The sequence below is a fragment of the Ornithorhynchus anatinus genome, chromosome X1 (genome assembly GCF_004115215.2).
Source record: "Ornithorhynchus anatinus isolate Pmale09 chromosome X1, mOrnAna1.pri.v4, whole genome shotgun sequence".
NCBI lineage: Eukaryota > Metazoa > Chordata > Mammalia > Monotremata > Ornithorhynchidae > Ornithorhynchus > Ornithorhynchus anatinus.
In genome coordinates, this window is record NC_041749.1 from 105,180,333 (window position 1) to 105,440,984 (window position 260,652).

At 48.6% G+C, this 260,652-nt stretch overlaps 10 protein-coding genes, 5 non-coding genes and 5 pseudogenes across 15 annotated transcripts; 7 read left to right on the forward strand and 13 right to left on the reverse strand.

Annotated features, from left to right (window-relative positions):
• Positions 1 to 10,574: 10,574 nt before the first annotated feature.
• On the forward strand, positions 10,575 to 11,543 carry LOC100086216 (olfactory receptor 7C2). Its single transcript, XM_039910277.1, has one exon. The coding sequence runs from the start codon at positions 10,581 to 10,583 to the stop codon at positions 11,541 to 11,543; it is 963 nt and encodes a 320-aa protein (XP_039766211.1). The 5' UTR covers positions 10,575 to 10,580.
• A 5,555-nt stretch (positions 11,544 to 17,098) lies between these two features.
• Positions 17,099 to 18,046, reverse strand: LOC100085111 (olfactory receptor 7A10). Its single transcript, XM_001515450.3, has one exon. It carries the CDS (start codon positions 18,044 to 18,046, stop codon positions 17,099 to 17,101), a length of 948 nt encoding a protein of 315 aa, XP_001515500.3.
• A 9,751-nt stretch (positions 18,047 to 27,797) lies between these two features.
• LOC114806453 (olfactory receptor 7D4) lies at positions 27,798 to 28,736 on the reverse strand. The gene has a single exon (XM_029050758.1). It carries the CDS (start codon positions 28,734 to 28,736, stop codon positions 27,798 to 27,800), a length of 939 nt encoding a protein of 312 aa, XP_028906591.1.
• Positions 28,737 to 35,946: 7,210 nt separating this feature from the next.
• On the reverse strand, positions 35,947 to 36,885 carry LOC100086497 (olfactory receptor 7A10-like). The gene has a single exon (XM_001516555.2). The coding sequence runs from the start codon at positions 36,883 to 36,885 to the stop codon at positions 35,947 to 35,949; it is 939 nt and encodes a 312-aa protein (XP_001516605.2).
• A 19,900-nt stretch (positions 36,886 to 56,785) lies between these two features.
• Positions 56,786 to 57,724, forward strand: LOC114806494 (olfactory receptor 1G1). The gene has a single exon (XM_029051118.1). The coding sequence runs from the start codon at positions 56,786 to 56,788 to the stop codon at positions 57,722 to 57,724; it is 939 nt and encodes a 312-aa protein (XP_028906951.1).
• Positions 57,725 to 69,619: 11,895 nt separating this feature from the next.
• Positions 69,620 to 232,272, forward strand: LOC100681834 (olfactory receptor 24). The gene is made up of 4 exons (XM_029050387.1): positions 69,620 to 69,842; positions 70,105 to 70,609; positions 117,800 to 117,816; positions 231,339 to 232,272. The coding sequence occupies exons 2-4, from the start codon at positions 70,121 to 70,123 to the stop codon at positions 232,270 to 232,272; spliced, it is 1,440 nt and encodes a 479-aa protein (XP_028906220.1). The 5' UTR covers positions 69,620 to 69,842; positions 70,105 to 70,120.
• On the reverse strand, positions 74,940 to 83,805 carry LOC100085804 (olfactory receptor-like protein OLF4). The gene is made up of 2 exons (XM_029050191.1): positions 83,308 to 83,805; positions 74,940 to 75,887 (listed from the first exon to the last, which is right to left on the reverse strand). Exons 1-2 carry the CDS (start codon positions 83,803 to 83,805, stop codon positions 74,940 to 74,942), a joined length of 1,446 nt encoding a protein of 481 aa, XP_028906024.1.
• On the reverse strand, positions 92,098 to 93,088 carry LOC120638031 (annotated as a pseudogene).
• On the reverse strand, positions 102,745 to 103,692 carry LOC120638032 (olfactory receptor 7G3-like). The gene has a single exon (XM_039910144.1). It carries the CDS (start codon positions 103,690 to 103,692, stop codon positions 102,745 to 102,747), a length of 948 nt encoding a protein of 315 aa, XP_039766078.1.
• On the forward strand, positions 117,471 to 117,635 carry LOC114807128. Its single transcript, XR_003755181.1, has one exon. It is a non-coding gene; the product is annotated as a U1 spliceosomal RNA (small nuclear RNA).
• On the reverse strand, positions 128,230 to 128,392 carry LOC114806702. Its single transcript, XR_003754764.1, has one exon. It is a non-coding gene; the product is annotated as a U1 spliceosomal RNA (small nuclear RNA).
• LOC114806855 lies at positions 129,113 to 129,248 on the reverse strand (annotated as a pseudogene).
• LOC100087008 (olfactory receptor 7G3-like) lies at positions 140,506 to 141,471 on the reverse strand. Its single transcript, XM_001516986.2, has one exon. It carries the CDS (start codon positions 141,469 to 141,471, stop codon positions 140,506 to 140,508), a length of 966 nt encoding a protein of 321 aa, XP_001517036.2.
• Positions 153,771 to 153,907, forward strand: LOC114806844 (annotated as a pseudogene).
• LOC114806811 lies at positions 154,627 to 154,789 on the forward strand. The gene has a single exon (XR_003754869.1). It is a non-coding gene; the product is annotated as a U1 spliceosomal RNA (small nuclear RNA).
• LOC114807239 lies at positions 165,381 to 165,545 on the reverse strand. The gene has a single exon (XR_003755291.1). It is a non-coding gene; the product is annotated as a U1 spliceosomal RNA (small nuclear RNA).
• LOC100078934 lies at positions 177,229 to 178,274 on the reverse strand (annotated as a pseudogene).
• On the reverse strand, positions 187,747 to 188,695 carry LOC100079005 (annotated as a pseudogene).
• Positions 195,471 to 204,376, forward strand: CASP14 (caspase 14). The gene is made up of 7 exons (XM_029050388.2): positions 195,471 to 195,661; positions 197,904 to 197,960; positions 198,407 to 198,556; positions 199,136 to 199,361; positions 200,025 to 200,141; positions 201,165 to 201,268; positions 202,729 to 204,376. The coding sequence occupies exons 2-7, from the start codon at positions 197,946 to 197,948 to the stop codon at positions 202,831 to 202,833; spliced, it is 717 nt and encodes a 238-aa protein (XP_028906221.1). The 5' UTR covers positions 195,471 to 195,661; positions 197,904 to 197,945; the 3' UTR covers positions 202,834 to 204,376.
• An 11,158-nt stretch (positions 232,273 to 243,430) lies between the features above and the next one.
• LOC114807018 lies at positions 243,431 to 243,568 on the reverse strand. The gene has a single exon (XR_003755071.1). It is a non-coding gene; the product is annotated as a small nucleolar RNA SNORA7 (small nucleolar RNA).
• Between the last annotated feature and the right edge of the window lie 17,084 nt (positions 243,569 to 260,652).

Sequence of the window (260,652 nt, forward strand, 5' to 3'; positions counted from 1 at the left end):
CTCAGGCCCGCAATCTCGGTGTCATCCTTGACTCGTCTCTCTCGTTCACCCCACACATCCTATCCGTTACCAAGACCTGCCGGTTTCACCTCTACAATATCGCCAAGATCCGCCCTTTCCTCTCCACCCAAACGGCTACCTTACTATTACGGGCTCTCGTTATATCCCGGCTAGACTACTGTGTCAGCCTTCTCTCTGACCTCCCTTCCTCCTCTCTCGCCCCGCTCCAGTCTATTCTTCACTCCGCTGCCCGGCTCATCTTCCTGCAGAAACGATCTGGGCATGTCACTCCCCTTTTTAAACAACTCCAGTGGTTGCCTATCAACCTCCGCTCCAAACAAAAACTCCTCACTCTAGGCTTCAAGGCTCTCCATCACCTTGCCCCTTCCTACCTCTCCTCCCTTCTCTCTTTCTACCACCCACCCCGCACGCTCCGCTCCTCTGCCGCCCACCTCCTCACCGTCCCTCGGTCTCGCCTATCCCGCCGTCGACCCCTGGGTCACGTCCTCCCGCGGTCCTGGAACGCCCTCCCTCCTCACCTCCGCCAAACTGATTCTCTTTCCCTCTTCAAAACCCTACTTAAAACTCACCTCCTCCAAGAGGCGTTCCCAGACTGAGCTCCTCTTCTCCCTCTACTCCCTCTGCCATCCCCCCTTTACCTCTCCGCAGCTTAACCCTCTTTTTCCCCTTTTCCCTCTGCTCCTCCACCTCTCCCTTCCCATCCCCACAGCACTGTACTCGTCTGCTCAACTGTATATATTTTCGTTACCCTATTTATTTTGTTAATGAATTGTACATCGCCTCGATTCTATTTAGTTGCCATTGTTTTTACGAGATGTTCTTCCCCTTGACTCTATTTATTGCCATTGTTCTTGTCTGTCCGTCTCCCCCGATTAGACTGTAAGCCCGTCAAACGGCAGGGACTGTCTCTATCTGTTGCCGACTTGTTCATCCCAAGCGCTTAGTACAGTGCTCTGCACATAGTAAGCGCTCAATAAATACTATTGAATGAATAAGTTGAGTCATTTGGCCTTCCAAAGACCACTTTGGTTTAATTTGCTCTAAAATCCATTTGTTTCGGGCAGTCCATGGTATTCGCAAAAGCCTTCTCCAACACCGCGTTTCAAAAGAATCGATGTACTTTCTGTCCTGAATATCGTCTGTAGGGAATTTCAACTTAATAGGAAAGAAATCATTTACTATTAGTGGAAGTAGAAGGAATAACAAGGATATAAGAGGTAGGGCAAAATAGCTGAATAAATAATTGAATGTAAAATTGATCAGGCATAAATAAATATCCAAGTGCTGAGGTTGGGTATAAATACAAAAGTGTTAAAAGTGGCTGTTAGGTGACAAGATTGAAAGTGTTAGGAATTAATGGGGAAAAAGCTACGTGGAGGAGATGGGATTTTAGAAGGGTTTTGAAGGCAAGGAGAGCTGTCATCTCTGTATTTAAAAGGGGAAAGAGTTCCAAGCTTGGGAAATGGAGTGCTGGTCAACATTCAGATCCACAGTAAATCCATAGCCCTCACTGGTTATCTGGTGCAAATGTATTTCTTCATTCTGTTTGTTAAGTCTGGACCACTTTCTCCTCAATGGAATGGCTTATAACCACTATGTGGCCTTATGCCACCCCCTCCACTACACCACCATCATGAGCACACGGCTCTGTGCCCTGGTGGCTGCTGGGTCCTGGATCATCAGTTCTCTCTGTGTCCTGATACACACCCTATTGGTGGTTCGCTCATCCTTCCGTGCAGACGATAAAGTCTATCACTTCTTCCATGAACCAACCAGATCCCAAAACTTTTCTGCACTGATCCACTCATCAGTGAAATTCTGCTCTTTGTTATTGGAGCTCTGCTAGGACTAGGTGCCCCCACAAGCCTCGTGTTCTCTTACAGTCACAACGTCTCCATATTGAGAATCCCATCCACAGAGAGAAGAGGTGAAGGTTTCTCTACTTGTGGTTCTCATCTGTCCATGATCTTTCTGTTTGATGGCAGTGCCTTTGCAGTCTACTTCAGCCCCAGGTCTACCTATGCACCCCACCAGGGCTCTATAGCATCTATAATGTATAGATCCCCATGCTGAATCCTTTCATCTATAGCCTGAGGAACAAGGACATGAGAGAGGCCATGAGAAAATTCATCCCAAGGAAATCTGTCTTCTTCCAGAGATGGGAACCCCTTCATCTTGTTTACTGGCAACTCTTTCCCCTCTCATCTGCTAATTGTCATTGGCCCACAGGCTCTCTTTTGGACCCCTACTTTGCACATTCTGCACTCACACTCTTGAGGCATTTATGCATTCACATGTCTTTATCTCCTACCTCAATCAATCATTGGTATATATTGAACACTTACTGTGTGCAAAGCACTGTGCTAAGTCCTTGAAAGAGTACAATCCAACAGAGTTGGTGGACATGTTCCCTGCTCATGAGTTCGCAGGCCAGAGAGGGAGATGGATGTTAATATAAATAAAATAATTAAGGATATATACATTAGTGCTTTGGGACTGAGCGTGGGGTGAATGCCAAGTGCCCAGAGGTCACAGAAACAAATGCGAAGATGGCGCAGAAGGGAGAGGGAGCAGGGGAAAAGAAGACTTAATCGGGAAAGGCCTCTATGCAAATGACTTCCAATTCCACCTTTCTAACCCTGACCTCCCACCTCTGACTTCCAGGCCCATGGCTTTTCCACTAAACCATGCTACCTCCCCCAAGCAATGTTCTAATCCCAGGTCCAATCCTGGGTTCTAATCCCACATTTCCTCCTACCCCTAGGACATCTCTTCTTGAATGTCCCACCAGCACCTCAAGCTCAGTGTATTCAAATTGAGCTCCTCACCTTCCCTCATAACATCCCTCCTCCTCCTCTGTCCCCTAAGTCTCCTCTATCTGCCAATAACTCCATCCTGTCCCTGTTCCCAGAAGCTGGCAGACTTGGTGTGATCCTTGAAGCCCTCATTCTCTTTCAATTCTCACATCATTCTTTCTCTAAATCCTGCCAGTTCTTCCTCCACATTCCTCCCAGAATCCACCCCTTCCTCTCCATCCATGCGGGTCCTGGCCTGCATCTTTTCCCAGCCAGACTACATACAGTATCAGCCTCATCACTGCTCTCCCTGCCTCTAGCTTTCCCCCTCTCCAGCCCATACTCGACACTGCTACATAGATCATCTTCTTTCAGATCATCTTCTTTCAGCTCCACTTCTCCTTCTCCTTCTGTAATAAATGAGAACTCCTTACCATTAGCTTCAAAGCTCTGCACCATCTCCCTCCATCTCCCTCCATTATCCCTCCCAGCATCTCCGCACACCTCAAAAATCTCCAGTGGCTACCATTCTCAATAAGGGGAAACTCCTTACCATTAGCTTCAAAGCTCTGCACCATTTCCCTCCATCTTACATGTCATCTCTCTTCACCAGCTACCCCCCAGCTCTCTGAGCCTTTGTGGTAACCTCTGCCACCATACAATGTCCTAAAAAAGGAATCTCAATGGACGGTGCAAGAGTCTAGTTAAATACAGTGTCTAAAAAAGAGCTACCTCATGAAAGATCTTTTGGCTCTTTCCCTGTAGCATGGTTAGAACCCCAGTCCCACACTGGAATCAGTTGGGGTTCTATTATCTAGTGAAAAAAATGTATTAAGAATGCATAATTGAAGATGTGTGGGTAATCTTGTAGCTACTCCAGAGCTTAAAACATAATGAGCATTTAATAAATGCCACAATTATTATTAAATGGTTTTGGTAAGAGGTGAAATTTTCACTTTTATCAGAACAAAGACACTCAGCTCTCTTATTGCAAATGTTTTGGACAAACGAACAATGGGATATTTCATAAACAAATCCCGACCATCAATCTAAACCATGAAAGAAATGGAAAAGGGTAGAATTGTTTTGTAAAATGATGCCATGGTGTTTTTTATCCATAACAACTAAATATTAGAGTCATGGTTTGAATATTTCCTACAGTAAGTGATAATAAGAAATAGTTGTCATTGGAGTTGGGAAAGAGCAGCCTACAGGTGCAATGACAAATCATGGAATTTAAAGTGACAAGAAGTGAAATTCTGAAATATCAATCAGTTAACTTTTGTGAAAGGGGGTAACAGTGAAAAATAAGCTAGAAATTGACAAAACAGATGAATACCTGTGGGGTCATGGTTGAAGTGTCAGTGTTCATGAAGAGCAGAGACAGGGGATGTTAAGCCTGGTTGTTCACCAAATTCCACACCACTGGGAGGAGGGACACTCAGTGACACTCACTGGTGGAAGAGTCAAGCCAAACTAAAGGAGACATAAGAAGTTATTCAGGCAGAAATCAAGCAGGTTTAAATGGGATTTGACTAAATTCATGTATTCTATGGATTTATGGAAAGGTGAAGGATAGTAGAAGGCCCCGAAAGGGATTAGGAAGTCATCCATTCATTGAAGGTCATTGGAGGAAACACTAGCGATGATAGAAGGTACATCCTGATCATAAGGGTGGCATTTCAGTGAGGAAAGTCATCAGTGTCCTTCTGCCGGTGGACATTGTCAGACAGAATTTTTGGGTCTGGGCACAATTGGCCTGAAGCAGCAATAGCATTTCTCAGGTTGTTAGATAAGAATGCTACCCAAGGCTCAGTCTCTCCTGGGCAGAGGTTACAATGGCAGCACAGTAGAGGATTCTGGGTAGACTCCTGGCTTGTTCTACCTCTCCTCAGACGGGGCAACTGTTCCTGGCTGTCCCTCGATCCATGTAGAGTGATTTTCAGAAGTTGGCCTGGGGGATGTCATCGCTGTCTCCCATCCAACCTCCTGTCTCTCCCCACTTCAGTCTATACTTCACTCTGCTGCCTGGATTATCTTTCTACAGAAATTTTCTGGGCATGTCACCCCCCTCCTCAAAAATCTCAGGTGGTTGCCTATCAACCTATCAAGCAAAAACTCCTCACTATTTGCTTCAAAGCTCTCAACCATCTTGCCCCCTCCTACCTTACCTCCCTTCTTTCCTTCTACATCCCAGGCCACACATTCTGCTCCTCTGGTGCTAACCTTCTCACGCTGCCTTGTGAGAGCCTGTTCTGCTGTCAATCCCTGGCCCACATCCTACCTCTGGCCTGGAATGCCCTCCCTCCTCAAATCCACCAATCACACTTCCTCTCTTCAAAGACCTACTGAAGGCTCACCTCCTCCATGAAGCCTTCCCAGACTAAGCCTCCTTTTTCCTCAGCTCCCCCTTCCCTCCTCATCACCCCAACTTGCTTCCTTTTCTCTACCCCCTCACCACAGCACTTGTGTATATATGTACATATCTATAATTCTATTTTTTTATTAGTGCCTGTTTACTTGTTTTGGTGTGTATATACCTATTAATTCTGTTTATTTATATTGATGTTATTGATGCCTGTTTACTTGTTTTGATGTCTGTCTCCCCCGTTCTAGACTGTAAGCCCATTGTGGGCAGGGATTGTCCTCTTTAATGCTGAATTGTACTTTCCAAGCACTAGTAAAGTGCTCTGCACATAGTAAGCGCTCAATAAATATGACTGACTGAATGAATGAATGAATCATTGAGCTACAGGGAGGGCTGTCCAGGGGAGCCCAGTAGATTCTGGAACAAGGGGGCCAGTTCCTCCAGTAGAAGAAAAACAGGGTCATGTCCCCAGTAAGATTTCATTATCACCTACTGGAGTCAGCAGTTACCTGGGCATCTCCAGATTTCTCCCTCGGCAGAGCCAAGGGGGCCAGGGCAGAGATGAGGCATTGTTTGTTTGTTTCTAACAAGGAGCATGGGGAGCCTCAAGCAGGGATTCCCAGGGGCCCAGAGACTCCTGCAAATAGTTCTGCCGTGAGCCCCGCTCCAGCCCACACTGCCCCCTTGAGTGAGGACGCAGATTTCCTGTCCGCATCCCTGCATCCCTCTTCCCACTCAGCCACATCAATTGCCCTAGGACGAGTTCTCCACTGCAGGGCTTGTCCCCAGAGGGTACGAAGGAAGCAGACGGCACATGCAACATCCATCGCTCGACTGACCACAAGACGACTTGCACGGGTAGGGAATATCTATACTGGCACATAAGGGTGCCCATGCCTGTTACCTCACCCTGAAGGTAGAACTTCAGCCTTCACGTTGCTCCGATATTGAGACTGCAACACCTCTCAGCCCCTCTTCTCGATGGGTCCACAGGAGTCTACAAGCCACAGCATTGGGGAGTCCTGAGAGTGAGATTGGTGACCTCACCCTCTTGGTGCCAGCCACAGTGGCCAGATCTGCTAGGTGGGAGGTTGAGTCATGACCCCCATCCCTGACGGCCAGGGGCTGGGGAGGGGACTGAGAGGAGGAAATGACTCTGGGAGAGGCGCAGACCCCCGTTAGCGTTCTGGTGGACTGTGAGTCCTGACCCTGCTTCTCCATAGGCTCTTCCATTGCTGGATCCTCCTGTTACTGACCACATCTAGGGGAGAAACCATCAGCCACAATTCTGGCATGGGGGCTCCAGTTTGGGTGTGACTATCTGCTCTTCCTCACTTGAAATCCCTAGCCTTCGAAGTTTGGGCTGGAGCACCCTCAGAGTATGCTCAGCTGAGGTAACAGACCACTCGGGGACTTGTATTCTGGGGGTTTTAAATGTAGGAAACATCAACCCTCCACCAATCAACCAATCGTATTTATTGAGTGCTTACTGTGTGCAGGACAATGGGGAGAATACAACACAGCAATATAATGTACACATTCCCTGGCCACAATGAGTTTATAGTCTAGTGGGGAGACAGACATTTATAAATAGATATACATTCCACCCACCCTAGCTTTCAGATCAGTGACAGAGAAGGGAAAGACCTTTGACAAAGGACAATGACCTTTTTTACCACAAAAGCCATCTGGCCCACCTGATCTTGTGTCCGCGTCATCATCATCATCATCAATGGTATTTTTTTGAGCACCTACTATGTGCAGCTCCTGCTGCTAGGGATGGAGAAAGGACAGGAAGGGCCAGAGGTTTGTTGGGGGTCAGGAACTTGAGCCACACAGCAGGGGTGAGAACTAGCATGCGGGAAACTGGGTGCCCAGTGGAGCTCTGTTTTAAGCGGGATCTGTTGGCCACGGTGTGACAAGTGATGCATGGGCTGGGTTTCCGCTACATTTTTGTCTCTCATTCTGGCTATCTGAAGGGGGTTATGCTGGTGGTCCCCTCTGTAAAGGTTTGGGGTATGGCTGGGGGTTTCTTGGCTAAAAGCCAACAAGTCTCCCCTATGTCCCCTCCAGGCCTAATCACAATCTGCCCAAACCAGGACCACCAAAACTGTCAGGATGGGAGATGCCAGGATTTCTTGGTCACCACTGTCACCACCCCATCACCTGATCTTTTAGCTCCCAAGTCAGCAGATCATCAGTCACTTTCAGTAAGTAGCTCTGTTGTAGTAGATGTATTTTATGTTGTGAGCATCCACTGGGTGCAACGTGCTCCACACTGAGCCCTTGGGAAGTACAAAACCAGGTGGCGTTTCCCACAAGGAGCTTACACTCCAACGGGGAAGACAGACACAAAAAGGGGTACAAATAGAGTAATTGAAATAAATGTTGAAGGTACAGTTTAAGAAACATACACAGATAAGTGCTGAGGATGGGTAAAATTAGTTCATTAAGTGTTAGGTCTGCCCTGTGATTGGGAGAGTAGCTGTTCTCTGAAGGTTTTTCTCTACCCACACTCTGGCCTGAGTGGTTGATGGCCCCACTATTCTCCCTCCCCCTTAGACTGTTAGCCCCCATCTGGGCGGGGACTGTGTCCAACCTCATGATCTCGTATCTACCCCAGCACTTAGTACAATGCTAGGCATAGAGTAGTCACTGAAACAATACCACAGTTGCTATTGTTGTTTTATAAGAAAAAGATAAAAAAATTTTAGTTCTATCATCACATAAATTCACTAAAACAAGTTGACATAGAAAAAAAGATAAGAGTACAAGGTCAAGGATGCATAGAATAAAATCTGGTACTTACTGTGTGCAGAGCAAGTGAGGGAAACGCAGAAGGGAGTGGGAGATTAGAAAGGTGGGGCTCAGTCTGGGAAGGCCTCTTGGAAGAGAAGGGCCTTCAGTAAGGCTTAGAATGGGGAAAGAGTAATTGACTGTTGGATCTGAGGAAGGAGGGCATTCCAGGCCAGAGGCAGGACATGGACAAAGGGTCGGCACACATAAAAATCTTTTCCTTGTCTATCGTTTTCAAGGTTCAAGATCTCTAGTTTAGGGGTTTTTCAGGGTTACTTAGTTGTTGATGGACTCAGTAACCGGAGCCTGTCTATGCCATTGCAGTCACCTCAAACGTGGCCTTTCCCCAGCTCCTCTGGTGTGGATGTCCCTTTCCTATTCTTCCTATTTCCTTTCCTATTCCTATCCTTCTTCCCAGCCCCTGACATTGGCTAAGCCTACAGTGAAGTCACCGGGTACAAAGACCTCTTGCACTACAGGGCCCTATTGAATGGACTTGTTGGAAAATCACTTTAAATCAAGCAGCCATTTGGAGACTAAGAATATTCATTCATTCAATCATATTTATTGAGCGCTTACTGTGTGCAGAGCACTGTACTAAGCGCTTGGAAAGTATAATTCGGTAACCGAGACAATACCTACCCAACAATGGGCCTACAGTCTAGAAGGGGGAGACATACAACAAAACAAAATAAAAAAACAAGTAGACAGGCATCAATAGTATCAATATAAATAAATTGAATTATAGATATATACACATCATTAATAAAATAAATAGAATAATGAATATGCACATATATACACAAGTGCTGTGGAGCTGGGAGAGGGGTAGAGCAGAGGGAGGGAGTAGGGGTGATGGGGAGGGGAGGAGGAGCAGAGGAAAGGGGGGGCTCAGTCTGGGAAGGCCTCCTGGAGGAGGTGAGCTTTCAGTAAGACTTTGAAGGGAGGAAGTATTCTAGTTTGGCGGATATGAGGAGGGAGGGCATTCCAGGCCAGAGGTAGGACGTGGGCCAGAGGTCGACGGTGGGACAGGCGAGAACAAGGCACAGTGAGGAGGTAAGCAGCAGAGGAGCGGAGTGGGTGGGCTGGGCTGTAGAGGGAGAGAAGGGAGGTAAGGTAGGAGGGGGCAAGGTGATGGAGAGCTTTGAAACCAATAGTGAGGCGTTTTTGTTTGATACAAAGGTTGATAGGCAATCATGAGAGATTTTTTGAGGTGTGTGGGGGGGTGTGACATGCCCAGAGAGCAAATAGTCTTTCAGTATCTTTCTTTCCATGAGCAGGGTAACCGCTTCTTCAATTCCTACTTTTCAGCACCCAATGCTAGACACACTGTTGTAAAGATAAGCATAAGTTTCATCACAAAAGTTGTGCATGGCTTTAGTGGGCCTATGAATTATGGTGAGGGAACTGGATGAATCCCGTGCCAAGCCTGGGTAGAGAGGTAGAACTCACTAAAACTTGTGCTGACCCACCTCCCTTGGAAACCCGATGCCAGAGGCCAGGGAGGGTCGGAGATGTGAAAGAAGAATCTCAGGTGAACGAGCTGCCCAACCAGACCCCAGCCACCCAGACACATTCCCTTCTGGCCTGAATGGCTGAGCAAAAAGCATCTCTCCACTGCTTATACAGGCCATTCTCATCCTCCCACCCCCGACTCTCTCCAAAATATCAGTCAATCAGTAGTGTTTATTGAGCACCTGCTGTGACCAGAAAACACAATAGAGGTAGAAGGCATGAACCTTGTCCTCAAGTACCTTACAATATAATGAGGATGACAAACATAAAATCAAATGATAAATAAGAGGAAGTGCTCAAATAGTCAAGCACATACATCTTTAGGTACAAAAGGTGATCACATCATGATAAGAAACAGTATGGGCTCTGTGTAATGGTTACTGAATCATCTTTACAACCAGCAGAAACTTCTATCTATTGGCATTCTGTATTATTACAAGAACTTCATTCATTCAATCGTATTTCAGGGCTCTGCACACAGTAAGTGCTCAAAAAATAGATTGATCAATGGATTAGCACTCTATCATCCTTCTCCTCTCACAGACGTGTGAAGAAAGGTTGTCAGTGAAAAAGTGCCAAGGTGGTAGAAAGGAGGATAGGACCTGGGGAGAAGGGAAGTTCACTGAGGAAGACCTCCTGGAGAAATTGGAATTTCAGAAAGGATTTAGAAGATGGGGAGAGCTGTGGTCTGGAGGATTTGAAGGACAAAGAAGTTCCAAGCAAGAGGAAGGGCATGAGCCAGGGATCTGAGGTGGGAGAAACAAGCACTAAGCACAGTAAGAAGGTGAACTTTGAAGGAATGGAGAGTGTGAGCTGGGGTTTAGTGGGAGAAGAGAGTGGATAGGTAATGAAGAGAAGGATGATAGAGTGCTAAGCAGTTGATCAATTCATTTTTTGAGCACTTAATATGTGAAGAGCACTGAAGTGACTTCTTGTGATAATACAGAGTGTCAATAGAAGTTTCTGCCAGATTTGAAGATGAATCGGTAACCATTGCGCAAAGCCTACAATGATTCTTACCGTGATGTGATTGCTCCACCTTTTCCTTCCCCTGCCACGTCTTCCCCAGCAGATCCTCCGGCCTAATGGAGAAGGGAAACCAAACCAGTGTCTCAGAATTCCTCCTCCTGGGACTGTCAGACCGGGCGGAGCAGCGGCAGCTCCTCTTCGTGCTGTTCCTCTGGATGTACCTGCTCGGGGTCCTGGGGAGCCTGCTCATCGTCCTGGCCATTGGCTCTGACCCGCACCTGCACACCCCCATGTACTTCTTCCTCATCAACCTCTCCCTGGCTGACGTCTGTTTCTTGTCCACCACGGTCCCCAAGATGCTGGCCAATGTCCAGACCCAGGATAAATCCATTTCCTACGCGGGCTGCCTGGCTCAAGGGTACTTTTTTAATCTGTTTGGAGTAATGGACAATTTCCTCCTCACAGGGATGGCTTATGACCGCTACATGGCCATATGTCGCCCCCTCCATTATACCACGGTCATGAACCCACGACTCTGTGCCCTGATGGTTATTGGGTCTTGGTTACTCAGTGGCCTTGATGCCTTAATACATACATTACTGGTGCTTCGCTTATCCTTCTGCAAAAATAATGAAATCCTTCACTTCTTCTGTGAAATTAACCAGGTTCTAAAACTTTCCTGTACGGACACCCACATCAATGTTGTTTTGTTATATGCACTGATAATGGCACTTGGAATAGGTCCCCTCACAGGCCTCCTGTTCTCTTATACTCGTATTGTCTTTACCATATTGACAATCCCATCTACCAGGGGAAGGTATAAAGCTTTCTCCACCTGTGGCTCTCACCTGTCCGTGGTCTCTCTGTTCTACGGCACTGGTCTTGGGGTCTATTTCAGTTCCACGTCTACCCATGCATCCCAGAAGGACTCAATAGCATCCGTGATGTACACAGTGGTCACCCCTGTGCTGAACCCCTTCATCTACAGCCTGAGGAACAAAGACATGAAAGGAGCTTTGAGAAATCTGTTCAGCAGGCAAGCTCGCCTCCTGAAAAGACTGGGCCCTGGAAGGGAGTAGGATGTGCTGGAATAACCTGGGAGTTAACCTAAGCTTTTCCGCAGCATGGTCTAGTGGAAAGAACACTGGCTTGGGAGTTGGGGGATTTGGGGTCTAATCCTGGCTCTGTCACTTGCCTGCTGTGTGTAATCTTGGGCAAGTCACTGAAACTCTCTGGTCCTCAGTTTTCTCTTATGTAAAATGGGAATTCAATACTATTCTCCCTCCTACTTGGACTGCATCCACCCTGATTATTTTGTATCTACCACAGCGATTGGTACAGTGCTTGGCGCAGAGTAAGCACTTAAATACCAAAACAATTATTACCATTATTATCATTCTGTCAAAATTAATTTAACCTTAAGAAAGATGATTATGTATGGATAAATTCATTATAATTAGGATTGGGGTGCTCCCTCTCTTTTTTACTATCTTTCTCTCTCTCATCATATTCACACTCTCATACAAGCACACACATATCCATTGGTCTGATTCGAAAATGACATTATTAAACTTGGGAGCCTACACATGAGTGCAGAACTGATTGAAAGACTCATGCCTGACCTACAATCCCTAGTTTATTCAACTGTGAATCATGGACAATTTGCTGAAAAGATAAGAAAACCCATGACAGTGTTCAACTCTACTGCAGATAAAAGTCTTTGCTTGTGACTGACAGTAAGACTTTGAAGGTCTTGTTGGTGACTGACTGCTATTACGAATCTTGGAATTTTTTAAGCTAATTTGTGGTCTAAAAGTGCTTTGCTTATTCTGCAAAGTATCTCATAAGGAAATGGTGTGGCCTTATGAAAACAGCACAGCCCTGGGAGTCAGAGGATCTGGGTTCTAATCCTGGCTCTGCAACACCCCTGCTGTGTGACCTTGGGCAAGTCACTTAACTGATCTGTGCCTCAGTTCCCTCACCTGCAAAATGGGGATTTAATACTTGTTCTCCCTCCTACTTACACTGTGAACCTTATTAAGGACCTGATTATCTTGTATCTACCCCAGGGCTTAGTACAGTGCTTGGCACATAGTAAGCACTTAACAAATATCATTATTATTAGAGAAATGGCATGACCTGGTGGAAAGAGCATGGGCCTGAGAATTTGGAGGTCCTGGGTTCTACTCCCGGTTCCGCCACTTGTCTGGTCTGTGACCTTGGGCAACTCACTTATCTTCTCTGTGCCTCAAATGCCATTATTAGTATAATAATAATACTATGCCTGATTGATTCCTGATTTATCCCCCTCCACCCCCAGCCACTGCTATCCAGTCATGCCATTCCCTCATCCATTTCAACACTCTTGGGGAAGTATCTCTTTATTCCAATCAATTGTATTTATTGAGTACTTACTGTTTGCAGAGCAGTGTATAAAGTGCTTGGGAGAGTACAATATAACAGAGTTGGTAGACACAAAACCTGCCCATAATGATCTTACAGTCTAGAGTATTTTATAATTCATTGATTTATCCACCTGTGTTTGTTTTTTAATCTATACTTGTCAGGTCTTAACTCTTAGATATTCGTCAATTGATGTTTTCTTATCTCCGCCATTAGATTACAAACACTTTGAGGGCAGAGATCACGTCTTACTCTTCTTTTTAACATGTCTCATGTGACTGGAATTAGGTACTTCCCACCGTAGTTGCTCAATAAATACTCTGGAAAATGATAAGGCATGGCATTCTCCATGGCACTCTACAACTAATTCAAGATTTTTAATGATGCGCAAAGCTTGTTCTTTGGGCGCTGGTAGGTACAGTCAACATCAAATGGCTAGACAGGATCACAGACAATGAAATTCTGGAACATTCTCTCTCCTCCTTAGACTGTGAGTCCCGTGTGGGACAGGGTCTGTGTCTGACCTGATTATTTCATAGCTACCCCAGCACTCAGTACAGTGCTTGGCACTCATCTGTTGTTGGGCAGGGATTGTCTTTGTCTATTGCCAAATTGTACATTCCAAGCGCTTAGTACAGTGCTCTGCACATAGTAAGCGCTCAATGAATACGATTGAATGAATGAATGAATGAATGCTTAATATCTTCAGCATAGCCACTTTCCTAGAATTTAAGTTATGCTTACCTCAATTCATCAATACTGAGTGGGATGTGGGAGGAGGATGAATGATGGCAGGATTCCCAAACAACTACTGCATGGAGAGCTGAAATTAGGAAACTGAAAGCAAAGAGAGCAGAGGACCTGGTTAAACAAAGCCTAAGACAATGTTGCATCCCAGCAGAAAACTGGGAGTCAAATGCCAAGGACAGACCAGCATGAGATACTACTTTCAAGAAAGGAGTTTTTTTTTAATTTTGAATAAAAGCTTCATAAGGAACATGAGACAAAGAAACAAAAGAGAAATGGTATCAATCACTCAGTCATATTTATTGAACACTTACTGTGTGCAGAGCACTCTACTAAGTGCTTGGGAGACTACAGTATAATTGAGTTGGTAAATACATTCCCTGCCCACAAGGAACTCACAGTCTAGAGGGGGAGACAGACAATACTATAAATTATGGATATGTATGTAAGTGTAATACGGCTGAGGATGGAGTGAATCCAAATCCAAGAGCCAGGGTGATGCAGAAGGGAAGAGTAGGGGAAATGAGGACTAAGTTGGGGAGGGCCTCTTGGAGTAGATTTTTTTGTTTGCTCATTTTTTTAATGGCATTAATGTTGATATTTGTTAAGCACTTACTAAATGCATAGCACTGTTCTAAGCACTGGGATAGATACAGGGTAATCAGGTTATCCCACGTGAGGTTTACAGTCTTAATCCCCATTTTACAGATGAAGTAACTGAGGTGCTGAGAAGTTAAGTGACTTGCCCAAAGTCACACAGCTGACAAGTGGCGGAGCCACAATTAGAACCCACAACCTCCAACTCCCAAGCCCGTGCTCTTTCCACTGAGCCAATCTATCCCAGATTAAGTACTTTCTGTGTTCTGGACACTGTACGAAGCTCTGGGGTAGAGACAAGATAATCTGGTTGGGCACAGTCTGTGTCTCACTTGGAGTTCATAGTCTTAATCCTCATTTTACAAATGAGGTAGCTGAGGCCCAGAGAAGTAAAGTGACTCTCCCAAAGTCTCACAGCCGACAAACGGTAGAGCCAATATTAGAACCCATGCCCTCTGATTCTCAGGCCCATGCATTTTCTACTAGGCCATGTTTTTTTTGTGATTTTGATGTGCTTTGAATAAGGCTTTGAAGGTGGGGAGTGTGATGGTCTGTCAGATATGAAGGGGGAGGGAATTCCAGGCCAGAGACAGGATCTGAGCAAGGGGTTGGCGGTGAGATAGATGAGATAGAGGTACAGTGAATAGATTGGTATTAGAGGAGTAAAGTGTGCGGGCTGGGTTGTAGTAGGAGAGTAGCGAGGTGAGGTAGGAGAGATCAAGGTGATTGAGGGCTTTCAAGCCAATGGTAAGGAGTTTTTGTTAGATGTGGAGGTAAAAATGGTGTGTGTGTATATATATATATATGTGTACACTGCCAAAGAAAAGAGACCACAGCTAAGTGAGAGCCACAGATGAAGAAAGCTCTACACTTTGGCCTAGCTGAGGATCTATCTATCCCTCATACATAATATATATATATATATATATATATATATATATATATATATATATATATATATAATGTATATAATGAGTGGACTATATAATGTACAATAGCCCAGTGCTCTGGGAATCAAGAGACCTAATTTCTAGTTCCGGTTCTGCCTGTAGCTGGCTAACACGGGCAAAGATCACACATGTTTTGGCAATGTGCTGTGCTCCTGCATGCCTCCCAGTGGGGACACTATCAGTAGGGACAAAAGGGTGGGATCGATGCTGCACAGATCCATAGCACTAGAACCTATTCCCCTGCACAGCTTCTCCAACCTAAATTCTTAGGATCGAGACTCATCTATCATTCCTCAAGGGAGACTGTGTCATCAGCAATACACAGAGTAATATGGTCACTTGCATCTCTGATTCACTAGGCCAGTTCTTACTCCCCCATTATAAGGTTGGGGTCCATATACTCTTCTTCTTATCACCTGCCCATCTCTCAAACCTCTAACCTTAGCATTATCCTAACTCCTCTCTCTCTTTCAACCCATATATTGTCTATTAACAAATCATTCAGTGGTATTTACTGAATGCATATTGGGTGCAGAGCACTGTACTAAGTACTTGGAAGAGTACAATACAACTGAGTTGGTAGACATATTCCCTTCCCAAAACGAGCTTGCAGTCTAAAGAATCATGTCAATTTTTTTCTTTACATCTCCAGAATATGGTCCTTCATCTCCATCTAAACCACCACCATGCTGGTCTATAGCAATATGCTTCATATAATCCAGTAACTAAATATAACATTGTTAAAAATCAACAGAAAAACAATATACCATAACATTTTAATGGGTCAAGCCTCAGAGCTTTTACAATGACAGTAGAACATATAGATTCTAAGAGTAAAGTCTTGTAATAGGCACTCGGGAAAGACTAACTAGAATAAGAAGTGTAAATGCTGCAGAAATGTGTACATGTCTCAGGAAGGTGCTGGAGTGATGTGACTGTCCAGAGCAGGGTTGGGTCAGTTCTAGGATTTTTCCCAGAGAAGGTGGCTTTTAAGGAGAGTTTTGAAGGAGCTTCAGGGTGTGGACTGATGAGGGGGAAGGGATGGACATGTCAGACAGGAGCATTGGATTGGAGACTGGAAGTTGTATGCAGAGTTGAGAGCACCCCATATCTGCAGGTGGCTGGTAGTTGGGAGCGCTCTAAGCTCTGGACCCAGGTGGTGACACCCAGTAGTCTCCCCACTCTTTGCACAGGGGTCCCTGCAGTCCTTGGACATGTTCAGGGCAGAGAAGAGAGAGTCTACATTCCTGGGGCAATGCATTCCCATGGGAATGATGGCCCCACTGACCAGAACGCAGCCTGGAAGGATTCCATGGGAGCTCCAGGCACTGGGCCCAACCAGTTCTCTCCTCACCATGTGCCAACCCCATGGGTGGCAAGGCCACTGGGAAAATCCAGAGGCTCCTGTTACCCATGGCCTCCTCCTGATACCCTCATAAAAGGCCATGTCCCAGAGGAGGATTAGGAGGGGAGGGGAGAGGGCTGGAAGGGTCCCAGAGCAGTAGCCCGTGTCTTCGGAGAGCCCAAGGAGTTGCTTTCTGTCCACTCCTGGGCTAAAGGCAACACATGGAGCCACGGCACCACCGGTCAGAAGCCACCGACTACAGAGACCATAACACCAGCCTATATGCACCTTTCAGCCTCGCTCCACCCCTGCCCCTGTGGCCCCTGGCACCCTCAGAGCTGGCACGGGCTGAGGAAAGTCTAGGGCCAGGGTTGGCGAAGTGGGTCAGAGCAAGGGCTTCTGTTTTTCACAGAGGCTGGAGACTTAACATGTGGGGTGTCCTCCCAAACCATACCATACCAAGTGTTCAGGACTAACTTGGGACAAAAACAATATTCTCTCAGCTCAGACTCCCCAGAAAGGGCCAGAAAGGTTCATTCTAGGTTGGCCCACCAACCCCTGCTGTCTCCTCCAAGGATCCAGTAGAAAGGGATCACGACATCTGCAAAAAAAGGTTTTTCCTGCAGAACACATTCCTCAGGCCTCGTTTCATGTCCTTGTTCCTCAGGCTGTAGATGAAAGGGTTCAGCATAGGGGTGACCACCGTGTACACGACAGATGCTATCGAGCCTTTCCGGGATACTTGGGTAGACATGGGGCTGAGGTAGACCCCGAGGGCACTGCCATAGAACAGAGAGACCACAGTCAGGTGAGAGCCACAAGTGGAGAAAGCTTTCCATCTTCCCCCAGCAGAGGATATTTTTAAAATAGTTGAAATGATATGGACATAAGAGAAAAGGAGGCCTGCGAGGGGACCCACACCAAGTACCACGATCAGTATGTACAGTAACACATCATTAATGACGGTGTCAGTGCAGGATAGCTTTAGGATCTGGTTCAGTTCACAGAAGTAATGAAGGATTTTGTTGTCTGCACAAAAGGATAAGTGAAGCATCAACAGTGTGTTGAGTAAGGCCTCAAGGCTACTGACACTCCAGGACCCGGAAACCATCAGGGCACAGAGTCGTGGGCTCATGATGGTGGTGTAGTGGAGAGGGTGGCATATGGCCACGTAGCGATCATAAGCCATCCCGGTTAGGAGGAACATATCCAGACCTCCAAAGAAGATAAAAAAGTATACTTGTGCCAGGCAGCCAGGGTAGGTTATGGATTTGTTGTGGGTCTGGATGTTGGCCAGCATCTTGGGGACTGTGGTAGACAGGAAAAAGACGTCGGCCAGGGAGAGGTTAGTGAGGAAGAAGTACATGGGGGTGTGCAGGTGCAGGTTGGAGCCGATGGCCAGGATGATGAGCAGGCTCCCCAGGACCCCGAGCAGGTACATCCAGAGAAACAGCACAAAGAGGAGCTGCCGCTGCTCCGCCCGGTCAGACAGTCCCAGGAGGAGGAATTCTGAGATGCTGGTTTGATTTCCCCTCTCCATGGTACCAGAGGATCTGCTGGGAGAGACGAGGCAGGGGAATGGGATGGTGGAACAATTACATCTTTGTTTGGGCCAGTCATTCCCCTAGTGGGGTTTTGATGGGATAAGGATGAGTCAATCCTCAGGGCCTTGAACTTGGACATATCCCTTGCCTGGCTGCTGCATGATTGAGTGTAATTGAGGTGGACCTCAAACGTGCTCAAGTTAAAAAAGCACCCCCCTTGATTCCATATATTGTTCCATCTCCTTGCTCCCATTACTATTCAAACTGCTGAAAGAGGTCATATCCACCCACGGGTCCACAACAGGTGCATAAATTGACTGAGGCATTTGGTTGGATTACAGATAAATCTACCATTCCCTAGTAGAAGGGGTTGAACTACGACCCAACAAGGCACAGCATCCCCTGTGATTGACATCTGACAGTCATGTGACACAATGTGATGCCAGCCTGGTGACCCCAAGTGTCCCCGGTGAGGAAACTACATGCCAGAGACTCCGTTCCCCCATGTTCCTGCCATGAGGGTCAGCTCCGGAGAAAGGGACCCAAGAGAGATATGAAGAAGGACATAATCAAAAGGACGGTGGTTTTCTACTGGGGAAGCAGCATGGCCTAGTGTAAAGAGCACGGGCCTGAGAGTCAGAAGGACCTCCGTTCTAATCCCGGCTCTGCCACTTACCTGCAGTGTGGCCTTGGGCAAGTCACTTCACTTCTCTGTGCCTCAGTTGCCTCATCTGTAAAATGGGGATTAAGACTGTATGCCCCATGTGGGTCAAGGGCTGTGTCCCAATCCAATTAGCTTATATCTACCCCAGCCTGGCACATAGTAAGCGCTTAACAAATGCCTTTAAAAAATTAATTTCTAAATAATCAAAAAAGGAAGAAGAGCATAATTTAGGTATTCTAAAATTCTATTTTCTGCCCACCCTTCCTCCATCCATCTCACCTTCAGTTGCCTGTGGGGCAGCCCCTGATCCGTACACCTGTCGCTTCTCCAGGAGTTTTATGGACAGTCTCAACTCCCTCTTCCCTGATGCTGCCCCCAGTCGCTAGATTGGGTGCCCTGACTGCATCTACCTCCCTGCTGACCTCCCTGCCTCCTCTCTCTCTCCACTACAGTCCATACTTCACTCTGTTGCCCAGATCATTTTCCTTAAAAAAAATTCAGTCCACATCTCCCCACACCTCAAGAACCTCCAATAGTTGCCCATCCACCTCCGGATCAAACAGATACTCTTCCCGTTTAATTAAGCATTTAATCAGTTCATCTCCTCCTACCTTACCTCACTTATTTCCTACTACAACCCAGCCCGCACTCTTTGCTCCTCTAGTGCCAACCTATTCACTCTTCCTTGATCTCGCCTCTTTTACTGTCCACGCCTTGCCCACTTCCTCCCTCTGGCCTGGAATGCCCTCCTCCTCCATACATGCCAGATCTCCACTCTCCCTACCTTCAAAGCCTTGTTATGGTCACAACTCCTTCTCCTTTTAAGCCTGCATTTCTGCTACTCCCTCTCCCTTCTGCCTCACCTGTGCACTTGGATCTGTACCCTTTGGGCACTCGATATTCACCCTACCAACCCAACAGCATTTATGTACCAAGCCATTCTTTATTTATTTAGAATTATATCTGTCACTGTAAGCTCCTTGTGGGCAGGGAATGTCTCTACCAACTCTGTTGTTTTACATTCTCCTAAGCACTTAGTATGGTGCTCTGGACACAGTAAGTGCTCAATCAATACCACTGATTGATTGAGTGATTGAATGGAGAGCCTTGAAATCAATTATTCTGGAGTTACTAATCGATATGGAGAGAAATGGATTGACAATGGAAATTTTTTGAGGACAGTTTTGGATCTGGCCCAGGCAATTCTGCTCACAAGGATCTCATCCTAGGCATTCTGCTCCCTTAAGGTCTTGAGAGGAAGGAGGTGGTAATCCATCAGGGAGAACTGAACCCTCATATCAAAGAGGAAGGGCCAGCTCTTGGGTTGTCATTATCAGCAGAACCTGCTCCCTCCCAATTCTCCTCTTTATCTACTCTCCCCTAATCTTTCTCCTGTCTGACTCTCTCTCCCTGGGATCCCTTCTTTCAGCTTTTTTCCTCTCTCTGACCACTACTCAGTTCCTCTCGTTAGATTACACAGAGAGTTAGATTCCGTCTCAGATCCCTCACAGTCCTGCTACAAAGTGATCTCCTCCAGGAGGTATTACCAATTAATTTCCTCAAAGATTTATTTATTCATTTGAATCTCTTATTCATATCTGTTCTCTCTCTTAACCATAGTATAATTGTCAATTTATATCTACTGAGGCCTCCATTAAGGTGCCTGCACTTTGAGAGTTGGGACTGAATTGCTGACTTCTTTTGTATGGCTCCCAAGTGCCCAGTACAAATGTTTTGCCCATAGTTGATGCTCGGTCAATGCTGGTGATACTGATGCAATCTCATGCCTGGGTGACCACTTGTCTAGCTAATAAATGAATAGTGGAGGACTGGACCTGGTCTCAGAGAAAGGCACAAATAGTATAGGTTTCCATAGAGCTAAATACAGTGCTTGACACATAGTAAGTGATTAATAAATACCCCAATTATTATTATTGTAATTGAATGGATTCTGTGGGCCAATCAAAGACTTAAGCATAACTTAAATATAGCTAAGAGTGAGAGAATAGATATACATAATCAATCAATCAATTAATGGCACTCGGCAGCTGTGTGACTGTGGGCCAGTCACTTAACTTCTCTGGCCTCAGTGACCTCATCTGTAAAATGGGGATGAAGACTGTGAGCCTCACGTGGGACAACCTGATTACCCTGTATCTACCCCAGCACTTAGAACAGTGCTCTGCACATAGTAAGTGCTTAACAAATACCAACATTATTATTAGGCACTTGAGAGAGTACAATTGAAACCTTTAAGTACATATACATATATATACATATATACACATATATATAAAAATAGACAAATGAATAAAATAAATCAACATGAGTGTTGAGGTTGCACAGGGGATGGCATGACCAGAAAGAAGGGGAAGACCAATCAGTGAATGACTCCTGGAGGAGGTAATTTTTGAGGAGAACTTTGAAGGAGCCGAGGGATGTACTTTGGAAAAGCTGGGGTGTCGGGGAGGGAAATATAGGCCTGAGCAGTGGGTCAGGGCAGGAGAGTCAAAAGTGAGAGATGGTCAGTAGGTTTTCTTGGGAGCAGTGAAGAGCCTGAGCTGGGATGGAGTGGGAGCAAGAGAGTAGACAGGTAAGTAGGATCCAACTGGTGGTGAACCTTGAAACTGAAGGTCTGGAGCTTTGGGGATTTCTAGAGTAAATGGATTAATTTTATCTTACTTACCTGCCAGTCCTGGGTAAGATAATTGATGGGAGATCTCTCAGGCTCAATAGAACTCTCTTTGTAGGATTCCCATGAACTACGTTAAGACTTATTTACCCACCTGGAACCTCCCAGGGCATCTGGACTGTTTGAACTAAATGACCTGCAGTTGAGTACTGCTCCAATAACTAGTGAGTAGATGGCCTAAAATTACCACTTTTTTTAGGTATGGGGGGATTAGAGCAACCAGAATTTTGTGGGGGGCAATTTACCTTAGCTGTCATGGATCATTCTGGGCACCAACATGAATTGGGCATCCAAACTGCATGTCCACTTTGTCATCTCAGTATGGTACCGTAAAGACCAGACATTGTCAATGCACCTGGGTCAGGATTTGCTATGGTAAACCTGCCTTGAGGTAAACAGATTCAGTCCAGGTGCTATTGAGTACTAAAAATCTGAATGCAATGCTCATCTCTGTCAGATGCCTGTGCTGGTGTCTCTACATCAGTCAAAAATATGGAGATGAGATGCTATATTATACTTATGACAAGCATGGCTCCCCTGAACTTGCCATGTGCTAAACATACACAAAATGAGGTCCGTCCCTCCATGGACGGTTCTAACCTGGAAGGTCGGTGCCAGTCCGGGGCTCTGTCCCCGCGGGGTCGGCTGTCCCTTGTCTCCGCTGGGCAGCAGTTTGAGTGTGAAGGGGGAAGAGGGACACGGGGCCACCGGGGCTCTGGGCAGGAGCACTGCGTCCTCACCCAAAGGGGCAGTGCAGGTGGGAGAAGGGCTCACAGCAGGACTATTTTCAGGAGTCTCTGGGCCTCTGGGACAACCAGCCCACAGCTCCCTGAGCTCCTTGTTAAAGAGAAACAAACACTCAGTGACTGGTCTCTGTCCCATCCCCAGGCTCTGCTGAGATATCCCAAGTGATTGCTGACCTTGGTGGAGGATAATGAAATTTCACTGGGTCCTACTGCTTTCCTTCTGGAGTGAAAGCACCTCCATGTGCCAGCATCTCTGAACTGTAAGGTCCTTGTGGGCAGGGATTGTGTCTACCAACTTTCTTATGTTGTACTCTCCCAAGCATTCAGTACAGGGCTCTGCACACAGTAAGCACTGTTGCTTGATTGATTGATTAATCTGTTGAGCTCCTCTGGACAGCTCTCCTTGCCTCTGAGTGAGGGTGACTCCCAGGCCGACTCCTCAGACTCATTCTGCATGGACCGAGGGACAACCATGGCCATTCAAGCTTCTGAGGAGATAGATAATAAACCAGGAGTCTACCCAGAATCCTCCACTGCACTGTCACTGTAACCTCTGCCCGAGAGTGAGCCTCAGGCAGCATCCTGATCTAACAACCTGAGAAACTCCACTGCTGCTTCAGGCCAGTGGTGCCCAGACCCAAGAATTCTGTCTCTGACAGTGGCCCTACTAGAAAAGCACTGTTGCTTTTCTCACTGAAATCACCCCTCATGATCAGGGCTGTACCTTCTAACTTCACCAGTGTTCCTTCCAATCACCCGACACAAACCATCCATGAATGGATACCTTACTAATCCCATCCTGGGCCTTCCACTATCCCCCACCTTTCCTTCTAATTACCCACATTGAGATTTGCATCTTTAAATGTATCCAAACTATTCATTCATTCATTTAATTATATTTATTGAGCACTTACTGTGTGCAGAGCATTGTACTGTTTGGGAGAGTACAATACAACAATAAACAGACACATTCCCTGCCCACAATGAGCTTACATTCTAGAGGGGGAGGCAGACATTAATATAATTAAATAAGTTACAGTTATGTACATAATTGCTGTGGGACTGGGAGGGGTGTGAATAAGGGGTTCAAGTCAGAGTGAGACAAAAAAAAGGGGTGGGAGATGAGGAAATGAGGGCTTAGTCAGGGAAGGTCTCTTGGAGGAGATGCATCTTCACTAAGGCTTTGAAGCTGGGGAGAATACTTATCCAGCAAAGGTCACAACCTCCTATGCTAACCACTCCCAAATGTTCCCCAGCAGTGGAGGGAAGAGGATTTCCTTTCATTTGTCTTGACTCTGCTACCAGCAAGTGTCACTGAATATCCCCTCATCCCAGTGGTGTGGGATTTGGTGAACAACCAGTACTTACTGGCCCTGTCTCTGCTCTTCAGATCTTGTCAGCTTCAACTATGATCCCACTAAATATTCATCTTTCCAGCCTGAAAAGTTCTCATTCATCCAGCCTATCCTTGTTCAGAAGCTGTTTCAACCTCCTGACACTTTCAGTTGCCCAGCACTGTTTTTCACCCAATTCTGTTACTACCAAGGTCTCTGATAGTCTATTGACTCTTGGTGTATTTAGTTGGAAGAAGGAGCAAGAAGCATGGGGAGTGAGGGGAAGAGGGCTGGGGAAAGAGAGATGACAGGTTCTCTTGAGAGAACTCTGGGATCAGGTGAGAGGTAGCTCAGGTGAGAGGTAGCTGCATGGAGAAGCAACGTGACAGTGGAAAGAGCAAGAGCTTGTGAGTCAGAGGATGTGGGTTCTAATCCCCCCTCTGCCACTTGTCTGGGCAAGTCACTTCACTCTCTGGGCCTCAGTTCCCTCTTCTGTAAAATGGAGATTAAAACTGTGAGCCCCACGTGGGACAACCTGATTACCCTGTATCTACCCCAGTGTTTAGAACAGTGCTTGGCATATAGTAAGCACTTAACAAATACCACCATCATGATTTTCCATAGTTCAGCTTGATGGTGGGAATTTGTTTTACAAATATCCAGTTAACCATTTTTCCAAAGACATCTATGGAAAGGGACTGAGTTTCTTTGTTCTAATCAAATTTCACCTTCTGCATAAATCACTATCTCCTTAAAAGCATTCCAAGCTGAACCTCACCAAACTTTGTCCACTTCAATGAATCCTTTCATGGTTCTTCACATTTATCAATGCTAAATGATGATATGAAATGGTATTATGGTAAATTCTGCCTTTAACCTCCAAATAAAGTCAGTGCCTAAAGGATTAATATTGTATGTTATTTAGAGGAATTTTCAGACCTTCCTTTAAGTCTTATTCACTTCCATGGTTTCAACTACCATCTCTATGTGGATGATTCCCAAATCTACCTCCCCAAACCTGATGTCTCTTTCTCTGCAGTCTTGCATTCCTCCTGTCTTCAGAACATCCCTACTCCTGCCTACACCTCAAACTTAACATGTCCCAAGCAGAACTCCTAATTGTTCCACTGAAACCCATCTGATTTTCCAATCACTGTAGACAGCACCACCCTTCTCCCTGTTTCCCAAGCCCACAATCCTGGCATTTTTCTTGACTCATCTTTCTCATACAACTCACATATGCAATATGTCACAAAATCCTGTTGATTCTACCTTCACAACATTGCTAAATTCCACCCTTTCCTCTCCATCCAGGCTGATGCTGCTATGCTGATTCAAGCACTTATCCTATCCCGCCTTGGATACTGCATCAGCCTCCTTGCTGATCTCCCAGCATCCTCTCTCTTCCAACTCCAAGCCACACTTTTCTCTGTTGGGCAGATCATTTTTCTCAAAAGAGTTCAGTCCAAGTTTTCCATCTCCCCAAGAACCTCCAGTGTTTGCCCATCCACCTCTGTATCAAACAGAAATGCTTTACCATTGACTTTAATGCACTCAATCAGCTCATCCCTTCCTATCTTACCTCACTAATTTCCTATTAAAACGCAGCTTGCTCTCTTTGCTCCTCCAGTGCAAACCTACTCAGTCACTATACTGCAATTTCATCTGTTTTGCAGCCAACACTTCACCCACTCCCTGTCTCTGGCCTGGAATTCCCTCCTGCTTCATATCTGACAAACCACCCTGTCCTTACCTTCAATAACTTATTGAAATCACACCTCCTCCAAAAGGTCTTTTCTAAGCCCTCATTTCTCCTACTTCTCCCTTCTGCATCACCTAAGCACTTACATCTGCACCTTATAAGCACTAGATATTCACCCCACTCTCTGCCCCTCGCACTTATGTGCGTATCTGTACTTTTATTTAATGTCTGTCTCGCCCTCTAAACTGTAAGCACCTGGTGGGCAGGGAACATGTCCCCCATGTCTGTTGTATTGTACTCTCCCAAGTGCTTAGCAGTGCTTGGCACACAGTAAGCACTCAAAAAGCACCGATGGATTGATTGATTGGATATGCTAATTTCTTATGTACAGGTGACACGACAAATGGCATTGCAATTTACAGGAATTTTATTTAGGGGGATACATCAATAATAATGTTGGTATTTGTTAAGCGCTTACTATGTGCCGAGCACTGTTCTAAGCACTGGGGTAGACACAAGGGAATCAGGTTGTCCCACGTGGGGCTCACAGTCTTAATCCCCATTTTACAGAAGAGGTAACTGAGGCACCGAGAAGTTAAGTGACTTGCCCAAAGTCACACAGCTGACAAATGGTCAAGCCGGGATTTGAATCCATGACCTCTGACTCCAAATCCCATGCTCTTTCCACTGAGCCACGCTGCTTCTCAAATGAAATGATTTCTCATGGAAGTGGGAAAAGTAAAGCCCAAGTTATCTCAGTAGTGTTATGGACTCCTTCAACAGCATGCACCTCAAATGATAGTGATTTTTCTGTCTCTATAACTTCTTTGTTTTTAGTGATGTAGATTAAAGAGTATACTTTGGGAGGAGGAGGGAGAGGGGGAGGAGGAGGATGGGAAAGAGGAGGAGGAGGAGAAGGAAGAGGAAGAGGAGGAGACTTCATTAATAGCTACATTACTGGAAGAGAGACTAGAAGTCCTTCAGGGAGGCAGCTGTTTTTCAGCATTGTGATTGGCTATACCCTTGAACCTGGACTGTTTCCAGTGCTGGACTGGAGGCTCTTTATTAAGATGTTGAATAGTGGCAATGGCTACCACGAAGGCTTGAACACTACCTGGGTCATTCGCTCTAAAGTGGAACGAAAGACTGGGGACAAATCTGTGATGTGTTCAGGCTAACGTCAGGCCTGGCAGGAGCTCAGGCTATCTTCCCCCAGGGAGTCCAAACTAGAAATCCCCTGGAGCACAAACTCGTCACTTGACCTAGATGTTGTATTTTTGGGGTGGGCCATCACACATTCATGGGGCGAGCAGCAGAATCAGTATCAGGGTAAACCTTTTGGCAGAGAGGGCTGGGCCCACTACAGTGAGGGATCCTCCTGGCCCTTAGCTCAAGTCCCCCATCCAGAACCCCAGGGTACTGATAGAGGCTGGGAGTCCACTCACCAACATGAGCTAAGTATATTTTACTGAGCCTTAGTAGAACCATTTGGATGCCCACTCAGATGCCCCAAGCAATATACCCCAATAAGATAACACAATCCCAAACACCTTCTGTGCCACTGATTGAGTGGTTGCTGAAGTAGGAACTTTCCTGCAGGCATCCTGGGTCAGGGATACAGGTTCAGACTTTTCATTAGGTGGTGATGATTCAGGAATCACTGACACAGGAACAGTCCTCTGTAGTGGTCCTGGAGCAGTCTAGCCCGAATTCTCCACCAAATGGTGTGGGTCCTAGGTACAGATTCCAGTCCTTGAGGATCAGTCCTTCTGCTTCCCCAGACAAGAGTGGGCCCCTCGCTGGGCTGAATTTTGCCCTTTTCACCAGGACCCAGCATGGTACTAGGCCCTTGGGAATGATGCAACGGTAAAAAAAAAATAAATAACTCCTGCCCTCAAGTATCTTATAATCAAATTAGGTATTTAGAGTCTAATTGTACATGCTTTTTTTTTCAAGAACATCTACAATTGCAAGTTAAGGGAGCAAATTGTACCTAAAAAGCCCCAGAAAGAGTCACCAGATAAATCGACCAGCCTATCACTAGCTAGCCAATGGTACACTAATCCTATGACTCAGGCCAGGTGGGTTGCTATCACTTGGGGACCACCAAATTGTTACAATCTAAAGTATGGTATCTTGTACTCAGAGCCACTCTAATAAACATGATGTGACAATGATGTTCATTTGTAGTGGACCACCTGGTCACAAGAAAACTAACTCAACATAAAACTAACTCCCCCTCTAGACTGTAAGATCCTTGTGGGTGGGGACTGTGTCTACCAACCTTTTATCGTACATCCTAAGCACTTATTACAGTGCCCTGCACAAAATAAATGCTCAGTAAATACCATCAATTGATTGATTTTATTTTTATTTATTCATTTCAATCGTATTTATTGAGCGCTTACTATGCTAAGCCTTGGAATGTACAATCTGGCAACAGAGACAATCCCTGCCCAACAACTGGCCCACAGTCTAAAAGATAACACAAAAGGTATGTGATCATTTGATGATGGCTGACTTGCATAGGAAAGACCTAGGAATTTAACCCCCAGGAGAATTCATCACAGCTTAAGGCCTTCAAGATTTCAAGAAGTGAGGATCAGAATTTAGGTGAATATAAGTTTCCTACTGACAAGTTTTTTCAGGGCCCCTTTCATGTCCTTGTTCCTCAGGCTGTAGATGAAGGGGTTCAGCATGGGGGTGACCACAGTGTACATCACGGATGCTATCGAGCCCAGCTGGGATGTTTGATTAGATGTGGGGCAGAGATAGGTCCCAAGAGAGGTGCTGTAGAATAAGGAGACCACCGACAGGTGAGAGCCACAGGTGCTGAAAGCTTTATACCTTCCCTTGGCAGACGGGACTGACAATATGGTAGAGACAATACGTGTGTAAGAGAACAGAAGCCCGGTGAGGGGAATTATGCCCAGCCCTACTGCGGAGCCAAACATCACAACTTCATTGATGAAGATGTTCGAACAGGAAAGCCTTAGGACCTGGTAAAGTTCACAGAAGAAGTGAAGGATTTCATGATTGGAACAGAAAGATAAGCGAACCACCAACAGGGTGTGTGTCAGGGCATGGAGAGAACTGACAATCCAGGACCCAGCAACCACCAGGGCACAGAGCCGTGGGCTCATGATGGTGGTGTAGTGGAGGGGGTGGCATATAGCCAAGTAGCGGTCATAAGCCATCCCAGTGAGGAGGAAATGGTCCAGACCTACTAACAAGGCAAAAAAATATATTTGTGTTAAGCATCCCACATAAGATATGGATTTATCCTGGGTCTGGATGCTGACCAACATCTTGGGGACTATGGTGGATAGTAGGCAGACATCGGCCAGGGAGAGGTTGGTGAGGAAGAAGTACATGGGAGTGTGCAGGTGCGGGTTGGAGCTGATGACCAGGATGATGAGCAGGCTCCCCAGGACCCCGAGCAGGTACATCCAGAGGAACAGCACAAAAAGGAGCTGACGCTGCTCTGCCTGGTCAAACAGTCCCAGGAGGAGGAATTCTGAGACACTGGTTTGGTTTCCCTTCTCCATGGGGCTGGAAGATCTGCTGGGAGAGACAAGACAGGGGAATGTGACCATGGAGCAGTTCCAGTCCAGTTCTTCCCCAAAGGGGGTCTAGGGACATGCAAGGACAGCTGGCATAAGTTGTGAAGGGAAGTCCTTGGTTGCCCAACCTATCTAACCCAAGAATTGTATTTTCTTGGTTCAGATTGGGAAGTGGTTGGAGAACTCCATCAAAAAGGTCTTTTGCAAGCTCCAGTCTAATCTTTCTATAGACTTCTGACCCAGGCTTCCTCAGTTCCGGTGCCAGAAAGGCCATAAATGTGCCTGTGTCCTAACCAGACACAGAATAGAATGCATCCTCTACTTGGTGGAGATGGAAAACAACCATCATGTCCTAGTGGAAAGAGCACAGGATGAGGATTTATGAAACCTGAATTCTAAACCCTTTAGAAAGCTTTCATTGATTAATCTTTCATCTTCCCACCCTAGAATTCCACCCCATCTCATAACTGCCACATCACTCCTGCATCTCCTATTTGGATATTCACCTTCCCCTTAACAACCCCTAGTAGCATTTATGTACTGATCCTTAAACTCAGTTACTTTCCCCTACCTGTAGTTTATTTTAATACCTGTCTCCCCTGTTAGATTGTAAACTCCTTTTTAATGGCATTTGTTAAGCGCTTATTAGATGCCAGGTACTGTACTAAGCACTGGGGTATACACAAGATAATCAGTCCATTGGGGCTCACAATTTTAATATCCATTTTGCAGATGAGGTAACTTCCTTGGCCCATAGTTCACCATTTAACAAATACCAATAGTAATAACTGGTATTTGTTAAGCACTTACTTGGTGCCAGACATTGTACTAAGCACTGGGGTAGATACAAGATAATCGGGTTGGACACAGTCCTTGTGCCACATAGGGCTTCCTGTCTCAATCCCCATTTTACAGAGGAGGTAACTGAGGCACAGAGAAGTTAAGTGACTTGCCCAAGGTCACACAGTAGACAAGTGGCAGAGTCAGAATTAGAACCCAGGTCCTTCTGACTCCCAGACCTGTACTCTACCCACTAGGCTATGCTGCTTCTCAATAATACCACAATTATTATTAGTAATCAGAGTCATGAAAAATGGCCAAGCACAAAGACAAGATGCCATATCCACTGGCATCTACAAGCAGAGAGAGGTCACCCTGCTTAAAATTTATACAAGTTCTTTCTCAACATACAAATTGCTAAAGTGAAGCCACAGGTCTACAATGATGCCATCATCATCATCATCATCATCATTATCATCATCATCAGTAAGAAGAAAGGTAAAAGATTAGAGTGCAACAATTATTGAGGTGTCTCATTATTCGTCATTACCAGCAAGAACCTAGTCACTCACCCCTTTCCATTCACCCTCAACACTCTCTCTCCTACATTTGTTTTAAAAGCATCCACTCGCTGATCAGATCCTCCTGAGACAACCATGACCTTGTCCTCTCCTCTCAGTCATCCAAAAGTATTTACTGAGCACTTACTCTGGGCAGAGGATGGTATTAAGCACTTAGGGAAGTACAGTACCATTATCAGATATGATCTCTGCCCTCCAGGAGCTTACAGTCTACTGCAGGGAGACAGGCACTGAAATAACTTCCCTCCCCCTTCCTTATTATCCCTTTGTTTTCCTTTAGGAATGGTGGTGGAGAGGTTGGCATCACCAATTTCTAGTCCTAATTTATCCATAGGTTAGCATCTCCAAGTGGAATGTGAAGGGGGAATCAAGACAAGAAATCTTTATCCATCAGGGCAGGTTACATTCTGACTCTAAAATATATTCCTTTCCTTCCTTACATACATTCATTCACCATCCACCCAAACCATCCTCACCTAGTTATAATCAATCAATCAATCATATTTACTGACCATTTACTGTGTTCAGAGCACTGTACTAAGCTTCTAGGGGAATGCAATATAACAGAGTTGGTAGACATGTTCCCTGTCCACAAAAAGCTTACAGTCTAGAGATATGGTCTGGTTATACTAATTGCTCAGACCACCTCCAAGTCATCCATTTTCTCTGCCTCTGTCTCTTCTCTTCCAGTCGGCTGCTAGGATCGTCAAAGTCCATGTCACAACCTCCTCCTTCCTGGCTGATTCGAGGATGACAGTGTGACTGTGTGGGTAGGGGACTTACTGCCCAGGGTGTGTCAGAGGGGTTACCGGGTCACCAAGTCAGGGAGGTGGTCAGGCTCTTTGTTGACTCTGGCCTGGTTGAGCTGCGTGAGGAGGTGCAAGTACCCTGAGCTTACTGCTCCTCTGATCCCCAACAATTCTGATCCCCTGGATTTCCAACTGATTGAGAGCTACCACCACTTGGACCCCTTTTTAAAGCCAGGTAAAATGGGTACTTGCCTGGAGTGGCCAACTTGAAGGGGACAAAGTTATTTGTGAAGCCACTGAAGCCAGCAGAAGCCAGCAGAGCCGAAAGGGTCAAGGCGTCAGGCGGATCATCCTGTCTCTTTCCTGCCCTGACAGGACAGGTTTTTAATGATCGAATAAGTCCAAATTTCAGGGCCCAGGGAGGACATTCTGCTTGCAGAAGCTCCCAGGGCCCACTGAAAATTGACTGGCCCAGGACATCCAAATTGCTTGTACTCACCTGAGCACAGTCGATAAACACCCAAATGGTTCAATGTTGGGACAGAGGGGCAAGAGTAAGGAAAGGTGAAGTTCCTGTAGGTACCACCTTACCCCAGCAAATGTCCTCACTTAGCCAGTGGCAATGTCTCACAAACCCATGGGCTAGCACTAGCCTGGCTGTTAGAATGGCACTGGCAAGAGTAGAGAGCTCTGAGCAGAGGAGCAGAAGGAAGTAGCAACATTTTCCTTACTTTTTGTCGGTAGGTCGGGGTGCTGAAAGACACTGAAAATCGTAATTAGATGGCCATTTCTTGGCTACTCTTCTGATGTTGACTCCTGGTCAGCCAACATCATGATGCGACACAGTCTTGAACCTGTGGCAGGGAGATGTCTGGGGAGCTTGTCCTAGGACCATCAAACCTAGTTGGGAGGTCGGTCCCCCCATAGACGGTTCTAACCTGGAAGGTCAGTGCCAGTCCGGGGCTCTCTCCCCTCGGTCGTCCTTGGTCTCCTCTGGATGGCAGCATGAGCATGAAGGGAGATGAGGGATGTGGGGCTGCAGGGCCCCAGGTAAGAGCACTGTGTCCTCACCCTCAGGGGCAGTGAGGATGGGAGAGAGGCTCATGGCGGGACTACTTGCAGGAGTCTCTGGACCCTTGGGACCTCCAGCTCGTGGCTCCCAGAGCTCCTTGTTAGAGGCAAACAAACACTCAGTATCTGGTTTCCCTTTGACCTCTCTGGGCTGCTCTGAGGGAAACAATCCAGATAATTATGACCATGGTGGAGAGGGCAATGAAATCTCCCTGTGGGCAGGGCCCTGCTGCTCCTTCATGGACCAGGATCTCCTGAGTCCATCTGGCAAGAGATCATGACTCTCGGTTTCTAGCCCCAGGCTGCATCTACAGATGGTTGATGATAGGCCAAAGGACACAAAACCCCACTACTATCAACTCTAGTAGAGGTGTCCTTCAGTTCACACTGGCTCTTGTTGAGAGTCTTACAAACCTGCACGTTGTGTCTTTGAAAATACAGTAGCGTACTGTTGCTCATCCTTTCTGGATCCATGCCATTCGGGTGAGCATTGCTCAGGCAGCAATGGTTAAGAGGGAAACAGTGTGCCCTGCTGCCAACAGGATATGAACTTGAATTTTATTTTTGCAGCAGTGGTGATGGTTTGCGCCGAGCCACCCCGTACATTTTAGCCCTGTCTTCCTTTGTCTGCTGCAAGACGGCTCTAGGGAGAACAGGTGCAGTCTGAGTTCACAGAACAGAACCTCACTGAGACCTCAACAGCTGCAGGCACCTCTGTGTCCTTGCCCATTTATAATAATAATAATATCGGTATTTGTTAAGCACTTACTATGTGCCAAGCACTGTTCTAAGCGCTGGGGTAGATACAAGGTAATCAGGTTGTCCCACGTGGGGCTCACAGTCTTCATCTCCATTTTACAGATGAGGTAACTGAGGCCTAGAGAAGTTTAGTGACTTGCCCAAGGTCACACAGCTGACAGGTGGCAGAGGCGGGATTAGAACCAATGACTTCTGACTCCCAAGCCCATGCTCTTTGCCCTAAGCCACGCTGCTGTATGACACCTAGACTAGCTTTGTAAGAGATGAGGGATGAGATCTTTTTCACTGTGCTGCAACAACCAAGGGGAATGCAGAAAAGAGAAAACATCACTAGGCACTTCATGGCCCACATTTCACATTTTAGAGCTGAGATTGGGGCCTGGGCTTGGGGGCACCTTATTAAAATTGTTGACAATCTGGATTTACTCATATTCTGCCGATCCAGTACACGCTGTCAACTCTTGTACTCTCCCTCCAGAGGCATTTAATCTATGGCACTTCTTCCACTCCTTCCACCTCTGACTTCTAGCCCTGCCCAACTCTGCCTCTCCCATGTCAATCTCCATAAGACCTACACCTGGTTTACTTTAAGAAATAGGGGCTCTGCTCAGTCTCCCGGTACTTGCTAATCAGCTGGCCAATGGGTGGACCTTTTGAGTCTACATTCTCCCTTGATGAGGAATTGCTGTGGACAGACTTTAGTCTGAGAGCCAGGCTTACTGGGTGAGCTGGTTGGCTGATGGCTGGAGAGGGGGGTTGACTGAAACAAGAAGGCTAGCTCTGTCTGTCATTTTTACATGCTAATATGTTTGGTTTTGCTTGTCTGGAAGATAATGTTTTTGCTGGATCGATTGTGAAATGTCCCTTTTCTTTGCATATACCTCTGTGCTAATTGGCCCTGTGGATTAGAAATCCAAGCGTCTATCCTGGTTCAGAGGAAGACAGGGTGTTAAATCTCCCATCCAGAAGGACAGATGAGCCTCAGTCCTGCCACTTCCAGTGCTTCGTAAGCTGCTCCTAGAGCCAGGGCCTGAGACACACAGCCCACCATACACAGACTACGCTCAGGAAGGTTGGCACCGATCCTTTTTCTGTGCTTAAAGTCACCTTTTGCCTTCCTTGCTCCTCTTCGCTGGAGCAATGTGTTTATCTTCAAATTGAACAGCCTCATAATTCCCCTAGACCTCTCAGCTGCCTTTGACACTGTGGAGCATCCCCTTTCCCTGGAAACACTATTGATCCTTGGTTTCTCTGACACAATCCTCATCTGGTTCTCCTCGCTGGCTGCTCCTTCTCAGTCTTTTTCACCAGCTCTTCCTCTTCTTCCCACCCCCTGTGGGGGCCCCTCAAGGCTCAGTTCTGGGTCCCCTTCTATTCTCCATCTACACCCACTTTCTTGAAGAACATATTTGCTCCCACGACTTCAATTAAAATCTTTAAACAGATGATTTCCAAGTCTACATCGTAAGCCCCAATCTCCCTCCTCTTTTGCAGTCTCGTATTTCCTCCTCCTTCAGGACATCGTTACTTGGATGTTCCGCCGACACCACGAACTCAACATGACCCAAACTGAGCTCCTTATCTTTCTTCCCAAATCCTCTCTTCCCCCAAATTTCCCATCACCTGCAATATAGACATTATCCTCAGTAGCTCTCTCTCTCTTTCCACCCACATATTCAATTAGTCACCAAATCCTGTTCATTCTTTCTTCACAGCATCTTCAGAATACGTCTCTTCTTCGCCATCCAAACTGCCACCTTACTGATCCAAGCACTTGTCATATCCCAACTCGACTATTGCATCTGCCTCCTCACTGACCTCCCTGCATCTTGTCTCTCCCTTCTCCAGTCCATACTTTGCTCGTTTCCCATTTCTAAAACATGTGTAAAAGCACGTCTCCCTACGCCTCAAAACCCTCCAACAGTTATGCATTCCTTTCCACATAAACGGAAACTCCTAACCATTGGCTTCAAGACACTAAATAATCTCTCTCCCCACTGCTTATCCTCATTCTTCACCCACTATACCCCAACTCGCACACTTCACTCCTCTCAAGCCCTACCTACTCACTGTGCCTTGTCCTCCCCTCTTTTGCCACCAACCTATTGCTCACATCCTCCTTTCTTCTTGGAACTCCCTCTACCTACCCTTCCAACAGGCCATTTCTCTCCCCATTTTCTATCAATCAATAGTATTAATTGAGCACTTATATTGTGTGCAGAGCAGTGTAGGGGCAGGTACAAGATGATTAGATCAGACACAATCCCTCTCCCATGTGGGGCTAACAGTCTAAGTAAGAGAGAGAACAGGTATTTAATCCCCATTTTACAGATGAGGGAACTGAGGCACAGAGAAGTTAAGTGACTTGCTCAAGGTTACCCAGCAGACAAGTAGCAGAGCTGGGATTAGAACCCAGGGCCTCTGACTCCCAAACTCGTGCTTAAACCTTAAACCTCAGGGGCTTTAATTATCTTATAGACCTTGGCTTTGGTCTTTTTCAGTTGCTATGCTTTCCAATTTGTAGTACCGATTAAATCTCCACTTTGGACATTATCTGGTTTGGGAATTTGGTTTGGCCTTCCCAGAGCTCTCCACTGGGTCCTAGCTGGAGTTGATAATTACGCATCTTCATTGGAGCACACTGAACATAATGTGGTTAGTAGTTTTAGTCGTACTTGGGTTTTATAGGACCGTACTTAAATTGTGAGCTCTATGTGGGGCAGGGACTGTGTCTGACTTGATTAACTTACATCTATTCAGCACTTAATGCAGTATTTGACACAAACTACGTTTTAACAATGACCTTATTATTATTATTGGTAGTAATAATAATAATGAGCAGCTCTAAATGCAATCACATGAAGCAAAAGCTTCAGAGTCTAATACCCAAGCAGAACAAGCTTCTGCTTCTGCAGACTTCTGCAAAGCTTCACAAGTTTCTCATACTTAATATTGTGAAGTTAGGCTTTGAATTTTGTTTAAAAAAGAAACAAACATAAGCTTAGTGATGTTTATGGCTACAAAATATAACATGAAAAGGAATTTCATATTTCTTTTCAGAAGTTCTGGAACAGATCCTAATATATAACATGTAAATCTTTGGGAAAACATACCCCATAACAACCCATTCATAACACAATCACATTTCCAAGGAACATAACCTGCTGTATCACGGGGTCTACCTGTACTTTCCTTTCCTTGCCAAGAAAGTTAAAATATCAGGGTCCCTGCTATTAGGAGAAAGGATAACGATCCCTAGGAGAAGAGAGTTTTCCTGTTGAACACTTTTCTCAGGGCCCATTTCATGTCTTTGTTCCTCAAGCTGTAGATAAAGGGGTTCAGCACAGGGGTGACCACCGTGTACATCACGGATGCTATAGAGCCCTTCTGGGCTGAATGGGTAGATGTGGGGCTAAAATAGACCCCAAAACCAGTGCCATAGAACAAGGAGACCACGGACAGGTGAGAGCCACATGTGGAGAAAGCTTTGCCCCTTCCCCTGGCAGATGGGATTGTCAGGATGGTGGAGATGATGCGACTGTACGAGAACAGGAGGCCAGCGAGGGGCACCACACCCAGAACTGTTGCCAAAATCAACACAACTGTGTCATTGATGAGGGTGTCGGTGCAGGATAGCTTCAGGACCTGATTAAGTTCACAGAAGAAGTGATGGATTTCATTGTCAGCACAGAAGGATAATGGAACCACCAATAGGGTGTGTATCAGGGCCTGGAGAGTACTGACACTCCAGGATCCAGCAACTACCAGGGCACAGAGCCGTGGACTCATGATAGTGGCGTAGTGGAGAGGGTGGCATATGGCCACATAGCGATCATAAGCCATCCCATTGAGGAGGAACATATCCAGACCTCCAAAGAGGATAAAAAAATACATTTGTGCCAGGCAACCAGTGTAGGAAATGGATTTGCTGTGGGTCTGGACATTGATCAGCATCTTGGGGACCGTGGTGGACAGGAAGCAGATGTCAGCCAGGGAGAGGTTGGTGAGGAAGAAGTACATGGGGGTGTGCAGGTGCGGGTTGGAGCCAATGGCCAGGACAATGAGCAGGCTTCCCAGAACCCCGAGCAGGTGCATCCAGAGGAACAGCACAAAGAGGAACTGCTGCTGCTCCACCCGGTCAGACAGTCCCAGGAGGAGGAATTCCGAGACGGCGGTTTGGTTTCCCCTCTCCATGGGGCCTGTGGACCTGCTGGGGAGATGTTCAAATCGTATTATTATTTAGCCCAAATCTTCTCTCGACTGAAATGGTGAAGGGAATGAATGAGCAGTGTAAACTGAGAGGGGGTATAGCTGAACTCTGGAGCCCAAAAGAGGATGTGGTTGTTGTGGAACCATCACCTTGCCCCCTCCTACCTCACCTCGATTCCCTCCTTCTACACCCAGCCTGCACTCTTCACTTCTCTAGTGCTAACCTTCTCACTGTGTCTCAGTCTTGCTTGTCTCGCCGCTGACCCCTAGCCCACGTCCTGCCTCTGGCCTGGAATGACCTCCCTCCTCTAATCCTAAAGATAATCACTCTCCCCCGCCCCTTCAAAGCCTTATTGAAGGCACACCTCCTCCAAGAGGCCTTCCCAGACTAAGCCCCACTTTTTTAATCTCCCACTCTCTTTGTTACCCTGTTACCCTGTGTTACCCTGACTTGCTCCCCTTGCTCTTCCCCTCTCCCAGCCCCATAGCACTTATGTACATATCTGTAATCTTATTTATTTGCATTGATGTCTGTTCCCCCAACTCTTGACTGTAAGCTCGTTGTGGGCAGGGAATGTCACTATTTATTGTTGCATTGTACTTTCCCAAGAACTTAGTACAGTGTTCTGCATACAGTAAGCACACAATAAATACGATTGAATTAAATTGAATTGACTTGAACTGAATTGAATCAAATTTGAATAGGGCCTGGAGGACATCTCCTTCTTGGCTCACATTCTCTAGCTTCCTTGGGAGAGACAGAAATGGCCAGAATGGGAGAAGCAGCAACTACTAATGAAAGAAGATAAGCAAAGCTACAGCAGAAATAGGCTGAGGGGTCATGGATCTATGGTCAGGAAGGAATGTATCCATTGCCAACTTCCCTTCCCCCACTTCTACCCTTCCTTTATTTTTAGGCTGTGAGCCCCTAGTGGGTCAGGTACAGTGACTGAAATACCAACTTTGTTCCTTTCTCTAGTGCTTAGGGTAGTGCTTGGTATACAGTAGGTGCTCACAAAATGCCTTTGAATGAAAGAGTTCTGGGGAGTTTCAGGATGCTAAGAACTCAGTGGGCCATAAAAAAGCCACCAAGGAGTCAGGGGAGTCACTGTGGGGTGAGTGGGTGTCTGCAGGGATGTGGAAATCACCAGGCTTTTTTTGAGGTAGGGGAACAGAAGATCAGCACTTGAGGCTCCTGCAAGGAACCCCAAGGGTCAGATCACAGTTCAGAAGAGGGTCCACATCCTGGGAGCAGAAGCCCAGAGCCAGGGCTTCCATGAAAACCTTTCCTGCTGATATCCCCAATGGGTGGGCTCCAGTTGTGCAGATTCTGACCAAGCCCATTCCAATCAGAACTTTGGAATTAGAAGGACCTGGGTTCTAGTCCCTGCTCCTCGACTTGTCTGCTGCATGACCTTGGGCAAATCACTCCACTTAACTGCTTAGATAAAATTAGTAATTTTATCTGTTTTATTTCTTTCAGCTCCAGCTCAGCCTTCACCATTTCCCACTGCATTACTTTTTTTGGCAATTTTTCTTTGCCACAGCTGCTTGGTCTCCCTTCTAGCAGGTCCCCATTCTTCTTTCAGTGGAGTGGAGCAGTCCCACAACTCCTCCAGCTTTGAAAACTCCATCCCCACTATTCGCCCAAGGTAAAATACATAAGAATTAACACCTCCAGGGAGCCTTCCCAGATTAAACCCATTGGGTTTTAATCAACCAATCACATTTATTACACATCTTTGCAACAAGAGACCTGGATGCAGAGGTTGGAATGCACTTTTGCACCTCTGGGAAACTCTTCCACCTCAACAGATTTTGAGCATCATCCAAAGTCATTCAAGAATTACTGTACAAAGACAACTGTGTTCTAGAAGCTGACCCATGGAGACTGTAAACGGCTCCACAGAATCATCCAGGTGCTATGGGCAATTAGAAATCTGAAGAAAACTGAGTTGATTATCAACCTGCACCAGGGAAGCCATACACATCACCATAATAGCAGTAATAATAATACCTGTGGTATTTGTTAAGTGCTTACTATGTGCCAAGCAATGTACTAATTACTGGGGTGGATACAAGATAATCTGGATGGACCCAGATCCCGTCCCACATGGGAATCATAGTCTAAGGGAGGAGAAGAGGAATTTAATCCCCATTTCACAGATGGGGAAACTGAGGCACAGAGAAGTTAGGTGACTTGCCCAAGGTCACACAGCAGGCAAGTGGCAGAGCTGAGATTAGAACCCAGGTCTTCTGACTCCAAGGCCTATGTTCTTTTCACTACGCCTCACTGCTTCTCTAAATTCATACTGGCAACTGAGCTGAAAGGCTTGATATAATTCTTTTACCTCAGCAGCGCACAGTATTTATTGATCATCTACTGTGTATAGGGCACTGTACGAGGGCTTGAAAATCCACAATAGAAGTAGGAGATCTTAGATCAAAGATCTCATAATGTAATGGGAAGAAGAATAATAATGATAACAATAATAATTATAATCATGGTATTTTTTAAGAGTTTACTATGCACCAAGCACTGTCCTAAGACCTGTGGTAGATACAATATATCAGATTGGACACAGTCCCTGGACCACACAAAGTTCACAATCTAAGTAGGATGGAGAGCAGGTATTGAATCCCCATTCTACAGATGAGGAAACTGAAGCACAGAGTACTTAATTGACTTGTCCCAGGCCACACAGCAGGCAAGTGGCAGAGCTGGGATTTAAACTGAGGTCCTCTGACTCTCAGAGCCATGTTCTTTCCACGTTGCTTCCTCTAAAGATACGGTTCCATTCAGGATTGAACTGGGGACCTTTCGTATGTGAGGTACGCATGAAAACTGCTACATTTCGGAAGCCAGCAGTGGGACAGGCTCCCATTGTCTGTACACTCTATGGGAGCAGAAATAAAAACTTAGATACAACAGGCAAAGATGAATAATTGGAATAAGCAGATTGACACATAAGTGCTAAGGGTGATGAATTGGAGGACAGAACCAGGGGGTGGGGATTGATCAGGAGATGCCTGACCTGGTTTTGCAGGAGGTTTTGAAGAGGAAAGGGATGAGGTTTGGCAGATTTGAGGAAGTTCCATGCAGTGGGGTGGGTGAGAACAGTGGGTTAGATTCAAGAACAAAGGATAACAAGAAAGTGAGTTTGGGAGGATTGGAGAGTGTGAGCTGGGGTGTAGTGGGGAAAAAAGAAAGGAAAGATAAGGAGATGGCTAGTGGAGAGTACCATGACTGTAGACTGTAAACTCATCTCTAGACTGTAAATTCATTCTGGGCAGGAAATGAGTTTACTAACTCTGTTGTATTGTACCCTCTCAAGTTCTTACTTCAGAGCTCTGCACATAGTAAGCTCTCAATAAATACTATTGATTGACTGATTATGTAAGGTCCAGCATTATCAATCATGATACAGTAATCACATCTCAAAGTCATCTTTAACTGTTCTTTTAAATCACAAATCCATTGTACAACAGCAGGCAAAAGGCCTTGGGCAGCGTGACCTAGTGGAAAGGGTCAGAGGATGTGGGTTCTAATCCTGTTCTGCCACTTGTCTTCTGTGTGAACTTGGGCAAGCTACTTAACTTCTCTGTGCCTCAGTTACCTCATCTTTAAAATGGGGATGAAGACTGTGAGCCCTATGTGGGACAACCTGATTACCTTGCATCTACCCTAGTGCTTAGAAGAGTGCTTTGCACAGAGTAAGTGCTTAACAAATACAGTAATTATTTAGAAGCAGCGTGGCTTAGTGGAAAGAGCCCAGGCTTGGGAGTCAGAGGTCATGGGTTCTAATCCAAGCTCCGCCACTTGTCCACTGTGTGACCTTGGGCAAGTCACTTAACTTCTCTGTGCCTCAGTTGCCTCATCTGTAAAATGGGGATTAAGACTGTGAGCCCCATGTGGGACAACCTGATTACCTTGTATGTAACCCAGTGCTTAGAACAGTGCTTGGCACAGAGTAAGCGCTTAACAAATACCACCATTTTTTAAAAGGCCAAGGGAGGGTTGGGTTTCATCGAGAAGGGATTAAAAAACAATTGCAAACTTCTTCCACCATATAAAACCATAAAACACCAGCCCTTGCAATATTGCACATGGTTCTCATTGCCATGTCTTAGGAAGGACATAATTGAGTTGAATAATAATAATGATGGTATTTGTTAAGCGCTTACCATGTGCCAGACACTAAGGTACAGAGAAGGACAACCAAGATGATCAGGGGGATGGAGTATTTTCCTTATAAGGACAGACTGAAAGAGACATAGGTTGAGAGGGGATAGTATTAATGTCTACAGAATCGGGAAGGAGGTGAACAGGGTACAAATGAAATTCTTGTTCCCCAAATCCCATAGCACCAGAAGAAGGAAAACCCATTAGAGGTTGAAGGGAGTGATTCAGAACAGACAAAAGGAAACACATCTTCCTCCAAGCAGATTGCAAGTTTGGGATGTATTACCCCAGGAAGTTGAGCAGCCAAAAATATCAGCAAGTTCAAGAAAGATTTGCATTAATTCATGGATGAGTGGTCCGTGATGGTCCATTAGAAGAAAGTTGGGGCTGTTAGATGGTTCGTCCTTAACTCTGACGATTGCTATCAAGAAGAGCAGCCAACCCATGGTTCCTCCAACTGTTGGGTTTCCACTGTTAGACACAGAATGCTGAGCTGGATAGACCATAGGTCTGATCCAGTAATCACATTTCTTTTGTTCTTATCTGCTTCTCCTTTCTCTTTGGTCTCAGTGTCCCATATCTATCAATCAGTGGGATCCGTTGAGCATTTACTTTGTGCAGAACCATGTACAAAATGCTTGGGAGAGTACAATACGTTACAGTCTAGAGGGGGAGACAGACATTAAAATAAATTGTGGATATTTACATGAGTGCTGGAGGGCTGAGGGTGGGGTGAATATCAAGGGCTTTATAATAATAATAATAACAATAATAATAATAATGACATTTGTTTAGCACTTACTATGTGCCAAGCACTGTTACTGTAAATACAAGTAATCAGATTGTCCCACATGGGGCTCACAGTCTCAATCCCCATTTTACAGATGAGGTAACTGAGGCACAGAAAAGTTAAGTGATTTGCCCAAGGTCACACAGCAGACAAGTGGAGAAATCAGGATGAGAACCCACAACCTCTGACTCCCAAGCCTGTGCTCTTGCCACTTGGACATGCCACTCCTCCTCTTAAGGATCTAAAAGGTAGAGATCCAAGCTCAAGGATGACACAGATGGGAAGAGAAGGGGAAATGAAGGCTTAGTCGGGGAAGGCCTCTTGGTGAAGATATAATGTTAGTAGGCATTGAAGGTGGAGAGAGTGGTGGTTTGTCACAAATGAAGGGTGAGGGAGCTCCAGGCCAGAGAGAGGACATGGGCAAGGGGTCGTGGCAACATATGACCCCCTGTCCCTATGTCTTCTCTCTCCCCTCTTCTCTTCCCCTGGCCCACCATCATCCTTCCTCCATTTCCTTTATTTCTTCCCTTTCCCCACTGCCCAGTCCCACAGATCCTGCTCTTGTGCCTGTCTCACCATCCCTCTTGCACTCCTTCCTTTTCTTCTCTCATCTTTTCCTTCTACCCCCCTTGTCTCTCTCCCAGCCTCATCTATCTGTCTCCCACCACTGCTCTCCCCTTCTCTGCTGGCACACCCAGCCTCTCCTTTTACTAGGTTCAAGAACAACTTGGATATATCTGTGGGTGAGAGGATCACACCTGAGAGGGAAAGTTAGGGATGATAGGGAGAAGAGTTAGAATGTTTAGGAAAAATGACAGGATCCATAAATGGTAGACATGTGATTGGTTGTTTAAGAGAAAAGTGTAGGATGGGACAAGGAACACCCTGTCTCGGGGGACAGTCAACAGCTGATTCTTCCAAGCATCTTTGGTGGCTCTAGTAGACTCAGATTTCTGGGCTGGATGGGCTGTGAATCTCACTCAGTGGGATATTTTTTATGTTAGAATCAATCCCTCTATGCAACCAACACAGACACAAACACACACTCACCCTGCTTGGCATGATTAGCCCCGTGTCTCTGAATTTTACCAGCAGAGCAGCTACCTTGGAATGGGAAGTGATTCCTGGGAGGCAGGTAGGGCGAGTTACCTGTCTGTAAATACATAAACAAGTATCTTGCACTCTCCTTCACCTATCTCCAGGGTTGTCTTCCCCCTACCCCTAAACACACACACACAGACTCCATACCACCCATCCACTCATCACATCTGTGGCTAGGGAGTGGGGGATAGAGCATGCAGGGAGGAGAGGAGGAGGTTGTAGAGGGATTTTCCTTACCTCCCTCTGGTTAGTTTCGGTCCCTGGCTGTGTCAGGGATGTGAATTAGATGCCCGGCCCTGTTGTACTGCAGAGTGGCCACATCTAGATCTGTTACTGCCAGGAGGACTATCAGGCACCAGGGCTGGATAAGCGAGATTCTGGGACCATCAGACTCAGTTGGGCAGTCGGTTGGAAGGTTGGTGCCGGTCCAGGGCTCTGGCCCCACGGGGTTGAGCTCCTCTGCTGTCCCTGGTCTACTCTGGGTGGCAGCTTGAGTGTGAAGGGGGAAGAGGGACATGGGGCTGCAGGGGCTGCTGGGGCTCTGGGCAGGAGCATTGCATCCTCACCCACGGGTGGGGAAAGTGCAGGTGGGAGCAGAGCTCATGGCAGAACTATTTGCAGAAGTCTCTGGGCCACTGGGGTCCCCAGCTTGTGGCTCCCTGAGCTCCTTCTTAGAGCCCAGCTCCCCTGGGCTCTGCTGATGAAGATGTTCCAGAGATTGTTGATCAAATTTAGGGAGGGTGACAGCTCACTGTTCTTATCACAATGCTTGGCACAGAGTAAGCACTTAATAAGTACTATTACAACTGCTATCATTATTTTAAAATTGTTATTCCTGGGACAGTGCCTGGCTGCTCCCCTTAAAGAAGGGATAGTTTCTCCACAGGCTATGGTCACCTGAGATGTCCTGGCCATCCATCACTGGATCTCCAGGACTAGCATCTCTCTGACAAGCACTCCTTACTGCATGATTCTAGGGACAGATTGGGTCTCTGACCCTTTGTGGAAGGGAAGGCCAGTCAGCAAGATGATTATCCCATTCCTTCTGGTGCCCAGATCATGTCACTGCAGCTACTAGCCTGGATCAGGTAGATCTAGGATAGAATCAATCAATCAATGATATTTACTGAGCATTTACTGTATGCAGAGAACTATACTAAGTGCTTGGGAGAGTGCAATACAACAGATTGGTAGACGGGATCCCTGCCCAAAAGGAGCTTACAGTGTAGAGGGGGAGACAGATATTTTTATATATATATATATATATAAATTATGAATATGTACACAAGTGTTGTCAAATAGAAGTCTGACCTGGTAGACAGAGCAGAATCGCCAGTCACCTGAGGACCATAATGTTCCAAACTCTCCTTAAGCCTAGCTGAGGGTCGGTTCCCAAACCCACATCCCACTCTGGGGACCCCAACTAGTAAATAGGTTCAGGAGATACCAAACCATCAGTGTCTGGAATGAATGGGAGTTAATGGCTCATGTGGAAAACTGAGTTTTCTTTTTTTATTGAAATAAGGTAACCTTGATTGCCTCTCCTGTAAGAAGATGGCATATGCAGTGAAAGCACTGGAGAGAATGCACACTTCATTTATTTCACAGTACCCTTTTCAAACTGAAAAGAGCCCAGTCTCTGGCAGGAAGGCTATTACAATAGTAATTATGGTATTTGTTAATCGCTTATGTGCCAGACACTGTACTAAGTGCTGAGGTGGATACAAGCAAATCAGGTTGGACACAGTCCCTGTCCCACATGGGGCTCACAGTTGCAATCCCCATTTTAGAGAAGCAGCGTGGCTCAGTGGAAAGTGCACGGGCTTTGGAGTCAGGGATCATGAGTTCGAATCCCAGTTCTGCCACTTGTCAGCTGTGTGACTGTGGGCAAGTCACTTAACTTCTCTGTGCTTCAGTTCCCTCATCTGTAAAATGGGGATTAAGACTGTGAGCCCCACGTGGGACAACCTGATACCCTGTGTCTACCCCAGCGCTTAGAACAGTGCTCTGCACATAGTAAGCGCTTAACAAATGCTAACATTATTATTATTATTATTATTTTACAGATGAGATCACTGAGGCACAGAGAGGTGAAGAGACTTGCCCAAGGTCATACAGCAAATAAGTGGCAGAGCCAGGATTAGAGCCCATGACCTTCTGACTCTTAGGCCTGTGCTCTATCCACTACACCATGCTACCACCCCCAAGCTTTGCTGAAAAATATTGTTCTCCTCCACACCCCCTTATGGCTTCATTTGTATTGCAGGGCCCCTTGCTTTGAGCACTCTTTTTCAGTTGAGATGCACTCAGTGTAGGGACCTAAAATATTACCTTGATCCCTGAGGCTACCTAATCTATTGAGTTAATTTGACATGTCCAAAACAGAGTGCCTCATATTTCCACCCAAACTTGGCCTCCACTTATCTTTCCTATCATTGTAGAAAATGTCACTACCCTCCCTGTCTCTCAAGCCCATAACCTTGGCATTATCCTCAACTCATCTCGTTTATTCAACCCACACAGTCAATCTGTCATTAAATCCTGCCAGTTCTACCTTCATAACATAGCTAAAATCCACCCTTTCCTCTCCATCCAAACTGTTACCACATTGACCCAGCATTTAACCTATCCTGCTTTGACTACTGCATCAGCCTCCTCATTGACCACCCTGCCTCCTGTTTCTCCCATCTCCAGTCCATCTCCAGTCTGCTGCCCTGGTCAGTGTTCCAAAAAAAGTTCAGTCCAGGTCACCTCACTCCTAAAGAACTTCCAGTGGTTGCTCATCCACCTCTATATCAGACAGAAACTCCTTACCATTGCCTTTAAAGCACTCAATCAGCTCTCCCCCTTTTACCTTACCTCACTGATTTCCTATGACAACTCAATCCATGCCCTTCATTCCTCTATTGCCAAACTACTCACTTTACCTTGATTTCATCTATGTCATCACCAACACCTCCCTCACATCCTCTCTCTGGCCTGAAACTCCCTCCCCCTTGATATCCGACAGATCATCAATCCCCCCACCTTCAAAGCCCTATCTCTTCCCAAGAAGTCTTCCTTAACTAAGCCCTCATTTCCCCTACTCCCTCTCCCTTCTGCTTCACCTATGCAACTGGGTCTGTACCCTTCAAGCACTTGATATTCATCTCACTGTCAGCCCCACAGCACTTATGTCCATAACCATAATTTATTCCAGTGTCCATCTCCCCCTCTAGACTGTAAATTCCTTGTGGGCAGGGAACATGTCTACCGATTCTGTTGCACTGCACTCTTCCAAGTGTTCAGTACATAGCTCTGCATATAGTACGTGTTCAATAAATACCACCGATTGATTGACTACATTTGATTGGTAAGCTTCTCAAGAGCAGCAACCGTGTGTCTTGCTACTGTTTTTTTAAAATGGTATCTGTAAAGTGCTTACTATGTGCCAGGCACTGTACTAAGCACTCAACCACAAGATGCTCACATTTAGCCACCCACTTTCAGCCCGTTTCCCTAGCCTTTCTCCCTCTGCCTGGAATGCCTTCCCTTTTCAGTTTTACCAAACTAAGACCTTTACGGCTTCCAGAGCCTTCCCTGATTAGTCCCCCACCACCTCCTTGTCATTCCACCAACCACCTCTGCACCCATCCTATAGCTGCTTGTTTATTCACGATTGATCAATTTGTTAGTTTGTAACAGGTGGGATTAGCAGGGTATTTGCTGCCACCTAGTGGCAATAGAGTCTCAGAACTAATAATAAGAAGAATGGCATTTGTTAAGCGCTTACTATGTGCCAAGCACTGGGAGGATTACAAGGTAATCAGGTTGTCCCAGAAGGAGCTCACAGTCTTGATCCCCATTTTCCAGAAGAGGTAACTGAGGCAGAGAGAAGTTAAGCGACTTGCCCAAAGTCGCAAGGCTGACAAGTGGCGGAGTCGAAATTAGAACCCATGACCTTTGACTCCCAAGCCCGTGCTCTTTCCACTGAGCCATGATTTCTATCTATTTCTTCCTATGGTTTATTCATCGATTTATGTTTACTGTCTCTCCCTTTAAGCTGTAAACCCCTCTAGAGCAAGGATTGAGCCTTTTACTTATTTGTATGTTTCCCAAGTGCCTAGTACACAGTCAGTGCTCAATCAGTACTTTTGATTCTGACACTGGTCCATGTATTCCAGCCACCAAAGAAACAATAAGCAATATAATTCGGAGAAGTAAAAGAGAATTTTCTTAATTTGGAAATAACTAAAGGTGAAAGCCATTAGTATTTTTCCAGATTTGAAAGACTTTAGTCCAATAGTGGGCAGGGAATTTGTCTGTTTATTGTTATATTGTACTCTCCCAAGAACTAAGTACAGTGCTCTGCAGACAGTAAATGCTCAATAAATACAACTGACTGAATGAATTAACGAATGATAGACTTCTTGGCCATTTTGCCACATGTTTGGCATTTCTCCTCATCCCTAATCCATCTTCCGCTTTTCTTGAAAATAGTGCCCCATTCCAGCTTTCCCACCAAACATTAATACCAGTCTTTAGTCCTTCATTCTCAATGAAGATGCCATTAATGGTAAAATTCATCTCAGTATGCATGGATGACGAAAAAGGCCACTGTAGGTTCCAAAGGCCTGACTAGACTGCTCATGCAAAGACTGGTTTTCATTGGGCTGTCTTGCTGTTTGTTTGTGGCCCTGTTTTTGCTTGTGACATTCATTCATTCGATCGTATTTATTGTGCTCTTACTATGTTCAGAGCACTGTACTAAGCACTTGGGAGAGTACAATCTAACAATAAACACATTCCCTGCCCACAGCGAGCCGAGCCTTAGGAAGCTTGAAAAGAGACCTGTACTCGATTACAGTGCACCATGCTGATCTGTGGCAAAAGTGGCTTCCAGTTTTCATTTGAGGTGCAACATCGTCTGAGGTCTGGATTTTACTATACCTTCAAAACATTTCCTCTGTTCCCCTTGCTTTTGGTTTCTGAATTTCAGCTCTCCACACAGCACCTGTTTGATTATCCTACTGTTTTCCTTTCACCTGTGAGCCACCTACTACCACTCTATTGAGATGAACATAGCTTCAACCCTGACTTTGCTCCAGGACTTCATTGTTTGTGATGCTGTCCTGCCAGTTGATGTCGAGTACTGCACGCAAGTGATGGGTGAAGCTACTCAAGGAGCCGGATATGGGGCCTGTGTGTGGTCCAGATCTCAAAGCCACAGAGAGGGTTGCACAGCACTACAGCTCTGACAACTTTTAGTTTGATCTGAAGCCAGAAACTAAGCTGCATCCACACTAGGTTTGACAGTCTCCCAAAAGATGTACTGGCCTTCTTGTTTCAGGTTTCAATCTATCAATCAATGGTATTTATTGAGTGCTTACTGTGTGCAGAGCACTGTACTAAGCACTTGGGAGAAAACAATCCAACAATATAACAGATACATTCCCTGACCACAATGAGCTGATATTCTAGCGAGGGAGACAGACATTAATATAAATAAATCGCAGACATAAGTGCTGTGGTGCTGGGGGCGGGGGTGGTGAATAAAGGGACCAAGTCAGAGTGACACAGAAGGGAGCGGGTGAAAAGGAAATGAGGGCTTAGTCAGGGAAGGCCTCTTGGAGGAGATAAGCCTTCAATAAAGCTTTGAAGGTGGGGAGAGTAATTGTCTGTCAGAAATGAAGAGGGAGGGCATTCCAGGGCAGAGGCAGGTCTCGGGCGAGAGGTCAGTGGTGAAATAGATGAGACTGAGGTACAGTGGGTAGGTTGGCATTAGAGGAGAGAAGTGTGTGGGCTGGGTTATAGTAGGAGAGGGGAAGTAGGAAAAGGCAAGGTGATTGAGTGTTTTAAAGCCAATGGTTTCTTTTTGATGGGAGGTGGATGGGCAACCACTGGAGGTTCTTGAAGAGTGGGGAAACATGATCTGGGCAGCTGAGTGAAGTATGGACTGAAGTGAGGAGACACAGGAGGGAGGGAGATCAGCAAGGAAGCTGTTATAGTAATCAAGGTGGGATAGGATAAGTTTTCTATTTCCTTGTCTATCACTGCATCATTAGTCAATATTCTGCCTAGGTAACAGAATTCTGTGATGGTGGTTAGCTTTTATTACCAATGTAGATGCTTTGGTTGTGTGTATAGCTTCTCTGATGCAGGCTAGTTTTTTTCAGACTTATTGTGAGCAATATCACCTGGCCATTTCAGCAGAGAAGTTTACAGACATTTGTGTGTGTGTGCCTCCAGGGCGTAGTCAACCGTATACGGTAATTCTTAAAGACTGTCTCTAAGACTTTGGTTGATCCTCAAAGTTTATTGATGTGGAAGAGTTTCCCAGATCTGTGGTTGCATTCTCCAGCATGGCAGTAGAGAATAAATTGAGAGGACCTGGCCCATTATGCACACCTGCTTTGCCCTGGCAATGCAGAATGGATAAAACATGGCACCACCAGCTCTGACATAGCCAAAATTTTAATTTACTTTTCAGTGTAGCCAAATTTATTTAGCAATTTCCAGAGTATTATTATCTACTGATAATTTTAGCAATAATTGTGTTCTTTACTAAGCACTTACTATGTGCCAAAGCAGTGTTCCTGAATCTGTCATTGTGCAAAGATCAAGTCCGTTGCGAAACACTGTGATGTTGGGATTGCGATGGGATTACAGGATTGGTCACCAATACTCTTCAGGAGTCGAAGAACTCCTGCTAATATTTTGCAGGCATATTAGAGAAATGAGATGCTGGTTGAGTGGCAGACCAGGCAGAGTTTAGTAGGGGCGAGGTGGGAGATGGCATTTCTTCAGACAGTGAAGGCTGTCCAGGAGATCCGAGGGGTTCCTGGCCTTTGGAGGGCCAAGAGCACTCAATCAGTCAGCTCTCCTCTTCCTACCTTACTTCTCTGATCTCCTACTATCCAGCCCACACACTGTGCTCCTTTAGTGCCAACGTTTTCACTGTACCTCCATCTCACCTATCCTGCCACTGCCCCATGCCCCTGTCCTTCCTCTAGTCTGGAACTCCCTCCTCTCTCACATCCAACAGTCCACCACTCTCCTCACCTTCAAACCCCTCCTAAAATCACATCTCCTCCAAGAGGCCTTCCCTGACTGGGCCCTCATTTCCCCTCTTTGCCCTCCCTTCTGTGCTACTTAAGTCCTTACATCTGTACCCCTTAAGCACTTGATATTCACCCCACCCACATCTCCACAGCACTTAGGTACGTATCCCTATACCATTTCACCAATCTGAAGTTATTTTCATGTTTGTCTCCCCCTCTAGACTGTAAGCTTCTGGTGAACAGGGATCATGTTTACCAACTCTGATGTATTATACTCTTCCAAGTGGTTAGTATGGTATTCTGCTTACAGTAAGCACCACTGATTGGAGGGGCTTTTGCTCCTATAGGGGAGGAGGAAGATTCTCTCTCCAGTGAAATTTCATCAACCTCCACCAGTCAGCAATGGTCTGAGATATCTCCCTCAGCAAAGCCTAGAGGGGCCAGTGCAGAGATCAGATGCTGAATGTTATTTGCCTCTAACAAGGAGCCCAGGGAGTCACATGCAGAGAGTCCCAGGGGCCCAGAGACTCTTGCAAATAGTCCTGCCACAAGCCCCACTCCTGCCCACACCGTCCCCATGGGTGAGGACATAGTACTCCTCTTCCTCTTTGCACTCAGGCTGCCACTCAGAGGAGACAAGGGTCAACTGAGGAGCCTGACCCCCCACGGGGACAAAGCCCAGGACCGGCATTGACCTTCCAGGTTAGAACCGTCTGCAGAGGGGACCGACCGCCCAACTGGGTTTGATGGTCCCCAAAGCAAACCCCACCCTATGCACCCAACGAAGTTTTGTCATTGTGATGGTGATGTGCCGGCAGTTGGCTTTACGGATGTTTCACGGAAGTGGACATTGAGTTCCCATTCCTGACATTTATAGGTTCCAAGTCTCATCGTCTGGAGACGAGGTAAGATTCCCATCTCTGTCTGAATCCCAAATTGCTCCTCCCGCTCTGTACCTTGATAGGGTAAGAAGACAGGGGGTTTAGAGTGCTCCGGGTGGCATGGTGAGATTCATGCTACCGTTAAGCCTGTTCATTGCATGTGGTTTGCGGGAGGAGGGGGAAATGGTGTTAGAGTCCTCCAGGAGGCCAAAGGAGTGACCTTTCTATGATCTTTGAGAGCAGGTTAGCATAGCTGGAGCGTAGAAGGAGGGATGACCAGTTAAATAAGATCTGTCTGGAAAACAGAGTTCTGTTGATAGAGGGTCTTAGAGATAGACTCAGGAGCTAGCAATCCCAAATCCTAGCAGTCCAGAGCTGGAAAAGACCTAGGAGTTGTTGCCCAGACACGGGAATGACCAAATTCCCCAGGATAGAAGGGTGTCTTTTCTCTTCACAGAAGTCTTCTGGCATGGAAATGCTTTACCTTGCCAGGGAAAACCATTCTAAGCCTCCTTCTGCCCCAACCAAATCTCTCCACTTTAATTTAAATCTAAAGTAGTGTGGCCTACTGGAAGAAGCACAGGCCTAGAAATCAGAGGACCTGAGTTCTAATCCCAGTTCTGCCATTTGCTGTCTGCGTGACCTTGGGTAAGTCACTTAACTTTTACATGCCTGTTACCTCATCTGTAAAATGTGGAATAAGAATGGTGAATCTTATGTGGGACAGGGACTCTTTCCAACTTGATTATCTTGGGTCTACCCCAGCGCTTAGTACAGTCCCTGCCACAGAATAAGTGCTTAATAAGTACCATAAAACAAGAGAGCAACAACAAAAAACACCAAGCTTCTAAAAAAAAAACATCTCACCTCACATTCTGTATCAAGTCACCCTGAAGCCTCCTCAGCCAGTGAAATGTTGCTGTGAGCCAGCGCAGTATGAAAGAAATTGACTTGTATAGACCCAGTAGGTTAGTTCCCCTCACTATCCTCAGCAGTGGCTGGGCTTTAGCCGCAGTCTGGGGCAGAAGTGATGTCTAAAGAAGGTCCTGTGTTCAGCAGTGTAGATCATAAAATGGCTCAGAAATGAGACTTCTGAAGGAAGATGAAAGGAAATTGGGGTAATTCAGCCTGGAGAAGAGAAGGCTGAAGGTAGGCCCCCTGGAATCATGGTCTCCAAGTCTCTAAAGATGGATTCTCCAGGGAATGGTGAGAGGCTGAGGAGATTATTCCTGGGAAGCTGGGCATTGGCAGGCTAGAATGGAGTAACCCATGTGGCTCAGGCACTGCTGTGTTGCCGCACCAGTGTGTGTGATGTGATGGGCTCAGGACCCTGGGATTTCTAGACTGACACCTGACGGTTTGCCTGAGCCCAGGCAAGTCTAACCTCTGCCTTGACCCACCAGAATTCTCTGCAGCCCAAACACATAGGGTTTTGGTAAGCCTGGGGGCCTCTGCCTTTCTCTCCACTTGGAGGGTGCTTCCCTCTTGAAGCCCTCCAAGATTACCCAGTGTTCCCTGCCTCCAGCCTGTGACTTGACATTTACCGCCACCCCCCGCCCAGGAAAGGAATTAGTTATCCAACAACTGCATAACAGCTGGGTGGTTTTACGATTTTGCTTTCTGTCAGAGGAGCTTCCTGGGCCTTCCCATGGTAGCAGGCTCCCAAATGAGGATATGGGTATACAGAACATGAATCCCTCTTGTATTTCTGGAAAGCAGTGTGGTGTGGTGGATAAAGCAAGGGCCTGGGAGCCAAAGGACCTGGGTTCTAATCCAGGCTCCATCACTTGCCTGCTGTGTGAGCACGGGCAAATCAACTAACTTCTATGTGACTTTAGTTTCCTCAATTGCAATATGGAGACTGAATACCTGTTCTCCCTCCTACTTACACTGTGAGGCCCATGTACCGTGTCCAACCTGAATTGAGGCACCTCCTTTCCTGGGACTCCTGGTGCCTCAATTCTGTCCTACTCCAGTCCAGTGATCCCAGACTGTCAGCCTTGCACTGAACTCCTTTCTTCGACCCTACCACAGGCTTTGTACCTAAACTGCCATTGTTTTGGCCTCTGCCCGCATCATCCTGAAGAAGGTGCCCAATACAAACCTCAGGCCTTTCCTCCTGCTCCATTTATTTATTTTGACCACTCCAGTTGTAAGTATTTTTATGTTGGCCTCATCCACTAGAGCATAAACCCTCCCTTGACCCGAGGGCTCCCTCCATTTATTGCCCTATCTCCCTCCTACCATTTCTCTCCCAACTTCTTGAAAGAGTTGTTTACACCAGCTGTCTCCACTTCCTATCCTCTAATTCTCTCCTAGATCCCCTCCAATCTAGCTTTTGCCCCCTTCATCGCACAGAAACAGCCCTCTCTAAGGTAACCAATGACCTTCTTCTGCCCAAATCTGATGGCCTCTACTCCATCCGAATCCTCCTCGATCTCTCAACTGCCTTTGACACTGTAGATCACTCCCTTCTCCTTGAAACTTTATCCAACTTTGGATTCACTGACACACTCCTCTTTCGTTCTCCTCCTGTCTATCTGATTGCTCCTTCTCAGTCTCTTTTGCTAGTTCCTCCCATTCTCTGACAATAGGGGTCCTTCAGGCTCAGTTCTTGATTCGATTCTATTCTCCCTCCACACCCACTCTTTGGAGAATGCATTAGCTCCCGGGGCCTCAATTACTCCCTCTATGCTGGTGATATCCAAATCTACAACCCCAACTCCTCTCCCTCTATGCATTCTTGCATTTCCTCCTACCTTCAAGACATATGTCCTGCTGACACCTCGAATTAAACATGTCCAAAACTAAACTCTTCATCTTCCCACCCAAATCCTTCCCTCCCCCGTCTTCACCATCACTACAGACAACACCACTATCCTCCGTATCTTACAAGCCCGTAACCTTGGCATTGTCCTTGACTCAGCACTCTCATTCCACCCACATATTTAATTTGTCACCAAATCCTGTCGGTTCTACCTTCACAACATTGCTAAAATCCGCCCTTTCCTCTCCATCTAAACTGCTACCATGTTGATCCAAGCACTTACCAATCAATCAATCAATCATATTTATTGAGCGTTTACTGTGTGCAGGACACTGTACTAAGCATTTGGGAAAATACAAACAATAGTATAACAGACATTCCCTGCCCCTAACAAGCTTACAGTCTAGCAGATAAGCTTATTCTTTTGCCAGCTTCTGATGCTTTATAGAGGTAGCCCTAAGTGTGAAGAATCCTAGTTGCATGCTTTGATTTTTTAATAATAATACCAATCCCACCTTGACTACTGCATCTGCCTTGTCGTTGACCTTTCAGCCTCCTTTCTCTCCCCACTCCAATCTATATTTCACTCTGCTGCACAGATCATTTCTCAACAAAAACTTCCAGTCCATGTTTCCCCACTCCTCAAGAACCTCCAATGGGTGCCCATCCACCTCCACATCAAACAGAAACTCTTTACCATTGGCTTTAAAGCACTTAATCAGCTTTCCCCATCCTACCTCACTTCATTAATCTCCTATTATAGCCCAACCCACACACTCAGTTCCTCTAGCATCAGCTTACTCACTGTGCCCCAATCTAATCTATCTCACCGGCGATCCTTTACCCATGTCCTCCCCATAGCTTGGAACTCCCTCCCTCTCCATGTATGCCAGACCACCGCTCTCTCCACCTTCAAAACTTTTTTAAGGTCACATCTTCTACAAGAGGCCTTTTCCAATTAAGCTCTCTTTTTCCCTGCTTGCTCCCCCTTCTGTGTCTATGCACTTTGATCTGGGACCTTTGGACATTTGATATTTGCCCAACCCATAACCCCACAGCACTTATGTACATATCTTGAAATTATATATTATAAATTTGTTATTTACTCATTCATTTCTTCAGTCATATTTATTGAGCATTTACTGTGCCCAGAGCACTGTATTAAGCACTTGGGAGAGTACAAAAATAAACAATGCAACAATAAACAGACACATTCCCTGCCCACAGTGAGCTTACAGTCTAGAGGCGGAGCCAGACAGGGACCGTTTCTGCAAATTCTCTTGTATTGCACTCTCCCAAGCACTTAGTGCAGTGATCTGCACATAGTAAGCACTCAATAAATATGATTGATTGACTGATTGTGGGCACATGTCACTTCTTTATTCTGTACTTCCAAAGTGCCCAGTAAAATGCACTGTCCCGAGTGGAGACTCATTAAATGCTACTGATCAATCAATGGTTTTTATTTTCAATCAATCAATTGCATTTACTGAGTAATTACTGCATGCAGAGCACTGTACTAATTACTTGGAAAAGTAAAATAGACAAGTAGACAAGATCCCTGCCCACAAGGAGCTTACAGTCTACAGTGGGAGACAGACTTTTTTAAAATGGTATTTGTTAAGTGCTTACTATGTGCCAGGCATCGTACTAAAAGCTGGGTTAGATACGATCTAACCAGGTGGTATAGTCCACGTTCCACATGGGACTCACAATCTTAATCTCCATTTTACAGATGAGGTAACAGACACAGAGAAGTGAAGTGATTTGCCCAAGGTCACACAGAAGACAAGTGGCTTGCCTGGGATTAGAACCCTGGTCCTTCTGACTCTCAGGCCCGTGTTCTATCCACTAGGCCGTGCTGCTTCTCGCTGCTTCATGCTGCTTTTACAGTGAAGTAAATTATAGATAGGGGGAATAGTAGAGTATAAGAATAGGTACATAAATGCTGTGGAGCTGAGGTGAGTATCAAAGTGCTTAAAGGATACCCAGCCAAGTGCATAGGCCATGGTGAAAGGGAAATCAGATGGGGGAAAAAAGCCTTGATCAGAACGGGCTCTTGAAGGAAATGTGACTTCAGGAGGGTTTTGAAAGTAGGAAGAGTGGTGGACTGTCGGATGTGAAGGGGGAGGACGATTTATGCCCAAGAGTAGATGTGGGCAAGGGGTGGGCGGTGAGATGAGATGGAGGTACAGCGAGTAGGTTGGCGTTAGAGGAGCAAAGTATGTGGGCTCAGTTTTAGTAGATCAGCATGGTGAGGTAGGAGGGAGAGGTTGTACTGAATGATTCAAAGCCAATAGTAAGGAGTTACTATTTGATGTGGAGGTGGTTGATTAATCATTGTAGGTTTTTTGAGGAGTGGGGAGATATGGACTGCACTGTTTCCCAGAAAAACAATGTGGATTTGAGAAGTAGCATGACCTAGTTGGAAGAACACGGGCCTGGAAGTCAGAGGACCTGGGTTCTAATCCCGGCTCCGTCAATTGCTTGCTGTTGACTTTAGGCAAGTCACTTAACTTCTCTGTGCCTCAGTTACCTCATCTGTAAAATGGGGATTGAGACCGTGAGCCATATGTGGGACAGGGACTGTGTCCAACCCAATTATCTTGTAACTAGCCCCATACTTAGTACAGTGCCTGGCACATAATAAATGCTTAACAAATACCATTTAAAAAAAGCAGTTGGAGAGGCAGGGGGCACAGAGGGTCAGTGAGGAGGCTGATGTAGTAGTCAGTAGTACTAGAGGTGGGGAAATCTTTAAAGAAAATTTTTGAAGTGAAAACTGAAATCCTACAGGACCTAGAGTCTCAGAGGAACATAAGCACAAAAGATAAATGATAGAAAAAATGCATATGAATAGCAGATATTTTAAGAAGAAACTTTCTTCTGTCCATCCTAGACCACAAGAAAGTCAGGAATCCTTATTGGGAGTTTTCCAGGAAATCTAGGGACACTTGCCCTACCTACATCCCATTTTGTGGCTGCTCGTTTGGGGATACGTCCATTTTCAGTGTGTCCCAGCTCATTGTACATTACCCATTCAAGATATAGGACAAATCCAATATAATTTTTATGATCATCCTATTCCCCTGCCGCATCTCCCCCAGCAGATCCTCTGGCCCCATGGAGAGGGGAAACCAAACCAGCGTCTCAGAATTCCTCCTCCTGGGACTGTCCGACCAGGCGGAGCAGAGACAGCTCCTCTTCGTGTTGTTCTTCTGGATGTACCTGCTTGGGGTCCTGGGGAGCCTGCTCATCGTTCTGGCCATCGGCTCCGACCCGCACCTGCACAACCCCATGTACTTCTTCCTCATCAACCTCTCCCTGGTTGACACCTGTCTATTATCCACCACGGTCCCCAAGATGCTGGCCAACCTCCAGATGCAAGATAAATCCATATCCTATCCTGGCTGCCTGGCCCAAATGTTTTTTTTCCTCCTCTTTATAGGTCTAGACCATTTCTTCCTCACCGGAATGGCTTATGACCGCTACGTGGCTATATGCCACCCCCTCCACTACACCACTATCATGAACCCATGGCTCTGTGTCCTGGTCATTGCTGGGTCCTGGATCATCAGTTCTCTCCATGCCCTGATACACACCCTACTGGTGGTTCGCTTATCCTTCTGTTCCAGTCATGAAATCCTTCACTTCTTTTGTGACCTTTACCAGGTCTTAAAGCTATCCTGCACTGACACCCTCATCAATGAGTTATTTATGTATCTGCTTACAGTGGTATTTGGTGTCTTTCCATTTATATGCCTCCTGTTCTCTTACACTCGCATTGCCTCCACCATTTTGGGAATCCCATCTGCCAGTGGAAAAAGGAAAGCTTTCTCCACCTGTGGCTCTCACCTGTCCGTGGTCTCTCTGTTCTATGGCACTGGCTTTGGGATCTACTTCAGCTCCAGGCCTACCCACACAACCCGGCTGGGCTCGATAGTATCCGTGTTGTACACGGTGGTCACCCCCATGCTGAACCCCTTCATCTACAGCCTGAGGAACAAGGACATGAAAAGGGTGCTGATAAACATGTTCAGAAAGAAAACTCTCTTCTCATAGAGACTGTACTATTACTCTAGGGACCTGAGGTGAAGTAAATGTGGTCAGAATTAGTGTCACTATGGACACATGGAAAGCATCATGTCCTAGTGGAAAGAGCACAGGACTAAGAATCAGGAGATCTGTGTTCTAATCCCAGCTCCATCATCTATCTGCTTTGTGATCCTGGGCAAGTCACTTAACTTCTCAGTGCCTCAGTTCCCTCACCTGTAAAATGTAACATACCTGCTCCCTTTCCCTCTTAAACTGTGAGGCCCCTGTGGGACAGGGTCTGCGTCTGATCTGATTATCTTGTCTTTACCACAGCACTATGCTTGGCTCGTAATATGCACTTGACAAACACCACAATTATTATTATTATTGTTATTTTTACACTATTATTTCAAATATGCTATAATTATTCTCTTTTGGTTATGTATTTCCCTTTCAAGACCTAGTAGGAAAAAGGGAGAAGGGTTGAATAGAGCATTTCTTATTTGAATAGAGTAGGGGAAGGGAGTAAGGGAGAGGGTGGAACAGGGTCAGGGGGCTATTACAGCAGTCCAGAGAGACAGGGAGCAAGCAGAAGCCACTTAGAGCCAGCCCCAGAGCAGGAGCTGGAAGCAGAGGAGCTTATGCTCCTTAACTCCTCTAGCAATTTTTTAATGGTATTTGTTAAGCGCTTACTTTGGGCCCGGGACTGTACTAAGCACTGGAGTAGAAACAAGCTAATCAGTTGGACATGGTCCATGTTCCACATGGAGGTTTACAGTCTTAATCCCCAAGGTCATTTAGTCATTAGTATTTTTTAAGCACTTACTGTGTGCAGTGCACTGTACTCAGCGCTTGGGAGAGTACACAGCCCCGGCCCACAACGAGTTTACGGTCTAGAGGACTGTAACACGGCAGACAATTGGTAGAGCTGGGATTAGAACCCAGGTCCTTCTGACTTCCAGGCCCATGCTCGATCCACCAGGCCATGCATGCTACATCATGGATTTCCAGGCAATGATCCTGAAGACAGTCCCACCTTGCTAAGGATCTCCGGATCCTTCCTTGGCCTTGGGCTTCAGTCTTGGGAGCCCAATCTCATCCTTAATTGCTCTAAGTCCTGGGAGTGGTTAAGTGGTCTCCTGCAACTAGGTGGCACTGATGGTATTCACACTGGGATGGAGGTGGCTATCAATAACCCCAGAGTGAGCCAGGAGTGAGCAGTTACAGTGTCTCTTGTGGGGGGGAAGGGGGGGGTGAGGAAAGAATTATGTGAGGCCCAAGCTGGGGTCTCCACAGAATTCATCTTTATGGCCAGATTTCACCATGAAGAATGAGATGCCTTCCTCTCACTGTTTATCTAGTCTCCAAAGGGGCCCTCAGAGAAAGGTATCCAAGACCATAAGAGGAGGCCTGGGAGAGAATGTCATACTGCATTGACCATTGAACCGGATGACATAATCTCCAATTTCCTGGTTTCCCAAGTCACAGATACACTCTCATTGACTGGGCCTCCCCAAGTGGTGTAAACAGATTCATCTTCTGCAAGACTACAACATCTCTGTCCTCTCCAATCAATCAGTCTCATTTAGTGAATGCCTACCATTCACTAGAGAAGCAGTATGGCATAGTGGAAAGAGCATGGACTTGGGAGTCAGAGGTCATGGGTTCTAACCCCAGCTCTGCCACTGATCAGCTGTGTGACCTTGGGCAAATCACTTGACTTCTCTGTGCCTCAGTTCCCTCATCTGTAAAATGGGGTTATTAAGACTGTGAGCCCCACATGGGACAACCTGATTACCTCGTATCTACCCCAGCTCTTAGAACAGTGCTTAGCACATAGTAAGCACTTAACAAATGCCATCATTATCATTATCATTATTATTATTACCATGTTTACTGAGAACACTATTAAGCATTTGGGAGACTACAATAGAATTAGCAGATATGATCCCTGCCCTTAAGGAGTTTACAGTCTCACAGGGGAGACAGGCAGATATAAAATGATTTTCAATTTGGAGGATGGAGATATAACTTGCTATAAGATAACTACTGGGAAATGGATAAGTGAATAAATAAGAGCAAGGCGACTACATAAAACGTTATGGATTGTGATAAGTGATCAAGTGGTTGTTGGACTCCCATGACTTGGAAAAAAAGAAATTAACTGGGGTTCATAACTCCAGACATTTAAACTCCCAGCTTCCCCCTTGGCTTTCCTTTAGGAGGACATAAGCTTTGGCTTTCATTTTCCTGTGGATGGCACTGAGTGGGCATAGGAGGGATGGGGTTTCATTTATCAAACACCCCCCCCAGATTTCCCTTCAGCTCAACACAGCTTCAGCCAAGTACTCTGCTCTCTGGCAGTTCTTACCATCTGTGAGTCCCTCCTGGCTCCTTTCAGCTGTATGCACAACAGTCCCATGAATGATGGGGCAATACATCAGAAGCTATATTCTGTAGTGTCAAGTCTTGTCACGTTTAGCGATTAAATGACAAATGATACAACAGCAATGGACTCAATTACCTTATAAGTATATAAAGGGTCACATGTTTGTGACCAAAGAATGATTTGAAGTGGAAGTATGATCTTACTGATGACAATAAAGGAATTCTGTAGCTAAATGTCACAGTGTTAAAATCAATAGAAAAAGATACTGTTTTATTGGGTTAATCCTCAGAGATTTTATGGTGATAGTTGAACATATAGATTGTAACAGTGAAGTTCCATAATAGGAACTCAAAGGAAAGACTGGCTAGAAAAAGGAGTGTAAATGCAGTAGAGAAGCAGAGAAGCAGTGTACACATGAGGTATGAAGATGATGGAATGATGTGAGTGTCCAGAACAGGGTCAGACCAGTCCTAGGACATTTCCCAGAGAAGCTGGCTTTTAGGGAGAATTTTGAAGGTGCTGAGGGCTGTGGATTGGGGAGTGGGAAAGTGTGGACACATCAAGCAGGAGCAGTGGATTGGAGACCAAAAGTTATGCAGAGCAGAGACCATCCCATATCTGCGGATGGCCAGTGATGGGAGAGCTCTGAGCTCTAGACTTGAGTGGTGACATTCAGCAGTTTGACCACCCCTTGCATGAGTATCCCTGTAGTCCCCGGACACAGTCTGGGCAGAGGAGAAAGAGGCCACATCTCTGGGACAATGCTCCAGACACCACACCACTTCCTCCTTGCCCCCTCTGGCTCTCTCCCCACCCTGTGCCAACTCTATGGGTGGCAGGGCCACCGAGAGAAGTGGGAGTCTCCGAAGACCCATGCCCTCCTCCTGGTACCCTCATCGAGGGCCCTGCCTTAAAGAGGCCCAAAGCAGGGGAGGAGAGAGGGCTGGGAGGGGCCCAGACCAGTGGTCTGTGTCTGAGGAGAGCTCACAGAGCTACTTCCCATTCAAATCTGGACTAGCAGCACCACATAGAACCCCACGCCACCAGTCAGCGGCCACAGGCTACGTGGACCATGGCACCAATCAATAAATCTGTCAATGGAATTCACTGAGTGCTTACTACGTGCAGAGCACTGTACTAAGCACTTGGGAGAGTACAATATAACAGAATTATCAGACACATTCCCTGCCCATAATGAGCTTAAAGTCTAGGGTGGGGAGAGGGACACTAATATGATTAAATAAGTAATTTATAATAAATAATGTGGTACCTGGCATCCCTCCGAGCTGCTGCAGGTTGAAGAAAGGGGAGGGGAGGGCCGGGATCGGTGATATGGGTCACAGTGAGGGTTTCTGCTTTTCACGGAAGTTGGCACCTCAACATGTGGGATGTCCTCCCAATCCACACCAAACCAAGTGTGGGGGACTAACTTGAGGCAAAAGTAATAGTCTCTTAGCTCAGATCCCCAGAAAGGACCAGGAAGATTCATTCTCAAGTTGGACCATAAAACCTCACCATCTTCTTCGAGGTTCTAGCAGTAAGGGATCACAATATCTGCAAGAAAAGACTTTTCCTGCAGAACACATTTCTCAGGGCCAGTGTCATGACCTTGTTCCTCAGGCAGTAGATGAAGAGGTTTAGCATGGGGGTGACCACAATGTACACCACTGATGCTATGGAGTTCTTCTGGGATGCTTGGGGAGACAAGGGGGCTGAAGTAGACCCCGAGGGCACTACCATACGACAGAGAAACCACAGCCCCTTGAGAGCCACAGGTGGAGAAACAATGTGAGTGTAAGAGAAAATGAGGCCTGCAATGGGACCAACACCAAGCACCACAATCAGTACTTACAGTAACACAACACTGATGACTCTGTCAGTTCAGGAAAGTTTTAGGATCTGGTTAAGTTCACAGAAGTGAAGGATTTCATTGTCCATGCACTAATTATCCAGGACACACTAACCAATATAGCCAGGAGTTGAGGGTGCATGATGGTGGTGTAGTGGAGGGGGTGGTATATGGTCATGTAGCAGTTATAAGCCCTCCCAGTGAGAAGAAAATGGTCTAGACCTATAAAAAGGAGGAAAAAAACATTTGGGCCAGGCAGCCAGAATAGGATATGAGTTTATCCTGGGTCTGGATGTTGACCAGCATTATGGGGACCGTGGTGGACAGGAAGCAGGCGTCGGCCAGGGACAGGTTGGTGAGGAAGAAGTACGAGGAGGTGTGGAGGTGTGGGTCGGAGTTGACTGCCAGGACGATGAGCAGGCTCCACAGGACCCAGAGCAGGTACACCTGAGGACCAGCATGAAGAGGAGCTGCTACTACTCCACCCAGTTGGACAGTCCCAGGAGGAGGAATTCCGAGACGCTGGTTTGGTGTCCCCTCCCCATGGGGATGGATGAACTGCTGGGGGAGACATGGCAGAGGAAGGGGATGGTGGAGTGATTACATTATTTTACAGGCCCATTCTTCCTCCACCAACGAGGTTGTTCTGAGGTGGGAATTGGTCAGTGGGGACTGAGCAGAGACATTCTTAGCTCTGGAAGTGGACACATTCCTGAATGAGCTACCCTAAGATGACATTTGGTCAGGGGCATCTTGAGACTGACACTCTCCTTGGGCATGTATATGGCACTTGCTCCATTACTAAAGAAGTCATATGGCCCAGTACATGATCTCCCACCTCTGCAGTATGATGATGGACACAAGCCTCATCACAGACAAGTAATGAATCCTGAGGAGGGGCCACAACACTTCAATATTCCCCTCAACACACTTTCCACTACTGAGGAGGAGTCCATGAAAGACATAGAAAACCTACCACAACACGGCACTTGACCTAACTAGGGAAGCAGAATAGCCTAGTGGAAAGAACCGGGTCTGGGAGTCAGAGAACATGGGTTCTAATCAGAACTCTGCCACTTGTTTGTTGTGTGAACTTGGGCAAATCACTTAACTTTTCTGTGCCTCAGTTACCTACTCTTTAAAAAGAGGGTTAAGACTGGGAGCCCTATGTGGTCCAGGGACTGTGCCCAAACCAATTATCTTGTATCTACCCCAGTCTTAGCACAGTGTCTGGAACATAGTAAGTGCTTAACAGATACCAGAAAAAAAGGCTTTCCAGGGGATCCAGGGGATCCTGGCCTGCAGAGGGCGAAGAGCACTCAATCAGTCAGCTCTCCTCTTCCTACCTTACTTCTCTGATCTCCTACTACAACCCAGCCCATACACTTTGCTCTTGTAGCACCAGCTTACTCACTGTACCTCAATCTCATCTATCCTACCACCAACCCCTTGCCCCCAACCTCCCTCTAGTCTGGAACTCCCTTCCCTCTCATATCCAATAGTTCACCACTATTCCCACCTTCAAAGCCCTCCTAAAATCACTTCTACTCCAGGAGGCCTTTCCTGACTGGGCCCTCATTTCCCCTCTTTACTCTCTCTTCTGCACTGCTCATGTCCTTAGATCTGCACCCCTCAAACTCTTGATATTCATCCCCATCCCCAGCTCCACAGTACTTAGGTACCTATCCTCATGCTCTACCATTTCACTTCAATTCTGAAGTAATTTTAATGTTTGTCTCCCCCTCTAGATTGTAAGCTTTTTCTGATCGGGGACATCTTTCCCAACTCTGCTATATTATATTCTTCCAAGGTGTTAGTTACTGTAGCTCTGCTTACAGTAAGCACTCAATAAATACCACTGATTGATTTGAGGGAATTTTGCTCCTGTAGAGGAGGAGGAGGACTCAGTCTCCCGTGAAATTTCATCACCCTCCACCAGTCAGCAATGGTCTGGGGCACCTCCCTCAGCGGGAGCTCAGAGCAGCCAGGGCAGAGATCAGATGCTGAGAGTTTATTTGCCTCTAAGGAGGAGCTTGGAGAGCTGTGAGCCAAAAGTCCCAGGGGCCCTGAGACTCTTACAAATAGTACTGCCATGAACCCTGCTCCCTCTCACACTGCTCCCGTGGGTGAGGACACAGGGTTCCTGCCTGGGGCCCTGCATCCTGCATCCCTCTTCCTCCTTCGTGTTCAGGCTGCCACTCCGAAGAAACGAGAGACGGGCAAGGAGCCCGACCCCGCAGGGACAGAGCCCCGGACCAACCCCAACCTTCCAGGTTAGAACCGTCTGCAGAGGGGACCGAATGCCCAAGTGGGTCTGATGGTCCCAGGGCAAGGTTCCCACAGCGAACACCACCCTGGCTACCCAATGAAGTTTTATCATTGCAATGAGATGAATCTGCAGTCGGCTTTGCAGATGCTCCATTGAGTTCTCACTCGCGACATTTACAGGTTCCAAATCTCATGCCCAGAGACGAGTTAAGATTTCCCTTATACTCATCTGGATCCCAAAGTGCTCCACCTGCACTGTATCTTGATGAGATAAGATGACAGGGGCTTTGGAGTGCTCTAGGCAGCAGAGGGAGCAGCCTGTACCACTTACCTTTCCTTGCCTGGTGTGATCAGTGCTGCTATTAAGCCTGTTCACTAAATATGGTTTGTGGGAAGAGGGGGGAAAAGATGTCAGGGTGCTCTGGGCAGCCAAGGAAGAGGTTTTTCCCTGACTTTGAGAGCATTCATTCATTCATTCCATCTTATTTATTAAGTGCTTACTGTGTGCAGAGCACTGTTCTAAGCACTTGGGAAAGTACATGCAACAACAAACAGTGACATTCCCTGCCCACAATGAGCTCTAGAAGTAGGGAGACAGACATCAGTACAAATAAATACAATTACAGATATTTACATAAGTGCTGTGGAGCTGGTGCAGGGAGGAGAGCAAAGGGAGCAAGACAGGGTGATGCAGAAGGGAGTGGGAGATGAGGAAAAGTGGGGCTTAGTCTGGGAAGGCCTCTTGAAGGAGATGTGCCTTCAATAAGGCTTTGAAGCAGGGAGAGGGTAATTGTCGGATTTGAGGAGGGAGCGCGTTCCAGGCAGGATGTGGGCCAGGGATCGGTGGCAAGATAAGCGAGATCGGGGCACAGTGAGAAGGTTAGCACTAAAGTAGCAAAGTACGTGGGCTGGGTTGTAGAAGGAGAAAAGTGATGTGAGGTAGGAGGGGGCAAGGTGATGGACTGCTTTAAAGCCAATGGTGAGGAGTTATTGTTCAATGAGGAGTTGGATGGACAACCACTAGAGATTGTTGAGGAGGGAGATGACATGTCCCAAACGTTAGCATGGCTGAAGCATAAAAGGATAGGTGACCAGTGATATCTATCTGGGAAAGGGAGTGCTGCTCATAGAGGGTCTTAGAGATAGACCCTGGAGCTAACAATCCCAGAATCCTAGCAGTTCTAGCAGCATAGTAAGTGCTTAACAAATACCATAAAACAAGAGAACAGCAACTATAAAAAATAAGCTTCTCAAAAAAAAGACCTCTTCTCATATTCCTATACTTCAAGATAGCTATCAAGTCACCCTGAAGCCTCCTCAGCCAGTGAAATGCTTGTGTGAGCCAGCACAACGCCTTCCAAGACTAAGCCCCACTTTTCCTCAACTCCCACTCTCTTCTGTGTCGCCGTGACTTGCTCCCTTTGCTCTTCGCACCCCCAGCCCCAAAGCACTTATGTACATATCTGCAATTTTATTTATCCTTTTGCTCTTCTTTCCTCCCAGCCCCAAAGCACTTATGTACCTATCTGTAATTTTATTTATTTGTATTGATGTCTGCCTCCCCCTCTCTAGACCATGAGCTCGTTGTGGGCAAGGAATGACACTGTTTATTGTTGTATTGTATTTTTCCAAGTATTTAGTACAGTGCTCTGCACACAGTAAGCACTCAACAAACATGACTGACAGACTGACTGACTGACTGACTGACTGACTGACTGAATGAATGAATGAATGAAAGAAACTGGTTTGTATAGACCCAGTAGGTTAGTTCTCCTCACTATCCTCAGCAGTGGCTGGGCTTTAGCCGCAGTCTGGGGCAGAAGTGATGTCTAAAGAAGGTCCCATGTTCAGGAGTGTAGATCATAAAATGGCTCAGAAATGAGACTTCTGAAGGCAGATGAAAGGAAATTGGGATAATTCAGCCTGGAGAAGAGAAGGTTGAAGGTAGGCCCCCTGGAATCATGGTCTCCAAGTCTCTAAAGGTGGATTCCCCAGAGAATGATGAGGGACTTAGCAGATTACTCCTGGAAACCTGGTCCCATAATAGTAGTTCCACACAATTCCTATCCTTTTAAGACATAACCTTTCCCTTCCTCCAATTACTGGGTCACAGCCTTCAGTTTCTACTGGGGTCTCTCATCCCATCCTAGCCAAGTGTGGACCTAAACCTCACTGCAGCTCTCTCCATGTGGCTCTTCCAGACATCTCCTGGCCTGGGGCTTCTGGTGTCTCATCTCTGTCTTGCTCCAGACCAGTGATCCCAAACTGTCAGCCTTGCACTAAACCCCTTTCTTCAACTATACTCCAGACCCTGTTCTTAAACTGCCATTGTTTTTGCCTCTGCCCACATCATCCTGGAGAAGGTGCCCGATACAAATCTCAGGCCTTACCTCCTGCTCCATTTGTTTATTTTGACCACTCTAGTATTTTTTATGTTGATCTCCCCCATTACACTGTAATGGGGCACAAAACACGTCACTTCTTTATTCTGTACTTCCCAACAGCCCAGTACAATGCTCTGCACTGAGTGGGGACACATTAAATGCTACTGATCAACAGTGGTTTTTACTGAGTACTTAGGATGTGCAGAACACTTTAACAAGGGCTTGGAAAAGTACAATATAATATAGTTGGTAGACAAGATCCCTGCCCACAAGAAGCTTACAGTGTACAGTGTACAGATAGGGGGAATAGTAGAATGTAAGGATAAGTATATAAGTGCTGTGGAGCGGGGGTGAGTACCAAAGTGTTTAAGAGATACACAGCCAAGTGCATAGACAATACTGAGGGGAGAGCGAATGGGGGAAGGAAAGCTTGATCAGAGAAGGCTCTTGGAGGAGATGTGATTTTAGCAAAGTTTTGAAGGTGGGAAGAATGGTGGACTGTTGGATATGAGTGGGGAGGGTGTGGACAAGGAGTCAGTGGCCAGATAGATGACATCATGGTACAGAGAGCACGATGGTGTTAGAGGAGCCAAATGCATGAACTGGTTTGTAGCCGAGCAGCAAGGTGAGGTAAGGAGGAAGATATCTCAATGAGCACCTTAAAGCCAAAGGTAAGGAGTTTCTATTTGATGTGGAGGTGGATGTAAGTGCTTAACAAACACCTTAAAACAAGAGAACAGCAGCAACTACAAGAAATAAGCTTCTCAAAAAGAAAAGACCTCTTCTCGTATTCCTGTACTTCAAGATAGCTATCAAGTCACCCTGAAGCCTCCTCAGCCAGTGAAATGCTGGTGTGAGCTAGCACAACGCCTTCCAAGACTAAGCCCCACTTTTCCTCAACTCCCACTCCCTTCCATGTCACTGTGACTTGCTCCCTTTGCTCGTCCCCCCTCCCAGCCGCAAAGCATTTATGTGCATATCTGCAATTTTATTTATCCCTTTGTTCTTCTCCCCTCCCAGTCCAAAGCACTTATGTACCTATCTGTAATTTTATTTATTTGTACTGATGTCTGTCTCCCCTCTCTAAACCATGAGCTCATTGTGGACAGGGAATGTCGCTGTTTATTGTTGTGTTGTATTTTCCCAAGTATTTAGTACAGTCCTATATACTGTACATATTGATGTGGAGGTGGATGGTTAACTATTGAAGGTTTTTGAGGAGTGGGGTGATAGGGACTGAAAGGTTTTTCAGAAAAGTGTTCTAGATAGCAAAGTGAAGAATGGACTGGAGAGGGGAGAGATAGAAGGCAGGGAGGCCACTTAGGTTGATTCATTCATTCATTCATTCAATAGTATTTATTGAGCGCTTACTATGTGCAGAGCACTGTACTAAGCGCTTGGGATGAACAGGTCGGCAACAGATAGAGACAGTCCCTGCCGTTTGACGGGCTTACAGTCTAATCGGGGGAGACGGACAGACAAGAACAATGGCAATAAATAGAGTCAAGGGGAAGAACATCTCGTAAAAACAATGGCAACTAAATAGAATCAAGGCGATGTACAATTCATTAACAAAATAAATAGGGTAATGGAAATATATACAGTTGAGCGGACGAGTACAGTGCTGTGGGGATGGGAAAGGAGAGGTGGAAGAGCAGAGGGAAAAGGGGAAAAAGAGGGTTTAGCTGCGGAGAGGTAAAGGGGGGTGGCAGAGGGAGTAGAGGGAGAAGAGGAGCTCAGTCTGGGAAGGCCTCTTGGAGGAGGTGAGTTTTAAGTAGGGTTTTGAAGAGGGAAAGAGAATCAGTTTGGCGGAGGTGAGGAGGGAGGGCATTCCAGGACCGCGGGAGGACGTGGCCCAGGGGTCGACGGCGGGATAGGCGAGACCGGGGGACGGCGAGGAGGTGGGCGGCAGAGGAGCGGAGCGTGCAGGGTGGGTGGTAGAAAGAGAGAAGGGAGGAGAGGTAGGAAGGGGCAAGGTGATGTAGAGCCTCGAAGACTAGAGTGAGGAGTTTTTGTTTGGAGCGGAGGTTGATAGGCAACCACTGGAGTTGTTTAAGAAGGGGAGTGACATGCCCAGATCGTTTCTGCAGGAAGATGAGCCGGGCAGCGGAGTGAAGAATAGACTGGAGCGGGGCGAGAGAGGAGGAAGGGAGGTCAGAGAGAAGGCTGACACAGTAGTCTAGCCGGGATATAATGAGAGCCTGTAGCAGTAAGGTAGCCATTTGGGTGGAGAGGAAAGGGCGGATCTTGGCGATATTGTAGAAGTGAAACCGGCAGGTCTCGGTAACGGATAGGATGTGTGGGGCGAACGAGAGAGACAAGTCAAGGATGACACCGAGATTGCGGACCTGAGAGACGGGAAGGATGGTCGTGCCATCCACGGTGATAGAGAAGTCTGGGAGAGGACCGGGTTTGGGAGGGAAGATGAGGAGCTCAGTCTTGCTCATGTTGAGTTTTAGGTGGCGGGCCGACATCCAGGTGGAGACGTCCTGGAGGCAGGAGGAGATGCGAGCCCGAAGGGAGGGGGAGAGGACAGGGGCGGAGATGTAGATCTGTGTGTCATCTGCGTAGAGATGGTAGTCAAAGCTGTGAGAGCGAATGAGTTCACCGAGGGAGTGAGTGTAAATGGAGAACAGAAGAGGGCCAAGAACTGACCCTTGAGGAACTCCAACAGTTAAAGGATGGGAGGGGGAGGAGGCGCCAGCGAAGGAGACCGAGAATGACCAGCCAGAGAGATAAGAGGAGAACCAGGAGAGGACGGAGTCCGTGAAGCCAAGGTGAGATAAGGTATGGAGGAGGAGGGGATGGTCGACAGTGTCAAAGGCAGCAGAGAGGTCAAGGAGGATTAGAATGGAGTAGGAGCCATTGGATTTGGCAAGAAGGAGGTCATGGGTGACCTTAGAGAGAGCAGTCTCGGTAGAGTGGAGGGGACGGAAGCCAGATCGGAGGGGGTCTAGGAGAGAATGGGAGTTAAGGAATTCTAAGCATCGATTGTAGACGACTCGTTCTAGAATTTTGGAAAGGAAGGGTAGTAGGGAGATAGGGCGATAACTGGAGGGGAAGTGGGGTATAGTATGCCACCTATAGGGTCAGGCTACTGTTAACTTGCTGCCGGGCTTGGCCTGTGCAAGAAACTGAGGAGGCCATGCAGTAGTCAGTAAAACTAGAAGTGTAGAAGTCTTGAGAGACATTTTTTGAAGTGAAAGACCAAATCCTTACAGGACCTAGATTCTCAGAGGAAAGTGGGCCCAAAAGGTAAATGATGGGAAAAAATGCATATTAGTAGCAGAGATTTAAAGAGGAAAGTTTGTTCTGCCATCCTAGACCACAAAAAAGTCAGGAATCTTTATTGAGCATTTTCCAGAAAGTCTACCTACATTCTATTTTGTGACTGCTCATCTGAGGATATATCTATTTTAAGTGTGTCCCTGCTCAATGTATATTACCCATTCAAGATCTAAGACATCCACAATGTAGTCTTTATATCATCCTAAGTCCCCTGCCTTGTCTCCCGCAGCAGAACCTCCAGCCCCATGGAGAGGGGAAATCAAACCAGCATCTCAGAATTCCTCTTCCTGGGACTGTCCGACCGGGCAGAGCAGCAGCAGCTTCTCTTCGTGCTGTTCCTCTGGATGTACCTGCTCGGGGTCCTGGGGAGCCTGCTCATCGTTCTGGCCATCGGCTCCGACCCGCACCTGCACAACCCCATGTACTTCTTCCTCACCAACCTCTCCCTGGTCGACATCTTTCTATTATCTACCACGATCCCCAAGATGCTGGCCAACATCCAGACCCAAGATAAATCCATATCCTATCCTGGCTGCCTGGCCCAAATGTTTTTTTTCCTCCTCTTTATAGCTCTAGATCATTTCCTTCTCACAGGGATGGCTTATGACCGCTATGTGGCTATATGCCATCCCCTCCACTACACCACCATCATGAACCCACGGCTCTGTGCTCTGGTCATTGCTGGGTCCTGGATCGTCAGTTCTCTCCATGCCCTGACACACACCCTACTGGTGGTTCGCTTATCCTTCTGTTCCAATCATGAAATCCTTCACTTCTTCTGTGACCTTTACCAGGTCTTAAAACTATCCTGCACTGATACCCTCATCAATGAGTCATTTATGTACCTACTGACAGTGGTATTTGGTGTCTTTCCATTTATATGCCTCATGTTCTCTTACAGCCACATTGTCTCCACCATATTGAGAATCCCGTCCACCAGGGGAAGGAGTAAAGCTTTCTCCACCTGTGGCTCTCACCTGTCCATGGTCTCTCTGTTCTACGGCACTGGCCTTGGGGTCTACTTTAGCCCCACATCTAATCAAGCATCCCGGCAGGGCACAACAGCATCTGTGATGTACACAGTGGTTGCCCCCATGCTGAACCCCTTCATCTACAGCCTGAGGAACAAGGACATGAAATGGGCCCTGAGAAACATGTTTATCAGGAAAAACCCTATCTCCTAGGGACAATGATATTTATCCAGGGACCTGGGGGGACCAAATGTGGTCAGAATTAGTGTCACTATGGACACATGAAAAGCATGGCCTAGTTTAAAGAGCAAAGAACTAGGAGTCAGGAGACCTGGGTTCTAATCCCAGCTCCATCATCTAGCTTCTTTGTGACCCTGAGCAAGTCACTTAACTTCTCTGTGCCTCAGCTCCCTCAACTGTAAAATGGAGATAGAATACCTGTTTCTGCTCCCTCTTAACCTGTGAACCCTACGTGGGACAGGAACTATTTCAGATCTGATTTTCTTGTCTTTACCTTAACACTATGCTTGGCTCATAATAAGTGCTTAACAAACACTATTACTATTATTATCATTATTATTACACTATTATTTCAAATATGTTATAACTATTATCTTATTAATTTCCCTTTCAAGATCCAGTAGGGGAAGGGGGAAAGGTTTGAATAAAGAGTTTCCTATTTGAAAGGGGTAGGGGAGGGGAGCAGGGGAGAGGGTGGATCAGGGACAGGGGGCTGCTTTGTCACTCCAGAGAGTCAGGGAGCAAGCAGAAACCACTCAGAGCCAGTCCCAGAGTAGGGGATGACAGCAGAGGAGCTTTTGGTCTTCAACTCCCCTAGCATACATGTGGGGATTTCCAGGCAATGATCCTGAAGCCAGTCCCACCTTGCTGAGGATCTCCCAACACTCCCCTGGTCCTGGCCTTCAGTCTTGGGAGCCCAAGCCCTTCTTTAATTGTTCCAAGTCTTGGGATGTAACTAAGTGGTCCCCTGCAACCAGGTGGCACTGATGGTATTCACACTGGGATGGAGGTGGCTATTAATAACACTAGAGTGAAGCAGGAGTGAAGTTACAGTGTCTCCTGGGAGTGTGATGAGGAAAAAAAATATATGAGGCCCAAGCTAGGGTTACCACAGAATTCACCATTATGGATAGAATTCACCATGAGGAATGAGACAACTTCATTCATTCATTCAATCATATTTTTTGAGTACTTACGGTGTGCAGAGCACTGTACTAAGCGGTTGGAAAGTACAATTCAGTAATAAAGAGAGACAATCCCTGTCCACAATGGGCTTACACCTTTCTCTCAGTGTTTAGCTAGTCTCCAAAGGTGCTCTCAGAGAAACCCTCTGTATGATGGAAATGGAGGCCCTTTTGCTTACTCTGGAATCATGGAGTCACCTGACCAAATGGGCACTATCACTGTGGCCTCTGTGATGGTCAAGTTAGACTAGCTCCACCCCAAAGAGATACGGGGAGGTGCCCAGATATTTTCAGGGCAGGAAACTACTTACTCTTTCATCCTCCCTCCCAAAGGGAAATCTCATTTGAATAGGATGTAAATTTCTTGACTGAGGATGTCAATTGGACACAAGAAATTACAGGAAAAGATTTGGGAAATGGAGGAGGGCTAGCTAACTGGGGAAGAAACCCTATGGTCATTTGAGAAAGAGTTGGAGCCAACCATTCCAAGGGTCCAAACCCTGAGTTTGGTCTACCTCTGAGAATTCTGAGGGAAGGACCCAGGAAACAGATTTAGGAAGCTGGAAGGTAATCAAGACCACAGAGGAGGTCTGGGAGAGAATGTCGCACTCTATTGACCACTGACCTCAATGTACGTTCTCTCCAATTTCCTGACTTCCCAAGTCACAGATAAGTTCTCATCGACTGGGCCCTCCCCAAGTGGTGTAAACAGACTGACCCTCCTCTGCAAAACTACAGCATCTCTGTCCTCTCCAATCAATCCATCACATTTAGGGAGTGACTAACATGTATACCAAGTACACTATTAAGCATTTGGGAGCATTACCAACTCTTTTATATTGTAATTACCCAAATGCTTAGTGCAGTGGTTTGCAAACAGTAAATGGTCAATTAACATCATTGATTGATTGAGTGATTGGAAGACTACAATATAATTAGCAGATATGATCCCTGTCCTCAAGAAGTTTACAATCTCATGAGAGAGACAGGCAGACACAAACCCCCGCACTCAAGAGGCTAACAATCTCACAGGGGAGACAGGCAGACATAAAATGATTTACAATTTGAAGGACAGAGATATAACTGGTTATAAGATGACTACTAGGAAATTGATGTGAATGAATAAGAGCAAGGTGACTACATACAACATTGTGGGTTGTAAGAAGTGCTGAAGTGGTTGTTGGACTCCCATGACCTGGAAAGAAAAAAAATAACTGGGGATCATAACCCCAGACATTTAAACGCCCAGCTGCCCCCTTGGCCTTCCTCTGGGGGGACGCAACCTTTGGCTTTCATTTTCCTGTGGATGGCGCAGAGTGGGCATGGGAGAGATAGGAATTCATAGATCAGAAAACACCCAGGTTTCCCTTCAGCTCAACACAGTTTCAGCCAAGTACTCTGCTCTCTGGCAGTTCTTACCATCTGTAAGTCCCTCCTGGCTCCTTTCAACTGTCTGCACAAAAGTCCCATGAATGGTGGGGTAATCCATAAGAAGCTATATTCTGTAGTGTCAGTTTTGTCACCTTTAACGTTTAAATGACAAATGATACCATAGCAATGGACTCCATTGCCTTAGAAATAAAGAAAGGATTACATGTTTGTGACCAAAGAATGATTTGGAGTGGAAGATCTTACAGAAAACAAAAAAAGAATTTGCATCATACAATTCTGTAGCTAAATTTCACAGATTGTTAAAATGGTTAAAAGATATAGATCTACTGTTTGGATGGGTTAAACTTTAGAGATTTTACAATGACAGTAGATCATATAGATTACAGCAATAAAGTCTCACAACAGGCACTTGGGGGAATGATTGGCTAGAATAAAAAGTGTAAATGCAGCAGAAACGTATACACGTAGAAAGGTGCTGGAGTGATCTGAGCATCCAGAGCAGGGTCAGATCAATTTTAGGACATTTCCTGGAAAAGCTTGCTTTTAGGAAGAATTTTGAAGGAGCTGCAGGGTGTGGGCTGGTGAGGGGGAAAGGGCGGACATGTCAGTCAGGAGCAGGAGCAGTGGATCAGACTGGAAGTTGTGCAGAGTGAAGAACATCCCACATCTGTGGATGGCCAGAGGTGGGAGGGCTCTGAGCTCCACACTTGGGTGGTGACATCCAGCAGTCTCCCCATCCCTTACATGAGTGTCTCTGCAGTCTCTGGACATGGTCCAGGCAGAGAAGAGAGAAACCATGCATCTCTGCAGAATTAATAACCCTACAGACCAGAATCTAGCCTGGAAGTATTCCATGGGAGCTCAAAGCACCGTGCCACTCCCCTGGGCCCCATCCAGCTCTCTCCCACCCTCTGCCAACTCCATGGGTGGCAGGGCCACTGGGAGAAGCAGGAGGCTCTGAAGACCTACACCCTCTTCCTGGCACCCTCATCAGTGGCCCTGCTTCGGAGAGTGCCTAGGCAGGGAAGGAGAGATGGCTGGAAGGAGACCAGACCAGTGGCCCATGTCTAGAGTGAGTTCACAGAGCTGCTTCCTGTTCACCTCTGGGCTGGGAGCAATGCACAGAACCCCAGCCCTGCTGGCCAGAGGCCATTGGCTCTGGACTGTAGGACCAGCCAATATGTGCTCCTCAGCCTCCCTCCACCTCTGCTCCTGTGACTCCTGCTGCCCCTTGGAGCTGCTAAAGGCTGGGAGAGTCCAGGGGATGGCCAGGGTCGGTGATGTGGGTCACTGCAGGAGCTTCTGCTTTTCATGGAGGTTGGAACCTTAATATGTGGGGTGTCCTCTCAATCCATACTGTACCAAGTGTGTGGGACTAACTGAAGGTAAAATTGATATTCTCTTAGCTCGGACTTCCCAGAAAGGACCAGGAAAGTTCATTCTCAGGTTGGTCCACCAAACTCTGCCATCTCCTCGAAGATTCCGGCAGGAAGGGATCACAGCGTCTGAAAGAAAAGACTTTTCCTGCAGAACACATTTCTCAGGGCCCATTTCATGTCCTTGTTCCTCAGGCTGTAAATGAAAGGGTTCAGCATAGGGGTGACCACCGTGTACACCACAGATGCTATCGAGCCCTGCCGGGTTGCTTGGATAGACATGGGGCTGAGGTAGACCCCAAGGGCACTGCCATAGAACAGAGAGACCACAGCCAGGTGAGAGCCACAGGTAGAGAAAGCCTTACTCCTTCCCCTGGCAGATGATATTTTTAAAATAGTTGAAACAATGTGAGTGTAAGAGAAAATGAGGCCTGCAATGGGACCTACACCAAGCATCACAATCAGTACATACAGTAACACATCATTGATGACGGTGTCAGTGCAGGAAAGCTTTAGAATCTGGTTAAGTTCACAGAAGAAGTGAAGGATTTCATTGTCCATGCAGAAGGATAACCGAACCACCAATAGAGTATGTATGAGGGCATAAAGACCACTAATTATCCAGGACCCGCTAACCAATATGGCCAGCAGCGGTGGGCTCATGATGGTGGTGTAGTGGAGTGGGTGGCATATGGCCACGTAGCGGTCAAAAGCCATCCCGGTGAGGAGAAAGTGGTCCAGACTTCCTAACAGAATGAAGAAATACATTTGCGTCAGGCACCCAGTGTAAGATATGGATTTGCTCTGGGTCTGAATGTTGACCAGCATCTTGGGGATCGTGGTGGACAGGAAGCAGGCATCAGCCAGGGAGAGGTTAGTGAGGAAGAAGTACATGGGAGTGTGCAGGTGCGGGTCAGAGCCGATGGCCAGGACGATGAGCAAGCTCCCCAGGACCCCGAGCAGGTACATCCAGAGGAACACCACGAAGAGGAGCAGCTGCTGCTCTGGCCGATCAGACAGTCCCAGGAGGAGGAATTCCGAGACGCTGGTTTGGTTTCCCCTCTCCATGGGGCTAGAATATCTCCTGGGAGAGATGTGGCAGAGGAAGGGGTTGGTTGAGGGAGTACATTATTTTAGAGGCCCAGTCTCCCTCCCACAGCAAGGTTGTTCTGTGGTGGGAATTGGGAAGTGGGAACTGAGCAGAGACAGTCCTCGCTAGAAGATGCAACAAAGAACTGGAACACAGGCATTAGAATGACCTTCTACTCCACCAGAAAACTCTTACAACTCAAAGTTTCTGAGGAACTTTGAAAGTGTATGTCTTTTTAGGTCCCCAAGACAATCATTCTAGAGTTGCTATGGGGGATGGCTGTGCCCTGGAGGTGCATAAAAGAAGATATGCAAATGATTGTAAATACATTTGGAGAGTTAGCTGGGTGTTATGGACTAACATCAATCAATCAGTCAACAGTATTTATCAAGTGCTTACTCTGTTCAGAGTATTGTACAATGCTCTTAGTAGTTTACACTAAATTTAGTAGACATAGTCCCTGCCCTTGAATAGCCTACAATCTAGTTAGAGAGACTGTCAAGAAAATAAATTACAGGTAGGGTGAAGAAGACAACAGAATTTAGAAATCTGTAAATAAGCATAATTGGGAGGCGTGAAGTGGGTGTGTACCCAAGTGCTTAGGTGATACAGGAGTCTTGGAATGGCAGAGAGGGTAGAAGTAATCAGAGAAGGCATATTGGAGGAAGATTGATTTTTAAAACAGCTTTGAAGATGGATGGCAACCTCACATGTGCAATCCACTTGCCCTATAATCAATTCTTATCCAGCCAGGAAAATCTAAACCAGACCCAGCTATGTATTTGGTTGCCCCAGCTGGTGCCAGTCAAATTCCTGGAGTCATGTCAGTCAAGTGTTTCAAGCAGATGCTCCAAGAATCTCCGGTACAGCAAATTCCCATATTTGGATCTTGAGAACACCACAGAGGCTCTGTGCAGTCAGATTTTCATCTCCAATCCATGAAATGTCCCAGGGAGACCATATTTAAGGGTAGATGAGCCTCCCTCATCAGCATCTAGCAAGGGACAGCTGGTACTCACATGTATCAGGGAGAGGCAGTATTGTGCTAATGTCCCAGAGTTCCATACCCTCCAGGCCAGGAGGATTAAAGGAGAAAGTGCCTGCCGGTGTGATGTCTCCAGTCCCACAAGCCCAGGGGAACTAGGTCCAGGCTTAGGGGCCCCCCGAGCAGTCGTCCTGGATGTAGGCCTGGTGAACCAGACCCTAAGGTTGACTCTCTGACCCCCTGGGTGTGGTCTGTCAGGTGAGGTGCAGGGAAAGAAGGGGGCTTAGATCAGAGCAGAGAAGATGCCGCTCACTGGAAATGGCAAGGGGAGCTCCAGTGGACTGTCTGTGTTTCCGTACCTGACCTGGGTTCCCACCTGGTCATCACTGGACCTGTGGTTTGCTGGGCTCTGGGATGAGGGACCCGCTGCAGCTGATGGAGATGCTGAGAGAAGGAATTGGGGTCCTTCTGAGGTAAGGACAGTGGGAAGGAGCAAGTGGCTGGAGTGGAAAGGATGGGCAACCAGAGTCCTGAGAAGTTGGGGTTGAGGACCAGATGTCCAGGAAGCATATTTGATTTGGATTAATCCCTGCTAGCAATCTCAGTCAGTGGCATTTACTGAGCCCTGACTGTTTGTAAAGTATTTTACTGAGCGTTTGGAAGAATACAATGCAATAGAGTTGGTAGACATGATCCCTGCCTAGGGTGGTAAATTGGAGTCTGTCACCAAGTAGAATCCGCATACTTCTACCCTGGCTTCTTGTCCTGTCTCCCCTCCTATCCCTGGAATGGACAGACAGGGACTCGTTAAAGGCACATGCACAGGAAAGACTCCCTTCCATGTGGTACTCTGGCCCAGTCGGTCTATCTCTGCATGCTTGAGACTATCCCTCCGTCTCCTGTGCCCTCACAGAGTTCAGAAACATGACTGGAATACTGGGTTCTAATCTCAGCTCTGCCACTTGTCTGCTGTGTGACCTTGGGAAAGTCACTTAACTTCTCTGGGCCTCAGTTACCTCACCTGTAAAATGGGGCTTAAAGCTGTGAGCCCTAAGTGGGAAATGAACTGTATTCAACCTGATTATCTATGCGGCAGTACAGGGCCTGGCAGTGTGGCTTATATAAATATATATATTTATACATATATATATTTATATATATATATATATATATATATATATATATATATATATATATATATGTTGTTGTTGTAGTCTTATGCTGTTGAGTCGTGTCCAAACCATAGCAACGCCATTGACACATCTCTCCCAGAACATCCCACTTCCTTCTGCAATCGTTCTGGTAGCATATCCATAGTTTTCTTGGTAAAAATACGGAAGTGGTTTACCACTGTCTCCTTCCGTGCAGTTTGTCCCACGTGGGACTCACAGTCTTAATCCCCATTTTACAGATGAGGTAACTGAGGCCCAGAAAAGTTAAGTGACTTGCCCAAAGTCACACAGCTGACAAGTGGTGGAGCCGGGATTAGAACCCAAGACCTCTGACTCCCAAGCCCATGCTCTTTCCACTAAGCCTTGCCGCTTCTTTGGCTCAGTGAATAGAATCCGCATCTGGGAGTCAGAAGGACTTGGGTTCTAATAGTGGCTATGCTACTTGTCTGCTGTGTGACCTTGGGCAAGTCACTTCACCTCCCTGTGCCTCAGTTCAGTTCCCTCATCTGTAAAATGGGAATAAGAATGTGAGCCCCACATGGGACAACCTGATCACCTTGTATCCTCTCCAGTGCTTAGAACAGTGCTTGGCACATAGAAAGAACTTAACAAGTACCATCATTATTGATTTTTATTATCTGTAAAATAGGGCTTAATAATGTTAATAATAATGTTGGTATTTGTTAAGCGCTTACTATGTGCAGAGCACTGTTCTAAGCGCTGGGGTAGACACAGGGGAATCAGGTTGTCCCACGTGGGGCTCACAGTCTTAATCCCCATTTTACAGATGAGGGAACTGAGGCACAGAGAAGTTAAGTGACTTGCCCACAGTCACACAGCTGACAAGTGGCAGAGCTGGGATTTGAACTCATGAGCCCTGACTCCAAAGCCCGTGCTCTTTCCACTGCGCCACGCTGCTTCTCACTGCTTGGGGCTTAAAGCTGGGAGCCCCAAGTGGGAAATGGACTATATCCAACCTGGTTATCTATATGGCAGTACAGTGCCTGGCACATAGTAAGTGCTTAACAAACTAAGCTCGTTGTAGGCAGGGAACGTGACTACCAACTCTGTTATACTGCCAACTGCTTAGCACAGTGCTCTGCACACAGTAAGAGCTCAATCAATATGATGGATTGATTAACAAATACCATAAAAAAAATAGTTCTGTGGATCCTCTGCATCCTGAGCCAGGAGCCAACATCTCCCTATCTCTGTCAGTCCAGCACCTCCCACAGCTCCTCACTTAGGAATTTCAGGAAAGAGGTTCCCCGCAAGGAACAAGAGATATGGCTGCAGTGTCTATCCTCCCCACCAGGCAGCTCTTACCTGGAGCGTCCGTGTCAGACCCGAACTCTAACCATGAGTGTCCGGGCTCCTTGTCTGTCACTTGTCTCCTCTGTGCAGCAGGAAACACCCAAATAGAAGAGAGAAAAGTGAGGTTCAGAGCTTGGGGTTCCTAAGAAAGGTTGGCATGAGCTAGAATCATGTTTTTCTCCCCCGGGGCAGTGTGGGCAGGAGTGGGGCTTGTGGCAAGACTATTTGAAGGAGTCTCTGGGCCCCTGAGACCCATGATCCTCCCAGGCCATGATTCCCTGAGCTTCTTGTTAGAGACAAGGACTCAGCATCTGGTCTTCACCTCATCCCCACTGGGCTCTGCTGAGGGAGATATTTCAGATGATTGCTGACCACAGTAGTGTTGGTTGATGGTGGCGGAGAGGGATGAAATCTCACTGAGGACAGAGCCCTGCTGCTCTCCTTTTGGAGAGAAAGCACTACCATGAGCCAGGATTTTCTGGACCCCCCTTCCTAGTTAGCCCCCTTTCTCAAGGTGTACTCCTAAAAGACTGCCTCTCTCTTCCAAACTCTCCTCATAATAATCACAATGCCTGGTACATAGTAAGTACTTACCAAATACAATACTTGACATTGTCCCAACCTGGGCTTCAATAACAGTGAGAAGAAAGACAGAGAAACATGTGGGTCTAAAATATCTGTGTAGTCACCCTGTGATGCGTAGGGAAGAGAAGACTTGGACATAAGCACATAAAACCATACATAATGCCATGACTGTGGTAGCCCAATGGCCCATCCAACCCAGGACTCTGCCAGTGGTATCAGGACTCTTGAAGGAATTGTATGATGGTTGTCCTCCTGGACAAGGTAGAGTAGTGACCCACCCATCACCCACCTTCTTGTACTTCTGAAACCTTGCTGCCCACCAAAAGGGTCTTACTGAGCTGCTGCCCAGCCAACAGATGAGGGAATCTTCAGAGCTGACCACAGACAACCTTGCTTCTCCCCTCTTCTCCCTTCTTTCACTAGTTTCAGCAAATCTCTTCTTTTCCTCTGGCTTCATCTCTGCTTTTACCCATGCTCCATTCTTCCCAATCTGAAATCAACATCTTCTGATCCCATGTCCCCTCCAGTGTGGTCTAGTGGAGATAGCATGGTCCTGGGAGTCAGAGGACCTGGGTTCTGTCACTTGTCTACTGGGTGAGCTTGGGCAAGTTACTTAATTTTGCTGTACCTCAGGTTCCTCATTAGCAAAATGGAGATTAAACACCCCTTCTAAGACTGTGAGCCCATGTGGGATGGGGACTGTTTCTGATCCAGTTATTCGAATCTATCCCAGGGCTGAGTAGAGTAAGCACTTAACAAATACCACAATTATTATTATTATCCCATCTCATCAGCAGTACAGCACCATCGATAACTTTTACTGGTTGCCAATTTTGTGCAACGGAGTACCAAAGGATATTTGAAGAGTAGAATAAAACAACATCCCTGACTTCAAGGAGATTATATTTATAGGGAATATGTAAGTTAAATTGTACTCTCCCAAGTGCTCAGGACAGTGCTCTGCACACAGTAAGCATTCAATAAATAAGATTGATTGATTAATGGAGAGCAACACAAACATAAGAGAAACATACACAAGAGAAAGAGGCAAGAGCTTAAAAGAAATAAACTTACAGGTGCATTCAAGCAGCCGAGGAAGTAGTAGAGGATGGTATTGCCAGACAGTAGCAGATTAATCAGGAAATGTGTCTTGTAGGAGAAGGGATTTTGTAGGGACTTTGAAGGAAGTGAGGGATGTTATTAGATAAAGTAAAGTTGGGGAGAGGAGCACTCCAAGTAGGGAGAATAGGGCTCTTACAAGACTGGAAGGGGAGATGTGGTGGACCCCTGGGGCTGAGTGAAAGCAATGACCTGGACTGGGGTAAGAGAAGATTTCAGCCCCGGGGTGGAAACCAACCAGTAGAGACTCTTGAGCCTGATGGTCGAGAATTAATGTCAGATGTGACAGCCATGGGGAACCATTGGAGCTGTTTGAAACTGAAAAGATCAGGACTTATCAGTCTGGAAAAATGAAGGCTGATTCTAAGTTTTCAAAATCAGGAAGGGAACAGATAGGGGAGGTGAAAAAGTGTTGTTCACCACATCCCAAACAGCTAATTTGAGTAGGGCACCCCCTAAAGCTCTAAGTGGCAGATTCAAAACATATTAAAGGAAACACTACTTCTCTCAGCTGGTGGCAAGTTTAGGGTATAGATTCATTCATTCAATCATCTTTATTGAGTGCTTAAGGTTTGCAGAGCACTGCACTAAGCATTTGGAAAATACAATTCAGCAACAGAGACAATCCTTGCCCCCAACAGGCTCACAGTATAAAAGTTAAACCCATAATGGGTTCCTGGAGGGCAAACTGGAAATATAGAGGGGAAAAGTTAGGGTTGTCAGCTAGTTCAGACCTTTAATTAGTCAGGAGGGCAAACATTTTATTATTCTTCCAAATGTCATTTTACCACTATCAGATCCAGAATATTGAGCTACATGTGCCCTTGGTTTAACCATATTTCAGATTAGAGTCAAGGTGAAGTCAAGTCTAGGATAGGCATAAGGTTATGTTGCCAGTTAGAGCTAGAATTAGGATGATAACAAGCATTAGGACATGTGTTTATTTTAGGTCTGAAGATGTTTGGGGCTGGGCCTCAGGTAGAATTGAAGGTTGGGGCCAATGATATGACTTGCACCACAGAGCCTGATTCTAAATGTGGCCGTAATCCTCATCACAGCCTGAAGAATTCTTTCAACAAGGGAAATGTGGAGCAGGTTGGGCCCACCAACAATTAGCATTAGTTGATGCTTAGATTTGAATGCTTTGCTTTGGGAAATTTAGGCTCATCTATCCCCATATTAAAGAACACATCCTTGACACTTCAGAAAACCACATTCTCAACAGTGGAGAGTTCAATGGATCTCTGATTTTCAATTTTTTATGGTATTTGTTAAGCACTTGCCATGTGCGAGGCTCTGTACTAAGTGTTGGGGTAGATACAAGATAATCAGGTTGGACACAATCCCCATTCCCCATGGGGCTCACATTCTAAATCAGAGGGAGGAGGATTTAATCCCCATTTTACAGATAAGGTAACTGAGGCAAAAAGAAGTGACTTGCCCAGGGTTGTTAGGGGTAGAATCAGATCCCCTGACCCATACCAGTTTAAACTCACACCCCTATGTAGTTGGGAGGCACTACAGTCACCTTGGAGAACTGGAAACCACCAATTTCCCAGAACACTTCTGCCAATGGATACCCTTCTAGTCTACAGGGAAAGCTTTGGTGCCCCCCTAGAGGTAATTATAATGCATTCAATCACAGGACACTGATGGCAAGGATTCTGTTACCCACTCCTAAAAAACTTTATCTGGACAAATTTGATCAGTAACATTGAAGTTTTGTTAAACTCAAGTAATCCACCATACATACTGTCTCCAGAGTTCCAAGAGTCAAAGTCCCTGAGAGAAGAGAGTTTTCCTCCTGATGAGCTTTCTCAGGGCCCATTTCATGTCCTTGTTCCTTAGGCTGTAGATGAAGGGGTTCAGCATGGGGGTGACCACAGTGTACATCACAGATGCTATCGAGAGCTGTCGGGATGCACGAGTGGATGTGGGACTGAAGTAGACCCCAAAACCAGTGCCATAGAACAAGGAGACCACTGAGAGGTGAGAGCCACAAGTAGAGAAAGCTTTACTCCTCCCCACTGCTGATGGGATTGTCAATATAGTGGAGATGATGCGAGTGTAAGAGAACAGTAGGCCGGTGAGAGGAACTACACCCAGCACGACTAGCAGTGTAAACAACAATGCCACATTGATGAGGGTGTCAGTGCAGGAAAGCTTTAGCACCTGGTTAATTTCACAGAAGAAGTGAAGGATTTTATTGTCTCCATAGAAGGATAATTGAATCAGTAATGAAGTATGTGTCAGGGAATTGAAAGCACTGACAATCCAGGACCCAGCAACCATCCAGGCACAGAGCCTTGGGTTCATGATTATGGTGTAGTGGAGTGGGTGACATATGGCCACATAGCGGTCAAAAGCCATCCAGATGAGGAGAAAGTGGTCTATACCACTAAATAACATAAAAAAATTAATTTGTGCCAAACAGCCGCCATAGGATATGGATTTGCTGTGGGTCTGGATGTTGGCCAGCATCTTGGGGACCGTGGTGGACAGGAAGCAGACGTCGGCCAGGGAGAGGTTGGTGAGGAAGAAGTATGTGGGGGTGTGCAGGTGCGGGTCGGAGTCGATGGCCAGGACGATGAGCAGGCTCCCCAGGACCCCGAGCAGGTACATGCAGAGGAACATCACGAAGAGGAGCTGCTGCTGCTCTGCCCGGTCAGACAGTCCCAGGAGGAGAAATTCTGAGACACTGGTTTGGTTTGCCCTCTTCATGGGGCCAGAGGATCTGTTGGGGGAGATGTGGCAAGGGAATGGGATGATGGAGCAATTAGACTTACTTCAGAACAACTTCCCCTTTCTCCACAAGTGGCTTGGAGTCATTTGGGGATGGAACTACATAAAAATTGTGAAAACCCTCAAGGGACAGGGTCTGTTTCAAATTCTTAACTGTATACTCTTTCCCAGCGTTTAGTATAGTGCTTACTATGTGCCAAATTCTGTGCTAAGCACTGGTAATGCTTAGTATTTATGGTATTTATTAAGTTCCTACTGTTTGCAGAGCACTGTACTAGGACTTGGGAGAGTAATGATAATAATAATGATGGCATTTGTTAAGCACTTACTATGTGCCAAGCACTGTTCTAAGCTCTGGGGTAGATATAAGGTAAACAGGTTGTCCCACATGGGGTTCACAGTCTTAATCCCCATTTTACAGATGAGGTAAATGAGGCACAGAGAAGTTAAGTAACTTGACCAAAGTCACATAGCTGACAAGTGGCAGAGCTGAGATTAGAACCCATGACCTCTGACTCCCAAGCCTGGGCTATTTCCATTAAGCCAGAGTACAATATAACAGAGTTAATAGACACATTCCCTGCCCACAACAAGCTTATATTCTAGAGAGGTAGACAGATATTAATATGGATAAATAATTTATAATATAGGATTTATAGATATTTATATTATATATATATTCATAGATAAATATATTACTACTACTACATAAATGGTACACAGTGGCCTCTCCCTCTATTGGGGTCATGGCTGATGAAGTGACATGAAAAGGGGTTGAGACTGGAAAAGACAGAGCTTTACTGTGAACTGGATTACCTGGGAATCTCTGGGCCTCATTTCCATCAACTTTCAGCTCTGTTGTTATCTTTCGTAGGCTTTGGTACCTGGGCATAAAATTGGGCTGATCCTCACTTCAGTTATGTTGGGGAACAGCCTCACCTGGATCAGTCCAGTGATCTATCCAATACAGTAGACAGTGGCAACAAAGGGTGCTTGCAGGAAGGATGGTTGCCATCTTTGACATCCATCCTCATGGAAGGTATATGGCTTCTTCCTTGCCTAAAATTTTCCTTTAATGACCTATTGTAGACCTTGCATGCAAGAATTTTCCCAGTTACTCCAGTCCAAAGCCCCAGCCTTCTGAAGCTATCGGTAGCCCAATTACTGGTTATTCTAAGAAACCGTGTTTTTTATTCTGGAGTTTGGAAATACTGAAAATGTCATGGAGGAGTTCAGATAGGGTCCCAAATTGGACCTGTGGTACTTAGGACAGCTGTTTGGTACTGCTTGCCGAATGTTATTTAACCCAGTTAAATAACTGTTAATAATTTAACAGTTATTTAGTACAGTGCCCTGCACAAAGTAAGCACTCAAAAAATACAATTGATAAATTGATTATTATTACTTAGCAATATCATCCTGGTCCTTATACTAATTGCTTAGGCATAGAAGTGAGCTCAATAGTATAAAAATTCCCAGGATGGCCTCTGGAAACCATTTATGAAAGAGAGGTGACATTAAAGATTTGCCAGTCCTCTTACATAGTGGTTGCTTTGAATGATAGAGTACACATTGTTGTCAGGAGTTCTTCAGTCCTTACTGATTGCCAGATATTGTGCTAGGGTAGGTACAAGATAAACAGATCAGACAGAGTTCTTGACCCTCATAGGGCTCACAGTCTAAGAGGGAGAGAGAACAGGTATTATATTCCCATTTTACAGGTAAGGGAATTGAAATACATGGTGGCTAAGTGACTTGCCCAAGGTCACTCAGCAGACAAGAGACAGTGATGGGATTCCAGTCCATACTTCATTTTGCTGCTCAGATCATTTATCTAAAAAAGAATTGTTTGGTCCATGTTTCCCTACTCCTCAAGAACCTCCAGTGGTTGCCCATCCACCTCCACATCAAACAGAAACTCCTTAACATTGGCTTCAAAGCACTCAATCATCCTACCTTACCTCACTGATTTCCTACTACAACCCAATCTGCACACTTCATTCATTCATTTATTCATTCAGTCATATTTATTGAGCACTTATTGTGTGCAGAGCACTGTACTAAACACTTAGGAAAGACTTGTACTAAGCACTGATCGTATCTTTTACCCTACAGTTGTCATGTGGCCCCACTGATTCCATAGTTTTGAACAGAGTTGAAGAAACTTTGTTATTAACTTGAGCATTTTTTGCAAGGAGTCTTCAAACACTTCTGCAGCCCACCTAATTTCCTGATAGCACCTGACCTGCCAGTATTTATGGCCTTTCTTTTCCCTTCACCTAGGTGAACTTTCCATGTTTAAAGGGTGGGTTTCCCAATCTGATGAACAGTTTTATCCCTTCAGAAGAGGAGGCACACGGCAGAGAGTCAGGAGACTCGGGTTCTAGTCCCAACTCTACCTCTTTCCTACTGTATGATCTTAGGCAAGTCCCTAAATGCTCTGTGCCTGTTTTCTCATCTGTTAAATGACAATGTAATACCTATTCTCTTTCCCTGTTATATCGTGAGCCCCAAGAGGGGCTGGAACTTGTGTTCAATCTGATTTTCTTGTACCTACCCTAGTGCTTAGCACAGAATCTGGCACATAATAAGCGCTTAATAAACACCATCATTTATTATTCTTATTATTCCAGTTAGCCATGCAGGAATTTTGTTTGGTTACCTGCTTTTTTTGGGTTCTTATCTGGGCTTATAAAAGGGTGTTTTTTAACACCTTCCTGGCTAGTAAGTCACTCGTTTTTCATTTTTTGGGGAAGCAGCGTGGCTGAGTGGAAAGAACCTGGGCTTCAGAGTCAGAGGTCATGGGTTCGACTCCCAGCTCTGCCACTTGTCAGCTGTGTGACTATGGGCAAGTCACTTAACTTCTCTGTGCCTCAGTTACCTCATCTGGAAAGTGGGGATTAACTGTGAGCCTCACCTGGGACAACCTGATGACCCTGAATCTCCCTCAGCGTTTAGAACAGTGCTCTGCACATAGTAAGGGCTTAACAAATACCAACATTATTATTATTATCATTATTATTGTTATTTTAGCTCCCCCTGTCAGTTTTTTCCTCACTAAGGTCTACATTTTGTAATTTGTTTTTAGAAATTCAATATCCCATGGTTGTTAGTTTTTGGATTTCTTCCCCATCAAGAAGGTCAAATGTTCTCAAGTCATGATCACTATGGCAGAGTGATTCTTCCATTTTCTGCACTAAGACCAGCACATGATTCATAATAAAATTCAATGTATAATTTTTCCTTGTTGGTTCTAGGACTAGCTGTCCCAGAAAAGAGTCATTTGCCCTATCCAAAAACTTTACTTTCACTTCCTCCTTCCCTAATCTCTGATGACCTTGTCAGCTCCTTTGCTGGTGAAATTGAAAGCATCAGACCTAACTTGCCCAAGACCCACCTTCAACCTCCATGATGCTCTTCTATCTCTTCTTCCGCCCTCTCCTTCTTCACAACTTTCTCTTGAAAGCCTCCCACAGCCTTTCTAAATTTGTGCTTCTCTCTTGCCTCTCCCCAAAATGATTGATTCCTCACTCTCTTTCCCTGCCCAGAACTCTTTCTCCCTTCAACTCTCCCCAGCTTCATAGCTCTCCTGAAATCCCTATTCCTCCAGAATGTTGCCCCTGATTGAGGTCCACCATCCCGGCTCATGTCATCTCAGCATACACCTAAGTGTTTATGTACTCACATATAGCTTTCATTAGCACTTATTCGGGACTATGTACTTGAAGAACCCCACATGAAGGAAAACTCGCATTATAGTACTTCCATTATGTTCATCTCTTCCTATTCTGCATCACATCTTAACCAGAGAAGATGTGTGTTTTTGGAAGAATGTTCCCTAATTCTTCCAAAAAATGTGTTCTATCCAAAACATATAGTGAAGACGTGTTTTAGCAGAACTGACTGTATATTATGATCTTTGTCCTACTTTTGTTTTCATTTTATTCTCCTATCCATTTTTCCATCCTCTTCTTATTACTGTTTTATCCGTGCCATCCTTCCCCCTGCTCCACTAATTGTAAATAATGTATCTGCCTGTCTTCCACATTAGATTGTAAACTCTTTCAGGGTAAGGACCATGTCTTTTACCTCTATTGTATTCACCCACTGTTTTTCTTTGCTTCCCCATATCTTAGAAATACCAATTATGTCAAACTCCTCCTATTTTCCAAAAGATTCACTTCAGGGGACTTGTCCAGGGAGCCAAAGATGCTGCTGGGGGTGTCCTTCCCCTGAGGTAGCTCTTACCTGGAATGTCTTTGCTGGCCTCTGAGTCTGAGTGCAGGGGCTTCTATCTTTTATTTGTCTCCTCTTTGCTAAAGGAATTGCCCCACTCAGAGTTCCTAAGCAAGGCTGTTGCAAGCTGGAATCTTGCCTCTTCACCCACAGGGCAGTGTGGGAGGGAGGGGGCTTGAGGCAGGACTATTTGCAGGAGTCTCTGGGCCCCTAGGACCACGGTTCCACAAGTCCCCAAGCTCCTTGTTAGAAACAGTGTTCTGCATATAGTAAGCACTCAATAGGTATGATTGATTAATTAAAAAACAAACACTCATTGCCTGATCTCTGCCCCAGCTCCTCTGGGCTATAATGGAGGGATTCAGATGCCTTATCCTGCTCCCTATCCAGGCTACCCATCCGACTGCTGTGTGTTGAGTGCAGGTGGGGGTCTGGCTGTAATGAGATTTGATGTCAAGTATCTAGTACAATATTCTTCATACAGTAGACGATGAATAGCAATGATGATTATGATGATAAGGATGATGTCAATAGCAACCAATAATCTCCATAACATTCTTATCAGAGAAAAGACATAAGCTCACTGTGGGCAGGGAATGTGTCCATTTATTGTTATATTGTACTCTCTCAAGCGATTAGTAAAGTGCTTTGCACACAGTAAGTGCTCAATAAATGCGATTGAATGAGTGAATGAATTAGATCATCATTATCTTTATGATCATCATCATCATGTTTTGTTTTTGGTTATCTGGTGTTTATTAAGAAGCAGCTTGGCTTAGTGGCAAGAGCACGGGCTTGGGAGTCAGAGGTCATGGGTTCTAACCCTAGCTCCACCACTTATCAACTGTGTGACTTTGGGCCAGTCACTGTGCCTCAGTTACCTCATCTGTAAAATGGGGATTAAGACTGTGAGCCCCACGTGGGACAACCTTGTATCTACCCCAGAGCTTAGAACAGTGCTTGGCACATAGTAAGCACTTAACAAATACTATCATTAGTCAGGCATCGTACTAAGCACTTGGGAAAATAAAACAGAAGTGCAAGACATATTCCCTGCCCACAAGGAGTTTATACTCTACAATCTAAGCCATCACTACATAGCAGCTTCTGGATGAATGTTTTCTAATGATGTTAATGCCATGTACATTGGAAGAACTTTCTCAAGCAAAAGAACTGTATTCCAAAACTAGTTTCTACCAAGACAACATAGAATTTGTTGAAAAGACTAAACTAGAATTGGACTACCAAGCCCAACTGGTAACAAATAAGGGTCAGAAAAGCTATCTTCCAAACTGACATGACTGGCAATATTTTTATGCAGTAACTTCAGGGACTTGAAGTTCTCAAGACAGCCAGATGTTCCTAGTACTTGCCAGAACTTAGGTATACTGATGTAAGATGCTTTACTAATGACTAGGAAACCAGAATAGAGGTTCCTTGATGAGTAGAAAGATTGTAAGGCTAGAAGTGAGAAGACATGACACTAGCCCTGGCTCTTCTGTTGTTTGAATGTGTGACCTTGGGTAAGTCACTGATCCGCTCTGTGCCTCAATTTCCCCTTTTGTCTATTTCCATGGGGATGGGGTGAAGATAAGATGGGGTAACATGGAAGAAAGCACATTCAACTCTTTGAAAAATGCTGTGCACATCCTGAATATTATCATCTTCTAGACTCTAAACTCCATGTGGATGCGGAACATGTCTACCAAATCTGTTATATTGTACTCTTCCAAGCACTTAGTACAGTGCTTTGCTCTGAAAATATCTTTGATTGGTTGATTGTGTGATGTTCGACATCGCTTTAAGAGGAGATTGGCTCCAGATTTGTCCAAGGAAATTATGCAGACGGCACGTCATGTTGTAGCCACTGTGGAGGCACAGTGCCACTTCTGCCCTGCTCCCTAGGGGCTGGTGAGCCAGGGGCAGCCAAGATGCTTCACCTTCATACACCCCAGGACTTTACTTCCCTCATCAAAACCATCCCAACTAACAGGAGAACTCACACTGTTTCACCCTCACTCTGTCATTAGGAAATACCTCTGGCTAGTGCTCCCCCAAAATGTATATTCTGTGAAACCACCCTCCCCTCACCCCTGAGACACAGGAAGCATCCAGAAGGCTGGGGGGAGGGTTGTTGCTAACCTACCCCCTCGGGGTTCAGCAGTGGGTTTGGGAAGATAGCAAATTGCTTCAATAACCTCCCCAAAACAAGGTAGTGGGCTCATGCCTAGATAGATTTCACAGGTACCCCTCTTTATAGAAAAGAGACAAAAACATATTTTCCCTCTGTATAAAAGTATCCAAGTCCTAGTCTTTATTCTCATTTAGGGGGGAGTACATAATCAGAATGCAACCCCCTTTGCAGGGCAGGGACTGTGTCTGATTTGATTAAACTGTATATACCCGAGGGCTTAGTACAGTGCTTGGAATATAGTAAGTGCTTAGCAAATATCATTAACATTTCAGTCCATCAGTCATATTTATTGAGTGTTTACTGTGTGCAGAGCACTGTATTAAGTGCTTGGGCAACTACAATATAACAGACTTGGTAGATACTTTTCCTGCCTACAAGGAGCATACAGTTTAGAGGGGGAGACAGACATTAACATAAATTACAGACGTATACATAAGTACTGTGGGGAAGAGGGTAAGGTGAATATCAAGGATTTGAAAGGGTATAGACAACACAGAAGGGAGAGGGAGCAGGGAAAATGAGGGCTTAGTCAGGGAAGACCTCTTGGAGATGTGATTTTAATACGGCTTTGAAGGTGGGGAGGAGAGTCATTGTTTCTTGGGTATGAAGGGGGAGCAAGTTCCAGAACAGAGGCAGGATGTGGGCAAAGGGTCGGTGGTGAGATAGACAAGATCGAAGTAAGGTGAGTAGGTTGGTGTTAGAGGAGCAAAGTGAACTTGCTGGGTTGTAGTAGGAAATCAGTAAGGTAAGAGAGGAGGGAACAAGGTAATTTAGTGCTTTAAAACTAATGGAAAGGAGTTTCCGTTTGATAGGGAGGTGGATAGACAACTACTGGAGGTTCTTGAAAAGTGGAGAAATAAAAATTGAACAGTTTTTTTTTTTAGAAATATGTTCCAGGAAGCAGAGCAAAGTATTGAGTGGAGTGAGGAAAGATAAGGGCGCACTTAACAAAATCCTGGTTTAAGCACAGACTAGCCTTTTCTGATAACTTAATCTGGGTAACCCCAATACTAGCAACATCCACTTATTTTTTCTCCTTGTGGAAAGCCTTTTGCATAGCTTCTTCTGTGCTCTCAACCCACGACACTCTTCGGTTTGGAGCAAGGAGGCAAAGAGAGAGCTGCCTTTGGCTTGTCTCCATTTTTCCCTTACCTTCTGACCTCCCCTTGGACTCAGTTCTTCGCTGAAATAGGCTGGGCTCCAGCCAGTGTCATCATCAAGTGAGTAGGCTCCTCCAAGAGTGACTGACAGCACATAAAAACCCACCTTTTATTTTTGTGTGAGGGCTTGATCATGGGTCTGCTCTGGGAATCCGGAGTCATGGGTTCTGGTGCCAGTTCTGCCTGCTGGGATTAAGCCATCAGTAAGGATAGTTTCTGACCAAAAAAAACAACCGAGGGTGATCTGCAAGGTAGACAGATGCAGCAGGTATCCTGAAATGAGTTGGTTATCGTGATCAGAGAATAGTACAGTGGCTATCAAGGCAAACGACTCCTAGGCTATGACATTACAACATATTCTAGGCACTGTGTCCTGGTCACTTTGGCCATAAATCGATCCTGCTCATTTCCAGAAAAAAAAACCTTTGTGAGCACAAGCGAACAGAGTGTGTGAGTGTCACGGCACAAACCATTAGCCCTAAAATAAATTCCTCTACACAGGTTTAAAGTCCTGAAGTCTCAGGACGTAGGACTCAATAATAGACTCCATCACCACCAAGCCGATGACAACGATGGTGACTGGGAATGGCCAGTGCACTTGACCCTAATAAGACTAGATTTCGACAAATGTGTTCCGTTCTCAAAAATGGTGATCAGTCTCACTCAAAAAGGATTCATAGCTCAAAAGCTTGTTGCATCAGATCCTGCCTCCTTCCAGGATGGAGCAGAATGATCACGGTCTTTGCATGAGGAGAGTTTCCCTCTGAACACATTTCTCAGAGCCCATTTCATGTCTTTGTTCCTCAGGCTGTAGATGAAGGGGTTCAGCATGGGGGTGACCACTGTGTACACCACGGATGCTATCGAGCCCTTCCAGGATGCTTGGGTAAATACGGAGCTGAAGTAGACCCCAAAAGCTGTGCCGTAGAATAAGGAGACCCCTGATAGATGTGAGCAACAGGTGTTGAAAGCTTTATATCTTCCTGTGGCAGATGGGACTCTCAGTATGGTGGTTATAATGCGGGCGTAAGAGAAAATGATACCCACAAAGGGAAAAATAGCCAATATAACTGTAAGCACATACACCACTACATCATTGATCAAAGTGTCTGTGCAGGAAAGCTTTAGGACCCGGTTAAGCTCACTGAAGAAATGCAGGATTTCATTGTCTGTACAGAAAGATAACTGAACCACCAATAATGTGTGAATCAGGGCAGCAAGGTTACTGACACTCCAGGACCCAGAAACCATCAGGGTGCAGAGCCGTGGGTTCATGATGGTGGTGTAGTGGAGGGGGTAGCATATAGCCACGTAGCGGTCATAAGCCATCCCGATGAGGAGGAAATGGTCTAGACCTACAAAGAGAAGGAAAAAGAAAACATTTGGGCCAGGCAGCCAGCGTAGGAAATGGATTTATCTTGGGTCTGGATGTTGGCCAGCATCTTGGGGATCGTGGTAGATAATAGGCGTAGACCAGGGACAGGTTGGTGAGGAAGAAATACATGGGGGTGTGCAGGTGCAGGTCGGAGCCAATGGCCAGGATGATGAGCAGGTTCCCCAGGACCCCAAGCAGGTACATCCAGAGGAACAGCCCAAAGAAGAGCTGCCACTGCTCCACCCAGTCAAACAGTCCCAGGAGGAGGAATTCCGAGACGTTGGTTTGGTTCCCCTTCTCCACGGGGCCGGAGGATCTGGTGGGAGGGACATGGCAGGAGAATGAGATGACAGATCAATCACATCCTGGTTCTGCCTCAACCTAGACTCTATGCGGTTTAATGTGTGTGTGTGCGTGTGTGTGTGTGTGCATGTGTGTGTGTATATGGGGCCGGGGGGAAGGGAGGTTGATATGGGCAGGGTAAACTGTGGAAAGACCCCACCACTCAACTTCAGACTGCCCCAGCTCTATTGGAAAGGCGGTTAGGAGGCCTGGGGTCTGAATTCATCTGAAATTCTCACACTCACACTCTCCAGCCTTCCTGGGGCCCTGGGTCCGCCCTTCCTGGTCCCGTGTGTGTGCCAGCACAGGGTGCAGCGGGTTCATTCAGTAGTATTTATTGAGCACTTACTGTGTGCAGAGCACTATACTAAGCGCTTGGAAATGCAATTCCGCCCTACCCCCAGGCACAACATTGGGTACGCCTGGTCCGGCTACTCCCCATTCTCCATAGAATAACCCATCAGAGACTCGGGGCCCATCATTAGTGTCCCCTCAGGGTTCTCTTCACCTGACTGAAAAATCCCAGTTTCTTCAGACACTCTATTCCCATACTTTATTCTCCTGGGCCTTCTCCAAATCCAGGATAAAAACTCGGTCACTGAGAATCATGAGTGATTTATCTTGTTCTTTCCATGATGTCCAATCCCCTAAATATCATTCATCCTGGTAGAGAAGCAGTGTAGCTTTGTGAAAAAAGCACGGCCTTGGGAATCAGAGGTCATGGTTTCTAATCCTGACTCCACCACTTGTCAGCTGTGTGACTTTGGGCAAGTCACTTGGTGGAAAAGAGCCTGGGCTTCGGAGTCAGAGGTCATGAGTTCGACTCCTGGCTCTGCCACTTGTCAGCTGTGTGACTGTGGGCAAGTCACTTCACTTCTCTGGGCCTCAGTTCCCTCATTTGTAAAATGGGGATTAACTGTGAGCCTCAGGTGGGACAACCTGATTACCCTGTACCTACCCCAGTGCTTTGAACAGTGCTCTGCACATAGTAAGCGCTTAACAAATACCAACATTATTATTTAATGGTATTTGTTAAGTGCTTACTATGTGCCAGGCACTGTTCTAAGTGCTGAACTCATTCCAGGTCTTCCACTCTCCACTAATTCACCCTTCTCCTTCTCCCCCACTCCAGTTGGATGAATGAACAGCAGCAAGTAACAGATCACGCCACCTATCTTACCAATGCTTAACTGCCTCTAGGCATCTAGCCTATGGCACCAGCCCCCCATTCTGCATGGTTCTGCCAACTGCCCAATCCTCAAATCTGCTTCTCCCACTCCCATATCCATCCCTTGCAGAAGAGCAGCCAGAGAAGGAGCAGCATAGTGATGATATGACCTGGAACCTACCTGGGACAGGAGAGAAGCATCTGTGCCTCTGATCATCCTATTGTCACTGCTGGAGACAGAATCGAGTGCTGGCTGAAGGATTAGTCTAACCCAGGAATGGTCTTGAACAGGGTTTCATATTCTTATAAACCCACCTGAGATTTCCTCTGACGTTTTCTCTGATACTTTCTCCCTCTCTAAGCTCCTTTCCCTCTGGAAATTCTCTTCTCTAATCCATCTCTTTGTACCTCCCTCTCCTCCAGTCCCCAAGAGAGCCAGATATTGACTGAGGTATCTTGCAAATAGGGTCCGGAACTATCTGTCCCAGTGAGTGATTGTCAGAGGACAGCTTAATCCCTGCAGAGAGTTGCAGCCCTGAGCTTCTTCCAGGATGAGAACTCCAATATACAGAGTTATGGCCAACGTTCCCTCTAAGCCATGAAGGTGTGCGGATGCACAGTGAGCCTGAAGGGACTGCACCTAGGGAATCTGTGCATATAAGTGAGACTGCTTCTGTGCTCCCAGAACTGAGTTCTGCAATGGAGAAACAGTGTTGCCTAATAGAAAGAGCACAGGTCTAGGAGTCAGCAGACCTGGGTTCTAGTCCCTGCTCTGCCACTTGCCAGCTGTGTGATCTTGGGCAACTTATTTAACTTCACTGGGCCTCAGTTTCTTCATCTGAAAAATAGGGATTCGATACCTGGTCTCCTTCCTGCTTAAACTGTGAGCCCCAGGTGGAACAGGGTCGCCAAGATCCGCCCTTTCCTCTCCACCCAAACGGCTACCTTACTATTACGGGCTCTCGTTATATCCCGGCTAGACTACTGTGTCAGCCTTCTCTCTGACCTCCCTTCCTCCTCTCTCGCCCCGCTCCGGTCTATTCTTCACTCCGCTGCCCGGCTCATCTTCCTGCAGAAACGATCTGGGCATGTCACTCCCCTTCTTAAACAACTCCAGTGGTTGCCTATCGACCTCCGCTCCAAACAAAAACTCCTCACTCTAGGCTTCAAGGCTCTCCATCACCTCGCCCCTTCCTACCTCTCCTCCCTTCTCTCTTTCTACCGCCCACCCCGCACGCTCCGCTCCTCTGCCGCCCACCTCCTCGCCGTCCCTCGGTCTCGCCTATCCCGCCGTCGACCCCTGGGTCACGTCCTCCCGCGGTCCTGGAACGCCCTCCCTCCTCACCTCCGCCAAACTGATTCTCTTTCCCTCTTCAAAACCTTACTTAAAAATCACCTCCTCCAAGAGGCCTTCCCAGACTGAGCTCCTCTTCCCCCTCTACTCCCTCTGCCATCCCCCCTTTACCTGTCCGCAGCTAAAGCCTCATTTTCCCCTTTTCCCTCTGCTCCTCCACCTCTCCCTTCCCATCCCCACAGCACTGTACCCGTCCGCTCAACTGTATATATTTTCGTTACCCTATTTATTTTGTTAATGAATTGTACATCGCCTTGATTCTATTTAGTTGCCATTGTTTTTATGAGATGTTCTTCCCCTTGACGCTGTTTAGTGCCATTGTTCTTGTCTGTCCGTCTCCCCCGATTAGACTGTAAGCCCGTCAAACGGCAGGGACTGTCTCTATCTGTTGCCGACTTGTTCATCCCAAGCGCTTAGTACAGTGCTCTGCACATAGTAAGCGCTCAATAAATACTATTGAATGAAATACTATTGAAAGGGTCTGAGTCTGACCTGATTATCTTTCATCTATACCAGTGGTTAGCACATTATAAACACTTAACAAATAGTATTATTATTATTACACTAACAGGACAAGAAGACTACATCACTCACACTTGGCTGCAAAACTACCACTGGGTCCCAAGAAGCTCAGGAACATGTACTCCTTAATCAATTAATCAGTGGTATTTATTGAGTGCTTATTGTGGGCAGAGCACACTACTAAGCCCTTGGGAGAATGCAGTACCACAGAATTGGTAGACACAATCCCTGTCCTCCTGGAGTTTGCAATCTCCTTCTTCCACAAACTTCATGGAGGGAACAGGGAAAAGACAGCCATGCAAACCAGAATTCTCAGACAGGGAGAGCCCAGGGACCTTGGCGAGGAAGTGCCTGCTTCTTTTAGGGGCTCCTAATCCTCAGCAGAGGGGCAGCTGAAACTATTTGAAATAATCCCACTTACTACATTGGATTTACAGTCAGTGAGCCGGGTCCTATGGTTGGCTTCCTTGACCCCCTGGGCCCTATCTTGGAGGGCACCTTGACCCTCTGCTGGAAGTTAGTGGCTCAAGCCATCTTCTTGCCCAGCTACTTCTTTCTGGATGTTGCATTCTGATCCAGGTTGTAGTCACCTGGGAAAACTTTCAAATTGCATATTCTATCCCACAGAGGCTCTCCACCACCATGATTGGAAAGCCAAATAGAAAGAGTAAGAGGCATGAGCAATGTCTGTGTGTGTAAGAGAAAGAATGAGAGAGAGAAAGAGAGAGAGAGAGATGGGTGTGTACATATGAGTGATCCTAAATTTCTGATCACCACTCCCACAGCTGACAGCTCAGTTCCACCTGACCCCACAGCTCCACCTGACCCCACTCGACCTTCCCTCAGCTTGGAACTGGAAGATGGGGCTGATTCATTCATTCATTTACTCAATCATATTTATTGAGTGCTTATTGTGTGCAAAGCACTGTACGAAGTGCTTGAGAAAGTACAATACAACAATAAACAGTGACACTCCCTGCCCACAATGAGCTTACAGTCTAGAGGTGGAGAGACAGACATCAATACAAATAATTAAAATTACAGGTATGTATATAAGTGCTGTGGGGCTGGGAGAGGGGAAGAGTAAAGGGAGCAAGTCAGGGTGATGCAGAAGGGAGTGGAAGATGAGAAAAAGTGGGGCTCAGCCTGAGAAGGCCTCTTGGAGGAGATGTGCCTTTGATAAAGCTTTTAAGGGGGGAGAGTAATTGTCAGTCGAGTTTTAATTTCAGCCTGTCATTTCTGAACCTCTACAAAACTGCATTGTATTTCAAGTCCCTTTTGACAATAGGGAAACTGCCCCCCACCCTTTAGCACCCAGGGGTCAGATTGGTGGGCCCAAGTGCCTTATTCATTTCAAATTTATCCTTTCCTGCCTTAGCTCTGTCCTCTCCTCCGCCAGGCAAAACTACTTTTCTTCCCTCATTGACACCCATGCCCGTAACCCCCACCAATTGTTCTGGACTTATAACTCTCTCCTTGGGCCCCTTGTTCCTCCCCCTCCCCCATCCCTCACCCCCAGTGATCTGGCCACCTACTTCATCATGAAAATTAACACACTCAGGTCTGAGCTCCCCAAAGTCACCCCTCCCCCTTCTCCATCCCCTCCTCTCCCAACCCTCTCCCCCACTTTCCCATCCTTCCCTGCAGTATCCTCAGAGGAGATCTCCTCCTTCCTCACAAGTGCCACCCCCTCCACCTGCGCCTCGGACCCCATTCCCGCTCACCTTATAAAAACTATCGCCCCTTCCCTCCTCCCCTCCTTAACTCTATCTTTAACCACTCACTCTCCAATGGCTTCTTCCCCTCTGCCTTCAAACATACCCATGTCTCCCCCATCCTAAAAAAACCGTCTCTCAACCCCACTTGCTCTTCCAGTTATCGCCCTATCTCCCTTCTACCCTTCCTTTCCAAACTCCTAGAACGAGTTGCCTACACTCGCTGCCTTGAATTCCTCAACTCCAACTCTCTCCTGGACCTCCTCCAATCTGACTTCCGTCCCCTCCACTCAACCAAGACTGCCTTCTCAAAGGTCATCCACGACCTGCTTCTTGCCAAATCCAATGGCTCCTACTCTATCCTAATCCTCCTCGAGCTCTCAGCTGCCTTTGACACTGTCGATCATCCCCTTCTCCTCCACACCTTATCTCACCTTGGCTTCATGGACTCCATCCTCTCCCGGTTCTCCTCTTATCTTTTTGGCCATTCATTCTCGGTCTCCTTCACGGGCTCCTCCTCCCCCTCCTATCCACTAACTGTAGGAGTTTGTCAAAGGTCAGTTCTTGGCCCTCTTCTGTTCTCCATCTATACTCACTCCCTTGGTGAACTCATTCACTCCCATGGCTTCAACTATCATCTCTATGCAGATGACACCCAAATCTACATCTCCTCCCCTGTTCTCTCCTCCTCCCTTCAGGCTCGTATCTCCTCCTGCCTCCAGGATGTCTCCACCTGGATGTCTGCCCGCCACCTAAAACTCAACATGTCCAAAACTGAGCTCCTATCTTCCCTCCGAAACCCTGTCCTCTTCCTGACTTCCCTGTCACTGTGGATGGCACGACCATCCTTCCCATCTCATAAACTCGCAACCTTGGTGTCGTACCTTGACTCAGCTCTCTCATTCACCCCACACATCCAATCCATCACCAACGCCTGCCGGTCTCACCTTTACAATATTGCCAAGATCCGCCCTTTCCTCTCCATCCAAACGGCTATCATGCTGGTACAAGCTCTCATAATATCCTGGCTGGATTATTGTGTCAGCCTTCTCTCTGATCTCCCTTCCTTCTGTCTCTCCTCACACCAGTCTATTCTTCATTCCGCTGCCCGGATCATCTTCCTACAGAAATGCTCTGGGCATGTCACTCCCCTCCTTAAAAACCTCCAGTGGTTGCCTATCAACCTCCGCATGAAACAAAAACTCCTCATTCTTGGCTTCAAAGCTGCCCATCACGTTGCCCCCTCCTACCTCACCTCCCTTCTCTCTTTCTACTGCCAACCCCATATACTCCACTCCTCTGCCACTCACCTCCTCACTGTCCCCCATTCACATCTATCCCGCCATCGACCTCTGGCCCATGTCCTACCAATGTCCTGGAATGCCCTCCATCCTCACATCAGCCAAACTAACTCTCTTCCCCTCTTCAAAGCCCTACTGAGAGCTCACCTCCTCCAAGGAGCCTTCCCAGACTGAGCTACCCCCTTTTTCCTCTGCTCCCTCTGCTCCCCCTCTGCTCCCCCTCTGCCCTCTGCTTCTCCCCCTTCACCTCCCCTCAGCTAAGCCCCCTTTCCCTCTGCTCCTCCCCTTCCCCCTTCCCCTCCCCTCAGCACTGTGCTCATTTGTATATATTTTTTATTACCCTATTTATTTTGTTAATGAGGTGTACATCCCCTTGATTCTATTTATCGTGATAATGTTGTCTTATTTTTGTTTCAGTCTGTTTTGCTCTGCCATCTGTCTCCCCCGATTAGATTGTGAGCCCATCATTGGACAGGGATTGTCTCTATCTGTTGCCGAATTGTACATTCCAAGAGCTTAGTACAGTGCTCTGCACATAGAAAGCGCTCAATAAATACTATTGAATGAATTAATTAATAGTACTTACTGAGTGCCTGCTAAGTTCAATACACTGTACTAAGATCTTGGGAAAGTACAACAGAAACAAATGACATGTTCCCTACCCTCAAGGAGCTTATACTCTAATGGGGGAGGCAGACTTACTAAATATTTTCAAATTGGAGAAGCATTAGGAAAACCAAGATCAGCTAGGGATTAATACAAATATGCCAGAATGAAATACCAGAAGAAATATGAATAAATAATTGAATGCACTATTGAATACACATATACGCATAAGTGCTGAGAATACGTGTAAATGCATAAGTGCTAGGGAAGGCTGTTGGCTGGATATGACTCAGAGTGTTGAGCTTTTGGTAGAGGTTAAAGATGGGCAGAACTGAGATGTGGTGGAATTTTTGGAGGGGAGGGTGACCTTGGCTGGAGGAATAGCGTGAGCTGGAGGTGGGTGAGTTGGAAACAGGATGCAGTCAGAAGCTTAGCTTGGAGTAGCAGATAGAGAGACCCAATTTGGGAATCATTTGCCTAGACTTGATAGCTGAAGCCATGTGAGTGGATGAGCTCCCTGAAGGGGTGAGTGTAAAGTGAGAAGAGAAGGCAACCCAGAACAGACCTCAGCAAGACACCCACAGTTAAAGGACGAGAGGTGAATGAGGAACCAGTCAATGAGACTGAGAAGGAGCAATCAAACAGAAAGAAGAACCAGATGAGTACTGGGGTGGCCAAACCAAGATCAGACCATGTTCCAAAGAAGAGGGGGTGGTCCCCGGTGGCAAAGGCAGCCAAGAAGTCGAGGAAGATTAGGTCAGAATAGACCCCGTTGGACTGAGTTATGAAATGGTTACTGGTGACTATGGAGAGTGTGGTCTTGGTGAGATCAAAGAGGTAAAAACCTGACTATAGCAGGGCAAGAAAGTTGGTGGAGAGGAAGTGAAAGCAGTAGGCATATGCAACCCTTTAAGTAGTTTGGACCGGAAAAGGAAGTGGGAAATGGCTTTGCTCCTCTAGTAGAGGGAAGCCCCTCTGTGGTCCAGGAGAATCTCCTGGGTCCCCCTGCCCAGCCGACCATTAAAGAAACAGTATCATCAAAGGGAAAGAGGAGCAGCCACTGGGCAGCTGTGTGAACTTGGGCAAGTCACTTAACTTTTCTGGGCCTTGGTTTCCTCATCTATAAAATGGGGATAATGATTATTTCCTCTCCCTCCCTGGCATGGACATTTTGAGGAGAAAATGAGAAACTGATGAGAAAGCACTTCAGATAAAATTAAAATGCCATTCAAATCTAAGGTGTTACAACAGTCCTTGGACTTATGACACAGTTGTTTCCTGAAAACTGCATGAAGTCAAAGCACTGTAAATTGGGACCAATTTTCTCATAGGGGCAAGTTATAAATGAGGAAATAGGCTCCGGAACAATGGTTGAATACCTTTTTCCTACCAAAATTATCCAGAATTGTATACTTGATAAATTATAGAGTAGCTACATTAATGTATTTATATTATAATCAACTAGATTGTAAATTCCTCCATTAGATTGTAAGCTTCTAGAGTACAGGGAACATGTCTACTAACTCTATTGTACTCTCCCAAGTGCTTACTACCATGCTCTGCACACAATAAGTGCTCAGTTCATATATTGACTGATTGATTGACTGAGTTAGAGAGGTTCTACAACATGGATGTTGACTTTTACCTCATTGGAAGTAATGTGGTCACCTCGATCCTCCCTAGTGATTACCTGCACCCCTGAAACTAGTGCCCAGAAGAGGATATTGTAAGGAAGTCAGAGAACAAAGTGTTGTAAATCTGAAACAGGATGCAAATTTTAGAAATGTTGTAAATGCTACTGTTTGTTCTTGCTCAACATCATACTTTAGGACTGCCTGCATTGCTGTTTCTCAGTCAGGCTGATTCTGTGGATTGCTCCCCTCTCATGAATCCACGTTTTCCCCCAGAGCCACAGGTAGCAGTAAAACCTGAGTCTGTGACCCCTCTATGGAGATGAAGACCAGTTGCCTGCCTGCCCAGCACTTCAGGTGCCCATTCTTACCACACTGTTGTCCCACCCAGGTAGGGTAAGCCTCAGGGCAGTGCTCTAACCCAGTAGTTCAATCAGAAGAGCCATTATAAGGGGAACATTCATTCATTCGTTTTTATTTTTTAAATCGTATTTATTGAGCACTTACTGTGTGCAAAGCACTGTACTAAGCGCTTAACACCTAGGGAACACTTAGGGAGCCCTTTATAAGCTCATATGAGGGACACCTCCCCATGTCAAAACACACTCCAACCTCTGCTATAACAGAAATAGGCACAAGAGACAGTAAATATTCCATTATACTGAATGCCCAGAAAAAAGGGCAGCATAAATAGGTAGAGGAAAATAAAGGTTATTACACTTTGTTTCCTCTTCTTCAAGCTATCCCACTATCCCACTTATCAACCAAAACCCTCTCGCTTAGATCGGCTACCACCCCCAAATACATACAAATACACTCTCCCAACTGCTTTCATAATTAGCACCATATGCAGTTTATGGACATCATTCGTGTTGCCAAATCTCGAAATCATGGCCAGTAAATGTAGATCTATTCATAGGATCTCTGGAGCACAAGAGGTACAGGAGAAGTTCAGGGAGCACTCCAAAGTCTCAATTGTGGATTTGCATACATCTGAGTACACTTTAGCTCAGACACATTCAGATGTATTCTCTTAGCCAGTATGAATATTTCCATGAGTCCCCTTTGACTCAGGAGAGTACTAGACTCTGTACTAAGCACTTAGTACAGTGCTCTACACATAGTAAATGCTCAATAAACGCCACTGATGATGATGATGATGATGATGATGGCTTGTAAATCCATGGAAATCGCCTAACCCACTCCTGGAATTTGGGCGCCCCCTGGAGGTCAGCAGATAACCTCAGCAGATGATTAACAGATACAAGCAAATTCACCACGACCTTCCACCTTCTGAGGATACGAGGGGAGGGCTCACAGCTTCTTGGGGCGGCTTTTCCTCCTGAACACATTTCTAAGGGCCTCTTTCATGTCCTTGTTCCTCAGGCTGTAGATGAAGGGATTCAGCATGGGGCTGACCACCGTGTACATCACAGATGCTACCGAGCCCTTCCCAGATGTTTGGGTGGAAGATGTTTGACTGAAATAAACCCCAAGGCCAGTGCCATAGAACAAAGAAACTACAGACAGGTGAGAGCTACAGGTGGAGAAAACTTTATATCTTCCCCCAGGAGATGGGATTCTCAAAATGGTAGAGATGATGCAACTGTAAGAGAAAAGGAGACCTGTGAGGGGAACAACACCTAAAGCTACTAAGAGTACATACACCAAGACTTCATTGAAGAGGGTGTCAGTACAGGAAAGCTTTAGAAGCTGGCTAAGATCACAGAAAAAGTGATGGATTTTGTTTCCTGCACAGAACGATAATCGAACCACCATTAAGGTATGTAAGAGGGCATTAAGGTTACCGATGCTCCAGGACACCACAATCATCCAGGCACAGAGCCGTGGGCTCATGATCGTGGTGTAGTGGAGGGGGTGGCATATGGCCACGTAGCGGTCAAAAGCCATCCCAGTGAGGAGAAAATTGTCCAGACATGAAAACAGCATAAAGCAATACATTTGTGCCAAGCAGCCAACATAGGATATGGATTTATCCCGGGCCTGGATGTTGATCAGCATCTTGGGGACCGTGGTGGACAGGAAGCAGATGTCAGCCAGGGAGAGGTTGGTGAGGAAGAAGTACATGGGGGTGTGCAGGTGTGGGTCGGAGCCGATGGCCACGACGATGAGCAGGCTCCCCAGAACCCCGAGCAGGTACATCCAGAGGAACAGCACGAAAAGGAGCTGCCACTGCTCTGCCCGGTCAGACAGTCCCAGGAGGAGGAATTCTGAGATGCTGGTTTGGTTTCCCTTCTCCATAGAGCCAGAGGATCTGCTGAGGGAGATGTGGCAGGGGAATAGGGGGATGGAGCAGTTACATTTTTCTTCTTCTTCCTCCCTCCCACCCCCTGGTGGTTACTAGGTGGTAAAAAGGAGCAGAAAGACAACCGAGTCCTTCACCTGATGGCAAAACTCCCTGACCTGATTTCTTTTCAGTCTCATTTTCCAACTTTGTTGGGCTACTGTGTTGGGCTTATTAAAGTCACCTGCTATTTCCCCATTAGGAAAGGAGCCTAAGATACTCTTTCTTATTCAAAATCCTTACAAAAGATAAATAAAAGAGCTCGGAAACCAAAAAGAAGTGAATTTAGAACTGGAGATGTTAGCCCATTTAGCTCACTGTTGGAACCTGCTGGAAAGCCAACTGACTAGGTTCAGGAATAAACTCTACCGATGCACTGTAAGGACAAGAGGAAAAATTAAGATTTCAAATGGGGTAAAGGAAAACTCTATAGAGACCCGAAGATGAAATGGGCACCCTAGAAAATGTGGAAATCGGGGCAGATAACAAAAGAGAAAGGATCCCCTGCTATAACACTCTCCCCACTTAAGTGGTTTCTTTCCCCACTTATTTCTTTGCCAAAAAATCAAGTTGTAAATGGTTAACCTCCTGGTCAACATGAATGAAAATCAAAACTAGAATAGTGAATAAAGGTATGTCTTTTGTGTATGTATTACCATGAACTTACTTCAAGCCATAACGACCCATCACTTCTAGACAGGTGACTTGTGGCCTCTGAACTGACCTAGTGCTTCTTTTGTAATAATAACGTTGGTATTTGTTAAGCGCTTACTATGTGCAGAGCACTGTTCTAAGCGCTGGGGTAGATACAGGGTGATCAGGTTGTCCCACGTGGGGCTCAAAGTTTTAATCCCCATTTTACAGATGAGGTAACTAAGGCACAGAGGAGTTAAGTGACTTGCCCACAGTCACACAACTGACAAGTGGCAGAGCCAGGATTCAAACCCATGTCCTCTGACTCCCAAGCCCATGCTCTTTCCACTGAGCCATGCTGCTTCCCCAAGGACTTAGTATAGTGCAGCATTACACCCAGCTTGTGCTCAGTAAATACCATTGCTCCTCCTAAGTGACAGCAGACTGAATATAAACCAACCACCCACAAAGCCCTATCTGAAAATAATCCTGTAGGACATCTGGCTCCCCTGTGGAACCTTTCTTGGAGTCTGACGGTAATTCTCCTCCAGCTAGTCTAACCTCATTCCGATCTTTATAGTTATGCTTCCCCTACCTGTAATTTATTTTAATGTCTGTCTCCCCTGCTAGACTGCAAGCTCCTTGAAGACAGAGATCGTGTCTTCTAATTCTATTGTACTCTCTCAAGAGCTTACAGGACTCTGCACAGAAGAAACACTCAATAATTGATCGAATGATTGATTAAAGTCTACCAGCTGAGATAAACTGAAGAGCCCCCCCCCCCCCGCCCCCCCCCCCCCCCCACACCTCACGAATGGACTGTGATGGTTGTACCAGGGCAGCTGTGACTGGAACAGTGAGGAGATGATAGAGGGGATATTGTGCTATCGTTATTTCTTTTTGCTCAGTTGTTGTCTGTTAATTTTCCCCTGCATGTTTGTGCTCCCTCACCCCATTAGATTGTGTGCCCTCTGTAGGGCAGCAGCCATGTCTAAATTGGCATCAAAGCATTTAGTACACTGTCTCACACACTCTAAGCAGTTAATCCAAGGCATGGAGGTTGCTTGATATTAAATTCATCTTAATTTTGAAGGACAAATTTTCTCATCTTACTAGGTCCTCCTCTGAATTCATTTTCAGACATCCACTCAATCAATGGTATTTATTGAATGCTTACTATGTGCAGAGCATTATATAAAGCACTTGGGAGAATACAATAAATAGACATAATCCCTTCCCTCAAGAAGCTTACAACCTAGCAGGGAAGTCAGACATTAAAATAAATTATAGATAGGGGAAAATAATAGAATTTTCAGATATATACACAAGTGGTCCTCAATTTGTATTCCTGAACCAGTGGTCTAGTTAAGCAATAAAAGAACTGAAACTGCCCTGTGAAACACACTTATAAATCACCCAGGAAGACATCAAACCACTGGTGACTTCCCTATGGATGAAACTATCAAACTAAGTGTTTATGGGTTCAGCAGTCATGTGATCAAGAGCATACTTTCCCAGCTTGCCACAGGAGTCATCATCCTAAAACAGGAGGCTTGGAGTTGCATATGGGGCTCTGTGAAACCCAGAAAGCCCCAAGGTTCCTGATCTAAGCTCTTCCCCCATAAAATTAAAGAAGTAAGGAAAAGGAATGAATTGCTTCATGTGAATGGGGAAATGCTTCAGCTGTGGACTCTCCTTTGTCACTGTATTCTCTATCAATTGGGCCAGAAGTGGGTGAGCCAAGGAGACTGCAGAGAAAGCAGTGTGGCTTAGTGGAAAGAACATGGCCTTGGGAGTCAGAGGACATGGGTTCTAATCCCCGCTCTGCCACTTGTCTGCTGTGTGATCTTGGGCAAGCCACTTAACTTCTCTGATCCTCTGTTACTACATCTGTAAAGTGGGGATTAAAACTGTGAGCCCCACCTGGGACAAATTGATTACCTTATATCTAACCCAGCACTTAGAACAGTGCTTGGCATATAGTAAGTGCTTAACAAATACCATTATTATTATTAAAGTATCAGAGTTGGGGATGGGGGTGGCCACAGGAGAAGGAGTAAATACAGATTAATCAGGTTGGACCCTGTTCCAGGTGAGGTTTACAGTCTCCTTTGAGGCTATTCCTGTTTTGAGGCTATATGAAGACTTGCTCATCTAAGCTTTGTGTCTTTTTCTGTTGCAAGCAAGGGCTAGAATTCTATAAGTAATAAAGCTGTTGCTGAGGTTTAGGGAACCCATAAAACTTGGCACTAGTCATTTTTTTACCATGAAAATGTACCTCTGAACCACTGCAAATGTGATTGCATCTGAGAAGCAGCGTGGCTCAGTGGAAAGAGCACGGGCTTTGGAGTCAAGGGTCATGAGTTCGAGTCCCAGCTCTGCCCCTTGTCAGCTGTGTGACTGTGGGCAAGTCACTTAACTTCTCTGTGCCTCAGTTACCTCATCTGTAAAATGGGGATTAAGACTGTGAGCCCCACGTGGGATGACCTGATTCCCCTGTGTCTACCCCAGCGCTTAGAACAGTGCTTTGCACATAGTAAGCGCTTAACAAATATCAACATTATTACTCTCCTGGACCTCAATAGGGCCTCTTACCTGTCCTTCTCATTCACCCCACCCACTGCCCTACCTCCCTGTGAGCAAGTGGACCTCAAAAACACTCTTCAGATTCACACACCACACTGGCCTACTAATTGTAAACTTGCAACTGCAAATTATTCGGGTCAAATAATAATAATTGTGGTATTTGTTAAGTGCTTACTATGTGCCAAATACTGTACTAAGCGCTGGGGTATATACAAGATAATCAGGTCCCACATGGTGTTCACAGTCTAACTAGGAGGGAGAAAAAGTGATGAATCCCCATTTTGCAGATGAGGGAACTGAGACACAGAGAATAATAATAATTGTGGTATTTGTTAAGCACTTATTATGTGCTTAAGTACACTAGTGCATTAAGCACTGGGGTGGATACCAGCAAATCGGGTTGGACACAGTCCCTGTCCCATGTGGGGCTCACATTCTCAATTCCCATTTTACAGTGAGGTAACTGAGGCACAGGAAAGTTAAGTGACTTGCCCAAGATCACATAGCAGGTAAGTGGTGGGGCCAGGATTAGAACCCAGGTCCTCTGACTCCCAGGCCTTTGCTCTTTCCACTAGGCAATGCTGCTTCTCTAGCCTCAGCATCAGCTAGCATCTAGCATCCGCTAACACCCATCTGCAAATTCACCAAAATGGGCACTTGTGAAGAACAACCCAGAGAGACACAGACACTCTGGACAATTTCTGAGCCCCGATCAACTCACGGTAATATCCCAATAATTCTCCAATCCAGGCATGTGCAACTTCCCCCAACCAAGCCTTCTTGCAGTCCTGCAACTGTGTCACCTCCTGAGGGAAATTGGATGGCCAAGTCACCATACTCCTCAATACCAGGAAGAAGCCACTGAAGCTTAAAGGGGAAGGTTTGAAAATGTTTCATTGCCTAGTGAGTGATAAGCATAAGGACTTCATTCCCATGGGAATTTATAAAGGCCAGAAACATTACTAGATTCAAGAAGGGTTTTGGATGAATACCATGTTCAAGTGGTCCATAATGGGTTTCTGTCAATCAGTCAATCAATCAATCAGTGGTATTTATTGAGGGCTTACTGCATGCAGAGCACTATAATAAGCACTTGGGAGAGTACAGTACAACAGAGTTGGTAGATATGTTACCAGCCCACAAGGAGCTTACAGTCTAGAGGGGGAGATAGATACAGCGTGGTACAGTGGAAAGAGCCCAGGCTTGGGAGTCAGAGTTCATGGGTTCGAATCCCAGCTCCACCACTTGCCAGCTGTGTGACTTTAGGCAAGTCACTTAACTTCTCTGTGCCTCAGTTACCTCATCTGTAAAATAGGGATTAAAACTGTGAGACCCATGTGGGACAGCCTGATCACCTTGTATCCCCCAGGGCTTAGAACAGTGCTTTGCACATAGTAAGCGCTTAACAAATACCACCATTTTTTATATTAAAATAAATTACAGCTATATAGAAAGTGCTGTGGGGCTGAGGGGTGAAAAAAGGGTACAAATCCAAGTGCAAATGTGGTGCAGAAAGGAGAAGGCGAAGAGGAAATGAGGGCTTAGTAGGGGATAGATGGTCCATAACTATCCATAACTATCCCCTCCCATCCTCTAACTGTTGGGGTTCCTCAAGGGTCAGTTCTTGGCCTCTTCTGTTCTCCATATACACTCACTCCCTTGGTGAACTCATTCGCTCTCACGGCTTCAACTATCATCTCTATGCAGATGATACGCAGATCTACATCTCTGCCCCTGTCCTCTCCCCCTCCCTTCAGGCTTGTATCTCCTCCTGCCTCCAAGACGTCTCTACCTGGATGTCTGCCCGCCACCTAAAACTCAACATGGCCAAAACTGAGCTCCTCATCTTCCCTCCCAAGCCCTGTCCTCTTCCTGACTTCCCTATCACTGTGGATGGTACAACCATCCTTCCCGTCTCTCAAGCCCGCAACCTCGGTGTCATCTTTGACTCGGCTCTCTCGTTCACCCCACACATCCAATCCATCACCAAAACCTCCCAGTCTCACCTTTATTAGATCGCCAAGATCCACCCTTTCCTCTCCACCCAAACGGCTATCTTACTGTTACAGGCTCTCATAATATCCCGGCTGGACTATTGTGTCAGCCTTCTCTTTGATCTCCCTTCCTCCTGTCTTTCTCTGCTCCAGTCCATTCTTCATTCCGCTGCCCGGCTCATCTTCCTGCAGAAACGCTCTGGGCATGTCACTCCCCTTCTTAAAAACCTCCAGTGGTTGCCTATCAACCTCTGCACGAAACAAAAACTTCTCACTCTAGCCTTCAAGGCTCTCCATCACCTTGCCCCATCCTACCTCTCCTCCTTTCTCTCTTTCTACTGCCCACCCCGCACACTCCGCTCCTCCGCCACCCACCTCCTCACCATTCCCCATTCTCCCCTATCCCGCCGTCAACCCCTGGGCCACATCCTCCCACTGTCCTGGAATGCCCTCCCTCCTCACCTCCACCAAACTAATTATCTTCCCCTCTTCAAAACGCTACTTAGAGCTCACCTCCTCCAAGAGACCTTCCCAGACTGAGCTTCCCCTTTTCCCCCTGCTCCCTCTGCTCCCCCTCTACCCCCCCTTCACCTCCCCTCAGCTAAGCCCTCTTTTCCCCCCTTTCCCTCTGCTCCTCCTCCTTTCCCTCCCCCTCCCCTCAGCACTATGCTCGACTGCTCAATTGTATATATTTTCATTACCCTATTTATTTTGTTAATGAGATGTACATCACCTTGATTCCATTTATTGCTATTGTTTTAATGAGATGTTCATCCCCTTGATTCTATTTATTGCTATTGTTTTTGTCTGTCCGTCTCCCCTGATTAGACTGTAAGCCCGTCAATGGGCAGGGACTGTCTCTATCTGTTACCGATTTGTACATTCCAAGCACTTAGTACAGTGCTCTGCACATAGTAAGCACTCAATAAATACTATTGAATAAATGAATGAATGAATGAATCCATGAAAACTGATGTTCCAAACGGCAACCCTCACACCGTTCCTCCAAGTATCCTACTCCTACTGTCAGAGACAGAGTCTGAGACTGGATGGGCTGTTGGCTTGACCCACTGCTGATGGACTTATGCCTAGGCTTGGAAAAGGAATTTCTCCCCCTTCAAAATGTGGGGTTGCCTGTTTCAATGACATGGGAAACTCTGATTTCCTGCTCTCCCACTTTATCCACTGGGTGGGCTACTCTCTGAGAGCAGGAGCCCCAGGTTTGTTGATGTGTCTGGCACCCTGGATAACTCTTGCTTTGAGTTCCAAGAATATACCCCAGCCATGTGCCCTGTTACCCTGTTACTGCAGAGTCTCTGGCCATTTAGGACCAAGTCTAACAGAGAGTAGGGAGAACTTTGCAGAAACTAGAGAACTGACCACAGCCATGACTAGATAGTGTTTACCAACTTTGTTGTATTGTACTCTCCCAAGTGCTTAGTGCAGTGCTTTGCATATAGTAAGTCTCAGTAAATACCATTGATTCAATCAATCAATTGATTGATTAACTAAAGCTACCAAGAGAGTCTTTGGGGGTCCAGATGGAAGAAGACAGATCTGACTGCCTCTCTGTTTAGCCCGTCAGCCTTTTCCTCGGTTTCCCTTTGGTCTCCCGAACTCACCCAGAGATCAGAGATGCCTGTCTACTTGTTGTTTGTTTTGTTGTCTGTCTTTCTGCTTCTAGACTGGGAGCCCGTTGTTGCATAGCCCTGGATCACTGCTTCTGTCTGCCTCCTTCACTCTTATGCTCGAGCAGCTGAACGCTGCTGGCGAAAGTCTAAACACCAAGCCAAACTTGTTCACTTGAAATTTATCCTTTCCTGACTTAACTCTGCCCTCTCCTCTTCCAGGAAAAACTATTTTTCTTCCCTTATTGACACCCATGTCCATCACCCCCACCAGCTGTTCTGGACATTTAACTCCCTCCTCAGGCCCCCTCTTCCTTCCCCTCCTCCATCCCTCACCCCCAACCATCTGGCCACCTACTTCATTAAGAAAATAAACACCATCAGATCTGAGCTCCCCAAAGTCACCCCTCCCCCTTTTCCATCTCCCCCCACCCCGGCCTTTAACTCTCTCCCCTACTTTCCCAACCTTCCCAGAAGTATCTTCAGAGGAGATCTCCTCCCTTCTTTCAAGTGCCACCCCTTCCACCTGTGTTTCTGACCCCATTCCCGCTCATCTTATAAAAACTCTCACCCCTTCCCTCCTCCCCTCCTTAACTACCATCTTCAACTGTTCACTCTCCAACGGCTTCTTTCCATCAGCCTTCAAACATGCCTATGTCTACCCCATCCTAAAAAACCCCTGTCTTGACCCCACTGCCCCTTCCAGTTATCGCCCTATCTCCCTCCTACCTTTCCTCTCCAAACTCCTAGAGCGAGTCATCTACTCTCGCTGCCTCAAATTCCTCAACTCCAACTCTCTCCTGGACCCACTCCAATCTGGCTTCTGTCCCCTCCACTGCCCTCTCAAAGGTCACCAGTGACCTCCTTCTTGCCAAATACAATGGCTCCTACTCTATCCTAATCCTCCTCAACCTCTCAGCTGCCGTTGACACTGTCGACCATCCCCTCCTCCTCAACACATTAACCAACCTTGGCTTCACGGACTCTGTCCTCTCCTGGTTCTCCTCTTATCTCTCTGGCCATTTATTTTCAGTCTCCTTCGTGGGTTCCCCCTCCTTCGCCCATCCCCTACCTGTAGGGTCAGTTCTTGGGTCCCTTCTGTCATCCATCTATACTCACTCCTTTGGTGAACTCATTCACTCCCACAGCTTCAACTCTCATCTCTACGCAGATGACACCCAAATCTACATCTCCTCCCCTGTTCTCTCGCTCTCCCTCCAGGCTTGTATCTCCGCCCGCCTTCAGGAACTTAACATGTCCAAGACTGAGCTCCTTATCTACCCTCCCAAACCCTGTCCTTTCCCCAATTTTCCTGTCACTGTGGACGGCACTACCATCCTTCCCACCTCACAAGCCCGCAACCTCAGTGTCATCCTTGACTCTGCTCTCTCATTCACCCCACACATCCAATCCATCATCAAAACCTGCTGGTCTCACCTTCACAACATCACCAAGATCTGCTCCTTCCTCTCCACCCAAACTGCTACCTTGCTGGTACAAGCTCTCTTAGTATTCCGACTGGATTACTGCATCAGCCTCCTTTCTGATCTCCCATCCCTCCTGTCTCTCCCCTGCCTGGATTACCTTTCTGCAAAATGCTCTGGGCATGTCACTCCACTCCTCAAAAATCCCCAGTGGTTGCCCATCCACCTTCGCATGAAGGATAAACTCCTCACTATTGGCTTCAAAGTTCTCCATCACCTTGTCCCCTCCACCTCACCACCCTTCTCTCCTCCTACAGCCCAGCCCACACACTCCACTCCTCTCCCGCTAACCCCCTCACTGTGCCTCATTCCCGCCTGTCCCATCATCGACCCCGGCCCACTTCCTACCTGTGACCTGGAATGTCCTCCGTCCCCACATCTGCCAAACTAACTCTCTTCCCCTCTTCAAAGCTCTACTGAGAGCTCACCTCCTCCAGGAGGCCTTCCCAGACTGAGCCCTCCCTTTCCCTCTGCTCCTTCTCCCCTCCCCATCATCCCGACGCCCTCCCTCTAGTCTACCCCCTTCTCCTCCCCACAGCACTTGTATATATTTGTACATATTTATTGCTCTATGTATTTTATTAATGATGTGCATTTATCTATGGTTCTATTTATCTATTTTGATGGTAGTGATGCCTGTCTACTTGTTTTGTTTTGTTGTCTATCTCCCCTTCTAGACTGTGAGCCTGTTGTTGGGTAGGGATTATCTCTATCTGTTGCCGGATTGTACTTCCCAAGTGCTTAGTACAGTGCTCGGCACACAGTAAACCCTCAACAAATGCAATTGAATGAATAAATGAATGAATCAGAGACTTGACTGGCTATGAATGGGATTCTCTGAGCCAGAGAACGAGGCTACCACCTCTGTCAACCTACCTGCACCTTCATTAGAACTGAGAATAGGGATTACAAAGGCAACTGCAGAACTGGATTTCTTACTCTCTAATGACAGCCCTGCCCCCCAACACACACACGCACGCGCGCGCGCACACACACACATCCCTCTACTCATTTCACCCTGGACACCCATCCCCTTTAATGAAAAAATCTCTCCTTGCCCCTGGGCATTGATCCCGTGGCCCTGTGGCCCAGGCCTTGTCTCTCAAACCTCATCTGGGGATCTCATGGTGTTGGCCAGCATCCCTGTTTCTGCCTCTGCAGTTGTCACTTGCTTAGAGTAGTCCTGGACTAAGGACCACTTCTGATGGAGGTTCTTGCCCCAGATGGAGCCAGAACCATTCCTTGCTCGGGAAGGAAAGGGGAGTTTCCTAAACCCTCCACTTATCCTTGGAAGCATCCCGACTTTCTCTACCCCAGTGTCTGATGCACAGTTTTTTGATGGTATCTGTTAAGCATTTATTACTTATTGCCAGGCACTGTACTAAGTGCTGCGATAGGTACGAGCTGATCAGGTTGGACACAGTCCATGTCCCACCTGGGGCTCATGGTCTTAATCCCCATTTTTACAGATGAGGGAACCGAGGCCCAGAGAGGTGTAGCGACTTGCCCAAAGTCACACAGCAGGCAAGTGGTATGGCCGGGTTTAGCACCCAAGTCCTTCTGCCTTCCCGGTCCGTGCCGCTCTATCCGCTAGACCGTGATGCGTCTCTAGCTCTGCTTCTCACTTGAGGGAAAACTCACTCATCTGTTGATGCAGCATAGGTATTGGGAAGGCCTGAATGTTCCGGAAAGTGGGGCAAGGTGTGAGTTGCGAGGGGAAACCAAAGAACAGCTTGTCTTACTTGTAGCAAACTGTCTCGGGGTCCTCTAGGGCAGGAATCTGAATTTGACGCTCATCTATCCAATTTCCGTAAAGCCGATTCTAATCAGAGGACACCCCAAATGAGACAAAGCCCGGGGTAAAGTTTGCTGTGGAGAACCTACCCTCGGGGCAGTCGGATCCAGTTGGGTGGCCAGTCTCCCCGGCGGACGGTTCTAACCCGGAAGGTCAGTGCCGGTCCGGGCCCCTCGGCCGTCCTCCGTCTCCTCCGGACTGCGGCCCGAGCGTGAAGGGGGACCAGGATCGTGGGGCTGCAGGGCTCTGGGCGGGAGCGCTGCATCCTCACCCACAGGGCAGGACTATTTGCAGGAGTCTCTGGGCCCCTGGGACCCCCGGCCCGCGGCTCCCCAAGCCCCTTGTTGGAAACAAACCCCCAGACGCTTCAGACTTAATTAAGACCTCGGTGGGGAGTGTTGAAATCTCTTGGAAACAGGGTCCCCAACTTTCTCAGCCTTTATGATGTCGAGCAGTTCAGCTTCTCCCCAGGGCTGGGGGAGGGAAGGGCTGCCCCGCTCTTTGGGTAACAACCCTAGAAGGTCCGCAGAGCCCTGAGCTCGAACGGTGGAGGCTTCGGTCCACCCCGGGGTGCTGTAGATAGGGTGCGTGGCTCCTCCCCAGAGCAGGCGGCAGGTAAGAGAGGTCAAAATTAGGTACACAAAAGCATAAAAGCTCCACTCCTTGCAAGACAGGCCCGGGGGCCAATCCAGGTGCGTGACCGCCGGCCAACTGTGCCAGGTCTGTGAAGACCTGTAAGACCGTGAGCCCTAAGTGGACAGGGACTGTGTCCCAACCCAATTACTTTATATCTACTCTAGCGCTTAGTACAGTGGCTGGCACATAGTAAGCGCTTAACCAAGACCACAATGATCATTCTCGTCATTTGGCCCAGATGAGGCGAAGGGAAGAGGAAATGATGAGGGAGATCGGGTTTGGGTCTTCGAGTTCCCCCCAAGCTGGCTTCCCTATCACAGCTCCTCCAAGAGGCTTTTCCTGACTAAGCCCTCATTTCTCCTACTCACCCTCCCCTCTGCAAGGGCCTCTGCACCTGGCTCTGTACCAACTAAGAAAGGAACGGTCACCACACCCTCTAAGCACTTGAGAGTCACCCCACCCTCAGCCCCACAGCACTTCATTCGTTCATGCATTCAATCGTATTTACTGAGAGCTTACTGTGTGCCGAGCAGCGTACCGAGAGCTTGGAATGTACAATTCGGCAACAGATAGAGACCGTCCCTGCCCAATAGCGGGCTCAGTCACAGTCTAAAAGGGGGAGACAGACAGCAAAACCAAACAAGTAGACAGGCATCAATTTAAAAGAGGGATCGCATTTCGGTCGTCATGGCATGTGTGTGAGGTACCGTGGCTTAAGCATTTTCGCGCCCGGGGAGCCCGAATGGCTCCCTCTTTGGCGTCATCCACTTCCACTTACTTTTACTGAGGTTGGGAGGCTTCCTCCTGTCTCTCCCCGCTCCAGTCCATTCTTCATTCCGCTGCCCGGATCATCTTCCTACAGAAGCGCTCTGGGCCTGTCGCTCCCCTCCTCAAAAACCTCCAGGGGTTGCCTATCAACCTTCGCCCGAAACAAAAACTCCTCACTCTTGGCTTCAGAGCTCTCCATCCCCTCGCCCCCTCCACCTCACCACCCTTCTCTCCTTCGACTGCCCACCCGGCACGCTCCGCTCCTCTGCCGCTCGCCTCCTCGCGGTCCCCCGTTCGCGCCTGTCCCGCCGTCGACCCCTGGCCCACGTCCTCCCGCTGACCTGGAACGCCCTCACCTCTGCCAACCTACCTCCCTTCCCCTCGTCAAAGCCCTAGTGAGAGCTCACCTCCTCCAGGAGGCCTTCCCAGACTGAGCCCTCCCTTTCCCTCTGCTCCTCCTCCCCTCCCCATTCCCTCCTCTACCGCCCTCTGCTCCTCCCCCTTCCCCTCCCCACGGTACTGTGCTTATTTGTATATATTATTTATCACTGTATTCACTTTGTTAAGGGTGTGGTGTATATCTACGATTCTATTGATCTTGATGATATTGACGCCAGACTACTCGTTTTGCTGTGTTCTGGTTTGTTTTGCTGTCTGTCTCCCCCGTATAGACTGTGAGCCCGTTATTGGGCAGGGATTGGTCTCTATCTGTTGCCGAATTGTCCGTTCCAAGCGCTTAGTACTGTGCTCTGCACATTAGTGCTCTACACTCAACGAGGGAGGGAAAGGTGGTGCGCGTGCGCCGTAGAGCCCGAAGGCTCAGGTTGGGAAAAGCAAAACTGAGCTCCTCATCTTCCCTCCCAAACCCGGTCCTCTCCCAGACTTCTCTATCACCGTGGATGGCACGACCATCCTTCCCGTCTCTCGGGCCCGCAATCTCGGTGTCATCCTTGACTCGTCTCTCTCGTTCACCCCACACATCCTATCTGTTACCAAGACCTGCCGGTTTCGCCTTTACAATATCGCCAAGATCCGCCCTTTCCTCTCCACCCAAACGGCAACCTTACCGTTACGGGCTCTCGTTATATCCCGGCTAGACTACCGTGTCGGCCTTCTCTCTGACCTCCCTTCCTCCTCTCTCGCCCCGCTCCAGTCTATTCTTCACTCCGCTGCCCGGCTCATCTTCCTGCAGAAACGATCTGGGCATGTCACTCCCCTTCTTAAACAACTCCAGTGGTTGCCTATCAACCGCCGCTCCAAACAAAAACTCCTCAGTCTAGGCTTCAAGGCTCTCCATCACCTTGCCCCTTCCTACCTCTCCTCCCTTCTCTCTTTCTACCACCCACCCCGCACGCTCCGCTCCTCTGCCGCCCACCTCCTCACCGTCCCTCGGTCTCGGCCTATCCGCCGTCGACCCCCGGGCCACGTCCTCCGCGGTCCCGGAACGCCCTCCCTCCTCACCTCCGCCAAACTGATTCTCTTCCCCTCTTCAAAACCCTACTTAAAACTCACCTCCTCCAAGAGGCCTTCCCAGACTGAGCTCCTCTTCTCCCTCTACTCCCTCTGCCACCCCCCCTTTACCTCTCCGCAGCTAAACCCTCTTTTTCCCCTTTTCCCTCTGCTCCTCCACCTCTCCCTTCCCATCCCACAGCACTGTACTCGTCCGCCTCAACTGTATATATTTCCATTACCCTATTTATTTTGTTAATGAATTGTACATCGCCTTGATTCTATTTAGTTGCCATTGTTTTTACGAGATGTTCTTCCCCTTGACTCTATTTATTGCCATTGTTCTTGTCTGTCCGTCTCCCCCGATTAGACTGTAAGCCCGTCAAACGGCAGGGACTGTCTCTATCTGTTGCCGACTTGTTCATCCCAAGCGCTTAGTACAGTGCTCTGCACATAGTAAGCGCTCAATAAATACTATTGAATGAATGAATGAATGAATGAAAAGCCCAAGGCCCCTGGTGGGTGACGTCACAACGAGGGCCCCGGGAGCGCTGTGCATCCTGGGAAATGACCTGCCAATCTTCTCCTTACTAGGATTTTAGGGGCTCTGCTGAGGAGGGCGGCCGTTGCCCCTCAGGCTTGATGTGACCCCCCCGCCCCATAGTCAATGGCCTCTAAGTTCGGCCGGTCTGTGCCGTAGCAGGCCTATGTGTACAGTGCCCGACTTGTCATGGCGTCCTTCCCCGAGGGGTGGGCCCAGTCATACTTACCTGGCAGGGGAAATACTATGATCATGAAGGTAGTTTTTCCCAGGGTGAGGCTTAGCTATTGCACTCTGGCTTCGCTGACCCCTGCGATTTCCTCAAATGTGGGAAACTCGACTGCATAATTTTTGGTAGTGGGGGACTGCGTTCGCGCTCTCCCCCGCCATGCTGGTTACTAAAGTTTAGAACGACTTTAAAGATTCCCAAGGGATATCCGTGTGGTAAGAGGCAGTAGAGAAGCTCCTGCAGCAAGAGATGTGACTCTCTTACGAGGGTTATGGTAGTAGAGAGGACTTTGTTTTCTGTAGCCTTGCGGGAAAGGTAAAGAGGAGAGTTATGTCTCCGTTTGCTGTTGTCCAGTTGGGGAGTTCAATTCTTTGCGCTTTGTTGGTGCTGACGTGAATGTGCTTATCAAATTGGGTTACTGCTTCTTTTCCAAAGTGAGCTCCTGCTTTGTAGTGAGCGGTTTTTTATCCCGTTACCATCATGGTTGATATTTGAGGGCTTCCCTTATACAGAGCGCTTTAGGAAGCGCTTGGGAGAGTCCAAAGTCGGTGTGCGCTTTTCCTGTCGACAACGAGTTTGCAATGTAGAGAGGGAGGCCGAGAGGGAACGGACCAGATGTGGAAATCCTTGGGTTAGGCACAGCCAACCAGGCCTCCGTGAGGGAGTTTCAGATTTTAATGAACTTTTCAGGGGCAGCCAAATTTAGCAAGTGGTTTCCAGAGTCCAGACCCACTGAGGGGTCAAATGGGCTCTCATAAAGCCTAGGAAATCTATGTAATAATAATAACGATGGCATTTGTTTAGCGCTTACTATGTGCAAAGCACTGTTCTAAGCGCTGGGGAGGATACGAGGTGATCAGGTGGTCCCACGTGGGGCTCACAGTCTTCATCCCCATTTTACAGACGAGGTCACTGAGGCGCAGAGACGTGAAGTGACTTTCCCAAGTCACACAGCTGACGAGCGGCTGGACCGGCATTTGAACCCATGACCTCTGACTCCCAAGCCCGGGCTCTTTCCACTGAGCCACGCTGCTTCTCTAGGGAGGTCTTGGTACTGCTCTTTGCACTTTTCCTGAGTCTGCCATGCTGCAAAGATCGTGCCCGCTGTGCCACACTGTGATCTGAAGCCAGGAACATTCACTGGGCAATAGCCTTCTGGCTAGGATCTTGTTGGCTCAGTGGAGAGGAAATGAGGGGCCTCGATAATTGTCAGCCTGGAATTTCATCTTCCTTTTGGAAGGCAAGCAACATGGCCGAGTGGGAAGACTATGGGCCTGGGGCTCGGAGGCTCTGGGTTCCAGTCCCAGCTCTGCCACTTGTCTGCTGTGCGACTTTGGGCAAGTCACTTCACTTCTCTGCGCTTCAGTCACATCATCTGTAAAATGGGAATTCACTTCTCCTCCCTCCGACTAAGACTGTGAGCCCCATATGGGACAGGGACTGTGTTCAACCTTCTATCGACCCCAGCGCTCAGGACGGTACCTGGCAGAGGGTAAGCCCTTAATGAGTACTCTATTGAAAAGAGATGGCGATGATGGAGGCAGCTTTGAGATCCTATGCTCTCTCCTCTATGTCCCATATGTTGAGGAAAAGCTAAAGTAAGAGTTTAAACAGAGCTGGCCTCCATGCTTGTCGGCCTCAGTGGTTAGGTCGTTAGGTTCAACTGCTGTGGAAACTTCCTCAATGATTGCCACGTCTTAGCCTGTTGGTATGTCTTTTCACACCCGGCACCACGTCCTACCTCCGGCCTGGAATGCCCTCTCTCCTCCAATCTGACAATTACTCCGCACTCCCCTCCCCTCCCCGCCACCCCCGGCTCCGGCCAAAGCCTTATTGAAGGCACGTCTCCTTCAAGAGGCCTTCCCAAACTAAGCCCCACTTTTCCTCTTCTTCCACATCTCCCTGACTTGCTCCCTTTGCCCTTCCCTCCATCCCAGCCGCACGACACTGCAGTTGATATTCATAATTTCATTTATTTGTATTGATGTCTGCCCCCCACCCCCACTCTAGACTGTAAGCCTGCTGTGGACAAGGAATGTGACTGTTTATCGCTGCTCTCCCAATCGCTCAGAACAGTGCTCTGCACACAGTAAGCGCTCAATAAATACGAATGAATGAATGAATGAATGAATGAATGAATGAATTTGCAGGATCACAACTCCGGTAATAGAAGGCTCCATTCAGGAGACCATTGAGTGGTTGTGGCCATAGCTTCAGCATTTCCTTCTTGACTGTGATGAGGTTGGGTGTTGGAATGGCACGTTCAAGGCCACATACCATCTTTAACAATAGGAAGAAGTAGTGGGACTGGAAAGGTCTGGAGGGAAGGTGGTGCCCCCTCAGCGGGGAAGGGCACATCGCCACGCCTGGATACCCCTCCCCCCGAGCCGAGCCAGCTATGACAGGGCTATCGGGGTCAGTCTCTAAGGTGCTGGCGCAGGCAGAGCTCCAGCGGGAGCAGCTCCTAAGCTGCAGAGGGTGGCCCTTGTGCCCACAAGGTGCCCAAGATAGGGTTCCCCTCCCCGACCCTTCCTGCTTGATGGGCTCCCTTGGGGGCGGGGGGCGGGGGTGGACGGGAGGGCGGGGGAGCAGTTATGACCCAAGAATTAGTTCCACTCCCGAAGTCCCGGCTGCTCAGCCGACTCCTCCCCACTACTGCGGGCGGTCTGGAGGCAGGGGCTGGGCTCTGTCAGTGACTGGGAAAAGGAAGACTTGGAGGGAGAATGGAGTTGGGCCTTGCAGGCGAGGGTCTGATGGCTAATTTCCACTGCCCTGCTGCTTAAACTTCGTCCTCTCTCATTCATTCAATCGTATTTATTGAGCGCTTACTATGTGCAGAGCACTGTACTGAGCGCTTGGAACATACAATGCGGCAATGGATAGAGACAATCCCTACCCGACAACGGGCTCACAGTCTAGAAGGGGGAGACGGACAACAAAACAAAACAAGTAGACAGGCATCACAACCATCAAAAGAAATGACTAGAACCATAGGTAAATGCACACCATTAATAGATAGAGCGATAAATATGGACAAATATATGTAAGTGCTGTGGGGAGGGGAAGGGAAACTCTCAGACTCACTCTCTCTTTCTCTCTCTCCCTCGTTGAGAGTAATAATGATAATAACGATGATGATGGCATTTGTTAAGCGCGTACTATGTGCCAAGCACTGCTCTAAGCGCTGGGTGGGGGCGGGAGGGAGGGGGGAGTACAAGGTAATCAGGTTGTCCCACATAGGGCTCACCGTCTTCATCCCTCCTCATTTTCCAGATGAGGTAACTGAGGCCCAGAAAGTCACTCAGACGACAAGCGGTGGAGACGGGATTCATTCATTCATTCATTCAATCGTATTTATCGAGCGCTTGCTTACTATGTGCAGAGCACTGGACTAAGCGCTTGGAATGTGCGATTCGGCAACAGAGAGAGACAATCCCTGCCCAATAACGGGTTCACAGTCTAAACGGGGGAGACAGACAGCAAAGCAAAAGACAGCAAACCGAGTAGTCTGCCATAGATATCACCAAGATAAATAGAATCATAGGTTTATATAATATTAACAATGTTGGTATTTGTTAAGCGCTTACTACGTGCAGAGCACTGTTCTAAGCGCTGGGGTAAATACAGGGTAATCAGGTTGTCCCACGTGAGGTTCACAGTTAATCCCCATTTTACAGATGAGGTAACTGAGGCACAGAGAAGTCAAGTGACTTGCCCACAATCACACAGCAGACAAGTGGCAGAGCCGGGATTCGAACTCATGACCTCTGACTCCCAAGACCGGGCTCTTCCCACTGAGCCACGCTGCTTCTCTACACACCATTAACAAAATAAATAGAGTAATAAATAATATATACAAATATGCTCAGTGCTGTGGGGTAGGGGAAGGAGGAAGAGCGGAGGGCGAGCGGGGGCGGGGGGAGGAATGGGGAAGGGAGGAGGAGCAGAGGGAAAGGGGGGGCTCAGGCTGGGAAGGCCTCCTGGAGGAGATGAGCTCGCAGTAGGGCTTTGAAGAGGGGAAGAGAGTTCGTTTGGCGGAGGTGAGGAGGGAGGGCGTTCCAGGACAGCGGGAGGACGTGGGCCAGGGGTCGACGGCGGGACAGGTGAGAACAAGGAACCGCGAGGAGGCGAGCGGGAGAGGAGCGGAGTGTACGGGGTGGGCAGTAGAAAGAGAGAAGGGAGGGGAGGCAAGAGGGGGCAAGGTGATGGAGAGTTTTGAAACCAAGAGCGAGGGGTTTTTGTTTCTTGCGAAGGAGGGGGGCGGGAGATGACGGCTACAGGCATCTGGAGGGGGTGGTAGAGGCGAATGATATAAGCTTCGAAGGAGGGGAAGGAGAGGGAAGGGGGAGGGAGAATAGTGCGGAAGCGGCATTGGGGTGCGAGAAGGAAGCCGGCACCTCCTCCTTTCCCGGTGAGACTGGGGGAGTGGGAGAAGGAGAGGCCTCCGCTGGAGAGAGCAGCAGAAGAGATCGTGTCCTCAGGGGTGAGCCAGGTCTCCGTCAGGGCGAGGAGGAGGAGACAGCGGGAAAGGAATAGGTCAAGGATGAAAGGGAGCTTAACCTCTAATGGAGCGGGGGGTTGCCAATAGGCCACGCTTGGCAGCAGCTGTGGAGGAGGAGGGGGAAGGGAGCGGGAGGAGGGGAGGGTCTGGATGGAAATGAGATGGCGGGGACCTGGGTGGGGAGAGGGGGATGAGGGGTGGCGATGGGACAGGAGAAAGGGGACGGGACGTGGGCGGGGAAGAGGGAAGGGAAGGGGACGGGAGGAAGGGGTCCGGTGGGGAAGAGCGCAAGGGAAGGGGGCTGAGGGTTGGCGCTGGTAAAGTGGGATTCTAAGGACGGGGTGGGGAGGAGGGGACGGGGCAGTGGAAAGTGAGGGAAAGAGCCGAGTGGGAGAGGGGAAGGGGAAGGTGAGGATTGGGAAGGGCAGATGGGAGCAGGGGGGTTGGAAGGTCATAGTGAAGTAACAGCACTGAGATCAGTTAAGGATTAACAGGCGGTAGGAATAATATAATATGATATAATATTATTAATAAGCGGGTGATGCCCAGGGTCGAATGTTGACTCGTCCGTGGGTCGATCAGATCAAAATCAAAAGGCTAGCGGCAAGGAGAGTCCAGAGGCTCGTGACCCTGTGGATGGCCGATTTGGGGAAGGGTGGGAGCTATGGGGGACAGGGGAGAGGGAACTCCTGGGGAGAGGAGTAGATAACCAAGCAACATGGGCGGGGTGAGTAGTTGCGAGTGGAGGTAGTAGTTAAAAGTAACACAGCGAGAACAAGGGCAATTGTGACCGGGGGGCGGGGCGGAAGGGAGGGGGCCGAGAGGGCAGGGGAGAGATACGAAAAGCCTTATAAGAGGCTCATCATCTTCTTCTTCTTCCTCAAATGACGTTGCTTCTGACCCATGGCGATTCCACTCTTCAGAACGTCCCATCTTCTGTCCCGGGGTCATTCTGGAATGTCTGTATCCGTCGAGTTTTCTTGGTAAAGATAGGGAAGTGCCTATCTTTACCACTGCCGCCTTCTACGCAGTAAAAACTCGAGTCTCTGCTGGTGTCTTTGATCGATGGTTTGATCACATGACCTTTGCCTCTTTCCCATACCGCTGCTGCCCGGCACACGCTGGGCGACTCTGTCTGACGCTTCGGCTTAGACCTCTCCCTATTTGGCATCACTCCCGGCTTCATCGGAGCTGTCATGAGAGCTGTCATGAGGAAACTCCTGGGGAGAGGAGTAGATAACCAAGCAACATGGGCGGGGTGAGTAGGTGCGAGTGCAGGTAGTAGTTAAAAGTAGCACAGTGAGAACAAGGGCAATGTTACCCAGTGATGATGGCATTAGAGAAGCACATTATTATTATTATTTGTTAAGCGCTTACTATGTGCAAAGCACTGTTCTAAGCGCTGGGAAGGATACAAGGTGATCCGGTTGTCCCACATGAGGCTCACAGTCTTAATCCCCATTTTACAGATGGGGTAACTGAGGCCCAGCGAAGTGAAGTGACTTGCCCAAAGTCACACGACTGACAAGTGGCTGAGGTGGGATTTGAACCCATGACCTCTGACTCCCAAGCCCAGGCTCTTTCCACTGAGCCACGCTGCTTCTCTAATAATAATAATGATGGCATTTGTTAAGCGCTTGCTATGTGCCAAGCACTGTTCTAAGCACTGGGGGCGGGGAGGGGTGGTGCAAGGTCATCAGGTTGTCCAGCCTGAGGCTCACAGTCTTAATCCCCACCCGGGGGAGGGAATCATTCGCCTCTAGTCAGAGCACACGGAAGGAGGGAGTGGGGGCTCCCCAGGGATGGCCGCTTCCCTTGATGGTGGGCAGTTCATTCATTCAATAGTATTTATTGAGCGCTTACTATGTGCAGAGCACTGTACTAAGCGCTTGGAATGAACAAGTCGGCAACAGATAGAGACGGTCCCTGCCGTTTGACGGGCTTACAGTCTAATCGGGGGAGACGGACAGACGAGAACAATGGCAATGAATAGAGTCGAGGGGAAGAACATCTCGTAAAAACAATGGCAACTAAATAGAATCAAGGCGATGTACATTTCATTAACAAAATAAATAGGGTAATGAAAATATATACAGTTGAGCGGACGAGTACGGTGCTGAGGGGATGGGAAGGTAGAGGGGGAGGAGCAGAGGGAAATGGGGGGAAAAGAGGGTTAAGCTACGGAGAGGTGAAGGGGGGGGTGGTAGAGGGAGTAGAGGGAGAAGAGGAGCTCAGTCTGGGAAGGCCTCTTGGAGGAGGTGAGCTTTAAGTAGGGATTTGAAGAGGGAAGAGAATTAGATTGTCGGAGGTGAGGAGGGAGGGCATTCCAGGACCGCGGGAGGAGGTGGCCCAGGGGTCGACGGCGGGATAGGCGAGACCGAGGGACGGCGAGGAAGTGGGCGGCAGAGGAACGGAGCGTGTGGGGTGGGCAGTAGAGAGAAGGGAGGAGAGGCAGGAGGGGGCAAGGTGATGAAGAGCCTTGAAGCCTAGAGTGAGGAGTTTTTGTTCGGAGCGGAGGTTGATAGGCAACCACTGGAGGTGTTTAAGAAGGGGAGTGACAGGCCCAGAGCGTTTCTGCAGGAAGATGAGCCGGGCAGCGGAGTGAAGAATAGACTGGAGTGGGGCGAGAGAGGAGGAAGGGAGATCAGAGAGAAGGCTGACACAGTAGTCTAGCCGGGATATAACAAGAGCCTGTAGCAGTAAGGTAGCCATTTGGGTGGAGAGGAAAGGGCGGATCTTGGCGATATTGTAAAGGTGAAACCGGCAAGTCTTGGTAACGGATAGCATGTGTGGGGTGAACGAGAGAGACGAGTCAAAGATGACACCGAGATTGCAGGCCCCAGAGACGGGAAGGATGGTCGTGCCATCCACGGTGATAGGGAAGTCTGGGAGAGGACTGGGCTTGGGAGGGAAGATGAGGAGCTCGGTCTTGCTCATGTTGAGTTTTAGGTGGCGGGCCGACATCCAGGTGGAGACATCCTGGAGACAGGAGGAGATGCGAGCCTGAAGGGAGGGGGAGAGGACAGGGGCGGAGATGTAGATCTGCATGTCATCCGCGTAGAGATGGTAGTCAAAGCCGTGAGAGAGAATGAGTTCACCAAGGGAGCGAGTGTAAATGGAGAACAGAAGAGGGCTAAGAACTGACCCTTGAGGAACTCCAACAGTTAAAGGATGGGAGGGGGAGGAGGCACCTGCGAAGGGGACCGAGAATGACCGGCCAGAGAGATAAGAGAACTAGGAGAGGACGGAGTCCGTGAAGCCAAGGTGAGATAAGGTGTGGAGGAGGAGGGGATGGTCGACAGTGTCAAAGGCAGCTGAGAGGTCAAGGAGGATTAGAATGGAGTAGGAGCCATTGGATTTGGCAAGAAGGAGGTCACGGGTGACCTTAGAGAGAGCAGTCTCGGTAGAGTGGAGGGGACGGAAGCCAGATTGGAGGGGGTCCGGAAGAGAATGGGAGTTGAGGAATTCTAAGCAGCGAGTGTAGACGACTCGTTCTAGGATTTTAGAAAGGAAGGGTAGTAGGGAGAGAGGGCGACAACTGGAAGGGGAAGTGGGGTCGAGAGAGGGTTTTTGTTTTTTTTAGGATGGGAGAGATATGGGCATGTTTGAAGGCAGAGGGGAAGGAGCCATTGGAGATTGAGTGGTTAAAAACAGAAGTTAAGGAAGGGAGGAGGGCAGAGGCGATGGTTTTTATAAAGTGAGCGGGAATGGGGTCCGAGGCGCACTAGACCAGGGGAGTTGGAAGGTCAGTGGAGAGATGGGGGATGGTCTGGGAGCTACACGAGGTTCTGGAGGCTGCTGGGGGCTGCGGGGCCCGCGGTGGCGGGGGGGCGGGGGGGGGGGGCGGGTCCTTGGTGTCGGCGCCCTCGGGCGGGGGTGCAGACGTCCGGGAGGGGGAGACGACCATGAGCCCGGAGGCAAGTCATCGAAGTCTGATAGCGCGGGCTTCTCAGGAGGAGAGATCTCGGCGCTTCCGTGGCGGCGTCCCCGTCCGGAAAGATCCAACCGGGAAGAGGGGCAGCGGCGGTCCGGGGGCGCGGCTCCTAGGGAGAGGAGGTCCCGGCGCATCCGTGGCGGCGGATTAGAACCCGTGACCTCTGCCTCTCAAGCTTATGCTCTTGCACTGAGTCTCCCCCTTCAGAACAGTGCTCTGCACATAGTAAGCGCTTAACAAGAAGCAGCGTGGCTCAGTGGAAAGAGCACGGGCCCTGGAATCAGGACTCATGAGTTCGAATCCCAGCTCTGCCACTTGTCGGCTGTGTGACTGTGGGCAAGTCACTTAACTTCTCTGTGCCTCAGTTCCCTCATCTGTAAAATGGGGATTAAGACTGTGAGCCCCACGTGGGACAACCTGCTTCCCCTATGTCTACCCCAGCGCTTAGAACAGTGCTCGGCACATAGTAAGCGCTTAACAAATACCAACATTATTATTAACAAATACCAGACCATCATCCTCTCTCCACCTTCAAAGCCTTACTAAAGTCACATCTCCAGGAGGCCTTTCCCGATTAAGCCTTCTTCCCCAGTTCCCTCTCCCTTCCGTACCCTATGCGGTACATAGAGAAGCAGCGTGGCTTGGTGGAAAGCCACCTTTACAATATCGCCAAGATCTGCCCTTTCCTCTCCATCCAAACGGCTATCGTGCTGGTACAGGCTCTCATAATATCCCGACTGGATTATTGTGTCAGCCTCCTCTCCGTTGTCCCTTCCTCCTGTCTCTCCCCACAACAGTCCATTCTTCCTTCCGCTGCCCGGATCATCTTCCTACAGAAACGCTCTGGGCCTGTCGCCCTCCTCCTTAAAAACCTCCAGTGGTTGCCTATCAACCTCCGCACGAAACACAAACTCCTCACTCTTGGCTTCAAAGCTCTCCATCACCTTGCCCCCTCCTATCTCACCTCCCTTCTCTCTTTCTACTGCCCACCCCACACGCTCCGTTCCTCTGCCGCCCACCTCCTCACCGTCCCCCGTTCTCACCTTTCCTGCCGTCGACCCCTGGGCCACGTCCTCCCGCTGTCCTGGAACGCCCTCCCTCCTCACCTCCGCCAAACTAATTCTCTTCTCCTCTTCAAAGCCCTACTGAGAGCTCACCTCCTCCAAGAGGCCTTCCCAGACTGAGCTTCCCCTTTTCCTTCTGCTCCCCCTCCTCCCTCTGCTCCTCCCCCTCCCTCAGCACTGTGCGCATTTGTATATATTTATTAATTACCCTATTTATTTTGTTAATGAGGTGTCCATCCCTTGATTCTATTTATCATGATAATGTTGTCTTGTTTTTGTTTCCTTCTGTTTTGCTCTGCCGTCTGTCTCCCCGATTAGACTGTGAGCCCGTCATTGGGCAGGGATTGTCTCTATCTGTTGCCGATTTGTACATTCCAAGCGCTTAGTACAGTGCTCTGCACATAGTAAGCGCTCAATAAATACCATTGAATGAATGAATGCAAGAGCACGGAGGTCTTTCTTGGGAATCAGAGGTCGTGGGCTCTAATCCCGGCTCTGCCACCTATCAGCTGTGTGACTTTGGGAGAGTCACTTCACTTCCCTGGGCCTCAGTTCCCTCATCTGTAAAATGGGGATGAGGACTGTGAGCCCCGCGTGGGACAACCTGATTACCTTGTATCTACCCCAGCACTTAGCACATAGTAAGCGCCTAACACATACCATCATTATGAATGAATTAATATTATTATTATCTGTGACTTTCGGACATTTTCTATTCACCTCACCTTCAACCGTAGAAAATTCAGATACATAGCTATCACTTATATATTCTAAATGATTCATTTAAAATTAACATCGGCCTCTCTCTCTAGATTGCAAACTCGCTGTGGGCAGGATAATTGCCCATCGACTTTGGAGTCTCCTAAGTGCCTACTGTAGTGCTCTATATAAGGGAAGCCCTCAAATACCATCCAAGATAATAACAGGATAAAAACAAAAAAAAACCTCACTACTAAAACAGCCCTTACTTTAAGAAAAGAGGAACAACTCAATATACTATCTGCACTCACTAAGCACTGACAGCGGACAAAGAACTCAACTTCAAAGCAAAGAAAGACCGAAGAGCAACTCCTCTTCTCCTTCCCGAAGCAATAAAAAGAAGAAGACAGCCGCTGCCACCGGCAGAGTATGACAGAGTCACTCTCCTTAAAGGCGTGTTACTCACCTCCCCTCTGGTTAAAAGAAAAAAAAAAACCAAAAAAGCACGGAATTCATACTTGCAACACTGTTCTCTCTTTAGAGCCAGCACTTCCAGGGAGAGCACGAACGCAGTCCGCCCCCACCAGAAATTATGCAGTCGAGTTCCTCGCATTTGAGGAAATCGCAGGGGTCAGCAAAGCCAGAACGCAGTAACTGAGCCTCAACCTGGGAAAAGCACCTGCATGACCGCACAATTTCCCCTGCCAGATAAGTATGAACACCCTACTCCCCTCGGGGAGGACGCCATGACAAGTCGGGCACTGTACACATAGGCCTGCTACGACACAAAATGGCCAAACTCAGAGGCCATTGACTATGGGGCGGGGGGGTCACATCAAGCCTGAGGGGCAACGGCCGCCCTCCTCAGCAGAGCCCCTAAAATCCTAGTAAGGAGAAGATTGGCAGGCCATTTCCCAGGATGCACAGCGCTCCCGGGACCCTCGTTGTGACGTCACCCACCAGGGGCCTTGGGCTTTTCCCAACCTGAGCCTTCGGGGCTCTACGGCGCACGCGCACTACCTTTCTCTCCCTCTCCTGTCCTAAACCGCCCAACTTCAGTAGAAGTAAGTGGATGACACCAAAGAAGGAGCCATTCGAGCGCCCCGGGCGCGAAATGCTTAACCCACAGTACCTCAGACACACGCCATTACGACCGAAATGCGATCCCTCTTTTAAATTGATGCCTGTCTACTTGTTTGGTTTTGCTGTCTGTCTCCCCCTTTTAAACCGTTATTGGGCAGGGACGGCCTCTATCTGTTGTCGAATTGTACATTCCAAGCTCTTAGTACGCTGCTCGGCACACAGTAAGTGCTCAATAAATACGATTGAGTGAATGAATGAATGAGTGAACAAATTAAAGCTCCCATCTAAATTAATCCACAGGGAAATATCATATAGTTTCCCCAGGTAATGGAGAGTCCTTCCTTCGAACTACCTCAGGGTAGCAAGCAATCCCTCACTACCACAAGTTATCCAGTCGAGTTTCCCCCATTTGGGGAAATCTCAGGCGCCAACACAGCCGGAGTGCAATGGCTGAGCCTCACCTTGGGAAAAACCCCTACATAACAATAATAAATGTTAGTATTTGTTAAGCGCTTACTATGTGCAAAGCACTGTTCTAAGCGCTGGGGAGAATACAAGGTGATCAGGTTGTCCCACGTGGGGCTCACAGTCTTAATCCCCATTTTACAGATGAGGTAACTGAGGCCCAGAGAAGTTCAGTGACTTGCCCAAAGTCACACAGCTGACAAGCGGCGGAGTCGGGATTTGAACCCATGATCTCTGACTCCCCAGCCCCTGCTCTTTCCACTGAGCCACGCTGCTTCTCTGATGAACATGGTCAGTCAGAGCTAACCACTCAACAACCGCTCAATAGCCTGTACACAGACTCACGCTACAACCTCATAAAGAATTTGCGTTGGGGCTGTCTAATCACTATATTTACGGGTAAAATGCCGCTCTCCTCTGCAAAGTCACCTGATTGACAATTTTGAAAGTACGGCGGGAGCACTTCCCAGTGTGCACGAGGTTCTTCTACATATCTCATAAACTCGCTGCCGACGTCACCAGCCAGACTCTTCCTTCTGCCTTTCCCGATCCTTTCCTTCTATTTATTCTTCATTGCACATGCTCGATCTTCAAAACCCCCAATCTAAAAGGACCATAAAAGAAAAAAGAGACTGCAAGCTTGTGGGGGGCAGGGAACGGGCCTGCTTATTGTTATACTATCCTCTCCCAAGTGCTTAGGACAGTGTTCTGCATGTAGTAAGGATTCAATAAACACGATTGACTGAGTGCATAACGAGTAGTCCTCTCACCACCTCCGCAACCGGCCGGAGGAGTTCCTTCACTCTGGGGATGCAGCCGGAGGCTTCTCCCTCAAAAAAAGAAAGAAAGAAAGAGCTTAGTAGACTGGGCCAAAGGCTATGTATTCCAACCAGCCAATCGTATTTATTGCGTGCTTAGTGTGCGCAGATCACCGTACGAAGCGTTTGGGAGTGTACAATGTAACAGAGTCGGTAGACATGTTCCCTGACCACAGTGAGCTCACAGTCTAGACGGACATTAATTCAAAGAAATGAATGAAATTACACATATGTACATAAGTGCTATGGGACCGAGGGAGGGGTGAATAAAGCAGCGTGGCTCCGTAGAAAGAGCCCGGGCTTGGGAGTCAGAGGTCATGGGTTCGAATCCTGGCTCTGCCGCTTGTCAGCTGTGTGACTGTGGGCAAGTCACTTCACTTCTCTGTGCCTCAGTTATCTCGTCCGTAAAATGGGGATGAAGACTGTGAGCCTCATGTGGGACAACCTGATTACCTTGTATCTTCCCCAGCGCTTAGAACAGTGCTCTGCACATAGTAAGCGCTTAACAAATACCAACATTATTAAAGGATGCAAATCCTAGTGCAACCTTGGCTTCACGGACTCCGTCCTCTCCTGTTTCTCCTCTTACCCCTCTGGCCGGTCATTCGCGGTCTCCTTCGCTGGCGCCTCCTCCCCCTCCCATCCTTTAACTGTTGGAGTTCCTCAAGGGTCAGTTCTTGGCCCTCTTCTGTTCTCCATTTACACTCGCTCCCTTGGTGAACTCATTCGCTCTCACGGCTTCGACTACCATCTCTACGCAGATGACACGCAGATCTACATCTCTGCCCCTGTCCTTTCCCCCTCCCTTCAGGCTCGCGTCTCCTCCTGCCTCCAGGATGTCTCCACCTGGATGTCGGCTAGACTACTGTGTCAGCCTTCTCTCTGATCTCCCTTCCTCCTCTCTCGCCCCGCTCCAGTCTATTCTTCACTCCGCTGCCCGGCTCATCTTCCCGCAGAAACGATCTGGGCATGTCACTCCCCTTCTTAAACAACTCCAGTGGTTGCCTATCGACCTCCGCTCCAGACAAAAACTCCTCACTCTAGGCTTCAAGGCTCTACATCACCTTGCCCCTTCCTACCTCTCCTCCCTTCTCTCTTTCTACCGCCCACCCCGCACGCTCCGCTCCTCTGCCGCCCACCTCCTCACCGTCCCTCGGTCTCTCCTATCCCACCGTCGACCCCCGGGCCACGTCCTCCCGCGGTCCTGGAATGCCCTCCCTCCTCACCTCCACCAAAACTGATTCTCTTCCCCTCTTCAAAACCCTACTTAAAACTCACCTCCTCCAAGAGGCCTTCCCAGACTGAGCTCCTCTTCTTCCTCTACTCCTTCTACCACCCCCCTCCTTCACCTCTCCGCAGCTTAACCCTCTTTTCCCCCCATTTCCCTCGGCTCCTCCCCCTCTCCCTTCCCATCCCCTCAGCACTGTACTCGTCTGCTCAACTGTATATATTTTCATTACCCTATTTATTTTGTTAATGAAATGTACATCACCTTGATTCTATTTAGTTGCCATTGTTTTTACGAGATGTTCTTCCCCTTGACTCTAGCCATCGTTCTCGTCTGTCCGTCTCCCCCGATTAGACTGTAAGCCCGTCAAACGGCAGGGACTGTCTCTATCTGTTGCCGACTTGTTCATTCCAAGCGCTTAGTACAGAGCTCTGCACATAGTAAGCGCTCAATAAATACTATTGAATGAATGGAAGGGAGCGGGAGAGGAGGAAATGAGGGCTTGGTCAGGGAAGGCCTCTTAGGGGAGATGTACTTTCAGTGTGGCTTTAAAAGTGGATGGGTGATGGATTCTTTCTGACTCATTAGGTCTGCACAGCCTGCTCACTGTTCCCCACCCTCTGATTCCTGCTAAATTCCTTGTTCCCTTTCAGCCCCCAGCAAGGAAACATGTCACCTAGGCTTTGTTCTCGCTTTCCAAGCGCTTCGACCTTTTGTAGGGCAATGACTGATTCACTCAAGCTACTGCTAATGCCTCCTTCACCTTGGGGTACTTTGTAGCTGTTCTCTTTGAATACTGTTTCATGTTAACACTACTATGGTACTGGTGTGTGGGACTTGGACTTTACAAGATAGTGCTACACTACCATAGAATGAGTGGTTGAATATGTTCCCTGCCCATAACTAGCTTGCAGTCTAAAGACTGTATGGAGCACTGTACTAAATGCTTAGGAGAGTACAGTGCAATGGAGTTGATAGACACATTCCCTGCCCACAAGGAACTTACAGTCTAGAGGGGGAGACAGGCCATACGATCAATTACAGAGAGGGGAAATGGTGGAGTATAAGGATTTGTACCTAAGTGCTCTCTGTCGGTGCCTGCTTCCTTGTTTTGATCTGTATATAGCTATAATTCTATTTATTTATATCGATGCCTGTTTACTTGTTTTGCTGTCTGTCTCCCCCCTGCTAGACGGTAAGCCCGGTGTGGACGGCGATTGTCTCTCCCTTTATTGCCGAATTGTACTTTCCAAGAGCTTAGTACAGTGCTCTGCACACAGTAAGCGCTCAATAAATACGATTGAATGAATGAACGAATGAAGTGCTGGTGGGGCGGAGGGTGGGGTGACTCTCAAGTGCTTAGAGGGTGTGGTGACTGTTACATTCTTAGTTGATACAGAGCCAGGTGCAGAGGCCATGCAGAGGGGAGGGTGAGTAGGAGAAATGAGGGCTTAGTCAGGAAAAGCCTCGTGGGGAACCTTGAAGACCCAAACCCGATCTCCCTCATTATTTCCTCTTCCCTTCGCCTCATCTGGACCAAATGACGAGAATGGTAATTGTGGTATTGGTTAAGCGCTTACTATGTGCCAGCCACTGTACAAAGCGCTAGAGTAGATATAAGGTAATTGGGTTGGGACACAGTCCCTGTCCCACTTAGGGCTCACGGTCTTACAGATCTTCACAGACCTGGCAGAGTTGGCCGGCGGTCAGGCACCTGGATTGGCCCCAGGGCCTGCCTTGCAAGGAGTGGAGTTTTTATGCTTTTGTGTACCTAATTTTGACCTCTCTTACCTGCCGCCTGCTCTGGGGAGGAGCCACGCACCCTACCTACAGCACCCCGGGGTGGACCGAAGCCTCCACCGCTCGAGCTCAGGGCTCTGCGGACCTTCTAGGGTTACCCAAAGAGTGGGGCAGCCCCTTCCCTCCCCCAGCCCTGGAGAAAAGCTGAACTGCTCGACATCATAAAGGCTGAGAAAGTTGGGGACCCTGTTTCCAAGAGATTTCAACACTCCCCACCGAGGTCTTAATTAAGTCTGAAACGTCTGGGGGTTTGTCTCTGACAAGGGGCTTGGGGAGCCGCGGGCCGGGGGTCCCAGGGGCCCAGAGACTCCTGCAAATAGTCCTGCCGTGAGCTCCGCTCCCGGCCACGCTGACCCCTGTGGGTGAGGACGCAGCACTCCTGCCCAGAGCCCTGCAGCCCCACGACCCTGGTCCCTCTTCACGCTCGGGCTGCAGTCCGGAGGAGACGGGGGACGGCCGAGGAGCCCGACGCCGCGGGGACAGAGCCCCGGACCAACACTGACCTTCCGGGTTAGAGCCGTCCGCCGGGGGACTGACCACCCAACTGGATCTGATTGCCCGAGGGTAAGTTCTCCAGAGCAAACTTTTACCCTGGCTTTCTCTCATCTGAGGCGGGGGTCCTCGATTAGAATTTGCTTTATAGAAATTGGATAGATGATCATCAGACTTAGATTCCTGACCCAGGGAGATCCTGAGACAGTTTGCTACAAGTAAGACAAGCTATTCTTTTGTTTCCCCTCACAACTCGCACCTTGTCCCACTTTCCGGGAACGTTCTGCTCTTCCCATCACCTTTGCTGAATGAACAAATGAGCGAGTTTTCACTCAAGTGAGAAGCAGAGCTAGAGACGCATCACGGTCTAGCGGATAGAGCATTCATTCATTCATTCATTCATTCATTCATTCAATAGTATTTATTGAGCGCTTACTATGTGCAGAGCACTGTACTAAGCGCTTGGACTGTACAATTTGGCAACAGATAGAGACAATCCCTGCCCAGTGATGAGCTCACATGATGAGCCCTCCCCCCACCTCCATGCTCAATGATGGGGGAGACAGACAGCAATGCAAAACTGAACAAGAAAACAAGACATCATCATCAAGATAAATAGAATCAAGCGGATGTACACCTCATTAACAAAATAAATAAGGTAAAAAATAATATATGCAAATAAGCACAGTGCTGAGGGGAGGGGAAGGGGGGAGAGCAGAGGGCGGGGGGGAGGGAATGAGGGGGAGCAGAGGGAAAGGGGGGCTCAGTCTGGGAAGGCCTCTTGGAGGAGGTGAGTTCTCAGTAGCGCTTTGAAGAGGGGAAGAGAGTTAGTTTGCCGGATGTGAGGAGGGAGGGCATTCCAGGACAGCGGGAGGACATGGGCCAGAGGTCGACGGTGGGACAGGCGCCAACGGGGGACCGTGAGGAGGTGAGTGGCAGAGGGGCGGAGTGTACGGGGTGGGCAGTAGAAAGAAAGAAGGGAGGTGAGGCAGGAGGGGGCAAGGTGGTGGAGAGCTTTGAAGCCAAGAGTGAGGAGTTTTTGCTTTGTGCGAAGGTTTGATAGGCAACCCCTGGAGGTTTTTGAGGAGGGGAGTGACATGCCCAGAGTGCTTCTGTAGGAAGATGATCCAGGCAGCAGAATGAAGAATAGACTGTAGTGGGGAGGGACAGGAGGAAGGGAGATCAGAGAGGAGGCTGACACAAAAATCCAGTCGGGATATTATGAGAGCTTGTACCAGCACGATAGCCGTTTGGATGGAGAGGAAAGGCCGGATCTTGGCGATATTGTGTAGGTGAGACCGGCAGGTGTTGGTGACGGATTGGATGTGCGGGGTGAATGAGAAAGCTGAGTCAAGGATGACACCAAGGTTGCAGGCCTGTGAGACAGGAAGGATGGCAGTGCCGTCCACAGTGACAGGAAAGTCAGGGAGAGGACAGAGTTTGGGAGGGAAGATAAGGAGCTCAGTTTTAGACATGTTGAGTTTTAGGTTCGCAGACAGACGTTCGCAGGCAGACATCCAGGTGGAGACGTCCCGGTGGCAGGAGGAGATACGAGCCTGGAGGGAGGAGGAGAGAACAGGGGAGGAGATGTAGATTTGGGTGTCATCTGTATAGAGATGATAGTTGAAGCCGTGGGAGCGAATGAGTTCACCACGGGAGTGAGTATAGATGGAGAACAGAAGAGGGCCAAGAACTGACCCTTGAGAAACCCCTACAGTTAGTGGATCAGAGGAGAGGAGGAGCCAGTGAAGGAGACCAAGAATGAACGGCCAGAAAGATAAGAGGAGAACCAGGAGAGGACAGAGTCCATGAAGCCAAGGGTGAGATAAAGTGTGGAGGAGAAGGGGACCTGAGAGTCAGAAGGACTTGGGTTCTAAACCCAGCTCTACCACTTGTCAGCTGTGTGACTTTGGGCAAGTCATTTAACTTCTCGGTGCCTCAGTTACCTCATCTGGAAAATGGGGATTGAGACTCTGAGCCCCATTTGGGACAATCTGATTACCCTGCATCTACCCCAGCACTTAGAACAGTGCTCAGCACATAGTGAGCACTTAACAAATACTAACATTATTATTATTACTATTAATGATTGTGGTGTTTGTTAAGTGCTAACTATGCGCCAAGCACTGTACTAAGTACTGGAGAAGGTAGAAGATCATCAGATCATCCGTGGGGAGGGAGAATATATATTTTACCTCCATTTTACAGGTGGGAAAACTGAGACACGGAAAAGCAACTCGATCAAAGACACAGCAGGCAAGTGGCAGAATTGGGTAGCTCTTTGTGGGCAGGGACTGTGTCATTTATTATTGCATCCTACTCTCCCAAGTGCTTACTTCAGTGCTTGGTACACAGTAAGCACTCAGTAAGTATGATTGACTGAATTAGAACTTAGATCCCCTGAATCCTAGGCCTAGGCTCTTTCCGCTAAGCCACACCGCTTCTCAGGGGGGCAGCAGAGGAGAAAGAAGAGGTGATTCTCCTTTTGGACTCTTTTCTTTTCTTTTCTCTGTCCCTTCTTTCTTTCATTTCCTTCCCCCACCTCTTCTTTTTCTGCCCCTTCTAAGTTCTGCCACCAAGTTCCCCTCTTCTCCCCACTGGCCATGCTCCAGATGAAAAATGGGTGCTCCTGGCAGTGGCGATGTGGGAGCGGCAGCCAAACACTCTGCTGAAAATTTTGCATATGATCTTATTAGGTTAAGCGTGCGTGGCATGATGTGTTAGCGCTGTACGGAACATGAGGAGGTGAAGGGGCTATGTTCTCCCTTCAGTGTGGCTGAATGCATGAAGCTTGTACTGCCTATCTCTGAGTGTCTCTGTTGCAGCAGACTGCAAAGTTGTCTTTGAGGTGTTTGGGGGTTGGAGGGCAATCCTCAGACAGGTCAAAAAAGACCTCACACATTGCAGTCACCAGGGGAGCTCTGGCAGCTAATCATCCTGATTTGGATGCCAGATCATATTGCCTGAGGTTGCAGAGGATGCTATGTGGACCACTGGCTGATTCTTCCTCTCCAAAGAAGGGTCCCAGCCCTGGACTGCAGACTGCAGCCCATGCAGCAAAGGGTTGGAGCATTCCTGGGAGGAGAGCCAGCTTGGGAGACACCTTCACTGAGAGACAGAAAGAGCTGTCCAGGGAGGACTGACAACATCCTGGCCCCCAGAGGGGCTTTTGCTCCAGTAGGGGAGGAGGAGGATTCTATCCCCAGTGAGATTTCATCACTCCCCACCAGTCAGCAATGGTCTGGGACATCTCCCCTCGACAGAACCCAGAGGGGCCAGGGCAGAGACCGGGCACAGAACGTTTGTTTGTCTCTACCAAGGAGCTCGGGGAGCTACGGGCCAGGGGTCCCAGCCACCTAGAGACTCCCGCGAATAGTCCAGGTGTGAGCCCCTCTCCCACCCACAATGCCCCTGTGGGTGAAGATGCAGTGTTCTTGCCCAGGACCAACACAGCCCCCCATTCCTCATCCTCCCTCGGCCACGTCGATTGTCCCAGGATGAGTATTGTCCTCATACTGAAGTCTGTTCCAGGTGTCCCTGCAGTGCCCGCTGGCATAAAGTTTGCACTTCAACAGTACGGCAGAGACAGACTTTGAATTCAGTCCGTAACTGGAAAAGTGAGTTTCTCTTCCTCCGACCTCGACACCCAAAGGTCTCTGGCCTTCCCCAGACATTTTCCTGATGTTTGTTCGTCATTCATGGGCTTGAGAGGGAAGTGTGTCCAGGCTTAGTCAGGAGGTTCAGGAATCTCAAATTTCCTTACTTGCTGCATTCACTCGATCGATGGTATTCATTGAGCGATTACTGGGTGTAGGGCACTGTATGCAGCATTATGCAGCGCTTGGGAGAGCACAATACAATAGAATCGGTAGGCATATTCCCTGCCCACAAGGAACTTACAGACTAGAGGAGGAGATAGGGGAAGTGGCAGAGTATAAGGAGTATACACTTGTGCAGAGTATAAGTGATATGGAGGTGGAATGAAAATAAAAACGCTTAAGGAGTAGAGACCCAAGCGTATAGGGGAAATGAGGGCTTAGTCAGGGAAGGCCTCCTGGAAGAGATGTGATTTTCATAGGGCTGTGAAAGTGGGGAGAGTGATGGTCTGTCAGATATGAAGGGTTGGGAATTCCAGGCCACAGGGAGGAGGGGGGTGAGAGCTTGAGTGGCACGACCTTATCCATTTAAAATTTATCCTTTCCTGCCTTAACTCTGCCCTCTCCTCCGCCAGGCAAAACTTCTTTTCCTCCCTCATTGACACCCATGCCCGTCACCCCCACCAATTGTTCCGGACCTTTAACTCTCTCCTTAGGCCCCCTGTTCCTCTCCCTCCCCCATCCCTCTCCCCAATGATCTGGCCACCTACTTCCTCACGAAAATTAACACAATCAGGTCTGAGCTTCCCAAAGTCACCCTTCCCCTCCTGCCTCCCCGCCGCCCGAACCCTCTCCCTTACTTTCCCATCCTTCCCTGCAATATCCTCAGAGGACATCTCCTCCCTCCTCGCAAGTGCCACTCCCTCCACCTGTGCCTCGGACCCCATTCCCGCTCATCTTATAAAAACTATTGCCCCTGCCCTCCTCCTCTCCTTAACTTCTATCTTTAACCACTCACTCTCCAATGGCTTCTTCCCCTCTGCCTTCAAACATGCCCATGTCTCCCCCACCCTAAAAAACCCCTCTCTCTACCCCACTTCCCCTTCCAGTTATCGCCCTATCTCCCTATTACCCTTCCTTTCCAAGATCCTAGAACGAGTCATCTACACTCGATGCTTAGAATTCCTTAACTCCCATTCTCTCCTGGACCCCCTCCGATCTGGCTTCCGTCCCCTCCACTCTACCGAGACTGCTCTCTCTAAGGACCTTTGGAACATACAGTAGAAATAAAAGACATGCTACTTGTCTTTGAGGAGTTTGCATTCTGGGTAATTCTGGATGAGGTCCTGCCTCTGGCCTGGAGCACCCTCCCTCCTCAAATGTGACAATCACTCTCCCTCACTTCAAAGCCTTACCAAAGGCATATCTTCTCCAAGAGGCCTCCCTAGACTAAGCCCCCCCTTTTCCCTTCTCCCTCTCCCTTCCGCGTAGCCCTGTCTTGCTTCCTTTTTCCATCCCCCCTCCCAGCCCCAAGCCACTTATGTACATATCTGTAATGTATTGATATGTGTTGATGTCTGTCTCCCCAACTCCCTGTGAGCAGGGAATATGTCTGCTTACTGTTGTTTTGTACTCTCCCAAGTGCTTGGTACGGTGCTCTGCACACAGTAAGCACTCAACAAATACGATTGAATGAACCAATGATATATGATTTCCTCAAGAACACAGATTCCTGTTTAAAACTTTAATGCTCTGTCAATGTTCAAGATCGAAGATATTTCATTCATTTATTCATTCAATCGTAATTATTGATCACTTACTGTGTGCAGAGCACTGGACTAAGCGCTTGGAAAGTACAATTCGGCAACAGAGGGAGACAATCCCTACCTAACGACAGGCTCACAGTCTAGAAGGGAGAGACAGACAACAAAACAAAACAAGTAGACAGGCATCAATATAAACACAATTTAAGCTATCAACTCGTTTTATTTCTTGAGTCTTCTTGACATAGATAATCAACTCTCCTGCAGACACAAGCACTCAATTTGATTTGAGGATGATGAGCGTGTTTGGCACATCTCCTATCGGATGCGTGAAAAAAGCACAATTGGGCTAAGAAAAAACTAATGAGGTCAGAAATTTAGATAGTGGGTTTTTTTTTTTGCCCCAAATGAGCCTTTTGTCTGAGCTTCGCACATAGGAATCTGTAGCTGAGAAGGAGCTTGGGGTTCCAGCTATGTGGTCCCCCACCTAATAGAAGACAAACATCCCCGGAGAAAGCTGGATCGGCCGGCAGGTTGTATGTCATAGTCTCGCTCTGGGACAGGAGAAGAGGATCAGAGTGGAATTGCCCCATTAGCGATCTCACTGTCGTCTCATCCCTGTGAGGAAGAAATCGAGCAGATAGCGTTCTCTCCATTTTTCAAACGAGGAAGCTGAAGGACAGAGAGGTTCAATGACTCACTCGAGGCCACACAGCCAGCCAGGGAGAAAACCCAGGTCTCTTAACTCCCAAACCCTCTATTCTTTCCACTAGACCATGCTACCCCGATATGGATGGAGTCAGTTCAGCACTCCCTAATGGTGAGAGCACTGGCCTGGGAGTCAGAGAGTCAGAAGACCTAGGTTCTAATCCCAGTACTGCCACTTGTCTGTGGAGTAGCCTTGAGTGAATCCCTTTGCTTCTCAGTTTCTTCAGCCATTAAATAGGGATTCAATACCCATTCTCCCTCCTACTTAGACAGGGAGCCCGCTGAGGACAGGGACTGTGCCCAGCCTGATCATCTTCATGAGAAGCAGCGTGGCTCAGTGGAAAGAGCACGGGCCTTGGAGTCAGAGTTCATGGGTTCGAATCCCGGCTCGGCCACTTGTCAGCTGTGTGACTTTGGGCAAGTCACTTAACTTCTTGGTGCCTCAGTTACCTCATCTGTAAAATGGGGATTAAGACTGTGAGCCCCACGTGGGACAACCTGATTCCCCTCTGTCTACCCCAGCGCTTAGAACAGTGCTCGGCACATAGTAAGCACTTAACAAATACCAACATTATTATCATTATTATTATTATTATCTTGCTTCTACCCCAAGGCTTAGTAACATTACTCGGCACACTGGAAGCACTTAAATACCACAACTGTTATCATCGAAGGTGATTTCGTGCCTGGTCAGTCTTGCCCAGGAAAGACTAAAAAGCCCAATTTGCAAGCTGATTCACTGTGTTCATTCATTCGATGGGATTTATTGAGCGCTTACTGTGTGCAGAACCCTGTACTAAGCACTTGGAAAGTACAACACAGCAATCAAGAGAGACGATCCCTGCCCACGACGGGCTCACAGTCTTGGGGTACTTCCTAAGATCCAGGAGGACAGGTCACTGGCTTCAGAAGAAGAGTTTTCTTGCAGAACACATTCCTCAGGGCCTGTTGCATGTCCTTGTTCCTCAGGCTGTAGATGAAAGGATTCAGCATGGGGGTGACCACCGCGTATAACACAGATGCTGTCGCGCCCTGCTGGGATGCTTGGTTAGATCTGGGGCTGAAGTAGATCCCCAAACCGGTGCCATAGAACAAGGAGACCACAGACAGGTGAGAGCCACAGGTGGAGAAAACTTTATATCTTCCCCCGACAGATGGGATTTTCAGTATGGTAGAGATGATATGACTGTAAGAGAAAAGAAGACCTGTGAGGGGAACAACACCAAAAGCTACTAGGAGTACGTATGCCAGGACTTCGTTAAAGAAGGTGTCGGTACAGGAAAGCTTTAGGACCTGGTGAAGATCACAGAAAAAGTGATGGATTCCGTTTTCTGCACAAAATGATAATCGGACCACCATTAAGATGTTTAAGAGGGCATCAAGACTACCGACACTCCAGGACACCGCAATCGTCTGGGCGCAGAGTCGGGGGCTCATGATGGTGGCATAGTGAAGAGGGTGGCATATGGCCACGTAACGGTCATAAGCCATCCCCGTGAGGAGAAAACTGTCCAGACATACAAACAGGATGAAAAAATACAATTGCACCAGGCAGCCAGCATAAGAAATGGATTTGCTGTGGCTCTGGAGATTGGCCAGAATCTTGGGGACCGTGGTGGACAGGAAGCAGACGTCGACCAGGGAGAGGTTAGCGAGGAAGAAGTACATGGGGGTGTGCAGTTGCGGGTCAGAACTGATGGCCAGGATGACGAACAGACTCCCCAAGATCCCGAGCAGGTACATCCAAAGGAACAGCACGGAGAGAAGCTGCTGCTGCTCTGCCCAGCTGGAGAGTCCCAGGAGGAGGAATTCTGAGACACCAGTTTGGTTTCCCCTCTGCATGGGGCCGGAGGATCTGCTTGGGGAGATATGGCAGGAGAAAGGCATGATGGAGCAATTACATCATGGTTCAGATGAATTGTCCCCCAGTTATTCGAGTTTTGGGCACTGAAGGTAAGGAGAAGCAGAGTGGCCTAATGGAAAGCACACTGGCCCTGGCATCAGAAGACCTGGCTTCTAAACCCAGCTCTGCCACTCACCTGCTACGTGTGTCCTTGAGAAAATCAATTCATTTATCTGGGCATCGGTTATACCTGTTCCCCCAACCCCTTAGGCTGTGAGTCCCTTGTGGGCCAGGGACTGTGTCAGCTTTCATTGTGTCATATCTACCCCTGAACTTGGCATGTAGGAAGAGGGATAACAAATACCTCAAGTATTCTTCATAAGAAGGTGAATTCTAGGACCCCCTTGTCCCATCTGGGGACGTTTCCCTGGCTGGGCTGCCCAAAATGGGGCAATCATCGACTTCTCCAAGCCCGATAATCAACGCCTTATCTTGGCAGAAGGGCTTGCATAAGCCGACAAAGCTGGGAGCGATGCCAAGTAGGGCTACCCATTACTGAGAAGTCTAAGCAGAAGAGTCTGACAGAGTTGATTGGCCTGTGCCAGGCAGCAGCGGCATGGGAAAGAGTCAAAGGTCAAGTGATCAAACCATCGATCAAAGACACCAGCAGAGACTCGAGTTTTTACTGCGTAGAAGAAGGCAGTGGTAAAGATAGGGTCTTCCCAATCTTTACCAAGAAAACTCTACAGATACAGACATTCCAGAATGACCCCAGAACAGAAGATGGGACATTCTGAAGAGGGTGTGTTCGTGAAGTCGCCATGGGTCAGAAACAACTCAACGGCATTTGAAGAAGAAGAAGAAGTTGAGCCTCTTATAAGGCTTTTCAGATCTCTATCCGCAGTCCCTTACCTTTCCCAAGGCCCACCACTGGATGCGGGATTGCTTTGTTAAAGACAAATGACAGTCACACTCTGCCCTCAGAGACCTTGATTCAGTTGCTGTCTCCTTTCTAGGCTTAGTGATCCTCGTTTCTTGAGCTCTCTCCCCAGCAGCAAAGGCATTTTGGGGTTCCTGGAAAAGACAGCATTTCCCTGCTCGGGGTGGAGGGGAGAGAAATAGGAGGAAGTTAAAGAGGAGAAGTCTCTGCCCCTCCAGTTATTTCTCTCCTTAAACTGCTCTCTTCCCGGATCACTGCCCCAGCCTTGGTCACAGGAAACCATGAGTGATCCCACTCATTTATCCGGAAAATTCTCCTGACCCCTATGTTATTTTGTATGGCCCTTTTACATTACCTCTCCCTTCCTCTCCAGCCCCCCGTGGAAAGTAGACCTAGAAACTCACCGTAAAAATGCAAACACCACACACTGGTATAATTCATCTTCATTCACCAAAAAAGCTAGATAGCACACACTGAAAGCTCACAAGAATGGGACACTTGTAGACGAACAGATTAGCACAAAAATCTGGGCTCCTTCAGTATTTAAGACCACGACTAATGCTGGACTGTACACCTACCATAACCCAGCCCCCTCACTTCGCTCCTCTAACACCAACCTACTCTCTGTACCTTGATCTTGTCTATCTTTCATTCATTCATTCATTCATTCATTCATTCAATAGTATTTATTGAGCGCTTACTATGTGCAGAGCACTGTACTAAGCGCTTGGAATGTACAAATCGGCAACAGATAGAGACAGTCCCTGACCTTTGACGGGCTTACAGTCTAATCGGGGGAGACAGACAAGAACAATAGCAATAAATAGGATCAAGGGGATGAACATCTCATTAAAACAATAGCAAATAAATAGAATCAAGGTAATGTACATCTCATTAACAAAATAAATAGGGTAATGAAAATATATACAGTTGAGCGGATGAGTACAGTGCTGAGGGGATGGGACAGGAGAGGGGGAGGAGCAGAGGGAAAGGGGGAAAAAGAGGGCTTAGCTGAGGAGAGGTGAAAGGGGGGGGTAGAGGGAGCAGAGGGAAAAGGGGAGCTCAGTCTGGGAAGGCCTCTTGGAGGAGGTGAGCTTTAAATAGGGTTTTGAAGAGGGGAAGAGAATTAGTTTGGCGGAAGTGAGGAGGGAGGGCATTCCAGGACCGCGGGAGGACGTGGCCCAGGGGTCGACGGCAGGATAGGCGAGAACGGGGGACGGTGAGGAGGTGGGCGGTAGAGGAGCGGAGCGTGCAGGGTGGGCAGTGGAAAGAGATAAGGGAGGAGAGGTAGGAGGGGGCAAGATGATGGAGAGCCTTGAAGCCTAGAGTGAGAAGTTTTTCTTTTGTGTGGAGGTTGATAGGCAACCACTGGAGGTTTTTAAGAAGGGGAGTGACATGCCCAGAGCGTTTCTGCAGGAAGATGATCCGGGCAGCGGAGTGAAGAATAGACTGGAGCGGCGAGAGACAGGAGGAAGGGAGATCAGAGAGCAGGCTGACACAGTAATCTAGCCAGGGAGAGGAAAGGGCGGATCTTGGCGATATTGTAAAGGTGAGACCGGCAGGTCTTGGTAACGGATCGGATGTGTGGGGTGAACGAGAGAGACGAGTCAAAGATGACATCAAGGTTGCGGGCCTGAGAGACGGGAAGGATGGTCGTACCATCCACGGTGATAGGGAAGTCAGGAAGAGGACAGGGTTTGGGAGGGAAGATGAGGAGCTCAGTTTTGGTCATGTTGAGTTTTAGGTGGCAGGCAGACATCCAGGTAGAGACGTCTTGGAGGCAGGAGGAGACACGAGCCTGAAGGGAGGGGGAGAGGACGGGGCAGAGATGTAGATCTGTGTGTCATCTGCATAGAGATGATAGTTTAAGCCGTGAGAGAGAATGAGTTCACCAAGGGAGTGAGTGTATATGGAGAACAGAAGAGGGCCAAGAACTGACCCTTGAGGAACCCCAACAGTTAGAGGATGGGAGGGGGAGGAGGAGCCTGCGAAGGAGACCGAGAATGACTGGCCAGAGAGATAAGAGGAGAACCAGGAGAGGACGAAGTCCGTGAAGCCAAGGTGAGATAAGGTATGGAGAAGAAGGTGATGGTCCATAGTGTCAAAGGCAGCTGAGAGGTCAAGGAGGATTAGAATGGAGTAGGAGCCATTGGATTTGGCAAGAAGGAGGTCATGGGGGACCTTAGAGAGAGCAGTCTCGGTAGAGTGGAGGGGACGGAAGCCAGATCGGAGGGGGTCCAGGAGAGAATGGGAGTTAAGGAATTCTAAGCATCGAGTGTAGATGACTCGTTCTAGGATCTTGGAAAGGAAGGGTAATAGGGAGATAGGGCGATAACTGGAAGGGGAAGTGGGGTAGAGAGAGGGGTTTTTTAGGGTGGGGGAGACATGGGCATGTTTGAAGGCAGAGGGGAAGAAGCCATTGGAGAGTGAGTGGTTAAAGATAGAAGTTAAGGAGAGGAGGAGGGCAGGGGCAATAGTTTTTATAAGATGAGCGGGAATGGGGTCCGAGGCACAGGTGGAGGGAGTGGCACTTGCGAGGAGGGAGGAGATGTCCTCTGAGGATATTGCAGGGAAGGATGGGAAAGTAAGGGAGAGGGTTCGGGCGGCGGGGAGGCAGGAGGGGAAGGGTGACTTTGGGAAGCTCAGACCTGATTGTGTTAATTTTCGTGAGGAAGTAGGTGGCCAGATCATTGGGGGAGAGGGATGGGGGAGGGAGAGGAACAGGGGGCCTAAGGAGAGAGTTAAAGGTCCGGAACAATTGGTGGGGGTGACGGGCATGGGTGTCAATGAGGGAGGAAAAGAAGTTTTGCCTGGCGGAGGAGAGGGCAGAGTTAAGGCAGGAAAGGATAAATTTTAAATGGATAAGGTCGTGCCACTCAAGCTCTCACCCCCCTCCTCCCTGTGGCCTGGAATTCCCAACCCTTCATATCTGACAGACCATCACTCTCCCCACTTTCACAGCCCTATGAAAATCACATCTCTTCCAGGAGGCCTTCCCTGACTAAGCCCTCATTTCCCCTATACGCTTGGGTCTCTACTCCTTAAGCGTTTTTATTTTCATTCCACCTCCATATCACTTATACTCTGCACAAGTGTATACTCCTTATACTCTGCCACTTCCCCTATCTCCTCCTCTAGTCTGTAAGTTCCTTGTGGGCAGGGAATATGCCTACCGATTCTATTGTATTGTGCTCTCCCAAGCGCTGCATAATGCTGCATACAGTGCCCTACACCCAGTAATCGCTCAATGAATACCATCGATCGAGTGAATGCAGCAAGTAAGGAAATTTGAGATTCCTGAACCTCCTGACTAAGCCTGGACACACTTCCCTCTCAAGCCCATGAATGACGAACAAACATCAGGAAAATGTCTGGGGAAGGCCAGAGACCTTTGGGTGTCGAGGTCGGAGGAAGAGAAACTCACTTTTCCAGTTACGGACTGAATTCAAAGTCTGTCTCTGCCGTACTGTTGAAGTGCAAACTTTATGCCAGCGGGCACTGCAGGGACACCTGGAACAGACTTCAGTATGAGGACAATACTCATCCTGGGACAATCGACGTGGCCGAGGGAGGATGAGGAATGGGGGGCTGTGTGGTCCTGGGCAAGAACACTGCATCTTCACCCACAGGGGCATTGTGGGTGGGAGAGGGGCTCACACCTGGACTATTCGCGGGAGTCTCTAGGTGGCTGGGACCCCTGGCCCGTAGCTCCCCGAGCTCCTTGGTAGAGACAAACAAACGTTCTGTGCCCGGTCTCTGCCCTGGCCCCTCTGGGTTCTGTCGAGGGGAGATGTCCCAGACCATTGCTGACTGGTGGGGAGTGATGAAATCTCACTGGGGATAGAATCCTCCTCCTCCCCTACTGGAGCAAAAGCCCCTCTGGGGGCCAGGATGTTGTCAGTCCTCCCTGGACAGCTCTTTCTGTCTCTCAGTGAAGGTGTCTCCCAAGCTGGCTCTCCTCCCAGGAATGCTCCAACCCTTTGCTGCATGGGCTGCAGTCTGCAGTCCAGGGCTGGGACCCTTCTTTGGAGAGGAAGAATCAGCCAGTGGTCCACATAGCATCCTCTGCAACCTCAGGCAATATGATCTGGCATCCAAATCAGGATGATTAGCTGCCAGAGCTCCCCTGGTGACTGCAATGTGTGAGGTCTTTTTTGACCTGTCTGAGGATTGCCCTCCAACCCCCAAACACCTCAAAGACAACTTTGCAGTCTGCTGCAACAGAGACACTCAGAGATAGGCAGTACAAGCTTCATGCATTCAGCCACACTGAAGGGAGAACATAGCCCCTTCACCTCCTCATGTTCCGTACAGCGCTAACACATCATGCCACGCACGCTTAACCTAATAAGATCATATGCAAAATTTTCAGCAGAGTGTTTGGCTGCCGCTCCCACATCGCCACTGCCAGGAGCACCCATTTTTCATCTGGAGCATGGCCAGTGGGGAGAAGAGGGGAACTTGGTGGCAGAACTTAGAAGGGACAGAAAAAGAAGAGGTGGGGGAAGGAAATGAAAGAAAGAAGGGACAGAGAAAAGAAAAGAAAAGAGTCCAAAAGGAGAATCACCTCTTCTTTCTCCTCTGCTGCCCCCCTGAGAAGCGGTGTGGCTTAGCGGAAAGAGCCTAGGCCTAGGATTCAGGGGATCTAAGTTCTAATTCAGTCAATCATACTTACTGAGTGCTTACTGTGTACCAAGCACTGAAGTAAGCACTTGGGAGAGTAGGATGCAATAATAAATGACACAGTCCCTGCCCACAAAGAGCTACCCAATTCTGCCACTTGCCTGCTGTGTCTTTGATCGAGTTGCTTTTCCGTGTCTCAGTTTTCCCACCTGTAAAATGGAGGTAAAATATATATTCTCCCTCCCCACGGATGATCTGATGATCTTCTACCTTCTCCAGTACTTAGTACAGTGCTTGGCGCATAGTTAGCACTTAACAAACACCACAATCATTAATAGTAATAATAATAATGTTAGTATTTGTTAAGTGCTCACTATGTGCTGAGCACTGTTCTAAGTGCTGGGGTAGATGCAGGGTAATCAGATTGTCCCAAATGGGGCTCAGAGTCTCAATCCCCATTTTCCAGATGAGGTAACTGAGGCACCGAGAAGTTAAATGACTTGCCCAAAGTCACACAGCTGACAAGTGGTAGAGCTGGGTTTAGAACCCAAGTCCTTCTGACTCTCAGGTCCCCTTCTCCTCCACACTTTATCTCACCCTTGGCTTCATGGACTCTGTCCTCTCCTGGTTCTCCTCTTATCTTTCTGGCCGTTCATTCTTGGTCTCCTTCACTGGCTCCTCCTCTCCCTCTGATCCACTAACTGTAGGGGTTTCTCAAGGGTCAGTTCTTGGCCCTCTTCTGTTCTCCATCTATACTCACTCCCGTGGTGAACTCATTCGCTCCCACGGCTTCAACTATCATCTCTATACAGATGACACCCAAATCTACATCTCCTCCCCTGTTCTCTCCTCCTCCCTCCAGGCTCGTATCTCCTCCTGCCACCGGGACGTCTCCACCTGGATGTCTGCCTGCGAACGTCTGTCTGCGAACCTAAAACTCAACATGTCTAAAACTGAGCTCCTTATCTTCCCTCCCAAACCCTGTCCTCTCCCTAACTTTCCTGTCACTGTGGACGGCACGACCATCCTTCCCGTCTCATAGGCCCGCAACCTTGGTGTCATCCTTGACTCAGCTTTCTCATTCACCCCACACATCCAATCCGTCACCAACACCTGCCGGTCTCACCTACACAATATCGCCAAGATCCGGCCTTTCCTCTCCATCCAAACGGCTATCGTGCTGGTACAAGCTCTCATAATATCCCGACTGGATTTTTGTGTCAGCCTCCTCTCTGATCTCCCTTCCTCCTGTCCCTCCCCACTACAGTCTATTCTTCATTCTGCTGCCTGGATCATCTTCCTACAGAAGCACTCTGGGCATGTCACTCCCCTCCTCAAAAACCTCCAGGGGTTGCCTATCAACCTTCGCACAAAGCAAAAACTCCTCACTCTTGGCTTCAAAGCTCTCCACCACCTTGCCCCCTCCTGCCTCACCTCCCTTCTTTCTTTCTACTGCCCACCCCGTACACTCCGCCCCTCTGCCACTCACCTCCTCACGGTCCCCCGTTGGCGCCTGTCCCACCGTCGACCTCTGGCCCATGTCCTCCCGCTGTCCTGGAATGCCCTCCCTCCTCACATCCGGCAAACTAACTCTCTTCCCCTCTTCAAAGCGCTACTGAGAACTCACCTCCTCCAAGAGGCCTTCCCAGACTGAGCCCCCCTTTCCCTCTGCTCCCCCTCATTCCCTCCCCCCCGCCCTCTGCTCTCCCCCCTTCCCCTCCCCTCAGCACTGTGCTTATTTGCATATATTATTTTTTTACCTTATTTATTTTGTTAATGAGGTGTACATCCGCTTGATTCTATTTATCTTGATGATGATGTCTTGTTTTCTTGTTCAGTTTTGCATTGCTGTCTGTCTCCCCCATCATTGAGCATGGAGGTGGGGGGAGGGCTCATCATGTGAGCTCATCACTGGGCAGGGATTGTCTCTATCTGTTGCCAAATTGTACAGTCCAAGCGCTTAGTACAGTGCTCTGCACATAGTAAGCGCTCAATAAATACTATTGAATGAATGAATGAATGAATGAATGAATGAATGAATGCTCTATCCGCTAGACCGTGATGCGTCTCTAGCTCTGCTTCTCACTTGAGTGAAAACTCGCTCATTTGTTCATTCAGCAAAGGTGATGGGAAGAGCAGAACGTTCCCGGAAAGTGGGACAAGGTGCGAGTTGTGAGGGGAAACAAAAGAATAGCTTGTCTTACTTGTAGCAAACTGTCTCAGGATCTCCCTGGGTCAGGAATCTAAGTCTGATGATCATCTATCCAATTTCTATAAAGCAAATTCTAATCGAGGACCCCCGCCTCAGATGAGAGAAAGCCAGGGTAAAAGTTTGCTCTGGAGAACTTACCCTCGGGCAATCAGATCCAGTTGGGTGGTCAGTCCCCCGGCGGACGGCTCTAACCCGGAAGGTCAGTGTTGGTCCGGGGCTCTGTCCCCGCGGCGTCGGGCTCCTCGGCCGTCCCCCGTCTCCTCCGGACTGCAGCCCGAGCGTGAAGAGGGACCAGGGTCGTGGGGCTGCAGGGCTCTGGGCAGGAGTGCTGCGTCCTCACCCACAGGGGTCAGCGTGGCCGGGAGCGGAGCTCACGGCAGGACTATTTGCAGGAGTCTCTGGGCCCCTGGGACCCCCGGCCCGCGGCTCCCCAAGCCCCTTGTCAGAGACAAACCCCCAGACGTTTCAGACTTAATTAAGACCTCGGTGGGGAGTGTTGAAATCTCTTGGAAACAGGGTCCCCAACTTTCTCAGCCTTTATGATGTCGAGCAGTTCAGCTTTTCTCCAGGGCTGGGGGAGGGAAGGGGCTGCCCCACTCTTTGGGTAACCCTAGAAGGTCCGCAGAGCCCTGAGCTCGAGCGGTGGAGGCTTCGGTCCACCCCGGGGTGCTGTAGGTAGGGTGCGTGGCTCCTCCCCAGAGCAGGCGGCAGGTAAGAGAGGTCAAAATTAGGTACACAAAAGCATAAAAACTCCACTCCTTGCAAGGCAGGCCCTGGGGCCAATCCAGGTGCCTGACCGCCGGCCAACTCTGCCAGGTCTGTGAAGATCTGTAAGACCGTGAGCCCTAAGTGGGACAGGGACTGTGTCCCAACCCAATTACCTTATATCTACTCTAGCGCTTTGTACAGTGGCTGGCACATAGTAAGCGCTTAACCAATACCACAATTACCATTCTCGTCATTTGGTCCAGATGAGGCGAAGGGAAGAGGAAATAATGAGGGAGATCGGGTTTGGGTCTTCAAGGTTCCCCACGAGGCTTTTCCTGACTAAGCCCTCATTTCTCCTACTCACCCTCCCCTCTGCATGGCCTCTGCACCTGGCTCTGTATCAACTAAGAATGTAACAGTCACCACACCCTCTAAGCACTTGAGAGTCACCCCACCCTCCGCCCCACCAGCACTTCATTCGTTCATTCATTCAATCGTATTTATTGAGCGCTTACTGTGTGCAGAGCACTGTACTAAGCTCTTGGAAAGTACAATTCGGCAATAAAGGGAGAGACAATCGCCGTCCACACCGGGCTTACCGTCTAGCAGGGGGGAGACAGACAGCAAAACAAGTAAACAGGCATCGATATAAATAAATAGAATTATAGCTATATACAGATCAAAACAAGGAAGCAGGCACCGACAGAGAGCACTTAGGTACAAATCCTTATACTCCACCATTTCCCCTCTCTGTAATTGATCGTATGGCCTGTCTCCCCCTCTAGACTGTAAGTTCCTTGTGGGCAGGGAATGTGTCTATCAACTCCATTGCACTGTACTCTCCTAAGCATTTAGTACAGTGCTCCATACAGTCTTTAGACTGCAAGCTAGTTATGGGCAGGGAACATATTCAACCACTCATTCTATGGTAGTGTAGCACTATCTTGTAAAGTCCAAGTCCCACACACCAGTACCATAGTAGTGTTAACATGAAACAGTATTCAAAGAGAACAGCTACAAAGTACCCCAAGGTGAAGGAGGCATTAGCAGTAGCTTGAGTGAATCAGTCATTGCCCTACAAAAGGTCGAAGCGCTTGGAAAGCGAGAACAAAGCCTAGGTGACATGTTTCCTTGCTGGGGGCTGAAAGGGAACAAGGAATTTAGCAGGAATCAGAGGGTGGGGAACAGTGAGCAGGCTGTGCAGACCTAATGAGTCAGAAAGAATCCATCACCCATCCACTTTTAAAGCCACACTGAAAGTACATCTCCCCTAAGAGGCCTTCCCTGACCAAGCCCTCATTTCCTCCTCTCCCGCTCCCTTCCATTCATTCAATAGTATTTATTGAGCGCTTACTATGTGCAGAGCTCTGTACTAAGCGCTTGGAATGAACAAGTCGGCAACAGATAGAGACAGTCCCTGCCGTTTGACGGGCTTACAGTCTAATCGGGGGAGACGGACAGACGAGAACGATGGCTAGAGTCAAGGGGAAGAACATCTCGTAAAAACAATGGCAACTAAATAGAATCAAGGTGATGTACATTTCATTAACAAAATAAATAGGGTAATGAAAATATATACAGTTGAGCAGACGAGTACAGTGCTGAGGGGATGGGAAGGGAGAGGGGGAGGAGCCGAGGGAAATGGGGGGAAAAGAGGGTTAAGCTGCGGAGAGGTGAAGGAGGGGGGTGGTAGAAGGAGTAGAGGAAGAAGAGGAGCTCAGTCTGGGAAGGCCTCTTGGAGGAGGTGAGTTTTAAGTAGGGTTTTGAAGAGGGGAAGAGAATCAGTTTGGTGGAGGTGAGGAGGGAGGGCATTCCAGGACCGCGGGAGGACGTGGCCCGGGGGTCGACGGTGGGATAGGAGAGACCGAGGGACGGTGAGGAGGTGGGCGGCAGAGGAGCGGAGCGTGCGGGGTGGGCGGTAGAAAGAGAGAAGGGAGGAGAGGTAGGAAGGGGCAAGGTGATGTAGAGCCTTGAAGCCTAGAGTGAGGAGTTTTTGTCTGGAGCGGAGGTCGATAGGCAACCACTGGAGTTGTTTAAGAAGGGGAGTGACATGCCCAGATCGTTTCTGCGGGAAGATGAGCCGGGCAGCGGAGTGAAGAATAGACTGGAGCGGGGCGAGAGAGGAGGAAGGGAGATCAGAGAGAAGGCTGACACAGTAGTCTAGCCGACATCCAGGTGGAGACATCCTGGAGGCAGGAGGAGACGCGAGCCTGAAGGGAGGGGGAAAGGACAGGGGCAGAGATGTAGATCTGCGTGTCATCTGCGTAGAGATGGTAGTCGAAGCCGTGAGAGCGAATGAGTTCACCAAGGGAGCGAGTGTAAATGGAGAACAGAAGAGGGCCAAGAACTGACCCTTGAGGAACTCCAACAGTTAAAGGATGGGAGGGGGAGGAGGCGCCAGCGAAGGAGACCGCGAATGACCGGCCAGAGGGGTAAGAGGAGAAACAGGAGAGGACGGAGTCCGTGAAGCCAAGGTTGCACTAGGATTTGCATCCTTTAATAATGTTGGTATTTGTTAAGCGCTTACTATGTGCAGAGCACTGTTCTAAGCGCTGGGGAAGATACAAGGTAATCAGGTTGTCCCACATGAGGCTCACAGTCTTCATCCCCATTTTACGGACGAGATAACTGAGGCACAGAGAAGTGAAGTGACTTGCCCACAGTCACACAGCTGACAAGCGGCAGAGCCAGGATTCGAACCCATGACCTCTGACTCCCAAGCCCGGGCTCTTTCTACGGAGCCACGCTGCTTTATTCACCCCTCCCTCGGTCCCATAGCACTTATGTACATATGTGTAATTTCATTCATTTCTTTGAATTAATGTCCGTCTAGACTGTGAGCTCACTGTGGTCAGGGAACATGTCTACCGACTCTGTTACATTGTACACTCCCAAACGCTTCGTACGGTGATCTGCGCACACTAAGCACGCAATAAATACGATTGGCTGGTTGGAATACATAGCCTTTGGCCCAGTCTACTAAGCTCTTTCTTTCTTTCTTTTTTTGAGGGAGAAGCCTCCGGCTGCATCCCCAGAGTGAAGGAACTCCTCCGGCCGGTTGCGGAGGTGGTGAGAGGACTACTCGTTATGCACTCAGTCAATCGTGTTTATTGAATCCTTACTACATGCAGAACACTGTCCTAAGCACTTGGGAGAGGATAGTATAACAATAAGCAGGCCCGTTCCCTGCCCCCCACAAGCTTGCAGTCTCTTTTTTCTTTTATGGTCCTTTTAGATTGGGGGTTTTGAAGATCGAGCATGTGCAATGAAGAATAAATAGAAGGAAAGGATCGGGAAAGGCAGAAGGAAGAGTCTGGCTGGTGACGTCGGCAGCGAGTTTATGAGATATGTAGAAGAACCTCGTGCACACTGGGAAGTGCTCCCGCCGTACTTTCAAAATTGTCAATCAGGTGACTTTGCAGAGGAGAGCGGCATTTTACCCGTAAATATAGTGATTAGACAGCCCCAACGCAAATTCTTTATGAGGTTGTAGCGTGAGTCTGTGTACAGGCTATTGAGCGGTTGTTGAGTGGTTAGCTCTGACTGACCATGTTCATCAGAGAAGCAGCGTGGCTCAGTGGAAAGAGCAGGGGCTGGGGAGTCAGAGATCATGGGTTCAAATCCCGACTCCGCCGCTTGTCAGCTGTGTGACTTTGGGCAAGTCACTGAACTTCTCTGGGCCTCAGTTACCTCATCTGTAAAATGGGGATTAAGACTGTGAGCCCCACGTGGGACAACCTGATCACCTTGTATTCTCCCCAGCGCTTAGAACAGTGCTTTGCACATAGTAAGCGCTTAACAAATACTAACATTTATTATTGTTATGTAGGGGTTTTTCCCAAGGTGAGGCTCAGCCATTGCACTCCGGCTGTGTTGGCGCCTGAGATTTCCCCAAATGGGGGGAAACTCGACTGGATAACTTGTGGTAGTGAGGGATTGCTTGCTACCCTGAGGTAGTTCGAAGGAAGGACTCTCCATTACCTGGGGAAACTATATGATATTTCCCTGTGGATTAATTTAGATGGGAGCTTTAATTTGTTCACTCATTCATTCATTCACTCAATCGTATTTATTGAGCACTTACTGTGTGCCGAGCAGCGTACTAAGAGCTTGGAATGTACAATTCGACAACAGATAGAGGCCGTCCCTGCCCAATAACGGTTTAAAAGGGGGAGACAGACAGCAAAACCAAACAAGTAGACAGGCATCAATTTAAAAGAGGGATCGCATTTCGGTCGTAATGGCGTGTGTCTGAGGTACTGTGGGTTAAGCATTTCGCGCCCGGGGCGCTCGAATGGCTCCTTCTTTGGTGTCATCCACTTACTTCTACTGAAGTTGGGCGGTTTAGGACAGGAGAGGGAGAGAAAGGTAGTGCGCGTGCGCCGTAGAGCCCCGAAGGCTCAGGTTGGGAAAAGCCCAAGGCCCCTGGTGGGTGACGTCACAACGAGGGTCCCGGGAGCGCTGTGCATCCTGGGAAATGGCCTGCCAATCTTCTCCTTACTAGGATTTTAGGGGCTCTGCTGAGGAGGGCGGCCGTTGCCCCTCAGGCTTGATGTGACCCCCCGCCCCATAGTCAATGGCCTCTGAGTTTGGCCATTTTGTGTCGTAGCAGGCCTATGTGTACAGTGCCCGACTTGTCATGGCGTCCTCCCCGAGGGGAGTAGGGTGTTCATACTTATCTGGCAGGGGAAATTGTGCGGTCATGCAGGTGCTTTTCCCAGGTTGAGGCTCAGTTACTGCGTTCTGGCTTTGCTGACCCCTGCGATTTCCTCAAATGCGAGGAACTCGACTGCATAATTTCTGGTGGGGGCGGACTGCGTTCGTGCTCTCCCTGGAAGTGCTGGCTCTAAAGAGAGAACAGTGTTGCAAGTATGAATTCCGTGCTTTTTTGGTTTTTTTTTTTCTTTTAACCAGAGGGGAGGTGAGTAACACGCCTTTAAGGAGAGTGACTCTGTCATACTCTGCCGGTGGCAGCGGCTGTCTTCTTCTTTTTATTGCTTCGGGAAGGAGAAGAGGAGTTGCTCTTCGGTCTTTCTTTGCTTTGAAGTTGAGTTCTTTGTCCGCTGTCAGTGCTTAGTGAGTGCAGATAGTATATTGAGTTGTTCCTCTTTTCTTAAAGTAAGGGCTGTTTTAGTAGTGAGGTTTTTTTTTTGTTTTTATCCTGTTATTATCTTGGATGGTATTTGAGGGCTTCCCTTATATAGAGCACTACAGTAGGCACTTAGGAGACTCCAAAGTCGATGGGCAATTATCCTGCCCACAGCGAGTTTGCAATCTAGAGAGAGAGGCCGATGTTAATTTTAAATGAATCATTTAGAATATATAAGTGATAGCTATGTATCTGAATTTTCTACGGTTGAAGGTGAGGTGAATAGAAAATGTCCGAAAGTCACAGATAATAATAATATTAATTCATTCATAATGATGGTATGTGTTAGGCGCTTACTATGTGCTAAGTGCTGGGGTAGATACAAGGTAATCAGGTTGTCCCACGCGGGGCTCACAGTCCTCATCCCCATTTTACAGATGAGGGAACTGAGGCCCAGGGAAGTGAAGTGACTCTCCCAAAGTCACACAGCTGATAGGTGGCAGAGCCGGGATTAGAGCCCACGACCTCTGATTCCCAAGAAAGACCTCCGTGCTCTTGCATTCATTCATTCAATGGTATTTATTGAGCGCTTACTATGTGCAGAGCACTGTACTAAGCGCTTGGAATGTACAAATCGGCAACAGATAGAGACAATCCCTGCCCAATGACGGGCTCACAGTCTAATCGGGGAGACAGACGGCAGAGCAAAACAGAAGGAAACAAAAACAAGACAACATTATCATGATAAATAGAATCAAGGGGATGGACACCTCATTAACAAAATAAATAGGGTAATTAATAAATATATACAAATGCGCACAGTGCTGAGGGGAGGGGGAGGAGCAGAGGGAGGAGGGGGAGCAGAAGGAAAAGGGGAAGCTCAGTCTGGGAAGGCCTCTTGGAGGAGGTGAGCTCTCAGTAGGGCTTTGAAGAGGAGAAGAGAATTAGTTTGGCGGAGGTGAGGAGGGAGGGCGTTCCAGGACAGCGGGAGGACGTGGCCCAGGGGTCGACGGCAGGAAAGGTGAGAACGGGGGACGGTGAGGAGGTGGGCGGCAGAGGAACGGAGCGTGTGGGGTGGGCAGTAGAAAGAGAGAAGGGAGGTGAGATAGGAGGGGGCAAGGTGATGGAGAGCTTTGAAGCCAAGAGTGAGGAGTTTGTGTTTCGTGCGGAGGTTGATAGGCAACCACTGGAGGTTTTTAAGGAGGAGGGCGACAGGCCCAGAGCGTTTCTGTAGGAAGATGATCCGGGCAGCGGAAGGAAGAATGGACTGTTGTGGGGAGAGACAGGAGGAAGGGACAACGGAGAGGAGGCTGACACAATAATCCAGTCGGGATATTATGAGAGCCTGTACCAGCACGATAGCCGTTTGGATGGAGAGGAAAGGGCAGATCTTGGCGATATTGTAAAGGTGGCTTTCCACCAAGCCACGCTGCTTCTCTATGTACCGCATAGGGTACGGAAGGGAGAGGGAACTGGGGAAGAAGGCTTAATCGGGAAAGGCCTCCTGGAGATGTGACTTTAGTAAGGCTTTGAAGGTGGAGAGAGGATGATGGTCTGGTATTTGTTAATAATAATGTTGGTATTTGTTAAGCGCTTACTATGTGCCGAGCACTGTTCTAAGCGCTGGGGTAGACATAGGGGAAGCAGGTTGTCCCACGTGGGGCTCACAGTCTTAATCCCCATTTTACAGATGAGGGAACTGAGGCACAGAGAAGTTAAGTGACTTGCCCACAGTCACACAGCCGACAAGTGGCAGAGCTGGGATTCGAACTCATGAGTCCTGATTCCAGGGCCCGTGCTCTTTCCACTGAGCCACGCTGCTTCTTGTTAAGCGCTTACTATGTGCAGAGCACTGTTCTGAAGGGGGAGACTCAGTGCAAGAGCATAAGCTTGAGAGGCAGAGGTCACGGGTTCTAATCCGCCGCCACGGATGCGCCGGGACCTCCTCTCCCTAGGAGCCGCGCCCCCGGACCGCCGCTGCCCCTCTTCCCGGTTGGATCTTTCCGGACGGGGACGCCGCCACGGAAGCGCCGAGATCTCTCCTCCTGAGAAGCCCGCGCTATCAGACTTCGATGACTTGCCTCCGGGCTCATGGTCGTCTCCCCCTCCCGGACGTCTGCACCCCCGCCCGAGGGCGCCGACACCAAGGACCCGCCCCCCCCCCCGCCCCCCGCCACCGCGGGCCCCGCAGCCCCCAGCAGCCTCCAGAACCTCGTGTAGCTCCCAGACCATCCCCCATCTCTCCACTGACCTTCCAACTCCCCTGGTCTAGTGCGCCTCGGACCCCATTCCCGCTCACTTTATAAAAACCATCGCCTCTGCCCTCCTCCCTTCCTTAACTTCTGTTTTTAACCACTCAATCTCCAATGGCTCCTTCCCCTCTGCCTTCAAACATGCCCATATCTCTCCCATCCTAAAAAAAACAAAAACCCTCTCTCGACCCCACTTCCCCTTCCAGTTGTCGCCCTCTCTCCCTACTACCCTTCCTTTCTAAAATCCTAGAACGAGTCGTCTACACTCGCTGCTTAGAATTCCTCAACTCCCATTCTCTTCCGGACCCCCTCCAATCTGGCTTCCGTCCCCTCCACTCTACCGAGACTGCTCTCTCTAAGGTCACCCGTGACCTCCTTCTTGCCAAATCCAATGGCTCCTACTCCATTCTAATCCTCCTTGACCTCTCAGCTGCCTTTGACACTGTCGACCATCCCCTCCTCCTCCACACCTTATCTCACCTTGGCTTCACGGACTCCGTCCTCTCCTAGTTCTCTTATCTCTCTGGCCGGTCATTCTCGGTCCCCTTCGCAGGTGCCTCCTCCCCCTCCCATCCTTTAACTGTTGGAGTTCCTCAAGGGTCAGTTCTTAGCCCTCTTCTGTTCTCCATTTACACTCGCTCCCTTGGTGAACTCATTCTCTCTCACGGCTTTGACTACCATCTCTACGCGGATGACATGCAGATCTACATCTCCGCCCCTGTCCTCTCCCCCTCCCTTCAGGCTCGCATCTCCTCCTGTCTCCAGGATGTCTCCACCTGGATGTCGGCCCGCCACCTAAAACTCAACATGAGCAAGACCGAGCTCCTCATCTTCCCTCCCAAGCCCAGTCCTCTCCCAGACTTCCCTATCACCGTGGATGGCACGACCATCCTTCCCGTCTCTGGGGCCTGCAATCTCGGTGTCATCTTTGACTCGTCTCTCTCGTTCACCCCACACATGCTATCCGTTACCAAGACTTGCCGGTTTCACCTTTACAATATCGCCAAGATCCGCCCTTTCCTCTCCACCCAAATGGCTACCTTACTGCTACAGGCTCTTGTTATATCCCGGCTAGACTACTGTGTCAGCCTTCTCTCTGATCTCCCTTCCTCCTCTCTCGCCCCACTCCAGTCTATTCTTCACTCCGCTGCCCGGCTCATCTTCCTGCAGAAACGCTCTGGGCCTGTCACTCCCCTTCTTAAACACCTCCAGTGGTTGCCTATCAACCTCCGCTCCGAACAAAAACTCCTCACTCTAGGCTTCAAGGCTCTTCATCACCTTGCCCCCTCCTGCCTCTCCTCCCTTCTCTCTACTGCCCACCCCACACGCTCCGTTCCTCTGCCGCCCACTTCCTCGCCGTCCCTCGGTCTCGCCTATCCCGCCGTCGACCCCTGGGCCACCTCCTCCCGCGGTCCTGGAATGCCCTCCCTCCTCACCTCCGACAATCTAATTCTCTTCCCCTCTTCAAATCCCTACTTAAAGCTCACCTCCTCCAAGAGGCCTTCCCAGACTGAGCTCCTCTTCTCCCTCTACTCCCTCTACCACCCCCCCTTCACCTCTCCGTAGCTTAACCCTCTTTTCCCCCCATTTCCCTCTGCTCCTCCCCCTCTACCTTCCCATCCCCTCAGCACCGTACTCGTCCGCTCAACTGTATATATTTTCATTACCCTATTTATTTTGTTAATGAAATGTACATCGCCTTGATTCTATTTAGTTGCCATTGTTTTTACGAGATGTTCTTCCCCTCGACTCTATTCATTGCCATTGTTCTCGTCTGTCCGTCTCCCCCGATTAGACTGTAAGCCCGTCAAACGGCAGGGACCGTCTCTATCTGTTGCCGACTTGTTCATTCCAAGCGCTTAGTACAGTGCTCTGCACATAGTAAGCGCTCAATAAATACTATTGAATGAATGAACTGCCCACCATCAAGGGAAGCGGCCATCCCTGGGGAGCCCCCACTCCCTCCTTCCGTGTGCTCTGACTAGAGGCGAATGATTCCCTCCCCCGGGTGGGGATTAAGACTGTGAGCCTCAGGCTGGACAACCTGATGACCTTGCACCACCCCTCCCCGCCCCCAGTGCTTAGAACAGTGCTTGGCACATAGCAAGCGCTTAACAAATGCCATCATTATTATTATTAGAGAAGCAGCGTGGCTCAGTGGAAAGAGCCTGGGCTTGGGAGTCAGAGGTCATGGGTTCAAATCCCACCTCAGCCACTTGTCAGTCGTGTGACTTTGGGCAAGTCGCTTCACTTCTCTGGGCCTCAGTGACCCCATCTGTAAAATGGGATTAAGACGGTGAGCCTCAAGAGGGACAACCGGATCACCTTGTATCCTTCCCAGCGCTTAGAACAGTGCTTTGCACATAGTAAGCGCTTAACAAATAATAATAATAATGTGCTTCTCTAATGCCATCATCACTGGGTAACATTGCCCTTGTTCTCACTGTGCTACTTTTAACTACTACCTGCACTCGCACCTACTCACCCCGCCCATGTTGCTTGGTTATCTACTCCTCTCCCCAGGAGTTTCCTCATGACAGCTCTCATGACAGCTCCGATGAAGCCGGGAGTGATGCCAAATAGGGAGAGGTCTAAGCCGAAGCGTCAGACAGAGTCGCCCAGCGTGTGCCGGGCAGCAGCGGTATGGGAAAGAGGCAAAGGTCATGTGATCAAACCATCGATCAAAGACACCAGCAGAGACTCGAGTTTTTACTGCGTAGAAGGCGGCAGTGGTAAAGATAGGCACTTCCCTATCTTTACCAAGAAAACTCGACGGATACAGACATTCCAGAATGACCCCGGGACAGAAGATGGGACGTTCTGAAGAGTGGAATCGCCATGGGTCAGAAGCAACGTCATTTGAGGAAGAAGAAGAAGATGATGAGCCTCTTATAAGGCTTTTCGTATCTCTCCCCTGCCCTCTCGGCCCCCTCCCTTCCGCCCCGCCCCCCGGTCACAATTGCCCTTGTTCTCGCTGTGTTACTTTTAACTACTACCTCCACTCGCAACTACTCACCCCGCCCATGTTGCTTGGTTATCTACTCCTCTCCCCAGGAGTTCCCTCTCCCCTGTCCCCCATAGCTCCCACCCTTCCCCAAATCGGCCATCCACAGGGTCACGAGCCTCTGGACTCTCCTTGCCGCTAGCCTTTTGATTTTGATCTGATCGACCCACGGACGAGTCAACATTCGACCCTGGGCATCACCCGCTTATTAATAATATTATATCATATTATATTATTCCTACCGCCTGTTAATCCTTAACTGATCTCAGTGCTGTTACTTCACTATGACCTTCCAACCCCCTGCTCCCATCTGCCCTTCCCAATCCTCACCTTCCCTTCCCCTCTCCCACTCGGCTCTTTCCCTCACTTTTCCACTGCCCCGTCCCCTCCTCCCCACCCCGTCCTTAGAATCCCACTTTACCAGCGCCAACCCTCAGCCCCCTTCCCTTGCGCTCTTCCCCACCGGACCCCTTCCTCCCGTCCCCTTCCCTTCCCTCTTCCCCGCCCACGTCCCGTCCCCTTTCTCCTGTCCATCGCCACCCCTCATCCCCCTCTCCCCACCCAGGTCCCCGCCATCTCATTTCCATCCAGACCCTCCCCTCCTCCCGCTCCCTTCCCCCTCCTCCTCCACAGCTGCTGCCAAGCGTGGCCTATTGGCAACCCCCCGCTCCATTAGAGGTTAAGCTCCCTTTCATCCTTGACCTATTCCTTTCCCGCTGTCTCCTCCTCCTCGCCCTGACGGAGACCTGGCTCACCCCTGAGGACACGATCTCTTCTGCTGCTCTCTCCAGCGGAGGCCTCTCCTTCTCCCACTCCCCCAGTCTCACCGGGAAAGGAGGAGGTGCCGGCTTCCTTCTCGCACCCCAATGCCGCTTCCGCACTATTCTCCCTCCCCCTTCCCTCTCCTTCCCCTCCTTCGAAGCTTATATCATTCGCCTCTACCACCCCCTCCAGATGCCTGTAGCCGTCATCTCCCGCCCCCCTCCTTCGCAAGAAACAAAAACCCCTCGCTCTTGGTTTCAAAACTCTCCATCACCTTGCCCCCTCTTGCCTCCCCTCCCTTCTCTCTTTCTACTGCCCACCCCGTACACTCCGCTCCTCTGCCGCTCGCCTCCTCGCGGTTCCTTGTTCTCACCTGTCCCGCCGTCGACCCCTGGCCCACGTCCTCCCGCTGTCCTGGAACGCCCTCCCTCCTCACCTCCGCCAAACGAACTCTCTTCCCCTCTTCAAAGCCCTACTGCGAGCTCATCTCCTCCAGGAGGCCTTCCCAGCCTGAGCCCCCCCTTTCCCTCTGCTCCTCCTCCCTTCCCCATTCCTCCCCCCGCCCCCGCTCGCCCTCCGCTCTTCCTCCTTCCCCTACCCCACAGCACTGAGCATATTTGTATATATTATTTATTACTCTATTTATTTTGTTAATGGTGTGTAGAGAAGCAGCGTGGCTCAGTGGGAAGAGCCCGGTCTTGGGAGTCAGAGGTCATGAGTTCGAATCCCGGCTCTGCCACTTGTCTGCTGTGTGATTGTGGGCAAGTCACTTGACTTCTCTGTGCCTCAGTTACCTCATCTGTAAAATGGGGATTAACTGTGAACCTCACGTGGGACAACCTGATTACCCTGTATTTACCCCAGCGCTTAGAACAGTGCTCTGCACGTAGTAAGCGCTTAACAAATACCAACATTGTTAATATTATATAAACCTATGATTCTATTTATCTTGGTGATATCTATGGCAGACTACTCGGTTTGCTGTCTTTTGCTTTGCTGTCTGTCTCCCCCGTTTAGACTGTGAACCCGTTATTGGGCAGGGATTGTCTCTCTCTGTTGCCGAATCGCACATTCCAAGCGCTTAGTCCAGTGCTCTGCACATAGTAAGCAAGCGCTCGATAAATACGATTGAATGAATGAATGAATGAATCCCGTCTCCACCGCTTGTCGTCTGAGTGACTTTCTGGGCCTCAGTTACCTCATCTGGAAAATGAGGAGGGATGAAGACGGTGAGCCCCTATGTGGGACAAACCTGATTACCTTGTACTCCCCCCTCCCTCCCGCCCCCACCCAGCGCTTAGAGCAGTGCTTGGCACATAGTACGCGCTTAACAAATGCCATCATCATCGTTATTATCATTATTACTCTCAACGAGGGAGAGAGAGAAAGAGAGAGTGAGTCTGAGAGTTTCCCTTCCCCTCCCCACAGCACTTACATATATTTGTCCATATTTATCGCTCTATCTATTAATGGTGTGCATTTACCTATGGTTCTAGTCATTTCTTTTGATGGTTGTGATGCCTGTCTACTTGTTTTGTTTTGTTGTCCGTCTCCCCCTTCTAGACTGTGAGCCCGTTGTCGGGTAGGGATTGTCTCTATCCATTGCCGCATTGTATGTTCCAAGCGCTCAGTACAGTGCTCTGCACATAGTAAGCGCTCAATAAATACGATTGAATGAATGAGAGAGGACGAAGTTTAAGCAGCAGGGCAGTGGAAATTAGCCATCAGACCCTCGCCTGCAAGGCCCAACTCCATTCTCCCTCCAAGTCTTCCTTTTCCCAGTCACTGACAGAGCCCAGCCCCTGCCTCCAGACCGCCCGCAGTAGTGGGGAGGAGTCGGCTGAGCAGCCGGGACTTCGGGAGTGGAACTAATTCTTGGGTCATAACTGCTCCCCCGCCCTCCCGTCCACCCCCGCCCCCCCCCCCCAAGGAGCCCATCAAGCAGGAAGGGTCGGGGAGGGGAACCCTATCTTGGGCACCTTGTGGGCACAAGGGCCACCCTCTGCAGCTTAGGAGCTGCTCCCGCTGGAGCTCTGCCTGCGCCAGCACCTTAGAGACTGACCCCGATAGCCCTGTCATAGCTGGCTCGGCTCGGGGGGAGGGGTATCCAGGCGTGGCGATGTGCCCTTCCCCGCTGAGGGGGCACCACCTTCCCTCCAGACCTTTCCAGTCCCACTACTTCTTCCTATTGTTAAAGATGGTATGTGGCCTTGAACGTGCCATTCCAACACCCAACCTCATCACAGTCAAGAAGGAAATGCTGAAGCTATGGCCACAACCACTCAATGGTCTCCTGAATGGAGCCTTCTATTACCGGAGTTGTGATCCTGCAAATTCATTCATTCATTCATTCATTCATTCATTCATTCGTATTTATTGAGCGCTTACTGTGTGCAGAGCACTGTTCTGAGCGATTGGGAGAGCAGCGATAAACAGTCACATTCCTTGTCCACAGCAGGCTTACAGTCTAGAGTGGGGGTGGGGGGCAGACATCAATACAAATAAATGAAATTATGAATATCAACTGCAGTGTCGTGCGGCTGGGATGGAGGGAAGGGCAAAGGGAGCAAGTCAGGGAGATGTGGAAGAAGAGGAAAAGTGGGGCTTAGTTTGGGAAGGCCTCTTGAAGGAGACGTGCCTTCAATAAGGCTTTGGCCGGAGCCGGGGTGGCGGGGAGGGGAGGGGAGTGCGGAGTAATTGTCAGATTGGAGGAGAGAGGGCATTCCAGGCCGGAGGTAGGACGTGGTGCCGGGTGTGAAAAGACATACCAACAGGCTAAGACGTGGCAATCATTGAGGAAGTTTCCACAGCAGTTGAACCTAACGACCTAACCACTGAGGCCGACAAGCATGGAGGCCAGCTCTGTTTAAACTCTTACTTTAGCTTTTCCTCAACATATGGGACATAGAGGAGAGAGCATAGGATCTCAAAGCTGCCTCCATCATCGCCATCTCTTTTCAATAGAGTACTCATTAAGGGCTTACCCTCTGCCAGGTACCGTCCTGAGCGCTGGGGTCGATAGAAGGTTGAACACAGTCCCTGTCCCATATGGGGCTCACAGTCTTAGTCGGAGGGAGAGAAGTGAATTCCCATTTTACAGATGATGTGACTGAAGCGCAGAGAAGTGAAGTGACTTGCCCAAAGTCGCACAGCAGACAAGTGGCAGAGCTGGGACTGGAACCCAGAGCCTCCGAGCCCCAGGCCCATAGTCTTCCCACTCGGCCATGTTGCTTGCCTTCCAAAAGGAAGATGAAATTCCAGGCTGACAATTATCGAGGCCCCTCATTTCCTCTCCACTGAGCCAACAAGATCCTAGCCAGAAGGCTATTGCCCAGTGAATGTTCCTGGCTTCAGATCACAGTGTGGCACAGCGGGCACGATCTTTGCAGCATGGCAGACTCAGGAAAAGTGCAAAGAGCAGTACCAAGACCTCCCTAGAGAAGCAGCGTGGCTCAGTGGAAAGAGCCCGGGCTTGGGAGTCAGAGGTCATGGGTTCAAATGCCGGTCCAGCCGCTCGTCAGCTGTGTGACTTGGGAAAGTCACTTCACGTCTCTGCGCCTCAGTGACCTCGTCTGTAAAATGGGGATGAAGACTGTGAGCCCCACGTGGGACCACCTGATCACCTCGTATCCTCCCCAGCGCTTAGAACAGTGCTTTGCACATAGTAAGCGCTAAACAAATGCCATCGTTATTATTATTACATAGATTTCCTAGGCTTTATGAGAGCCCATTTGACCCCCTCAGTGGGTCTGGACTCTGGAAACCACTTGCTAAATTTGGCTGCCCCTGAAAAGTTCATTAAAATCTGAAACTCCCTCACGGAGGCCTGGTTGGCTGTGCCTAACCCAAGGATTTCCACATCTGGTCCGTTCCCTCTCGGCCTCCCTCTCTACATTGCAAACTCGTTGTCGACAGGAAAAGCGCACACCGACTTTGGACTCTCCCAAGCGCTTCCTAAAGCGCTCTGTATAAGGGAAGCCCTCAAATATCAACCATGATGGTAACGGGATAAAAAACCGCTCACTACAAAGCAGGAGCTCACTTTGGAAAAGAAGCAGTAACCCAATTTGATAAGCACATTCACGTCAGCACCAACAAAGCGCAAAGAATTGAACTCCCCAACTGGACAACAGCAAACGGAGACATAACTCTCCTCTTTACCTTTCCCGCAAGGCTACAGAAAACAAAGTCCTCTCTACTACCATAACCCTCGTAAGAGAGTCACATCTCTTGCTGCAGGAGCTTCTCTACTGCCTCTTACCACACGGATATCCCTTGGGAATCTTTAAAGTCGTTCTAACTTTAGTAACCAGCATGGCGGGGGAGAGCGCGAACGCAGTCCCCCACTACCAAAAATTATGCAGTCGAGTTTCCCACATTTGAGGAAATCGCAGGGGTCAGCGAAGCCAGAGTGCAATAGCTAAGCCTCACCCTGGGAAAAACTACCTTCATGATCATAGTATTTCCCCTGCCAGGTAAGTATGACTGGGCCCACCCCTCGGGGAAGGACGCCATGACAAGTCGGGCACTGTACACATAGGCCTGCTACGGCACAGACCGGCCGAACTTAGAGGCCATTGACTATGGGGCGGGGGGGTCACATCAAGCCTGAGGGGCAACGGCCGCCCTCCTCAGCAGAGCCCCTAAAATCCTAGTAAGGAGAAGATTGGCAGGTCATTTCCCAGGATGCACAGCGCTCCCGGGGCCCTCGTTGTGACGTCACCCACCAGGGGCCTTGGGCTTTTCATTCATTCATTCATTCATTCAATAGTATTTATTGAGCGCTTACTATGTGCAGAGCACTGTACTAAGCGCTTGGGATGAACAAGTCGGCAACAGATAGAGACAGTCCCTGCCGTTTGACGGGCTTACAGTCTAATCGGGGGAGACGGACAGACAAGAACAATGGCAATAAATAGAGTCAAGGGGAAGAACATCTCGTAAAAACAATGGCAACTAAATAGAATCAAGGCGATGTACAATTCATTAACAAAATAAATAGGGTAATGGAAATATATACAGTTGAGCGGACGAGTACAGTGCTGTGGGGATGGGAAGGGAGAGGTGGAGGAGCAGAGGGAAAAGGGGAAAAAGAGGGTTTAGCTGCGGAGAGGTAAAGGGGGGGTGGCAGAGGGAGTAGAGGGAGAAGAGGAGCTCAGTCTGGGAAGGCCTCTTGGAGGAGGTGAGTTTTAAGTAGGGTTTTGAAGAGGGGAAGAGAATCAGTTTGGCGGAGGTGAGGAGGGAGGGCGTTCCGGGACCGCGGGAGGACGTGGCCCGGGGGTCGACGGCGGGATAGGCGAGACCGAGGGACGGTGAGGAGGTGGGCGGCAGAGGAGCGGAGCGTGCGGGGTGGGTGGTAGAAAGAGAGAAGGGAGGAGAGGTAGGAAGGGGCAAGGTGATGGAGAGCCTTGAAGCCTAGACTGAGGAGTTTTTGTTTGGAGCGGCGGTTGATAGGCAACCACTGGAGTTGTTTAAGAAGGGGAGTGACATGCCCAGATCGTTTCTGCAGGAAGATGAGCCGGGCAGCGGAGTGAAGAATAGACTGGAGCGGGGCGAGAGAGGAGGAAGGGAGGTCAGAGAGAAGGCCGACACGGTAGTCTAGCCGGGATATAACGAGAGCCCGTAACGGTAAGGTTGCCGTTTGGGTGGAGAGGAAAGGGCGGATCTTGGCGATATTGTAAAGGCGAAACCGGCAGGTCTTGGTAACAGATAGGATGTGTGGGGTGAACGAGAGAGACGAGTCAAGGATGACACCGAGATTGCGGGCCCGAGAGACGGGAAGGATGGTCGTGCCATCCACGGTGATAGAGAAGTCTGGGAGAGGACCGGGTTTGGGAGGGAAGATGAGGAGCTCAGTTTTGCTTTTCCCAACCTGAGCCTTCGGGGCTCTACGGCGCACGCGCACCACCTTTCCCTCCCTCGTTGAGTGTAGAGCACTATGTGCAGAGCACAGTACTAAGCGCTTGGAACGGACAATTCGGCAACAGATAGAGACCATCCCTGCCCAATAACGGGCTCACAGTCTATACGGGGGAGACAGACAGCAAAACAAACCAGAACACAGCAAAACGAGTAGTCTGGCGTCAATATCATCAAGATCAATAGAATCGTAGATATACACACACCCTTAACAAAGTGAATACAGTGATAAATAATATATACAAATAAGCACAGTACCGTGGGGAGGGGAAGGGGGAGGAGCAGAGGGCGGTAGAGGAGGGAATGGGGAGGGGAGGAGGAGCAGAGGGAAAGGGAGGGCTCAGTCTGGGAAGGCCTCCTGGAGGAGGTGAGCTCTCACTAGGGCTTTGACGAGGGGAAGGGAGGTAGGTTGGCAGAGGTGAGGGCGTTCCAGGTCAGCGGGAGGACGTGGGCCAGGGGTCGACGGCGGGACAGGCGCGAACGGGGGACCGCGAGGAGGCGAGCGGCAGAGGAGCGGAGCGTGCCGGGTGGGCAGTCGAAGGAGAGAAGGGTGGTGAGGTGGAGGGGGCGAGGGGATGGAGAGCTCTGAAGCCAAGAGTGAGGAGTTTTTGTTTCGGGCGAAGGTTGATAGGCAACCCCTGGAGGTTTTTGAGGAGGGGAGCGACAGGCCCAGAGCGCTTCTGTAGGAAGATGATCCGGGCAGCGGAATGAAGAATGGACTGGAGCGGGGAGAGACAGGAGGAAGCCTCCCAACCTCAGTAAAAGTAAGTGGAAGTGGATGACGCCAAAGAGGGAGCCATTCGGGCTCCCCGGGCGCGAAATGCTTAAGCCACGGTACCTCACACACATGCCATGACGACCGAAATGCGATCCCTCTTTTAAATTGATGCCTGTCTACTTGTTTGGTTTTGCTGTCTGTCTCCCCCTTTTAGACTGTGACTGAGCCCGCTATTGGGCAGGGACGGTCTCTATCTGTTGCCGAATTGTACATTCCAAGCTCTCGGTACGCTGCTCGGCACACAGTAAGCTCTCAGTAAATACGATTGAATGCATGAACGAATGAAGTGCTGTGGGGCTGAGGGTGGGGTGACTCTCAAGTGCTTAGAGGGTGTGGTGACCGTTCCTTTCTTAGTTGGTACAGAGCCAGGTGCAGAGGCCCTTGCAGAGGGGAGGGTGAGTAGGAGAAATGAGGGCTTAGTCAGGAAAAGCCTCTTGGAGGAGCTGTGATAGGGAAGCCAGCTCGGGGGGAACCTCGAAGACCCAAACCCGATCTCCCTCATCATTTCCTCTTCCCTTCGCCTCATCTGGGCCAAATGACGAGAATGATCATTGTGGTCTTGGTTAAGCGCTTACTATGTGCCAGCCACTGTACTAAGCGCTAGAGTAGATATAAGGTAATTGGGTTGGGACACAGTCCCTGTCCCACTTAGGGCTCACGGTCTTACAGGTCTTCACAGACCTGGCACAGTTGGCCGGCGGTCACGCACCTGGATTGGCCCCCGGGCCTGTCTTGCAAGGAGTGGAGCTTTTATGCTTTTGTGTACCTAATTTTGACCTCTCATACCTGCCGCCTGCTCTGGGGAGGAGCCACGCACCCTATCTACAGCACCCCGGGGTGGACCGAAGCCTCCACCGTTCGAGCTCAGGGCTCTGCGGACCTTCTAGGGTTGTTACCCAAAGAGCGGGGCAGCCCTTTCCCTCCCCCAGCCCTGGGGAGAAGCTGAACTGCTCGACATCATAAAGGCTGAGAAAGTTGGGGACCCTGTTTCCAAGAGATTTCAACACTCCCCACCGAGGTCTTAATTAAGTCTGAAGCGTCTGGGGGTTTGTTTCCAACAAGGGGCTTGGGGAGCCGCGGGCCGGGGGTCCCAGGGGCCCAGAGACTCCTGCAAATAGTCCTGCCTTGTGGGTGAGGATGCAGCGCTCCCGCCCAGAGCCCTGCAGCCCCACGATCCTGGTCCCCCTTCACGCTCGGGCCGCAGTCCGGAGGAGACGGAGGACGGCCGAGGGGCCCCGGACCGGCACTGACCTTCCGGGTTAGAACCGTCCGCCGGGGAGACTGGCCACCCAACTGGATCCGACTGCCCGAGGGTAGGTTCTCCACAGCAAACTTTACCCCGGCTTTGTCTCATTTGGGGTGTCCTCTGATTAGAATCGGCTTTACGGAAATTGGATAGATGAGCGTCAAATTCAGATTCCTGCCCTAGAGGACCCCGAGACAGTTTGCTACAAGTAAGACAAGCTGTTCTTTGGTTTCCCCTCGCAACTCACACCTTGCCCCACTTTCCGGAACATTCAGGTCTTCCCAATACCTATGCTGCATCAACAGATGAGTGAGTTTTCCCTCAAGTGAGAAGCAGAGCTAGAGACGCATCACGGTCTAGCGGATAGAGCGGCACAGACCGGGAAGGCAGAAGGACTTGGGTGCTAAACCCGGCCATACCACTTGCCTGCTGTGTGACTTTGGGCAAGTCGCTACACCTCTCTGGGCCTCGGTTCCCTCATCTGTAAAAATGGGGATTAAGACCATGAGCCCCAGGTGGGACATGGACTGTGTCCAACCTGATCAGCTCGTACCTATCGCAGCACTTAGTACAGTGCCTGGCAATAAGTAATAAATGCTTAACAGATACCATCAAAAAACTGTGCATCAGACACTGGGGTAGAGAAAGTCGGGATGCTTCCAAGGATAAGTGGAGGATTTAGGAAACTCCCCTTTCCTTCCCGAGCAAGGAATGGTTCTGGCTCCATCTGGGGCAAGAACCTCCATCAGAAGTGGTCCTTAGTCCAGGACTACTCTAAGCAAGTGACAACTGCAGAGGCAGAAACAGGGATGCTGGCCAACACCATGAGATCCCCAGATGAGGTTTGAGAGACAAGGCCTGGGCCACAGGGCCACGGGATCAATGCCCAGGGGCAAGGAGAGATTTTTTCATTAAAGGGGATGGGTGTCCAGGGTGAAATGAGTAGAGGGATGTGTGTGTGTGTGCGCGCGCGTGCGTGTGGTGTGTTGGGGGGCAGGGCTGTCATTAGAGAGTAAGAAATCCAGTTCTGCAGTTGCCTTTGTAATCCCTATTCTCAGTTCTAATGAAGGTGCAGGTAGGTTGACAGAGGTGGTAGCCTCGTTCTCTGGCTCAGAGAATCCCAATCATAGCCAGTCAAGTCTCTGATTCATTCATTTATTCATTCAATTGCATTTGTTGAGGGTTTACTGTGTGCCGAGCACTGTACTAAGCACTTGGGAAGTACAATCCGGCAACAGATAGAGATAATCCCTACCCAACAACAGGCTCACAGTCTAGAAGGGGAGATAGACAACAAAACAAAACAAGTAGACAGGCATCACTACCATCAAAATAGATAAATAGAACCATAGATAAATGCACATCATTAATAAAATAAATAGAGCAATAAATATGTACAAATATATACAAGTGCTGTGGGGAGGAGAAGGGGGTAGACTAGAGGGAGGGCGTCGGGATGATGGGGAGGGGAGAAGGAGCAGAGGGAAAGGGAGGGCTCAGTCTGGGAAGGCCTCCTGGAGGAGGTGAGCTCTCAGTAGAGCTTTGAAGAGGGGAAGAGAGTTAGTTTGGCAGATGTGGGGACGGAGGACATTCCAGGTCACAGGTAGGAAGTGGGCCGGGGTCGATGATGGGACAGGCGGGAATGAGGCACAGTGAGGGGGTTAGCGGGAGAGGAGTGGAGTGTGTGGGCTGGGCTGTAGGAGGAGAGAAGGGTGGTGAGGTGGAGGGGACAAGGTGATGGAGAACTTTGAAGCCAATAGTGAGGAGTTTATCCTTCATGCGAAGGTGGATGGGCAACCACTGGGGATTTTTTGAGGAGTGGAGTGACATGCCCAGAGCATTTTGCAGAAAGGTAATCCAGGCAGGGGAGAGACAGGAGGGATGGGAGATCAGAAAGGAGGCTGATGCAGTAATCCAGTCGGAATACTAAGAGAGCTTGTACCAGCAAGGTAGCAGTTTGGGTGGAGAGGAAGGAGCAGATCTTGGTGATGTTGTGAAGGTGAGACCAGCAGGTTTTGATGATGGATTGGATGTGTGGGGTGAATGAGAGAGCAGAGTCAAGGATGACACTGAGGTTGCGGGCTTGTGAGGTGGGAAGGATGGTAGTGCCGTCCACAGTGACAGGAAAATTGGGGAAAGGACAGGGTTTGGGAGGGTAGATAAGGAGCTCAGTCTTGGACATGTTAAGTTCCTGAAGGCGGGCGGAGATACAAGCCTGGAGGGAGAGCGAGAGAACAGGGGAGGAGATGTAGATTTGGGTGTCATCTGCGTAGAGATGAGAGTTGAAGCTGTGGGAGTGAATGAGTTCACCAAAGGAGTGAGTATAGATGGATGACAGAAGGGACCCAAGAACTGACCCTACAGGTAGGGGATGGGCGAAGGAGGGGGAACCCACGAAGGAGACTGAAAATAAATGGCCAGAGAGATAAGAGGAGAACCAGGAGAGGACAGAGTCCGTGAAGCCAAGGTTGGTTAATGTGTTGAGGAGGAGGGGATGGTCGACAGTGTCAACGGCAGCTGAGAGGTTGAGGAGGATTAGGATAGAGTAGGAGCCATTGTATTTGGCAAGAAGGAGGTCACTGGTGACCTTTGAGAGGGCAGTGGAGGGGACAGAAGCCAGATTGGAGTGGGTCCAGGAGAGAGTTGGAGTTGAGGAATTTGAGGCAGCGAGAGTAGATGACTCGCTCTAGGAGTTTGGAGAGGAAAGGTAGGAGGGAGATAGGGCGATAACTGGAAGGGGCAGTGGGGTCAAGACAGGGGTTTTTTAGGATGGGGTAGACATAGGCATGTTTGAAGGCTGATGGAAAGAAGCCATTGGAGAGTGAACAGTTGAAGATGGTAGTTAAGGAGGGGAGGAGGGAAGGGGTGAGAGTTTTTATAAGATGAGCCGGAATGGAGTCAGAAACACAGACTTTGGGCAAGTCGCTACACCTCTCTGGGCCTCGGTTCCCTCATCTGTAAAAATGGGGATTAAGACCATGAGCCCCAGGTGGGACATGGACTGTGTCCAACCTGATCAGCTCGTACCTATCGCAGCACTTAGTACAGTGCCTGGCAATAAGTAATAAATGCTTAACAGATACCATCAAAAAACTGTGCATCAGACACTGGGGTAGAGAAAGTTGGGATGCTTCCAAGGATAAGTGGAGGGTTTAGGAAACTCCCTTTTCCTTCCCGAGCAAGGAATGGTTCTGGCTCCATCTGGGGCAAGAACCTCCATCAGAAGTGGTCCTTAGTCCAGGACTACTCTAAGCAAGTGACAACTGCAAAGGCAGAAACAGGGATGCTGGCCAATGCCATGAGATCCCCAGATGAAGTTCGAGAGACAAGGCCTGGGCCATAGGGCCAAAGGATCATTGCCCAGGGGCAAGGAGAGATTTTCCATTAAAAGGGAGGGGTGTCCAGGGTGAACAAGGTGATACAAGGTTGAACGCAGTCCCTGTCCCATATAGTGCTCACATTCTAAGTCGGAGAGAGGAGAAGTTAATTCTCATTTTACAGATGATGTACCTGAATCGCAGAGAAGTGAAGTGATTTGCCCAAAGTCACACAGCAGACAAGTAGCAGAGCTGGGACTGGAACCCAGAGCCTCTGACCCCCAGGCCCATAGTCTTTCCACTCAGCCATGCTGCTTGCCTTCCAAAAAGAAGATGAAATTTCAGGCTGACAATTATCGAGGCACCTCATTTCTTTCCATTGAGCCAACAAGATCCTAGCCAAAAGACTACTGACCAGTGAATGTTCCTGGCTTCAGATTACAGTGTGGCACAGCGGACCCAAATTTTGCAGTGTGGCAGATTCAGGTAAAGTGTGAAAAGCAGTACCAAGACCTCCATATAGAATTCCTAGGCCTTATGAGAGCCCATCTGACCCCGTCAGTAGTTCTGGACTCTGGAAACTGCGTAATAAATTTGGCTGCCCTGAAAAGTTCCTTAAAATCTGTAACTCCCTCATGGAGGCTTGGATGGCTGTGTCGGAGCAAGGGATTTCTACATCTGGTCCGTTCCCTATCACCAACGGGGCAAAGCAGGGATGCACAGTGGACCTGCTCCTGTTGAATTTATTCTATGCAATCATGATGGAAGATGCACAAGGATCCGGGGAGCCTTTTCCAAGTCAACAGACTTCAAGCATCATCCCAAATCCTAGAAGTAGTCATTCAGGAATTGCTGAATGAAAATGACTGCACCCCAGAGGCCCACACCCAAGAAGACATGCAGATGACTGAAAATTACTTCATCAAATCAGCCAGGTGTGACTGACATAACAAGTCTGAAGAAAACTGAGTTAATCATATCAGCCTACGCAGAGAAGGCCTATATATAAACAAATATCCATATGGGTAACACAGAGCCAAATGCTGTCTCAGCATTCTATTACTTGACAGGACACTGGCCAGGGATGAAACAACAGATCAGGATTAGAAAATCAAATCAAGAAAGCCAACACATCCTTTGAGAGACTGTCATTCATTCAGTCATTCTATCACATTTATTGAGCACCTACTGTGTGCAGAGCACTGTACTAAGCTCTTGGAAAGTACAGTTCAGCATTAGAGAGAGACAATCCCTGCCCACACCGGGCTTACAGTCTAGAAGGGGGAAGACAGACATCAAAACAAGTAAATGGGCATCAATATAAATAGGATTTTAGATATCTACACATCAAAATGACTAAACAGGAATCAATATAAATAGAATTATGGATATATGCACATATACATAAGTGCCGTGGGGCAGGGATGAAGGGGCAGAGCAAAGGGAGCGAGGTGACGTGGAAGGGAGGGGGAGCTGAGGAAAAGGGAGGCTCAATCTGGGAAGGCCTCTTGGAGGAGGTGAGCCTTCAGTAGAGCCTTGAAGGGGGGAAGAGGGATCGTTTGGAAGACTGCAGGAGGGAGGCCGTTCCAGGCCAGAGGTAGGACGTGGGCCGGGGGTCGACGGCGGGACAGGCAAGATCAAGGTCCATTGAGGAGGTTAGCGGCACCAGTGGAGAGGAGAGAGTGGGCTGGGATATAGAAGGAGAGAAGGGAGGTGAGGTAAGAAGGGGCAGGGTGATGGAGAGGTTTGAAGCCAATAGTGAGGAGTTTTTGTTTGATACGGAGGTCATTAGGCCACTGCTGGAGATTTTTGAGGGGAGGAGGGTGGCTTGACCTGAACGTTTCTGTAGAGAGATAATCTGGGCAGCAGGGTGAAGTATAGACTGAAGTGGGGAGAGACAGGAGGTTGGAAGATCGGAAAGGAGGCTGATGTAGTAATCCAGTCAGGATAGGATGAGTGATTGTACTAGTGTGGTAGCGGTTTGGATGGAGAGGAAACGGCGGACCTTGGCGATGTTGTGAAGGTGAGACCCACAGGCTTTGGTGACGGATTGGATGTGTAGGGTGAATGAGAGAGCCGAGTCAAGGAAGACACCATGGTTGCGGGCTTGTGAGACAGGAAGGACAGTAGTGACGTCCACAGTGACGGGAAAGTCAGGGAGAGGACAGGGTTTGGGAGGGAAGATAAGGAAGGAGCTCAGTTTTGGACATGTCGAGTTTGAGGTGGCGGGAGGACATCCAAGTAGAGACGTCCTGAAGGCGGGAGGAGACGTGAGCCTGGAGGGAGGGAGAGAGAACAGGGGAGGAGATGTAGATTTGGGGGTCATACGCGCCGAGATGACAGTTGAAGCCATGGGAGCGAATGAGTTCTCCGAGGGAGTGAGTGTAGATGGAGACTAGAAGAGGACCAAGAACTGACCCTTGAGGGACCCCTACAGTTAGGGGATGGGAGGGGGAGGAGGAGCCTGCGAAGGAGACCGAGAATGAACAGCCAGAGAGATAAGAGGAGAACCGAGAGGGGACGGAGTCCCCTGTCCAGCAGAGTGTGGCCGCAGTGTGGTATCGAGCTCCAAATCCAACTAGAGCTCTCTAGAGTTGTAGTCTTTGTCAATCAATCAATCAATCGATCCATCGATCCGTGGTATCTATTGAGCATTTACTGTGTGCAGAGCACTGTACTAATCGCTGTACAACAGAGTTGGAAGGCACAATCCCTGCCCACAAGGATCTTAGAGCCTAGAGGGGAAGACAGACATTGAAATAAGTGAGGACGTGGAATGGGAACTGTCCCCATCTGATAGACATCCTGGGAACACGGGGAGGGCTAACTGGCAGGAGGGGACTTCGAACACAAACGCGTGATGAGTAGGGTATATGAGCGGCATCGGTGCTATCATTAGTCGTAGGTCATTGGACCGAGTCCTGCAGAGCCTGCCCTGCTGATCAGGAATGGGACCCGGTCCTTCGCTTGCTTGCCACGTTACAGCTATGTGAGTACACCCAGTAAAGAGGCAGAACCCATCGCTCTGGCTCGGTGTCTGGTCTTCTGCTCGTCGTCGCCCGATCTACAGAACCCGGAGCCGCCCTCGGGTCAGCCACCCCAGCTGACGCGGGGGGCATCTCCCCACAACGCACTTAGTACAACTATATGTATACTATGTGTAAAGCACTGTACTGGGTACCTAATTTGTGCAAAGCAGTGTCCTGGACCTTTGGAACATACAGTAGAAATAAAAGACATGCTACCTGTCTTTGAGGAGTTTGCATTCTGGGTAATTCTGGATGAGGTCCTGCCTCTGGCCTGGAGCACCCTCCCTCCTCAGATCTGACAATCACTCTCCCTCACTTCAAAGCCTTACCGAAGGCACATCTTCTCCAAGAGGCCTCCCAAGACTAAGCCTCCCCTTTTCCCTTCTCCCACTCCCTTCCGTGTAGCCCTGTCTTGCTCCCTTTTTCCATCCCCCCTCCCAACCCCACGCCATATCTGTATTGATATGTATTGATGTCTGTCTCCCCAACTCCCTGTGAGCAGAGAATGTGTCTGCTTACTGTTGTACTGTACTCTCCCAAGCGCTTAGTATGGTGCTCTGCACACAGTAAGCACTCAATAAATATGATTGAATGAACGAATGATATATGATTTCCTCAAGAACGCAGATTCTTGTTTCAAACTTTAATGCTCTGTCAATGTTCAAGACCGAAGATAATTCATTCATTTATTCATTCAATCAAATTTATTGAGCACTTACTGTGTGCAGAGCATTGGACTAAGCACTTGGAAAGTACAATTCGGCAACAGAGAGAGACAATCCCTACCTAACGACAGGCTTGCAGTCTAGAAGGGAGAGACAGACAATGAAACAAAACAAGTAGGCAGACATCAATATAAACATAATTTAAGCTATCAACTAGTTTTATTTCTTGAGTCTTCTTGACACAGACAATCAGCTGTCCTGCAGACACAAGCACTCAATTTGATTTGAGGATGATGAGCGTGTTTGGCACATCTCCTATCGGATGCGTGAAAAAAGCACAAATGGGCTAAGAAAAAACTAATGAGGTCAGAAATTTAGATAGTGGGGAGTTTTTTGCCCCAAATGAGCCTTTTGTCTGAGCTTCACACATAGGAATCTGTAGCTGAGAAGGAGCTTGGGGTTTCAGCTATGTGGTCCCCCACCTAATAGAAGACAAACATCCCCGGAGAAAGCTGGATCCACTGGCAGGTTGTAGGTCATAGGCTCACTCTGGGACAGAAGAGGATCAGAGTGGAATTGCCCCATTAGCGATCTCACTGTCATCTCATCCCTGTGAGGAAGGAATCGAGTGGATAGCATTCTCTCCATTTTTCAAACAAGGAAGCTGAAGGACAGAGAGGTTCAATGACTCACTCGAGGCCACACAGCCAGCCAGGGAGAGAACCCAGGTCTCCTAACTCCCAAATCCTCTCTTCTTTCCACTAGACCATGCTACCCCGATATGGACGGAGTCAGTTCAGCACGCCCTAATGGTGGGAGCACTGGCCTGGGAGTTAGAGAGTCAGAAGACCTAGGTTCTAATCCCAGTTCTGCCACTTGTCCGTGGAGTAACCTTGGGCGAATCCCTTTGCTTCTCAGTTTCTTCAGCCATTAAATGGGGATTCAATACCCATTCTCCCTCCTACTTAGACAGGGAGCCCCCTGAGGACAGGGACTGTGCCCAGCTTGATCATCTTGCTTCTACCCCAAGGCTTAGTAACATTACTCGACACACTGGAAGCACTTAAATACCACAACTGTTATCATCGAAGGTGATTTCGTGGCTGGTCAGTCTTGCCCAGGAAAGACTAAAAAGCTCAATTTGCAAGCTGATTCACTGTGTTCATTCATTCGATGGGATTTATTGAGCGCTTACTGTGTGCAGAGCCCTGTACTAAGCACTTGGAAAGTACAACACAACAATCAAGAGAGACGATCCCTGCCCACGACGGGCTCACAGTCTTGGGGTACTTCCTAAGATCCAGGAGGACAGGTCACTGGCTTCAGAAGAAGAGTTTTTTGCAGAATACATTCCTCAGGGCCCGTTTCATGTCCTTGTTCCTCAGGCTGTAGATGAAAGGATTCAGCATGGGCGTGACCACCGCATACATCACAGATGCTGTTGAGCCCTGCCGGGATGCTTGGTTAGATCTGGGGCTGAAGTAGATCCTCAAACCGGTGCCATAGAACAAGGAGACCACGGACAGGTGAGAGCCACAGGTGGAGAAAACTTTATATCTTCCCCCGACAGATGGGATTTTCAGTACGGTAGAGATGATATGACTGTAAGAGAAAAGAAGACCTGTGAGGGGAACAACACCAAAGATTACTAAGAGTACGTATGCTAGGACTTCGTTAAAGAAGGTGTCGGTACAGGAATACTTTAGGACCTCGTGAAGATCACAGAAAAAGTGATGGATTTCGTTTCCTGCACAAAATGATAATCGGACCACCATTAAGATGTTTAAGAGGGCATCAAGACTACCGACGCTCCAGGACACCACAATCGTCTGGGTGCAGAGTCGGGGGCTCATGATAGTGGCGTAGTGGAGAGGGTGGCATATGGCCACGTAACGGTCGTAAGCCATTCACGTGAGGAGAAAACTGTCCAGACTTACAAACAGGATGACAAAATACAATTGTGCCAGGCAGCCGGCGTAGGAAATGGATTTGCTGTGGCTCTGGAGATTGGCCAGAATCTTGGGGACTGTGGTGGACAGGAAGCAGACATCGACCAGGGAGAGGTTGGCGAGGAAAAAGTACATGGGGGTGTGGAGGTGTGGGTCAGAGCCAATGGCCAGGATGATGAACAGGCTCCCCAGGACCCCGAGCAGGTACATCCAAAGGAACAGCACGGAGAGGAGCTGCTGCTGCTCTGCCCAGCTGGAGAGTCCCAGGAGGAGGAATTCCGAGACGCCCGTTTGGTTTCCCCTCTGCATGAGGCCGGAGGATCTGCCTGGGGAGATACGGCAGGAGAAAGGCATGATGGAGCAATTAGATCATGGTTCAGATGACTTCTACCCCATTTAGTGGAGCTTTGGGGCACTGAGGATAAGGAGAAGCAGAGTGGCCTAATGAAAATGCACATGCCCTGGCGTCAAAAGACCTGGCTGCTAATCCCAGCTCTGCCTCTCACCTGCTGCGTGTGACCTTGAGAAAATAAATTCATTTATCTGGGCATCGGTTATACCTGTTTCCCCAACTCCTTAGGCTGTGAGCCCCTTGTGGGCCAGGGACTGTGTCAGGTCTCATTTTGTCATATCTATCCCTGAACTTGGCACGTAGTAAGGGGGATAACAAATACTTTAAGTATTCTTCTTATTAGGAGGTGAATTGTAGGATTCCCTTAGTCCTGTCAAGGAACATTTCCCTGGCTGGGCTGCCCAAAATGGGGCAATCGTCTACTTCCCTGAGCCTGTGAATCGACGCCTTTTCTTGGAGGAGGGTTTGCATAAGCCGATGAAGCTGGGAGGGATGCCAAATAGGGCTACCCATGAAAGAGAGGTCTCAGCCGAAACATCAGACAGAGTCAATTGGCCTGTGTCAGGCAGCAGCGGCATGGGAAAGAGTCAAAGGTCCAATGATCAAATCATCGATCACAGACACCAGCAGAGATTAGAGTTTTTACTGCGTAGAAGAAGGCAGTGGTAAAGATAGGCACTTCCCTATCTTTACCAAGAAAACTCTACGGATAGAGACATTCCAGAATGACCGCGGGACAGAAGATGGGACGTTCTGAAGAGGGTGTGTTCATGAAGTTGCCATGGGTCAGAAACAACTCAATGGCATTTGAGGAAGAAGTTGAGCCTCTTATAAGGCTTTTCAGATCTCTATCCGCAGTCCCTTTCCTTTCCCAAGGCCCACCACTGGATGTGTGATTGCTTTGGTAAAGACAAATGACAGCCACACTCTGCCCTTTGGAGACCTTGATTCAGTTGCTGTCTCCTTTCTAGGCTTAGTGATCCTCATTTCTTTAGCCCTCTCCCCAGCAGCAAAGGCATTTTGGAGTTCCTGGAAAAGGCAGCATTTCCCTGCTTGGGTGGAGGGGAAAGAAATAGGAGGAGATTTAAAGAAGAGAATTCTCTGCCCCTCCAGTTATTTCTCTCCTTAAACAGCTTTCTCCCCGGATCACTGTCCTAACCTTGGTCACAGGAAACCATGAGTGATCCCACTCATTTATCCAGAAAACTCTCTTGACCCTTATGTTATTTTGTATAGCCCTTTCACGTTATCTCTCCCTTCCTCTCCTGCCCCCATGGAAAGTAGATCTAGAAACTGACAGTAAAAATGCAAATACCACACACTGGTAGAATTCATCTTCATTCACCAAAAAAGCTAGGGGACAGAATCCTCCTCCTCCCCTACTGGAGCAAAAGCCTCTCTGGGGGCCAGGATGTTGTCAGTCCTCCCTGGACAGCTCTTTCTGTCCCTCAGTGAAGGTGTCTCCCAGGCTGTCTCTCCTCCCAGGAATGCTCCAACACTCTGCTGCATGGGCTGCAGTCTGCAGTCCAAGTCTGGGACCCCTCTTTGGAGAGGAAGAGTCAGTGATCCACATAGCATCATCTGGAGGCCAGTGGATGCCACTGCAGCCTCAAGCAATATGAGCTAGCAGCCAAATAATGATAATAATAATAATGTTGGTATTTGTTAAGCACTTACCATATGCCGAGCACTGTTCTAAGCGTTGGGGTAGATACAGGGTAATCAGGTTGTCCCACGTGAAGCTCACAGTCTTAATCCCCATTTTACAGATGAGGTAACTGAGGCACTGAGAAGTTAAGTGACTTGCCCAAAGTAACCCAGCTGACAGGTGGTGGAGCCAGGATTAGAACCCATGACCTCTGGCTCCGAAGCCCATGCCCTTTCCACTGAGCCATGCGGCAAATCAGGCTGACTAGCTGCCAGAGCTCCCCTGGTGACTGCAGTGTGTGAGGTCTTTTTTGACCTGTCTGAGGATCACCCTCCAACCCCCAAACACCTCAAAGACAACTTTGCAGTCTGCTGCAACAGAGACACTCAGAGATAGGCAGTACAAGCTTCATGCATTCAGCCACACTAAAGGGAGAACATAGCCCCTTCACCTCCTCATGTTCCGCATGGCGCTATCACATCATGCCATGCACGCTTAACCTAACAAGAGCATATGCAAAATTTTCAGCAAAGTGTTTGGCTGCTGCTCCCGCATCGCAACTGCCAGGAGCTCCCATTCTTCATCTGGAGCGTGGCCAGTGAGGAGAAGAAGGGAACTTGGTGACAGAACTTAGAAGGGGCAGAAAAAAGAAGAGGTGGGGGAAGGAAATGAAAGAAAGAAGGAACAGAGAAAAGAAAAGAGTCCAAAAGGAGGATCACCTCTTCTTTCTCCTCTGCTGCCTGCCCCCCGAGAAGCGGTGTGGCTTAGCGGAAAAAGCCTGGGCTTAGGATTCAGGGGATCTAAGTTCTAATTCAGTCAATCATACTTACTGTGTGCTTACTGTGTGCTGAGCACTGAAGTAAGCAGTTGGGAGAGTACGATGCAATAATACCTGCCCACACTGAGCTTCCCGACTCTGCCACTTGCCTGCTGTGTGTCTTTGATCGAGTTGCTTTTCCATGCCTCAGTTTTCCCATCTGTAAAACTGAGATTAAATATCTATTCTCCCTCCCCACGGATTTTTTCTGATCTGATGATCTTCTACCTTCCCCAGTACTTAGTGGTGCATAGTTAGCACTTAACAAATACCACGATCGTTATTAGTAGTAATAATAAGAATGTTGGCATTTGTTAAGCACTGTTCTAAGTGCTGGGGTAGATACAGGGTAGTCAGGTTGTCCCAAGTGGGGCTCAGAGTCTCAATCCCCGTTTTACAGATGAGGTAACTGAGGCACCGAGAAGTTAAGTGACTTGCCCAAAGGCACACGGCTGACAAGTGGCGGAGCCGGGATTAGAACCCACGACCTCTGACTCCTAAACTAATTGTTGTTATGATCTCCACCTGGGACTGGGTATGAGTTGGTGCCAGGACCCATGGGCGAACACAAGTGGTGTCTCTCTCAGATCGGGACCAGCTGCCCATGACTGTGATGGCTGATGCTATAGAAACGATCTGGTTCCTTTCTTTAATAATAATGATAACTGGGTATTTGTTATAAACACTATGTGTCAAGCACCTTGCTAAGTGCTGGGGGTAGCGACAAGATAATTAAGTCAGATACAATCCCTGCCCCATACAGGGCTCCTAGTCTCATCCCTGTTTTACAGATGAGGTGAGGCAGAGAAGTTAAGTGACTTGCCCTAAGTCACACAGCAGATAAGTGGTATGGCCAAGTTTAGAACCCAAGTCCTTTTGACTCCCAGGTCCATGCTCTATCCTCTAGACCGTGATGCGTCTCTAGCTCTGCTTCTCACTTGAGTGAAAACTCACTCATCTGTTCATTCAGCATAGGTATTGGGAAGAGCCGAATGTTCCAGAAAGCGGGACAAGGTGTGAGTTGTGAGGGGAAACAAAAGAACAGCTTGTCTTACTTATAGCAAACTGTTTCGGGGTCTCTCTGGGTCAGGAATCTAAATTTGATGATCATCTATGCAATTTCTGTAAAGCAAATTCTACCCAGAGGACCACCCCCTGATGAGATAAAGCCATGGTAGAGTTTGCTGTGGAGAACTTACCCTCGGGCAATCGGATCCAGTTGGGTCGTCAGTCTCCCAGCGGACGGTTCTAACCTGGAAGGTCAGTGCTGGTCCAGGGCTCTGACCCACGGGGTCGGGCTCCTCAGCCGTCCTCCGTCTCCTCCGGACTACAGCCTGAGCATGAAGGGGGACCAGGATCATGGGGCTGCAGGGCTCTGGGCAGGAGCGCTGCGTCCTCACCCACAAGGGTCAGGTGGGGTTGGGCTCCTCGCCCGTCCTCCGTCTCCTCTGGACTACAGCCTGAGCATGAAGGGGGCCCAGGAACATGGGGCTGCAGGGCTCTGGGCAGGAGCGCTGCGTCGTCACCCGCAGGGGTCAGTGTGGGTGGGAGCAGGGCTCACGGCAGGACTATTTGCAGGATTCTCTGGACCCCTGGGACCCGTGGCCTGCAGCTCCCCAAGCCCCTTGTTACAGACAAACCCCCAGGCTCTGCTGATGGAGACGTTTCAGACTTAATTAAGACCTCAGTGGGAGGTGTTGAAATCTCTTGGAAACAGGGTCCCCAACTTTCTCAGCATTTATGATGTTGAGCAGTTCAGCTTCTCTCCAAGGCTGGGGGAGGGAAGGGGCTGCCCCACTCTTTGGGTAACCCTAGAAGATCCGCATTGCCCTGGTATCAGGGAGCTCCAAGCTGCACAGTGGAGGCTTCAGTCCACCCCACTGGTCCTGTAGGGTGTGTGGCTCCTCCCCAGAGCAGGCGGCAGGTAAAAGAGGTCAAAAGTAGGTACACGAAATCATAAAAACTCCACTCCTTGTAAGACAGGCTCTGAGGCTAATCCAGGTGTGTGACCACTGGCTAACTGTGATAGGTCTGTGAACCTGTAAAACCATGAGCCCTATGTGGGACAGGGACACTGTCCAACCCAATTACCTTATATCTACTCTAGCGCTTAGTACAGTGCCTGGCACATAGTAAGCGCTTAACCAATACCACAATTATCATTTTTGTCATTTGGTCCAGATGCGGCGAAGGGAAGAGGAAATAATCAGGGAGATCAGGTTTGGGTCTTCGAGGTTCCCCACTACCTGGCTTCCTTATCATAGCTCCTCCAAGAGGCCTTTCCGGACTAAGCCCTCATTTCTCCTACTCACCCTTCCCTCTGCATGGCCTCAGCACCTGGCTCTGTATCAACTAAGAACTTAATAGTCAGCACACCTTCTAAGCACTTGAGAGTCACCCCACCCTCGGCCCCACAGCACTTCATTCATTTGTTCATTCAATCAATCATATTTATTGAGAACTATACTATATACTACATGCAGAGCACTATACTAAGCTCTTGGAAAGTACAATCCAGCAATAAGAGAGATAATCACCGCCCACACCGGGCTTACAGTCTAGAAGAGGCGAGACAGACAACAAAACAAGTAAACAGGCATCGATATAAATAAATAGAATTATAGATATATAGAGATCAAAACAAGGAAGCAAGCATCGACATAGAGCACATATACAAATCCTTACACTCCACCATTTCCCCTCTCTGTAATTTATTGTATGGCCTGTCTCCCCCTCTAGACTGTAAATTCCTTGGGGTCAGGGAATGTTTCTATCCTAGAATTGTCTAGTCAGTGTGAACATCATTCTAACTGCAAAGAATTTAGAAAAATCCCACTAGAGCTACTCAAAATGAATTCCCCCTCTAGACTGTAAGCTCACTGTGTGCAGAGAATATGTCTACCAACCCTACAGTATTACACTCGCCCAAGCGCTTGTCACAGTGTTCTACACACAATAAGGTCTCAATAAATATGATTGATTAATTGATTGTACAAATATTGTACCTTGTAGTTCCAATAGACTTGCTGTTTCCAGTGTCTAGCATATTTTATGATTTGGCTTCTTAATCTCATGACCTTCTTGAAGTCACTTAACTTCTCTGTGCCTCAGTTCCCTCATCTGTAAAATGGGGATGAAGTCTGTGAGCCCTGCGTGGGACAACCTGATTGCCTTGTATCTCCCCCAGCGCTTAGAACAGTGCTCGGCACATAGTAAGTGCTTAACAAATACCAACGTTATTACTAGAAAGTGCCAATATTTTCTTGTTTTCAGCATGCCATTCTGGTCTCTGTGCCACATGGAATTTAGATGCAAAATCACATTGTCTGAAACTTAATTTTACAGTATCTTAAAAACATTTCATCTGTCTGCCTTGTTTTCGGTCACTGGCTTTCAGCTCACCAGAGAGCAGCTGTTTGCCTCTCCTACTGACCTCCTCCTATGTCCAAGTCCCATCTGGGACAGGGACTGTGTCTTACCTGATTATCTGAAATCTCCCCCAGCGCTTACTACAGTGCTTGGTACATAGTAAGTATTTAACAAATACCACATTTATTATGGTTATTATTATTATTCACTGAGAAGCTGTGTGGAGGGGAGCAAAGCTTCAATGCTAATAGATGGACTTCGCCTGTAGAAAGAACACAAGTATAATCCTTGTCTAGTCAATTTTCAGCTGGTACCAGAGGTTTACTTATACTTCCGGCAGTTGGATTCCTAAAGTTTTAGGCTCAGGTCACATATCTACCCTGATTCTCAATGTGGAGTGTATATTTGGGTGCCAGGCAGCTAGGCAAATTCCTTTCTAATTTGTCTCACCTTCCCGGCTACCAAGGCCCAGAGAGACTGCAATCTGAGTGCTGGCCCCCAACTAAGCCCTCATTTCTCCTACTCCCTTTCCCTGGTGTGTCACCTCTGCACTTGGATCTGTACCCTATGAGTGCTTCATAGTCACCCCACCCTCAGCCCCACAGCACTTATGTCCACATCTGTAATTTATTTTCATGTCCGTCCCCCAACTCCAGACTGTAAGCTCCTTGTACATAAGGATCGTTTCTATCCAACTCTGTTGTACTGTGCTCTCTCAAGCGCTTAGTACAGTAGGACTTCAGGAAATACCATCCATTGATTTACAGACTGATGTGTGAGAGAAACATGAGGAGTCAACTGAAGGGAAGGACTCTGCCATTCAAATGACCTGATGCTTATCTTGCAACCTAGAATAAAGACCCAAAGAGGTTGAGATGTTTATACAACCTACTTTCCTGCTGCCTGGCTAATTACCATGAGAAAAAATGCTTGTCTCCTAATTCGTAATATATTTATAGGTGTTTGCAAAGCCCTCTCAACTAAGGAAGTTATCATGGAGGAAACTAAGCAACTACCTGAGATCAAGAGTTACTTGAATACCTGCCCACACATCTTAGTTTGGACAAGTTAATATACCAGAGGAGGTAGTCCTGTTGATAGATAAGAACTGTGCTAATGCTAGTGAGCCTTTCGTCTCATTGTTCATGATGTTGGCTGGGATATCTTTTTAAAGTTTTCTAATCACTGATTTACCCCATTTGGCAATGCTTATCATCTGTGAATCATTCCTTGCTAATCTGGGCTGGATACATCCTAGGCCTACCAAGTTAAGTATACACCTTTCAGATTTATCAGGCCTACGGAGGAGGCACAATGCAATGGGGGCAGAAACAAATAGATAAAAAGCCTATAAAGACACACAGATAATTATACAGACCTTGAACAAGCCAAGGTATTAAATCAAGCATTTGCATTATGGAAACCATGTAGTGGAAATTACGTCAGAATAGATGGTGGACGGAGGGAGGCAGGTCTCTGATGAGGGTGTGGCCTCCACAGGGGCATACCTGGGAGGGGTGCAGTCCTGAATCTGCTCATCACCCCCTACCCCACCCCACATCAACCCTTCCGCCCCCTTCCACACCTGCTGCTCCCCGCAGGTGAGGGCTTGGAGTTTAGCTGCTTGAACCTGCAAGCGGAGTACTGGGAGAGAATAGAAACACAGTCCTTCCATGAATGTAGGAATATGGAATATCTGCCCTGAAGAGAGACTTGCAAAATCTTGCAAAATAACTTGCAAAAAGTGGGGAAAGACTTCATGGGGTTAAATGGGACTTCTAGAACTCGGTGGAGGTCAGAGAACAGACATGCAGACACACACACACATAAAAAAGTGTGTGTGTGCAAATGTATTTAAATGTGTACATATATATATGTATATGTGTATTTGTGTGTGTATATACTTTCTGACTTCCCTATCACTGTGGATGGTACGACCATCCTTCCCGTCTCTCAGGCCCGCAACCTCGGTGTCATCTTTGACTTGGCTCTCTCATTCACCCTACACATCCAATCCGTCACCAAAACCTGCCGGTCTCACCCTTATAATATTGCCAAGATCCGCCCTTTCCTCTCCACCCAAACGGCTGTTTTACTGTTACAGGCTCTCATAATATCCTGGCTGGATTATTGTGCCAGCCTTCTCTCTGATCTCCCTTCCTCCTGTCTTTCCCCGCACCAGTTTATTCTTCACTCCGCTGCCTGGATCATCTTCCTGCAGAAACGCTCTGGGCATGTCACTCCCCTTCTTAAACGCCTCCAGTGGTTGCCTATCAACCTCTGCACAAAACAAAAACTTCTCACTCTAGGCTTCAAGGCTCTCCATCACCTTGCCCCCTCCTACCTCTCCTCCCTTCTCTTTCTACTGCCCACCCCACACGCTCCGCTCCTCTGCCGCCCTCCTCCTCACTGTCCCCCGTTCTCGACTATCCTGCCGTCGGCCCCTGGGCCACGTCCTCCCATGGTCCTGGAATGCCCTCCCTCCTCACCTCCGCCAAACTAATTCTCTCCCCCTCTTCAAAACCCTACTTAAAGCTCACCTCCTCCAAGAGGCCTTCCCAGACTGAGCTCCCCCTTTTCCCTCTGCTCCCTCTGCTCCCCCTCTACCTCTCCTCAGCTAAGCCCTCTTTTCTCCCCTTTCCCTCTGCTCCTCCCCCTCTCCCTTCCCCTCCCCTCAGCACTGTACTCATCCACTCAACTGTATATATTTTCATTACCCTATTTATTTTGTTAATGAGATGTACATCACCCTGATTCTATTTATTTGCTATTGTTTTAATGAGATGTTCATCCCCTTGATTCTATTTATTGCTATTGTTTTTGTCTGTCTCCCCCAATTAGACTGTAAGCCCATCAAAGGGCTCTGTTACCGACTCTGTTACCGATTTGTACATTCCAAGCGCTTAGTACAGTGCTCTGCACATAGTAAGCGCTCAATAAATACGATTGAATGAATGAATGAATGAATGAACATTTGCTGTGGGCAGGGAATGTATCTGTTTAATGTTGTATCGTACTCTCCCAAGAGCTTAGTACAGTGCTCTGCACATGGTAAGCACTCAAACACAAATGAATGAATGAATATGTAAAATAGAGAGCAAGAGATACACACTTCTCTGACTCAATATAAAGACATCAGTGTGACTATATTGCTCATCTACAATTGATTGAGTACACAGTTCTGGGTAACTTTGGTAAAGAAGGGACTTCCAATCTTGTTTCAGGAACCAGTCCCCCATTTATTGCATTATTCCTATGAAAAAATAAGTTCTGATGCACATGTCAACTGCATAAGAAGTTTCCAGGACCAACTGTGCCATAAACATGAGTACTGCCTGTACCATAGTTGAGCGTGAGCTATTCCCATTTCTAGAGCTTTGGTGACCACTAAATGGCCACTGGCAAACTCCAAAAAACTCCCAGGGGGCCCTGCCCCTCAGAACACTTGATAAATGAGATCTGAGGGAAGAGGCTGATGATTAGTGAGCCAGAATCTCGTAAAATTCAATGTAGTCAGAGATGACCTGTTCTTCAAATGCAAGATATGTGATAATCCATAACATCCTGCAACCTCCAATGTCCCAGGAGGAAGGGATCACAGTGTCCGAGAGAACAGAGTTTTCTTGCCAAAGATGTTTCTCAAGGCATCTTTCAGGTCCTTGTTTCTTAGGCTGTAGATGAAGGGGTTCAGCATGGGGGTGACTACAAAGTACATCACAGATGCTACTGATCCTGTTGGGATGTTCGGCTACATGTGGGGCTGAAGTAGACCCCAAAGCCAATGCCATAGAACAAAGCAACCACAGACAGGTGAGAGCCAAAGGTGGAGAAAGTTTTAAACCGTCCCCCAGTAGATGGGATTCTCAGTATGGTAGAGATGATGTGACTGTAAGAGAAAAGAAGACCTATGAGGGAAAGAATACCAAGAGCCACGAAGAGTACATACTTCAACATTTGATTGAAGAGAATATCAGTACAGGAAAGCTTGAGGAGCTGGTTAAGATCACAGAAAAAGTGATGGTTTTCATTTTCTGCACAGAACAATAATCAGATCAGCATTATGGTATGTAAGAGGGCATCAAGACTATCAACACTTCAGGACACCACATACACCCAAGCACAGAGCTGTGGGCTCATGATGGTGGTGTAGTGGAGAGGGTGGCAAATGGCCACATAGCGATCACAAGCCATCCTGGAGAGGAGGAACATATCCAGACCTCCAAAGAGGATAAAAAAATACACTTGCGCCAGGCAGCCAGCATAGATTATGGATTTGTCGTGGGTCTGGATGTTGGCCAGCATCTTGGGGACTGTGGTAGACAGGAAACAGACATCAGCTATGGAGAGGTTGGTGAGGAAGAAGAACATGGGGGTGTGCAGGTGCGGGTCGGAGACGATGGCCAGGATGGTATGAGCAGACTCCCCAGGACCCCGAGCAGGTACATCCAAAGGAACAGCACAAAGAGGAGCTGCTGCTGCTCTGCCCGGTCGGACAGTCCCAGGAAGAGGAATTCTGAGATGCCGGTTTGATTTCCCCTCTCCATGGGACTGCTCGATCTGCTGGGGGTGATGTGGCAGGTGAATGGAACAATGTCAGAATTCCTTTATCTTTGAGCCCATTTCCCCTGGGTTATATTGTGAAGGGGGAGAAAAGGGGCAAGAATGGGCAGTGGGAATTGAAGACAGACTTCCTGGGATGTACTACTGGCTGGGGCTGGAGCACTTATTCCTCCAGGAATCGCAGAGCCACAGTCTACATATTTTCCAGCTCTCCTGGGTTTCTGGGTGGGACTTCCATGACACTTAAGCCATCAAGGTACCTAACCAGCCCTCTGTCAAGCCTCTAGGCCCAGCCAGAGGCTCATAAGGTTCTAGGTAGAGATAGAGAAGAGTCATTCACTATTCTCAGTGAAATCCCACTCCAGACCTTAGGAAACCATGATTCAATTCCCCCTCAGTCCTCTCCTCACCAGGTTGAGAGATTCCAGTTCCTTCAACCTCTCTTCCGGGGCCCCATTTCACAGCCTTTTCATTGCTCTCCTTTGGGCCCTCTCAAAGACCACAACACTCAGGCCAAAGCCAATCAAGCAATCAATCAAAGGTATTTATTAAGTACATACTGTGTACTGAACCCTATACTAAGTACTTGGGAGTGTACAATACATGTTCCCTGCCTACGACAAGCTTACAGTCTAGAGTCTAGCCTACACCGTGGCTTAGTGGAAAGGGCACAGGCTTGGGAGTCAGAGGTCATGGGTTCTAATCCCAGCTCTGCCACTTGTCAGCTGTGTGATTTTGGGCAAATCACTTCACTTCTCTGGACCTCAGTTACCTCACCTGAAAGATGGGGTTTAAAACAGTGAGCCCCACGTGGGACAACCTCATTACCTTGTGTCTACTGCAGTGCTTAGAACAGTGCTTGGCACATAGTAAGCACTTAACAAATACCATTATTATTATCATTATTATTATAGTTGAGGATTCTGAGAGAATTACCCTGCTCTGTTTAAGTGATTTAGGGCCCTTAATAAAATACCTCCAAATCCTCTGCTGGCTTCAATAACAAAAACACCATACCACTTCCTCCTGACTCTAAACCACTGATTCCTGACCCCTGACCGGGCGCTTGCAGAAGCAGTGTAGTGTAGTGGGTAGAGCACAGGTCTGGGAGTCACAAGGTCATTGGTTCTAATCTTGGCTCTGCCACTTATCTGCTGTGTGGCCTTGGACAAGTCAGTTTACTTCTCTGGCCTCAGTTACCTCTTCTGTAAAAAGACTGAGTTCCATGCGGGACAGGGATTGTGTCCAACCCAATTTCTTTGTATCCACCTCAGGACTTAGTACAATGCCTGGCACATAGTAAGCACTTAACAGATACCCCAGTTATTACTGTGAACTCTACCTGGGCCAGAGACTGGTTTAGTGCAAAGAGCACGGTCGTGGGAGTCAGAGGTTGTGGGTTCTAATTCTGGCTCCATCTCTTGTCAGCTGTGTGACTTTGGGCAAGTCACTTAACTTCTCTGTGCCTCAGTTACCTCATCTGTAAAATGAGGATTAAGACTGTGAACCCCACGTGGAACAACCTAATAACCTTGTATCTACCCCAGCGCTTAGAACAGTGCTTAGCACATAGTAAGCACTTATCAAATACTATTATTATTTTTATTATTACCCCAGGGCTTAGAACAGTGTTTGACACTTAGTGAGTGCTTAACAAATACCATCATTATTATTTTTATTATTGAAAGTCTTCCTTGAACCCCCAGCCCCTTTTCTTATCTGCTCCCATTTCCCACTACACAGCAGCTTGACTCTCCACTCCAACCAAGCCAATCTAACTTCACCCCTGAATAGACTAGTGTCCTCAGTCAGGGGCCAGGTTCTGGAGCTTGTTCTAACTGCAACTGGCAATTAAAATCCTGTTAAGTCTTGAAAGCAAGTCTAGAAGACAGGTGATGTGAAACTCTGGTTAATGAATTGATCACAGTAGCAGCATTGTTAATTAACATAACCTCCCTTGCCCTGACTAGCTCACCCCTGTTCTTTCCCTAGCTTCCCTGACTCTCCCTAACTCCTCACTCCTCTCTTTCGCCATCATCACAGCCTCGTTCTCATTCTTCCTCAAAGTAATCCCATTAGCATCACTCTCCAACTAGCTAAACATCCTGAAGATGCTCTTGATTTTGGAGAAAAGGGAGGGGAAGGTGTAGGAGGGTTTGGGATTTCTAGGGGGCATTTGGAAGGACACCATTATTGGGTCAGCCCCACTTCCCATCCATTCCAGAATTTTATCTCCACCAATGGCACCAGATGCTTGGAAGAACTCTGTGAAGAACACCTGACCTTAAGGTTGGGGTGAATGATCCAACACCTACCAACTCTGTTGTACTGTGATAATAATGATGGTATTTGTTGAGCACTATGTGCCAAGCACTGTTCTAAACACTGGGGTAGATTCAAGGTAATCAGGTTGTCCCACATGGGGCTCACAGACTTAATCCCCATTTTACAGATGAGGGAACTGAGGCATAGAGAAGTGAAGGGATTTGCTCCAAATCACACAGCTGATATGCATTCATTCAATAGTATCTATTGAGTGGTTACTATGTGCAGAGCACTGTACTAAGCGCTTGGAATGTATAATTCGGCAGCAGATAGAGACAATCCCTGCCCAGTGACGGGCTCACAGTCTAAACGGGGGAGACAAACAGCAAAGCAAAACAGAACAAAACAAAAACAAGACAACATCATCAAGGTGGAGGGGGCGGGGGGAATCAGGATTAGAACCCACGACCTCTGACTCCCAACCCCGGGCTCTTTCCACGCTGCTTCTCTTCTGCTACTGTACTCTCCTCAGTGTTCATACAGTGCTCTGCACACAGAGCTCAATAAATACAATTGATTGGCTGATCTCTTCCCAATAATAACTGAATATTGAACAGTCACCCATGAATCTATCTAAACTGTTCTCAAGCCTTCAACCTCCAAGATCAGGCCTGAGTTGGGAAAAAAAACTTAGCCCAGTGGTGTGACCTTTACATTCACTTCAGAGTCTCTGGTTATTCAGAACCAAGAGGAGAGTGAGGAGAAGGAGCTGCAGGAGGAGACCCCAGGGAGAGCTTCACAGGGCCTGGCTGGCAAAACGGGCCACATTTGCAAAGAGGATTTGGAAGAGAGGTGAAAGCTCAGCTCAATTGTCTCTCAGCATGCTGGTCTGCTTGTCTAAGTCCCTCCCTCCGGCCTCCAAACTCAGAGAGAGAAGAGAAGCAGCTGGGTTTCTCCAGTGGCTTCTCCGAGATTTAGCATTTCCCCTTCTCCGTCAGACCTGCTGCCCCTTCAGACCTTGTAACAGCAGTTTTCCAGGCAGCAAAGAGGTTTGCAGCAAAGGGAGTGTGTGCTTATCATCTGGGATTTGTACTGGGACAATCAGACCTAGTTGACCGGTCAGTCCCCTCACAGACTGTTCTGGTCCTGGGCTCTGTCCCCACAGGGTTAGGCTCTTCTGCCAACCCTTGTCTCCTCTGGGTGGCAGCCTAAGTGGGAAGGGGGAAGAGGGACACAGGGCCGCCAGGGCTCCAGGCAGGAGCGCTGCGTCTTCACCCACAGAGGCAGCGGGGGTGGGAGCGGGACTCATAGCAGGACTATTAGTAGGAGTTTCTGGGCCCCTGGGATCCCCAGCCCGCGAACTCTTTGTTAGAGGCAAATAAACACTCAGTGCCTGGTCTCTTCTCTGGCTTCCATATATTCTGCTGAGGGAGATGTCTCAGACGATAGTTGAACTCCAGGGGGATGATGAAATCTCACTAGGCACAGGACCCTGCTCTTTAGAAGGGGAAACTTCCTCATGTGCCATGATCTCCTGGGTCCCCCAGACAGCTCTCCCTATCTCTCAGTGAGTCTACCTACCAGGCTGGCTCTCCCACTGAGGCCCTTCAAATTTGGCCCTTCCTTTCCTAGCTTTATAGGTAAGGCAAGGGTCAAGGAAAGTTTGCTTGAGTGTTTATGGTTGGTGGTGTATTTACAGAAGCATATATAATCAGTGTACCCCTTAAACATTTGGATACTCACCTCAGCCCCACCATAATTATGTAAATATCCTTATACTCTATTATTTCCCCTATCCCTAATCTACTTCAATGGATCCCTCTTTTCCTTTTCTTTCGCTCCCTTCTGCATCACCCTGACTTGCTCCCTTTATAAATCCCCTGTTGCAGCCCCAAAGCACTTATGTACATATCTGTAATTTTATTTATTTATAGCAATGTCTGTCTTCCCCTCTAGACTGTTAACTCATTGTGGGCAGAGAATGTGTCTGTTACATTGTTGTATTGTACTCTCCCAAGTACTTATTACAGTGTTCTGCACACACTAAGTGCTCAATAAATACGATTAACTGACCTTGCAATTATGAGAAGCAGCCTGGTGTAGTGGATAAAGGATGGGCCTGGGAGTCAGAAGGTCATGGGTTCTAATCCTGGCTCCACCACTTGTCTGCTGTATGACCATGGGCAAGTCACTTCACTTCCCTGGGCCTCACTTACCTCATCTGTACAATGGGGATTGAGACTGTGAGCCCCACGTGGGACAGGGATAGTGTCCAACTCAGTTTGCTTGTATTCACCCCAGCGCTTAGTACAGTGCCAGGCACATAGTAAGTGCTTAAATGGTATTATGATTATTATTATTATTATCCTTGACTCATTTATCTCATTCACTGAATGCCTTATGGAGTGTAATTGCCAACTGGAATCTTGCTCCAAGACTTTTCAAAGATCTTTGAGTCTAATCCTACCTCTTGGAAATAAGGGGGAAAACTCTGCCCTCACCTTATAGCATTGATTGAGCATCTACTGTGTGCAAAGAGCTAGACTAAACTCAGGGGAAACATTTGATAAAAATGAGAGATATTATACCTACTCTCAAGGAGCTTTTCAATCTAGACTGTGAGGTCCTTCTGGGGAGGGTTGGTCTCTATTGTATTGTGCTCCCCCAAGCACTTAGTACAGAGTGCTCTGCACAATGTAAGTGCTCAGTGAACACCACTGATTGATTGATTTGATTGAGAGAGATGGTAAACAACATTTATACAACATTTAAGAGTGAGAAAATCAGCATAAATAAAAACCTGTGATAAATAAATCAGCTGCAAGTTAATAAGCAGCTAAATTCATGGAAGTTTCAAGGAGGCTAATGGGATAGAATGAGGCCATAATGTCCCAAGAGTCTGCATCCCACTTCCCCACTCCTCACCACTGGCTTTAAAGCACTCAATCATCTTGGTGTCTCCTACCACATCTCACTACTCTTCTACTACAACCTAGCCTGCACACTTCGCTCTTCTAATGCTCACTTAACTTCTCTGTGCCTCAGTTCCCTCATCTGTAAAATGGGGATTAAGACTGTGAGCCCCACGTGGGACAACCTGATTCCCCTATGTCTACCCCAGCGCTTAGAACAGTGCTCGGCACATAGTAAGCACTTAACAAATACCAACATTATTAACCTACTCACTGTACCTCTGTCTCATCTATCTCATTGCCATGGTCTCACCCACATCTTGCCTCTGGCCTGGAACACCCTCACTGCTCATATCTGACAGGCAATTACCCTCCCCCTCTTGAAAGCCTTATCAAAGGCACATCTCCAAGAGGCCTTCCCTGACTAAGCCTTTCTTTCCTCTTTTCCCACTCCCTTCTGCACTGCCCTAACTTGCTACCTTTATTCATTCCCCCCTCCCAGCCCCACAGCACTTAGGTACAGATCTGTAATTTATTTATTTATATGAATGTCTGCCTCCCCATCTAAACTGTAAACTCGCTATGGGCAGGGAATGTATCTCCTTATTGTTTTATTGTATTCTTCCAAGTGCTTAGTAGAGTGCTCTGCACACAGTAAGCACTCAATAAATATGCTTGATTGACTGACTGACCTGTGGGAGCTTATATTCACCAGCTATAGCTCTTCCTAAGGCTATCTCTGTGTTTCCATATTTTTCTCCAAGTACCATAGAGAAAAATCATCATATCCTAGCTCACAAACCACCTCTCACTTTCCAGTATTTCCTGTCCCAATTCCTGATGTGTCAGGAGAGTACAACCTCTAATGTGTATTTCAAAGTGTCCAGCTTGCCACTTGTCTGCTGTGTGACCTTGGGCAAGCCACTTAACTTCTCTGTGCCTCAGTTACCTCATCTGTAAAAATAGGGATTAAGACTGTGAGCCCCACATGGGACAACCTGTTTAACTTGTATCTACCCCAGAGCTTAAAACAGTGCTTTGTACATAATAAGCACTTAAATACCACTATTATTATTATTATTCTTAGTTCAGGGCTCTGTATGCCATATACACCCAGGAGAAGTAATCTAATGGGGAAATTGGTCCGACTGTCTTCCTTGGATCAAGGGAAGCATTTCAACTTTCTATTCATGTCTGTGGAGTAAAAAGGAAATGCCTGCTTGGACATTGTCCAGTTTGTTTGGTCAATGTAGATCATCCAAGTCCTGGCAAGCCCAGGGCAGTATCATTAACTCTCTGTGGATCCAAGAATAACAACAGGAGTCACGGAGGAGGAGGACTGGTCACGGTCAGACAGACACTGCCCACCCACAGTCTCCTCAAACTCAATGACCCCGATGGGGCAGCTTCCAGTCCTGCTCACCAAATCCATTTCCCTAGCCCAGTCCCCATGCCAGTGGGGCCCTACACAGCCCTGGGAACCCTGCCAAGACTTGGCTGCAGGGGTGGGTGTCAGGGGAGTGGGCTGGTGTCGGGTGTGTTCCTTCTGCTCAGCTGTTACACAACTAGCAGAGCCAGGGAGCAATTTCTCCCAGTAGGCAGACGGGCTCTGGGTCTTCTCTAAGCTTCACCCAGACAAATCAGCCTGCTCCCAGGAACTGGGAAAGGGGCAGGGATTCTCCCCAAGGACACCTGACAGAACCACACTGCCGGGCCCACTCTCAAGACTCCCCATCTACCCACAAGGAAAGACTGTTCCTGGCTGAGCGAGGAGTGAGTATTTATTTACCTGCACACCCTCTCCCCTGGGACCTGAACAAAAGGTTCTCTCCCCCAACTCTCATGAATGCTAAAGCACAACGAGCCCCTAGTTCCCTCTCCTTGGGTCTGGGCTTTTGGTTGGGACCAGGACCAGAAGAGGGAGGTTTGGGGGTCTCCAGTGACTTTGGGTTCTGTGCAGCTTGTGTTTGCAGGGTGGGGGTAGTTGTAAGGAAAGGAGCTGCTCCCTGTTTCCTATTGTGTTGTCAGAGAGAGTCTTCTCTAGGGATCCATTTGTGCCCACCCTGCAACCACTGGGCTTGCCCCTTGCATTCTGAAGATAAAAATAAAACCTAAATTTTAGATTTGTGAGCATCTTGGATGTTTTAAATAGCTCATCCCCATTCAGGACTCTTCTAGTCAGCTGCTCTTTGGAATCAACTTATTATGACTGTCTCAGCGGCAGTATCATTGTCCTTGATAGTCTGAACCATAATACTCCCACATGCTCAGTCATTACCAATTTAAAATTTACAGAGAGAGTCTCGGCACTTTTCCATTACAAATTAAGCACTGATCTTCTCCCCTGCTGGGTCCCTTCCTCCAACTTGTCACTGGGGATCTAGACCAGTGCCTGGGCTTTTGGATGGGACCAGGACCAGAAGAGGGAGATTTGGGGGTCTGGATCTAGACCAGGCACTGGCAACTTTCTGTACATGTGCTGGAGGGTGCCAGAGTAGCCACCAGGCTCTGGGTTTTATGCTACTTCTGGCAGCATCTGTGCTGAACTTTAGTTCCTCCTGGCCACCATCCTGGACCCACCTCCACCTTCCTTTGTCCAGTTCTGTTTCTGTCTGGGTCGGGTGGTGGGAGGGTGTCATGGGATGAAAAGTAGCAGAGGCCATTGGGGAGTTTGGCATGCATCCTGCCCATCCACACGTCCACATAGCCACCTGGTTTGGCACTGTGACAGAAAGTAGGTAGCTGGTGCTCACTCAGGGACTGCCAGATTTAAAAGGTCCACAGCCTGAGGGATCATAATCATCATCACTGGGACTTATTAAGCACTTATTATGTGCAGAGCACTGTACTAAGTGCTTGGGAGAATATAGTACCTCAGAGTTGGTAGACATGTTCCCACAATGATGGGGGTGAGGGTGTGGGAAGGAGGCGAGGAGAGAAGGAGGACATGAGAGGGAACATGTCTACAACCTCCATCATACTCTACTCTCCCAAGCACTTAGTATAGTGCTCTGCACACAGTAAACACACAATAAATACCACTGATGGATTGATTAATTAATGAGAGACTTTATCTGGTAGATTCAGCAGCTCACATTCTATCCCTGGCTCTGACTCTTCCTCTCTACAGGCAAGGGCTTGGGTAAAGGGTTTGCCCAAGGAGGAGAAGGGATATTGCATTATGGGGTGTAGCACCTTCATTTCGAGGATAAGGATTCAAGAAGAGGAAATGCAAAGGGCATGTTCTCTGTGTCCAAGCTGGGCAAGAACTCTGCCATCCCCTGCACTAGAGACCTGAATGGATGCTGGTAAACTGTGGGTAATGCAGGTCTCCAGCAGGAGGATGGCCACCTTTGTACCCCAAGCCCAAACCTTCTACTGGTACATACGCTTCTGCCCTAATTGTCCTGCCACCCTCCCCTCAAGTCTGAGTGGTGTAAGCCCAGGAAAGAGACAAGAGAAGGTGAACAGAGGAGGGGCCAGGAGCAGAGAGAATGGAGTGGTGGGGGTGGGGGGAGAAGGGGAAAGAAGAATAGTGGCTTCAGAAAGGGTCACAGTCCCCACCATGTTTTATCCAGGCATCCCGATGGCAGTGACTATTGCTACTCTTTCATTCAGCCACTGTAGCACCAGCGAGCCTTACCTACACGCGACCTGTGCCCACATGCTAAAACCTGAATCAAGCTGCAGCTCTGTTGGGGGTACCACTGGGCAGATAAAATGCAGGTGGGCAGGTCTCTCCCGCTGCAAGCCATACTTTGTGCCTGTAGCCACTGAGGCACTTAGATATTTCTCTGTGAGGAAGCACAATCAATAATCCTGATATTGAATAGTGGGAGAAGAGGGTAGAAGCCCAGTTCTTCTCCCCTGGACCCTCTCCTTAGCCCCACTGTTCACTGAGTTGGGGAGGAGAGGAGAGGGGAGTGGCCACTCCCTATGCTGCCCAGTTCCGAGGGGCCAGGTGGCCCCCTGGTGGGGAAAGGCCATCACACTTTTCTCCCATCTCATGATCCAGGTTGATGCTCCCCGTGACATCCCCAGGAAGGACGAAGACACCATGAGTTCTGAGGAGGTGGGTGTGGGTTGAGGAAGGGGAGGGCGTATGGGGGAAAGGTTTCAAAAAAAGACATGAATGAGAACACCACCTGCCCCCGGCCCTAGAGCACCTTCCTCTTTTTCCTCTGTCCCTACCCCTTAGTTTACCTTCCCCTTGAAGAAGTCTTCAGCACCTCATGGCCTCTCCACTCAACTCAAACCCGCTCCAACTCTCCTCTGTCAGATAGCGAAACAACCTCCCAAACACAGGTCTGGAAGTCATGGGGGAGAAGAAAGGGTTTCTGGGCATTTTCTTTCATCTGCCTGGGAAGTGGATTCCCGTGGATTTCCACTCACCCCCACCAGACACAATACCTCATCACCCTCACCACCCTATCTCCATCCCTGTTCCCCTGGACTTCCAACCAAGATCCTCTCCATTCATCTCCACTGGTTCTGCCGCACTCATCCTCCTCCCCGCAGATGGTCTATGACATGTCAGGAGCGCGGCTCGCCCTCACTCTGTGCATCACCAAAGACCGAGAGGGAGCGGAGCCGGACATTGCGGCACTGGAGAGGATGTATCAGGCCCTGAGGTTTGAGAGCACCGTGAGGCGGGACCCACCTGCTAAGGTAAACTCTCACCTGCCCGACCCTGTGGGTGGCCAGTTCCTGTCTTGACTGGAACTCTCAGAACACAGTCTTGTCAGAGGAAGTGGAGGGGTGGGGCATTAGGGACACATGGGAAGATGGCTAGAGAGTGAGGGAGACTGAATCGCCCAGGGTCTGATAAGGGCAGGGACCTTGCATAGAGCTTTCATGAGGGGCAGTGTGGCCTACAGGAAAGGACCCAGGCCCGGGAGTAAGAAGCCTGGGGTTCTAATCCTGGCTCTGCCACTTAACTGCTGTGTGACCTAGAACAAGTCGCTTAACTTCTAGGTTCCTCACTTTCCTCACTTGTAAAATGAGGAAACCCATGTGGGATAGGGACTGTGTTGAATTGGATTAATTTATATCTAATCCAGAGCTTAGAACAGTGCTTGACACATAATAAGTGCATAACAAATACCACTACGATTATTATTACACCCTCCAGAGCCTGGATAGGTAGGTTAACCCCTCTCAGTCAGTCCTTCTCCCTCCCTTCTTCCCTCTCCTCTCCTGCCTTCCATCCCTCTTTTCCCCTCCCCCCACCCCCCAACCTTTTTTTAGGCTTTTCGGGATGAGCTGGTACGTTTCAGAGAGGAAATGGAAGGGCGGAAAGACCCTGTAAGCTGCTGCTTCGTGGTGCTCATGGCTCACGGGAAGGAGGGACACCTGCTAGGGGCAGATGAGCAGGTGGTGGAGCTGGAGGAGCTGTATGATGTCTTGACCAACAAGAGCTGCCGGGCGCTCCTGGGCAAACCCAAAGTGTTCATCCTGCAGGCCTGCCGTGGAGGTCAGTCAGGGCCCCTCTACACTCCTGTGGCAGGAGACAGGCAAAGAACAGGGGAAGAAGGGGGTAGGCTGGGCAACCTAGCTCTCCTAGCCTCTGGGCCACCCCCACAGCCACATCCTTTGGGCCTTCAGCTCTGGACCTCCAGCTTGTCTATTCTGATGGCCTCAGACCCACCCCCAGCACTTAGGTCCCTCTGTAGTTGCCCATTTATGTCTCTGATCCTTGTTCCTTCGTGTGTTCTCAGCCTGCTTCTTGGTTTATGTCTGTGGGTGTGTGTGTCTTGTCTTCCCAACCAGACCATCAGTTCAGCCCCTTGGGGACAGAGAATGTGTTTTCCCCTCCCTCTGACTCTCCCCGCTGCTACCCAATACAGTGTGTGTGTGCCCATTTCCTCCAGTGGTCTATCAGCTCCTGCTTGGATCTTAACTCCTTTCAGCCCCATTTGGAAACCCTCAGGTCTTTTTGGAACCCCCGGATGAAAGAAGTTGGGAGTCCAGTCCAGACAGCTAAGGCCTATGTCCCCAGGGCTGTGCTACATAGCACTCACCGGCAGGTTTACCTCAAAAGTTGATGCAATTTCCTACTCTGAAACCTTCTGAGTAGCTAGTCAGCCAGTTAAGGGCAAAGTGGTTCTGAAAAGAATCTCTGTGCCGTGGGTTTCAGACCAGAAGGACTCAGGAGAGATGTTGAGGACAGAGGAGGTCCTGACCACCATGATACAGAAGGTTCCAAGGATCCCAACTTTCACGGACACCCTGCATGTCTACTCCACTGTGGAAGGTAAGGGCTCCCACTGCCACCTACCACTTCCTTGACCTTCTTGGGGATCCCAGGCAATGTCCCGCATACATCCAACTAGCATTCCAGATCCTGGGCAGAAAGAGAGAGGGAGGCCAACCGGCTCCTCACTCCAGGAATGGGTGGGACCTTTGTTGGGTAGGGCTTGTCTCTGTTGCCAAATTGTACTTCCCAAACGTTTAGTACAGAGCTCTGCACACAGTAAGCGCTCAATAATTGAATGAATTGATTTGAATGAATTGAAATGAAGCAATAATTGATTGAATGAATGAATTAGAGCAAGAGAGGAAAGAAGAGAGGGAAATATAAGATCAGAACAGGTTAGACAGCACTGGGGCTTTGGAAAACCCAAAAACCCATGTCAGGATGGGGACATAGGGCATAATGGGGAGTGGGTAGAGGAGAATGATGGGTCCAATTGGTCCCCAGCCCTGGAGCATAGAATAATAATAATAATTATGGCATTTGTTAAGAGCTTACTATGTTCCAAGAACTGTTCTAAGCACTGGGGTAGATACAAGGCAATCAGGTTGGACACAGTCCCTGTCCCACATGGGGCTCACGGTCTCAATCCCCATTTTACAGATGAGGTAACAGGCCTAGAGAAGTGATGTGACTTGACTGAGGTCACACCGCAGACAAGTGGTGGAGCCAGGATTAGAACCCACGTCCTCCGACTCCCAAGTCCATGCTCTTGCCACTAGGCCATGCTGCTTCTCAGCAGAAGGAGTCTTTATGACATGTGGAGGCAAAGCCATTCCCCTCCACCCCCCGCCACTCCACCCCACTGCATCCTACTATGGAGCCCTGCCTTTGGGTCCACATCCGGTCATTCTATCCTTGCCCCCTGACCCATGTCCCCCTGCATCCTCTCAAATGGGCCCTGAGGGACCCAGTGTTTAGGAGTATCAGCAAGATGAGTCTTTGTCCCAGGGCAGGTAGAGCCGTCCACTGGGACTGCTCCAGTTCAGAGGCCAACAGGCTCGTTCTGCTCATGTCTCTCAGGGTACATCGCTTACCGGAACGTTAAAGAAGGCTCCTGCTTCATCCAGACTCTGGTGGACGTCTTCACCAAGGAGAAGAGTCATATTCTGGACCTCCTTACTGAGGTGAAGAGTCACCCAAGTCCCTTCCACCACCCAGTCCCGCTCTCCAGTCCCTTCCCTCCATTCCCTCAAAGACCGTGGGGCCTCAGGGCTCCCCTCTCCCCACCCAGCATTTACCACCCCAGCCTGGGGTTTCCAGCACAAGGCCTCCCCCAGTCCCGGCTCCTTGCTCTCCCCTGATCATGCCTTGAGTTGATAGAGCGCATTTATCTTCCCAGAGGCCTTTCATATCAATATTCTCATTGTATTTTCACAATAATCCAGTGAGGTGGGGAGAACCATCCCCCTATTGCAGAGGAGGACATTGAGACAGAGAGAGGTTAAATGACTTGCCTGAAGTCACCCATCAGAGCAGCAAAAAGCTCTTCTGACTCCCAAAACCAAGCTCTTTCCATTAGATCATACTGCCTCCATTGGTGTCTCCCTTACCTCAAATTAGTATTTCAGCCAGTTGTCCCAAAACTGATTCTTTTTAGAAGGCCCAGCTCAGCCAAACCACCGGCCCTGACATCAGTACCCAGGGCCCTTTCGGTCTATCCTCTCTCCACCTGTGTCCATCCAGAACTTTAGCATGCCATTGCCCAGGTGGCTAGCACTCCCCCCAAAAAGCACATATGTGTGGAGAAGGGGAGTGCACACCCAGTTGGGGTGGAGAGGGTGCATGAGTCTGCTTGCACCAGATTCTGCCCTGCTGAGGATGCAACCAGAATCAATACCCCACTCCAGTGCTGAGGATGCTGGGGTTAACAGGAAAGTTGCTAACTCTGTAGGAATGATGGGAGCTGGTTAAGGTGGCCATTCATTCAGTTTTATAACAGACAATCCAGTTTTCAGCTGGACTGTCCCCTGTCAAGTACTGGTGGGTTGGAGAGCAGAAATTGGCCAAGGGGTGTCTGGTATTCTTGAATGCCATCGTGGTCACCTACTGCCAGTGGTCCCCCACCCCAGCTCCCAGCCACTGGGGGATGGGGCCAGTTTTCCACCCCCACAGCCATCTAGGCCAGACTCCAAGCCTCATCCACCACCCCGTGGCTCCATTGAAACCCCAGAGCTTCCTCTGAGTGGGGCTGGAAAGACCCCAGATTGAGTCTGTCTGATCTGTTACTTCTGGGTTATCTGCCCCCACCCCTTCCCAGCCCCATCCCCTTTGGTCTCACAGTGAAGCTCCTTCCTGCCACCTTTGTGCCCCTGTACTCTCAATGAAAAGTCGCCATCTCTGAGCCTCAGTCTGGACCTTGGTATCCAAATTTAAGTTCATCTGCCCTACCTAGAACTCAGGCATCCAACCTTCCCACCCCAGCTCCTCTCTCTCTCCCTTAGATGACTCCCCTCCCCTCCCTTCTTTCTGTGACCCGCTCATCTAGGCTGCCATGACCCAGAATTCCCTGTGGGTAAATGGGGATAAGGATTCCCCTAGGGAGTCACCCCTCCCCATGACCTGATCCCCCTGGAGTTCTCCACAGGTGACCAGGCGGATGGCGGAGGCCGAGCTGGTCTGGGAAGGCCAGGTGAGGAAGGTCAACCCGGAAATCTACAGCACCCTGAGGAAGCAGCTGTACCTGCAGTAGGGGCATCGGGGGAGGCAGCTGAGCAGAGGGCTGGAGAGAGTGGAGGTGGGGGGTGGGGAAGGCAGAAACTTTGGCTTGCAGGAACAAGGGAGCGTAACATGGGACAGGAGAAATGGGGAATCCTCCTGTTTGTGTCTGGGGACCACTGAAGGGGACAGCATCTGATTGAAACAAGTCTGCACATTATTTTAAAGGAATCCTCAAGAGGCAAATCCTTCTTCTGACCCAAATATTCACAGGGCAGAACTAACCTTTGGTACCAAGCTAATGTTAAGCAGGATTGTCCCAGGTGGACAAGACTCCCCCCTCCACCCCCCTGCCCTACACCCTTCGCCACCTTGGCCTTGTTCATTTACCTCCCTGCCACCCTGAGAAGCCCAGCTAGGTGACAGTGGCCTGCGGGCTAGGACGGTGAGTCAGGAGAGAGCTTGGCTCCTGATGGCCCAGTGTGGAAGGGGTCTGGCAAAATAGGAGCCTGGGGAGTTCGCTGGAGCCACTGATTGACCAAGGAATCTGCATGATTGACAGGTTCATCCTAGGGATGCTGCTGTCAGGGCAGGCTCAAAGGCCAGACTACCGGTCTGTGATTCTGAAAATATTAATCCTGTTGTCTGTCCAGCACTACTCTTGCCAGCGTTAGTTAAGGGTGAAATCTTTGGCTTGCCCCATGCCGATTTTGGTTAAAAACACACCTAAGATGTACAGGAAAGGCTATTATACGCCATCCCTTACTGCCACATACAAATTCCCACTTCTGCTCTCCCAGGACCTACAGAATATACATTCCAACTGACACTCTCCATTTTGACCTGTCAGTCAATTGTCACCAGACTGTACTAAGCCCCACCTGTTTGACAACCCCAGATCTGGGCACTGTGGGAGGGACAGAAAAAAGAGGAGACACTGTGTCTGCCCTTAAGGGACTGACAGTCTGATTGGAACAAAGAAACATAAGCACACACATACAAACATACATAAACACACATCACCTTAAAAAAGGTACATGAAGTGCACACAAAAAAACCCCAGAAATAATAAAAAATGCAAAAGAGCACGAACAATGGGAACTTCATTTTTAAACTAGTATATAAAGCTCTAGTCAAGTGATAAGGGGACACTGAATAATTGGAAAAACTAGAGCCAGGATGAGTTCATCCTGGATGTCTTCCTGGAGGAGCAAAAGGAGGGGGGTCATTCCATAGGTGAACAATTGTGGCCAGTGAGAGGAAACAAGCTTGCTTGGCTAGAGACAAAAGCATTGGCCAGGGTGAGGTGGATCATGAGGGTGATTAGGTAAGAGGAAAAGATTTGGTGGAAGGGCTTATATTCGATGTGATGGACATTGGGGAGCATCGCTTGATGACAATGACCATCACAGTCCCACGGATGGGGATCCTGACAGATCACTAGGAGGAGGTTGCTGGCAATAAGACATTGATTGCTTTAGTCCAGGTAGCAGATTCCTCAGGGGAGGGCTAGGGAGACCTCATGTGCCTCACTGAATAAAACTGTGCCTCACTGAATAAAACCCATGTCACGAGGAGATTCTAAAGTCAAAATCTCAATCCCTGTGTCTGTCTCTGTGTCTAATGAGGATTCCTGGACCCAGTTCTTTCTCCGAGGGCCCTTGAGATCTGTGTGTGGGTGTGGGGGCTGCGGGGAGGGGGCGGCCAGATTGTTTGGCCAAAAGTGATCCTCTCTTCAGCCCAGCCTCTTCCTTCCATGGTAGATGGAGGAAGACAATAAGACCAAGACACCCTTGCTCAGTCCCATGGTCCAGGGACCAGGTGATGGTGGTCCTCCAGGACATCCATCCTCTTGGTTAGGGACCAATCACCCCATATCCCAAACCTCCCCCTTCTGCATCCCCAATTTGCCCTCTAATAATCCGTTTAGAGATCTGCTGCTCTTTTCATTTGTACAACTTCTTGTAGGAATGAATGTCATCTGATTACCTCTGCTAAGGAAGAAAGATTTCCTTTGTTTTACAATTTGAACAGGGGTCCCCTCACCCTGATGCTGTGGGATTTGGGAAACAGCAATTCTGCTGTCCATCCCTGTCCATCCCCTTCCTAATACTGTGGGTTTCCATTCTGTCCCATTTCAGCCTGCATCTTTCCAGACTGAAGTTTCCTAACCCTTTCCATCTGTCCTCATTTGGAACCTCTTCCTTCCCCATGATCATCTAGGCAGACTCCCTGCCTGTTTGCTCAATAGCCTGATTCCGATTCCTGTTTGCCCCAGTCTCATAGCATGTGTTCTAACACCTACTTAGACTGTGAGCCCCATTTGAGATGTGGACTGTGTCCGACCTAATTAACTTGTATGCACCCCAGATCTTAGAACAGTGCTTGACACATAGTAAGCGCTCAACAAATACCATTAAAAAAATCATAAAGTCATAGAAAATCAGTCAACGATACTGCCAGTAGTGACAGAAGTGGCAGCAGTGAGAGGCAAAGGGAAGGATCCCTCATGGGTCTGTGTCAAAGGGCCCAGCACATCTCCCTATACCATGTGTTTTGGAAACTTGACCCTCCGCTCCACTTTGCTCCCAAATCTTCTTCCCCATCCTGAGAATTCTGTCCCCTTCCTTTTCCCCAGGTCATCCTGGGTTCCCTGCTTTCTGTTTCTACACCCATCCAGGATTGAGTCATGGGTGGAAGACCAGCACTGTGAGCAAACACTGATTAAGCACTGTGATACTCACTCTAGCCGTACAGTACTTATGGAAATATTCTTATCTTCTACTATTTCCATTATTTCCCCATCCCTAATCTATTTTAAGGTCTGTCTCTCCCTGTAAACTGTAAATACATGGACATGTATTCCTCATGGACAGGAATCACATCTACTAAAACTGCTGTACTGTGCTCTCCCAATTGCTTAGTACAATGCTCTGCACACATTAATGCTGGCTGTCCACTCCAGATTGGGGTGGAATCATCTTCAAGCCCAAAACTTGACACCAGGGCACAGTGATCAAAAGACATCATGTGGGCACTTGAGAACATACATAATTGTCCTTTCTGCTCCAAGAAGACTCCATCAAAGCAAGAGTCACCTATGAATGCATGAGTGGCTGAAAATGCCAATGCAGGGCCTGTAGTCCCAACCACATGGTGTATATGCCACCCTTGTGGTGATGTTATGCTTGTTGCTGTGGTGCTGTTGTGGGACTGGAGACTTCAAGCCAGAAGTGAAGGTTGGGAAAAGTTAATGGAGGTTATGGGTATGTGAATCAATGGGGAAAAAATAGTAGTGTTGACAAGAGAAAACAGCTGAACTGTAGCACCCCAGAGTGACTTTGCCATAGCTTAAGTGTATCTGGAGCCCGTATTTCCACCAGCTGCATTCAGTTGCAGGGTGCAGGAAAGGAGGAAACAGATGTCAGTGGAGATCCAGGGCTGGGGATTGGAGGTGCAAGAGTGACAAAAGGGGAAGGGGTGAGAGAGTTGAGGTTGGTGGAGAGGGTGGAGTTGAGGACATATATTTGTGCATCTAGTGATGGGGGGGTTGGCAGAGTATCCAGGAGGGGTGAGATAACTTGGGGTAGGCAGAGTGACTCTACAGCACAGCATTTACGGTAGGGGGTGAAAAACAACTAGAAGAACGGGGGCATGAGTGAGCTGGCAGATTAGAAGATAGTGGTTGGAAAGTGGGAAGTTGCCTCAGTTAATGAGGTTAGAGATGAGATAGTGTTGGAGGTTGAAGTCCTCAAGGATCAGACTATGAAAAAGGAATGAGAGTAGTAATGGGAGAAAAGTGTCTAAATCAGCAAGAAATTAGCAAGTGGGACCAGGAGAGTGGAATAGCTGTAGAGGGTGGTAGACATGAGCGGGGTGAGTGGGATTGGAATAGCTGTATTATTATTATGGTATTTGTTAAGCACAATGTGCCAAGCACTGTTCTAAATGCTGGGGTAGATACAAGGTAATGAGGTTGTCCCACTTGGGGCTCACAGTTTTAATCTCCATTTTACAGAGGAGGTAACTGAGGCACAGAGAAGTAAAGTGGCTTGCCCAAGGTCACACAGCAGACAAGTGTGAGAAGCAGCGTGGCTCAGTGGAAAGAGCATGGGCTTTGGAGTCAGAGGTCATGGTTTCGAATCCCCGCTCGGCCACTTGTCAGCTGTGTGACTTTGGGCAAATCACTTAACTTCTCGGTGCCTCAGTTACCTCATCTGTAAAATGGGGATTAAGACTGTGAGCCCCACGTGGGACAACCTGATTCCCCTGTGTCTATCCCAGCGCTTAGAACAGTGCTCTGCACATAGTAAGCGCTTAACAAATATCAACATTATTATTATTATTATTAAGTGGCAGAACAGGGATTAGAACCCATGTCCTCTGACTCCCAGGCTCGTGCTCTTTCCACTAAACCACGCTAGACATGGCTTAGTGTCCCTTTCCTCTACTTTCCCCGTGAGACAGGAGGAGTGGGAGGCAAGCCCACCCTTGAGAGAGCCAGATCTCAGTGATAGCGAGGAAGAGGAGTGAGCTGGCCAGGAACAGGTCAAGAATCTCTGGGTCCACCAGCTGAGGGCCCCAGAAATGGAGCAGAAGGAGACATTGCCCTCCTGAGATGCCACGAGGGAGCTCTCTCGACCCCCTCCCTGCTCAGGCTGCCTCCATACCACTGCTATATAAGAAATAAAGCTCAGGAACTAGTTCCCCAAGGGAGCTTCCTACACCACCCAGAACTTTCACAGAACCCTAAGAGGTCCCTGCTTGATGAAGTCTTGGGATGCCATTCTCTCTTGGGTCCAAGGCCTTCCCATGTCTTGAGTTGGATATGCCTCACTAGGAGAGGCTGGGTCAACTGGAAACTGTGTTACCAAGACAGTGTCCTCACCTCAATATGAAACAATGCTCACCTCAACACAGATTTTGCTGTTGTGGGCAGGTGTCTTTATTGCTGAATTGTACTTTCTAAACGCTTAGTACAGTGCTCTGAACACAGTAAGTGCTCAATAAATATGATTGAATGAATGAATGAAGAGAAGGAGTGACAATAGGCTACCCAAACAGTGGCTGTATTCCAAGCTAAAATAGGGCCACCGAAAGCAAGGGGAACAGAGGAAGCATTTTAAGGATGCAATAAAGCAAAGCCGCAGGCAATATGCCATCCTAGTTGAAAGGTGGGAAATAACTGTGGCAGACAGACCCAATTGACCCGCTGCAATCCTGAAAAAAGAGGCTCTTTTTAGGTAGAAGATTTGAAAGGACTGGGAATTTAAGAGGCGAGAAAATAAACAAATACATAAGCCACACCCATAGATAAACTTCACCATCAGTGGCCTCATCCCTGAATGTAAAAGGATAACTAGATATAGAATATATCTGCCTGAGTTCAAAGATGATGCTAATGTAAGTGAGATTTTATTGGTTTGTGTGGGTTTAGTTGATTCATTCATTCATTCATTCAATAGTATTTATTGAGCGCTTACTATGTGCAGAGCACTGTACTAAGCGCTTGGGATGAACAAGTCGGCAACAGATAGAGACGGTCCCTGCCGTTTGATGGGCTTACAGTCTAATCGGGGGAGACGGACAGACAAGAACAATGGCACTAAACAGCGTCAAGGGGAAGAACATCTCGTAAAAACAATGGCAACTAAATAGAATCAAGGCGATGTACAATTCATTAACAAAATAAATAGGGTAACGAAAATATATACAGTTGAGCGGACAAGTACAGTGCTGTGGGGATGGGAAGGGAGAGGTGGAGGAGCAGAGGGAAAAGGGGAAAATGAGGCTTTAGCTGCGGAGAGGTAAAGGGGGGATGGCAGAGGGAGTAGAGGGGGACGAGGAGCTCAGTCTGGGAACGCCTCTTGGAGGAGGTGATTTTTAAGTAGGGTTTTGAAGAGGGAAAGAGAATCGGTTTGGCGGAGGTGAGGAGGGAGGGCGTTCCAGGACCGCGGGAGGACGTGACCCAGGGGTCGACGGCGGGATAGGCGAGACCGAGGGACGGTGAGGAGGTGGGCGGCAGAGGAGCGGAGCATGCGGGGTGGGCGGTAGAAAGAGAGAAGGGAGGAGAGGTAGGAAGGGGCAAGGTGATGGAGAGCCTTGAAGCCTAGAGTGAGGAGTTTTTGTTTGGAGCGGAGGTCGATAGGCAACCACCGGAGTTGTTTAAGAAGGGGAGTGACATGCCCAGATCGTTTCTGCAGGAAGATGAGCCGGGCAGCGGAGTGAAGAATAGACCGGAGCGGGGCGAGAGAGGAGGAAGGGAGGTCAGAGAGAAGGCTGACACAGTAGTCTAGCCGGGATATAACGAGAGCCCGTAACGGTAAGGTTGCCGTTTGGGTGGAGAGGAAAGGGCGGATCTTGGTGATATTGTAGAGGTGAAACCGGCAGGTCTTGGTAACGGATAGGATGTGTGGGGTGAACGAGAGGGACGAGTCAAGGATGACACCGAGATTGCGGGCCTGCGGGACGGGAAGGATGGTCGTGCCATCCACGGTAATAGAGAAGTCTGGGAGAGGACCGGGTTTGGGAGGGAAGATGAGGAGCTCAGTCTTGCTCATGTTGAGTTTTAGGTGGCGGGCCGACATCCAGGTGGAGACGTCCCGGAGGCGGGAGGAGATGCGAGCCTGAAGGGAAGGGGAGAGGACAGGGGCGGAGATGTAGATCTGCGTGTCATCTGCGTAGAGATGGTAGTCAAAGCCGTGAGAGTGGATGAGTTCACCGAGGGAGTGAGTGTAAATGGAGAACAGAAGAGGGCCAAGAACTGACCCTTGAGGAACTCCAACAGTTAAAGGATGGGAGGGGGAGGAGGCTCCAGCATAGGAGACCGAGAATGATCGGCCAGAGAGGTAAGAGGAGAACCAGGAGAGGACAGAGTCCGTGAAGCCAAGGTGAGATAAGGTATGGAGGAGGAGGGATGGTCGACAGTGTCAAAGGCAGCAGAGAGGTCAAGGAGGATCAGAATGGAGTAGGAGCCATTGGATTTGGCAAGAAGGAGGTCATGGGTGACCTTAGAGAGAGCAGTCTCGGTAGAGTGGAGGGGACGGAAGCCAGATTGGAGGGGGTCTAGGAGAGAATGGGAGTTAAGGAATTCTAGGCATCGATTGTACACGACTCGTTCTAGGATTTTGGAAAGGAAGGGTAGTAGGGAGATAGGACGATAACTGGAGGGGGAAGTGGGGTCAAGAGTGGGTTTTTTTAGGATGGGGGAGACGTGGGCATGTTTGAAGGCAGAGGGGAAGGAGCCCTTGGAGATTGAGTGGTTAAAAATAGAAGTTAAGGAAGGGAGGAGGGCAGGGGCGATGGTTTTAAGAAGGTGAGAGGGAATGGGGTCCGAGGCGCAGGTGGAGGGGGTGGCACTTGCGAGGAGGGAGGAGATCTCCTCTGAGGATACTGCAGGGAAGGATGGGAAAGTAGGGGAGGGGGTTGGTGGGGGGGGAGGGGAGAGGCGGAGGGGTGACTTTGGGGAGCTCAGACCTGATCGTGTTGATTTTTGTGAGGAAATAGGTGGCCAGATCATTGGGGGTGAGAGATGGGGGAGGGGGAGGAACAGGGGGCCTAAGGAGAGAGTTAAAGGTCCGGAACAATCGGCGGGGGTGACGGGCATGGGTGTCAATGAGGGAGGAGGAGAAGCTTTGCCTGGCGGAGGAGAGGGCAGAGTTAAGGCAGGAAAGGATAAATTTCAAGTGTGTGAGGTCGGCTTGGTGCTTGGACTTTTGCCAGCAGCGCTCAGCAGCTCGAGCATAGGAGCGTAGGAGGCGGACGGAGGAGGTGATCCAGGGCTGTGGGTTAGTGGAGCGAGAGCGGCGGAGGGAAAGGGGGGCGAGAGAGTCGAGATGAGTAGAGAGGGTGGAGTTGAGAGCGGAGACCCGCTCGTCGAGAGTGGGAAGAGAGGACAGGGCGGCAAGGTGAGGAGAGATGCTATTGGAAAGACGGATGGGATCGAGAGAGCGGAGGTCTCTGGGGCAGTAGCGAAGATTTGCAGGGGGAGGGAGTGTGAGAGATGAGGCAGGTGAGAAGGTTATGGTCAGAGAGAGGGATTTCAGAGTTGGTGAGGGAGGAGATAGTGCAGCGGTAGGAGATGACGAGATCGAGGGTGTGACCGAGTCGGTGAGTGGGCGCGGTATGGTGGAGGAGGAGGTCGGCAGAGTCGAGGAGGGATAGCAGGCGGGCGGCAGAGGAGTCATCGGGTACATCCGTATGGATGTTGACGTCTCCAAGGATCAGAGTGGGCAGAGAGAAGGAGAGAAGGAAGGTGAGAAAGGGGTCAAGGTGGTTGAAGAAGTCGGAGGTGGGACCGGGAGGGCGGTAGATGACGGCGACAAGTAACTGGAGTGGGTGGTAGAGGCGAATGATATGGGCTTCGAAGCAGGGGAAGGAGAGGGGGGGGGAGGAGGGATAGTGCGGAAGCGGCAACGGGGCGAGAGGAGGAAGCCGACGCCTCCTCCCTTACCGGTGAGTCTGGGGGAGTGGGAGAAGGAGAGGCCTCCGCTGGAGAGAGCAGCGGCGGAGACCGTGTCTTCGGGAGAGAGCCACGTTTCCGAAAGGGCGAGGAGGAGGAGAGAGCGGGAGAGGAAAAGGTCATGGATGAAAGGTAGCTTGCCTGTAATAGAGCGGGGGTTCCAGAGGCCACACTTGGAAGTAGCTGTGGGTGCAGGGGGAGGAGGGGGGGAAGGGCGGGGGGAGGGGAGGGTTTGGATGGGAAGGAGATGGCGGGGCCCTGGACGAGGAGAGGGGGATGAGGGGTGGCGGTGGGACAAGAGGACTGGGATGGGGCATGGGTAAAACTAAGGCATCACTGACAATCACTTCTGCATCATGTGCATGTGAAGATCACTTTTTGTAGCCCCGCTGTAAATTTTTAAGCACAGTGCCTGACCCGGCTTTCTTTTCTTCCACTCTGTGTCCTGATCTTCACTGCCTTAACACAGTTGCCCCAGCTCTGATCACCACAAGCCAAAACTAGACTGTGATCTGTGACTGTCTTCCAACTGTCCATTGCTCTGCCCTACCATTTGAGGTTTGGCTTCACTGGATCTGTAAAGGGTTTCTTTTGTTCACCTTTTCTATAGTTCACCCATCCCAACTCCCAGAGAGCAATTGCTCAAGTATCCGGCTGTCATCCATTCTCCTCAAATGTCCTGTCCAGGAAAGGGGTGAAGTGATGATCATTTCTTTAATGCTGGTGGTTTGATTGCATTCAATCATTATCAATCTGTCACCAAACCCCATCAGTTCAACCTTCACAATACTGCTAAAATCTGCCCTTCCCTTCCCATCTCTCCCCTCCTGTTCCCTTCTGTTCCCTTCCTTCCCCTTCCCTTTGTGTCCATGTTCCCAAGCTCCTCAAGAACCTCCAGTCGTTGTCCACCCACCTCCTCTTCAAATAGAAGCTCCTTACCATCAGCTTCAAAACACTCAATTACCTTGCGTCCTTCTACCTTACCTCCCTGATTTCCTACTACCAGCCCACACACTTCATTCCTCCAATGCCAACCTATTCACTGTGCCTCGATTTCATCTATCTCACCACTTACCCTTTGCCAATGTCTTGCAACTTTCTCCTCTTCATATCGGACAATCACTCTCTCCACCTTCAAACCCTTATTAAAAGCACATCTCCTCCAAGAGGCCTTCCCCAACTAAGCCCTTTTTTCCTCTTCTCCCACTCCCTTCTGCATGATTTCCTGCTCTTCTGGCCTAGTGGAAAGAGCAGGGGCCTGGAAACCAGGAGATTTGAATTCCAGTCCCACATCACTCGGGCAAGTCACAATCTCTCTGGGCCTCAATTACTTCATCTGTTATATGGGGGTAAGATATCTTTTCTCCCTACCTCTTAGCCTGTGGGATCAGGGCTGTGTTCAATCTGATCATTTCCCTAGACTGTGAGCTCCTGTGGGCAGGGAACATGTCTTGCCTATTCTCCTGTACTGTACTTTGTCTCAAATGCTTAGTACAGTGCTCTGCACACACTAAGTGCTCAACATACACAATTAATTGATTGATTGATTCTTGCCGATGATTGCTCTTCTCAGCATCATGTCGGGGATGTTACTGTTACCTCCTGTGCAGGTTCGTGTTTGTTTTGGCACAGCCAAAGTAAAGGTTCACCAGTGGTGTCCCCTGAATGCGGGGGAGGTAGGCAATCCAGTGGTCACCAAACAACAAGAGAACAGCACACCAGTCAATCAATCAATCCGTGGTATTTATTGAGTGCTTGCTGTGTGCCAAGCATTGTACTCGGTGCTAGGGAGAGGACAATGCAACAGAGGTGGTAGACACATTCCCTGCCCACAAGGAGCTCATGGTCTAGAAGACATTCATAATTGTCTGCCCTGGACCAGCAGGCATGTTTAAACCCTCCAATTTTCCCCTGCTTCATCCTTCCCCAGGGACCTGATTTCCTCCCATCTCTTTCTCTTGGACCTCTCCCTCCAGGGTCACCTTCTATCCCCCTTCTCTGGAGGCAAGACACTCTCTGAAGCACAGCCAGCGGCTTCAGTTACCTGGAGGCAAGACACCCTCTGAAGCACAGCCAGCGGCTTCAGTCACCAACAATTGTGCAGGGGCCTGTGCTCTGGCTGGGAGGCCCACTTCCGACAGAGCCTGAGACACCTCTCTCCCCCCAGCTTTCTGTTGCGCCACAGGGATCACGCCCTCTTGGAGGCCTTTCACAAAGCCTCTTTCGCAAGGAGTTTTGGTACGTGACCGCTGTGGGCTGTTATCCTCTGTGAGAAGCCACCCTTCCTTCTCCAAGCTGCAACTTCTCCCCCGCCTTCCCAATGCAGCCCATCCCGTCTCTGCCGTAGCTGCATGAGCATGGTGGGGCTCTGTGGCAGCACGGCCTAGTGGATAGAGCACGGGGCCTGGGAGTCAGAGGTCCTGGGTTCTAATCCCTGTTCTGCCACTTGTCTGCTTTGGGACCTTGGGCAAGTCATTTAACTCCTCTTTGCCTCAATTCCCTCATCAACAAAATGAGAATTCAATACCTGTTCTCCCACTTCAAAGCTCTCCATCACCTTGCCCCTTCTTACCTCACCTCCCTTCTCTCCTTCTACATCGCAGCCCGCACACTCTGCTCCTCTGGTGCTGACCTTCTCACTGTACCTCGATCTCACCTGTCTCGCTGCCGACCCCTGGCCCACGTCCTACCTCTGGCCTGGAATGCCCTCCCTCCTCAAATCCGCCAATCGCTCTTCCCCCCTTCAAAGACCTACTGAAGGTGCACCTCCTCCAAGAGACCTTCCCAGACTAAGCCTCCTCTTCCTCAGCTCCTCCTCCCTTCCACATCACCTCGACTCTCTCCCTTTGCTCTTTCCCCTCCTCCAACCCCTACAGCACTTATGTATATATATACAATTCTATTTATTTATTTTGATGCCTATTTACTTGTTTTGATGTCTGTCTCCTCCCCTCTAGATTGTAAGCCTGTATGGGCAGGGATTGTCTCTATTATTGTACTGTACTTTCCAAGCACTTAGTACAGTGCTCTACACACATTAAGCACTCAATAAATATGATTGAATGAATGAGTGAACGAATCCTATTTAGACTGTGAGCCCTGTGTGAAACCTGCTCATCTTGTATCTACCCCAGTACTTAATACAGTGCTTGAAACATAGTGAATCCTTAACAGATACCACAATTATTATTATTTATTGTTTACACATCTTTGGGCAAGATGGTTGCTCCCACTTCGCTCCTTGGTTCCGAAAGGACACATAGGATAACACCAGAGTCTCTCCTCAGAGGCTTCAGATTGTCACTGGAGCCTGAGTAATCCCAGAAGCAGAGGTGTAGGGCAGAAAGAGGGACCCCAGGGAAGGCTGGACAAACCAAGAGGACATTCAAGCATTTGCCTAACAGCCTATCAGGGAAGCTAAACTTCTCACACTTTTCTGAGGGGGCCATAGGGAGCAGCCACACCTTTGGACTGTCCCTGGCTCTACCCCCTTAGTGATGAACACTGGGCATTGTCATGCCCCAGAAACTTCTCCTGGGAAGCTCAGCCCAGTGGCCAGGTGCATCAGGTTTGTCCCAGCCTGCTGGGAAGGGGATGGGGAAGTCTGATCCTGAACCTGGAGTAGACTTAGACTCCCACACGGCTGGAGGGAAGTGATGTAGAGGCCATATTTCCAGCCTTGCATCCCTCTTGAGTCAGGGCTCCCGCCTCTCCTCTCCATCCCCACCTTCTCACTACAGCTTGGGTGCTGTCACTGCCACCGTGGAGTGCCCCAGGTCTTGGAGGGCAGGGAGTAATTCCCACCCAGATATACTGTCTATATTCGCCTGACTTAGAAGTGCTCGGGCAACTCTTAAGATTTGGATCTCTTCCAGGCAAGTCCCAGTTCCAACAGGAAGACGCCCAACGTTGGCCAAGAAGTTAATCCAGCTGGAGGATTCAACTGCCCTTAGGGAACACACATCTCCAAACCTGTGCACCCATTAAAACACCCTGAGCAATTAGCACCTGGATACAAGAAACATACACAAAGAGCCCCTGTCCCAAGGCACCAGTGGTCTCTAAACACACACTGACATAATTACACCCCTGGGAGCAGAAGGTTTTGAATTTAGATGAGCGAGAGTGGAATGAAATCAGTTGATGGTATTTATTGCACTCTTACTGGGTGCAGAGCACTCTACTAAAGTGCTGGGGGAGAATACCCAGGTGGGAATTAAACTTGGTTCCTGTTCCCTCAGGGTCCTCATGAGAAGGTTCAGGGAAGGGCAACCAAGGTCATTAGAGAATGGAGCAACTTCTGCATGAGGTTCAACTGGAAAGATTAAGACTTTTCACTCTGTAAAGACACAGGCTAAGAAGGACTGAAGCTTATAAAAATCATAGTAGGTGTGGATAGGGTGAACCCAAAACTGTTGTACCCCAATTCCCGTGGCACCAGAATAAGGGGACATCCACTGAAGCGTGAAAATGGGTGGGTTCAAAAGAAGGAAGCACTTCACTCAGCAGCAGGATGAGTTTACAGAGCTGGATCCCAGAGGAACTTGTACAGCCAGAATATCAGCAGGTTCAAGAAGGGTTTGGATAAAGTCATAATAGGGTCCACTGTTGCTCCAGCCCAGTTCTGGGAATTAGAGACCTGGGTTCTAGTCCTGGCCTCCTGAATCCCCCTCCCTAGGCAGTAAGCTCCTGTAGGCAGGGATTGTATTGAACCCTCCCAAGTGCTTAGTGCAGTGTTCTGCACATAATAAAATACTCACAAAACACCACTGATTGACTGATTAATTGAATGGTTCTGCCTGCTTGGGCTATGTCATCAATGATGAAGGTCTCTGACCAAAGAACCACCCAGGGCATTCTGCAAGGTGGACAGACCCAGCAGGAATCTTGAAAAGAAGCTGGCTAATACAGGACAGATCCCAGCAGCAACCAAGGCAACTGCCTGTTGAGTCATGGTGTGAGAGAAAAGCATCGGCCCTGTGCCATGGTCACTTTTTTAAAATAATGGCATTTGTTAAGCATTTATTATGTGCCAGGCACTGCACTGTTGATAGTAGAAGATACAAGCTAATCAGGTTGGATACACTCTATGTCCCATGTGGAGTTCACAGTATTAATCCCCATTTTCAGATAAGGTAACTGAGGCACAGATAAATTATGTGACTTGCTCAAGATCACACAGCAGGCAAATGGCAGAGCTGGGATTAATCCCCAGGTCCTCTAACTTTCAGGCCCAAGGTCTTTCCACTAGGCTACACTGCTTCGATTTATGGTATCCCTCTGACCATAAATGGGTCCTACACTAAAAAAAAAAAACCTTTGTGAGCATTTTGCTCTGTGCCTCAACACTGCTGCCTACTCACTCATTATACTCTGTGCCCCAGCATGAACTTGGCTGGCAGAGATGTGAGAGGGCAAGGGCAAGAGGTGTTACATAAGCCACTATCATAATCAAATCCTCTTCCCAGGCTCTCAGTCCTGAAGCCTCAGAGCCAAGGTTTTTCCTGACAGAAACCTTTATCCCTAAAGGGGTATTGGATGGTTTGCCCCAGCCACACACACAGGTGCCCAGTAGGGTCACCGACACCCAGTTCCTCCAAGGGCCACTATCAGAAGCAAAGTCCTGAGCTCGATGGACTACTGGGGGCTAAGCCAGGTCAGTGTGGTAGAAGGTCTTAAAAGTATCATGAGTCCTCTTGTTCATACCAACCAGGCCCTTCCTGGACTGGGAGAGCCTCAAAGACACATAGGAGAAGTCAAATCACACCTCTGATCACCAAGGTTAATGTATAAAGTTTTTTACTTAGCTTTACCAACACATACATACACTCACTCACCCACCCACCCCACTCCACCAGGGGGCCAATACTCATCTGTGGTCAAAGGAGCCCATTCTCCCCAATGCTTCTTCTTCCTGCTTCCAAATGTTGCTCTCCTATTGCTTCTCTGCATACCTCTGTTCCTTCTCTTACTACTTCTACATATACCCTCTCACCTCCCACAAGCCAAAAAGGCTGCCTTTTATCTGTTTTAGGTGTTACAGCTGTGGCTCTACATGCAGTCATTGATTGGTGCAGGCTTGTTGCTGGGTAGAACAGGGAGAGAAAGAACAGGGAGAGAAAGCCACGCCTCCCTCCATGCTCCACCCCCACAGGCCCGCAATCCCCTGTCCCAGGTAGAGTCCATCAGTGCCTTAGCAAAGTCTCACCCTTGTTATTGTTCACGGGATCATAAATAGTCATTAATACGACAGCTTATTGTGGGCTCACCACAAAAAGATGACTTCAGAAAGGCAGTGTCAGGATAGGGACTACCTCAAAATTGGTTCATTCATTCAATTGTATTTATTGAGCGCTTACTGTGTGCAGAGCACTGTATTAAACCCTTGGAAAGTACAATTCAGCAACAGATAGATACAATCCCTACCCAACAACAGGCTCACAGTCTAGAAGGGGGGAGACAGACAACAAAACAAAACAAGTAGACAGACATCAATAGCATCAATATAAATAGAATTATAGATATTCATTCAACAGTATTTATTGAGCACTTACTATGTGCAGAGCACTGTAATAAGCGCTTGGAATGTACAAATCGGCAACAGATAGAGACAGTCCCTGCCCATTGATGGGCTTACAGTCTATACACATCATTAATAAAATAAATAGAATAATAAATATGTCATATATAAACAAGTGCTGTGGGGCGGGGAGGGAGGTAGAGCAGAGGGAGGGAGTCGGGACGATGGGGAGGGGAGGAGGAGCAGAGGAAAAAGGTGGCTCAGTATGGGAAGGCCTCCTGGAGGAGGTGAGCTCTCAGTAGGGCTTTGAAGGGGGAAGTGTGCTAGTTTGGCATATGCGAGGAGGGAGGGCATTCCAGGCCAGAGGTAGGACGTGGGCCAGGGGTCATCAGCGGGACAGGCGAGAACAAGGCACAGTGAGGAGGTGAGCGGCAGAGGAGTGGAGTGTGCAGGCTGGGCTATAGACGGAGATAAAGGAGGTGAGGTAGGAGGGAGCAAGGTGACAGAGAGCTTTGAAGCCAATAGTGAGGAGTTTTTGCTTCATGCGAAGGTTGATAGGCAACCACTGGAGATTTTTAAGGAGGTGAGTGACATGCCCAGAGTGTTTCTGTAGAAAGATAATCCAGGCAGCGAAGTGAAGTATAGACTGAAGCAGGGAGAGACAGGAGGATGGGAGATCAGAAAGGAGGCTGATGCAATAAACCAGCTGGGATATTATGAGAGATTGTACCAGCAAGGTAGCAGTTTGGATGGAGAGGAAAGGGCAGATCTTGCCGATGTTGTGAAAGTGAGACCAGCAGGTTTTGGTGATGGTTTGGATGTGTGGGGTGAATGAGAGAGCAGAGTCAGGGATGACACCAAAGTTGCGGGCTTGTGAGACACTAAGGATGGTAGTGCCGTCCACAGTGATGGAGAAATTGGGGAGAGGACAGGATTTGGGAGAGAAGATAAGGAGCTTAGTCTTGGACATGTTGAGTTTTACATGGTAGGCGGACATCCAGGTGGTGATGTCCTGAAGGCAGGAGGAGATATGAGCCTGGAGGGAGAGAGAGAGAACAGGACAGGAGATGTAGATTTGGTTGTCATCTGCATTGAAATGATAGTTGAAGCCGTGGGAGCGAAAGAGCTCACCAAGGGAGTCAGTAGAGATGGAGAACAGAAGGGGACCAAGAACTGACCCTTGAGGAACCCCTACAGTTAGGGGATGGGAAGGGGAGGAGGAGCCCATGAAGGAGGTCAAGAAGAATGGCCAGGGAGATAGAGGAGAACCAAGAGAGAATGGAGTCCGTGAAGCCAAGGTTGGATAATGTGTTGAGGAGAAGGGGATGATCGACAGTGTCAAAGGCAGCTGAGCGGTTGAGGATGATTAGGATAGAGTAGGAGCCATTGGATTTGGCAAGAAGGAGGTCATGGGTGACCTTTGAGAGGGCAGTTTCGGTGGAGTGGAGGGGATGGAAGCAAGATTGGAGGGGGTCCGGGAGAGAGTTGGAGTTGAGGAATTCGAGACAGTGAGTGTAGACAACTTGTTCTAGGAGTTTGGAAAGGAAGGGTAGGAGGGGTGGCACTTCCAGAATGATAACTGGAAGGGGAAGTGGGGTCAAGAGAGGCTTTTTTTTAGGATGGGGGAGACATGGGCATGTTCGAAGGAAGAAGGTAAGATGCCGTTGGAGAGTGAGTGGTTAAAGATAGAAGTTAAGGAGGAGAGTTAGGGGGTGATAATTTTTATAAGGTGAGCGGGAATGGGGTTCGAAGCACAGGTGGAAGGGGTGGCACTTGCGAGGAGGGAGGAGATCTCCTCTGAGGATACTGCTGGGAAGGATGGGAAAGTAGAGGAGAGGGTTGAGAGTGGGGGGGATGGAGAAGGGAGAGGGGTGGCTTTGGGGAGCTCAGACTTGATGGTGTTAATTTTCCAATGAAGTAGGTAGCTAGATCATTGGGGGTATGTGGGATGAATGAGGTTCAGAAACTAAGCACTTAGTACAGTCCTCTGCACACAATAAGTGCTCAATAAATACGATTGGATAATAATAATGATGGTATTTGTTAAGTGCTTACTATGTGCCAAGCACTGTTCTTAGCTCTGGAGGAGATACAAGGTAATCAGGGTGTCCCACGTGGGGCTCACAGTCTTAATCCCCATTTTACAGATGAGGTAACTGAAGCACAGAGTAGTTAAGTGACTTGCCCAAAATCACACAGCTGATAGTGGCAGCATTGGGATTAGAACCCACACCCTCTGACTCCCAAACCCATGCTCTTTCCACTGAATGAACAAGTCTTTTAAGAGGCAGCGTGGCCTAGTATTTAGAACATGGACCTGGGAGTCAGAAGGACTCGGGTTCTAATCCCAGCTCTGCCACTTGTCAGTTGTGTGACCTTGGGCAAGTGACTTAACTTCTCTGTGCCTCAATTATCTCATCTGTGAAACGGGGATTAAGCCTGTGAACCCCATGTGGGGCATGGACTTTGTCCAACGTGCTGATCTCATATCTACCCCAGTGCTTAATACCATTCCTGGCACATAGTAAGTGCTTAATAAATACTCTATATAAAAAAAGAAAGTGCCAACTGATTTCTGGCTGAAAAAAGTAAGTTCTCTTTTCCCCACCTTCAGCCCCCTCTTTCCCTCATCAATTGTTAAATGCCCAAAGGAGCATAAAGTGGGCAAAAGCCCAGTGCAGAAGCCAATGGTCCTTATGTGTGAGAGAGGCTTTCGAGACTCTCTGTAACTCAGAGAGAAAATACAGCTGCATGGAAGTAACAACGGAAGTCTGACGACAGTGAGTCCTCACACAGCTAGCATCACAGAATTTCCCTTTTATAAATGTCAAGAGGTAGAGTCATCGGAGCAAGCCTAGACGATGTGCATGTGTTGTAATCGCTGAACTTTGACCGGCACACTTCCAGCTGTGTATGGCCCGCAGAAATCCGCTCACTGGCTCCAAATCGTTCTGAGGAGAGACAAGCCCTTCTGGGCCTTTACATCAGCTGACACTCCCAGCCCCTAGGAGCTCTGGCTCGATTTCGTCTTCAACCAATTCCTTCACTAGAGCAGATAGTTGATTTGAACCAAGGATAGTTCAGACAACCAAACCGAACCCAATTTCACATCTCAAACTGACACACATCTATTTTCAGTTATCTGAACTTTTTCATTTATTATCTGAACAGGCTCAGTTTGAAGAAGTGGTTGGTGTACAACTGACATCCCAGTTTTTGACTGTACTGTACTCCATAGGATGTGTATCATCATCTGTTTGGTGTTTCTTTCCTAAGCTAATCAAAGAATGAGGCTTTCCTCTGACCTCTTTAATATCTTTTTAGCTCTCACTGTGTCCTGCACCTCTAGTTTTGCCTTAACATTTCTGATTTGATCCCACATGTGCCTGCTATTGTTTGGAACTCATCCTGAATATCTTAGTCTAGTTTCCATTTTGGGAGGTATTCTTGTTATGTTCCAGGTCTTTATACAGCTTTGTGTTTACCCAGCTTGGCCTGCTTGCTGCTTTTCTTGCCCTCCTATTTCAGGAGTCAGATCAGCAGGGGACTGATGGGGAAACTGAGGTACAGAGAAGGACTGATACCTGCTTCAGGCAGCCTACCACCTTCTGAAACAGAATTCTGGCTGGTTGGGTCATTGGTCTGACCCAGTAATAGGCATTGCTTAGGTCCTTATGTTTTTTTGAGGGACTCTGGGGGTAGGAAGAGAAAGGTTTTGTGTTCTGGCTTTAGCTTCTAGATCCCTTAGTTTCAGATTCTGCACTTAGAGGATCTCAACTTGAAACTCCAGGGCTCCTTCCAGAGAAGTAACGGGATTTTTTTTGGAAAACTCCATAAAACATGATCAATCAACCAATGGTATTTATTGAACACTTACTGTGTGCCTAGCACTGACCTAAGCATTTGGGTGAGTACAATACAGCAGTCGGTAGACACGTTCCCTGCTCACGAGTTTACAGTCTAGAGGATGAGTGATGCCCTTCACATGACCCAGATCTGGTTCCCCAGAACCCCAGCCTAATCTAAGGAAATATCAACTGTCTCTACCAGTGTGGAGAGGGCTGGCCCCTTAGACAGCACCCCAGGCAGAGAACACAAGTCAGTGTTCTCAGGCAATGCCTTACTAAAATCCCAACTCCACCAAGAGGCCTTTCCCGACTAAATTTTCATTTCCTCTACTCCTTCTTCCTTCTGCATCACCCTTCCACCCTTTAAACACTTGATATTCACTCCACCTCAACCCCACAGCGCTTACGTACATTCCGTAATTTATTTCAATGCCTGTCTCTGCTTCTAGATTGTAAGATCCTTGGGGTCGGGGATGGTGTCTACCAGCTCTGTTGTACTGTGCTCTCCTAACTGCTTAATATAGGGCTGTACACACAATAAGTGATATATAAATACCATCGATTGATCGATCGATTGAGTGGACATTGTGGTGCCTCAGTGCCATCTGCTGGCTGGTCTTCTCACTGCAATGAGCCCAATTCTCCCCCTAAGAGAATAAGGGGTGAAGTTGGAGCTGAGTGCGTCCGGGGAGGGAGGGGAGCGGACACATAATTACTGTCTGTCTCGGGAGTCTTTGGGCATAAAGGAGAAGAATATTCCATGTCCGAGGACTGACCGATGGAAATCCAGAGAGCGTGCCCCAGCATGGAGCGGAGTGGCAGCAGAGAAGAGATGCTCGCCGTGGAGTTACAATTATATAATAGTTGCATTATTTATTCAACACTTACTATGTGCCAAGTACGAGATAGATACAAGGTAATCAGGCCGGACACAGTTGCTGTCCCATATGGAGCTCACAGTCTAAGGGGGAGGGAGAACAGGTAGAGAAGCAGCGTGGCTCAGTGGAAAGAGCATAGGCTAAAGAGGCAGAGATTATGAGTTCTAATCCCGGATCTGCCACCTGTCAGCTGTGTGACTTTGGGCAAGTCACTTAACTTCTCGGTGCCTCAGTTACCTCATCTATAAAATGGGGATTAAGACTGTGAACCTCACGTGGGACAACCTGATTGCCCCGTATCTATCCCAGCGCTTAGAACAGTGCTCGGCATATAGTAAGCGCTTGAAAAATACCAACATTATTATTATTTACTCCCCATTTTACAGATGGGAAAACTGAGGCACAGAGAGGTTAAGTGACTTATCCAAGGTCAACAACAAACAAGTGGCAGAGCCAGGATTAGAACCCAGGTCCTCTGATTTCTAGGCCTCAATCAATCATATTTATTGAGTGTTTACTGTGTGCAGAGCACTGTACTAAGCACTTGGAAGAGTACAAAATAACGGAGTTGGTAGACATGTTCCCTAGCCACAGTGAGGCCTGTCCTCTTTCCACTGGATCACCTTGCTTCTCTACTCTAAAAACTTCCCCCAAAGGGCAAGGTAACAGGCACTTCAAGAGAAGAGTAACATTACCCTTGTTTCAGCAGGAAGTTTGGGCCAGCTGCTATGGAAAAGGTCTAGCTGGAGAAGTGAGAAGCAGTGTAGCCTAGTGGAGAGAGCATGGGCCTGGGAGTCAGAGGACCTAGGTTCTAATCCCCGTTCTGCCATTTGCTTGCAGCATGACCTTGGGCAACTTATCTGTGTCTCAGTTCTATTCTCCCTCCTACTTAGACTGTGAGCCCCATGCGGGACAGGGATTGTGTCTAACCTTATTAACTTGTACCTATCCCGACGCTTAGAGCAGTGTTTGACTCGTATTAAGCGCTTAACAAAGACCATAAAAAACCTATAGAAGAAGCTGAGCAGACAAAAGCATCAATAAGTTCAAGAGGGTTTTCAATGGACTTGTGGATGAGTCATCCATATTGGCTTAAGAGGGGGAAAGTTGTGGTTATTGGATGGTCCGTCCCTGACCATGAGAATGATGTCCTGGAGGACGACCATCACACGGTCCCTCCAAGTATCCTGATGCTGCTTTTGAAAACAGATGTGATCCTGGATGGCTTAAGCTGATGATTCAACGTTCCTAAATTCTAGCTCTGCCCACTAGTCTACCTGGTCTTCACTTTCCCTGTAAGTTCATTGCTGAAGTCCCAGAATGTCTCCCAGGCTCTAGGGGATGGGGTCACACAGCTGATCCAAACTTGTATTGTTGATCCCCTAGACATCATAGCTGGAAGATTCCACCCTGACTGAACCCTCACTTCTCCCAAGAGAGCCAATTCCTAGTGACTCCACTGGAAATGGGACAATTACCGAGTGCTCATCTCTAACGAGGAACTGAGGGGTTTGGGTCCCACGAGACTAGTGGGAACCTGTAAATATACCCCCTGTGGCCCCCAGCCACCCCGCTCTCTCCAGGCTCAGGGAGTGAGAAAACTCACTCAGGTTCAGGGCCGGAGCAATCAGGGCCCTGGACAGCACCATTCTGCAATCATCTCCCAGCATATCTATGGGAGAAGAGTCAGGCCCTGCAGCCCATCTCTCCTGTTGATATTTTCCATCGTCCAGACAAGTCACAGAGCCCAGAGATCCAAGCCCCTTGGTGCCAGTGTCTGAGATTGACTCAGAAAAGCAGGTGAGTGGAAGAGGAAAAGTGTGGAAGAGGGGAAAGTCCAAGGCATCGCCCAGAACCACGACCTCTCCTCCCCCTCCCTTAACTGGGCCCCAGCCCTACCCCTACCCCATCCAGAAGGCAGCCAAGACCTTTTCTTCTGTGTAGCTACAAAGAGGCTGGGAAGGGGATAAAGGGTGGAGAGGAGGGATAATTTAGGTACTGAGATAGTGTGTGTGTGTGTTTGAGTGTGTGTATGAGAGAGAGAGCACTATGCAGGAGAGAGCACTATGCAGGAGAGAACAAGGGGATTTTATACAGCATGGGAGAGGTGGTAGATAATGTGCCTCTGAATGACAGTGGGTTGGGGACTGTCCATTTTCCCTAAAGAGGAGAAACTTCTAGGTGGGCAGGGAGTGAGGCTCAGACTTCAATATTCATCCACTTAAGAACCAGAGGGGTTCCATGGGGAAAGAGTTTGGGGACTCTGAAGGTACTACCTCTTTTGTAACAATAGCCCAGCCTGAACTGCTCAGTCTGAGGAGGGATCACCTCCTCAGTCTCCCAGAAACATTCAGACCTGCAAGCCAGCACCTTCTTCTGACTCTTTTTCAGGTGCTTGACCCTCCCTCGAGTAACTGTGAATTCCAGCCCTCTCCGCACAGTCCCTCTCCTCCAATCCCAGCCCCTCTCTCATTTTCTCCCTAGTCTGAATGATCAAGCTTATTCCCTGGACACCCACTCTCACAGTTAAGGATGGGTTGCCTAACATTCTGAACTTTCCCCTCTACACCCTTGACATTCCCTCTAGTGAGCTAGCATGGACCACTCGACCATAAATCTATCCAAACTTTTTTTCAACGGTATAACTTCTTGTGGGAACAAATCCATCACTTACCTCCCACCCTGTAGTACTTTCAGGGCCTAGGGGGAAGAGGGTCAGCTTTTTTATGAGAACAGTCTCCACAAGTTAGGGTTTTTCAGTCTGGAGAGATGCTCGCTGAGAGGGGGCAGGAATGAAATTGACAAAATCACATAGAGTTTGATTACGTGAACATAGGACTGTTGTTCCCCAAACCCCAAAGCACCAGAATGAGGGTGTTGAGGATGGCAAGTTCCAAAGAAACAAGAGGAAACTCTTCTTTCCCAAGAGGCTGGGGAGTGAAAGGTAAGCACATGGACTCAGTTCACAACAAGAAGCTGTGCAGCTGAAAATCTCAGCAGATCCTAGAGGAATTTGGATAAATTAATGGATAAACAATCCATAATCATCACTAGAGGGAAAGTTTGGGGTGTCAGATGGTCCATCTTTAACCATGAGAGTGGTTGTCCAGGAGGGTCACCATCACACAGTTCCCCCCAGCATCCTAGTGCAGCTGAGGGAGACACAATCTTGGGCTGGGCGCACCGTGGGACTGAGCCAGAGTGGTGCTCTTATGACATTATGTTCCTATGATCTCATGATATTATGGAGGATTCCTAGAAGGTGAAGCCTGAAGCAGGAAAAGTGAATTAAGCTTGGATTTGGGCTCGTGTTGGGGAGGAGGATGGTGTGACTTTCCTCTAGCTTCTGTACCATTCTCCTTTTGCCTTTTTTATGAAATTTGTTAAGTACTTACTATGTGTTAGCCACTATATTAAGCACTGGGGTAGATGCAAGTTCATCAGATTGACACAGTCCATGTCCCACATTTTACCGATGAGGTAACTGCAGCACAGAGAAGTGAAGTGACTTGCCCAAGGCCATGCAGTAGATAAGTGGTGGAGGCAGTATTAGAACCCAGGTCCCCTGGCTCCTAGGCCCATGTTCTTTTCACTATGCCACACTGCTTCTTGCCTGTGCTGAGCCAGACTGCTCAGCATTTCCTTCACCTGAGGAGGTGGTTGGAGAATCAGCTGTTTTGTTTGAAGGTGGGGAGTTGGGAAGCAGTCAAGATCTCAAAGCAGCAGTCTCCTTTCACTGATGCAAAAGGAGGGGAGAGAAGGGTTAAGAACTCATAAGGACCACAGGAGTGGGCCTAGAGATAAGGGAGACTGTACTGCTTTTAAAGCTGACACAAGTAATAATTCTAACATCTTGACTTTGTAGAGCCCTTTTGATTTTTTCCAGAGGACTTTCACATCAATGATCTAATTTTGTCCTCACCACCTCCTTTGTGAAGCAGGGGATTGGCAATCCCATTTTACAGATGAGGAAACTGAGGCCCAAAGGGGTTCTGGGTCTTCCTCAAAGTCACCCAGAAGACCAGTGGTAGAGGTGGGACAAGAACCCAACGGTCCTGACTCCCACACCCAGCACTCTCTTTCACGCTGCCAAAAATCATTCCACTGGCCAAAGTAGCGGTCCTCCCTCCGATTCTCCTAGTTCAGCACCCAGCCCCTCCTGACTGAACATGAACCAACCTCATTCTCCAAGATGATGTTGGCTTCCACTGGGAATGACGGCTGAGTCTTGGTCTTGGGGATTCAAACCTGGAAATCTGCATGAAGGAAGTGATGCTAACAAAGATGGTTTGTGCAGCTCCACTGATGCTCTTTTGCCTCAGCTTGTCATCTTCCCGCCAGGGATCGGAGTGCAGTGAGCAAGTAGGCAGGCAGGGGTGCAGCACATGGCAAAGGACACACAAAGGGATTTTACATCTAGGGTCCATTTGAGGACTAAGTGACCGCAGCACAGGGCCAATGCCATACCACGGCACCATGACCCATGACCTTGGTAGCCGCTGCAGTCTTGGCTGCCCACATTAGCCAGTTGAATTTTTCTAGATTCCTTCTGGGTCTCTTCACCTTGCAGAACACCCTAGGGGGTTCTTCCACCAATCAATGGTATTTACTACGTGCAGAACACTGAACTAAGCACTTGGGAGAGTACACTCTAACAGAGTTGGCAGACATGTTCCCTGCCCACAAAGAGCTTACAGTCTAGAGGGGATACAGACATTTAAATATTGTCTCTGTATTGCTGAATTGTGCTTTCTAAGCACTTAGCACAGTGCTCTGCACACAGTAAGTGCTTAATAAATACGATTAATAATAATGAATGAATGAATAAATGATGGATATGTACATAAGTGCTGAGGGGCTGAGGGTGGGGTGAATAAAGGTTACACATCCAAGTACAAGGATGATGCAGAAGGGAGAGGTGTAGGGGAAATGAGGGTTTAATCCGGGATGGCCTCTTGGAGGAGATGTGATTTTACCAAGGATTTGGAGGAGGGGAAACCGGTGGTGTCTCAGATATGAAGGGGGAGGGGTTCTGGAAAAGAGGCATCACGTGGGCAAGGGGTTGCTGGAGAGATAGACAAGATCGAGGTAAGATAGATGAGATCAGAAACTTTTACCACTGATGTTTTGGTCCCAGCATGCAGAACCAGGACTTGGAACCCAATTTTTCTAACTCCCAGAGCTGAGCTCTTTCCCCTGGACAAATGGCAGGGCTAGGCCTTCCCTAGGTATAACTTAATACGGCAGTGAACTCTTCCCCTCATTCTAGACTCTCTTACTCTCTCCTCCTTCTCCCCCCTCCCTGCAACAAACTCCCTCCCCAACTCTCCAGGAGGTGAAGACAACCTAATTGTACATATTCACTGTTAATCAAATCAAGAACTGTAGATTTTTTGAAAAAACAATACCTTAGAGGATGTAATTATTCTACAAGGAAACCTGTATGGTGGTCCTGGTTTGCACTGGCTCCGTGTTCCCAGTTTTCAGTAGCTCCTTCCAGTGGCCTCTGTCTGACTGGAACTTTCCCTCTCTTAAGGAGGTATTCTCCTAAAACTTGTCCCAGGGGCCAAGGGCTGTGTCCTTCTGTCTAATCGGACTGATTTCCCAATGATCTTGGAGCTGAATCAGTAGAAGTGATAATACAGGAGGGGTTTTCTTCAGCTACAATTTGCTAATTACCTAAGGACCGCTGGGAGCCCAAGATGTTGAGACTCACTTTGGATTTGCTCCATTGAATTACTGGAAGCCATAGATCTCTAAGTCTGGCAGGAACTTCTGCATTCACTGAACCTACTTACCCCTGCCTCTGGGCACTTGTAAACATAACCCAGGTCATATGAGATGAACGAGAATCTAGCTGTGTCATTTTCACCATAGGACCAAAATTCTGGAACTGGTCCACTCTGACCCCCAGATTCTTTTCTGGGTTGCTCATAGACTTCCATTCCCAACCTCAGACATCACAACCTCGCCCTTGTTCCTATTTATTTCATTCTGGTTTGCTTGGGGACAATTTTCAAACACATCAAGATTGCTCTGAATTTGTTTCCTCACCTTCTTCCTCCTCTCATTCAATCGTATTTATTGAGCACTTACTGTGTGGAGATCACTATACTAGGCACTTAAAAAAAAGAGAGACAATTGCTGCCTACAACAGACTGGCTGTCTAATGGGAATAATACCTGTGTTTCTAGGTGGTGCTTTTATTATTGAAAATTATTGAATATTATAGTATTGAAGTAGCATGGCTCAGTGGCAAGAGCCCGGGCTTGGGAGTCAGAGGTCATGGGTTCTAATCCCCGCTCCGCCAATTGCCAGCTGTGTGACTTTGGGCAAGTCACTTAACTTCTCTGTGCCTCGGTTACCTCATCTGTAAAATGGGGATTAAAACTGTGAGCCCCACGTGGGACATCCTGATCAGCTTGTAACCCCCAGAGCTTAGAACATGCTTTGCACATAGTAAGCACTTAACAAATACCGCCATTAACATTATTACCGAAGCACCTTACACGCCACAAAGGAAACAGGTATCAGGGCCAGAAATCGAACCCAGGGCCTCCGGCCTTCAGGTCCATGACTCTTCCATTGCACCATCTGCCTCCCCAATCAAGGGCCCTCTCCCAATCTAGGGTCCTCCATGCATGCCATCCAAGTGCCCCCTGAGTGCAATGTACTGGCCTAAGCATTTGGGACAAAGCAACCAAAGCATGAGACACATCTCCGTCCGCCATGGACTTGCACTTTTATGAGGGAGGCAGACGTAGACATGTTTACAACTAGAGGAATCAGAATAAATCCATTTTATGCACTAGGGTTGAGCATGGTCATAATTTAGTATGTATGGCTATCAATCAATCAATCAATCATATTTTTTGAGCACTAAACTGTATGCCAAGAACTGTACCAAATGCTTGGGAGAATACAACAGAGTTGGCAGACATGTTCCCTGCCTGCAAGGAACTTAAGGTCTAGAAGAGGAGACAGATGTTAAAATAAATTACAGATATGTACATAAGTGCTGAGCAGCTGAGAGCAGGATGAATAAAGGCCACAAATCCAAGTACCAGGGCGATGCAGACGGGAGAGGGAGAGGGCATAGTCAGGGAAGGCCTCTTGAAGGAAATAGGATTTTAATAAGGCTTTGAAGGTGGGGAGAGTGATCATCTGTCAGATATGAAGGGGAAGGAGTTCCAGGACAGAGGCAGGATGTGGGCAAGGGATTGGCGATGAGATAGATGAGATGGAGGCACAGTGAGTAGGTTGGTATTAGAGGAGTGCTGAGTTTGTAGTAGGAAATCAGCGAGGTAAGATAGGAGAGGGCAAGGCGATTGAGTGCTTTAAAGCTGATGGTAAGGAGTTTCTGTCTGATGCAAAGGCGGATGAGTAACCACTGGAGATGCTCAAGGAGTGGGGAGACATGGACTAAATGGTTTTTAGAGCTCCGGGATCGGGCGATTATTGGATTGATATGAACCCTGTTCTATTAAGGGAGGATGGGGGCCATCTGTTTGCTTGCTCATTTGTCACTTTGATGTGAATGGAGTTCTGACTGCTTAAGTTTGCTGTGTCCCTGCATTTCAGCTCTCCCCATCAGACAGTGGGCCTAAGAGATGTCATCATTCAAGACAGAGGGGCCTGCTTTCCATTATGAGTGTGGGGGTCAGGGAGCAGAAGGCAGGAATCTGGAGCAAGGAGGAGGGAAGAGGACTGGGAGGGGACTGGCTCCAAAGAGCTAATTGGTTGGAAAGCTGCCAACTGGGGCCTTTTCAACATGTGATTGAAAAGTCTCCCATTTTGTCAGAGCCCTGGGAAGAGCAAGTCTGAGAATCCAGCTCAGAAAACTATGGGGGGCCAAGACCCCCATAGTCCCCACGGAGTGATTTCAGGCATCACTGACCAGGCCCAGTCATACTGCTGTGGGCTAGGGCCTCTACTCTCTAGGGTTGACTGTTCTTTTTATTTGTTCCCCACCCTAAACCTACTGAACCTAAATCCGACCCTTAACCAGATCCACCCCTAAACCTCCCTAACGCAACCTCTATCAAATCCTAATGGCTAATCCTACACCCTAGCATTCCCTTGTTCTCCTGTTTGAACTCCTTTCAACTTAAACTAGGGATGTCTGAAGAGCAGCATGGCCCAATTTATAGAGCACAGGCCTTGGAGTGAGAAGGACCTAAGTTCTAATCCCGGCTCCACCACTTGTTGACAGTGTGACTCTGGGCAAGTCACTTCATTTCTCTGTGCCTCAGTTACCTCATGCGCAAAATGGAGATTAAGATTGTGAGGCCCACGTGGGACATGGACTGTGTCCAACCTGATTAGCTTGTACCCCAGCGCTTAGTACAGTGCCGGGCACATAGTAAGTGCATAACAAATACAGTGCTCTCACTTTTCCAAAGTGCTTTCTCATCAGTGACCTAATTTTATCCTCACAATGTCCCTCTGAGGTAGAGAGAGTTATCGCCATTTTTCAGGCATAGGGACCTAGTCTCAGAGAGCTCACACAGAAAGGCAGAGCTGGGACTAAAACCCAGGTCTACTGACTCGTAGCCCCCCCGCTCTCCCTACTAGACCTGGCTGCCCACCATATACCCTCATCAGCAGTCACCATCACCCACAGTCAATTAGACACTGTGCCCCACTCTGTACTTAGTATTCGGAGGGAACCCCAGAGGAAGTTTAAAACACGATCCCTAACATGCCCTTTATGAACTTACAATCTAACTGCTTATCCATCTTTTAAACTGCACTCCTGAGCCTTTCTCTTCTTCTCATTTTTGTACCACACCACCTTGTTAGGGCCAGCATCCCCTCCAACTTGATGGACAGTAAAAACCACACAAGTGCTTCAGAATTCATCCTCCAGGGACTGTCTGACCGGGTGGAGCATCAGCAGCTCCTCTTCATGCTGTTCCTCTGCATGTACCTACTCACAGCCCTAGGAAACCTGCTCATTATCCTGGCTATCAGCTCTGACCCGCACCTGCACACCCCTATGTACTTCTTCCTCTGCAACCTCTCCCTGGTTGACCTCTGCCTCGCCTCGAACACCGTCCCCAAGATGCTGGCCAACATCCAGTCCAAGAGCAAATCCATCTCCTACCCCTGCTGCCTGACCCAGATGTATTTTTTCCATTTCTTTGGCATCATGGACAGTGTCCTCATCGCCGTGATGGCATATGACCGCTTCGTGGCCATCTGCCACCCCCTTCACTACACCTCCATCATGAATGCACGGCTCTGTGTCCAGCTGGTGGCCCTGCCCTGGATCTTCTCTGGCCTCATCTCCTTGGCACACACCATCCTGATGTCTCGACTCAACTTTTGCGCTGCGAACGAGCTCCCTCACTTTTTCTGTGACCTCACCCCCCTGCTGCGGCTCTCCTGCTCTGACACCACAGCTAACGAGACCCTGGTGTTCATCGTCGGTGCGGCCGTCATCGCCACCCCTTTCGTCTGCATCCTCGCTTCCTATGCCCGCATTGTGTTGGCCATCCTAAAAGTCCCCTCAGCTGGAGGAAGGAAGAGGGCCTTCTCCACCTGCAGCTCTCACCTCTCTGTTGTCTTCCTGTTCTACGGGACAACGATTGGGGTCTACCTCAGCCCCTCATCTGGCCACTCGGCCCTCAAGGACAAGGCTTCTGCTGTGATGTACACTGTGGTCACTCCCACGCTGAACCCCTTTATCTACAGCCTAAGGAACAAGGACATGAAAAGGGCCCTGAGAAAAGTATTCTACAAGAAAGTCGACATTTCTCAGTGACTGGACACTAGGACCCTTGGAGATGCTGGGTGACAGTAACCGTCCATGCCTTCATGGTTTGTTAGGAATGGATGAACCATTCGAAACCCCAATCTTTCCCCTCTCCATCCCTGACCTTCCCTCTGGTGACCCAGCAAGGACTGCTCATCCATGACTATCCAAATCCCTCTGGAACCTGCTGGTATTTTCAGCTGCACAGCTCTCCAAGGGAACAGATTCCATCTGATCGTCCCTGGTCCATCGCAGTAGCAGTAATAATGCTAATAATAGTAGTAGTATTTATTGAGGGCTTACTGTGTGCAGAGCCCTGTACTAAGCACTGGGAGAGAATGCACAGGTGAGAATTAGACATGGTCCGTGTGCCTTGGGTTGCTCACCATCTAAGAGTGTAAGTGTGGAGAAGAGACCAGGGACAGACACATCAGGAACGATGAAACATTAAGATGCCACACAGACAAATACACAAAATGGAAGCAAATCAGTGGGTTGCAGCTAGAGGAGCAAATTTCAGGCTTGCTGGGGCTCAGAGTTCAAGACTCATCGGTAGTCAAATCAACCACTACGGCAGCCCCCAGTCTTCCTGGGGTATTGGGGAGGCCTCGTGCAGTGGGTGCTCTTCTCTTTCGCACTGGGGTGGTGGAAGCTAGAAAGGAGCTGAGTTTCCTCAGTGGCATGGAGGAGAGCATGTGCCAGCTCCTGGGGAGACATCATGGATGGCTGTTCAGAGGGAGGGACAACAGAGGCATGCTGTATCTGTTTCCTCTTTCCCGCTGGAGTGGGAAATGTAGAATGGGATGGAGTCTCCTCAATGACATGGAGGAGAGCAGGCTCAAGTTCCTGGGAAGGCAGCTCGGCTTAGTGAAGATTGCTAAATGAGTGTTTCCTTTTGTTTGTCTGACCCTGCCACCCTGCAGTTTCAATAGGTATCCCCTCTGACCTTCTGCTGTGGGATTAGGAAAACTACAATTTCATGTTTGGCCTGTCCATCCCCTTCATTGTTCTGTAAACCTCAAACCTGACCCCGCTTGGTCTGTGTCTTCCCAGGCTGAATGATAATCATGAATCCAGGTGTCCTGAGTCCTGATCCTGTGATCTTTCCACTAGGCCACACTGCTTCTCTAAAAGAACCCTAACCCTTTCAGTCTGTCATTACTTGGAAGCCTTTCTGTACTTTCTCCAGATCTGCTAGGTCCTTCTGATGATGCAGCAACCTGAACTGCACACAGAATTCCAGGTGTGGGTGAACTGTAAAGAGTTTCATTTTGAAGGGCGCCTACTCTAATCTGGTTTTGCACCCCAGTGCAGCTACATGATAGAGCCAAGCTCCAACAGCATAAGGACATACCCCGATGATAAGGGGGCAGGAGTGGGGAAGTGAGGGATGTGGAGGGGAAAGTCGGGGTGAGGGATGGCCCATCGCTAATCACGAGGACAGGAGGACAGGTGCCCAGGAGGACCACTGTCACATGGTCCCTCCGAGCATCCTGGTGCCATCGCTCTCTTTCCCTTCCTTCGAACCCCATATAATCTGCTTCTACCCTCCACTCCAGTTTTTTCTGTGGGGACGAGAGGGAGGGATTCTAATGACATTTGTTAAGCATTTACTATGTCCCCAAGCACTGTACTAAGTGCTGGAGTAGATACCAAGCTAATCAGGTTGGACACAATTCATGTTCCATTTTACAGACTTAATCCCCATTTTACAGATGTGGTAACAGGCACTGAGAAGTGAAGTGGCTTGCTGAAGGTCACACAGCAGACAAGTGGCTGAGCCAGAATTATAACCCAGGCCCTCTGATTCCCTGGCTTGGGCTCTTTCCACTGGGTCACACTGCTTCTCCCATTTCTAATCATGGTCATCTACCATCTTCCAGACCCTCTCACAACTTTCTGAACCATTTTGATCCCCTTTTCCTCAAAATTCCTTCTCTCTTTCTCCATCCCTACAGTGATCCTTGGGGACTTCAATATCCATGTGGATGTTCCTGACAACACTTCTTGCTAACCACTTCCTCTCACTCAACTCCAACCATCTCCTGCTCCACCCCACCTTACCCACTCACCTACTTGGACACTTACTTGATCTCATCCTCTCTAGTCACTTTACAGTCTCTACCCTCATCAACTCTGAAATCTCTCTGTCTGACAACAACCTCCTTACCTGCCTTCTCTCCTACACAGCCACTCGCAGCAAATCTGTTCTGTTCCCCCAGAGGGATCATTCATTCATTCAATCGTATTTGTTGAGCACTTACTGTGTGCAGAGCACTGTACTAAGTACTTGGAAAGTGCAATTTGTCAACCGAGACAATCCCTGCCCTACAATGGGCTCACAGTCTAAAAGGGGGAGACAGAGAGCAAAACCAAACAAGTAGTCAGGCATCAAAACCAACTAAGTAGATAAATAGAATCATAGATATATACACATCATTAATAAAATAGAGTAATAAATAATATATACAAATATACACAAGTGCTGTGGGGAAGGGAAGGGGGTAGAGCAGAGGGAGGCAATGAGGAGGGGAGGAGGGGCAGAGAGAAAGGGAGGGTTCAGTCTGGGAAGGTTTCGTGGAGGAGGTGAGCTCTCAGTAGGACTTTGAAGAGGGGAAGAGAGTTTGGCGGATGTGAGGAGGGAGAGCATTCCAGGTCAGTGGTAGGATGTGGGCCAGGGGTTGATGGCGGGACAGGCGAGAACGAGGCACCGTGAGGAGGTTAGCAGCAGAGGAGCGGAGTGTACGGGGTGGGCTGTAGAAGAAGAGAAGGTAGGTGAGGTAGGAGGGGGCAAGGTGATGGAGAGCTTTGAAGCCAAGAGTGAGGAGTTTTTGTTTCATACGAAGGTTGATAGGCAACCACTGGAGGTTTTTGAGGAGGGGAGTGACATGCCCAGAGCGTTTCTGTAGAAAGATAATCTGGGCAGTGGAGTGAAGTATAGATTGATAGACTAGTATAGACTGAAGATCTCCAATCTTTTGACCCCCCCTCGAATTTTCTAAAGTCATCGTGCCCCATTTGGTTTCCAGACCAAAACTATCTTCTCTTAAAGAACAAACCAACCCCTTCGACCCCACCCTCTCCAATGAACTCAAGCACTTAACAAATACGGCAATTATTAGCATTATTACTGCATCAGCCTCCTTGCTGACCTCCCTGCCTCTTGTCTCTTCCCACTCCAGTCCATTATTCACCCTGCCGCCTGGATCATTTTTCTAAAAAAACATTGTCTACATCTCCCCACTCCTCAAGAACCTCCAGTACCAAAGAGAAACTCCTTACCATCAGCTTTAAAGCACTCAATCATCTTGCCCCCTCCTAGCTTGCCTCACTGATTTCCTACCACAATCCAGTCTGCACACTTCACTCCTCCAACACCAACTTTACCTCGATGTCATCTATTTCACTGCCAATCCCTTGCCCAAATCCTCCCTCTGACGTGGAACTCCCTCTCCCTCCATAGATGACAAACCACTACCCTCCCCACCTTCAAAGCCTTATTAAAATCATCTCCTACAAAAGGCCTTCCCCGATTAAGCCCTCTTTTCCCCTACTCCCTCTCCTTTCTGTGTTAGCTATGCGCTTAGATTTGTACCCTTTAAGCACTTGATATTCACCTCACCCTTGGCCCCACAGCACTTATATTCATATCCATAATTTATTGATTAATATTAATGTTTGTTTCCCCCTATAGACTAAGCTCCTTGTGGCCAGGGAAAGTGTCTACCAACTCTGTTATAGTGTACTCTCCCAAATGCTTAGTACAGTGCTCTTCACACAGGAAGCACTCAATTAATACCATTGATTGATTCATTCACTGTGTGTCCAGGGCAAAATAGGAATTGGGATTGCTTTTTTTAATGGTATTTGTTAAATGCTTACTATGTGTCAATCACTGTTCTAAGTCCTGGGGTAGTTGCAAGTTAATCAGGTTGGACACTGTCCCTGTCTCATATGGGGCTCACAATCTAAGCAGGAGGAAGAACAGGGATTGACTCCCCATTTTACAGTGTAGAAAACTGAGATACAGAGAAGCGAAGTGACTTTCTCAAGGTCACATGGCAAGTAAGTGGTGGAGCCAGGATTAGAACCTAGGCCCTCTGTCTCCCAGGCCCTCTGTCTCCCAGGGCCATGCTTTTTCCACTAGACCACACTGCTTCAGGGGAATGGAACCAAGGAGGAGCAAACAGGTCAGATGAGCACGATCTGGAGTCTTGTGGCCCCTCTCACAAGCTTCTCAGGTCTTGTCAGAGCCCCAGGAGGAATGAGGCTGGAAAATGACCCAGATGGCCAAGGGGGTGAGAACAGATGCTTCACCCCCAGCTAAGAACCTGGAGGTGAGGGGGCACTGGAGTCCATCACCCTCCCAGAGTTGAGACCAATGGTTAGAATCAAACTGGCACTGATTGGGAGCAGGTCAACCCTTACCTGGGAGGACAGACCCTATGACCCTGGACCTGCCCAGATAATTTCAGACGAAGAGCCCATAGGTAGATAGGGCCCCTGGGAGAAATGGAGGGGCATCCAGTGTAAGCTGGATGGATCAATCATGGTATCTATTAAGTAGTGCCTATTGGGTGCTGAACACTATGCTAAGCACTGGAGAAAAACAAGTAGAATAGTTTAGACAGCTCTGCCTTTCAGAGTGGGGTCCACATTAAATTGGTGGTCCTGGGTGTGTGGAGGGGGGTGGAAGTGGGACTCCCGGGATCTTCATAGTCTCCCCTCTAGACTCACTTCCAACCCCTTGCCCACATCCTCCCTCTCTTGGAACTCCCTCCCCCTCCATATATGCCAGACCACTATTCTCCCCACCTTCAAAGCCTTATTAAAAACATCTCCTACAGAAGGCCTTTCCCCTACTCTCTCTCCTTTCTCTGTTACCTAGGCACTTAGATCTATACCCTTTAAGCACCTGATATTCACCCCACCCTCAGCCTCCTGCACTTATATTCATATCTCCACCCGTGGGCGCAAACGAGAGTGGGACTGGCACAGTGGTTGGGTGAAGGGGCAGATGAAGCCCCTTCAGGGTGTTGCAGATTGGCCAGGGTAAGTGGCCAGCGCCTTCCTCCCCCGCCTCCTCTTCCTCCTCTTCTTCCCATCCCTTCCCACCCTCCCACAAAGCTCTCCATCACCTTGCCCCCTCCTACCTCACCTCCCTTCTCTCTTTCTACTGCCCACCCCATACACTCCTCTCCTCTGCTGCTCACCTCCTCACGGTCCTCCATTTGCGCCTGTCCCACCGTCAACCCCTGGCCCACATCATGCCACTGTCCTGGAATGCCCTTCCTCTTCACATCCGCCAAACTAACTCTCTTCCCCTTTTCAAAGCCCTACTGAGAGCTCACCTCCTCCAGGAGGCCTTCCCAGACTGAGCCCCCCCCTTTCCCTCTGCTCCTCCTCCCCTCCCCTTCCCCCCCCCTCTGCCCTTCCCCCTTCCCCTCCCCTCAGCATTGAGCTTATTTGTATATATTATTACCCTATTTATTTTGTTAATGAGGTGTATATCTCCATGATTCCATTTATCGTGATGATGTTGTCTTGTTTTGTTCTGTTTTGCTTTGCTGTCTGTCTCCTCCATTTAGACTGTGAGCCTGTCGTTGGGCAGGGATCATCTCTATCTGTTGCCGAATTGTACATTCCAAGCTCTTAGTACAGTGCTCTGCACATGGTAAGCTCTCAATAAATACTACTGAATATGAATCTGTAACCTGGCTGCCAACTCTGTTGTACGGCATTCTCTCAAGCGCTTAGTATAGACCTCTGCACATAGTAAGCGCTCAATCAATATCATCAATTGATTGATCGATTGATTGATTGATTGATTGATCTCAGGGCCCCTCTATCAGGACCAGTTCCAGGAATGACAAATTCCAGTGAAGAAACCGGTAGGTAGGTAGGTAGGTAGGTAGGTAGGTAGGTAGGTAGGTAGGTAGGAAGGACAAAGAACGGGCTTCCTGCCCTCCCTTCTCAGAGCCACTAGAGGGCAGTGCGCACTAAGGCAATTCCCCAGCAGTCAGCGCTGCCCATCTGCCTGCTGGGACCCTGGTACCCGCCAAGGACAGGGCAATTGACCAATCGATCCCCCAGATTGATCATTTAGTTATTATCCTCTTGATAATAATACTAATAACGATGGCATTTGTTAAGTGCCTACTTTGGGCCAGACACTGTACTAAGCGCTGGGGTGGATACAAGCAAATCGAGGTAGACACAGTCTCTGCCCCATTAGTCTCCCCCTCTAGAACATGTCTACCAACCCTTTATACTCTACTCTGCCAAGCACTTAGTTCTGTGTTCTGCACACAGTAAGTGCTCAATAAGTACCACTGATTGATTGATTGAATCAGTAGTATTTCTTGAGTGTGCACTGTGTACTAAACCCTTAGGCGAGTACAACAGAGTTAGTATACATGATCCCTGACCTCAAGGAACATGCAACTTAGTACAGTCCTACTTAGACTGTGAGACTCAGATGGGACCTGATTATGTTGTTATCTACCTCGGCCATTAGTACAGTGCTTGGCACATAGTAAACACTTAACCAATGCCACAGTTATTATTGTACATCGCCTTGATTCTATTTAGTTGCCATTGTTTTTACGAGATGTTCTTCCCCTTGACTCTATTTATCGCCATTGTTCTTGTCTGTCCGTCTCCCCCGATTAGACTGTAAACCCGTCAAACGGCAGGGACTGTCTCTATCTGTTGCCGACTTGTTCATCCCAAGCGCTTAGTACAGTGCTCTGCACATAGTAAGCGCTCAATAAATACTATTGAATGAATGAATTATTACAGGGTTCTGCATCCAGTTAAGTGCTTAATAAATATTATAATAATGTTGGTATTTGTTAAGCGCTTACTATGTGCCGAGCACTGTTCTAAGCGCTGGAGCACTGTTCTAAGCGCTGGATATTAGTGCTTCTACTACTATTACTACTAGCAGGGGAAACGGGTACTAAAATAAGTTGCACCTAGAAGAAAGAAAAGGGGATAAATTAATGCTTAGGCATTAAGAAAAGTAAGCTATATGCAAAAGTGCTGTGGACACCTAAAGGTTTAGGTGGGGCAGAAGTGTTGAAGTGGCAGGTTTGTAGGGGCTCAGATGCAGCTGCAACTGGAGCCTAGCAGGAGAGCTGCAATCCGGGTGGGAAATGTTGGCATCGCTGGATGTGAAGAGTCCTGCAACTGCAGAGAAAACTGAATCCCTGGTGCCGAACAGAAAGACGCTGGGAACTGTTTGAATGGGAGAGGGTGGAAGTGTGGGCCAAAGACACACAAACACCTCCCCCCCCAAAACATCCTTGTCTCCTCCACCACCACCTTTCACCCACCTCCCAGTCAATGGAAGGAAATCAATCAATCCTATTTATTGAGCACTAGGTGCTTGGGAGAGTACAATATAACAGAGTTGGTAGATGCGGACCCTGCCCACAATGAGCTTGCAGTCTAGATGGGAAGAGAGACATTAATATAAATTACAGATACTTATATAAATGCTGTAAGGTTGAGATGGGGTGAATAAAGGGTACAGATCCAAGTGCAAGTTTGACGCAGAATGGAGAGGAAGTAGGGGAAATGAGGGCTTAGTCAGAGAAGGCCTTTTGGAGGAGATGTGATAAGACTTTGAAGGTGGGGAGAGCTGTGGTCTGTTGGATATGAAAGAGGAAAGAAGAAAGCAGAGAGCCTGCATGTTCCCATCATCCAATTCTAGCCCAGCCATCCCAGCCTCCCCAGTCTGAGAATAAGGAGATATTAGTACAGGGGTCTGGAACCTAAAACCCTAGGGAACCCTAGCATAAGTCTGGTGGTTCTAGTCCCACTCCTGCCATTTACCTGTTGTGTGATCTTGGGCAAGTCCTCATCTGTAAAATGGGGATTCCATACCTGCTCTCCTTCCTATTTAGAGTGTAAGCCCCATGGGGCACAGGACAGTCCCTGATCATCAGTCTAACCTGATTATCTGGTATCTATCCTAGCACTTAGAACAGTGTTTGACACATAGGAAATACTTAACAAATATCATCATTAGAGACAAGCCATCAAGACAGATTGCTCTGACTACTAAGGGCATCACCCAGGCCTGCATTTGTTCCCCAAAACCCTTTCTCCTGAGGCCCTGCCCATTGAGGTCCCAGCCCCCTGGAGACTCCACCCATTAGCCAGGGATCAAGGGGATTCAGTCATTCAATTGTATTTATTGAGTGCTTACTGTGTCCAAAGCATTGCACTAAGCACTTGGGAGAGTACAATATAACAACAGACACATTCCTGCCCACAATGAGCTCAGGGTCTAAAGGGGGAGGCAGACTTTAATATAAATAAATAGATAGATAGATAAATAAATGAATGAATGAATGAATGAATGAATAAATTACAGATATACACAGAACTATACATATGTGCTGTGGGGATGGGAGAGTCAATGAATGAAGGAGCAAGTAAGAGCAGCGTAGAAGGGAGTGGGAGAAGAGGAGAGGAGGGCTTAGTCAGGGAAGGCTTCTTGGAGATGTGCTTTCAATAAGGCTTTGAAGTGGGGAAGAGCAATTATCTGTCTGATATGAGGAAGGAGGGCATTCCAAGCCAGGGGTAGGATGTGGGCAAGAGGTCGGCGGTGAGATAGATGAGATCCAGGTAGAGTGAGAAGGTTAGCATTAGGAACAAAGTGTGCAGGCTGGGTTGAAGTAGAAGAGTAGTGAGGTGAGATAGGAGGGGGCAAGGTTATTAAGTGCTTTATAGCCAGTGGTGAGTTTTTGTTTGATGCGGAGGTGGATGGGCAACCACTGGAGTGAGGGAAACATGGTCTGAACGTTTTTGAAGTAAAATGGAGTATGGACTGAAGTGGGGAGAGACAGGAGGCAGAGAGGTCAGCAAGAAGGCTGATATAATAATCAAGGCGGGGTAGGATAAGTGCTTGCATTAATGTGGTAGCAATTTGGATGGAGAGGAAGGGGTGGATTTTGGCAATGTCGCGAAGGTAATAATAATGTTGGTATTTGTTAAGCACTTACTATGTGCAGAGCACTGTTCTAAGCGCTGGGGGAGATACAGGGTAATCAGTTCGTCCCACCCGGGAGGCTCACAGTTAATCCCCATTTTACAGATGAGGTAACTGAGACACAGAGAAGTTAAGTGACTTGCCCACAGTCACACAGCTGACAAGTGGCAGAGCCGGGAGTCGAACTCATGACCTCTGACTCCGAAGCCCAGGCTCTTTCCACTGAGCCACACTGCTTCCCCACACTGCTTCCCCACGCTGAAGGTAGAACTGACAGGATTTAGTGGTGGCTTGAATATGTGGGTGGAATGAGAGTGAGGAGTCAAGGATAATGCCAAGGTTATGGGCTTGTGAGACGGGAAGGATGGTACTGCTGTCAACAGTGAATGAAGGGGGTGAACCTTTCTAATAGGCTGATAGGCAGGGAGACATTCTGAGAGCAGATGGGAAACAGAAACCAATTTGGCCAGGGTCAAGAGGCGGGCAGTGATGATGATGATGGCATCTGTTAAGCACTTACTATGTGCCAAGCACTGTGTTAAGCCCTGGGGTAGATATGGGTTAATCAGGTCGTTCATAGTCCCTGTCCCTCATGGGGCTCACAATCTAGGTAGGAGGGAGAACAGGTATTGAATCCCCATTTTCCATTTTTCAGATGAGGCCCAGTACTCTGCCTGATTCATGGATTAACCCCACAGCCTGCAGGTTTGAGGCTCCCACGGTGCTTTGCTTACAAAGGGAAGCTCCATCAGTTCTCTCTTTCAGCTCTCTTCTCCCATACACCCCAGCTCGCACTCTTCATTCCTCCCAAGCAAACCTCACTGTGCTTCCTATGACTCCTTGCTCTTGCTCTTCCTCCTGCCTGGGACTCCCTTGGAGAAGCAGCGTGGCTCAGTGGAAAGAACCCTGGCTTGGGAGTCAGAGGTCGAGGGTTCTAATCCCGACTCTGCCACTTGTCAGCTGTGTGACTTTGGGCAAGTCACTTCACTTCTCTGGGCCTCAGTTACCTCATCTGCAAAATGGGGATTGAGACTGCGAGTCCCACGTGGGACAGGGACTGTGTCCAACCTAATCTGCTTGTATCCACCCCAGCTCTTAGTACAGTGCCTGGCACATAGTAAAGCGCTCAACAAATGTCATAAAAAAAAGACTCCCTTGCCCTCTAAATGGAAAGCAGCAAGGCTTAATGTAAAGAGCACAGGCTGGGAGTCAGAGGACCTGGATTCTAATCCCATCTTCATCACTTGTCTGCTGTGTGACCTTGGGTAAGTCACATAACTTCTCTGTGCCTCAGTTTCCTCAACTATCAAATGAGGATTCAATATCTGTTCTCTTTCCTACTCAGAGCTCTATGTGGGACAGGGACTGTGTCCATCCTGATTAACCTGGACCTACCAACTGCTTATGACAGTGGTTGACATACTGCAAGCGCTTAACAAATGCCATCAAAAGAATGGGCTAGGACACAGCTCGGCCCATCTTCAAAGCCTTTCTGAAATAATACCACCTCCAGGAAATCTTCCTCAATTAATTTTCTCTTCCCCAGGTTATGTTCTCTTCCCCAGGTTATATTCTCCTCAGTATTGTGCTTTCACAATGATCCTTAGCACTTTTGATGTATTGATTTAGTAAACACTTGAATTCAAAATTCATTTATTCACCCATCCAGCTTTCCATTCCTTTTTTCTTCCTCGTCTTCTCTTATGCCATCTAGTCATTTCCGACCCATAGCAACACCACAAACACACGTGGCTCAGTGGAAAGAGCACGGGCTTTGGAGTCAGGGGTCATGAGTTCGAATCCCAGCTCTGCCACTTGTCAGCTGTGTGACTGTGGGCAAGTCACTTCACTTCTCTGTGCCTCAGTTCCCTCATCTGGAAAATGGGGATGAAGATTGTGAGCCCCACGTGGGACAACCTGATTCCCCTGTGTCTACCCCAGCGCTTAGAACAGTGCTCTGCACATAGTAAGCGCTTAACAAATACCAACATTATCTCTCCCAGAATGCCCCACCCTCCACCTGCAATCTTTCTGGTAGTGGATACGTAGAGTTTTCTTGGTAAAAATACAAAAGTGGTTTACCATTGTCTCCTTCCGTGCAGTAAACCTGAGTCTCCGCCCTCGACTCTCTCCCATGCCGCTGCTGCCCAGTACGGGTGAGTTTCAACTTGTAGCAGATTGCCTTCCACTCGCTAGCCACTGCCCGAGCTAATAATGGAATGGGTATGCCTCTGCTTGACTCTCCCTCCCGTAGCCGAGACTAGTAGAGTACTGGAAACTCTCCAGGTACAACTCTGAGAGGGGCTTTTTCCTCCAAAAGGTCATTTATCACCATTAAACTGTAAACTCCTTGAGGGCAGGGATTGTGTCCTTGATATGCTCCTTGTGGGCAAGAAACATTTATTTCAACTTTGTTAATATTGCACTCGCCCAAGAGTTTGGTACAATGCTCTGCACACAGTAAACGCTCACTCAACAAATATCATTCATTGCCTGGTTGATTGATTGATTCCCTGACTAAACTCTAATTTTCTCTTCTCCCACTCCATTCTGCAGTGCCCTTGCACTTGGATTTGCTCCCTTTTTTCACTCCACACCTCCTGCCCCAGCCCCACAGCACTTATGTACATATCCGTAATTTATTTATTTATATTAATGTCCGTCTCCCCATCTAGACTGCAAGTTTGTTGGGAGTAGGGAAAGTGCCTACCAACTCTGTTATACTGGACTCTCCCAAGCTCTAAGTACAGTGCTCTGCAAAGAGTTGATGCTCACAATGATTAATTTGGGGTGTGGTAGGGGGAGGGAGGGTCCTCGCTTATTGGTATGAGTTGCTGGGGTTTCCCAAACCCCCAGTGTCTCAGTTCCTGGCTTCTGAGCCTGGCTCAGTCCAGCACCCACTCCCAAAAATCCACAGGGCTCTAAATCCTCCAAAGTTCTTCACCACCTTGCCCTCTCCTACCTCACCTCCCTTCTCTCCACCTACAGCCCACCCTGCACACTCCGCTCCTCTGCCACTAACCTCCTCACGGTGCCTTGTTCTCGCCTATCCCGCCGTCGACCACTGGGCCACGTCCTACCGTTGACCTGGAATGCCCTTCCTCCTCACATCTGCCAAAATAACTCTCTTCTCCTCTTCAAAGCCCTACTGAGGGTTCCCTTCTTCCAGGAGGCCTTCCCAGATTGAGCTCTCCCTTTCTCTCTGCTCCTCCTCCCCTCCCCATTGCCCCTACTTCCTCCCTCTGCTCTACCCCCTTCCCCTCCCCACAGTACTTGTGTGTATTTGAACATATTATATATTTATTACTATATTTAATTAATGATATGTATATATCTATGATTCTATTTATTTATTTTGATGGTATTGATGCTTGTCTACTTGTTTTCTGTCGTTTGTCGCCCCCTTCGAGACTATGAGCCCATTGTTGGGTAGGGATTGTCTCTATCTGTTGCCAAATCGTACTTTCCAAGCACTTAGTACAGTGCTCTGCACAGAGTAAGCGCTCAATAAATGACTGAATGAATGACTGAATGAATGAAAACTGACCTCGTCTTTAGTCCCAGGGACCCAGTCCATCCCCCCCACCCCCACCCTCCAGCAGTAGGAGAGAAACAGGATTGGGCCCTTGCAGCACCAGCTCAGCCCACAGCGACCCTCAGGAGGGAAGGGGCATCCCTGGGGATGGCGGGGGGGACTCCCTAGAGGCCCTAATTGATCAAGGGACAATGGCAGGGCCCTTTCAGAAAATGTGGGTTCAGTTTTCTGCCATTAACATCATCTGAGGAAACTGGGGCCTCTGGCACCCACTAGACCAATCCAGTGCCCCCAGGGCACCTGGACCAGCCCTTCAGCAGAGCCTAGAGTAGAATCTAAGGGATGCAGGCTGAACCAGCCTCAAGATTACAGTGAGTGGTTCTGTGGCCAGGATACCACCTGGTTGAGGGCAGGGGGGATGAGGAACAGACCTTCCCATTTAGTATATAGCCCCTGAGCTGGACCACGCCATGCCAAAGGGACTGCGGGCCCAGGACTCTGCTCAGGCAGGTTCTCCTTTGGGCCCTTGGCGTTTCCGGTAAGCTAGAACCCTGAGGGCCCCAAAAGCCAGCATGACTGCCATCTGAGTCACGGCTACTGAGAAACCATCCAAATTATCTGAAAGAACAACCCCTCCAGCCCACCGCCCCCCACCACCAGCATCTCAGGGAACGAGGCCTTCAAAAGGGAGTGGGAGGAGAGCGGGTATCCACCCTTGGGTGCCCACCAGACACGGTTCCACAGCCCCCTGGTGAGGTGGGTCTGGGGGAGCTATTTCAGGGTCTCTGCCTGGAGGGCTCAGCACATAGCACATGCTCCCAGTGAGTCACTTCGGCAGTGAGTCAGGTGATCCCATTCCTCTGCACCCCAGCCCCAGCTCTGCCAGGCTGTCAATCACTCACAGCAGTGCAGGGAGGCAGGGGTGGGGAGTTGAGAGGATGAGATCTGGTTGCCAAGGTTCAGGATTATCAAGCACCCAAATGGCACTGTCCCTTCCCACGCTTCCCAGAGGTCAATCCATCCATCCTGACCCTTTCACTAGGGTCACAATTTTGAACCCCTTCCTCTGTGTTTTCCTGTTGCCTCTGAGGAACTCGGCCTATTGATAGACCACAGACCCTGAGCTGGGTTGAGACATGGGGCAGCCTGTCAGATGATCCTGGCAACCCCCCATTTTGCTCCACTGAGCACGCTGGGGCCCTTACCCACTTGATCTGGCTCAGCTAGTCCAGGAACCCACAGTGGTTTCTGGCACCTACCTTTCCTAGTTTGGGGAATCAGTCTGGGTGAGTGGCAGAAGAGTCCAGAGAGTGGACAGCATCTCTGAACCCCGCTTCACAGCCTGTGACTGGGCCCTCATCCTCACCACAACCCAGCCAGAATGATGTCGGGACAGCTTAGAGAAGCAGCATGGCTTAGTGGAAAGAGAATGGGCCTGGGAGGCAGAGGACCTGGGCTCTGATCGCGGTTCCCCAACTTGCCTTCTGTGTGACCTTGGGCAAGTCATTTCACTTCCATATGCCTCAGTTTTCTCATCTGTAAAATGAGGATTTAATACCTGTTCTCCTTCCCCCTTAGACTTTGAGCCCCATGTGGGATAGGGACCGTATCTGACCTGATGACCTCATAGCTGGGTGGGTGGAGACCCTAACAACGGTAATGGAAGAACCGTTAGGAAGGTTGCGGATTGTGGCAGAGGACAGGACATTCTGGAGAAAGCATATCCACGGAGTCGCTGCGAATCGGAGACGACTCGACGGCGCTTGATCATAATAATAATAACGTGCCAGGCAGCATACTAAGCGCCGGGGCCGATACAAGCAAATCGGGTTGGACACAGTCCCTGTCCCACAAGGGGCTCACAGTCTCAATCCCCACTTTAAAGAGGTGGTAACTGAGGCACAGAGAAGTGAAATGACTTGCCCTGGGTCACACAGCAGACAAGCGACAGAGCTGGAACGAGAACCCATGACTTTCTGACTCCCAGACCCGTGCTCAGTCCACCATGCCATTCTGCTTCTCGCGCTTGAGATGAGTCTGTCATGACCTCTCCTATCTGCTGTTTCCCTCTAGCCAATCTCACCCTCCTCACCTCTGCCAAACTGATTCTCTTCCCCTCTTCAAAACCCTACTTAAAACTCACCTCCTCCAAGAGGCCTTCCCAGACTGAGTTCCTCTTCTCCCTCTACTCCCTCTACCACCCCCCCTTCACCTCTCCGCAGCTAAACCCTCTTTTTCCCCCTTTCCCTCTGCTCCTCCCCCTCTCCCTTCCCATCCCCTCAGCACTGTACTCGTCCGCTCAACTGTATATATTTCCATTACCCTATTTATTTTGTTAATGAAATGTACATCGCCTTGATTCTATTTAGTTGCCATTGTTTTCACGAGATGTTCTTCCCCTCGACTCTATTTATTGCCATTGTTCTTGTCTGTCCATCTCCCCCGATTAGACTGTAAGCCTGTCAAACGGCAGGGACTGTATCTGTTGCCGACTTGTTCATTCCAAGCGCTTAGTACAGTGCTCTGCACATAGTAAGTGCTCAATAAATACTATTGAATGAATGAATATCTACCCCAGGTACAGTGTTTGGCACACAGTAAGTGCTTATCACATACCACAGTTATTACTACTATTATTAGAGCAACTTCTTTGTGACAGTTCCATGCCTGTCACTCTAGGGAGAGGAAGAAAGGTGAGACAGGGATGGGGCTGCTTTGGAGCTACCGTCCAGGTCCCCGTCCTCCCCAGGAAGCCCCAGCCTCTCCTCTGTCTTCCTCGATGACATTCCCAGCCACCATCTGGGCAGTGTAAATGACTTTCCATGTTCAGGGCTAAGAGTGGTCCCCAGAGGGGGTGGCTGAGAGCCAAGCTGCTAAAACACCTAACATACCCTCCCCGGGCCCAATCCACACTGCAAGGTGGGGGAGGGCGCAAGGCCCCTGGCACTGGAGCCTAGATCCCGGGCCAATCACACATCGGGGGGAAAGGGCAAACGCAGCCAGATGTCCGAGCCGCTGCTGCTGCTGTTCTCCTGAACCCCTGGTAAGGTCTGGACCTGTCCCCCACCCCCAACCCCAACCCCCTCCCTTACAGATCCCGAAGGCCCAGCCTCCTGCCTCTTCCCTTGAAGAAACTGTCTGTGGTAGCTGCATCCCTGGAAGATGGAAACCAAGTAGGTGAATTCATCAGTTTACTGGGACTTCAACTTTGTGCTGGGCTCAGCACCCGGACCTGTACTGGAGCTTCATGACCTAAGGGCCTCGGCACCTCTAAGGAGTCAGTGTCCACTAAATGGGGGAAAATAATAATAATAATAATGATGGTGGTATTTATTAAGCGCTTACTATGTGCCTTGCACTGTTCTAAACGCTGGGATAGATACAAGGTAATCAGGTTGTCCCAAGTGGGGCTCACAATCTTAATCCCCATTTTACAGATGAGGGAACTGAGGCCCAGAGCAGTTAAGTGACTTGCCCAAAGTCACACAGCTGACAAGTAGAACCCATGACTTCTGACTCCCAAGCCCGTGCTCTTTCCACTAAGCCATCCTGCTTCTCCCAAAAACCAGAAGCTCTTCTGCCCGGTAATCTTCAAAGGGGGCTAATTTCACTTTACCCAACTCAGATCCAACTTTGCCTCCCACCTCTTCCCTCGGAGCCTAACACAGTTCACTGTGGACAGAGAGGTGATCCTTCCTGTGACTAAGGATCAAACTCAGTTCTGGGGCCCACACCCAGCTGGTTTGGGCCAGAGCTAAGCCTTTTCTGCCCCACTCTCTCCTTCCCCCTACAATGGAAAGAGCAGGAATCTTGGTCAAGCAGCATGACCTAGTAGAAAGAGCACAGGCCTAGGAGTCAGAAGAGTCCTGACTCTTCTGACTCCCAGGGTTCTAATTCTGGCTCTGCCATTTGTCTGCTGTGTGACCTTGGCCAAGTCACTTCCCTTCTCTGGGCCTCATTTACCTCATCTGTAAAATGGGAATTAAGATTGTGAGCCCCATGTGGGACATGGACCGCATCCAACCTGATTATCTGATTATTGTAAATATAATATATACCCCTGTATTTAGTACAGTGCCTGGCACATACTCAGTGCTTAACAAATACCATAAAAATAAAAAAAACACCATCTGGAGGTCTGTTTGGAGCCTCAGGACCAACAACCTAAATATTCCCAAATCTAACTCTCCGGTCCTGATCTCTCTCTTTCTCTGCAGTCTCACATTTTCACCTGCCTTCAGGGCATCGCTGCTTGGATGTCCCGTCAACACCTCAAACTTAACATGTTCAAAACAGAACCCTCATCCTCCCACCTGAACCTTTTCCTCCTCCTGACTATCCCATCACTGTAGACAGCACCATCATCTTCCCTGTTTTACAAGCCCATAGCCTTGGTTTTATCCTCAACTCATCTCTCTCATTCAACCCACATAATCAATCTTTCACCAATTCCTGTTGAATCAACATCACTAAAATCCGCCTTTTCCTCTCCATCCAAACTGCTACCACATTGATCCAAGCACTGATCTTATCCTGTCTTGATTACTGCATCAGCTTCCTTGCTGACGTCCCTGCCGCCTGTTTCTCCCCACTTCAGTCCATACTTCGCTCTGCTGCACGGATCATTTTTCTACAGAACCATTCAGTCCATGTTTGCTCACTCCTCAAGCACCTCCAGTGTTTTGGGTTTTCTGGGAGTGTTTGTTGCTCTTCATGGTATTTGTTAAGTACTTACTATGTGTCAGACACTATACTAAGCGCCAGGGTAGATACAAGTTAATCAGGTTGTACACAGTCCATGTCCCACAGTATTAATCCCCATTTTACACATGAGATAAGTGAGGCACAGATAAGTTAAATGACTTGCCCAAGGTCACACAGCAGACAAGTGGCAGAGCTGGGATTAGAACCCATGTCCCGCTCACCTCCAGGCTCATACTCTATCCACTACTTCCTTCCTTGCCCATCCACTTCCGCATCAAACAGAGACTCCTTACCATCGGCTTTAATCACCGTGCCCCCATCTACCTTACCTCGCTGCTCTCCTACCACAACCCAGCCCGCACAACTTTCTCCTCTAATGTCAGCCTACTCACTGTACCTCGATCTCATCTTATCTTGCCTCTGACCTCTCGCCCACATCCTGCCTCTGGCCTGAAACTCCCTCCCTCTTCATATTCGATGATCACTCTCCCCACCTTCAAGCCTTATTAAAAACACATCTCCTCCAAGAGGCCTTCCCCAACTATACTCTCGTGTTCTCTTCTCCTGCTCTTGCACTTGGATTTGCACCTTTTATTCACCCCTTCCTCAGCCCCACAACACTTATGTACATAGCTGTATTTTTTTATGGTATTTGTAAAGTGGTTACTATGTGCCAGGCACTATCTAATCACTGGGGTTGATACCAGCTAATTGAGTTGGACCCAGTCCATGTCTCACATACGGCTCACAGCATTAATCCCCATTTTACAGATGAAATAACCAAGGCACAGAAAAGTGAAATGATGTGCCCAAGGTCAAACAGCAGACAAGTGGCAGAGCCGGTATTAGAACCCAAGTCCTTCTAACTTCCAGACCTATGCTCTGCTTCTCTAGTTTATTTATTTATATTAATGTCTGTCCCCCTCTAGATTGTGAGCTTGTTGTAGGCATGAAATGTGTCTACCAATTCTTTATATTGTACTCTCCTAAGCACTACGGCCTAGTGGATAGAGCATGGTCCTGGGAGTGAGTAGGTCATGGGTTCTAATCCTACCTCCTCCACTGGTCTGCTGAGTGACCTTAGGCAAGTCACTTTACTTCTCTGTGCCTTAGTTACCTCACTTGTAAAATGGGGATTGAGACTGTGAGCCCCACTTGGGACAGGGACTGTGTCCAACCCAATTTGCTTGAATCCACCCCAGGGTTTAGTACAGTGCCTGGTGCATAGTAAACACTTAACAAATACCACAATTATTATTATTATTATTATTATATTACAGTGCTCTGCACACAGTAAGTGCTCAATAAATATGATTGACTGATTGAAATATCTGTACTCCCTCCAATTTAGACAGTAAGCCCCCTCCTCTCTTACCTCCCTGATTTCCTACTGCAACTCAGCCTGCACACTCCGCTCCTCTAACACCAACCTACTCACTGTACTTAGATCGCATCTATCTCGCGACTGACTCCTCGCCCATGTCCCGCCTCTGGTCTGGAACTCCCACACCCTTCACATCCGACAGACTATCGCTCTCCCCACCTCCCAAGCGTTATTATTCATTCATTCATTCATTCATTCAATAGTATTTATTGAGTGCTTACTATGTGCAGAGCACTGTACTAAGCGCTTGGAATGAACAAGTCGGCAACAGATAGAGACAGTCCCTGCCGTTTGATGGGCTTACAGTCTAATCGGGGGAGACGGACAGACAAGAACAATGGCAATAAATAGAGTCAAGGGGAAGAACATCTCGTAAAAACAATGGCAACTAAATAGAATCAAGGCAATGTACAATTCATTAACAAAATAAATAGGGTAATGGAAATATATACAGTTGAGCGGACGAGTACAGTGCTGAGGGGATGGGAAGGGAGAGGGGGAGGAGCAGAGGGAAAGGGGGAAAAGAGGGTTTAGCTGCGGAGAGGTGAAGGGGGGGTGGTAGAGGGAGTAGAGGGAGAAGAGGAGCTCAGTCTGGGAAGGCCTCTTGAAGGAGGTGAGTTTTAAGTAGGGTTTTGAAGAGGGGAAGAGAATCAGTTTGGCGGAGGTGAGGAGGGAGGGCGTTCCAGGACCGCGGGAGGACGTGGCCCGGGGGTCGACGGCGGGATAGGCGAGACCAAGGGACGGTGAGGAGGTGGGCGGCGGAGGAGCGGAGCGTGTGGGGTGGGCAGTAGAAAGAGAGAAGGGACGAGAGGTAGGAAGGGGCAAGGTGATGTAGAGCCTTGAAGCCTAGAGTGAGGAGTTTTTGTTTGGAGCGGAGGTCGATAGGCAACCACTGGAGTTGTTTAAGAAGGGGAGTGACATGCCCAGATCGTTTCTGCAGGAAGATGAGCTGGGCAGCGGAGTGAAGAATAGACTGGAGCGGGGCGAGAGAGGAGGAAGGGAGGTCAGAGAGAAGGCTGACACAGTAGTCTAGCCGGGATATAACGAGAGCCTGTAGCAGTAAGGTAGCCGTTTGGGTGGAGAGGAAAGGGCGGATCTTGGCGATATTGTAAAGGTGAAACCGGCAGGTCTCGGTAACGGATAGGATGCGTGGGGTGAACGAGAGAGACGAGTCAAGGATGACACCGAGATTGCGGGCCTGAGAGATGGGAAGGATGGTCGTGCCATCCACGGTGATAGAGACGTCTGGGAGAGGACCGGGTTTGGGAGGGAAGATGAGGAGCTCAGTCTTGCTCATGTTGAGTTTTAGGTGGCGGGCCGACATCCAGGTGGAGACGTCCTGGAGGCAGGAGGAGATGCGAGCCTGAAGGGAGGGGGAGAGGACAGGGGCAGAGATGTAGATCTGCGTGTCATCTGCATAGAGATGGTAGTCAAAGCCGTGAGAGCGAATGAGTTCACCGAGGGAGTGAGTGTAAATGGAGAACAGAAGAGGGCCAAGAACTGACCCTTGAGGAACTCCAACAGTTAAAGGATGGGAGGGGGAGGAGGCGCCAGCGAAGGAGACCGAGAATGACCGGCCAGAGAGGTAAGAGGAGAACCAGGAGAGGACGGAGTCCGTGAAGCCAAGGTGAGATAAGGTATGGAGGAGGAGGGGATGGTCGACAGTGTCAAAGGCAGCAGAGAGGTCAAGGAGGATCAGAATGGAGTAGGAGCCATTGGATTTGGCAAGAAGGAGGTCATGGGTTACCTTAGAGAGAGCAGTCTCGGTAGAGTGAAGGGGACGGAAGCCAGATTGGAGGGGGTCTAGGAGAGAATGGGAGTTAAGGAATTCTAAGCATCAATTGTAGACGACTCGTTCTAGGATTTTGGAAAGGAAGGGTAGTAGGGAGATAGGGCGATAACTGGAGGGGGAAGTGGGGTCAAGAACGGGTTTTTTTTAGGATGGGGGAGACGTGGGCATGTTTGAAGGCAGCGGGGAAGGAGCCATTGGAGATTGAGTGGTTAAAAATAGAAGTTAAGGAAGGGAGGAGGGCAGGGGCGATGGTTTTAATAAGGTGAGAGGGAATGGGGTCCGAGGCGCAGGTGGAGGGGGTGGCACTTGCGAGGAGGGAGGAGATCTCCTCTGAGGATACTGCAGGGAAAGATGGGAAAGTAGGGGAGAGGGTTGGTGGGGGGGAGGGGAGAGGCGGAGGGGTGACTTTGGGGAGCTCAGACCTGATTGTGTTGATTTTCGTGAGGAAATAGGTGGCCAGATCATTGGGGGTGAGAGATGGGGGAGGGGGAGGAACAGGGGGCCTAAGGAGAGAGTTAAAGGTCCGGAACAATCGGCGGGGGTGACGGGCATGGGTGTCGATGAGGGAGGAGAAGAAGTTTTGCCTGGCGGAGGAGAGGGCAGAGTTAAGGCAGGAAAGGATAAATTTGAAGTGTGTGAGGTCGGCTTGGGGCTTGGACTTTCGCCAGCAGCGCTCAGCAGCTCGAGCATAGGAGCGTAGGAGGCGGACAGAGGAGGTGATCCAGGGCTGTGGGTTAGTGGAGCGAGAGCAGCGGAGGGAAAGGGGGGCGAGAGAGTTGAGATGAGTAGAGAGGGTGGAGTTGAGAGCGGAGACCTGATCATCGAGAGTGGGAAGTGAGGACAGGGCGGCAAGGTGAGGAGAGATGCTTTTGGAAAGACAGATGGGATCGAGAGAGCGGAGGTCTCTGTGGGGCAGTAGCGAAGATTTGCAGGGGGAGGGAGTGTGAGAGATGAGGCAGGTGAGAAGGTTATGGTCAGAGAGAGGGATTTCAGAGTTGGTGAGGGAGGAGATAGTGCAGCGGTAGGAGATGACGAGATCGAGCGTGTGACCGAGTCGGTGAGTGGGCACGGTATGGTGGAGGAGGAGGTCGGCAGAGTCGAGGAGGGATAGCGGGCGGGCGGCAGAGGAGTCGTCGGGTACATCCATATGGATGTTGAAGTCTCCGAGGATCAGAGTGGGCAGAGAGAAGGAGAGAAGGAAGGTGAGAAAGGGGTCAAGGTGGTTGAAGAAGTCAGAGGTGGGACCAGGAGGGCGGTAGATGACGGCGACAAGTATCTGGAGGGGGTGGTAGAGGCGAATGATATGGGCTTCAAAGTGGGGGGGAGGAGGGATAGTGCGGAAGCGGCAACGGGGTGAGAGGAGGAAGCCGACGCCTCCTCCCTTACCGGTGAGTCTGGGGGAGTGGGAGAAGGAGAGGCCTCCGCTGGAGAGAGCGGCGGCGGAGACCATGTCTTCGGGAGAGAGCCACGTTTCCGAAAGGGCGAGGAGGAGGAGAGAGCAGGAGAGGAAAAGGTCATGGGCTTACCTGTAATAGAGCGGGGGTTCCAGAGGCCACACTTGAAAGTAGCTGTGGGTGCAAGGGGGAGGGGGGGGAAGGGCGGGGGGAGGGGAGGGTTTGGATGGGAAGGAGGTGGCGGGGCCCTGGACGGGGAGAGGGGGATGAGGGGTAGCGGTGGGACAAGAGGACTGGGATGGGGCGTGGGTGGGGAAGAGAGAAGGGGGGAGGGGGTGAGGAGGGGGTTTAGTGGGGGGAAGAGTAGGGGGAGGGGGAAGAGGGGTAGCGTTGGTAAAGTGGGGTTCTAGGGCGGGGGAGGGGAGGGGGGGAGGAGACAGAGGAGAGAGCGGGAAAGAGCTGAGCGAGAGAGGGGAAGGGGAAGGGGAGGATATGAAGGGGCGGGAGGGAGGGGGGGGGGAGGAGGGACATGGCGAGGCCAGAGAGGTGGGTGGCAGCACTGACAACAATAAACAGTAACAAACGAAATCGGTAATATAGCAACACGATACAGTATGATACAATACAGTAGTGCTAATATAGCAACATGATACAGTATGATACAATATAGTAGTGTTAATAAGCGGGCGATGACCAAGGTCGGGGGTAGGCTCGATTAAGGGGCGACCTGATCAAACTCAAAGTCAGGCGGCTGGTGAGGCCAGAGAGGTGGGTGGCAGCACTGACGACAATAAACAAAAGCACATCTCCTCCAAGAGGCTGTTGTGGGAAGGGAATGTGTCTTCCAACTCTTATATTTTACTCCCCAAAGAGCTTAGTACAGTATTCTGCACACAGTAAGCACTCAGTAAAGACAACTGATTGAATTATCTCCTTCTCCCTCTGTGAGGGCCTAGAACCAAGCTTTCCCCAAGCTAGATAGCAAGGCAAGCAAAAGCTCAACACCTGGGCATGGCCCTCCAGAAATCCCACAGATATCCTGCACCCAGCTCCCCAGGCTCAACTCAAGCAACTCTGTCTGGCTAGGTAATTTGGGTCATTGTAGCTCAAGAAGAACAGAGCAGAACCGAAGAACAACTGGAAAAGGACATCCAGGATGGTCAGGAGCATGGAACATGGCTTAGTGGAAAGAACACGGGCTTGGGAGTCAGAGGATGTGGGTTCTAATCCCGGCTCCACCACTTGTCTGCTGTGTGACCTTGGGCAAGCCACTTAACTTCTCCGTGCCTCAGTTACCTCATCTGTAAAATGGGGATTGACTGTGAGCTCCACGTGGGACAACCTAATTACCTTGTATCTATCCCAGAACTTAGAACAGTGCTTGGCACATAGTAAGCACTTAAAAAATACCATAATTATTACTATTATCATTATAGAACAGCTTCTGTGTAAGGTGAGACTGAAATGGTTAGGGCCGTTCCATCCAATAATACCTAAGTGCTTACTATGTGCCAAGCACTGTGGTAAACACAGTACTTTCAGACCAGTCAGTGTCCCTGTCCCACATGGGGCTCCCAGTAATAATAATAATAATAATGGTATTTGTTAAGCGCTTATTATGTGCTAGGCACTTTCTAAGCACTGGGGTAGATACAAGCAAATTGATTTGGATACAGTCCCTGTTCCACGTGGGGCTCACAGTCTCAATCCCCATTTTACAGATGAGGTAACTGAGGCCCAAGGAAGTTAAGTGACTTGGCCAAAGTCACACAGCAGACAAGAGGCGAAGCTGGGATTAGAACCCATAACCTTCTGACTCCAAGGCCGGTGCTCTCTCCACTATGTCACGCTACTTCCCACAATATAAAATGTGGGGGATTGCGGGGAGGCGGTGGGGGGGCGGTGCAGAGCAAAGGCATTGAATCCTCATCTTATAGTTGAGGAAACTGAGGACCAGAAGCGCCAAGTGACTTGGCTAAGGTCACCCAGCAGGCAAATGGCAGAGCCAGGAATAGAACCCAGATCTTCTGACTCCCAGGCCCATGCTCATTCTACTAGGCCACACTGCTTTTCATCTGGAAAGATACAGGTGGAGAGGGGACATAGCCCATGTTAGGTCACTAAAGGGAAAGTTAGAGAAAGTCAAGAGTCTTGAATAGGCCCACCTTAGCCATGCAGTTGGTTGTCCAGGAGGGCCACTGTCTCATAGTTCCCCCAAACATCCCGGCACCACTGTCAGACCCAGAGTCCTATACTGGATGGACTGTGGAGCCGAGCCAGGAGGGGTGTGGTTCCTTGCCTTATGTGCTCTTTGCCATCTCCCTCCCCACTGTGTAGTGGATAGAGCACAGGCCTGGGAGTCAAAAGGTCATGAGTTCTAATTCCAGCTCTGCCACTTGTCTGCTGTGTGGCCCTGGGCAAGTCATTTCACTTCTCTGTGCCTCAGTTATCTCATCTGTAAAATGGGGATTGAGACGGTGAGCCCCACGTGGGACAGGGACTGTGTTCAACTCAATTTGCTTGTATCAACCCCAGCGCTTAGTACAGTGCTTGGCACGTAATAAGTGCTTAATAAATACTACAATTATTACTTCCATGCCACCCATCTGGCTGGAAGTGGAGGGGATAAACAGAGAGGGAGAACTGCTTGGAAGGGGAGGGAGGGTGGGTGCACCAAATGGGGAGTGTGGGTTGTGGATAAGGTGGAGGAGGGAGGTAAGGAGGAGACTGGGAAGGAGGGCAAAGCGAGGCAGGGCCGGGGAACAAGGATGAGGCAGGGATAGGGTCCAGGTGCAATAGCTCCACACGGAGTCCTTGTCTTGGCATTCCCAGTTGCTAAGATCCTCCCAGTCTGGACCTCTCCCCCGGCTCCATCGTGCCTGCCAAAATCATTATTCTCCTTTGTGATGGGCGGTGAGACTGTAAAACAGCTTCACTCGCAATTGAGCATTTTATTTCCTCTTTATTCAATTTCCTGCCTCTGGGGCTGTTTCCCTCCCCGATCTCCACCCCCACCCCCCAACTAAGTACTTTCCCAATGTCTGAGCAGCTTCTGGCCCAAATGTGCCCCTCAAGAAAATGCCCGGGACTAGCACAGATCTTCCAGCCCGTTTCTTCCCATGGCAGGGGGCCGAGGGGAGGGAGGGGCATGGACAGGCTGGGGAGCAATGGATGCCAAACACACACACACACACACACACACACACTAATAATGATGCCCTCCTGGTGGGGTGGACAGCTTGGAATGGCACAGTCCTAGGTCCAAGGAGGAGTTTGATTTTTCATTTTTATTCAAATGCTTCCTGGCCTAATAACTACTACTACTAATAATAATAACTCTAGTATTTGTTAAGTAAGCACTTACTATGTGCTGAACACTGTACTAAGCACAGGTGTAGATACAAGATAATCGGGCAAACAGAGTTCCTGTCCCACCGTCTCACGGGGAGGGAGAAGTGGTATTTAATTCCCATTTTACCATACAGAGAAATTAAGTGACTTGCCCAAAGTCGTATAGGAGTCAAAGTGGGCAGACTGGGTTTAAAACCAGATCTTGTGATTCCCAGACCTAGGTTCTCTCCACTAGGCTGGCCAGAACTTCCCTCTCTGTCAAGGAAACAAGTTTCCCTGACCCTTCTCACTGGTTTCTATTCCTTCCGGTGGAATTTAAGATGGGAGTAAAGTTCCCTTTCTCCCTCTGCCAGCCTGGGGGTACCAACCATGTCCCCATCTAGAGCTCCACTCCAATTAAAATTACTGATCCAACCTGCCCCCAGATGGACCCTGATTGGGCCGAGCCACAAGCCTGAAATGCAGTCTTCTTTTGGGCAGACTCCGATGGGCCCAGTTGAGCTCAAGAACTTTCTGCATCCCAGCGCTGCATCTCTCTCTGGAGAAGCAGCATGGAGAAGTCAGCCTGGCCTATCCGACAGAGCCCGGGCCTGGGGGTCAGAGGATCTGGGTTCTAATCCCAGCTTCACCCCTTGTCTACTGTGTGACCTTGGGCAAGTCACTGCACTTCTCTGGGCTTCCATTACCTCACCTATAAAATGAGGATTACAACTGTGAGCCCCTTATACAGACTACCCCAGTGCTTAGTAGCATGCCTGGCACACAGTAAGTGTTAACTAATGGCACAAAAAAAACCAACAAAAACCAAGTTGGGTCCCGTGGCCTTGGACCAGCACCCAATTGAAAGAGAAGCAGAGGGCAAACGCATGCATGTCAGGCCTCTTTTTTTCCCCAAAGCCCAGAAATTGCTTGCCAGTTGGCCCGCCTTGTCAGGGATCTCATGTTTACAAGCCCTGGCAAGATTTCTGCCATCCTCATCCCTCACTGGTGTTTCCTTCTCTTCCAGAAGTGGTATCAACTCTCAGGACTGTCTAATTAGGAGGTAATTTTCTCATTTTCAGCCACTGACACCCGATTGCCAGGCTGTTTATGAGATGTCAACACTGACACAGACTGTTTATTGCCACAGAGCAGCCCCTTCCCCTGGCACCAAGTGGCCAGGGCAGGCTCGACGGGCTCAGCCCCAGCAGTGGGAAGTTGACTGGCAGGGTCTGGTTGTGGAAGCTGTCTGGAGTCCCGGACGAGGCCTTGAATAAGCCAGAACAGAGGGACTGTGGGAGCGCACTTGCAAGCCGAAATCCCCTTCCATGCGGATTCCAGGATTTAAGAGGATTACTCCAGGGGTGAGGAAAGGCTGCTGGCCTGGCCAGTAGAAGCCCAGGTGGTGTTGTCTGTTATTCAAGGAGGGGCATCTGGGGACGGGGATGGGCTGACCAGAGTCAGCAGCTACTGTGGTTCAGTCTCCCCCAGATGTCTCTTGTTCTAGCTCAAGAGAAGCAGTGTTGCCTAGTGGAAAGACTACGGGCCTGGGAGTCAGAAGACCTGGGTTCTAATCCCAGCTTTGCCACTTTGCTGCGTGACCTTGGGCAAGTCATTTCATTTCTTTGTGCCTCAGTTCCCTCATCTGCAGAATGGGGATTCGATCTCTGTTCTCTCTCCTACTTAGACTGTGAGTCCCATGTGGGACCTGATTGTCTTGTATCTACCCCAGCGCTTAGTAGAGTGCTAGGCTTAAACTGCAATTTTTATTAGCATTAGTGTCTCCAAAGTTTCTGGAACTGTCTCTTCCCTTCAGATCCACCAGACCATAGGTTTCCCCATCTCCAAAGCTTTTCTGAGATCCCATCTCCTCCAAGAGGCCTTCCTCAATTGATTTCTCTTCCCCTCCCAAGTCATATCCTCCAACCACCACCTCAGGACTTCTGGATATAGATCAACTTCTATTCCCTACCATGAAGAATTTACTAATTTACCTACCCGTTGCTCCTTTCTCTTCTCCTGTCTGTAAACTAATTCACGGCTATCTTCCCACTAAATTGTAAACTCCTTGAGGACAAGGATTGTAATAAGTAATAATAATGGTGGTATTTATTAAGTGCTTACTATGTGCAAAACACTGTTCTAAGCGCTGGGGGGATACAAGGTGATCAGGTTGTCCCGTGTGGGGCTCACAGTTTTAATCCCCATTTCACAGATGAGGTAACTGAGGCACAGAGAAGTGAAGTGACTTGCCCAAAGTCAAATAGCTGGCAAGCGGCAGAGCCGGGATTAAAACCCATGACCTCTGACTCCCAAGCCCGGGCTCTTTCCACTGAGCCACTCTGATTGTACTCTCCCAAAGGCTTCAAAGAGAGCCCCGCATACAGTAGGTGTTTAGTAAATACCATCGGTTGAGGAACTGGCCTCAAAAGCTCTTCTGACCGCTCTTGTCTCCCATTCTCCCTAAGCTCCCATTTCCTGTTCCAGCCCAATAAGCCTTTCTAGAGCCTCGCTCTCCATCCTAGACTGGAAGCTCCTTGAGGGCAGGGATCAGGTCTACCAATTATATTGTGTTGTACCCTCTTAAGTGCTTAGTACAATGTTCTGCGCACGGTAAGTGCTCAATAAATACCATAGACTGATCTACCTTCCCTCTCCACCTTCAAGGCTTTGCCCAGAATGTCCCATAAATGTGGAACAGCCTTCCAGCTCCTATCTGCCATTTGTCCCAACGGCTTTACATTGTAGCTGAAGCCACCCTAACCAGAAAGCTTTCCTGCCTTCACCTTATCACTGCCTCCAAAACACCAGAACAATCCCTGGCCCATTACTCCCCTCAGCTCAGCCCTGTCGCCATCAGGTCTGTCTGTTCATCTGGATGGCTACCAGCTGTGCACCTGCCCAGTGAAAATGCTAGAGGGGGCCATGTCCATTGTCTAACAGGGACCCCAAAAATCTGGTACCAGAGCTCTTCCCACTGCAGGTTCAAAACAGACTTGGGGACTGTTAGTCTTGAGGGGGGTGGAAACAGCCCTGGCAGGTCTCTCTTTAGTCACGAGGAGCCACCCAGGAGGGGCCACTGCTTAACTGGATGTGCATTCTTGCTCCTGACTCATGGGCATCGAAGTGGGAGATCATGAATTCTGTAAAGAGGGAGACCTGAAATGATTCATGGGACGTTACTGAGAAGCAGATTGGCCTGAGCTGAATGCACCCTAGGTCTTCCAAGAAAGAATCGCCACATAATAT

Coding starts and splice junctions, on each gene's coding strand:
- LOC100086497 (XM_001516555.2), bottom strand. CDS start 36,885: ATGGAGAGGGGAAACCAAACCGCCGTCTCGGAATTCCTCCTCCTGGGA.
- LOC100085804 (XM_029050191.1), bottom strand. CDS start 83,805: ATGAAGAGGGCAAACCAAACCAGTGTCTCAGAATTTCTCCTCCTGGGA. Junction 75,888..83,307: donor CTTCATTACTGATTCAATTA/TCCTTCTATGGA, acceptor TATTCTAGCCCC/ATGGAGAGGGGAAACCAAAC.
- LOC100086216 (XM_039910277.1), top strand. CDS start 10,581: ATGGAGAAGGGAAACCAAACCAGTGTCTCAGAATTCCTCCTCCTGGGA.
- LOC114806453 (XM_029050758.1), bottom strand. CDS start 28,736: ATGGAGAAGGGAAACCAAACCAGTGTCTCAGAATTCCTCCTCCTGGGA.
- LOC100085111 (XM_001515450.3), bottom strand. CDS start 18,046: ATGGAGAGGGGAAATCAAACCAGCATCTCAGAATTCCTCCTCCTGGGA.
- LOC114806494 (XM_029051118.1), top strand. CDS start 56,786: ATGGAGAGGGGAAACCAAACCAGCGTCTCAGAATTCCTCCTCCTGGGA.
- LOC100681834 (XM_029050387.1), top strand. CDS start 70,121: ATGGAGAGGGGAAATCAAACCAGCATCTCAGAATTCCTCTTCCTGGGA.
- LOC100087008 (XM_001516986.2), bottom strand. CDS start 141,471: ATGCAGAGGGGAAACCAAACTGGTGTCTCAGAATTCCTCCTCCTGGGA.
- CASP14 (XM_029050388.2), top strand. Junction 199,362..200,024: donor CCTGCAGGCCTGCCGTGGAG/GTCAGTCAGGGC, acceptor CGTGGGTTTCAG/ACCAGAAGGACTCAGGAGAG. Junction 201,269..202,728: donor TTCTGGACCTCCTTACTGAG/GTGAAGAGTCAC, acceptor AGTTCTCCACAG/GTGACCAGGCGGATGGCGGA.
- LOC120638032 (XM_039910144.1), bottom strand. CDS start 103,692: ATGGAGAAGGGAAACCAAACCAGCATCTCAGAATTCCTCCTCCTGGGA.